At 48.1% G+C, this 232,081-nt stretch overlaps 13 protein-coding genes and 1 non-coding gene across 23 annotated transcripts in view; 9 read left to right on the plus strand and 5 right to left on the minus strand.

The window, feature by feature from the left end:
* FRAT1 (FRAT regulator of WNT signaling pathway 1) overlaps positions 1 to 580 on the plus strand; it is a 2,360-nt gene extending 1,780 nt beyond the window's left edge. Inside the window, exon 1 of the mRNA XM_054728905.1 lies at positions 1 to 580. This exon is cut by the window's left edge and continues 1,780 nt beyond it. The gene's annotated coding sequence lies outside the window, so the exon portion shown is untranslated.
* Positions 581 to 9,036: 8,456 nt separating this feature from the next.
* FRAT2 (FRAT regulator of WNT signaling pathway 2) lies at positions 9,037 to 11,306 on the minus strand. The gene has a single exon (XM_054729134.1). The coding sequence runs from the start codon at positions 11,122 to 11,124 to the stop codon at positions 10,453 to 10,455; it is 672 nt and encodes a 223-aa protein (XP_054585109.1). The 5' UTR covers positions 11,125 to 11,306; the 3' UTR covers positions 9,037 to 10,452.
* A 12,373-nt stretch (positions 11,307 to 23,679) lies between these two features.
* RRP12 (ribosomal RNA processing 12 homolog) lies at positions 23,680 to 52,965 on the minus strand. The gene is made up of 34 exons (XM_008144126.3): positions 52,786 to 52,965; positions 52,019 to 52,248; positions 49,332 to 49,415; positions 48,182 to 48,258; positions 47,558 to 47,663; positions 47,241 to 47,357; positions 45,985 to 46,123; positions 45,767 to 45,894; positions 44,209 to 44,307; positions 43,522 to 43,613; positions 41,786 to 41,897; positions 41,460 to 41,557; positions 40,405 to 40,519; positions 39,180 to 39,322; positions 38,824 to 38,945; positions 37,239 to 37,303; positions 36,985 to 37,147; positions 36,399 to 36,553; positions 36,068 to 36,135; positions 35,437 to 35,530; positions 34,333 to 34,491; positions 34,136 to 34,216; positions 33,813 to 33,918; positions 33,604 to 33,711; positions 33,024 to 33,181; positions 31,517 to 31,608; positions 31,163 to 31,324; positions 30,894 to 31,066; positions 30,535 to 30,669; positions 27,661 to 27,710; positions 25,690 to 25,762; positions 24,915 to 24,982; positions 24,571 to 24,653; positions 23,680 to 24,225 (listed from the first exon to the last, which is right to left on the minus strand). Exons 1-34 carry the CDS (start codon positions 52,922 to 52,924, stop codon positions 24,123 to 24,125), a joined length of 3,897 nt encoding a protein of 1,298 aa, XP_008142348.2. The 5' UTR covers positions 52,925 to 52,965; the 3' UTR covers positions 23,680 to 24,122.
* An 11,889-nt stretch (positions 52,966 to 64,854) lies between these two features.
* LOC103288440 (interferon-inducible double-stranded RNA-dependent protein kinase activator A) lies at positions 64,855 to 66,449 on the plus strand. Its single transcript, XM_008144129.3, has one exon. It carries the CDS (start codon positions 65,025 to 65,027, stop codon positions 66,117 to 66,119), a length of 1,095 nt encoding a protein of 364 aa, XP_008142351.2. The 5' UTR covers positions 64,855 to 65,024; the 3' UTR covers positions 66,120 to 66,449.
* A 304-nt stretch (positions 66,450 to 66,753) lies between these two features.
* On the plus strand, positions 66,754 to 74,243 carry PGAM1 (phosphoglycerate mutase 1). Its single transcript, XM_008144130.3, has 4 exons — positions 66,754 to 66,975; positions 70,719 to 70,993; positions 71,721 to 71,901; positions 73,167 to 74,243. The coding sequence occupies exons 1-4, from the start codon at positions 66,837 to 66,839 to the stop codon at positions 73,334 to 73,336; spliced, it is 765 nt and encodes a 254-aa protein (XP_008142352.1). The 5' UTR covers positions 66,754 to 66,836; the 3' UTR covers positions 73,337 to 74,243.
* A 3,438-nt stretch (positions 74,244 to 77,681) lies between these two features.
* On the minus strand, positions 77,682 to 84,061 carry EXOSC1 (exosome component 1). Of its 2 annotated transcripts, XM_054729198.1 has the most exons (8): positions 84,000 to 84,061; positions 83,776 to 83,891; positions 81,856 to 81,930; positions 80,118 to 80,206; positions 79,362 to 79,395; positions 78,820 to 78,870; positions 78,604 to 78,688; positions 77,682 to 78,119 (listed from the first exon to the last, which is right to left on the minus strand). In XM_054729198.1, exons 1-8 carry the CDS (start codon positions 84,028 to 84,030, stop codon positions 78,013 to 78,015), a joined length of 588 nt encoding a protein of 195 aa, XP_054585173.1. In that variant the 5' UTR covers positions 84,031 to 84,061; the 3' UTR covers positions 77,682 to 78,012. The 2 variants fall into 2 exon arrangements, with proteins under 2 accessions (XP_054585173.1, XP_054585174.1); XM_054729199.1 differs by lacking the exons at positions 83,776 to 83,891; positions 84,000 to 84,061 and having other exon boundaries at positions 79,355 to 79,395.
* A 170-nt stretch (positions 84,062 to 84,231) lies between these two features.
* On the plus strand, positions 84,232 to 93,608 carry ZDHHC16 (zinc finger DHHC-type palmitoyltransferase 16). 3 transcript variants are annotated; one of them, XM_008144131.2, is made up of 11 exons: positions 84,232 to 84,413; positions 87,861 to 88,108; positions 88,271 to 88,465; positions 88,612 to 88,700; positions 89,092 to 89,120; positions 89,762 to 89,895; positions 90,035 to 90,082; positions 90,920 to 91,005; positions 91,642 to 91,765; positions 91,965 to 92,035; positions 93,030 to 93,608. In XM_008144131.2, the coding sequence occupies exons 2-11, from the start codon at positions 87,866 to 87,868 to the stop codon at positions 93,142 to 93,144; spliced, it is 1,134 nt and encodes a 377-aa protein (XP_008142353.1). In that variant the 5' UTR covers positions 84,232 to 84,413; positions 87,861 to 87,865; the 3' UTR covers positions 93,145 to 93,608. The 3 variants fall into 3 exon arrangements, with proteins under 3 accessions (XP_008142353.1, XP_008142354.1, XP_008142356.1); XM_008144132.2 differs by lacking the exon at positions 90,035 to 90,082; XM_008144134.2 differs by lacking the exon at positions 89,092 to 89,120 and having other exon boundaries at positions 89,850 to 89,895.
* Positions 93,609 to 93,655: 47 nt separating this feature from the next.
* Positions 93,656 to 122,405, minus strand: MMS19 (MMS19 homolog, cytosolic iron-sulfur assembly component). 5 transcript variants are annotated; one of them, XM_054728953.1, is made up of 32 exons: positions 122,268 to 122,405; positions 116,070 to 116,118; positions 114,476 to 114,517; positions 114,290 to 114,390; positions 113,309 to 113,394; positions 112,870 to 112,944; positions 112,384 to 112,453; positions 111,873 to 112,001; positions 111,720 to 111,781; positions 106,382 to 106,468; positions 105,626 to 105,700; positions 104,690 to 104,767; positions 104,008 to 104,146; positions 103,587 to 103,741; positions 102,909 to 102,987; positions 102,549 to 102,674; positions 102,278 to 102,359; positions 101,632 to 101,732; positions 101,378 to 101,527; positions 99,872 to 100,027; positions 98,435 to 98,534; positions 97,840 to 97,942; positions 97,630 to 97,698; positions 97,283 to 97,409; positions 96,733 to 96,833; positions 96,534 to 96,590; positions 96,204 to 96,390; positions 95,813 to 95,895; positions 95,521 to 95,685; positions 95,382 to 95,441; positions 94,313 to 94,413; positions 93,656 to 94,235 (listed from the first exon to the last, which is right to left on the minus strand). In XM_054728953.1, the coding sequence occupies exons 1-32, from the start codon at positions 122,377 to 122,379 to the stop codon at positions 94,208 to 94,210; spliced, it is 3,135 nt and encodes a 1,044-aa protein (XP_054584928.1). In that variant the 5' UTR covers positions 122,380 to 122,405; the 3' UTR covers positions 93,656 to 94,207. The 5 variants fall into 5 exon arrangements, with proteins under 5 accessions (XP_054584928.1, XP_054584927.1, XP_054584924.1 ...); XM_054728952.1 differs by lacking the exon at positions 114,476 to 114,517 and having other exon boundaries at positions 101,632 to 101,729; XM_054728949.1 differs by lacking the exon at positions 114,476 to 114,517.
* Positions 122,406 to 122,823: 418 nt separating this feature from the next.
* On the plus strand, positions 122,824 to 180,324 carry UBTD1 (ubiquitin domain containing 1). Its single transcript, XM_008144138.3, has 3 exons — positions 122,824 to 123,270; positions 177,653 to 177,880; positions 179,228 to 180,324. Exons 1-3 carry the CDS (start codon positions 123,201 to 123,203, stop codon positions 179,611 to 179,613), a joined length of 684 nt encoding a protein of 227 aa, XP_008142360.1. The 5' UTR covers positions 122,824 to 123,200; the 3' UTR covers positions 179,614 to 180,324.
* On the plus strand, positions 143,106 to 143,186 carry MIR9199 (microRNA mir-9199). Its single transcript, NR_128912.2, has one exon. It is a non-coding gene; the product is annotated as a microRNA mir-9199 (primary transcript).
* A 1,435-nt stretch (positions 180,325 to 181,759) lies between the features above and the next one.
* On the plus strand, positions 181,760 to 193,659 carry ANKRD2 (ankyrin repeat domain 2). The gene is made up of 9 exons (XM_008144139.3): positions 181,760 to 181,942; positions 188,132 to 188,233; positions 189,222 to 189,377; positions 189,473 to 189,580; positions 190,944 to 191,042; positions 191,389 to 191,487; positions 192,303 to 192,401; positions 192,508 to 192,606; positions 193,417 to 193,659. The coding sequence occupies exons 1-9, from the start codon at positions 181,775 to 181,777 to the stop codon at positions 193,573 to 193,575; spliced, it is 1,089 nt and encodes a 362-aa protein (XP_008142361.1). The 5' UTR covers positions 181,760 to 181,774; the 3' UTR covers positions 193,576 to 193,659.
* A 428-nt stretch (positions 193,660 to 194,087) lies between these two features.
* HOGA1 (4-hydroxy-2-oxoglutarate aldolase 1) lies at positions 194,088 to 215,936 on the plus strand. Its single transcript, XM_008144140.3, has 7 exons — positions 194,088 to 194,603; positions 205,027 to 205,155; positions 205,353 to 205,480; positions 205,949 to 206,083; positions 206,307 to 206,403; positions 208,024 to 208,157; positions 215,046 to 215,936. The coding sequence occupies exons 1-7, from the start codon at positions 194,393 to 194,395 to the stop codon at positions 215,193 to 215,195; spliced, it is 984 nt and encodes a 327-aa protein (XP_008142362.2). The 5' UTR covers positions 194,088 to 194,392; the 3' UTR covers positions 215,196 to 215,936.
* Positions 197,552 to 199,585, plus strand: C17H10orf62 (chromosome 17 C10orf62 homolog). Its single transcript, XM_028149159.2, has one exon. The coding sequence runs from the start codon at positions 198,544 to 198,546 to the stop codon at positions 199,234 to 199,236; it is 693 nt and encodes a 230-aa protein (XP_028004960.2). The 5' UTR covers positions 197,552 to 198,543; the 3' UTR covers positions 199,237 to 199,585.
* Positions 215,937 to 217,584: 1,648 nt separating the features above from the next.
* Positions 217,585 to 228,020, minus strand: MORN4 (MORN repeat containing 4). Of its 3 annotated transcripts, XM_054729164.1 has the most exons (6): positions 227,689 to 227,849; positions 221,060 to 221,152; positions 219,737 to 219,807; positions 219,478 to 219,592; positions 218,969 to 219,078; positions 217,585 to 218,704 (listed from the first exon to the last, which is right to left on the minus strand). In XM_054729164.1, the coding sequence occupies exons 1-6, from the start codon at positions 227,805 to 227,807 to the stop codon at positions 218,556 to 218,558; spliced, it is 657 nt and encodes a 218-aa protein (XP_054585139.1). In that variant the 5' UTR covers positions 227,808 to 227,849; the 3' UTR covers positions 217,585 to 218,555. The 3 variants fall into 3 exon arrangements, with proteins under 3 accessions (XP_054585139.1, XP_008142364.1, XP_054585140.1); XM_008144142.3 differs by lacking the exons at positions 219,737 to 219,807; positions 227,689 to 227,849 and adding an exon at positions 227,883 to 228,020; XM_054729165.1 differs by lacking the exons at positions 219,737 to 219,807; positions 227,689 to 227,849 and adding an exon at positions 221,270 to 221,290.
* Positions 228,021 to 232,081: the final 4,061 nt, after the last annotated feature.

Genomic DNA, 232,081 nt, shown 5'->3' on the forward strand with positions numbered 1-232,081 from the left:
GCGGGCCCGCCGCAAGCCTGGCTTTGATGAAAACTGTCCAGAGACGTGGCCTCGGGTCCCTCCTCTCCCCCCTCAGCTCTGATGTCCTATTCAAGAGGGCCGCACTGATGCTCTTGGGGGCCCGGGCTGGGGGCTGGGAGACGCCACGTGACGGGCACTCCAGGGACACAGCCTCACACAGCAGCTTATAATGGGCTCTCTGGGGCCATTTGTAATAACAGCTGCAATTCCCTGGGTAGATGGAGTTGATTTCCTCCCTCCGCCCCTCCCCCCCAGCCATGCCAGATCGCTTTTGTAAGTGAAGGAAACCGAGGAGAAAATGTGACCCTCCAAGTGGAGAAGCTGCAGGCTTTGCCAGTGTGAACCGTGATGAAATGTTTGCAACATACTGTTCACTCACTCTGAGGGATTTAAGACTGTTTAGCTGGTGTTTTAGTTTTGTAAGATTCAATGGCTTGTCCATCATCCAGATGTGGCTGTTGACCTATCTACACTTCGCACCGGAGTGTCTGGAATTGTGGCTATCCTGATTATAGGATTTTAACTTAACTGAAATGTCTATTTGTAATAAATGTGTTGCATTTCTTGTCTGGTCTTATTTTGTACTTGCCGTCCACGGGGAAGATGCACAGAACACATTTCTCTGCTCTTCATAAACATGAAAACACTTGAAATCTTTGTCAGCCTCGCTTGCGGATGGTAATTAGAGTGCCTTTGTGTCTGAACAGCTCACTAGTCAGGCAGGGTCTGCGCGCCTGGGTGTGTGTATTGGTGCTGGCACGAAATTAAATGAAAGTGAGGTCAGGTTTGGACCAATCCCTTTCACCCAAACCCTAGAGCCTTTGGATTACTAATCCATAATGGAGATGTTTTACGAAGCTGCTTCTGACTGTTTTAGCAAAGACCAGTCACTGCAGATGCGGGGGAGGCTTATCACTTTTTTTTTTTTCTTTCTTCCTACTGTGGTCATTCATCATGTGGACTTGTTCCACGAAGCCTGAGCAGCTCTTGTTTAGGGGTTGCTCAGGATGCCAGCCTGTGGTGGGAAAGCTGGCCGAGAGTGTATTCAAGTATTGCTCTCTCTGCCCTTGGCATGTTTGCCGCCCTTCTCTCCCTAAGAAGTGACGTAATAGCCCATCTCTGTCCCTCCAGTTTTGAGTTACCTAAGCCTGTCTCCTAAAGGAAGGTTCAAGTTCACTTATTCAATGGGGACCTTGGACAAGTTGCTCAGCTGTGGGCTTCCATTTCCTCACCTGTACAACAGCTGAGAAGTGAGTTGAGGAAAAGGGTTCATGGTGACTGGCACGTACTAGAGATAAACAGTCTGTAGTCCCTACCCCTTCTTTCCCAGGACACTCCCTAAGGGGCTAAGTGATCCTCTGTTTCTCATGAGACAAGGTCATCCAATGATTCCACAGGTTCTTTCTGGATCCCTGAGAATCCTTCCTAACTTCCTTTTGCACTCAGTGCCTGTTGTCTATACTTGCCCATCCTCTCAAATACACAGACCCTGAGGGTCTCTGGGAAGGGCCTCCGGAACACAGCAAGCCAGCCCTTTCCCACTACCTGCCCAGAAGGAGTTGTAGGGGGCTCAGTCCCGTGCCGCCCAGCAAGGGGAGGGCGATTGTGTGGCTCCAACACAAACTGAGGAAGGGGGCTTCCAACAGCGCATGGGTCTGTCACCTCTGGGCACTGAGCAACAGGGGAAAGTGGTCAGGCGCTGGCTTGCCCTGGCGTTGGAGTAGCCCTGAGTCCTTGGCCTGCTTCCTAGCTGGGGTGGGATCTCCCAGAGGTCAATGGGTGAGGAGCAATCCAGGGCCAAACTGGCCATGATTCGATGCCACTCTGAAGTCATTTCAGAGTCTAGAACCCAGGCCTCTTTCCAATACCCTGATATCATCATACATACTTCATTGTCGTTCACTGCACAACTCCACACATACACTACAACGTGAATGGCACCCCTGCAGTTGTCCAACATGGTGGCCCTGCCATTAGAACCATGGAAAACCATGCCCCAGGCTGAGCTAGGGAAAGCTGTAGCCATTTTCTTTCAACATGTTCAGCATCCTAGGAAGACAGTTGGCCACAGAAAATGGCTGGGTGAGATAAAAGGCCAAAGCTATAAACGCAATGAAAAACATACAACATAAACAAAGAAACTAGCAAATAACAAGGGGTTTGGAGAAAAGAATGCCACACTTCACAGAGAACTCCAGAGCCTGCTGCCCCAGGATTTCATTCTAAATTAGGCATAAATGCTACAATATTTGGATTCGGTTTTTACCCTTTTTTTGCTCTTTCCTTTTTCAGCTCAGAAGCAGAAACATGGAGCGACGATCAGACGCCACTTTCCTATGCAGCAAAGACTGTATTGAACCCTGTGATCCCTTCCTTCCAATCAGGAAAGAGTTACCCTGGCAACCAAATTACTAACTCACTCAATTAGCTCCCCCCTCTTCCACCAATGCTCAGTAATCACAGAATGTCAGCCCCGGGAGAGCGCAGCCTTCAGTGGTCTAGTGCTACCGCCTCCCTTAGAGATGGAGGCGCAGAGATGTGTCCACACTGAGGTGCAGTCCATTTGAACGCCGTGAAGGCTAGGGCAGGCAAAGGGGCAAAAACTCTCCCAGGCAGCACTTCCTCCTGGTTTTCCATCCATCGCTAAAGGGAGAACAGGTGACCTGCCCTTAACGGTGTCTCCCAGGAGGCATAATAGATGGGTGTAGACTCTGTAAGCAGCCCTCCATTGCTAGCCCAGTGATTCAGCACAGGGTCCTTCACCTCAACAATCCCAATGAACTCATCTGCAAAATGGGGAATAAAAATAAAGCCTACCGCCCTGGCCAGGTAGCTCAGTTGGTTAGAGCATCGTCAACGTTGCGGGTTCAATCCCCATCAAGGCACATGCAAGAAGCAACTGCCCGGCCGGGGTGGCTCAGGGGTTGAGCACCGGCTCAGGCATCCAGAGGTTGCCAGTTCTATTCCCTGTCAGGGCACATGCCCAGGTTGTGGACTCAGTCCTCGGTGGGGGGTGTACAAGGGACAGCCAATTGATGATTCTCTCTCATCATTGATGTTTCTCTCTCTCCCTCTCACTTCCTCTTTGAAATCAATAAAAATATATAATATATATTGTATGTGTGTGTATATATATATATAATTTTTAAGAGAAGAAAAAAAAAGAAAACAGCCTACCTTGAAGAATTGGGTGAAGATAAATTAGATAATGTCAAATTAGATGATGTATGGGAAACAAATAGCAAACAAACATTCAAACAATAAAACATCATTCCTGGAAGCTATTGCATAAGGTTAACACTTTAAGTCCTGCCTCTTAATGAATTCTTCAATCTGTTTCCTCTGAAGATCAGACCAGTTTCTTAAGAATACATCCCTGTTGTATAGGTAAGCACTCAGGAAAGTGCATGGGAAGGGAATAATCAGTCAGTTTAGAAGAGGTTTAATCACAAAAGGATGGAGGTCCCCTTCAAGCCAAACTTTGAAAGCAGCTCAGGATTGGGACTGATGGAAGAGAGGCATCAGGGATATTACAAAGGGGAGGGGGTGTGGTGAGGAGCTCTTAGCTCTTCTATTTCCCCTCAGAAAACCCATCCCCTTGGAATTCTAATTCACCTAAAGTTCTGCACGCCTGCCCTGTCCGCTCCCATCTATAATTTGTACTGTGAAAGTCATGCAATTTCTTCGCAGGAAGGGATCTTCAAATTCATTTTGTTCTCACTCTTCATTTTATTTACAGTCTTTATAGGTTTATCTCAAGAGTTCATATGTGAGTGTCTCCTTTTCCCAAAGAGATTATATATTCTTTGATGGCAGAGGAGTGACAAAATGAAGAGGATGTTTTAGGTAGATTATCAGGGGACACAGCCTGGGGGATGGACAAAGGTTAAGGGCAAACCTTTATGGTCAGCTAGATCAGTTGGATGGCTGTTAAAACATCCAGGCACCAGGTGATAAGGGCCTGCGGGGGGAGGGTGGGGGGCGGTGTGGGGGGAGAAAGAGGAAAATATAAGATACACGTTCTGAAAAGAAACGGTAGGCCTCAGTATAGTTCAAAATGCTCTGGAGCCAGACTGCCTCAGTCACAGTCCTGGCCCTTTCCTTTAAAGCTCCTTCCTGTGACGCTGGGCAGGTCACTTCATCCGTCTAACCCCATGTTCCTCATCATGAGGTTTGATAATAAAGTCCCTGTCTCCTAGGGTTGTGAAGATTCATTGAGCTAATTCTAGTAAAAATGCTTAGGTCACTGCCTGAAATGTAGCTGCATTTAGTAACAACGCTGGGTATTGGTATCTAATAAATATTTGCAGAGCAAACAAATTGGGCAATTTCAACAGAGTTGTGGAAGCTAAGGGTGTGTGTGGGGTGCTTGGGGCAGAGGTGATGAGTTGTGGTGCTTAGAAGTTCAAAGAGGATGGAAAAGGAGGGACAGCAGCTAAAAAGGGAAAGCAGGGCCAATGGCAGAATGTACTCAATCAGGAGAGACCTATTCTTGTCTGACTGTGGATGAGAAACTGAAGGGAAGATGCTAAAGGACCAGGCTCCTGGAGGCAGGAAGGGATGGGGTTCCCTGGGCTGGACAGGTTTGAAAGGCAGGGTTCAGCCCTAACTGGTTTGGCTCAGTGGATAGAGTGTCAGCCTTCGGACTGAAGGGTCCCAGGTTCGATTCCAGTCAAGGGCATGTACCTTGGTTTTGCAGGCACATCCCCAGTTGGGGGTGTGCAGGAGGTAACTGATCGATGTTTCTCTCTCAATGTTTCTAACTCTCTATCTCTCTCCCTTCCTCTCTGTAAGAAAATCAATAAAATACATATATATATATTAAAAAATAATAAAAAAATAAAATATTTTTTTAAAAAGGCATGGTTCAGAAGGATTATAGGGGTGGATGTCTATATTTTGTCACAAACTGTCATACCAAGGCAAGGCCTGGGACCTGATGGTTGGCTATTGAAATAACCTTGCATAACCCTTCTTGCCTGGGATAGACATGTTTCTGTTGTTATTGTATGAATGAATCCTCCTCTGTACCTTATACTACAATAGAATAAAAACTGAATGTGATACCAAAGAACTTTTTAACTGCTCCCCCTTATCAATTAACTGACTCATAGGAGATAAAACTCACAACCCCCAACTGATAAGCTATTCAGGCAGTTTGTTTGACTTATTGATTTGGGTGGGTTAAAAAAAGTCACAAGCTGATTATCTCATCATGTTACCTTTGCTCTGCCTTTTGCCCATTTCTTTTTTAGTCTGAATCAGATTCCATAGCGTAATATGGGTGAAAAATGGTTTCTTAGGTTTTCCTGAACATCTCCAGGCATAGGAGTCAAAATCACCTTTCTTCAGATGCACCCTAAATTGTACTTTTCTTCGGGTGTATTAAGAAGGGGAAGAACTCAGAGTGCAGATGTTCAACACACACCATTTAATGGTGCCGGTAACGGGAAGTTGAATAACGTCAGGGTTCAAAAAAGACAATGAAGCCCTGGCCAGTGTGGCTCAATTGGTTAGAGCCGTGGTCGGCAAACTGCGGCTCACGAGCCACATGCGGATCTTTGGCCCCTTGAGTGTGGCTCTTCCACAAAATACCACGGCCTGGGCGAGTCTATTTTGAAGAAGTGGCGTTAGAAGAAGTTTAAGTTTAAAAAATTTGGCTCTCAAAAGAAATGTCAATCGTTGTACTGTTGATATTTGGCTCTGTCGACTAATGAGTTTGCCGACCACTGGGTTAGAGCATCATAAACCAAAAGGTCGCCGGTTCAATTTCCAGTCAGGGCACATGTCCAGGTTGGGGGCTTGATCCCCAGTAGGGGTGTGCAGGAGGCAGCCGATAGATGTTTCTCTATCTCTCTGTCCCTCTTCCTTCCTCTCTCTAAAAAAAAAAAAAAAAAAAAGCTCATAAAATCATATATTTTTAAAAAAGAACGATGAAAGTCACTGACTAAGATCTGATTTTAAATACCCTGGACCTGACCACAGAGATAATACTGATGGACATAGCTCAAGTATGTGGAGATACACTCCCATACCCACCATCCCTCAGTTCACCTTCCAGGCTCCTGTGGTTTCTCTGCTCTCACTTTCTTTCTAATTCTTTTGTTTACTCTTCTTCCTCCCACATAGATTTGATGAGCTGGTATTTGTAAGGTACTTAGAACAGAGCCTGGCACAAGGTATGCACTCGGCACATTAGCTAGTGTTATTATTACTTCCCAACTGATAGCATCTCCCAGGCTCAATCCACCCCTCTTAGCTCCAAATGCCAAATCTTTCATCTTCAACCCTGATCTCTCTCCAATTTATAGTCATTTATGAAGCACCAGGCTGCTGTCCCTGTAACTTCCCACGTGAAACTCATCAACCCCCACCACCCCTCCGCCATACACACAATCAGCCTCTCCTTACCACTTCCCTATTGTTCTGGTTTTTCTGGACTCAAGACTTGCAGAATGTTACCAGGGAAACGCAGGCCTCAGCCCCTTCAGAAGATGGAGTTGACTCAGCTCTGCCTATGCCCATGCCCCTAGTTCTGTGCCTATCCATCCCAAGGGGTTAAAGATCTGAGCCATAATCATTCCTGGGCCAAGTATTATTAGGAATATGCTATCCCAAACTTCAACACCTTGGAAAGGACCATTGCCTCCTTGACACAGAGACCCTTTCTCAAACCCAGGCCCAGGACTAGGCTCCCTACAGCCTCTGCAAATGGCTGATCAGTAGCACGGGCTGGGGTAAAGGAAGAAAGGTGTACATAGGCTCAGCCAGGTGGCAAGAGGGTCACCCTAAGAGCCATGAGTTCAGATCCTGCTCTCGCACCAGTAATTCCTACCTTTCCCCCTTTGAAAAGCAACATCTTGCCCAGCTGGCATGGCTCAGTGGTTGAATGTCAATCTATGAACCAGGAGGTCACGGCCTGATTCCTGGTCAGTCACATGCCCAGATTGCAGGCTCAATCCCCAGTGTGGGCGTGCAGGAGGCATCTGATCAATGATTCTCTCATCATTGATGTTTCTCTCTCTCTCTTAATTCCTCTGAAATCATCTATTTTTTTAAAAAAAAAGCAACATCTTGTGAAAGGTGCCTGCAGAGTGTTTGCCTATCACAGGGCTCTCAGTTCCCTTTCCCTCGCTTCTCAGGTCCTGTAGATCTTCCCTCCTTGTCCATAGTCTCCATCCTAACGTCACCCCTGAGTGCTGTTCTGGCCATCCTGCAGACTCACAGGACAGCTGCCCTGGGTGAGACCTTACCATCTTGGCCCTATGCCCTCATCTTACAGAGTTGAGGGTCTAAAAGCAGCAGCCATATACCATTGATTATCTGTGCTTCTCTTATGCAATTCCTATTCCCTTATGTGAAGGTCTTGGCCCAAAATCTGCTTGTGGGTTCTTCCAGGATGTCTGAAACCCTGCCTTATCCAGGATCCCCAGCACCTTCCACTATGAGGCTGGTATACAAGAGAAGTTTGAGAATAGTGATGCTATTGTGTTGAGGTATTTAGTGGGTCGAGGTTTGTAGGATACTCTTGAGAACTTTAATAAAGCCAACATGGGAGAAAAGGGTGTCAAGGAAGTCTCCTGTGGGTGGTACAGTGTGATTGGAAGATCCGGTTGAGGGAAGGAGATCCTACAGCCAGACTGCCTGGGATCAAATCCCAGCTTCACCCACTTAAAAGGTGGTAACTTCAGACAAATCACTTAATCTCCTGGGCCTGTGTCATCTACAAAATAAATAGCACCCACCTCATGGCAAATAGAGCCATGACATAATAAGATGATCTAATGATTTAAAGCACCCAGAACAGTATGTGGCACGTGTGCTCAGTAAATGCTACCACCCCCCACCCCCACCCCCAATGTTGGAAGGTTTGTGGAGGTGGCCTTCTGGAAGGAGTTCAGGAAAAGGAACTTACGAAGCAAAAGAGGAAGAAGCCTGCTTCTGCTCCTGGTGGAAGAGAAGGGGTGGCTGAAGTGTTAGTGGGGCACATTTAGTAGACAGATATGGGCCACCTGAACGAGGAAGGCCCAATGGTGATGTCAAGAATTAGCACTCAAATATCCCAGACACCTCAGATCCTCACATGGCCCTCCAACTACCCTATTAAGTATTATTGTTTTATTTTTTTTCTAAAAAATATATTGCTTTATAGATTTATTTTTTATTTTTTACAGAGAGGAAAGGAGAGGGTTAGAGTTAGAAACATCGATGAGACACTGATTCAGCTGCCTCCTGCACACTCCCTACTGGGGATGTGCCCGCAACCAAGGTACATGCCCTTGACCGGAATCAAACGTGGGACCCTTCAGTCCTAAGGCCGATGCTCTATACACTGAGCCAAACCGGTTAGGGCTGCTTTATAGATGTTAATATTCAATTTGTCCCGACAAATCTGCACAGCGAGTATTATTGTTTGATAAATGAGAAAAGGGAAAAAAGCACAGAACAGTGACTTGCCCCGTATGACATAGCTGGTGAGCAGCAGGCTGACTCAAACTGAGTCACTTCCCCTGAAGCTCCAGCTCCGGGGCTTTGCCAAGAAAGGCTTTCTTGAAAAGGGCAAGGGAGCAAACAGGAAGGGACTTGACAGCATGTTAATGCCCTGGCTGGTGTAACTCAGTGGTTAGTGTCAGCCTGAGCACAGAGGGTCTCAGGTTCCATTCCCCGTCCAGAGCATGTACCTAGGTTGCAGGTTGGATCCCTGCCTGTCGCCTGTCGGGTAGAGTACTGGAGGCAACCAATCGATGTTTCTCTCTGACTCCCCCTCCTTCCCTTCCCTCCACTCTCTCTAAAAACCAGAGGAAAGAAAAATCCTCAGGTGAGGATTAACAACAAAAAAAACTAAGTTTAATTTTCTGATCTTGTGGACCATCAACCAGAAAGGAAGCACTGAAGTCCTGCAGGGCTACCAGCATTCTGTGCTGGGCCTGGGTCTCCCCAAGTGCATTCTTCATTATTAAATGTACCCCCAAGTTCTCCTTTCCCCCACCTCCCACCAAAAAGCCAAAACCATGCTCCAAAACAAAAAACAAATTTATTCAGCAGACATTTTAATTAAGAAATCCTATAAATCAGGACCACCACAATTTCAGACACTCCGGTGCGAAGTGTACCTCAATAGCTACATCTGAAGGATGAAAAAGCCATTGAATCTTTTTTTTAAAAATGGGTTTAGCTACCTTCAAGTGGGGGGGGGGGGGGGCGCGGCGCACCTTGCATAAAGCGCCATCAAGTTTCACAAAGGTAAAGCCCGCGGTTTCTCCTTGCGGAGAATCACATTTTAAAAATGGTTTCAGTCACTCACAAAGAAGGGTTGGTGGCAGGAGGAAACTGTGAGGGGTGAGGACCCACGGAGGCTCAGGCCCACGGATCCACAGCGGGGCCAGAACAGTGCAGAAAAACAGCCAGGGTCTCATCTAGCAGTGCAGACACCAGAACAGGTGGACTGACAAAAGCAGAATGGGAGGGCTGGAGATCCAAGAGATTGTTTATGACCGTTTCTGAGAAAGCACATGGCATGGCCAAGAGTGGCCTCATGGGAGGAGGAGGAGTTCTGGAAAGGAAAGCACAGAGAAAAACAAGTAACGCTCCCCACATGTCCCTCTCCACCTATGTCTTTTCTGGAGACTCCCAAAAGGTAGGAAAGCACAGACTGGGCTCTTCTTGGAGGAAGAGAAAGGAAGGACATGGGGGTGAGTTAGCTCTCCCAGGAACCCCACAGCCTTCCACATACAGCAAACCGTGACCTTGAACCACAGGTGGCAAGGTCAATTACTTTAAAAATCCAAACCCAACTCCAACTTGACCCACCTTCAAAATTCTCCACCTCCCTCTCACCCTCTAAGTGAAGATCACATCTCCCACCTCGAGGAGCTGCCAATTCGGTGGGAGAAAGGGGTGATGCCACCCACCCACCGCCAAGCTTTTCTACATTCTTCTTCCCCCCGGAATTTCTTTGCACAATTGTAGCACCATTTTCACTAAACTCCTCCACCGGAAAATAAAGAAAATGTATTCCTGTCATTAAGTTTTCAAGTATTGTTATAAAGCCCTCACGATTCCCGCCCCTTGGGGCCCTATCTTAAAACAATCCAAGCACACGACGCCCCCAAGGGTTAAGTCAGGTACAAGTCAATAAAAGTAGCTGCCATAGTTCTCCCAGTTTATCCCAGTTCCTTGGCACCAAGGTGGCCGGGGAAATTCTCACGCGGCACGGACTCGTCCTGGCCCGTGCATTTCTCCACGTTCAAGTTTTCTCCCACCCTCGCTGGGGCGGTAACTTCTCGGGCCTGAGGTCTCCCCCACACGCCTCCCTGCTGCCTGGGCGGTCGCTCCCAGAACCGCGACGGCGGCTTCAGCTCAGGGTTGGTGAGGGCAGGACGCTGATGGGTCTGCGCAGCGGCCTCCTCTTCCTCCTTCTGGGGCCCCGGGTCAGTGCCAGGCGCCCGAGGGCTGCCGGGCGACGTGGTCCGGTCCCACCGGGCCTGTGGCTGCAACCGCGGCGACAGCTCGCTGGAGCCTCCGCACCGCCTCCTTGATGAGGTTCCCCGAGAGCACGAGCTGTTGCAGGAGCCGGTGCGGGTCGTCGTCGCGGGCGCGCGCCCCGGGTGGGGGCCATCGTCGCTGCTGCAGGCGACGGGAGGCGACGGCGCTCCGCAACCATCCCCGCCTGCACGGTCCCGGCAGCGCGCTTGGGCCTGCGGCGAGCTCGGCCACAAAGTAGGGCGCAGCCCGGCCCCGCACGTGGCCGCGGTCCCCGAGGGCGCAACGAAGGGCTCCCGGCGGCGCCGGGCTCACCGCCGCGGCCGGCGCGGGCGGCAGCAGCAGCGGCCGATCAGGGGGCCGGGCCTTGTCCGCCAGCACCGCCGCGGGGATCCGCAGGGGCTGCAGCGGCGGCCCGGGGGGCGCGCACGGGGAAGCCGGGCTGTCCTGCCCCGCGTCCAGCTGCAGCGTCTCGCCGATCTGGGCCACCAGGCGGTCCACCTCGCCCGAGCCGCCCAGCGTCACCGACTGCTCCAGCAGGAGGAAGCTGCCCTGCTCCTCCTCTTCCTCCCCCTCCGCTTCCTCGCCGGCTTCCTCTTCTTCCTCCCTCCGGCACGGCATGGCCCCCCGCCCCGGCACCGGGACTTCTGCGGGCGTCGCTGGCGGCTCTGGCGGCCGCGGCGGAGCCGGGTGCGGTGTTGAGGCCGAAGCCGGGGCCGGGGCCGAGGCCGAGGCCGGGGCGGACGCGAAGGCGGGAGACCGGCAGGCACCGGAGCCGCGCGCAGCAGCCGCGGCAGCAGGAATCCTACCGGCTCGGGTTGATTTGTAAACAATGGGTGACGTCGCCGCGGGGCCCTACCACCGCCCGGGGCCGGGGGGGGGGACGTGCGAGGAGGCAGCGCGTCGCGGGCCGTCGGGGACAGCGCAGGGCAGTGGCAGGAGTCTTCTGCTATCGGCGCTCGGCATCCACCTTTAATGGGATCCTGGGCGCGGGCAGACCTTGGTAGGTCCCCGGGCGGATGAGCGACATAAGACAATGGAGACCCTGAGGCGACCTGGGTTGGTTTCTCCCACTCGCAGACACACCCACCCACACGCCTAACCCTCCTCCTCAGACGCTAGCTCCCTCCCCACGTGTCTTCAACGCTTGGGACCGCCCTGCTCCTCCCCCGCGCACCCGCCACCCCCACCCCTCAGACTGGGGAGAGGTGGGGGAGGGGTGGGCTCAGGTCCGGCTTCTGAAGGGTGGAGGCGGGGAAAGGGAGAGAGAATTGGGGGTGCTGAGGGGCCATCAGTAAGGGGGCCTGAATCGATCTGAGGCCGGGTTTCTGAGCTTTGCCCCTACTCCCAGTCCTCTAGCACAGGGCGAGAAGGACGCGCCACCGCAGGGCTAAAGAAGAGTTGACTTTGTTCATTGAAAAATAAAAGATTCAGCCCTAGCAGGTTTGGCTCAGTGGATTGAGCGTGGGCCTGCGGATTGAAGGGTCCTGGGTCGATTAGGGTCAAGGGCATGTATCTTGCTGCAGGCTCCTCCCCGCCGGGCCCTGGTCAGGGCGCCTGCAGGAGGCAACCTATGGATGTGTCTCTCTCTCTCTGTCTTTTCCTCTCTTCCACTTTCTCTAAATAAATAAATAATAAATAAATAAGTAAATAAATAAATAAAATCAATGGGAAAATATCCTCAGGTGAGGATTAAACATAAATAAATAACATAAAAGATTCAAATAGAAATATAGGACGATGAAAAATCCTCTAATAATCATAGGACTCAAACGTGGTTCACATTAAGACATTTGGCCCCATTTTCTGGCCTTTTCTATTAAAGTGTTATACAAACAGCCACATATACAATGTTGTACACTTTTCCACTTGGTATTACACCATAAACGGTTAGTGTTATTGCATGTACTTTGAGAACATACAATGATTATGTAAGTTCCCATCAAGTGGCTGTTCCATAAATTATTAAACAATTCCTTTCATGTTTACTGTCTGCCTAATTTCACAGTTTGTGACTGACATTTTTGTGCATAGAACTTCCCATGCTGATGACTCTTTCCCAAGAATATATTTCCAGGAATGGAATTTTAGGTCAAAGGATATGGATATTTTAAGGTTTCTGATAAATGTGCCAGATTGCTTTCCAGTTGGGTGAATTTCCTCTCCCATCACTGTGTGAGCATACATTATTCATTGCACCTGCACTAGTATTTGAGTATTATAGTTAAATTTTTGCGGATTTCATAGGTGAAATTGGTAACTCCTTTCAGTTTTTATTTCTTTGATTTTACTTAGGTACACTAGTTTTCTGAATGTTAACCAACTGACCGGCTGGCGTGGCTCAGTGATTGAGCGTAGACCTCTGAACCAGGAGATCATGGTTGGATTCCCTGTCAGAGCACGTGCGGGCTCTATCCCCAGTGTGGGGTGTGCAGGAGGCAGCCAATCAGTGATTCTCTCTCATCATTGATAATCCTCTCTGAAATCAATAAAAAAAGATATATATATATATATATATATATATATATATACACATACATATACATATATATATAATATATATATGTTAACCAACTGTACTTCCCTTTTTTGTGACTTGTTCCCTGATAAGTTCTTCCTATTGAATTATTCTTTTTTTTTTTTTTTTTTAAATATATTTTATTGATTTTTCACAGAGAGGAAGAGAGAGGGATAGAGAGTTAGAAACATTGATGATAGAGAAACATCGATCAGCCGCCTCCTGCACACACCCCTACTGGGGATGTGCCCGCAACCAAGGCACATGCCCTTGACCGGAATCGAACCCGGGACCTTTCAGTCCACAGGCTGACGCTCTATCCACTGAGCCAAACCGGTCTCGGCTCTATTGAATTATTCTTAATTTGCATGACTCCTCTACATCCCAGAAGTTAACTCTTTTCTTTCATTTTTTTAAAGTAAGTTTTTATTGATTTCAGCGGGGAAGGGAGAGGGAAAGACAGAAACATCAATGATGAGAGAGAATCATTAACTGGCTGCCTCCTGCATGCCCCCAACTAGGGATTGAGCCTGCAACCCTGGGCATGTGCCCTTGACCGGAATCAAACCCGAGACCCTTCTGTCCACAGGCTGACACTCTTTCCACTGAGCCAAACCAGCTAGGGCATTTTCTTTCATTTTTGGTACGAATATATCTTCAGGTTTTTTTGTTGTTGTTGTTGGCCCCGTACAGTCTTTTTCTCCCCCACTAAAATGTAACAAATGTAGTCAAATCTATAAAATCCCTTTCTTTGAGACTTCTAACATAGTGCTAAATTTAGAGTCTTATTGCCTCCAGAAAATTATTAAATAATCAGTTCAAATTTCCCTAGCTTTTTCTAATGCCTTGATTTTTTTCAAATCCATCTGGATTAATTTTGCTTTGGTGCAGGGACACGATATGAAATAATGTTTTTCTTTTTTTCCCCTCAGAGAGCTTGCCAATCAGGGCTGTATTTTTTCTTTAGGTCAGAGGTGTGTGAGCAGTATAAACACAAGCTCTGTGGTGGCGACCTCCCAGTTGCTGTTAAGCTGATGAATGTGAGGACTGGGTGGGGCTGGAAATATTTTGATCAGTCTGCGGTGTGCAGTCAAAAGAACCCTGAACAGGTTATACAAAGACCTAGATTCAAGTCTCATTCCTGTCATGTCTGGGGTGTTGTGGCTCCTGGCAAATCAGTTTACAAGTGTTTTCAGTTGTAAAATGGAAAAAATAATCCCTGCCCTGCCTCCCTCTGAGGATTGTTTTCAGGATCAAATGAGATAATGGGAACAGGCTTTGTCAGGCATTACACAAATGTAATGTGGGATTAGGTCCAATGGTTTACTAACAGAGGCCTGGCTCAATTCCAGCGATCCCCCCAGGGAAACAGCTAATACAGTAATGATGTTCCCCCTAGCAGCCCACTAAGTAAAACATACCCTAAAGGCATGACTGCCTTGAACTTGCCCAGTCCCTTGTATTCTGTCTCCCTCACATCTCCGAAGACCTGGGATTCTTTAAGGCCCTCTTAAAGTCAGCCCAGAGGCTCCCAAGTCCCAAAGTGTCACCACAAGGAGTTCTGCAGGTTTTGGTGACAGATCCTTTCCTGACCGGCAGCCTTCCTCCTTCATCTCCGTGGAGGGCTCTTCACACCTTTACTGATGAGGATTGGAAGCCATTTCCCCCAGAGAGAGTGATTCTCATTTTCATTCTGATGGTACTAACTGGAGAATTTCAAGGGGAATGAAAATTAGGGGAGGGCTTATGGATTTCAGCAGAGTTCAATGGTAATTTTTTCCCTCCTCGCTATAAGATGATGCCTGCCTATAAGTAGAGAAAGGCAGTTTTATGCTCCATTGACTTTAAACATTAATAGGGCCGGTGTTATTGTCTCTAATCCAGCATCCCTGGAAGTCGTTTTTGTCTTCTTGCCAGGGCGATTCCCATAGTGTTCTTAGTGCTATAGGAAATGGAGCTTTGAGATGGCATTCTTTTAAAAACACTCCCTTTGTCATGTTGCTTGTGTATGGAGATTGCTATGTAAATATGCTCAGAACTTGGATGTTATACTATTCATTATAGATGAATTCATTACAGAAGATCAACTCCATTTTCGGGGGCACTTCTCTCGAGAGCTATGAGAGAGGATGCTGTGTTGGACCAGTGGGAGGCAGAGAAATGCCCTGGATTAGGAATCAAAATACAAGATGCTACAGAGGCTCAGATGCAATTAAAAGTAATGAGAGAGTATCAGAAAGGGAAGCGACGAGAGCTGTGTGCCTGGCAGGCTGGCTGCCTGCCTGGAAAGCGACACAGAGGGTGTTCGGAAGGACACAGAACTCATGGATTTCCTGCATTCGTTTACACTGCGTTGAAATCCTTCCCAAGGAGTTTGCTTTCCACTCGGACTTTGTTTTCAATTACTCGAAATCAGAGACACCAGCTGGGGTGGAGAGGGGCGGACACGAGGCTTGGAATCCCACCTGGATCCAGTCACTTCATCCTTTTGTGAAAAGGTGGGGAGGGGGTGATAATTGCTTCTTTACAAAATTGTTATATTACCTGAGAACTTGTATGGGAAGGCTTATCACACTGACCCTTGGGGGAGTGATATTAGAGTTAGGTTTTAGGGAGTAGAAATAGTCTTAGTTATGTTCAAGTCTAAAAATATGCAAATTCTATGTTGTGGTCCATTGGTGGATGAGTGTATAAATAAACTGTGGTATACCCATCCACAGGAATATTATTCATAAAAAAGGGATGAGCCCTAATCAGTTTGGCTCAGTGGATAGAGCATCAGCCTGTGGACTGAAGGGTCCCAGGTTCGATTCCGGTCAAGGGCATGTACCTTGGTTTGCAGGCACATCCCCAGTAAGGGGCATGCAGGAGGCAGCCTATCAATGATTCTCTCTCATCATTGATATTTCTATCTCTCCCTCTTCCTTCCTCTCTGAAATCAATGAAAAAATATATATTTTTAAAAAGGGATGGAGTGTTGGTGCACTACATCATGCTCAGAAACATTATGCTAATTGAAAGAAGCCAGACACAAAAGGCCATGTATTCCATTCATAAGAACTATCCAGAATAGGTAAACCCAGAGAGACAGAAAGCAGATTAGTGTTTGCTTAGGTCTGGGGGCCTGGATGGGGGAAGTAACTGCTAATGGGAATGAGGTATTTTTGGGGGAGTGTTGAAATGTTTTGGGACTTCTTAGAGGTTGGTGTACTAAATGCCACTGAATTGTACACTTTAAAATGGCTAGAGTGTTATGTGGATTTCACCTCAATATGAAAGTACTGTTATGTCTGGTATTTGATCTAGTTCTTTCTTTTTTGCTTTCTTTCTTTTTGTTGTTTTTTTTTGTTTGTTTTGATTTTTCTTTTTGTTAATCCTCACCCGAGAGTATTTTTCCATTGATTTTTTAGAGAGAGTGGAAGGGAGAGGGAGAGACAGAGAGAGAGAAACATCGATGGAAGAGAGACACATCAATTGGTTGCTTCCCACACACACCCCAACCAGGTCCCAGGGTCGAACCTGCAACTGAGGTATGTGCCCTTGACCAGAATCAAACCAGGGACCCTTCATTCCGCAGGCTGAGTCTCTATCCAAGCTGGCTAGGGCTAGTTCTTCCTTTCTCTGTAATTGCGACCATCATCTATTTGCTGATGTGAAGTAATTATGTCTTCACTATGCTTCCAATGCAGGTCGTTGATCCTGGGATCAGCGGTCCCCGTTCTGGGCCTCGGTATTCCCATTTGCAAAGCTACCCTGAAGGTTGCCCTGGCTCTAAGATGCTGGGTGAACAGCTTGGCTGTTACATCCAGGCCTGTCATTTCTAGCCCTTCCTAACATTCCTCTCACACAATTAGGATGACCAGACCCGAAATAGCTGACAAGAGGACAGGGAGACGTACTCTCAGCAGGGAAGGAAGATGAGCTTCCCTGCCCCAAGTGTACCATGCTCCGCCTCTTACTCCAGGCCCCCCGAATGCCCACTTCTAGAATCCTCCTAGTCTTAGTTTGGGGGTTCACTCTTCTCTCTTCTACTATGTGGGTTTAATATTTTCTCTTCCAGCAGTTTTGCTGTATATTTGGCTTTTATTATATAAATTTGTGAATGTAGATGGACTATGCATTTAAATAAATAAAAACTACTGACTCCTCCAAAGAACAAATACACCCTGTGGTATTCAATTAGATAAGAAATTAGGTAATTATACCTAACTTAAATATATATATATATATATAATATATTTATATATATTTTATTATATATTTTATTGATTTTTTTTTTTTTTTTTACAGAGAGGAAGGGAGAGGGATAGAGTTAGAAACATCGATGAGAGCGAAACATCGACCAGCTGTCTCCAGCACACTCCCTAATGGGCATGTGCCTGCAACCAAGGTACATGCCCTTGACCAGAATCGAACTTGGGACCCTTCAGTCCGCAGGCTGACACACTATCCACTGAGCCAAACCGGTTAGGGCTTAAAATATTTTTTTATTGATTTCAGGCAGGGGAAGGGAAGGGAGAGACAGAAACATCAATGATGAGAGAGAATCATTGACTGGCTGCCTCCTGCAGGCAGGCCCGCTACTGGGGATCAAGCCCACAACCCGGGCAATGTGCCCTTGACCAGAATCGAAGCTGGGACCCTTCAGTCCACAGGCCGATACTCTATTCACTGAGCCAAACCAGTTAGGGCAACCTGACATTTATTTGTAGTTATTACATGCCATGTAACTGAGCCTTCCGACAGTTCTTTGGAAAGGCTAAACTCTTTTGGGCTCCAAGGCACCTGCACATGCTACTCCTTACTCTGGAACATGGCCCAAAAGTGGGTGAGAGGAGCTTTAGCAGTGCCACCCCCCACCATTCCTGACACACACACACACACTCCACACACATACAAACATACCATCTAAGTAAAAACAGGGAGCTTGGTATGCAACAGGGCCTCAAGACAGGTCCCTGCTGGAGCCCACTTTCCAACCAGATCGCTGCCCTTAGGCCCTGGGGATGGGGAAATCTTGGAGTCTTGGTTGTTTAGGCAAACAGCCTAACCTAAAGCCTGCTCACCCTTCTGGTGGTAGACAAACATCATTCACTCCCACCATGGTCCCCTCGTCTCAGTCAAATCCCTGCATGGCATCTGCATTTAGACATCAAGCACCTTTCTAGTCATGTGTTTTATTTATCGGTCCCCTCCTCGTAACCTTCGTGAAGGCAACGGTCCTGTCGGATTTGCTTACTACTGTATGTCCCATGCCTCACACAATGTTTTTTTGGAAGGAAGTCCTTTGCTCAGAAAAAAATGCATCATGCAAGTGTGTGTGTATGTGCAGGACAGGGGTGACTAGGCATGTGGAAGAAGAAAATGGCAGAAAGGAAGAAAGGAAAGAATTGCAGGCCAGCTCCATCCCCCTCCTTGAAATGGAAGAGGAAGCAATACCCAGCACGCAACCCCACCCCATCCTGCCCTACCCTGCCCTACCCTGCCCTAGGTTTCTGCCCAGCCACTCACAGTCCTCAAGAAAGTCAATCCTGGGACAACTCCTCCCTCCTCTCACCAAGTGTGAGGAAACCGGCTCTAGAATTGGTTTTAGTGCCTGTTGCAGGACCTACAAGGTGATGAACGGGAAAGGGAACAGACTCTGGTGTCCCAACTGCACCGAGTATTTTGAAATTCAGTGAAGCCTCTTTGCAACACTGTGTTCTCCAGGGCTGTTACCTAGGGTTGCAACCACATGGGCTTGAACTCTGGAGGCCTGGGAGCTACATTATGGCACCTGCTTAACTTTGCCTTTGGGTTCTCAGCTGTAAAGTGGGATCATGTTCATAAAAACCACAATCATAATGTGACTGTTGCAGGGATCAAGAGATGATGCATGTGACTGTGTTTGGTAAATTGGAGGGCTCTGTATAGCCCGAGTTGTTACTGCTGCACAGGAGATTCGAATCTGACAGGCGAGGATCAGGTAGGACTGCACCCCTGTGTGAAGAAGTCCTGAGGCATGCGACCAGGTAGGGCTGCACCCCTGTGTGAAGTCCTGAGGGGGTCCATGTAAGCCCTGATTGTCCTCATGTGGGTAGGAAAGGATTTTCTTAGGCTAAATACTGGATGTCAGCTTTGCTTTAGCAGGTAATAATCCTGATTATTATTTGCTTTGGAGGTGTACCCCACCTACTTGCAGGGAATTGAACTAGCTCCCAAAATGATTGAGGGAGACCTTTTTAGATAAGTGTTATCACACAACCATCCAATCAATGTACGTGGCCGTGTAAAATCTGCTCAGGCAATACTGCACCTCGTCATTTTTATGAGCATATTTACAACTGAGGGCTGGTCTCAGGTTATCGGCTTGGTACACACTTCAGGCTCAGTGGCCTCAAGATGTACGGTGTAGCAACTGTTGTGGTTCAAAGCAAGCCTTTCCAAGAGCTTGCAAAACCTGCAGAGGAGCCATAAGGACTGAACAGGCTATTCCTGGCACCATTCACAAATCCATCTGCCTGTCATCAGAGCCTCCTTGAAATTCTGATCTAAAATCGTATCAGCTCTGTCACTGGTACCTAAGGGTCTGTGGGTGACATCCTGTAATCTGGAAATCAAGCTGCCCTCTACAAGTTAAACCCTGCAAGCCCACACATGATGGACAGGATAAGTTATCTGTACAAGGTCCCAGAGGGAGCAGGACATATCCCTGGTGAAAGCCAGAAGAGTGGGGCTTGGAAATTCAATCCAGGCATGCCTGCACGCAAAGGAAGCAGGAGCCAAGTGAAATCTCAGGAAAGCTTATGAACAGCAGATAAGTGGCTCTAGAAGACACCAGAGTAGAAGGACCTGGTGGGTTCGGCAGCACTAACCAGAATAGAGGGGTCCCCAGTGTGCAGGTGTGTTCCACCTACCTGGAGAGCCATTCTACCTCAAAGACATTTTTAAAAATGTATTTATTGATTTTGGGAGAGAAACATTGATTTGTTGTTCCACTTACTTATGCATTCATTGGCTGATTCTTGTATGGGCTCTACCTGGGGATTGAACCTGCAACCTTGGCATATTAGGACAACACTCTACACAACTGAGCTGTGCGGAGGAACAGGGCCTCAATGACATTTTGAACATATCACCGTATGATTCCCTTTGCCCTGCTTCATGCTCACTAAACCTTGGATTTTCACTTGCTACACAGGGGAGAATGTGTGCAGAGCAGTCACCGTGACACCAACTCTTGGGCCCCTTAGCGGTTATATTCTCATTACAAATGAATAAATTGCCATTTTGACTAGGCCTCTTGGGAGTTGGTTTCTTCCTCTCTAACCCTGACCAACTCTGATTTTAGACTTGCAAAGCTGATGTCCAGACCAACCCGAAATGACTATGTAGCCTGAGTACATACTGGCAGGGGGCCACACCCTCCACCACACTCTTAATATCTACTGATAATTGACCACAGCCCTTCATGACCAATCAACGGGACTTGGGAGAAAACCCTCTGCCACTGCAGCCACGGCCCTGGATGGCTCAGCTAGCTGCTAACAGCTTGGTAAATGTTTCTAATGGCAGCAGCTACAGTATGATTTCAGGAAACAGCAAGCCAGCTTACATGGCCCCAAATCAGGGTTATTTTCTGGAGCACAGTTATCTATTCATAATAACATATACCAAAAATAGAACAGAGCAGTCATCATGTCATTTCCTAAATATTGCTCTGCACAAGATCAGGACCTAGTGATGGCATTAAATTCCTGTGTACATCAAGGAGTAATACACTTATGGACTCAAAGATCCTTTATAAATAAACTGAGCGAGGTCCACAAGGCAGGTGTTTCAGCCAGGTCACTGAAAACAATGTTTACAAAGTGTGTACATTGGTAGGTAAAAACTTTGTGATAGTCAAACGCAAATTTAGAATATAAACTTGTATTTTAACACTGTATTTGTATCCCCAAACGCCCTGTGTATAGAAAAAGAAAATAGGGATGAAATATACTAGGGTTAACCGAAGAATTTGGTGGAATGATTCTAGCCCATTTTTTCCCAAATGTTCTGTGAATCTTTACCATTTTTATTTTTTTAAAATATATTTTTCTTGATTTCAGAGAGGAAAGGAGAGGGAGAGAGATAGAAACAACAATGATGAGAGAGAATCATTGATCAGCTACCTCCTGCACGCCCCCTACCAAGGATCGAGTCCCCAACCTGGGCATGTGCCCTTGACTGGAATCAAACCTGGGACCCTTCAGTCCACAGGCCAACGCTCTATCCACTGAGCAAAACTGGCTAGGGCAATCTTTATTACCTTTATAGTGAAACAGAGAATACATTCTAATTTTCTAAGTTACCCTTTGAAGAAGCATATGCAACCAAAAAGAATGAAAACAGACTACTTTTAAAAAAAATAATTTAAAAAAATATATTTTTCTTGATTACAGAGAGGAAGGAAGAGGGAGAGATAGAAACATCCATGATCAGAGAGAATCATGGATCGGATGCCTCCTGCAAGTCCCCCACTGGAGATTGAGCCCATCCCCACTGGAGATTGAGCCCACAACCTGGGCATGTGCCCTTGACCGGATTGAACTTGGGACCTTTCAGTTCACAGACTGATGCTCTATCCACTGAGCCAAATTGGCTAGGGCGAAAACAGACTACTTTAATGTCTTACTTTTCTCACATGTTGCAAACAATACAGAAAAACATGACCAAGCATGTGGACTCAGGCAGGCTTGCAAATAAGACCACAGACCTAACACGACAGCCACTGTCAGGAATAAACTGGTGGCTGGGGAAGGCCTGGCTTAACTTGATCCTCCTGTGTCCAGACGTGTCATGAGCAAATTGCCTGACCAAATCCTCTGCCAACACAAAGGTTGCTGTTTTGGTGCAGTCAGGTGGGGTATTCTGTTTTCATTTCTGAGAATGAGTAGAGGATGGACCCCAGAAAAGAAAGCTTGAAGAAGTCTGAGTCTGGCACTGCCAAAAGCACAATGGAATTAAAGTGGCAAATCTGGATCTTGGTGGAGGCCCTCAACCATTGTAGTTGCCCTGAAATTGAACGAGCCTTGTGTTGAACACTTCTGATTCCCCTGCACCCCCATTATTAAAACAAAAGCAGTATTGCTCAACCAGGGTGGCTCAGTGGTTGAGTGTCAACCTATGAAGTAGGAGGTCCTGGTTCAATTCCTAGACAGGGCACATGCCCTAGTTGTGGGCTCGGCTCAATACTCAGTAAGGGGCGTGCAGGAGGCAGCCAATCAGTGATTCTCTCTCATCATTGATGATTCTATCTCTCTCTCCCTTCCTCTCTCTGAAATCAATAAAAATATATATATATACATATATATAAAAGAAATAGCCCTGCCGAAACCGGTTTGGCTCAGTGGATAGAGCGTCGGTCTGCGGACTGAAGGGTCCCAGGTTCGATTCCAGTCAAGGGCACATGCCCAGGTTGCGGGCTCGATCCCCAGTGGGGAGCGTGCAGGAGGCAGCCAATCAATGATTCTCTCTCATCACTGATGTTTCTATCTCTCTCTCCCTCTTCCTTCCTCTCTGAAATTAATAAAAAAATATATTTTTAAAAAGATAATTTGCACTTGAAGTCTACTTTCAAAAGAATATTAAGTTCAGCACATCACTAACAACCACCTTTCTTGGTTACCTGTCCCTCCCACCTTTGAAAGAAAACAAAGCTCCTTAGAAGATACGCTATAATAAGCATGTTGGCTTCAAACTTTTTAAAGACATCAATACTGGGCAATTAGCTCATACCTGCATCTACTTACATGAAGCCCCTACTACCTCTGGATGTATTTCCTGAGAAAATAATAAAGGCTGGATAGGCTTAATTTGACCCACTTGTGTCCAGAAGTGTAACGGTGGGGGTCACAGTTAGACCACCTTTGCAAATCTCTAATTCCACTTCTTTTGACCACCTTTCTGTTCTTGCTGCTGTTCCATTCCAGACTGTGAACAAGGCATGTACACAGCGCCACCTCTGGGCGAAGTGTAGTTTTTAAGCTTCTTAGCCCAAAATCAGCAGGAGGAAATGTCCTAATTTGGGGTTAAGACTTGAGTGCCCTCAGAGGATGAGTGGGAAAGTGCACAGGGCCTCCTGGGAGCTTCATCAGAGCCAAGCGCATTAAACCGGAATGGAAATGATTAAGTAATGTTTGTATATGTGCTTGGTCTCATCTCAAACAGGAAGATTCTGAGATGAGGAAAGCTGTCAATCAAATGCCAGGGGATAAAGCATAAACCCTCATATTTGAGGGTGGGGAATAGCCCTGGGGTCTTTGCTTCTTGACGCCTGCTGGGAACCCACACACACGGGGAACTCTGGGCTGATGGACAAGTGGCCTGAGGAGCAAGAGGGGTCTGCATCTTCTCTGCTCCAGACCAACAAAGCTGGGCGGCAGGATTCACACTGCTGTGTACCACAACCTGACCCACTTGTCTGGAAAAAAGAGAAGGTGAGGACCAGACAGGTGGTAATCAGCTGTGCCTGGCAGACGGAGGGCCTTGGGAACACTGCTGAATCGTGAACAAAGTGGCTGGGAGGAACCTGAGCTCAGAGGCAGCCATGGCCATGCTGGAGTTCCCTTTCCAGTCTGAGTCTGTGGTGCTCAACCACAGGTGGGTGTCCCTGAGCCCTGGACTGGATGCCAGCATTGAGACGAAGGGGTCAAGACACTGTTGCCAACGACCAGACGCTGTTCTTGTCCCCGAAGGAGGCAGGTGATGACACACAATGTTTCTAGGGACAATGCATGGTGATGCATGTTTATTCTGTCGGTCACAGCAAACCTCACACACCTAGACGACAGCCAGGCTGAGCATGCCACGTGGCATGAGCAGCTGCAGCAAACGGAAGACCGTCCACTCTGCTGCACAGGCCACTCCGGGCAGAACGCACCGATGACTCGCTGGCCTACGCACAGGCACCGAGGCACGTCCCCATCTCCAGGTCCCAAGGACATCTCTAAAAGGCGATTCCCGTTCGGAATTCCCAAACTCCTGCGTGCTCTGAGAACCACGCCCTGATTCCAACAGTTCATTCTGAGTCCTGGCTCTGCCACAGACTGGGCCGCAGAGCACCCTGGGGGCATGGGGTTCAGGGCCGACGATCCTTTCTGCGGAGCTTGTGTCCCACCTGGGATCCCCGCTGGGCAGCTTTCACCAGGCCTTTGAACTGTCCCTGCAGCTTCACCTTCTTCCTGCAGGGACAAGGAACAGAAGGGTCACATCTCACTGAGAACAGGGGGCCCTCCTTCCCATAATGTCAAAAGATGGCTCCCCCCACCAGCAGGAATAGAGGAGCGGCGGGAGTGCTGCCCGGAAGTGGGCAGCCCATGATCTGGGCAGGCCATGAGCTACCCATCATGTTTAAAGGGGCAGTTCAAGTTAACAATACATGTAGGTACCAACTACATGAAGGTGCATGTGAAAAAGTAAACATAAAACACTGGAAGAGACTTGAGCAATTGAACTGAGAGCTTAATGAGAATAAGGCCCTCCAGAGCACAGCTCCAGCCCCAGCCTCCCCCGCCCCAGCATCATACCTGCGGTTGAGCTTGGTTCTGTTGAGGGGGATGTAAGCGTAGGGGTCGAGCCGACCTTTCTTCTTCACGTCACCCTTTGCTTTCTGCTCACCCAGAGAAACAGAGTCAGCTAGGAGTGCGGGGTTCCCCTACTTCCCCCTCCCGACTTGCTGGACCCTGCGACCTCCCTGCCCTTCATTCTGTGCCTTAGGTGGCGCCAAAGACTTTTCGTGGCTCTGGAAACCAACCCAAGGTCCGGACTTTAGATGCTAACAAGACCTCCGTCTGGCTCCACAGGTGCCTCTCCAGGACGGCACAGCTGCCCACCCTTTCCCAGACGCTCTGCCCCCACCAACAGCTTTTACCTTGGCCTTGTATTCAGCCCCGGGTGTAGCCTTCTTGCCCACAGGGCGATGGATGCCAGAGCCTCCAGCTAGAGGGGGAACAGAGGTCAAAAGTCAGACTAAGCCAGGGCAGCCTCCTCCGAGAGGTAATGAACACCTCTTCAGAGAGCTGTCAGGGAGATGGGTCATGGCCAGGAACCTGGCTCTGTCCCCTAACAACCAAGGACAAATACCTTTCTCGAGAAGGACTGTCAGCTGACTTGATAGACCACGGGGCTCCTCAGACTGACTCGAACCCACAGAGAACATATATTCTCCACTAACATAAAATGCCCCCCCCACCCTGAAAGCTAATCTGCTCCATTTGTTCTAGGAGAAAGAACACAGGCTTCGAAGTCAGACAGACCCGGGTTCAACTCCCAGCTCGAACCTCAGGCGAATCTCTTCACTTTCTGGAGCCTCTGAACCTCATCTATAAAATGAGGCACTATAGGCCTTCTCACACACCAACACCGTGAGACAGGATGGCAGCTCTTAGTCCATCGTACAGACGTGAAAGCTGTGCTTAAAGGAACCCATATACTGCCAAGATCAGTGTCATTTCCAGCCTGCACTTCAACACAGCTGTGGATGAAATCCTGCAATGCTAACTTGGGACGATTGCCAAAGTATCAGCCAATCTTTGCTGGTGGCAACTGAGTGCAACCAGGCCGTACAACCTCGTGGCTCTGCCCACAATAAACCCTGCCGAATACCGGTGACAGAACAGTGTTTCAAGAAAGAGTGGAAGCCTCACCTTGGTACTGAGGAGGCATCTCTAGCTCCTCATCGTCAGCCTCTTTCTGATGCTTGAGCTTCTGGTGTTTTTTCTACAAAGGGGTAAGCACAGCTCATGAACAAGGGGATGTGGTCATCCTCGCTAGTGGTAACAGTAAAAGCAATCATAACCTGCATTAGCAGGAAAGGCCTCTGCCAAGCACTCGATCCCCTACTTACAGGTGAGGACACTAAGGCTCAGAGAGGGCAAGTAACCATCCAAGATCACACAGCTAGGCAGGACAGAAGCAAGGTTCCAGCTCAGGTCCTCACTGCTGAGCCTGAGCTTGCCTTGGCTTCTCCACTGCTCTGCCTCTCCACACTGAAGTCCCCCCACAGGGCCCTTCTGGGTACTTAGACCTCAGCTTAGCCCCAGTCTTCCTAGCAGGTAAATGAGGTCCTCAGCCTCTTTGGAGAGAACAGCTTTACCAGTCCTTTGCCTCACATGAACTTCACTCCCCTCTTCCCAGGAGTCAAACACTCACTGATCCCCTACTAAGTGCCAGGCCCTGGGGACACAGGGTACATGACAAACTTCTTGTGGTCCAGGGAGCCTCAGGCAGGTGGGAAACCCCTGCTCAACCAGTTATCACTGTCCCTCAACAATGCTACCATCCCAGGAGCTGTGAGCATGGTGCAACAGGACAGCTCAGTTCACCCAGTTATATCCAACAGGAAGTGACTCAGCACTTACTACATGCCAGCACCCGGTTAGGTGCTCCAAGGGGAGAGGTGGGCCTGACAGCAGCCCAGCCCAGCCCAGCAGGAGACCTGGGCCTAGAAAATGACAAGGCCGGGCAGAGGAATGTTGTGCAGACCTCAGATCAGTGCACTAGCAGCCACGCTGTGGTCTGGGCCACAGTGCCCAGGAAGCCTCTTCAAACTACAGATTCCTGGGGCTCAAGCTCCCCAGGGGATCCCCAGGCAGGCTGCAGCACACACAGGGTGTGTCTGGGCAACGTGGGCACAGCAGAGTGGACTCCTAGTGGAGAAACAGAAACTAGCTGGAAACGGGACTCTGGCTGCATTAGAGGGTGACAGCTCAGCTTGTTCTTGGTTCAGCTGGCACCTGGCCACAGCTATGCCCGCTGGCAGCTGCAGTTGTCACTTGTCCCCAGCATTTTAATGATGTCATAACTGCAGGCAGAGGAGTGGGGTTTAGCAACTGCCATTCAATAAAGCCCCTGGGATCTCGATGGCAGGTGATGATTGCCATGAGCCAACTGTGGAGTGCGGCCACCCAGGTCCTTCTCGGTGCCTTGAGACAGCCCAGTCCTGCGGCACTGAACCGTGGGGCCCTCCTCGGAGGGTGTGGTCAGTTCCCGCTCTCCAGGAGGAAGAGTAGGCCGTGGAAGGACTGCAAAGCCACGTGTGAGGATGCACTGCAGCAACCAGGGAGGCTTTGGCCAGACAAGAGTTCCAGAAAAAATGCAATAATAGTAAGAACAGTCACCACTTATTTAGCATCACTAAGTGCCATGCACTTTACATATAAGCCAGGATTTAGGTTCAGGCGGTGACCCTGGGCAGGGTTCTTATCTTCTGTGAGCCCCTCTGGAAATGGGGGTGATAAACAGTGATTGTGGGGCTCTCAGCATCCCTCAATGGTGGGTGCCCCCACCCCATGCAGGACCTGCTCCTTGGAGCATGCAGGCCAGCGGTTGCTCTTGCAGCCTACACAGCACCCCCCCTTATGGAGACAGGGGTTTCTCTCTTTCTTTCTCCAGCTGAACAACCCAGCCAACAATGAAGGAAGTCCCCTCCCAAGCCCCACAGAATGGTCAGCCATGACACTGCTGTGGAAGACACACACCACACCCAGGGACAGCCTGCTGTGCACAGCCCTGGGGCTCTACTGAGCAGCCAGGAAGCACAGGTGAGACCGCAAGAAGCTGCCAGGCCCAAGGCTTAGGTCTGAGGGCCCGGCCCTCCGTCAGCAGGAATTACTCACACTCCTGACGCCCAAGTCTTCCATCAGGTCAGCCATCTCTTCATCCTCCCCTGGAGCCGAAAGGAAGAGAAGCCTGTGAGCACGCAGGAGGCCCCGTTTTCCCAGAGCCCCCCCCCCCACACACACACATTTCATCTGCCTCCATTTGGCTCATCAGGCTGAGGGAACTGCCAGCTACCTCCCAGGAACCCTGTGTCCTTCTGTGCGAGCTGAGACCCCTGAACACTGACCCTCTCTCCTTCCCGTCCTAGGGCCCAGGGACAACAGCCCTTTAAGGAAGTGGTGACCCCACTTCTGAGGTAAATACAGTTTTCTCTGCAACTCTAAGGTAAACCCAGGTTTTATAGGGAGCCAGACACCCCTGCAGCCCCCCTACTTCACTTTGCTGGGAGGACTACTTTATTCTCCTACCGGAGGACTTTTTTTTCCCCTGTATGCGCTGGGCATTGTGTGGGGGATATAAAGAAGTGTGAACCAACAAACTGGTTCTACATTAAGAAATTGGACTACATGAAAGTTTACAAGTTTCTTTGTGTCAAAGGACACATCAACAGATTGAAAAAGCAACCTACAGAATGGGAGAAAATGTTTGTAAATCATACACCCGATAAAGGGTTAATATGCCGAATATATAAAGAACTCCTAGAACTCAACAACAAAACACAAACAACCCAATTTAAAAATGGGCAAAAGGGCCCTAGGCGGTTTGGCTCAGTGGATAGAGCATCAGCCTGTGAACTGAAAGGTCCCGGGTTCAATTCCGGTTAAGGGCACATGCCCAGGTTGTGGGCTCGATTCCCCAGAGGGGGGCATGCAAGAGGCAGCCGATCAATGATTCTCTTTCATCATTGAGGTTTCTATCTCTCTCTTTCCCTCTCCCTCCCTCCCTGAAATCAATAAAAATATTTTTTTTTAAAAAAGGGCAAAAGAACTTCAGTAGACATTTTTCCAAAAAGACATACAAAAGCACGGCAAACATACTGCTTTACAACCATTAGCATGACTACTATAAAAACAAACAAAAACAGAAAATAACAAGTGTTGACAAGGATGTGGAGAAATTGAAACCCTGGTGTCCTGATGGTGGGAATGTAAAATGGTGCAGCTACTGTGGAAAACAGTGTGGCTGTGGCAGTTCCTCAAAAAATTAAACACAGAATCAGCATGTGATCCAGCAGTTTCACCTCTGGGTATATACTCAAAAGAACGGAAAGTAGGAACTTGAAGAGATATTTGTACATTCATGTTCACAGCAGCATTATTCACAAGAGTCAAAAAGTGGAAGCAACCCAAGTGTCCAACAGATGAATGGATAAACAAAATGTGGTTATACATACGATAGAATAAGGCCAGCCTTAAAAAGGAAGGGAATTCTGATATATGCTACAACATGGGTGAACCTTGAGGACATTATGCTAAGTGAAATAAGCCAGCCACAAAAAGACAAATGCTGAATGGTTACACTTAATGAGGTACCTAGATTCATATTCAAATTCAAGTTCATAGATAGTAGAATGGTGGTTGTCAGGGGTTGCGGGGAGGGAGAAATGGGGAGTTAGTGTTTAATGCATAGAGTTTCAGTTTTGCCAGATTAAAAAAGTTCTGGAGATGAGTTGTATATCAATATGAATATACTTAACACGACTGAACTGTATGCTTAAAAACGGTTAAGATGGTAAATTTTATGCTATGTGTATATTTTACCATGATTTTAAAAAGCTATCAAATAAGATAAACACTTCATACCAAAAAATAAAAAAGCTATCAGTAATATTTTTTTAAAAGTATGAAATGAACCAGTTGGAGGGAAGACCAACTCAAATAAAGTCAATCAACAATCCAATGCCGCTGCAAGAGAGCATGTGACCAAGCGTTGAAGACTGGGCAGTCTCTGGACTTGCCATGAGTGGAGGGAACAAGGCCTGAGGGCTGAAGGGCTGGGGAAAGGCCTTAAAGAAGGACTGAGCTGGACCTTAAAGGGCAGGAGGGTGTGTGAAGGCAGGAGAGGGAGGGGCATTTTCAACATCGGGATCGTGCACAAGAAGGGGAAAGAGATGGGAATTATCAAGGGTGAGAGACCAGATCGGGAAATAGTGCCGTCCCATTTATCCCCTGCACGTACATGTGCTGTTCAGGTTACCCATTTCATCGTCACAACAGCCCTCTGAAGCAGGTATTGGTATCATGCCCATTTTGGCACAGAGAGGTTAAATGAAGTCCAGTCATACAGCTGGTAAGTTAGGGGTAGGGGCAGCGGGAGAACACTGGTTAAAAGGATGCCGTGAGTCACATGCCCAGGGATCATGGAAGTGTGAACCAAAAAAGAAAGAGGAAGAGAGGTCTATTTTAGAAGATCTAAGCTTCTGTGATCTAATGGATGATATGTGCACAGAGGGATAGGAAAGACGCAACAGTACTCAGAGATGTCACACCTGAGGGGCTCCTGGACAGCAGGAGACAATGGGTTCAGACACTTGGCTCTTTCGACCTCTCAGTGAGATTCTGGGCTTCAGCCAGGTTTATACTTTTGAAGAAGAAAAAAGGAGGAAGAGGAAAGAAACAGAACAGAGTAGACGAGAGACCAAGAGAGTGTACCGCACATGGTAAGGGGAAGTACTGTGTTTTGAAAGTTTTGTTTGACTTTAGAATTGTATAAATGGCTGCATTACAACACAAAAAGATTTCTTAATTTGGTCAAAAAAGTTTGAGAAACTTAACGAGTTTGAGAAAGTTGCCTTAGATACAAGCTGTTACCTTTGCTCCTACGACAAATGGTCTGAATGAACAAATTAATGAATAAATGAATGAACAACCGCGCAGAGCCCTGGCCCAGGCCAGAAGCAGCTGCATTCCCAGATTGGGCAGGCGGCCCACCTTTAGAGCCTTCCTCTTCCTCCATCTTGGTGGTGGCAGCATCCTCCTCTTCCTCCCGGATGATCAGCCGGCCATCGGCGCTCACTTTGAAGCCATGGTCCTTCTTCTTGCCCCGGCCAGTCCCAGGCTGTGTGGCTGGCATGGCAGAGTCCGGCAGTGAGGAGGTGGAAGACCAGTCCTAACCCTCTCATACCCTCATCATAACCAGTAAGACCAGGTCTGTGCCCCAGATGGGTGCCCACAGCACAACAGTGTGCATGTCAGGGTGAGAGGTTCCCACTGGCCTCCATGCAAGTCACCCCCACCCTGAACAGGTAAGCCTGCTTTCTGAGCTCTTGGGCCAGCTGATTCTTGCTTACCTAGGACTCGCTGGGCCACCTTGGGGTCGAGGAAGTTGAGGGGCTCATCCCCACCACCCTCCTTCAGCCACGCCTGGCTCCTCTGCCGGCTCAGCCTCCGCTGCTCCTTGCCCCGGCTCCTTTCCTCCTCCTCACTGTCCTCGTCCTCGGAGTCGGCCAAAATCTCCTCAATGCTAAAGCCAAGAAAAGGCAGGGCCAGCTGGGCACTGCCTGGGCAGGCCCCGGGTTGGGGGGGCACCAGGCTGCCAGGACACCACCATGTTTCTCACCTGTCACCCTTGCCCTGGGCAGGCTCCTCCTCCTCCTCCTCCTCTTCTTCCTCAGCAGCCTGGGTCAGAGCACGGTGCCTCTTGGCCCGCGCCTCAGCTTTCCGGATGTTGACCAGGACTTTGTGGTACTCCTCGGGCAGCAGCCCCTTCACCAGCTCAAACCTGAGGGGGCAGCGAAGGGCAGGTGAGGTGCACTGGCCAGAGGGTGCCACCCAGAAGTAGCAGGTGTGCAGCCAGGGCCCTTCCAATGACAGGGAAGAGACTGGTCCCCCAGCCCGGCCCCTTTTCTGCAAGGTCCCTGGTGGGAGGAAAACCCCTCAACTCCTCCCGCAATCCCCCATTCAGTGCACAGACCCAAACTTGCGGATGAACTTGGTGAACAGGTTGCGAAGCTTCATGCGGAAGTGCCGCCGCATGTCATCTGACAGTTTCCCGATGGCCTCCATCTGCAGGGCAGGGCACCAGGGTTTCAGGGGGAGGGCGCCTCCCACCCTGCCTGCCCCCACACAGCTGTCCAGACTAGGGAACGGGAGGACCAGGGCTGGCTAAGAGGTGAGGGCAAGAGTGGCCCTGTTCCTGGCTCAGCCCTTTGCTCCAAAGAGGCTCCAGTCTGGGCAGACCCCACCTTCCCCCTAAACCTGCCTGCATATTCCCAACCACTCTGCCAAGATTATACAGCTTTAAAGTCTACTCAACAGTGTTCAGCACCTTACATGCATCATCGCATCGAATCCTTAGAACAACCCAGTGAGGCAGATATTACCATCATCCCCAACTTACAGATGAGGAAACGGGCACAGGGAGTTAAGGGGCTGTTAAGTGGCTACAGAGGAAGGAGTTAGCCCAGATCTAATTCCATGGCTTGTACTTTGCCCCCGCCCCCCACCACCAGGTTTCTCTTGGTTCCATATGTCCCTTCTGTTGCCCTGAGCTCATCTCTGGCTGGACTGCTCTTAAGCCTTCACATGGCCTGGTTTGGGAAACGTGTGGGTGGCAAATAATATCTACAGTCTCTCTCAATGGGCTGGGGGATAGAGCCCCGTCGATTCTTTGAAAGGGTTTTATCAATTCTAATAACTGCAGAACAGATGCCCGCTGTGGCTGTTCTCCTATCTCTGGTCTCCGGTTAGGCTGCAGGCTCTGGAAGGTGGGAGCAGGCTATGCTGACTCTCATCTGCCCCTTCTCGCCTTGACCCAAGGTCAGATATGAAGACAGCAAGAAAGATCCCCCTGGAGGTCTGATGCAACTCAATCAGCTGGAGAGGGAAACTGAGGCAGTGGGTACAGCAGCAAGAGGATCTAACAGTCCCAGCTTGCTACATGCCTTATGAGCAGCCAGAGGGGGCCAGAGGGCCCAATACAAGAAGGCTCTTCAGGCCCTTCTACAGCCCAGCAGGGGTGTCCAGAAGAGCCTCAAACCCAAAGACCAAAATGCAAGAGGCAAAAAAAAGGAGATGAGGGTCCTGCTGGGGGAGCCCACAGTCTCAGTCCTGAGCTCTGGGTTCTGTTCCCAGGGCTGCTCTCACTAGCAGTGTGAGTGGGCAATCTCTGAACTCGGTATCCCCGTCTCTATAATGAGGAATGGCCCTGCCCACTGACCTTTGCCCTGTAAAGCCCTTGCTTCTGTGGAGGGGCCAAAGAGGTGGGGTGACAAGCAGCAGCCTGGGTGCTGCGCCCCTTCCTCCACCAGGCTGCCATCCCCCCACTGGTCCCTTCCAGGGCCCCTGCATGACCTTCTGTTGCACAAGATTGCGTGTAGCTAAAAGAACGCTTGAAACTTGCTGGCCTTGAGGCTCACTGGTCCCAGGATGGCAGCCTGGAGGCCACATCGCCACCCACAGAGGGGAAAGGGGGCCCTTACCACCAGCTGCACGTGCTTGGCCAGGTGTGCCACGTTCATGACAACCACTGCCACCTTGATGAAGCCCAGCGCCGATTTGACCACGTCACGGGTGCGGGAGGCCAGGAGCAGACACACGTTCTCCAGCAGCTGCTCCACCGTGCTGGTCCCCATCAGGCCTGGGGGGCCAGAGGGCCACCGTCAGAGACACCCAGACCCAGACCCTGCCAGGTCACAAGAGCGAGAGCTAACACTGAGGGACTGCGGTGTGCCTGGCTCGGCTCTGGTCACCTTCCCAGGAGTGTCTCCTGTGGTCCTTCAGCCGCCCTAGGAGGAGGGGCTGCTTTCTCCTCCCTTTCAGAGGGAAGAGTCAGGCTCCAGGGGGACTGGAGAACCAGGACTGAAACGGGGACCGCCCTGCTCCCACGCACTCTGAGCATGGGATGAGAGGCAGCAGAGGAGATGGGAGGCGGCCGGGCTTGGCTCCAGCTTTTCTTCCACCCTCCCTTGACCTTTCCCCTACCTGGTGGCCTCCCTGTCTGACCTCCTGGGTATTTTCCTACTCTGAGGGCTTCCCAGGCCTTCAAGAAAGAACATGTACCTTTAAACTCGAAAAGGAGATGGGTCAGGGCCAGGATGCTGCAGCTGACCATGGTGACAGCCCCCACCAGGCCGGGATAGATCAGGACGAGGTAGCGCTGCAGGGCCTCTGGGAGGGCAGAAGGCAGGACAAGTTGCACCAGGCAGAGCCCAGCCCACCAGGTCTCGGAGCAGAGCGTCCACCCCAGCCCTGAGTCACCAAGGCCTCACCTTCCTGGCTCGGGCCAAACCGAAGGAAAGCGTGGCCCATCTCCACCAGCAGGGCGAAAGCATTCTTCCGAGCGCCCACCGACACCTCCTTGGTACACAGGATCACCTGCCCAGACAGCCCCGTAAGCACGCACTCCCGAGCTGGCCACCCTGAGCTTGGTGGCCTGAAGCAGAGTGAGCAGGTTGAGGCACCCACACTCCCAGACAGTGAGTCGAGCACACCCCCACTCCCAATACAACCCTCCCCTGATCCTGACAGGCCTTTAGGAGCCACACTCCAAGGAACCCCCAAAACATACATACACCTCCTCCTGCACCCTCACCTCCGGGACAAGGGCAGTAATGAACTCCTCGTGCTCGGCTGTAAGCTTCTTCACAATATGTATGAGGCACTTCAATCGGGGCTGTAGGGCAGAGGGACGATGGTCAGGCCCCCTCAATGCCACCCCAGCCCCTGCTGTGGTCCTCTCCTGGTGTCCCGTCCTCTCTCGGGCAGAAGGGGGCTGCCCTGAATCCTCACCCTCTTGGCAGGAGAGGAAGTGGTCCGCAGTGAGTCCAGCAGGGTCTTCTTCAGGTCATCTAGGTGGCTCTGCACGAAGCGGGCCCCGGGGCCCTGGGGGCTGGCACACACCTCCTCCAGCACGCGGTAGGCCTTCTTCTGCACCCCATGGGCCTTGCTCTGGGAGGACACAGATGGATGATGAGGGGGGACTGGAAGTCCACCACCCATCTGATGACATTCACAGAGCAGTCACCATTAACTGAGGCCAGCACTGGAGGGGGTTCAGAGAAGCTGGCCCTGCCCTCTGGAGCTCATGAGGTCCGACAAGAGGGCCAGCAGAGTATGGACGGCAGGAGGCTAACTCTGCGCCAGGTGGGGGTGCTGCGGGGAAAGAGGCCAACCCAGCCTTCCAATCCATTCCCCTGACCCCCCTCTAAGCGATGTCCACACCAGCAGCATGAACTTGCAGTGCCAGGAACGCACCAGGCCTGCCATGCCTGCTCACCTTTCTACTGTCTCTCCTTTGCCTGACCCCTTACCGTTCCAAGGGCATGCTCTGTCGCTCCCCAGGACACCTCTCCTGCCCTGCACTTCGGGTCTGCCTGCACGTTCTGGCTAACTGCTTATTCAACTGTCGCAGTGGCGATGGCTGTCAGGTCACTGCGGGCCTGAGTTCTGCCGGGTGGCTTGCCACAGCATGTCAGTTAGAGGACCTAGCATGTGCAAAGGCACTGAGGGGCCCCTTATATCTGCAATGCTTAAAACAGTTTAAGGAGGCCAAGTGGTGGTGGGATGAGGACCGACAAGGGGAAATGAGTGATTAGAATGAAGATCAGGCTGGGCTGAGACGGCCCAGTGAGCGATCCAGGCAAAGGAGTATGGCCGTGTTTCTACCAGACCTCACCTCGGCAGGTGAGATCTGAGCATGACTGTGCATTTTAGTCACTTTGGCATCTATGTGACAGATGGACTAGACAGGGTACAAAGGACAGTCACACCACAAGAAATCAGATGATCTTGGGCAGCAGCAAGGGATGAAGAAGACAGGCCCCCCCCCCCCCCCCACTTTCCAAGGAGCCCACTCCTCCCCGTGTGGCTGTGGGGCCCCAGCCCCAGGCTCACCTCTAGGTAGGGTCGGATGGTGGAGTACAGCTTGCTGATGGCAGCTTCGTCAGCGTGGGGAGCCAAGGCCACAACCAGGTCCAGGACAGACAATCTGCTCAGGGCAGGTGACCAAGGAGGGGCTTAGCGAGGGCTGGAGAAGGGCACAGACTAACACTGTCCTTACGTCCACGGGGTGAGGGGCAGGTGGGAGAAGTCAGGATGAGGACCAGGGGCCTTGAAGGAGCCCATGGACGATAATCATGGCTTGTACCGAATCGAGGATTCATCAGGTACCAGGCACTACCACGGGTGCTTTACCAGTGTCACCCCCTTCAATTCTCACAGCAACCCTGCTGCAGGTACCATCCGCATCTCCGTTGTGCAGATCAGGGCAAAGAGGCAAAGAATGGGTAACGTATCCAAGGTCACACAGCCCGTAAGTGGTGGAGCTGGGATCTGAACCCAGGCAGTGAGTTTCCAGGGTCCCCGCCTTCCCTAGCGGGCAATACTGCCGCTCCAGAAAGAAGGAGTTACTCGCGCCTTGCAGTGGAGCTGGGACATTCAATATCTCAAGCCTTTCCTAAGTTATTCCAGAGAACCCACACCCTCCAGCTCCCTGGGCTACCCCAGCTCAAGTGGGGGATTTTACCTGGTGAAGTCAGAGCTAGCAGGGTCCAGCACCTTCTCACTGGCTTTTTCCAGGAAACCATTCACCAACTGGCAGCCCCGCCGGAATGAGAAGGAGGAAGTTGTTTAATAGAGAAATACAGAGCAGCAGCAGGTCACAGAACTATACCTTCTTGCCCTCCCGTTTAGAAGCCTCAAGCCCACGCTGGCCCAGCCATCATCGCTGGAATCTGGTCTGTTCTCCAGGTGGCACGGGCCCAAGTGAGCCCTGCTGGGTAGGGCCTGGGGCTTTCCAATGCTCCTGACCCAACACTCCCCACCTGGGAGCATTCTCTCCCCGTCCATCAGCTCACCTGAGGATCAGTAATAGTAAGGTAAGTTTTGATGGTTTCCAGCACGGCCCGGCGAGGAGCTGGTGTGTCCCCGGCTGCAACAGGCTGCCCATACAAGTTGAAGAGGATTGGCAGAAAGTTCTTGGCAAAACGGCTCACTTCGGCACGGTCAGCCTCTGGCAGGAGGACCAAAGTTTGCATAAAAGGGGCTGGAGATGACCTCACAGGCTGTAGCCCAAAGGCATCCTTTAGGAGGACCTGTGACAGGACCATGGATGTGGGGCTTCTATGAGACAGAAGAGGCTGAGACCAGAGCCCAGAGAACAAGGTGCCACCATGACCTATGCTTCTCCATGGCTGCTGTCCTGGGGGCCAGGGAAACCCTTCAGCACTGACTGGATAACTCCCCAGATGTCGGTACATTGGGGGTAAAGAGAGAAAAGGGGTGGTTTTTTGCATCCTTGGGTCCCCAGCCGAAGCCCAGGTCCTTGCAAAGGATGAGCCATGGCTCAGGCACTGAGTCACAGCAAGCCAGGAGATGGGGGTCAGGGGACTTGTGCCATCACAGCCATCCTCCCACCAGCCTCCGACCCCAGAGCCCACGTACCTGCCTCACAGCCCTTGGTGATGAGAGTGCGCAGGGCCTGGCACACCGTGACCCTCAGGTCTGGGCGCTCGCTGATGGCTGTGCCCAGTGTCCGCGCCAGCCCTTTAAAGGAGGCGGCTACATCCGTGGGCCTCGTGCAGAACCCGGGCAGGAGGGTCCAGATCTGGGGAGGGTGGGGATGGTAAACGAGAATGACATTCAGCAACCCACGCCCCCGCACTACCCAACCCACATCCCCCTAACTGACCCTTTACCTGCCATTGCAGCGTGTCATAGATCTTGGACTCCACCATGCGGTCCACCTGGGCCAGGTCCATTGCTGGAGTGTAACAAAGGATACAGTGTGACCCTGGGCACCCTCCTACCCACCAGGCCCCATTTCCACCAAAACCAAAAGCCCAGTGATGAGGTCAATGTCGGTGATTCCTTTCTCCCCACAGATGGAAATTGTTCCTTCTAAATACCTAAGACCTCGCCCTCACCAGTTTGGCTCAGTGGACAGAGCGTCGGCCTGTGGAATGAAGGGTCCCGGGTTTGATTCCGGTCAAGGGCACATGCTTGGGTTGCAGGCTCCATCCCCAGTAAGGAGTGTGCAGGAGGCAGCCAATCAGTGATTCTCTCTCATCATTGATGTTTCTATCTCTCCCTCTCCCTTCCTCTCTAAAATCAATAAAAAATATATTAAAAAACAAATTAATTAAAAATAAATACCTAAGACCTGTATAAAACAGAAAGTAATGTCTCCTCATTGTCTTATTCATCCTATCTCTCTTGATTTTCTTTCTTTCTTTCTTTTTTTTTTTTTTACAGAGAGGAAGGGAGAGGGATAGAGCCAGAAACATCGATGAGAGAGAAACATCGATGAGCTGCCTCCTGCACACCGCCTACTGGGGATGTGCCCACAACCAAGGTACATGCCCTTGACCGGAATTGAACCTGGGACCTTTCAGTCCGCAGGCCGATGCTCTATCCACTGAGCCAAACCGGTTTCGGCTCTCTTGATTTTCTTATGTTTCTTTTTTTTTTAGAAATTGAATTTATTGGAGTGACATTGGTCAACATGAACACATAGGTTTCAGGTGTGGGTTTCTATGTTATAAGCTCTGTATGTTGCACTCAAAGTCAAATCTTCTCCTGTCACCATATATTGGTCTTATGTTTCTTTAAACAGACATACACCTTTAAAAACATAACCAACATGTACTATACATATATTGTTCTGAAACCTTGTTTTACTTGACAATTTCTGTGACAGGCTGTGTAATGGGCACTTACATGATTATTTCACTTAATCTTCATGTCACAATTATCATTCTTACTTACAGATGAGGAGCAGACCCAAAGGAATTGAATAAACTTGCCCAAAGTCAACCAACTGCAGTGGCTGAGCTGAGATCTGAATCTGATCTGTTCAACTCACCATCTACACGCCCATGTCTCTTTCTTTGTAATGACCACATTGTGTCCCACAGTGATGCTGGGACACATCATGGTGTTACCATAACTAACTTCACTGGAACCCAATGATGGACATGTAGGTTGTGTTAGAGTTTTTGCTAGAACATCTCTGCATACGTATAAGCCGCTGTGTGCTTGTGTAATTAATTACTCCATTAGTGGGAGAGCAGGCCAATGTCTGCCAGCCAAGGGCAGGCTCCTATAATGGGGGAAGGCCAGGCCATGCCTTCGAGCAGAGGGGAGGGACAGCCCACTGAATTAGGCACTCAAACACTGGCATGTCACCCGTTTGCCAGAGGGAGGCCTAGGGCTGGGGTGCTGGGCCAGGAGCCCTTCCCGACCCCTTCTGGCTGAGCTCCAGGACTGCGGTGGGCCCCATACCTTTGCTCTTCAGGGTAGTAGCCAGGGGCAAGAAGTAGGTGGTGAAAAAACCAAGTCGCGTCTCCCGGACATGGTCCCGGATGACGGGCAGCAGCCAGCTCCGTGGGAAATCCAGAGTCTCTCTGAAAGGAGGCAGGAGAGGCCCAGTGAGGAAGGGGTGACAGCCTGGAGGGCAGCACACCCAACAGCACGCCCCCTGCTGAGCTGGGGAGCATGTCAAGCCTGCTCTGGCCTCTCTCACTGACCCCCCATGGCACACGGAGACTTCACCCAAAGGAATGGACACCCTCCTGGGGGAGAGCAAGCCACCTGACCCTTTTAGGGCTCGTATAGAAGCCAACCAGGGTTGCACTTACTCAGAGCCATCAATTTCCAGAGGCACAGCCTGTAAAACCACCTCCGGTCCCATGCTGGCCACCGCAGCCCCCACTGCCTGGTCCAGAGCTGCCGTGTGGGGGAAGTGGGGGGAGAGGCGCAGGTCACACAGGGACTGGAGACACTGGAGCAAAGAGATGAAAGATTATACATCAAGATGTACTCGCAGAGCAAGCACCATGGCTGAGTCTGAGCCAAAGTCTCTAAGATGATGAGGTCAGGAGCGTGAGCCCAGGTTAAGCTCTGGGTCAGAAGTCACAAACCAGGAACCAAATGTAACCCACTGATGCTGTTTGACCCCTCCCCAGTGCTCCAGGATTTAAAAAAAAATCTGTATTCTTTAATAACAAGTAAAAATCAGGAGATTTTACATACAAATGCAGATTTCCAGTTTATCTTGAAAAACGACAAAGGTCTGGCAAAGGCGGACCTGTGTGCAACAACTAGCAAATGAACAGGCACTGAGGAGTGGCTGCCGCTCGAGAAGAGCTGCACCCTCAGCTGCACCACAGCCCAGACCCCCTAGGGCAAGCATGTCAAACTACGGCCCACGGGCCACATGCCTCGTTTATTTAACATGCCGACCGAAAGTCTGACATGTTTGCCCTAGGTCACCCCTCATGACCTCCCAGAGGAAGCCAGGTCTGCCCACCTCATCTATTACAGCCCAGCCAGCCCCGAGGAGCCTGCCATCCCGGGTGAAGGAAGCGGCGGTGGGTGAGGAAGGTGCCATGAGGCCGGGAGCTGCTCCACCTGCCGACAAGGTGCCTGCGGCCTGTCCTCAGGTCCCACCCTCTCCCAAAGCTGACCCCTGACCCTTAGATGGTTTACTCTGGGCTGCATGTAGTCACCTTCCTGAGACCTAAGGCTGCTTAAAACACTATCCTCATTCGTTACAGAAAATTCACAGGATTAAAAATTAAAAGGTAATGGGTGTGGGTAAGAGAATCACACTGGTTCCCTATTGAAAACTATCAACTCCAGCCAACACTAGTGAGCAGCTGTGTGTGGGCGGGGGTCCTGCCCCTCTTCCTTCCTCCCATGATGGCCCAGTCAGCTTCCTGGGGGCACAGTACTGGGCACCTGGTATGGGCACTGTGGCGGTGGGTGCAGTTAAAGTGCAGAGGTAACAGAGACACAGGCCCCTTCTAGTCCAAAAGCCCAAGTGCCACTTCCTGCCCCGGCCCTAGCAGCTCCCCAACTCACCTTCTTCATCACAGGGTGGGCCTGCCTCCCACAGGCCTCGAAGAAGACACACAGCAGCTGCAACACGGAGCTCCAGGCCGCATGGAATTTGTATGTGAGGCCCTCCTCCACTGCCCTGCCAAGGGAGCAGCAGTCTGGGCCCTGGCCACGCCCCCCGGGCCCTGGCCAGGAAGTCAACAGCTACACCATGAGCTATAGACGCCAGCTGGCCGCTAGGGCAGGGCCCCTCGAAAGGCCAAAGGGGAGACCTAGCATTTATGAAGTGCCCACACTGCTCCCTGTGCTGAGTTTAATTTATGCAACCTTTGAGCTTAAAGAAAAACACGTGGGGCAGGTTATTTGTTCAGTCTTCAAATGGTGAAACTGAGGCCCCGAGAGACAAAATAACCTTGTCAGGGTCACTCTGCTGGTGGCCAAACTGGGCCTCCAAAGCCCATGCTTTCCTGGCCTGACCCAATGTGCATGGCAGGGTAAGAACAGGTGGTCTAGGCAGGATGGGAAGCTGCACCAGGGAGGGCTGGCCCAGCCCCTCCTGCATGTGCACACCTTGCTTGGCTCCATCTCCCAAAATCTAGCCCCTGGAGGTTTTAGGCAAGAATGGCCAACAGGGGTCAGTGTGGGGAAAAGAATGGGCTAGGGAACTCTATTCTTGCTTTCTATTCTAGTTGGGTGATCTCAGCTTGTCCATCTGTAAAATGGGGTCAGTAGGACTACTAGCAGTTTCTATTTATTGAGCACCTAACTGGGTGCCAGGTACTGTTCTGACCACTTTGCACATATTACCTCATCTAACCCTCACCTGCGTTAGCCCCCTTTAAGGGATGATGACCTTGAGATATCGAGGTGGAGGAACTTGTCCCAGATGACTGGCCTGAGAGTCCACACTCATGAGCACCACACCATGGTGCATGGAACATGGCCAGGGCTCAAATCAACAGCAGCTGCTCTGGCACTGTGCACATGGCCAGTCAGTGACAAAGCAGAGACCTCTCATTACAAGGAACTTTCTACAAGGCACACCGTATTCCTTCTCATCTCAGATACTATGCTCTCACCTGAACATCTTGGCGACACACTGGGCAGGGCCTGAGGCTGAGGAGGTCACAGAGCCGATGCCAACCATGTGAGGAGCGACACATTCCTTCAGGATCTCCTGCAAAAAGGGGCCGCAGCTGTCTAAGCCCAAGGCAGCCCCCCAGTGCCACTGAGCCCTCGTATGGGCCTGCTTCCTGAAGCTTCTAGGCAGCCATCCCTCCCTGAGAACCTCCTGTCCAGGATGCAGCTGGCGTCTGAGGCAGGCTCTGGGAGAGACAGGCAGCTGGCAGAGCCCACTGTGCTCTCTGCTCCCCCCACTAAAGCTGGGGCTCAGGGGGCGTGGTACCTGGAGGCTCTGGGTGGCAGCTGTGACCACCTGTGAGTGGGGAGAGAGGAGGCAGGCGGTGGCAGTTCCAAAAAAGCGAGGGAGGTGACTCAGCCCAAGGTCCCGCTGCAGCCTGTCAAGACAAAACACTTCTGTGGGGCGGGGTGGCCCTGAGCCTGGGGGACTAGATGACTCAGGTCCAATGACGATCACTGATGTGGGGAGCTCTACAGGGCCCTTCTTGTGGGCGATTTTAGAAAGGGCTGTCATTCAAGTAACAGCTACAGGTGGTAAAAAAATTCAAACAGGTGCTCACGGTATAAAGTGTCTTCCTCACCAAACCTTTCTCCCAACTGACCCTCAGATGTACTTCCCAGGGGAAAATCAAGGTTAAGTTTCTCCAGTACTCTTCCAGAAGTTTATCGCTAAATTTATGTAACATTTATCACATGCCAAGTACTGACATAACTTGCATTCATTCATTTAAAGCCCACAAAAGCCCCCACAAACATAACACAGAACATGAAACCTTGCAAAACTGAGATTAAGTGTTATTACATTTAACATTTCATAGGTGAGGAAACTGAGGCACAGAAAAGTCAAGTAACTTGCCCAAGGCCACCCAGCTAGTGGAGGGTGGGTCAGGACTCACACCCTGGTAGTTTGCAAATAATCACAGCATCCATGCTGCTCTGCACCTTGCTTTTTCTCAATGTATCTTGAAGGTCTTTCCACATCAGCACGCACACACCTACTTCAATTATCCCTGACGGCTGCCTCGTATTTCACTGTTTATATGTAATCAGTCCCCTCCTGGGTCACGGTTGGGCTGTCTCTAGGTTTTTTGCCATTAACCACGGTGCTACCACAAACATCCCGACACAACGTGGAAGTCCTGTGGGATAAATCCCGAGAAGCAAAGCACGAAGCTATTTTGCCATTTTCCAGCACCTCCAGGTGAAAGTGAAGGGTCTGGTACAGGAAGGACATGGGCCTGGCAGACCTGGCTGTGCCCCTGAATAGCCTCAAGACCAGCTGGCTCGCAGTGCTTCAGTTTCTGGTTTATGAAATGGGCTAAGGCCTTCTTCGTGGGGTGGTCGTGATCAATCCCGTGAAACATAGTGCCGGGGGTGGGGGTGGGAGGAGCAGGCCAACGGGAACCCTTCAGTGGAGGCGAGGACAGACACACAGGTGGAGCCTCGGGGCTCGGGGGGCCTTAGAGACCCTTCTTCCAGGCAAAATGCAAGTCACCAATTGACACACCGATTCTTCTCAGCCTTACTTGGGAAAAGTGAAATTGTCAAGAGGCTACTGCTATTAAATGGTCAAGTTCAACTGTGAGTGTTATGACAGAGACACAAAGCAGAAACTGGGCTCACAGGACAGTCCCTGAAGAGGGGACCATTAACTCAGGTGGTTAGAGCTGCAAAGTGGATGATATCCTCTGAGAGGGAGACCAACTGCACAGGATGACAGCCAGGGGTGACAAGATCAGGATGGCACTTGGGCCCCACCCGAGGGCAGTACCCTCGACCCATCCTTGCGGCTAGTTGGCCAACACTTAGGCATCAGCCCCAGCTAACACCCAGCCCCGTGCCTCATAAAATAGGAGGTGGCTGCTACACACTCAACATGGAACTGCCGCCATTCCCAGGAAGCTGAACCGCCTCCAGCTTCCAGCTCGTGTCCTTCCCACACGCACCGCAGGGCAGGGAGCCTGGCTGGAGGCCCTGGGCCACGCCTCCACCTCACCTTACCTGACCAGGTTGATGTGAGCTTTCTCCATGACCTTAAGCCAGGCCAGCAGTGGCTGTAAGTCATTCTCACTGGGAACGTAGTCATACAAGGCCTAGAGGGGAGACAGGAAATAAGCAGGTGTCTGAGCAAATGCGTCCAGCAGCAGCCCAATGACAAAGACCCCTTCCATCCCGAGGCCCCAGCATGTCCCACCGACAGGCCTACACATGCGGCCCCAGAACACAGCACCCCCTTGACCTCCCAGCTCCATTAACCCTTCCAGTTCTGCTTCTATGGAAGTTCCTAGGAGCAACGGAGTATAACTTGGGTCACACAAGCCACTGTGAACCTGACAAAAGCCACAGAGCCCTTCTCTGGAAAAATGCACATGAGCACACATTTTGCAAACAATGTGGAGGAGTTTCTGCACCTTCCCCAAATCCATCCACTAGATCCCTAAGGTTGGGAACCCCTGCTCAAAATCCCATGAGACCTTGCTGAAATCATAAATTAACTACCACCAACTCAAGAGTCAGCTCCTCCAGCTCCTGTGGGTACGGATGTGGCTCTGGTGGAATCTCCTGGCTGCCTGTCTACCACTCTCCTGCAATGGGGCAGCCCAGCCCACTCAACCTCACCCTGCAGACAAGTAACAGGACCACCCCACCCCAACGTAGCCATGCCCCCTCCCCATCGCCAAGTCTCACCGTGATGATCTGGGCATTGAGCTCTGCAGGCAGGGTACCTGGGCCAGGCTTGGCATGGAAGAGGCTGTGAAAGGCCTGCATGGCACAGGCTGTCACCAGCTGGAGAGGACACATAAGCTTAGTGAGCAACCTGAAAGCCCTGGGCTCCTCAACCTCCCACTCCAGCAAGTGAACTAGGGGAAGACTCAGCCCCCTGACCCTCAAACATGCCCCCGGCACCTGGACATTCAGAGCACTGTCACTTCAGTAAACCTTGGCAGCCAGTAAAAATTTTAAATGATTTAAACAAAGACAATCTAGAAACATGAACAAAGTATTTTTTTGTTGTTGTTAATCCTCATCTGAGGATATTTTTCCATTGATTTTTAGAGAGAGTGGAAGAGGAGAGACAGAGAGAGAGAAACATCGACACGATAGACACAGCAATTGGTTGTCTCCCAATCACACCCCAACCGGGGCCAGGGATCAAGCCTGCAACAGAGGTATGTGCCCTTGACCAGAATCGAACCCGAGACCCTTCAGGCCAACACTCTATCCACTGAGCCAAACTGACTAGGGCATGAACAAAGTATTTTTAACATAAAGGGCTAAAAGATAAAAGAGCAGGTTATGAATGGTTTGGATACCATAATTACAACTGTATTTCATGCTTTCATGTTAACTTATCCAAAGAGAAAATGTCTGAAAGGATACACAGTAAGTTCTTGGTACTGTTTATCTTAGGAAGTGAGAGTTGAAGGGAAAACAAAGACTTGTATTTTTTACTTTATAAACTCCTGAAAGGTTTTTCTCTTTTAAACAGTGATCATGCTATTTTTATAATAAATACTTTAAAATATGTGTATGAGCCCTGGCTGGTTTGGCTCAATGGATAGAGCGTCAGCCTGCAGACTGAAAGTTCCCAGGTTCAATTCCGGCCAAGGGCACATGCCTGGGTTGTGGGCTCAGTCCCAGTGGGGGGCGTGCAGGAGGCAGCCAATCAATGATTCTCTCTCATCACTGATGTTTCTGTCTCTCTCTCCCTCTCCCTTCCTCTCTAAAATCAATAAAATATATTTTAAAAAAAATAAAATATGTGTATGAGTAAACACTACAAGAGAACACATAAAGATGACCAGAATTGTGCTAGAATGGCAGAAATGTAGGGGATCATTTTTATGTATCTTTAACATCATCGCACAGATGTCAGTAACTTAGGGGGGAAAAAAGAGAAATAACTGTGACTGTGGTTCGAGTAGAGCTCAAGGCAGGGAGAGGACTGACGCTTTACCAGCCCCACCACAGTTCCAGCTCACTCTGCTCTGATCTGAGGCCAGCTCCCAACTGGACCAGGACCCAGAAGCTGGCCCAGCCTGCCTGACACTGGGGGTGAGATGGAGTCCTCGGTTGTAGCTAAGAGCAGGGCCAGGGCAGGGAGACACTCAGGCCCTGCCTTTGGCCTCACCAGGGAGTTCCCTGACAGCCAGCACCCCGGGCCTGGGGTCTGCAGCTGGACCCTCCACTACCCTCAGACCATCCTCAGGGTGCCCCTGCCCGCTGGCTCTCAGCCTGAGCTCACCACATGGCTCAAGGTCATGACCCTGAGGAGAGTCTCACTGCAGCTCTTCACCAGGCCCTCCGGGAAGCAGGGCAGCAGGTCCTTCAGCAGTGTCAGCATGTGCAGCGTGGTGGTAGCCTCCTTGGAGCCTGGCAGAGCAAGGGGAGCTGAGACTCCAGCCCACTCACTGCAGCGGGCCCTGTCCTCCCTGCAGGCCCCACCCTCAGCTTGGCTCCTACCTCCAGACTTCTCAATCTCCTGGATGCAGAACTTGGCGGTGGACGTGGCAGCAGGGTGGTGGGCAGGAGCCTTCTCACCGAACATGAATTCACTGCCCTTGATGACCGAGCACACTCCATGCTGGGCAGCCTTCCGGATCTGAGGAGCAAAGGAAGGGGGTGAGAGCAGGGCCAGCATTCAACCAGCAGCTGGGGTGGTCGGCACAACCGCCCACCAAAAAGTAGTGACCACACACCGCCCACATGGTCAATGCTATACCTTGGGCTTCAAGTACAGACACCTGAGCTATGGAGTGAGACAAACCCTGGCTCTAATTCTTGCTTTCCTCCTAACTCACCACACAGCCCTGAGCAAGCCAAGCAGCTTAATCTCTGAGCTTCCATGTCCTCATCTTTACAGCAGGGAGCCATTCACTCATCAGCAACATCGAGCGTCCACCACGCCAGCACTGTTCTTACACTGTTCCCCGTGCTGGCAGCGTGGCAGCGAACAGAGCAAACAACTCATGTTCTACTGGGAGGCAGAAACAAACAACCATACACCAGAAGGTAAAAGTACTTTGCAGACAATAAAGCAGGGCTATTACTCTTTATCCGACAGTTAGAAAAGTGTCACTCCAGTAGTGACATTGTAGCAGAGACCTGAAGAAATGGAGGGCAAGTTCACATGGATACCCATGGAAAGAGGCGTGAGCCACCTGGGTAACAGTGCTCAGCCAGTGAGTGATGACTATGACTGGTATCACTGTTACATGCTTCCTGCCCTGAATTTCAGGAGGAAATGATGGCCAACCAGCACTTAATGAGCACCTGCCTATGCGGGAACCGCACCTGGCCTGTGAGGATCACCGGAGCCTCCCCACACCCTCACAGCAAGGATATTATTAGCCCTCTTTCACAGCTGGGAAACTGAGGCTCAGAGATTAAGTGACTTGCCTAAGGTCACAGCACAAGCTGTGAGTCCAAGTATCCAACTCAGGTCGGTGTGATTCCAAAGCCCCCCTCAACCCTCCTGCCACTGTCACTAACCTGTCACTACCCAGTGAGGCGGCAGGAACTCAGAAGGGCCTGACAGTGAACATCCCTCCTGCAGGAGCTGCCCCTCGCTTTCTGGGAGCTGGGCAGATGGGACCTCAGAGGCAAGAACCCAAGACTCTGGTCGCGCTCCCCATCCCACTCAGACAAGCCAGCCCTGCCCCACCCACCGCCTTGAGTGGCTGATCCATTCCCATATCCTGGGGGCCCAGCGGTCTCACCTTGGGCTTGGCGTGCATGGTGAAGCTCAGCAGCCCGTGGTACACCTGCAGAGTCACGGGGTAGCCCCAGGCCTCCAGGTCCTGCTTCCGCAGAAGGGTGGCCAGGCACGAGAGGACCTTGAAGAGGAGAGCCAGGGTCTCTCAGCTCCACCCTTTTCAGCCAGGCAGGGAAAAGCCCAGCTTCTCACCGACTCCACAGATCCCAAAGGGACCCATCTGAGGGTCCACAGAGTGTCCCCACCCCTCTCAGGGAGCACCCATGCTTTGGCCGCTGTTCTGGAAGACAGCAGAGGAGAAACTGAGAACCAACTACTAACCCATCGGAGGGCAGAGGTGGAGCCACTGCTGGCCTGGGCTGACAGGATACTCATGAAGGCTTTAGAGGTATCCGAAAACTTCTTCATGAGCACAGGACTGGGCACTCTACAGGAGAGAACAGAGAAAGTCAGCGTCCCAGAGGGGCTCCAAAAGCAGCTGGTACAGCCCTGCCCTGGTCTGAAGGAGGAAGCTGGACAGAGGGAGGCAGCGCTGGCCTGTCACTCAGCAAGTGAACAACAGTTAAGACAAGAGCTCACCCTTCCCGACACCCCGTACGGTGAGATCTCCATGGCACCTGAGCTGCCTGCCTCCCTCGCCTTCTTCACTACCCATTCTCTGTACCACCCACTAGATGGGCCCTATAAACTCACACCATTCCTCTCCCCACCTTCCCCCTGGCGCCAACATTCCACCCCATCACTCCTGCCCCACTGGCTGCACCAGGGCTGCCCCCTTGCCAGTCTACAGGCTCCTGAGCCGCCCCCTGAGCCTGATGCAGAATGCCACCAATACTCCAGTATCCTTGTGTTCTGTTTAACAATTCCTTGATCCTGCCCCTCCCGTCCACACTCCCTTCTCCTCTCCACAAAGAGCCTTGGGTCCAGACAGAACCCAGAACTCACCGCTTCAGGACAAGGTTCAGCAGGTAAGCAACAGCGGCCAGAGACTCCGGGGACTCCACCGCTTCCATTGTCGTCATCTGAGGACCAGATCACAGCGGGGTGTGAGCAGGAAATGTGCCATGCTGGGCAAGCTGGGTGCTGGGGGGCACCACGTGCCCAGCAGAACAGTTATGACCAAGAAGGCTGTCAAAGGTTCAAATCCCTGAGATGCTACTGTTAGTCTTAGGCTGGCAACTTAACCTTTCTGTGACTCAGTTTCCTCACTGATAAAATAGGGATAACAGTACTTATAAGGTGTTGAACGAACACGTATGAAACAATTAGAATACTGCCTGGCACACGATAAAAACCTTATATTGCTATGTAATTTACTCCATTTTTCTAGAGCAGAGATGGCCAAGCTTTTTCTGTAAAGGGCCAGATAACAAATATTTTAGGCTTTGCAATCTATCTACGGTCTCTACTGCATATTCTTCTTTGCGTGTTTTAACAATCCTTTAGAAACATAAAAACCACTCTTAGCTCTCAGGCTGTAAAGAAATAGGCCATGGGTCAGATTATGTCTCTGGGCAGTCGTTTGCCAAGCCCACTCTAGAGTAGTGGCTCTAAAAATGACTGAGGATTCCCCAAAGGTTCTGTTTATGTAAGTTACACCTACTGATATTTGCCACAATAAAATTAAAACTGAGAAAATTTCAAACCACAAGAATATGAAAGCACAATTCAATTAGCTGTCAAAATAATGTCATCAGACATCATGTAACTTCTGGAAAACTCCACGGTACACTCATGAGTGAGAAAGAGATAAATGATGTACTAGTATTATTATGGAAATAATTCTGACCTAGCCAACTCCCCAAAAGGGTCTTGGGGACCCCACACCACACTTTGAAAAGCAGTTTTCTAGAGGCTCCCCTGGGCCTTACTTAGCTTCATAGATCAAGGGGATAAAACCCAGAGTAGTGGATTTTTGTTTTAGACAAAAATGCAGCAAATACCACTAGCCTTTCCAAGCCACCGGAGAATGACTGAAGTACTTTCACCTGTTCAAGGTGGTCCTTCGCTCCCCACATGCCAGGGCACCATCTTCCCTCTAGAGCCTGAATAACTTGCTGCTCTGAACACCCACCCCCAAGTCACACCCACTCACCAGGGCTGCAAAGTACTCGGTCTCCGTCTCCTTCCCTCCCTGGGAGCGAATCACCTCTGTGACAGCAGCCAGAACAGCACAGATCTGCGTACGAAGAAGGCACCTGTGACATCTATTCCAAATCTAACCCCCCCAACGGTAGCCTCTTCTCCTTGCTCCTTCACAGATTAATCTTCTGGTAGCCCAGAGGTTGAGCAGCATTCAGAGACAGAGGTACACACCACAGAGTCTAGCACACAGGAAGCTTAGAACATATTTGCCAAAATTCCACCCCTACAATGCTCTCTCTTATAGAAATACCTGCACAAATGTGTGAGCATTTTATGTACAAGTATGTTTACCGCAGCAACAAATTAGAACAACCAAGCAGCCACCAACGGGATTTAATATTATACTATTATTTAATAAATAATGACAGACTCAAATACTATGTAACTATTGAAAAGAATAAGGAACAACTATGTACATTCATTAACACAGAATTACTGTTCAGTCGGGGGAAAGTTGCAGAACACTGCATATAAAATATAAACCTAAACAAAATGTAGATGAGCCCTAGCTGGTTTGGATCAGTGGATAGAGTGTCGGCCTGTGGACTGAAGGGTCCCGGGTTCGATTCGGGTCAAGGGCACATGCCCGGGTTGTGGGCTCGATCCCCAGTGGGGGACGTGCAAAAGGCAGCCAATCAATGATTCCCTGTCATCACTGATGTTTCTATCTCTCTCTCCCTCTCCCTTCCTCTCTGAAATCAATAAAAATGTATTTAAATTTTTTTTAAAAAGTAGATGAAATATACGAAAAATCTAGAACAGTAATGTTGACAAGAGGTTACTGTGCATCTGAAATGTGGCTAATGTGATGGAGGAACTGAATCTTTAATTTTAAAATTTTAATTAAATGTAAAAACGAATACTTGATCTAGTTATTGGAAAAACACAGATTTAGAACTTGTATATACACATGAATCTACTTTTGCAACTGTAAGTTTTATAAACTCTAAATAAAATCAAGCTCTAGCTGGTTTGGCTGAGTGGACAGAGTATCAGCAGAATTGGCCTGTGGCCTGGATTGGATTCCGGTCAAGGGCACATGCCCGGGTCGCGGGCTCAATCCCCAGTAAGGGGCATGCAGGAGGCAGCCAATCAATGATTCTCTGTCATCAGTGATATTTCTATCTCTCCCTTCCTCTCTGAAATCAATAAAAATATATTTAAAAAAATACAAATCAAGTATTTCCAACAAAGACATAGCACCCAAATGGAGATTTTAAGGGTAAAATACGTACTAGATTTTGAAAACTTAGTATGATAAAAATGTAAAGCATCTCATTATTTTTATATTGGTTATATATTGAAATGATATTTTGGATATACTAGGTAAAATCAAGCACATTATTAAGATTAATTTCCTGGCGGGGTGGCTCAGTCAGTTGGAGCATTGTCCCATACACCAAAAGGTTTCAGGTTTGATCCCTGAGTACATAAAGTAACTGAGTGATGTTCCTCTCTCTTTCTCTCCCTCTCCTTCCCTCTATCCCTTCTTCTCTCTCTAAAAAATCAATGAGAACATACCCCGAGGTGAGGATTTTTAAAAAGATTAATTTCACCTGCTTTTTACATTCTTTAACATGGCCACTAGAAGATTGAAATTATATTTATAACTTGTATTACATTTCTGTTGGAAGGGGGGGGGGGGTCTAGGGAGATATACAATGACCCATTAACAGTAGCTACCAGGAAGAAGTTGGTAGAACAACTTTCACATTTCATTCTACTCACATCACTTTGGTACCATTTATAATTTTGACATTTTTCTTTCTTTTTTTTTTAATCCTCACCCAAGGATATTTTTTCCATTGATTTTTTAGAGAGGAAGGGAGGGAGGGAGGGAGGGACATCAATGTGAGAGACACATCAATTGGCTGTCCAGGGCCAGGGATCAAACCTGCAACCAGAGGTATGTTCCCTTGACTGGGAATCGAACCTGCAACTCTTCTGTCTGAAGGCTGGCGCTTTAACCACTGAGCAAACCGACCAGGGCTCTTTTTTTTTTTTAATTTTAATTATAAGAGAAAGTTTATTTAGAAAGTTAAAAAGATAGTAGAAGTGAGCCAGATGGGCTGCTTAAGCTCAGGAAACAAGTTACAGAAGCAAAGGAAGGCGGGCCCTGGAAGCTCAGGAGATGGAAAGGCCAAGGTAATGTCCTGGGAGAAACCAAATGGGACTGGAAAGGCTCAGCGTGCTCCCGAGATGGAGAGCATGCTGCCATTTTTCATTTACACAACGAAAAGGAATAAATATACATAACTTTAAAATATAAGCTAAAAATAGTAAACTTAGTTGTTACATAAGTAACATTTTCCAACCTGTTACTTGGCATGAAATATTCGACAAATGTTTCTCAAAAATATTCTTTGTAAAAAATCCTGTTTAGATACAGTTGAAGAGAAGAATGGGAAATATTTCTCCCATGAAGTGCTTTACACTTGAGCAGGGTGGGGGGGATGCTGTTAGAAAAAGCAGAAAGTGGAACCTGCCCCAGGAGAAGTAATAAGTAGGGAATGCCAAGGGTAGGAGAGGTGACGCATCATGCAGAAATCCCAGCTGCTGTCACCAGACACCAAAAACATAAAAAGCAGGAGTCTGGTCCCTCTTCCCCAACCCGCGCCCTCCTGACCCTCCCGCTACCTCCTTGTGGGCGGCCGAGTTGGACTCCCAGAAGCGCTGCACTTTGCTGAAGGTGACGTTCGTGCAGTCGGACAGACCGCTTAGGAAGGTGGCTGAGGACTTCTCCGTGAGAGCCGGCACCTCCTCGTCTTCCATAGCCGCCTCCGGGGCTTCGCTCTTGTCCAGGCGCAGGGACCCTGACTGCAGCTCATTGTGCAACTTCAACGCGTCAACTGTCAGGTCGCTCTTTCCTGAAAACCGAGGCACAAAGTAAGACCCCAACTTCTACCCTTCTGTCCAGGAGAAAAAGCATCACCTGTAAGAAACGAACCGGTGGCGTCCAGGCCCCCAACCCGAGAGGCTGAATTCTGAACGCGGTCTTCCTCATCGGCCCACTGTACGCCTAGAACTTAGAAAAGCCCAAAAGGGAACCCTCCTGGTAAAAGTTCCTGCCTCCCTGTCCTGATGGCATAAGCGCCGGTGGGAACCGGCTGGGGGCTGCACTCAGGAGCATGGGAAATAAATGGAGGTGAAAACGCTTTGTAAAGAGCCACCAGATTAATTATAGCCACGAGTGCCAACTCGGGTGACACCCTGAGACAAGTCATTCCCTGCTGTGGACTCAGTTTACGCGGCTGTTAAACAGGGAGGTGGGCCTGTACAGCAGGCTCCAGACCCGACAATCTAAGATGGAAGGCCCAATGCCTGGGCCAGAGAGGCCAGACCCATCCGGACCCAGGCCCGTCCAGAACCCCGCCGCCGGCGTGCCCAGGACCGGACTCCACTACCTGAGGGCCGGCTGAAGAAACGGCTGCGGGCGGCCTGGCGGTGGCGGCAGATGGCGGGGTTGCTGTCGCTGCTATGGCCTTTCTTCCAGCGTTTCAGCTTGGCGGAGACTCCGGAGGGCAGCTTCCCGGAGCGACCCATGTCGACTCAGTTTATAGGACCGGCTGCCAGGGACGCGGCAACACGCGGAGAACCCACGTGGGTTCTCAGCCCGCTCCGCTTCCTCTTCCTCTGGCGCCACTTCCGGATTTGCGTCCGTTACCATAGCAAACCAGTCAACATCCGGTCTTACGTTTCCTCCGGACACAGGATTCATTGGAGGGGCTCGGAGATTTGCCGCTCAGGAAGAAGTCGTGTTGCTAAGGAATCCCCTCCACTCCTACACCGGGGCCACGGTTCTTGGCCACAGGGGTGAGCCATATAAAACTGGAATTCCTTTGCAGGTTAAAAAAACAAACCAGCCCAAACAGGTTTGGCTCAGTGGATAGAGCGTCGGCCTGCGGACTCTAGGGTCCCAGGTTCCATTCCGGTCAAGGGCATGTACCTTGGTTGCTGGCACATCCCCAGTAGGGGGTGTGCAAGAGGCAGCTGATCGATGTTTCTCTCATCGATGTTTCTAACTCTCTATCCCTCTCTCTTCCTCTCTGTAAAAAATCAATAAAATATATTTTAAAATAAATAAATTAAATAAAAATAGACGTCCCCGCCCTAACTGGTTTGGCTCAGTGGATAGAGCGTCGGCCTGCAGACTCAAGGGTCCCAGGTTTGATTCCAGTCAAGGGCATGTACCTTGGTTGCAGGCACATACCCAGTAGAGAGTGTGCAGGAGGCAGCTGATCGATGTTTAAAAAACAAACAAACAAAAAAAAAACAACAACTTACATTTATATTTTTTAAAATCTAATTTCAAAATTCAAACATTATTTGAAAGAGTCAAAACCTGGCCAAACTTGAAAGGGTAAAAAATCAGTTTGGCTGAAAAGAGAAAAAAACCGTGAGTGATACTCTAAACCTGCTTAGCTATTTTCATTTATTAGTGGCGATACCCAATGGCTAAGCCAAGCATGTCAAACTCAAAGGCTAACACCAGCCAAATGAACAAGGTTTAAGTTTATGTGGGCTACAAAAAAACAAAAGCTTCAATTTTCATAGAAACAGGTTTATTTCGATAAGAGACATACTAAATACAAACGGCAGAAATAACAGTAATTGTTAATATAAAATAATAGAACATTTTAATAAAAATTAATATTTTTTCTTGAACATTAACTTACCAGACACTGAATAACTGCACAAATGAATAAGTGTAACACAAATAAACCTATTTTTCTTGTTCTCCAAAAGCAAAATATTTCCTGTTGCACACACCAAACAAGTCAGTCCAAGGCTAATGATGTGGCAATCAGCTGCTAAAATATTCGCTGCTAGTATAGTTCTTAGGGTACACTAGGAGAGAAATGGTGCGCCTGTGTGTAAGGCGCGTAAGGGAAATGAATGCAACACGAGTATAGTAATCAGTCATTAGCAAACGTTGTAGTTTGTTATTAATAATTATGCATAACAGGATATTGTAAAAATTAAGTTACGAAATTTTTATTAAAACGTTTCTTACATACCGTTATATTGGCTGGGCGGCAAAAATATTCATTGTGGGCCACATGTAGCCCGTGGGCCATGAGTTTGACATGCTTGGGCTAAGATGAACTCGCCAGATGAAGAGCACTCAATCCATGCTTGTTAATTTCCTCTCCTAATTCCACTTCAGAACTCATTCTCAATTCTCTGCAATCCTCCCCAAAATCTTTTAGCCAGAACTCAAACCTTACAAAAGATGCTACCCTCCCCCTTTAGTGAGGAATTCCCTCCCTCACTTAAAATAAAAAAAAACTGATTTTGTCAGACTAAGACTTGATCCTGGCGGGTTTTGACTGATTAGGCTTTAAACAGTCATTTTACAATTTTTTTTTAGCTCCTATTAATAAGACACTTTGAAAGTCAATCTAAATCAGTGATTTTCAGCCAGTGTGCCACGGCACACTGTTGTCCCACAGAGGCACACTGGTGTGTGCTGCAAGAATTTAAAAAACATGCAATACACGACTAGGTAGGGGCACTGACCTCTTTTCCCTTAGATTGTCAAATACAAAAATGACAACAGCCAACACAACAATAACTGGCCCTTTGAATGAAAATTATACCTATTTTTTTTGTCATATAGGCAAAAAATATAGCATTTTTGGTGTGCTGCAGAATTTTAGTAATCCGTTTATGTGTGCCATGAGATGAAAAAGGTTGAAAATCGCTGTTCTAAATGAACCAGAAGTCAACAGAGTTTTTGCATCCAGCTTCTTTCACTTGCAATGGACTGCGGCTGGGAACACAAGCTAAGCTAACCAGATGCTGGACTGGACTGTGCTTTAATATGCAGCGGAGAGTCTAGGCAGTGGCCTTAATTCCGACCCTCCTAAAGAAAAGATGGACTTTTTCCATGGCAGGACCGATGGAGAATGAGACCTTGGAGAGAAACTCCCTTAATCTTACATCATCAATAAAGCTTTCCACAAAACCCATGATACCCCATACTCCTGTGGGGGCCTCGGGAAATTCTTTTCCCCACAGTACCCTAAGAACTCTACTTCCACCAATAACACTGTGATCTAAATGTTTGTGTCCCCCCAAATTTATATGTTGAAATCTTAACTCCCCAAAATAATAATATTAGAAGATAGGATCTTTGAGAGGTGCTTAAGTCTTGAGGATGGATCCCTCATGAATGGAACTGGTGTCTTATAAAAGAAAGTCCAGAGAGATCCCCAACCACGTGAAGACACAGTGAGCAAGGCAATGGCTATGAAATAGGAAACAGGTTCTTACCCAACCAGGCTGGCACCCTGATCTGACTTCCAGTTGCCAGAACTGTAAGAAATACATTTCTGGTCCTAGCCAGTTTGGCTCAGTAGATAGAGCGTTGGCCTTTGGACTGAAAGGTCCCGGGTTCGATTTCGGTCCAGGGCACATGCCCAGGTTGCAGGCTTGATTCCCCATGGCGGGTGTGCAGGAGGCAGCCGATCAATGATTCTCTCTCATCATTGATGTTTCTATCTCTCTCTCCCTCCCCCTTCCTCTCTGAAATCAATAAAAATATATTTTTAAAAAAATAACTAGTTAAGGCTAAAACCCTACAAAGAGGCAGCAATACCAACCAGGCAGGCTGGGATTTTGCAAATGAGATGGGGAGATGAAGAGGCCCATGGTCATGACAGCCTTCCCATCCTTTCTCTAGGCAGAGACACCTGCTGGCTTCCAAATGAGTCTGCATCACACTTGGTAGAGCCTCTGGAGGAACCACAAATCTGGAATAGGCATTGGCGGACTGCTGGCCATCTGCTGGCCCTCCGTCCTGAGATAACTGCTCAGAGCCTCCTCCAGGTAGCATGTGGTGAGAGAACAAGAGGCATCCACATGTCCTGAGCACAGACTCTGCCAACCCTGCACCCCAGGGTTCACTTTTTTGGGGAAGAACCAACCTCCCCAACCCTGAATTCTAGCAACATCTTCCACTCGGAAGCACTGGCCATTTCCATGATTAGCCACACCTACAAATAGTGAGGAGGACCACTCACATCTGTAGGATGGGTCCTGTGGTTACACCCTCTGGATTAGAATCCAAGGACTACCACTTGCTGTGTGACTTGGAGTAAGTCACTTTCCTCTCTGAGCCTCAGTTTTCCTCACTTGTAAAATGGAGATAAGAAGCCTATCCATAGGGTTTATGAGAACTCGATAATAATTGTGAAGTGCTTATTAGCCCATTGCTTGGCACATAGTGAGTAGACAATAAGTGTGAACTAATTATTGTTATCCAAAATACTTCCTTGATATCCAAAAGACTTTCTCATTTGTTATCTAAGTGAGGAGGGCAGAGTGAATGTCCTCATTTCCCAGATGGGGAAACGTGGGGTTCAGTGATACCCCAAAGGTCGCACAGTCAGTCAATGGGCAGAAGCCACGAGATCCAACTCTAAGCCCAGGAGCCCCTTCTGTAGCACTGCTCTCAAAACCATCTGTGAGGCTCACGTGGAGGGAACAGGGGTGCTGCACCCAAAGCACTGAGCCCCAGGGGAGCAGGAAGGCCGTTTTTAGGTCCGTGGGCTGTAATCTGTTATGACACAGGGCAGGAGGAAAGGGAAGTTGAGGCCTAGCCTCTTGCCCCAAAGAGGAAGTGGATGGTCTGGGTGCCCAAGCTCTGGGGGAGGGAGAGGCCTTTATCACACCGGGCAGCCCATCATGACCACGGGGGTGGAGGTGCAGCTACTCCAGAGCCTTTCCTTCTACAGCTGTGCTCAAGCCCACACATCCTAGGTGTGACGGGGGCAGGTGGCTGAACTTTCTGAGCCACAGGTTCCTCATCTAAAAATGGGGTTGCTGCCCTAGCTGGTTTGGCTCAGTGGATAGAGCGTAACCTGCTAGGGACTGGAGGTCCCGGGTTCAATTCCAGTCAAGGGCACATGTCCCGGTTGCAGGCTCGATCCCCCAGAAGAGGATCCCCAATGATTATCTCTCATCATTGATGTTTCTATCTTTCTCTCCCTTGCCCTTCCTCTCTGAAATCAATTTTTAAAAAATTTTAAAAAATGGGGTTGCTTTTCTGAGTCTAAAATATCATGTGGCTGGCTGGCGTGGCTCAGTGATTGAGCATTGACCTATGAACCAGGAGTCCTGGTTTGATTGCCTGTCAGGGCACATGCTGGGGTGCAAGAGGCAGCCGATCAATGATTCTCTCTCATCATTGATGTTTCTATCTCTCTCTCCCTCTTCCTTCCTCTCTTAAATCAGTAAAAAAAATTTTTTTTAATGAAATATCGTGTGCAGAATGCTTAGCCACAAGCATGGCACATCACTGCTGCAGAAGACCGAGTGGCCCTCAGCTTCTGGGGCATTAACATTTGATCTGGTCCAGGAAGAGCTGTAAGTAACAGAGTGGCTTCCCCGAGTAAGTCTGAGGGAAGGAGCAAATGGCCCGATGTGCTAGAGAGGAAGCGTGTTTCTTTCCCAGTGTGACAAGGACTGGGATCTGAGAACAGCAGATGTGCTCCTGTTCAAAAGTGGAGACGGTCCCCAAGGTGGAGCCCGCCTCTCCCCACCTGACAGCAGGGCGTCTGGATGAAGGGGAACAGCATGATCTCTGCTCTTAACCTGGCATCCTGATGCCTGAAAATTCATTCTTACCCCCAAATTAGACCTTCCTTCACTAACCACTCCAAGCCGCTGCCCCTCATTCTGGTCAGGACTTCTGTATTGGTAAGGAATTGTCTTCAGCTGCTGTAACAGACACCGGGCTACAGTCGCTTAAACACACAGGGTTAATTCTCTCATATCCGGGAAATAGGGAGGTAGATGGGAAGTCCAGGCTGGCGTGGTGGCTCCACAGAGTCTTCGGGATCCTGGGCTTCCTCTACTTTTCTGCTTCTCTCTCCATGCTGTGTGACTTCCATCCTTAGTGTCACCTCATGCTCCCAAGAGGGGCTGCAGGAGCCCCAAACATCACATTCACAATCCAGGCTGATGCCCAGTCTCAGTAGGAACGAAGGGAGGAAGAGCCAAAAGGCTCACAGCCCAGCCAAGTTGTTTCCCTTTAAGCCAGTTCCACTTATATCTGATTGGCCAAGAATTAGTAATGTGGCTGAATTTAGCTGCAGACATGGCTGAGAAATGTCATCTTTCAGTTTATTGCATTGCGGCCCTCCCTTCTCACCTCAAATGAAATCCAGCCCTCATTGGGGCCTGTCTAGAAGAAAGGTTGGCCTTTTTCTAATTCACCAGTGACACCTTAGAGGCCAGCAGTCGCCCTAGAAGTGAGGATGAATTACTCCCAGGAAGGCAATATTCCAGAATATGAGTGTGTCTTAGAAAAAGACCACCTCTCCATATCTGAAACAAAAAGCTGAATCTATTGCATAAGGAAGGCAGAGCAATGCCTGTTCGGTGCAATCTCTTTGAGTGGAGCAGGAAGGTCATCTTCTGTAAAACGCTAGGAGGTGTGAAGGTCATTGATGAGCACACTCAGAGGAGGGAGTTTAGGGATTGGTTGATGAACCAGAGTGTGGCTGTTGCTGGTTGGCTGGTTTACAGAAACTTGCCCGCTGAGACAAACTGTCATTGTTCAGTTAAAAGGAGATGAATTGTCAATGATTAAATGGCTTAAAATGTGGGTGGTTACTTGTTGCCATGGCAACAGGGTAGTCACTCCTTGGGTATGAGAACTTCGTTTCTCTCACCAGTGTTGGCTAGCTCAAACCATTCACCCTCCCACTGTTACTTTAATGTGGACCATGTTTGCTCAAGGGGATCAATCTCCAGAAGGATTCAGAGGCTGCCTGGGGTGAGGCCCCTGCCTGGCCCAGGCTGTGGCATTAAGGCCTAGTTTCTATCATCTCCCTCCAAGATTCTGGGGTTGGGGGATTCCCAATACAGGAATCCGGAAAATTGGTTTTATAGCAGAGGGGAACCCTGGCCCGGGGGTCACATATCAAATCAGAAATGGGGCCTAGGAGCCTGAACTCCTAGTTACTTGTCTGTCGAGGAGATGGGAGGCGGCGCCAACAGACAGAGCGTTTGTCCCTGCCTCCACCTCTGCTTGCCCAGCCACACCCCTGAGGGGTGCCTATTACCATGGAAAGATTAACAACCCCAGCTGGCACTGCCTGTGCCTGTAATCCCTACTTCCCCATGTAGTCTTTGTCCTACACTATACCAGGCGCTGGTTTATGGAGTCTGCAGAGTAGATTTTTGTGGCTGCCCTGCTGCTCTCCCATACTGCCCGCATTACTGGAATAAACGCTCATGTATGATTCAGCACTGACTCTGCTGAATTGGCTCAAGTAGTGACAGGCAGCCCGCACCCATGGGTTGGCCAGTTACAGTTCCATCTGTGTTTCTCTTCAGATCGTGACGGGAGAGGGCTAGAGCATGTGCTTTATCCCTCCTTGAAGCACGGCTTTCTTTCCTTGATGCTGAGAGTCTTGAAGCCTGAGCTACAATCATCTGGACTCTCGCCCCCTCCAAGGCAGAAATCCTCTCCTCCTCAGTCACCTGGGAGATCTGAACATCAGGCAATGAGTTTGCAAGATGTTCAACAAGTAAAGACCTGTGGTGTCTTGACAGGGAGTCTGTGGGCTGACGGGTAGCCACCCCGCCTTCCAGAAGGCTTGGTTTGCCCCACTGTGATTCTAAATTGGGTCTTTCACTCCATGATTGGTACTTGATAAGGGAGATACTCTTCTGTGGCAAAAATAAATGGGAAGGGAAGGCTCAAAGAGGCCTTTATTGTTTTAAGGGATAGTGGAGGATAATACGCTGTGACCACTGATTATCCTAATCTGAGTTTTTTGTCACTGCTTAAACAATAAGCTGGTTGTTTGAAAGCCCTTAGAGACCTGGCCCTGGTCAGGCAGCTCAGTTGTTTAGCATTGTCCCGATATACCAAGGTTGTTGGTTGATTCTCGGTCAGGGCACCTACAAGAAGCAACCAATGAATGCATAAATAAGTGAAACAACAAATTGATGTCTCTTTCTCTCTCACTCACTTTTTTTTTTTTAAATATATTTTATTGATTTTTCACAGAGAGGAAGGGAGAGGGATAGAGAGCTAGAAACATCGATGAGAGAGAGACATTGACCAGCTGCCTCCTGCACACCCCCCACCGGGGGATGTGCCCGCAACCAATGTACATGCCCTTGACCGGAATTGAACCTGGGACCTTCCAGTCCGCAGACCGACGCTCTATCCACTGTCACTCACTCTTTTTTTTCCCCCTCTCTCTCCTTTTCTCTCCCTACAATTAATAAGAAATATTTTATTTTTTATTTATTTTTTACAGAGAGGAACGGAGAGGGAAAGAGAGTTAGAAACATCTATGAGAGAGAAACATTGATCAGCTGCTTCCTGCACACCTCCTACCGGGGATGTGCTTGCACCCAAGGTACATGCCCTAGACCGGATCGAACCTGGGACCTTTTTGTCTGCAGGCCAACGCTCTATCCACAGAGCCAAACCAGTCAGGGCAATAAAAAATATTTTAAAGAAAGCTGTTAGAATCCTGGGAATTTCCCTGAGGCCTGAGGAATTAAAGCTAGAAGGGAAGCCATCTGCCTTAAGGGTTTAGCGGCTGTCTGGAGGCCCTTGGCAGAGATGAAGGCTCTGTCATGGATGAGTGCCTCTGGCCCAGGAGATGACAGTTAAGAAGATTCTGGAGCACAGATGCCCAAGCTCGCACTTCCTGCAGGAAGGGGATGAATTAGCCATAGTTGCTCCCTGAAGGGCAGTGACCTAGTTAGGAGACTCAGGCTACTCTGTGATCTGAGCCCCTTGCACTTACTTTGTTCTCAGAATATGTGAATGCACCCAGACTCAGCCTGACAAATGTCTGTGTGCCTTGTGTTCAGTAGAGATAACAATTAAAATTAAAGAAAAAAAGTAGTGGCAGGCAAAACACACTGGTTTATCCTTACCCTTAATGACATTTGAGAACTCACCTTGGCTTGATAGGTTCTAAGCTTCTTCCCAGATTTCTTTTTAAAAAATATATATTTCTATTTATTTCAGAGAGGAAGGCAGAGGGAGAGAGAGATAGAAACATCAATGATGAGAGAGAATCATTGATTGGCTGCCTTCTGCATGCCCCCTTCTGGAGATCGAGCCTACAACCTGGGCATGTGCCCTTGACTGGAATCGAACACAGGACCCTTCAGTCTGCAGGCTGATGCTCTATCCACCGAGCCAAACCAGCTAGGGCTCTTCGCAGATATCTGATGCTGCAATAGATGTTGAATGGATCCCCATCTCTGCCCAGGAATACTGGCTTCCATCTGCAAAGCCTTGACGGTCCTCACAATGGTCCTTCTCATCTCTCTATCTCTCTGGACTCCTGCCTCTCTCTTCCTGACACAGCAAGCCCCAACTTGGGGGCCCTTATCCTTGGTCATCTCTAACTTCTTACTGATGACCAGGGTCCCTGCTTATCTCCTGCTCTTCTGAATGGTTCACCGCACTTTTCTCATTACATGAGAACTAGGGATGCCAGGAGGTGGGGGCTTGCAGTTGAGGATTTTCAAGGTCTCTTCCAGTTCAGACACTCAGGGATCCTGAGGGAATCTATCAAGGGAAAGGCATCATGCTAAGTGCATATGCCCATCCTCAAGGAATTTCTATGTGAGTAGATCTGATGCATATATTAAAAAAACCCCACAAAACTCTGATGATCAAAGTAGCTATCCTCTGAGATTTGTAAAATTATCAGAGTTCCTCAGATTCCAAGGAGATGAGAGACTCCTTCAGGAGGCAGAGGGGATTCCTGAGCTCCTTCTCAGGGCTGTTGGCACAGATGCCCTGGCCTTCTGCCCAAAGTATCCTAATTATCTCAGTTCCAACCCCATTGAGCAAGCCATCCCCTGCCAGGCATCCTGCTGGAAGAGAAGTCTGTCCATGGACCTCCAGATTCACATCCTTTGAAATGGTGCTCTTCATTAAATCTTTTGTTGCCTCCTTGCTCACATTGCTAATAATGTTTATTACTAATATGTTAATAATATATATTTATTGTAATTTATGGCTATTTACCAGGTACAGAGCTAAGTGCTTCCCACACATCATCTCTTTTATTTCTCACAACAATAATCATATAAATATGACTAGAGGCCCAGTGCAAGAATTCGTGCACCAGTGGAGTCCCTTGGCCTGGCCTGCAGGATTGGGCCAAAACCGGCTCTCCAACATCCCCTGAGGGGTCCCGGATTGTGAGAGGGTGCAGGCCAGGCCGAGGGACCCCACTGGTACACGATCAGGGCCGGGGAGGAACCGCGGGAGGGCTCCAGGGCATGTCTGGCCCGTCTTGCTCAGTCCTGATCGTGTACCAGTGGTCAGTGCACAACATAGCGAGCAGTTGAGCGGTCTTAGCATATCATTAGCATATTATGCTTTGATTGTTTGAATGGCCGACTGGATGACTGGACACTTAGCTTATTAGGCTTTTATTCTATAGGATTATTGACCCAGATTATAGATGGGGAAACTGAGCATGAGACATTAAGCCACTCACCTTAGGCCCCATAGTTAAGCAGGAACAGAAACGTATTTGAACTCAGACTTCCCCTTCTTACACTTTCTACTGATTGTAGAAATGTGAGGTCCTGGCTAGACATAATAAATCTTGAATAGAAGCAGAGAGCAGGCGAGGAGAGAGGAACATGGCAGGAGTTAGACTGGGAGGGTACAGTAGGGCCAGGCAGAGGGACAAAACGTGTAGTCTGAAAAGCCAATGGGAAGCTCCTCCTTGGAGGGCTTGAGCCTCAGGGCTGGGATGACCAAGCAGCAGGAATGACCTGAGGGAGAACTTCCTAAGAGGAAGTCACACCTGGCGTTTGAACACGGAGTCCTTCCACACGGTTCTTACTTTGCAGCCCTGGGATTTTTGTGAGCCCCGGGTTCAGCTTTTAGTGCAGGATTCATCCCAGTCACCTCTCTGGTCACTGAATTCCATCTTCTCCCCACTGCAGAGGATAGAAGCAGTGGAGCATTGTGGTTAGAGTACATACTAGGCTATTGGACTGCTTGGGTTTGATTCCTGGTTTCTTGTCCACTTCTGAGATGTGACTTCGGACAAATGATTACTCTGGATCCCAGGTTCTGCATCTGTGGAATGGAGCTATAACAGTCCCTACGTTGTACCAATTGCTGGAGGGCTGAGATAATACAGTAAAAACTTGACACACTAAACAAACAGTGGCCATTATGATGATTTATCTACAAGCCAGTCTTACGTGTGCTTGGATTTGGGAGCCAGCCAGCCTAGGCTTGACTCCTGGTTCCTGTAACCTTGGACAAATGTCCTCTTCTCTCACTTTCCGCATCAGTGACGGGAAAATCCGCTTCATAGGATCATTATGAGGATATGAAGAGTAAATGAGTTAAGGTTTGTAAAGCACTTATAACACCGCCTGGCACATAGTATTTGCTTCATAAATATGTGTGAAAACTTTTCTTTTTTAAAAATATATTTTTAGCCGAAATCGGTTTGGCTCAGTGGATAGAGCGTCGGCCTGCGGACTGAAAGGTCCCTGGGTTCGATTCCGGTCAAGGGCATGTACCTTGGTTGCGGGCACATCCCCAGTAGGGGTTGTGCAAGAGGCAGCTGATCGATGTTTCTCTCTCATCGATGTTTCTAACTCTCTGTCCCTCTCTCTTTCTCTCTGTAAAAAATCAATAAAATATATTTAAAAAAATATATATATTTTTAATTGATTTTTTACTGAGAGGAAGGGAGAGGGACAGAGAGTTAGAAACATCGATGAGAGAGAAACATCGATCAGCTGCCTCCTGAACACCCCCCACTGGGGATGTGCCCGCAACCAAGGTACATGCCCTTGACTAGAATGGAACCCGGGACCCTTCAGTCCACAGGCTGACGCTCTATCCACTGAGCCAAACCGGCTTTGGCTGTGTGAAAACTTTTCTAGATTGTCAAAATACAGCACAATTTAATTCTGGCATGGGCAGCACAGAGCTGTCCAGATAAGCACATATTTAACCTGCTAATTGGGTGTAGGGGAGGAACAGGCAGAGACTCTCCACTTTTCAGAATGTTTGAAAGGGGATTAGGGTTTATTTGCTTCTCTGTTGGGGGTCCAGAGGCTCTAAAGGTTGTGAGAAACTAGGAAGTGTGGGATAAACATGGCTTTAGCGGTGGGTTTGACTCAGTGGTTAGAGCCTGGGCCTGCAGATCTAGGGTCCTGGCTCCATTCCAAGTCAGGTCATACGCCTGGCTCGATCCTCCATAGGGGGCGTGAGGGAGGCAGCCAATCAATGATTCTCTCTCATCATTGATGTTTTCATCTCTCTCCCTCTCCCTTTCTCTCTGAAATCAATAAAAAATAAAAAAGTTAAAAAAAAAGAGCATGGCTTTGGAACCTGCAGTCAGAGCCAGTTTCCTCAGGTGTAAAATAGACCAGTGTCCACTGAACTGACAGCAATACGACTCCTTACCGAACATCTTCCAGGTAGGCACGAGCTAAGCGTTTATGATGTCCGTTTACGGATGAGGCTGGGCGAGGGTACACGAACTGCCCAAAGGTACAGAGCAAATTAACTGAAAGCGCGAAGATTCGTGTACGATTCAAAATCTGCGTGTGGCCGAGCTAAATGCGCTTCAGATGATAAGGGCCATTTTACTACAACGAAAGGCTTATGGGGGTGGAGGTTCGTATGAGGAGGGGAGCAGAGGAGTTGGCGAGAAGGAGGCGGCGGCGCTGGAGCGTTCCTCTCGGGGACCGGCCGACCTGGGGAGCGAGGACGTCGATCCGCACCGCTCTTCTAGCCGCCGAGCCCTCCCTCCTCGCCGGGTCCCGGAGCTGGCCTAGCGCCGCGGGCCCGCCGCCGGAGCGCGAGCACAGCGGGGCCTTCAGTGTGGGGGAGATGGTGACAGCTAGCCCAGGGAAAACACCGATCCAGGTATTGCACGAATACGGCATGAAGACCAAGAACATCCCGGTGTATGAATGTGAAGGGTCCGATATGCAAATCCACGTGCCCACTTTCACCTTCAGAGTAACCGTTGGTGACATAAGCTGCACGGGTGAAGGTACAAGTAAGAAGCTGGCGAAACACAGAGCTGCAGAGGCTGCCATCAACATTTTGGAAGCCAATGCAAGTATTTGCTTTGCAGTTCCTGACCCCTTAATGGCCGACCCTTCCAAGCAACCAGCGAACCAGCTTAATCCTATTGGTTCATTACAGGAATTGGCTATTCATCATGGCTGGAGACTTCCCGAGTATACCCTTTCCCAGGAGGGAGGACCGGCTCATAAGAGAGAATACACCACAGTCTGCAAGCTCGAGTCATTTATGGAAACCGGAAAGGGGGCATCAAAAAAACAAGCCAAGAGAAATGCTGCTGAGAAATTTCTTGCCAAATTCAGTAACATTTCTCCAGAGAACCACACTTCTTTAACAAACTTGGTAGGACATTCCTTAGGATGCACTTGGCACTCCTTGAGGAGTTCCCCCGGTGAAAAGATCAACCTGCTGAAAAGAAGCCTCCTCAGTGTTCCCACCACGAATTACATCCAGCTGCTCAGTGAAATCGCCAAGGAACAGGGTTTTAATATAACATATTTGGATATAGAAGAACTGAGTGCCGACGGACAGTACCAGTGCCTCGTGGAACTGTCCACCAGTCCTGTCACCGTCTGCCACGGCTCTGGGATCTCCTGCAGCCACGCACAGAGTGATGCCGCCCACAATGCTTTGCAGTACTTAAAGATAATAGCAGAAAGAAAGTAAACATGCAACAACCTAGAAAACCCTGCAGCAGCACATAAAATGTCCCTTTCACCCCTTCCCAAGTAACACGTTTACTGTAATGTTTGAGTTTTGTGTGTTGTTTCTAAATCTCTTTCATAGATTCCATCAACACTACAGATTTCATTATCTCCTCGTTGTTACTAAACTCTCTTTAATGGCTTCAACTTTGTGTTGGTATATTGTATTTATAAACTTTGTACCACAGGCAGAGTGTAGCACCCATTTGGCAATGCCATGTAATAGGAGGAGGAAGATGCATGTGTATTGATGATGACGAAGATGATGAAATAAAACTGCTAACAACAACAACAAAAAGGCTTATGAATGATAGCTATTCTGGGGGGGCAGGGTGTGTTTCCAACACTCCGGCCAGCAGCCACGCCCCAGGGCCGCCCAAAGGTCCCGCCGCCCCGGGCGCTTACGTGCGCTCCGTGACTGGCGCGGCGGACGCGGGGAGGTCGGCGGGGACCGCATGCGCCCTAGCGCACCGCGGTTCACCCCCCCTCCCCGCGGGGCCGCAGAGCCGGCGTGGGACGCATGCGCACACCCGGCAGGCGGACGGTGGTTCCCAGCGAGTGGAAAGATTTAGGGCTCGAGCGCGCAGGCGCAGGCGCGGTCGGGGGCGGGGGCGGGGGCCGGCCCGCCACTCCGGAATCTCAGCGAGCCTCAGTCTGCTCCGCGCTCGGAACCGCCACCATGGCTGCCTACAAGCTGGTGCTGATCCGGCATGGCGAGAGCGCGTGGAACCTGGAGAACCGCTTCAGCGGCTGGTACGACGCGGACCTGAGCCCGGCTGGGCACGAGGAGGCGAAGCGAGGCGGGCAGGCGCTGCGAGGTGCGGAGCGGGCCCGGCAGTGGGTGGGGGTGCGAAGGCCCGGGCGCCTAGCTCGATCAGGGCCGCCTAGCTCGTCCCCGCGCCCTCCCGGAGAGGGCCGAGACCTTGGGCTTCATCTCGCCAGCAGTTTATTTTGCAGTTGAGGAAATGGGCCCGGGGGGTGGGTGGGTGGGGGGAATCGACTTGCTCAAGGTCACCCAGTAGAGTGTGGGGGCCTCGTGCCAGGAAGTGGGCCCGGGGCGGCCACCCGGCAGCCCGCTGTGCTCTCCACAACATCGCCTTGCGAAATTCTCCTTTCTAGTCTGAGCATTTAGTAACTCCCGGACGGGTTGTTAGATTGCATGCCCGGTGTCTCCCAGCATCCGTAACCAAGCCTTCTCTAGAGGCTGCTGCAGATCCCAGTGAGGCCACAAGCCACACGCTTATCTCCCGCTGTGGGAGGAGTGACGCTTTGCTGGGGCGGGGGTGGGGGGATGTCCAGCAGGCATCAGTTTACCAAGAAATCCCTTTCTTGTGTAGGCCTTTGCTGCTCAGCGGCATTCTACAAATGCTGTACACAATATGCATCCGCAAATGTAATTGAGTGAATGAATGAATGAATGAGTTGAGTTGATCCTCTTCACAGCCGGTAAAATATAGATGTTCTGCCCCTCCTTCCCATCCGTTCCTGGTCCTCTTTTAGAGTTGGGATAGTGAGGATTGGAAAGATGACTTGTCCAAGGTCATATCTTAGGCCAGTGCATTGGCTTAAGTTCTGGGTTGAGTAAGGGGTAGGTGTGAGGAACTGGTAGGCTGCTGGTCAAGGACGCGGGGCAAAGGTGGATGTGGCAGTGCGATAAGCTTGCCTAGGCAGGGTTGCCCCTGTGGCAGACAGGTCTGTGATTTTGGAATGCTGGTAAGGGAGGGAGCATTCCCTGCTGCCAGCAAGCCAAAGGATCTTTGGACCGAGGAGGTGCTTTGGCTAGGTCTGGCCTTGCTCCCTTCTAACCCCTGGACAAAGAAACCAGGTCACTGATGCCTGGTTGATGTGGGACGGGTGTTTGGCCCCAGGTTGCTCAGCTTCTCGCCTTAGAGCAAAGGTTTGGAAAGTCTGGGAAATGCAGTCTTGCTGCAGGCGCGGGAATACTTGGGGATGGTCTGGTGGGATCTCATACTGTTTAGGAGAGGCGGGGAAAGGGACAGTGCTGGCAAGGAGGCCATTTTCTCCCCTGCTGCCGCCAGAAAGAACTGTATGGGTCTGTGGTAGTTTGCTGATTAGCACAGGACAAAGACATTGTAGCTGTCCTCTAAGACTGATCAAAAGGTTAAATTTGCAATATCTCTTAAAATAACAGAACCTATTTCAATTTTTAAGTAAATGTTGGTAGCATTAATTTTAAAAAGTCCCATTTAAAATCTTAATACCTATGATGGGCATCAAGATGATTATATTAACCCTTTGCACTCGCTTGCTTTTTTCTCGATTCCTTTATTCTACTCGGGATTTAATTTTTTAAATACCCCAGATTTTACAAAGCACGGCAGTAGAATAAAAAACTGGAGTTTCTTTTCATACAAACTTATTTATTTGGATTTTTTTAAATATATATTTATATTATATATATATATTTAAATATATTTTATTGATTTTTTACAGAGAGGAAGAGAGAGGGATAGAGAGTTAGAAACATCAATGATAGAGGAACATCGATCAGCTGCCTCTTGCACACCTCCCTACTGGGGATGTGCCTGCAACCAAGGTACATGCCCTTTACCGGAATCGAACCTGGGACCCTTCAGTCCGCAGGCCGACGCTCTATCCTCTGAGCCAAACCGGTTTTGGCTGGATTTTTTTTATATTTCAAATTATTGATACATTCAAAGAGTAATTTTAATCTCGACATCTGAGTGCAAAAGGTTAATAAATGAAAGCCTAAAAGCAAAAACTCTGAATGATGAAGACCATTACTAATAATTGAATAATATAAAAGACCTAGATTAAATTTACCAGGCCTTTAAGTGATAGTAGGGTTTATAGACGAATCTGATTTCAGGAGGAAGCTAGTGAGAACTGAGTTTCCCCTCGTAATCTTACTCCTGGGGGAGGATGGAGTCCACCCCACCCAACCCCACCCCACACAACCACACCCCACACACCCACCCCCCCACCCCACACACCACCCCACACCGGCAAATCCATCCCTAGTCCTCGACTATGCTTTTGCTTGATGGGCAAGGTAAAGGAATAAGCTTTAGGATGTCTATTAAAGAGTCCTAAGGGGAAGTGCTTTTCTCCTTGGGGACCCATTTGTGTATCCCATTGCGAATTCCATTGCCCTTGAAAATAGTTGCAGTGACATAACCAGTAGTTTTTCAGATGGGAGGCTTGCACTTTGGGTAGTTGCTTCCTACTGACTCAGCTTTTTGGGAGCGCCTTTCCTTCCCGTAAGGTTAGGAGGAGATGGTAACTGAGTATTAGGACTTGTTCCGAGGCTCAGTGATGAGCTCTGTGTCCTATTCCCTTGTGGGTGACGGTGGTTTCCTAGTGACTAAGCCTCTCTTCCCCCATCAGTATAGTTCTTACTGGCCTTCTTCTCAGTTGAATGACTGGAAGGAAAATTCAATTCACATTTCATTAATGACTGTTGGCAACTTCAGTATGAGGCAATACTCAGGAAAGTCTGCTGAATTTCAAAGGGGTCTTGTAGCCTCAAGGAGGAAAAGAGGACTGTTTCCCTGGGCTACTACATAATAAGGAAAGGGCCACATCCCCCTTACAGTGGGAGGGAGAATACTATTTCGTGAAACATGAAATAAGGTTAATCATTGTAACCTACTTGTTGAGCCAACATAACTCTTGACTGCATCAGTAACTCCTGTGTGGAGGAGAGATTTGTGTATAAATGAGTCAGGCAGTGCACAGCATTTGCTCTCTCTCCCGGGGGTGCTATCTCCTAACCTTGGTTTAACAGTTGACCTAGGTATGTGTGTATATTTCTCAGGGTGCTCAGGAGTAGGCTGACACTGATATGAAAGAAAGGAACCGTGGACGAAGAGGTTGAGATGTGATTTCTGTACTGTATAGTGAAAATACTAATTTCATGCAACGAAGTTTTATCAGCATCCTTTAGGAGCTCTTGCTGTGTCCTAATGGTTGGGAGTTCAAAAATCACACTTACCCTAGACCAGAGGTTAGAGAGGGCTGAAATATATTAGTAATTATCAGTCAGAAGTGATAGTTCTAACTAAAATACAAACATCAGCAACCTTAGGGTTTAGGAAAATATGGAGGAAGCTAGAGATGGTGGTTATAAGTTGGATTTTGGGATCACACACAGCCTGGGTTTTAATCTCTCAGGTAATAGCTGTGTCTTTGCTTAACTCATCTAGTCTATATTTTTCTTATCTGGTAGAATAGGTTTTAAGGATTGTAACCTCATAGGATTGTTATGAAGACTAAATAAAACACTAAGTACTTAGTCCAGTGCCTGATAGATGGTGAGCCCTCTATAAATGTTACTAAGAGATTCCAAGTTTTTAGGATCCTTTTCTTGAAAGAATTGTGGAAGGTACTTCGTCAACTGTAACGTTAAGTCAACGAATTTTATCTTCCTGAAGGCAGAATATTGCTTTTCCTGCTAGAGTATACAAAATGAAATATTTGCCAAGTATTTTTCATTTGGAACATCTGTACTTTTATGTAAGAAAATTCTGACTCCAGAGTGGACCTGATTAGCTTATCACTTTGAACTTACAATTTCCAGATGCCGGCTATGAGTTTGACATCTGCTTCACCTCAGTGCAGAAGAGAGCAATTCGGACCCTCTGGACGGTGCTGGATGCCATTGACCAAATGTGGCTGCCTGTGGTGAGGACTTGGCGTCTCAATGAGCGGCACTATGGGGGTCTGACTGGCCTTAACAAAGCAGAAACTGCTGCCAAGCATGGCGAGGCCCAGGTAAAGATCTGGAGGCGCTCTTATGATATCCCACCACCACCGATGGAGCCTGACCATCCCTTCTACAGCAACATCAGTAAGGTATGTACAGACCGAGGCTTGGGTCACTCAACCTAGGACCAGGGGATTAGAATCTGGGTCACTCTTTTTTGTGGGGGGGCAGGTGTGTTATCCTCATCCAAGGATATTTTCCAATGATTTTGAGAGAGAGTGGAAGGGAGGGTGAGGGGAAGAGAGAGCAATAGCAATGTGAAAGACGCACACTGGGTAGAACCCTCAACCCTTGGTAGGCCGACACTAACCACCCAGTCCCACCAGCCAGGGCATCTGGGCCTCACTCTAGCTTTTATTAGTGTGATGTAGTCCTATTGAGTTTATAATTTATAATAAAGCAGTTCATAAATTATATGTAATCCCTTCTCCAAGGAATGGCTTTTACTTGTTAAAAGACTTAGTTGATTGTTTGTTATTTACGTAAAAACACTTTATCTTTTTTTTTTATATCTCCACTGCCATAGTTTGTAAAACCTATCTATAGGTGTAGGGCCTTCCTAAGCCCATTGTAAGATAAAATGAATTGGGAAGAGCCTTTTTCTCCTTTTCTGTATGTTTCTTTGAACTGTTAGATTTCCTAGTAGTGGGTGATGGGGAGAAAGGGGCAGGATAATAATTATCCCTTTCGCAGGCTCTCAGCTGCATTTTGTGCTCTGGGGAGAGAACCATCACTTTGACCCCTTGGGGGATGAGGAATAGGCAGAACAGGTACAACTGCTAATAACTGGTGAGCTTGGATTTTTTTTTTGTTTAGGATCGCAGGTATGCAGACCTCACTGAAGATCAGCTACCCTCCTGTGAGAGTCTGAAGGACACTATTGCCAGAGCTCTGCCCTTTTGGAATGAAGAAATAGTGCCCCAGATTAAGGAGGGGAAACGGGTACTGATTGCAGCCCATGGCAACAGCCTTCGGGGCATTGTCAAACATCTGGAAGGTATGTACTTTCTCAGAGGGGCCCTCAAGGAGGGATAAAGGAGAACTGCCACTAATCAGGGATTTAGTCACTTGGTATGAAGGAAACCTTCTGGAAAGGCTGGACATATTGACAGTCTTAGGGAGAGTCTGATTGGTTCCTGGAGGAAACAGCCTGTCCCCTATTCCTCAGCCCTTTCTGGAGAAGCAGAGGGGGCCGGAACCCCGGGTGCCTGTTACACATGCAAAACCTCAGGTCCCACTTCAGACCTGATTCAGAAGTGCATCTATCACCCAGGTGATTCAGATACACATTGAAGTTTGAGATGCCCTCTTCTAGACTAGGACTGCCAGTTGAAACTGTTGATAAAATTGTCCTTAATCACAACCTGGTACAATTTCACACATGAATCTCAATTTGCATCTTCAGTTGTTTCACCTGAGGTCCTAGAGGCCGGATCTGCTGATTTTTTGCAGGCTGGATGGACTACATAGGACATTTGAGATGTATTTAAGTCCCGCTCTACTGTGGGCTTCTGAACCCCACTTTGGGAAAGGCCTGCGGTACACACCTTTCATCCTTTTTCCTGCTTTTCAATGGCTCAGAAATAAATATTGGGGGCATGTGTTAGGAGATCCATCTATATGGTACAGATCATTGCTATTTCAAATACCAGAAAGGGCATCTTGTTTTATTTTTTTAATTTTTTTCCTTTAGTTTATCTTCACGTTAGCATGTGAATTTGGGGGAAACCTTACAAGCAGTGGGTCAGTGCTCTGCAGCCGGCTTTCAGTCACAAGAGCCTCTGGTGCTCGTTACTCTGCACGGGGCGTGGTGGTGGGGGCTCGTGGTAAGGCTGGGGGCCCGTCCCCACCGCAAGATGGGAGCACACGGAGGTGCTAGACAAGCTGAAGTCCAAACCCGCTGCCAGCAGGACAGAGGCCGCCTGTCCGTCTGGGCCTGTCTGAACCCCCCACTCCAGCCCCAGAGAAGCAAGAGGAGCAACCGGTCAGAGGCTGACTGTGTGTGCTTGGCCGTCTCAGGCCATGGCGCCGTGACAGAGGGCCTCGCCCGGGCGTGGACTGAGCAGGCAGTGCGCTGGGACTTCTCCAGGAGGCCTGTGCGCCCAGGCTCGGTCCCATCGTCCTGAGCCCGGCCTAGGCCGCCTTCTTGGGCATCTTGTTTTAATTCCAACCAAAGCCTTTGTCACCTAGAGGGTAAATAGTGAACCCAAGGGGTATGGTGGAGTCCTATCTTGTGTGGCTAATCATGGTGGGTATTTTCAGGTCTTTCTGAAGAGGCTATCATGGAGCTGAACCTGCCGACTGGTATTCCCATTGTCTATGAATTAGACAAGAACTTGAAGCCCATCAAGCCCATGCAGTTCCTGGGGGATGAAGAGACCGTGCGCAAAGCCATGGAGGCTGTGGCTGCCCAGGGCAAGGCCAAGAAGTGAAGGCGAGCAGGCAGACAACTTTCCCCAGGACACCCTCCCTCCCATCCCACTCCTCTGCATCTCTCCTGTGCACTGTCACACTGACCACATCTGTAGGCATCTTAGGTTGTAGCTGCAGATGGGGACTGGTGGCTCCCAATTTTGTGTTAGCCATTTTGTCTCCTGCACCCACTCCCTTCATACAATCTAGTCAGAATGGCACCTGTGGGGCATGGGTCCTCAGTCTAAGCCGAGGGAGACTTTTATCTAAGAGAGTCCAGAGGTAATAACTCCTGTTTCTTTGCTAGTGTTTTGTTTATTACTAAGGACCTGCTTGAAAGTAGGGGGATAAGGAGGAGCCACGTTAAGGCGTGACCAATGAGAGGCAAGAGAGCCTATTTGTGTTCTGAGAGCAGTCCTGTGCTATTCTGTAGTCAGGTGAACTGACCGGGGGCTCTAGTCATTCCAGTGGCAAATGAACGCCTGGTGATTCAAACAAACATTTCCTCCTTGACCCCAGAAAAGCTGGCTCCAGAAGATTGGGATCAATCCTGAATGTTTACATGTTGCATTTACTTTTACAAAAAAAAAGTATATCTATAAAATAATAAAAACAAAAACCCTTCTGGGGTTTTCAGTGGCGGTTGAACTATTCCCACATGTGGTCTTCACCAAATAAGCCATTCCTCACCAAGGTGGGATGAGCTCGACCTGTAGGAGTCATCCTGCTGATTTAGAATCCCTCCCCGGCCTTATTGTCTCATGGCAGTGAAATGTCTCTTGATCATGTCCAGGTGTGTGTTTCACTGTGCGTGAGTGCTGAATCATGTTCCAGTTGCTTGGCCCTGTCACGTGGGCCCAGTAAGCATTTTGAGCATAACTACTACATCTTTTTCAGATCAGTATAATAAAGGAGTGATGTGCAATATTTCCTGTGTGATGTGTAACATCTCTTGTCTAAGGAAATCAGCTTGAACATTCAACATGAAATGTTTCATTACCCAAGTCCTTGTATGACAGATCAAGAGCTTAAGGACAACCAGTCACAGCTTGACACAGCCTGGTCCAAAATTGTGTATTACTAGGCTTTCCACCTCAGGCTGGAGGGGTTGGGGTGAGCAGGTCTTGGCTGAGCTCTCCGTTCCTGTTGTCTCTACAGCTCTTGCTCAGTGGTGCTGGTTACCAGATACTCCTTGACTGGAAAGTCAAATTCTGAAACTATTGTGCTCTCTAGAGTAAGGTAAAGGCTTGACCAGATTTTTAAAAAAGCCAATCCTTTTCTATTAGTAACTTGTAGGCTTGATTCACACTTTTCTTTTTGGACCCTGAAGTTTTTTTTAATTCTCGCCCAAGGATATTTTTTCCCTTAATTTCTAGAGTGGGAGGGAGGAGGGGGAGAGAGAGACATTGGTTGGTTGCCTCCCATGCGCCCTCCTAGCACCTCTAACCCCCAGCACCCCTATGGGGGCTGGGAAACCTGCAACAGAGGTAAGTGCCCTTGGTCCTCGGGCTGATACTCTTAACCACTGAGCCAAAATGGCCAATTTTTATTTACCGATTTTATCAACTTGCTGTTCCACCTATTTATGCATTCATTGGTTGGTTCTTACGTGCCCAGACTAGGGATCAAACCCTCAACCTTATAATATCGGGAAGATGCTCCAACCGAGTCACTAGGCCAAGGCTGGCTCCTAAAGTTCAGCCCTGTCAGTCAATATCCTCAAAAATTACACAAAACCTCATAAAATGACTTGATGCAGAAGAATAATTACATTATATACACAACTAGAAGCCCGGTGCATGAAATTCGTGCACGGCAGGGGGTTGTCCCTCAGCCCAGCCTGTACCCTCTCCAATCTGGGACTCCTGGAGGGATGTCCGACTGCCCGTTTAGGCCCGATCCCACAAGGATCATAGGCCCATAAGACCTTTCTCGTCTGTTAGGAAAAAGTACACCTGTTAAGCTAGAATGAAACTCCTCTGTGCCAGCAATCCAGGACTGCTGGCTCCCAACTGCTTGCCTGCCTGCCCGCCTGATTGCCCCTAACCGCTTCTGCCTGCCAGCCTGATCACCCCCTAACCACTCCGCTGCCAGCCTGGTTGATGCTTAACTGCTCCCCTGCCAGCCTGTTTGCCCCCAACTTCCCTCCTCTGCCAGCCTGGTCACCCCTAACTGCCCTCTCCTGCAGGGTTGATGACCTCCAACTGCCCTCCCTTGCAAGCCTGGTCCCTCCCAACTGCCCTCTCCTGCTGGCCATCTTGTGTCCACATGGGGGCAGGATCTTTGACCACATGGGGGCAGCTATATTGTGTGTTGCAGTGATGATCAATCTGTATATTACTCTTATTAGATAGGATAGAGGCCTGGTGCACGGGTGGGGGCCAGCTGGTTTGCCCTGAAGGGTGTCCCGGATCAGGATGGGGTTCCCTTGGGGCGTGAGGCGGCCTGAGCAAGGGGCCTGTGGTGGTTTGCAGGCCGGCCACGTCCCCTGGCAACCCAAGCAGAGGCCCTGGTATCTGGAATTTATTTTTCTTCTACAATTGAAACTTTGTAGCCTGAAGTGGAGCCAAGCCTGCTGCTCCCTCTGGGGCGGCAGCCATTTCTGTGGCAGTTAATTCACCTTCTACAATTGAAACTTTGTTGCCTTAAGCGGGTGAGCCCAGCCAGGGTGTGCGGAAAGCTTTGCTTCCCCTGTTGCTGCCGGCAACCCTGGCCTGCTCTCTCAAGCTCCATTCTGCCGAATTTGTTTGAATTTGTTTACCTTCTAGAATTGAAACTTTGTAGCTTGAGTGGAGGCTTAGGCCTGCAATGGCTATGGAAAGCTTGGCTTGCTCTGTTACCTGGGAAACCTTGCTCTCTGTGGCTGTAGCCATCTTGGATGTGGTTAATTTGCATACTCACCCTGATTGGCTGGTGGGCATGGCTTATGTAGCAGAGTGATGGTTAATTTGCATATTACCATTTTATTAGAGAGGATTGGGAAGGGATGCTCACATTTACCTTCCTTCAGGCCTTTGAAAAGGTCACTAGAACATGAGAAAGCCCATAAGACCTTTCTCGTCTATTAGGAAAAAGTACACGTTAAGCTAGAATGAAGCTCCTCTGTGCCAGCCAAGCTCTAATCCTGACAATCTCTGAAAGGTCTGGTATCCCCAGATTACAGAAAAGAAAATGGGCTGAAAGAGATGTGGACATTGCCAGAAGGTGTACTACTAAATACTGAAAGAGGTGAAGGACGTTAGTTCAACTAAATCAAGGTTTAGTTTTTTGACTATAGAGTAACTCTAGGCACATATCTTGGTTGCAGGCTGGATCCCTGGCCCTGGTCAGGTGCATGCAGGAGGCAACCAATCTATGTGTCTCTCTCTCCCCCGTCCCTTCCACTCTGTCTAAAAATAAATGGAAAAATATCCTTGGGTGAGTATTAAAAACAAAATAACATAAAGCCACCTGAGCCCTAGCCGGCTTGGCTCAGTGGATAGAGAGTCAGCCTGCGGACTGAAGGGTCCCAGGTTCGATTCCGGCCAAGGGCACATGCCTTGGTTTCGGGCTCAATCCCCAGTAGGGGGTGTGCAGGAGGCAGCCAATCAATGATTCTCTCTCATCATTGATGTTTCTATCTCTCCTTCTCCCTTCCTCTCTGAAATCAATGAAGAAATATACTTAAAAAAAAAAAAAAAAAAGCCACCTGAACTAGAGACTTGACTCCAAAGCTCACCCAATCACTGTCACTACACATAAAAGGTGTGGGGTCCTTGAGTTAACACCTCAAGATGTGACATCTCATAATTCACGTTCCGTCCATTCCTTCTGTAACCTCTCCATGCTTAACCTTCATGCCATTCTCATCCTCAAACATGTGTTCGTTTGTTCCGGGACTTACCTTGGGCTTCTCTCTGCCTTGAATATCCTCACTTCACTTCTCTAAGTTCTTTAATTCCTTTTACCTCCTGTCACAAGTCCCTTCCTGACCTCACACAACAGTTCCGCATCCCTGTTTTCAATTCAGATTTAACAAACATTTCCTGGAGTTCTCACTCTCAGTAACACTATGATCACCACATAACTTCACAACTACGCCACGCTACCCGAACCACCACGTGTCCTATAATAGTCAGGAAACCATATTCTCTCTAAATGAGGGCATGTATATAAAGTGCTTGACCTAGTGCCTGGCACATAGTAAGTATTCAATTAGCAAAAGTACTCAAAAGAGAACATAAAATATAAAAAATATTTGAGATCAGGCTTTGTCCAGGGCAGGCATGCACTTGACACATGTCCGTTAAGGGATGCCACCAGGCAAACCCCTGCTCCACATGTCATGGCACCGTTTAGATTCCTTTCCCAACTCAAGACAACAGAAACCATAAAATATTTTTAATAAAAATGTTTTGTGTCACAGCAAAATTACGTATTTGTAAGACGGTCAAAAGGAATAGGCTATCTCCAACATTACACAGTTGGTTTATATAGACTCCAAAGGAAGTATTTGTCACTCGAGAATGAAATCCACTGAAAGGTTCACAAGAAAAATGTTCCATCTACAGAGTTAGTTTCTGGCAGACACTTCTGGAGCTGGCTGTTGGCTGATCCCAGGAATGTGAATAAAACAATGGCATCTTGTTGTTACTTTCACAGCATGTACTCTTGGTAACAGCTTACCCCTTCCCTCCTTGGGGAAAAATGTAGCTTCCTAGGTCTGCAAGAATTCGGGCTGTACTCGGGCCACTTTCCGGAATTCTTTGGTGTGGGTCTTTGGGCACTGCATCTCACACCAGCTGATGGGAACCATCTGGACACCTAAAAGGGAAAACAGCTCGGTATGAACTGAAGTGTCACTGAGGTACCTAGTGAACCTCCCCTCGTACAGAAAAAAATCTTGTTTATTCCACTGACTTATGGAGTTAAGATATTCTCTTTTTCTTAATTTATATAAGAGAATCATTCTAATCTTAGCAGCATCTACATTCACATTGCTTCCGTAATAATTATAAAATAAGACAAACAGCCCTAGCTGGTTTGGCTCAGTGGATAGAGCATCGGCCTGCGGAATGAAGGGTCCCAGGTTCGATTCAAGTCAAGGGCACATGCCCAGGTTGCAGGCTCGATCCCCAGTAGGGGGTGTGCAGGAGGCAGCCAATCAGTGATTCTCTCTCATCAATGATGTTTCTATCTCTCTCTCCCTTTCCCTTCCTTTCTGAAATCAATAAAAATATATTTAAAAAAATAAGACAAACATAGCTTCCAGGGAAAGGTAAGCATGTGGAAGCACGGACCAACTCACCTGATTCACTGTGGGCTACCACCACTCCTAGTTCATTCTCGGCAGTGGTCAGGAGGTAGTTGGACTGTGCATCACCTAGGGAGATCTAGTCACATAACATTGGTGAAGGAAAATGACGGCTTATAAGTCTTCCCTCCCATAGCCACTTGAGTTGTATCTCTACTTCCATTTCTTCTTTTAACAAAGGCTCACAAATCTGCTGGGAATAAAGGATACCACTTTGGCCAAGACAATGTCACCTGGGCGAAAACTCTTATAAATTTCAACCTGTAAAGAAAGAACAGGAGTGTCACATGATAGCTCTAGATTAGGTCTACAAGAAACTATTAACCCCTCTGGTAGACTCAGTCTATTTTCTAATCCCAGAGGGTAGACGTCATCATTACTCAAGACAACCAACAACTTTTATTCCTTCTACAGCATCATCATAGAAATGAAAGATTTTGAATCTAATAACCCGGTCAGGAATCTGACTTGGGCAATAGGTAACTCTGAGTAGGTCCAGAGTAAGTCTGAGGAAACAGCAATGAATAAATACCTGGGTTCACAGGCAAAAAGTAAACCAGCCCTGCTCGGGTCAAGAGGATAAACAAAACTCATATGGAGAGGAAACGAACAGTGAGGTGAATTCTACACTTTCCAGGAGGGAACACCTTCAAATTCTTTGGACTCCACATTCCCACAGATCTTTAAAATTCGCTGGAATAATTTAAAAGAATTGAGTCCTAAAGCCAAAAAAAATAGAACCAACCAACAACCTTGTCTTTTTCAGTAGCGCGGACATCTTCCTTGCTATAAAAAAAGAAAATTAACAGAAAGATTAATTATCTGTGAGAAAGAATTATCTTGAAGATGGCTAGCAGACAAAGAGCTGTAAGAACAGAGATCAAGATGTAATTAGGACCCAGCTGTCACCCAGAGGATCAGGATGGAGAAGCATTCTCAGGCCTCACAGAGTGGAGAAAACCACATTTCACATTCTTGGATCACATAGAGCAGCAGGATCAATACCTCTGACTAGAGAAAAGCAGATCAGAATTGGCGAGAAAGGATAAGGAACTTTGCTTATCTGGCTCACAAGAATTGTTTGTCTCTTCTCAAAGAATCCTCCCCCAACCCCCCCAAAAAGAAAAAAGAATCTGCAGGGGAAAAAAATCTACCCTTTTATCCATTAACCTTTGTAATGTTCTACAATCCTTGGGTTTAATCTATATTAAATTCAATTCAAGAAAGGAAGGTACTTCCTAAAGTGTTTTCTACTTTGATTTGAATTATCCCACACTGCTAATCTCTAGCTTAGCTCAGTTCTTTTTGCTTTGTTCTTAAGCCTTTTCTCTTTACTTTTTCCTTTTGTCCCAACTCACATATTACAGTATTTTCTTAGGACAATACCTGGGGCAAATCAAAGTACAGAGAGGAGAGAAATAAGCAAGAGGAAGAATTGTAATTGTTTGTAAAAATTCCAATCTTATTCCAGGTGCTGAGGCAAATGTGAAGACAAAAATACTTCTTACCGGATAGTTCCTCGAAAAGAGTTCTTAAGTGGTGTGGAGCCCACATACAGGATGTGTACTTTGGCAAAGCGTGAATTTATGCTAGAGACCTGTCGAACAGAGAAAATATCAGCATTAGAGTATTAGCAGTTGTCAGCTCAAGAAGACAGCAACAAACTAGGAATTACCAGGACTTCAGTCCAAGCAACCTTACTAAGTACAGAATTTAAGACAACTTAACTCCTACTTATCTATATATATAAAAGCCTAAGCAACCAAATGACTGAACGACTGAATGACCAGTCGACCGGTCGCTATGACGCTCACTGACCACCAGGGGGCAGACGCTTAAACCAGGAGCTGCCCCCTGGTAGTCAGTGCACTCCCACAGTGGGAGCGCTGCTCAGCTGACCGACAGGCACCAGAGGTAGGGCTCATAGCTGGCGAGCGCCACTGCAGTGGTGTGAGCCTCTCCTGATTGGGACTGACTGGGCGCAAGCCCGCGCAGTTGCAGTGGGGCTGGGATGAGTGGAAGCAGAAGGCAGGAGTGGCAGGCAGCGTTGGACAGCTGATTTCCACCTGATCCCCACAGGCCATACCAAAGGACCCCAGTGGTGCACAAATCTGTGCATTGGGCCCCTAGTCCTTGCATAAAGTGGAATAAGAGCCACTCTGGCCAATCGTGTTACTGTAGGAATCAAATGAAATAGCACAGCATAGATTTTGAAAAACACAGATGTCTAATATAAATAGACACAGGGCATGATAGCAAATCCAGATCTTTAGCAGGTCTTATTAAGAGGCCTATAGAGTAAATGGAATTTAAGTCTATATTTCAGCTGCTGCATAATATTTGGATCACTGCCTCACCAGTTATTTTCAGAATTACACAGAGATTTTTTGGCTGGAGCAAGTTATATAGAGAGAAACTAAGAGCTCCGAATTAATGTAACCTGGCAGAGGGTGGGATGATGTACTGGAGTTACTGATCAGTATAGTATTAATTTGTACTTCCCCTGGAACATCCTAAAATCTTTATATTTAACAGGAATGCAATAGTATAAAGTTTTTCACTTTTCTGCAGAAAAAGGTCTCATCTCAGATATTCAAAGATACACCTTCTTACCACCTTTTGGAGCCCGTTTCCTACACAAGTAGAACTACATACTCAGGGAACCTGTTCTATGAAAGAACTATGCAACCTGAACTTGGCTGCCTTGATCATTAACCTAGATATCTTTAGACCAGCACAGTCCAGTAAAGTTTTCTGTGATAAAAATGTTTTGTGTTGACTAATATGACAACCACTAACCACATGTGGCTGTTAAGAATTTGAAATTCGGCTAGTGAAGCTGATAAATAAATTTTATTTATTTATTTTTTCAAATATATATTTTTTTATTGATTTCAGAGAGGAAGGGAGAGAGATAGATAGAAACATCAATGATTAGAGAGAATCACTGATCAGCTGCCTCCTGCATGCCCCCTACTGGGGATCCAGCCCGAAATCCAGGCATGTGCCCTTGATTGGAATCAAACCCGGGACCCTTCAGTCAGCAGGCTGACCCTCTATCTAATGAGCCAAATTTATTTATCTAGGGCGCTGATAAGTAAATGTTAAATTTTAATTTACTTACTTTTAAATGGTCATATATCACTAGTGGCTACCATATTGAACAGTGCAGTTCTACAATTATAAGGATTTCAGCACTGGATGTAGGTATCGGTATCCTAAGTAGTGATGTTAGATCTAACTTACCTTACAGGTTACAATAGCTCCCACATCTGGCAATAATTGGGACTCTGTTTCTCTCATCACAGACACAACAGGAAGCTACAAGAAAAACAATAAAATGTGAGTATCCTGGCTAAGCCTTGGGGCAGAGGTATTTGTGGCTTGGTGTAATATAGGAATGTCTTGGTCCAGAGTTAAGCCTATGAGGGCAGGTGGACTACAGATTCGTTTGTAGCCCAGAGCAGAGAGCCTTAGAAATTTTAGACAATAGGAGGGCCACAGAAAGAATGCTGCTAGAAGACATAAACTAACCATTTCAGATCAGTTCTAACAAGTTTTTGTGTGTGACTTTCTTGGAATTACTTGGTATAAAATTTCTTGCCTAAAATCATGGATAATTTGACTCTTTCTTCCAAAGCTATACTGCTTATTCTTTCTATTTCTCGCTAGAATTTCCAAGTAAATGTTATATAATAGTGGTCACACTGGGTTGCTTCTCGTTTAGGGGAATACTTGTAGAGTTTTCTCTTTGAGCATGGTATTAGCTGGTGGTATATGATAGATAGTATTTTTGAACCTCATATGTTATTAATCTCTCCCATGCTCATTATGTTTTAGCTCTCCTGGCCTTTCAGTTGACCAGCTCACTAAATTTCTTCCCATCTCAGGATCTCTGTTCAACCTGTTCTTTTTGCCAGGACTGAGCCCTTCCTATTTACCCTTTAGATTGGTTAAATGTCACTTCCGATAACTAGGCTGGGTTTACCTACGACATGTTCTCATGGTACCCGGTAGTATTCTTTTTAAGCAATCATCACATTTGTAACCATACATTAATTTGAGCATTTATTTACTTACAATTTGGGTTTGTGCCCCTTGATAGCAGAGACCATGTGTATCTGGCTCATTACCATATCTCTAGAGCTCAGCACTGAGCCTGACATATGAACATGCTCAACAGATGTCTATACCTAGGATATGAACAAACTTACGAATGTTAAGGACATTCCCAAAACTGAATGAAAAGCCTCTCACTTTACAAATGAGGAAGAACTTAAAGCCAGAGAGTTTGTTTCTTAGATAAATCAGAATCAAGGTCTAGTTAGCCAGCACCTAAGTGTTTTAATTCTGAATCCTCTTTCTAGTACACTACCTGCTTTAAGCTGCTCCTTCAAAGACTGCTTATCTGATCCTGAGTTAACACTGTGTTAGGCTCTGGAACTTGTGCATTCAACGAATGTTTATTGAGCATTTACCTTGTGCTATGTATTGAAGGTATGGTGGTGAGGCCTGCTTTCATGAATCTTAAAGTAGGGAAAGAGTCTAGTGGGGAACATATAACTGCTTAATTAGATGCTGAGATAAGTGCTTGGAAGGAAAGGAATACAATTCTTTGTGTTAAACAAAACAAACAAAAATAAAACTCCCTTCCTCAACTAGAGGGTCCAGGAGGGCTTCTCTGAGTGATACTTAGGCTATCTGAAGGATAGGCAGGGGTTACACAGGATAAGGAGGGGAAGAGAGCGCCAGGCAGATGGAGAGCGTACAAAGGCCCGGTGGCAGGAGAGAGCTTAGAGCACGAGCGACGCTGAAAGAAGCCTGTATGACCAGATGGTAGAGGGTGAGGTGGGGATATGGCTGAAGCCAGAGGAGTAGGCAACATGCGGGCAGGAGTCAGCTCACTGTGGGGCTGAGCTGGCCTCTGCTCTTCCCCCAACATCTTTCCCTGAGAGTGAGCAACACAACCAAGGGTCCCCAAAACAACTGGCACCCTTGTGCCAACTAAGTGCCTGGCAGCAGGGACCACCGCTGGAAGAAACTTCAGAGACCCACTCTTCCTGGTGAGGTGCTAAAGATGCGTCCACAGTGCCCTTGCCCAAGGACCGCGAAATGAAAGGTAAGAGCAAGGCAAAGACCGAGGAGATGGAAGGCCGCCCCCTTTACCGCGCCGTTCTCGCTGCTCTTCGTCATGCAGCCAGCAAGAGACGAAAAGATGTAGCCATGCCGGGTGTAGGTGCCGCTGCCTGGGCTGCCCTCCTCCAAGTTACACAGACGTTCGCCTGCAGGAAAAAACGCGGCATCAGCCACGGGTGCCCAGAAGCTGCGGGCCATCCAGCCTCCCTGCCTCTGTCCCTATCCGGGACTCGATAAGGGAATCGCTCACTCACCCGGGATGCAGTACCTAACGGGCGGCGCCATGACAGCCACTAGCCAAAGCCCGGAGGAAAACGAAGACGCCCTCTCATTGGCTAAAATACAGGTGCAGTGTCTCAACAAGAAACGCGCCAATTGGTGCGTTTGTCACGTGACCTCCGCAGTGCCTTTCTGAAGAGGTAAACTACATGTCCCAGGTTGCCCCGGGCGAATCCCGGGGCGGAGCTCCAGAACGCCTGGACTTGCGCTTGCGCCCGTGGTTGAGGATGGGCTGGCGGCGGGTCCGGGTCTGCGGGCTGGCCCTGCAGGCAGCGGGGCATGGTTGGTTGGGTTGAGCCGTGCGGGCCTGGGGCGCTGAGCTGGAAGGGGTGGCAGTGAGCGGAGGCTGCGGGCTCCATTTGGTTGGCTGGAGAGTCGGCCGGAGGCAGGTAAGTCTGCAGGCCTTTGTCCTCAGTCCTGTCCCTTTTTCTAGGGTCGGGCCCTGTTCTGGGGCCTTGTCGTGTAGCCGGCTTCCTGCTGTCTCCTGGCGGAGCCCTGCGTGTGCGCGCTCTCCTCTAGCCAGGCAGAGTGCGCCTTCCGGGCAGCCTTAACCCGTGAAGCTGGGAGAAAGCCAACTAACCTATCTCGCCCATTTCACAGATTTGCACACTCAGATCCAGAGATAAGATGTGAATTGTCCAGTGTCTCAAAGGTAGTTTAAGGTAGAGCCTAAACCGGAACCCAAGGTTTTTGACTCCCAGTCCATCGCACTTTTGACCATGCCACCCTCACCAGGAAATAAACTTTTCCCCTGTTTTTATAACTGCGGCTTCCGATCTCAGTGGAATCCTTACAAGAGTCGGATCCCATCCTTAACTTTTTCCTCTTTCCAACATGTTAGTCCGGAAGGGAAGTCTGCACGTGAATAAAATGCTGTTGGTAATGATGATTGACACCTGCTGTTCGAAATTGCAAACATCCTGAGAGCAACATCTTTGTCCGGATGAGGGTTGTTACCAAGACTTTCATCACAGTTTCCTCTGCCTTCTGGCAGCTTTGAAATCCATCTTCCCCAGTGTGCGCTCCCATCCCCAAATCCCGTTTCCCCTTGGGAAACAGGTGGTGATTTAGAGGCTGGGGAAGAGGAGAGTGCCATGGCCTGCAATCCCCTCTAATCTGGTGGCAGATGTCACTATGGTCTGTGGCCACTACCACCGTGGGATCAGTGTTCAGGGCTTGTGCTTGGGGTGATGGTGTGCTTTGCTCCGTTTCCTCCCTTGTTCACTCTGACCCCTCTTCTCTGTGCTTCTCCCCCACAATTATTTGAGTTCTGCTTTACCTCGGTTTCCTGAGATGAATGGATGCCCAGTTGTGGCCCCGTGGACTACATATCGCTTCCCTGGCCTCCCCATGGCCCCCAAAGCCCACTAGCTAAAATGAGTGGAGGCTCAGCTTCAGACTTTGTTAACTCTTGCTCTCCACATCTACAAGCTTTCGGTTTACATGTTTGGGTTGATTTCTGGTTGAAAGTGTTTCCTAAAATGCCTTCTAACACTTAAGTGCTATGATTCTAACAACGAGGAATGATAGCAGTGGAAAATTTTTTAGTGTTATCACATCGTTGGACAGATAGACATCTGACCAGCCTCTCCACTTCTACATCTCGGGTAATTTATTTAACAAGTATTTATTGAGCACTTCCATGAGTCAGGTCTTGTGCTAAGAACTTCATGAACATTTCATTTATACCTTGCCAAGTGTATCTATGGAATCAAAGGGTTAGCGTTAGGAGGGACCTCAGCATTTACTCATCCTCATTGCATGGGAACACAAGAAAATTGAGTTCAGGCAGGATCCAGTGATTTGCCCAAGTCACAGAACCACTGACGGGCAGAATTGAACCTTGAGTAGTCAAATTATGGGACACATGAAAGTTGGCAAGTCTAGTCCTTGAAGCAGGCATTTCCTGTAGAGCTCAGGAATTCTGGAGGTGGTTGAGAACAATCCAGAAAGTGGAAACTTGAAAAAGGAAGTTTGTTTGTAGACAGGAGAGATGGCATATTATCATGTTAATAAAGATGAGAAATACAGTGCATCTTAGTTGCAAGCTATTGCTATTGTATTTAGGAAATTCTCCATTAGCCATAGTAAGGAAATAAACAGTGGTATGGACCATCTAAGCCACTTGCATTTGTTGTGGGATAAAATGTTTTGTCCCACTCTTACATTTTTGGTTGTGGTGCCTGTATATGCTATTTTGAAAACTGATGCTTTAGGACAAATCAGGGTTCCAAACAATGGGAGTCCAACTCAAAGGAGGTAGGAAGTTTGATCTTTTCCTTTTTCTCTCTTCTACACTCTTAATCCTCTAGCTCCTAGGAGGTGTTATGGGAATGGCCATTTCTTTATCCTGGTGCAGAGTAGGTCCCTACTGAATTGCCTTCTCTCTCTCCTCTTTCTCTGCTGGCATTGTCTGCTAGATTTCTTTTTCCCTTAGGTCATTATAGGGTTGTGGAAGGAGGTAATTAAGAGTTTTCTTTGAAAGGCTTTTTATGTTGGTGAGCCAGGATGCAAGGAGAGTACCTTGCTCTAGTTACTGAACGGAAACCATCCCTGCAGTGGAGCAGCCGCCTCCAGTTTCCGCTGGGTTTTGAGCTGACTGTTAAATAATAAGTCAGTGGAGTTGCTGAGGACAAAGTAGCTCTAGGGGAAAATCAGATAATTTCTTTTCGGGAAGGGACGTTAATCTGCAGAGTTGATGAGACTATCATCGAAGGAATCTGTGTCTTCTGTTCTGGGCATGGCCTGGGCCGCTGACCTTCCATGGCTGTTGGATGAGATAGAAACCACACAGAGGAGATGGAGGCACGGGCAGAGGAGCCATGCAAAGGGCTAAAGAGCTAGGGAAGCTGGTTGGGAAGCTTGGGGCCAAGGGCAGCAGCTGCCGAGAAGGCTCTTGAATGTTCAACTAGGACAGGGAGGGGAGACTCAGCGGAGAGGTCAGGCCTTGTTGTCGTCATGAGCCACCAGCACGGAGGCTCCCCTCCCACCGCCATGTCTTCCTGCCTGTGGTGTTACTCTCCTCTGAGTACCCGAGGCTGTCTTGGCTTCTGTACCCTTGGGGTGGCGCTGGGACTGGAATTGAAGACAAAGCATCTTATGTCATGGAAGGAGTAGCTGAGCTGCCCTGACAGGAGGCAGCGACTCTCATGCTACCAGGTTGGGTCTGGTGGCCTGTTAACATCAGCCCAGAGGGAGTAGGAAGGATGAGTATCTTTTGCCAAGACTCAGCAACCAAATAGTTCTTGGGGACTGGAAACCCTGGGCAGGGAAGATCTGGGTGCAGGCTCCGCATGGGATGCATTCACTCACCACTGGTTGTTCCTTGGAGGTAGGTCCATGGGCCAGGGCAGACGAAGACTTGGGGAACCCTCGGCCAGTGGCCGTGCTCACAGAGACACGGTGGGCAGCTTTCTGCATGTTGGCTGTGCTCCACCCAGTGACCTGTCTGCAGACAGTTCCAAAGACCCTGCTTTGTCTAGGAGCCGCGTGTCTCCTTCCCCCCTTTACTGTGGCCCTTGGCTCTCGGTGTGCATCCTCTTGGATTTGCTGTGTAACCACATGGTGTAATGTGGTTTCTGCCTGATTAGAACCTCCAGCCCTACCCCCTGTCGTCTGGTTGGGACACTGGCACTGCACATTCCGGAGAGGACTGGAGTGACTTTCTTACTGCCCACAGCTGGTAACTGGCCCAGCTGGGCCTCAGTCTTAGGTCTTTGCTTCTAAACTGGTGCTCAGGGCCTCCCCACTGGTGGGCTAAGGCGGGAGGCTGGCCCCTCACAATGGTGTGCTCTCCTCGGAGCCATGTAGCCCCTCACAATGGTGTGCTCTCCTAGGAGCCATGCAGGGCCAGCGGAGCCTGCTGCTGGGCCCTGCCCGCCTCTGCCTGCGCCTGCTTCTGCTCCTGGGCTCCAGGCGCCGCTGCCCCCCTCTGCTCCGGGGCCTGGTACAGCGCTGGCGCTATGGCAAGGTCTGCCTGCGCTCTCTGCTCTACAACTCCTTCGGGGGCAGTGACACCGCTGTCGATGCTGCCTTTGAGCCCATCTACTGGCTGGTGGACAACGTGATCCGCTGGTGTGGGGTGGTGAGTGACGCCCAGGGAGCAGGAAGAGGGATGTTTTGGGGTAGCAGAGGGACATGTGTTTGATGCACCAACGCCAGCCCCTCCCCTGGGGATATTCCTGACTTGTTCTGGGTGTCGACAAGCTCTCTCACTGCACCTCCCTGACCTTAATGGTGTTGTCAGGTGTTCGTGGTGCTGGTGATTGTGCTGACCAGCTCCATCGTGGCCATCGCCTACCTGTGTGTCCTACCCCTCATCCTCCGAACCTACTCAGTGCCACGACTCTGCTGGCATTTCTTCTATAGTCACTGGAATCTGATCCTCATCGTCTTCCATTACTACCAGGCCATCACCACTCCACCTGGATATCCACCCCAGGTGGGTCTCCACAGGGGGTGGGGGGAGGCAGAGGGCTGCTGGCCATGGGCGCCAGTCCCAGGAGTGGGGAGAGAGCGTGCCTTGGCATCTTTGCAGGTGTGAAACTGGTGCTGCCATATTGTCATGATGCTTTTCTCTCTTCACAGGGCAGGAATGATATTGCAACAGTCTCCATCTGTAAGAAGTGCATCTACCCCAAGCCAGCCCGAACACACCACTGCAGCGTCTGCAATAGGTGGGTCTTGGCTTTGCTCTCGGTGAACCCTAGCTCTGGCCCTTTGGCTGTAGCCCTGGGGAAAAACCTAGACCTGGGGTTTGATGTTTATGAAGCACTCATCACGTGCCAGACACTGTGCCCTCTCTGTCATGACCCCTGGCCCTCAGGATGGTCCTGTGAGTTAGGCGTTACCACCACTTGTAGAAACTGAGGTTCCGAGAGATGAGTTGCCTTGATACTCTCATGTAGTATCAGGTAGCCAATGTAGCAGCGTTTGAAGCAAGGCCTGGCTGTCTTCAAAGTCTGTGCCCTTTCCACCTCAGCAGGACGTTGGTCCTTGTAGAAAAGGATTGGCACTGACATCTCAAGAACCTTGGCCACCATAACAGCCTGTGTCCCTCCCTCACAGGTGTGTGCTGAAGATGGATCACCACTGTCGTATCCTTTCATTACCTCTCCCGCCTGAGGCCTCCTCTTTAGCTTCAGGGCACTGCCCAGGGTGAAGGGCCACAGACTTGAGGCTTCTAGCATCACCCTGCGGAGAACACCGGGCTCATGAGAAGTTAGCGGAAGAGGAGTTGTGGCCCTGACCGTCTCCTGGGGGAAGCAGGAAGCTTACAGGTGCTCTGGGACAGAACTCCTTGGAGCAAGGCATCCATTCCTGCAGCCCTTTCTTTTGTAGACTGTCATGCCGGCATCTGTTGGATGGAAAGAGATGTTTGGGCTTCAGTCGTCCACTGGGTATCCAGATGGAAGCATTGATTCCCTTCTGCTGCCCCGTACAGATGTCTGGTTAACCCCAGCTAGGTTGACATATTGGCACATTCATTTTAGTGAAGGGTTTCAATTTTCATGATATCCTGATGGGACTTGTGAGGGCTCTGAAAAGCTTTAACACAAAGCTTTTTTCACCTCAACCTCTGGCAAGTCCCGTATGTATTTTCCTGCCTTTGGGAAATAGTTCTTGGTGACTGGAAACCCTGGGCTTGGATGATGTCATCATGAAACAAGGATGAACCAGAGAGGCCTGGACACACCCTGAAGTTGTTTGATCTTGTCCTTAATCCTTCCCGCACCAGCCTGGCTAAACAACTGTGTGGGCCACTATAACCATCGGTACTTCTTCTCTTTCTGCTTTTTCATGACTCTGGGCTGTGTCTACTGCAGCTATGGAAGTTGGGACCTCTTCCGGGAGGCTTACGCTGCCATTGAGGTGAGCCCATAGTTAGGAGCAGGGTCACTACATAGAGAGCACTTTGGGGTGTGGAATCTGTCCCTTAAGGAGTGGGGCTGGTAGCACCTCCATGCTAGAGACCTGAGAGTATAACCAGCACTGTTTTCCATCCCCTTAGAAAATGAAACAGCTCGACAAGAACAAACTGCAGGCGGTTGCCAACCAGGTGGGCGGTCCCCACCCCACTGCCTTTTGCTGCTCAGGCCAGGGGGCATAGAGTTGCTGAGGCAACCAGGGCCCACTGGTGGTGTTATAGAGACTGGTTGAGGGGCCGCTGGAGACTGGATCAGGGGTGTTCTGGGAGGCTGAATGCCATGCAGACTAAGTGGCCTGGAAGTCCCTGGTATATGACAGTTTTTGGCTCTCTATCCCATTATCACCTTTTTTTGGGCTGAGCAAGAACTCTGCCTTGGTGATGGCCTGAGCAGCAAGGAGTCTGTGTCAGTCTGTGTACTGGGGCTCCAGGGGACAGAGATCAGGCTGGGCCAGTCTGATCATCCTTTGCTCCTGGTCTGTCTGCATCCGCATCTGGGTCGTCCCTTCTCCCAGGCTTTTGGGACTCCTTATGCTGAGTAGATCTTGGGCTAATGATTGTACCTCTGCTGCCCTTTCAGTCCTTAGTGTAGCTTAGTTCTCCCTGCTGCAGTCATTCCATTCTGGGTGTGGGTCTGGTCTCTTGGCGATTGCAGTCCCAGAGGAAGGAGTTCCAGCTGGGGAGTGGAGTGGCTTCCCCTGGATCCCCATTTGTGTTGTCAGATCTGAAGGCCCAGGGTCAGCTCCTTCTGTGCTTTGCCATCCTGTCCAGACCCACTCTGCCCAGTGTTTGTCCACATGATGCTGCCGGGCTTGGTCCACCCATCTGGCTGCTACCCTGACTCCTCTGTGGCTTAACCCATTATTTTTTCATCCTGGGCTTGGATCACTTCCCTGCCTGAAGGTGCGGGGGGCTCTGGTGGAGACTAGCACAGCAAATGAGCCAGACTTTGCTGTTTTCTTTTTCTAGACTTATCACCAGACCCCACCACCCACCTTCTCCTTCCGAGAAAGAATGACTCACAAGAGTCTTGTCTACCTCTGGTTCCTGTGCAGGTATCTAACTCGCTCCTTTTTGGCAGCTTAATGGAGGGGCAGCTTCAGAAAAACCTTAGGTGCCCACAGGGACCCATTCCTGTGTGAACTGCTGCTCTTAGTCTAATAAAGGTTGGAAAAGTCAGCATTTAATTTTCTTTAGCATTTTGGTGCAGGGAATACTAACGATTCTGGCATTGAGTGTTTGTTATATGCCAAGGTAAGTTAAACGCCTACCTAAACAGTAAGTGACTACATTTTATAGATGAGGAAAACTGAAAATTAGCGGGATGATTTGTTTCACAATACACAGCAGGAATGAATGGTAGAGTTGGAGCCTGAATTTTGTGCCATCCCATTCCAACCCCTGGTGCTTTTAGTACTCTCTACAGGCTCTCAAGCATGGCTATTTTAAGAAATAAAGAACATTTTCTTATTAGTAATACAGACTTATTCCCCCTCCTTTCCACATAATTTATTCTTAGCCCATGTTGAAGCATTTTCATTGATGCTTTTTATAGATGTAGTTAAGTAAAAGTTTATCTGGGGTGTGTAGGCTGGGAAAAAGGTCCCTATCCAATCATTATTGCTCAGCTTAATTTCAGACATAGCAGTTAACCCTCTAAGCTACTCACCAATCTTTGCTTCTTTTCTTAGTTCTGTGGCACTTGCCCTGGGTGCCCTAACTGTATGGCATGCTGTTCTCATCAGTCGAGGTGAGACTAGTATTGAAAGGCACATCAACAGGAAGGAGAAACGTCGGCTGCAGGCCAAGGGCAGAGTGAGTAGGGCTGAGGGCTGCGGGAGGATGCTGAGCCTGCCATCCTATAAATAGGCCATGGTTAGGGCCAACTACGGCAGGCATCCTAAAAGGCCAGAACTTGCCTAGCTGAGCTTAGGCTTGGCCAGCTTAGGGTTGAAAATTAGAAGGGGATTAAATAAAAGGGGTTTGTAGAAACTTACATTTTTCTTGGTCCTAGGTTTTTAGGAATCATTATAACTACGGCTGCTTGGACAACTGGAAGTTATTCCTGGGTGTGGACACAGGAAGGTAAAGTAGACCAGTGCTGTCCAATAGGAATCTGATGAGAAAGGTGTTCTGTGCCTATGCTGTCTAAGACATTAGCCACTAGCTAACCACATGTGGCTACTGAAATCTTGCCGGGTGGCTAATGCACCGATGAATTTTTTATTTAAATTTTATTTTCACTAATTTAAAAAGGCACATGTGTGCCCTGGATGGGTAGCTCAGTTGGTTAGAGCGTCATCCCAATACCCCAAGGTTACAGGTTCAATCCCCAGTCAGCACATACAAGAATCAACCAGTGAATGCATAAGTAAGTAAAACAACAAATTGATACATTATTTTTCTCTCTCTAAAATAAAAAATAAATAAATTAGAAAACAATAACAAAACACATGTGGCTGTGGCCACAATATCGGAAACACAGATCTGGATTCTAGGAGTAGAGATCATTGCTCATTTGCGCCAACAGAGTTTAAGGCCAACACTGTGGTTTAAGTAGCAGATGAAGTTTACAGATAACACCTTATCCCAAGAAAGCTCTTTTCAAGAAGGGACTTCTCTGTAGGGAAGGTGGCCACCAATGACCTTCCATTTGTATGGCAGTGTCTGGAGTTCAAGCCAATACTTTCTGGAATTGAAATAATCTATTTGTGACAAAGGTTGTCCTAAGACAATAAATGAAGCTAGCTCCTTCCACCCAAGACATGGGAAAATCATTTTCCAAATTTCAGCGATGGAGGCAGTAATAAAGTGACCGCAAGTACCTGCCTGCCTCCTTCCCCAACCCCATTACATCCCTGGCTGTTAATGTGCTTGTGGTCGCCCCTTAGACGTTCAGCTCAAAACCTCTAAAGGCCTTCAAGGCATCAGAGGACACATTTATTGGACAAAATTAGGGCTTTTGTTCCTTTGTGATTAATGCCAAGGTAGCTTCAGGATACCTTAATGTGTCCTTATTGAGGAGTAAGGATCAGGAAGCCCAAAAACTCTTGGAACTGACATTTCTCTTCTCTTGCAGGCACTGGCTTACTCGGGTGCTGTTACCTTCCAGTCACCTGCCCCACGGGAATGGAATCATCTGGGATCCTCCTCCTTGGGTGACTGCTCAGTCAGCCTCTGTGATGGCAGTGTGAGCTGGATTCTGTCAGCCACAATTTGAGCATCACCCTGCTTCCTGCATTGTCTCAAGGGCCTCCAAGGGTAGCTTCTTGGATTTCTTGAGCAAAAGAGCCAGTGGACCTGCCTTAGGGTACCATGCACAGACAACCCAAGGACCTGACTCCTGGCCACTGCAGAAGCAAGGCACGATGTGGAAAAGTCCTAGGACTGATGTTCCTTTACTCAGGCAAACAGAAGTTCCAGCCATAGACTGGAGATTAGGCAGCTAGCAACCTTGCCGGGTGCTGACCCCAACCTCCAGGTTATAGCACTGGAGTTGGCCACCACCACTTCCACTTGCTGTCTGAGAAAACATCTGAATGGTCATGCTGAGATCCTGGCTTCTCAACAGGGCAAAGATACCAGGCCTACTGCTGAGGTCACTGCCACTTCTCACATGCTAAAGGGAGCAAAAATAAAGGTATTTGATTTTTAAAGATCTGTAGCTTCTCACTCTTTGCCACTACTTTAGGGCAGGGAGGGGAAAGTCAGGCTCAAGGCTTAGTGAGGAGGTGTTCTGGTCATGCCACCTCTGCCCTATTTGGAGGCACTGGATGCCCTGAAGAATTCTTGGCTAACCTCTTTCATTACTGTTCTTTCCGCTTATACAGTGACACTGCTGATTATGTGCTACTGAGGCATAAGTGGAGGTCAGGGGAGAGAATATCTGACAGTCCCATTATAAAAAGAAATCTTTATTCTTCAGCAGATATACACACATGCACCACCCCTGGTCCTCAGGGCCACACTCATCTATCTGCATTCACTCCTCAGCAGCATATCTTTTTCTGACATACAAATATGGAAGAGTCTTAAGATCTTTCTTCAAACACAAGTAGTCTCACACTCAGTTACTCCACAAATCCACTAGAAACCAGGACTGTTTCTTGTACAGCCGCGCAGCAGAGGCCCAGCATTTATGCTGTGTTTGTGGGAAAGGCAATCAGAGGCCAGTGGTCTCCCTGCCTTGGCAAGATGGCTCAATAGTTAGTAATTCCAGTTTAGATTGTCAGAACAGTCTAGGCCAGGACTCGGGGCTCAGCTGCCGGGGCTTCCCAACAGAAACCTGTAGCAGAAAGAATTTGGCACATTAGTGGTGAGGCTCGTTTCAATCCCATCTCTCCCCACGACCTAGGAACTCACCATTCTCCCCTGGCTGACACTGCTTCCTTGCGCACCAGTCTCTTCTTGTCATCCAGAGGTTTGGCTAAGGCCCGGATCACCTGTGGTTTGTATGGCAGCAGCTGCGGAATAAGAGTTAATCTCAGCCTGTTTAGCCAAGGCAACCAAAAGAGCTGCTTCTCCGACCCTACAACTACTCTTGAGTCCTATTTTTTTTTTTTTTACAACTATGTTGTTTATTAATAGTCACTATGTAAAAGCATCATCAGAATATCATGGGAATTTAATGTTGGTTCTTCTTTTTTTTAAAGAAGAACATATGTCTCCATTTTCCCCGACTGACCGCCCCCTTCCCCACTCCCGTCCCCCAGGACAAGCCCCTACCACCCCAGTGTCCGTGTCCATTGGTTACTGCATACAAGTCCTTTGGTTGATCTCTTACTGCCCCCCGCCTCCCCCCACCCCCTTTCTCCCTGAGGTTGGACAGTCTGTTCAGTATTTCTTTGTCTCTGGATCTATTTTTGTTCATCAGTTTATGTTGTTCATTATATCCCACATATGAGTGAGATCATGTGATATTTATCTTTCTCCAACTGGCTTATTTTGCTTAGCATAATGCTCTCCAGGTCCATCCATGCTGTTACAAATGGTAGAAGTTCCTTCTTTTTTATACCAGCGTAGTATTCCATTGTGTAGATGTACCACTGTTTTTTAATCCACTCATCTGCTGATGGGCACTTAGGCTGTTTCCAAATCTTAGCTATTGTAAATTGTGCTGCTACGACCATAGGGGTGCATATGTCCTTTCTGATTGGTGTTTCTGGTTTCTTGGGATATATTCCCAGAAGTGAGATTACTGGGTCGAATGGGAGTTCCATTTTTAAATCGAGTCCTATTCTTTAGTGATTCCAGAGGATGCTAGGTGACAGGATGACCATTCTGTGGTAGGGTATTCAGACAAATCCTTGCCTATCTGTACTTTGCAGTTCATCACACAGCAGGGTGGCCAGTCATGCTTGACTAAGGCAAAAAGGTACTTCTCTGGCTCTTAGAATTTTCCAGGCCAGAGAGGGACACCTGAGGTACTCACCACAGGGGTGGGCAGGCGAGTGAGTGCGTGCATACACTGCAGTGCAGCAATCCGGACAGCCTGGAACACAAGCATAGGGAGGTGAGAGGAGACCCAAGGACGGCTGTAGAAGCCAGAGAATTGCTGGGGCTCAACGTACCATGGAAGGGCTGGAGCTGAGGTTCAGGAACTTGGTAACGAGGGTGTCAACGTGAAGACTCATGACTTGGGGTGCTTCTAGTAGAAGAGGCTGAAGGCAGCTGAGGGTGGAGAGCTGTACCACACAGTCGGGGCAGGACAGGGCCTCCAGCAGCAAGGAAAGCAGCTAGGGGGCCACAGGAAAGGTGGGGATGACCACATACATGATGAGCCTGCTTCGCCTCCCCTCTCTACCTCAGCTGGGGGACAATGGCTTGGTCCCTTGCTTAGAGGCGCTGGACTGCAAGGCTTACCGTGGGCAGCTCTGGCAAAAGCACAGGCTTAGGCAGCCGGTTGAGTACATGAGACAGACCTTTCAGGTAATTTGGCTTCACATCTATAAAAAACAGAGAAGCTTAGGGGAGAAACAGCTCAGACATACAGCTTAAGAATTCAACTCCAATCTGATGAAGTTGGGACATTAGCCTACATAGATGTTGTTTTTTTTTAAAAAAAGCCCCTCAATCTCAGAATAAGCAAGATCCATCCACCAACGGAAAAGAATGAGATAAGAATCTGGAAGGTTAGCCCTTTAGGTACAGACCACACTGAAGCAGCACTGAGGTCCTAAATTATCTTCCAGAATGAGGCCTGAGCCAAGGAGAGGCTTATGAATTTGGGGCCTGCCTTTTAGACTCTCCTTACCTTGGGGAGCAGCATGGAAGCCCTGGACCAAAGCAGGCACGTTATCTGTGAAGAAGCGCTGGCGGAACATGATCCGCACATCAGCATGGCCAGCACGAGTCAGTACATCAGTGCAGTCAGACATGAGCAGAGAGAAACCATCAGCTGCTTTTGGGCCTAGTTCTGAATCACTCAGGAGGCCCATGAGCTGGAAAAAAGAGAGCCTTTGAGGTATATTGGGAGAAGACTTCTAAATACCGGGAGGAGGATGACAGTCATTTCTGGGAGGAATAGGATCAACAGAAGTTCCTGTTTAGGTCCTACATTCCCTTGTCTCCAGAATGGACGTACCCGATCTGTAAGGCAGGAACTGAGAGGATGATATCTGAGCACTAGGGCCTTTGTTACCTGTAATCAGAGAAGAAAATGGTCAGGGCATGACACAAGCCCCAGAACCCTGAGAAGCATGCTATGCTTCCAGGTCAAATGGAGAAATTTTTTTAACCAGACATAATTGTCTGTTTAATGAGAATCCATTCCGACTCCTTACCCAGAGAAGCAGTGTGAAGGCCTGACTGCGGTGGGCCCCGGAACCCAGCCCAGCTTCCACTTTGTCCACAGCCAGCTGTAGGAATTCATCCAGCTGTTGTCCTAAAAAGGAGAGAGGAAATGCTGATGCAAAGGCTACATATTTTTTCTTTAACAATGAAGGATGTAAATCATTTCAGTGCAGAGCTCCCTGAGAAGCCACGAGAAGAGAACAATAACACTCGGCTGTGTGCTTTGCCCACTCAGCTCTGGAACACCAGCCCGAGAGCCTGCTATCCTTAAAGCGCAGGGTGCTGGCACTTGAAAAGAGTTGTCTGCTTCTAATAAAGAATGATCCCTGACAGCTCCCTGTAGGGAGCAGGATGACAGATTAGACACAGCACTCTGCTTGACCCCCTCATCTCTGTCCTGTTATGCTTTGTCCAACTCACTCTCAACTTGTCCCAAGGACTGTCCCCTGGGATCCCCTATTATATGTATTATTAGCGAGCTCCTTTTAAAAAAAGAATGAGGACTGAACTTGAAGATCTCCTCAGGAAGCCTTCCAGTACCTGCAGGGTGCTTGTTGAGGAGTCCTGCAAAGCACTTGGCAGCGGCAGTGGAGGAGAAGGGGCAACCGTGGCAGCAGCTCAGCTCTAAAAGCTCCCGCATGAGTTGGTTCAGCTGAGGGATTTCCACCTACAGAAAACCTGGTCATGTCATGGACCCAGAGAACACTTGAACTCAAAGAGATAACCAGTAAAAAGTGGCAGCAGGGGCCAGGATGGATGAGAACTACATTTTTCAATGGGGAAGTAGATCAGCTTAGTCTGCGACAAAGTTCAGCCCACAAGTCACTTGGGATCCACCTCTCCTAGTCAGGGTTAAACTGGGTAACTCCCCAAATGTGTTCACTTACATTTCGAGGCAGGGAGCAGACAAAGGCCATAAGCAGTGCAACCAGCCTCCTCTGTCCCGAGGAGCCGTCCTATAAAGGAAGAAGAGCGTTATCAAGCCTGTCATACCAGCAATAGACTTATCTGTTCCAACAGCCATCCCAGATTAGCCCTAGAAATTTCAAGGACAGAAATCTCAGGATTCTACCCCATCTGATCCATCAGACCCTCACCTGGAATGGCTGGAATCTGCAAGGGAAGCTGTTTTCAGGCAGAAAGGAGATGTTGCCATCCAAGAAGAGGGGCACAATGCAGGCGACACTCTGGGCTGCTAAGCTAGGGGTAGAGCACTAGGTATCACCAAGGAGCTAGGGTTGTATAGTAGCCCTGGGGTTCCCATTAGTCACCGAGTCAGTGGGTCTGAGCATGATCATTCACATATTCAACAATTATTAATTCAGCACATATATGCCAGGAACAGTTCCCATTCTAGGCCCTGGTGATAGAGCAGCAAGCCAGACAAATCTAATCCATGTTCTGGAGCTCACAATCTAGTGAGAGAACGCAATGTGTATTTCAAAAATGCTCCACAGGTGATTCTTATGCACATCTGCAGCCAAGAACCATCAGTCCATGGTTCACCCACTCCCATGGTCCATGGTGCCAAAAGCCCCTTCCTTACTTTGCCAGCAAAACTTACAAGACAAACAGCTGCCTCCACACTTGATATTGGGTAAAAGGACAGCTCAGAAGGCAGCTACCTGCTGCTGCTCCCCAAGATTGCTATCCTTTTCCTGGGGATCAAGCCACATCCATGATTATACTCACTCAGGGCTTACGTGGGTGGTGGCTGTGCCAATGACAGACACCATGGCGGCCAACACTTCATCCTCCAACAGCACTTTTCTCATAATTGAGTGCTCCTTCTCTGTAAAATCAAAACAACAACACACACACAAAACAACGCACACACAAACACAGTGCCATCATGACTATGGTTTATTTTATTTTTAAAAATATTTTTATTGATTTCAGAGGGAAAGGGAGAGGGAGAGAGAAATAGAACCATCAATGATGAGAGAGTGTCACTGAGCGGCTGCCTCCTGCACGCCCCACACTGGGGATCAAGCCCACAACCCAGTGTGTGCCCTGACAGGGAATCAAATAGTGACCTCCTGGTTCATAGGTCCAAGCTCAACCACTGAGCCACGCCGGCCAGGCGCCATGACTATAGTTTAGATAATTAGGTCCTGTCACCGTGACAGGCTGGACTCTAGTCACAGCAGCAGTGGTTTCTAACCTGTTCTGTAGTAGTGCTGTAAACCAGAGAGCTAGCAAGCACCAGAGCAGGAGTAGTCTAATGTGGGCACAGAAGCTCTTGAGAACTTTGTACACAGTCCTTAGATTGGGCAACAATGGAACATAAGGCCTGCTAATATGAACATTCTTAACATCAGAAAGTTATGTTAGCCTTTTCAAAAACTTAAAAGATAACATGGATTTATCTTCATGGGGCTTCATTGTTATAGCAGCTACCATATATCAGAGCTATGATACCTACATACATTACTATGTTGTGAGCTACCAAGCATGATCTTATTTAATCCTTAGCAACTGCCCTGTGATATAGATATTTCTATTTTTTTTTAAATCCTCACCCGAGGATATTTTTACATTGATTTTTAGAGAGAGTGAAAGAGAGAGGAAAAGACAGAGAGAAATATTGATGTGAGAGAAGCACATTGATTGCTTACTTCCTGCATTCCCCCTGACCAGGGCCCGGGCCAGGGAGCCTGCAACTGAGGTACATGCCCTTGACTGGAATCAAACCAGGACCCTTTGGTCCGAAGGCCGACACTCTATCCACTAAGCTAAACAAGCTAGGGCTAGATATTTCTCTTATCTCCTCCTAATAAGTGAGGAAACAGAGGCTTAGAAAGGCTAAATATCTTCACCTAAGTTAGTGGTAGAGTTGAAGCTGAAACCCAACCAGGTTTACTTAACTCCAGAGCAGAATTCTAACTAAACTAATTACATAGCAATTAAATAGGTAAAAGATGTGCATCCTTTTGAACATTGCTAACATGAATGGATTTTAGTTCCTGGCATTGGCTAAGTTAGCACCCTTTGCTTCAGCGAAATCTTAAAATAAGCCTCTGCTGGTATAAAATGCAGTACCAGCGAAAACCCGAGGGTGGCAGTGCTGTTCACTAGTGGAAGGTGGAGGTCTAGAGGAAAGGTAGGAGGTGAGGTGGAGAAAGTTACCTGGCATGGAAGCCTGCACAGCCAAGGCAAGCAGGCAAGGTATAGCTGTCTGATGGAAATACCAGCAGCTTTCGGGGTCCAGCTGGCATTTTTCTGCCACCCGCTGGAGGCTCTGACAGACAGCAATCACTTCACTCGGTTCTGCAACCACATTCCCTGTGTGGGGAGAAAGGATTCTCTGTTTCCCTAAAAGCACTTGTAAGCATTTCAGATAGAGCAGATGGAAAGAACAACCAAAGGTGAGTGATCAAGTGTCTTATTAAAGAGCCAAGTCATTTTATTCTTTTATTGGATGTTCATTTTCATCTATTCAGATTTCAGAGCTGAGACCTGCCAGGCTCTGCAGCAAAAGCATTCACACACATTTTCTCAAATTTTTCATCATTCTAGAAGGATAATTTCTTCCATTTTATAGAGAAGGATGTGGCAGCTCAATGAAACTCCCAGTGGTTTTTCCAGGGTCACAGTAAGTGCGAAGTCAGGAATCTAACCCAGGCCACACTCTGAGTCATGTTTTTTCTACCTTGTAGCAGATCATCCACTGTTGACTGGATCTACCACAAGGGCTGGGCAGTGCAAAGTAGGGAGCTTAGGAATTAGTGAGGACCCATGGTGATCATGTATAGGTTTGTAGTACCAATTGCCACTGTTACTAGTGCCTATAGTACTCTCAAACTAGAGTAAGAATCACCCAGGGATCCTGTTAAAATGCAGATTCTGGTCCTAGCCAGTGTGGCTCACTTGGTTGGAGGGTCATCCCATGCACTGAAGGGTCATGGGTTCGATTACTAGTCAGGTCACATACCTGGGTTGCAGGTTTGATCCCTCGTCGGGATGTGTGCAGGCAGCAACCAATTGATGTTTCTCTCTCTCCCTCTCTCTAAAAAATCAGTAAGAGTGTATCCTTGGGTGAGGATTAAAAGAAAAAAAGCAAATTCAGATCAGTGGGGCCTGAGATTCTGCACATCTAACGAGCTCCCAGATGATGCCCATGCTGCTGTGGCAGGGCCTTAGAGTGGCACTTTCCAATGCTGCCTCCAAATTAAAATCACTTGGGCACTCTGTTGTTGTTTTTAAATCCTCACCCAAGGATATTTTCCCACTGATTTTTAGAGAGAGTGGAAGGGTGGGGGAAAGACAGAGAGAGAGAAACATCGATATGAGACACATCAATTGGTTGCCTCCCGCACTTGCCCTGACCAGGGCCAGAGATGGAGCCTGCAACCAAGGAACGTGCCCTTGACCAGGATCAAACCTGCGACCCTTTGGTCAAAGGGCTGAAGCTCTATCCACTGAGCCAAACCAGCTAGGGCTGGGCACTCTTAATAATTACTGGTGCCCAAGTCCCATCCTTCCTCACAGATTGGTTTAGTTGGACTGCGTGAGGCCTAGGCATCAACATTTTATTTTAAAAGTTCCCATCTACTGCCTTAGAGGCATCAACTCCAAACTTGACTACAGCTCCCCATTCAGCCCGGCTCCTTAATGATCATTCCTGGTACTTACCTTTGTTCATCTGGCAGAGATGCTGCAGCAGCAGAGGCAGGGTCTCCTTGACAATGCTGGGATGTGTTGATACAGCTGACAAGGCTTGCAGACAGCGCAGATGCCGGGAGCAGTTGGTGGACCCATCCTCTCTAGCCAAATCCGACTCCCCTGAAAGCAACCCAGGAGACAAGGTTTCCCTGTGTGATGGCAAGCATGAAGGCCCTCCAGCCTCCCTGGGAAGGGGTGGGCCACAGAAGCTCAGGGACACATACCCATGCACAGCTCCTCAGCAAGCTTGGGCACTAGGTGGCTGCTGAAGGCCACAGGGTAAAGAGTGGCCAGGGCGCCTGATGCTTCCAGTGCTGCCACCCTGCTGGGGACACAGGGCAGATGTGCATTAGTTGAGACTTGGTCCACCATTCTCTTGCCTAGACCTGCCATTAGGCAGATTCGGGAGTATGGTCTCCTGAGGCCACCTTGCTAAAGAGCAAGATTCAAGTACCTAGTTGAACAGGGCTTCTTTTTTTCATTAATCTTCATTTTATATTTTTTCCATTGATTTTTTTTTTTTAAAGAGAGTGGAAGAGAGGTGGGGGGGGGGGGGGAGGGGGAGAAACATCAATGTGAGAGAGACACATTGACTGGTTGCCTCCTGAATGCACCCTGACTGGGCTGGGGATCGAACCTGCAAACCAGGTACGTGCCCTTGACTAGGAATCAAACCCACGACCCTTCAGTGTGCAGGCTGATGCTCCAACCACTGAGCGACACTGGCCAGGGCTTCTGAATGCCCACGAAAAGAGAACAGTTCCCTATCTCCAACCACTCGGCAGCCAGAGCCAAGCACAAGGCCCACCTCCCTAGGCAGGAAGCAGAGCCCCGGAACAGCTTGCTCTATCTTGCTCTTTAGATTCTCACCAACTCTGGGCATCCTCTTCCAGGAAGCTCAGTCTATACAGGTGACCCACTGCCAGCTCCAAGTCCCCAGGAGACAGGAGATCTGCTAGAAGGGAACAGGAACCACATCTTTCTTCCCCTGCAGCCACCACAACCCTTCCAAAGTCCCATTAGAAATCACAAGTCAGCCAGGGTTGCAGTGAGAACTAGTGAATTAAGACTTCTTTTCACTTAAGACAGAAAATCACAAGAAAGGGACCAATACCCCATCTTTTCTTTCTCTTAAGTGTACCTGGCTGGGCACCCAAGACAGTGAGGGTACGGATGCCAACAAGCTGAAGTTGGGTGTTGGGGTCAGCCAGGGCTGTGAATACCAGTGAGCATAGCTGGTCCTTGAAGGCAGTCAGAGGCCTTTCACCTAGGGAGAGACAGTCCAGGTTAGAGGGAAGCCCTGACTCAGCAGCGACACAAAGACTATTTGGGGCAGATTTAAAGAGCTTCATCCATTGAGTGTCCAGGAAGTACAATGGGAAAAAAATAAACAGGTCCCACCCATTCAGTGTTTTTTTTAAGCTACAATCTCAGAATGACAGGAACACTGTTCTAGACTACTTATCCATGGCATTCTGCCTACTCTGGAAGGTGATCTCACCCTTGTTTTCATAGCTCCATTTCTGCTGCAGCTTCAAGAAACCCAGGATCATTTCAAGGATTGTCCGCCGTTGGTTGCTCTGTAATGTTTTAAGGGATATTAGAGCCAAAGAATATAGGGTGGGGCAAAAGTACGTTTACAGTTATATATGGAACAGTTTATTCTTTTTTTAAAATATATATATTTTATTGATTTTTTACAGAGAGGAAGGGAGAGGGATAGAGAGAAACATCGATGAGAGAAAAACATTGATCAGCTGCCTCCTGCACACCCCCCACTGGGGATGTGCCTACAACCAAGGTACATGCCCTTGACCGGAATTGAACCCGGGACCCCTCAGTCCGCAGGCCGACGCTCTATCCACTGAGCCAAACGGGTTAGGGCGGAACAGTTTATTCTTACATTATTATTTATTATTTTCCATAGGAACAACTGTAAACCTACTTTTGCCCCACCCTGTATGCTAAAAGATTTCAGTCCTGCTACTTTGGAAGTGGGGTGAATTTATTCTTTTATGTAAGTGTAAGGAAAAGAGTAAACAAGGGAACCAGCAGTAGCTAATCGAAGCAAAACCCAAAATCTGCTATCTGGGCCTAAGTTCAATGCTTAGCTCTCTCTGTGAGAAAGGGCTCCTAGCAAGGGGTCCCATCATTTCCTGAAAAGACAGCGCTCCCTTACCTGACTGTGCTTGTGGAACTGTTCCAGCAGCAAAGGCAGTACATTGCTGGTGATGTAGTCACAGGCCCGGGCAGACGCACCTGCAGCTGCCTGCAACAGCTTGGCACTAGGCCACACCAGTTTCATGTCGGGTTCACACAGATGGTGCCTGCAGTCTGGAGAGGCAGCGCATCACATACCTGGGAGTAGGCTGAACGTTGCCTGCTTCCCCTGCAGTACGTCAAAGTTGGAGACTGAGGCAAGGGACAGTTTGCTAGCAGTTACCATTGAATTAAAAAAAAATTCCAAGTAGGGTTCCAGCCGCCCCCCCCCCCCCCCGAATCACTGAACGTGGTGGGGCTACACATGGAAGGTCATTGGCCCTTAAGGAATTTCTCTCTGTTGTGCTCACTCCCCTTTCTGGCTTCCATGGCCCTGTTACCCTGTAGAATGTTGCTAAGGAAGAAGTCAAGGAGGTCCTCAGCATCAGCCCTTAGCACAGAGCGAGACAAACACGCAGTCAGGGATTGGAGAGCCGCTAGGCCCTCGGCCTCCACCCGCTCACTTGCCGTCTGGAACACCTGTCAGGGAGGGATCCCATGGCTACTGAGGTGAGCCTGCACCAAGTGAGACCCCAACCATCCTCTGCCTATTTCCTTGTGGGTGGGGGGTTAAGAACCTTTAGGGCATAGCAATGGAATTTATTTCCTTAAACGAGTTTCTTCTTAATTGGTGTATTCTCACCAAGTCCTTAGCACCATGGGGAATCACACACATACATTTTGAAAAAGAGAATGTCAACTGTGAGCCACCATTGGGATGCCTTATCTTAGGTCTCTCCCTTTCTCCCTCTATTCTGCATGGTGACATAGGCACATGATTATGCTCCTTACCACGAAAGGACAGGAAGCAGACACTTTGCAAAGGTGACCAAGTGCCACCATCAAGCAGCTGACCCTCACATAGGGACGCTCTCCCTTGTCATTCAACTAGAAGTATGCCCCATTGCTTGCTTGTTGAATAACCAGGCACAGCAACAGATGGAAAAGCACAGGGTGAATTATTTCCCCTGATGCCTGACAACTGGGAGTTCACAGTAATGAGTTTATCTAAGTAACACTCACCTCTCTGCGGATAGAAGCCCAAAGGCTGGGGAGGAAGTCCTTCAGTTCCTTCTGTCCGTACACGGCACAGCAAGCATTCTGCCAAGAAAGTGCAGGTATTGGCTAACCAACACTACCCCTATCTCAGACTTCCTAAGACAAACAGGTACCTCAGTACAATGGCATCTGAAGGAGCTTGGCTCTCAGCAGGATTTTATTATTATTATTTTAAAAATATATTTTTATTGATTTCAGAGCAGAGGGGAGAGGGAAGGAGAGAGAGAGAGAAACATCAATGATGACAGAGAAACATTGATCAGCTGGCTCCTGAATGCCCCCTACTGGGGATTGAGCCTGCAACTTGGGCATGTGCCCTTGACTAGAATCAAACCCAGGACCCTTCAGTCTGCATGCTGACACTCTATCCACTAAGCCAGTGGTCGGCAAACTCATTAGTCAACAGAGCCAAATATCAACAGTACAACGATTGAAATTTCTTTTGAGAGCCAAATTTTTTAAACTTAAACTTCTTCTAACGCCACTTCTTCAAAATAAACTTGCCCAGGCCGTGGTATTTTGTGGAAGAGCCACACTCAAGGGGCCACATGTGGCTCTCGAGCTGCAGTTTGCCGACCACGGCACTAAGCCAAACCAGCTAGGGCTCAGCTGGATTTTATAATACTAATACCCAGAGCAAGAAAAATAGGCGCTCACCCTCACTGATGAAAAACGAGCATCAAGAGGGAGCCCTGTTCAGCCTTTCCTTGGTGGCCACTCAGTTACTACAGGACAAGACAATATGCAGCTGGGGCCTTTAGGTCAACATGTAGGCCCAGATCCTGGTAATCCCTCTTTTGAGGCCCACTGAACTGTTCCCTGGCTCTCCAATAATCTATAATCCATTAGCACCCCTAATTTGTCTAAAGGCAGCTGGACCCTAGAAGGAAAATCATTCACCAGAGTCTGCAGAGAATCCAGCTTGGCACTCAGAATCTCAGAATCCACCTTCTCAATCAGCAGAGGCAGCAGGAACTGTGGGAGACACAGAAGAAGAACTGAAGTCTGCAGCCACACCAAGGCCAACCATGTCCTTACTGCCACCAGTCCCCAGGGCAGGTGCTACACCCAGGAACTATTCTTATGACTTTAAGCTAACCTTCCTGCCAAGATGAGGCCAGACCCCCAGTTACCTGAAAAATGGTTGACAAATCTGTAGGACCTTAAAAGATAGCACTAGATAGGGATTGGATTACTATTTTAAAGAAGAGATGGTAAAGTTTTCAACATCGAAGGTCTGAAATACTTCCCACACAAGCCTGAGGACACTGAGGATGTAATACTTTATTTTTTTTATTTTTTATTTTTATTTTTTATTTTTTTTTTAAAAATATATTTTATTGATTTTTACAGAGAGGAAGGGAGAGGGATAGAGAGTTAGAAACATCGATGAGAGAGAAACATCGATCAGCTGCCTCCTGCACACCCCCCACTGGGGATGTGCCTGCAACCAAGGTACATGCCCTTGACCGGAATCGAACCTGGGACCCTTGAGTCCGCAGGCCCACGCTCTATCCACTGAGCCAAACCAGTTAGGGCGAGGATGTAATATCTTAAAATGTATACTGGATCTTTCTTTTCCCCCATGCTTTTACTGTTCTTTCCTCAGAGCCTTCTGTGGGCTGAGGCTACATACCCTACTGTGGGTAGACCTACCTCAGCGAATCGTGGTGTGGAAGCCAGCACAGCTCGGAGACTCAGGATGAGATCTTCTCTCTGGATACCATGAGGATCATTAGGTGGCTGGAGAAGGGAGAACGACCATGGGTTTGTATAACTCTTTGTGCTTTTTAAAAAAATATATATTTTATTGATTTTTTACAGAGAGGAAGAGAGAGGGATAGAGAGTTAGAAACATCGATGAGAGAGAAACATCTATCAGCTGCCTCTTGCACACCCCCTACTGGGGATATGCCCGCAACCAAGGTACATGCCCTTGACCGGAATCGACCCGGGACCCTTGAGTCCGCAGGCTGATGCTCTATCCACTGAGCCAAACCGGTTTCGGCTGTATAACTCTTTGAACACAGGCTTGAAACTGACAACCCAAAGAACGGAGTGGGATATTCACAGCCAATCTATATGATACAAGGCTCCAGCAGGAAGAGATGCTCACTCTCACCTGTTCCTTGGGAATGTTCGTCTTTGAGGAATTTATTTCCTATCTGAACACATGGTTTCTATCTGATCTGTCATCTCATCATTCAAAGATAAGTATCATTAACTCTCTGGTGCATTACTTTCTTCTCTCTCTATATATATTATGACTGTGTTAGTAGACACTCTTTCCCTTTAAAATATGTACTTTTAAATCCCCCTTGGGTGGACTTTTTTTTTTTTTTTTTTACCCTTTTCAAAAAGGTGTAATTCTGGCAATATAAAAATCACTGATGGTTTCTGCATTAAGACAGCAGATTGAAAACATACAATAGTCCTAGCCGGTTTGGCTCAGTATCGGCCTGCGAACCAAAGGGTCCCCGGTTTGATTCTGGTCAAGGGCACGTATCTCAGATGCAGGCTCCTTCCCAGCCCGGGCCCTGGTCAGGGCTTGTGCAGGAGGCAACCAATTGATATGTTTCTCTCACATCGATATTTCTCTCTGTCTTTCCCCCTCTCTTCCACTCTCTCTAAAAATCAATGGAAAAATATCCTCGGATAAGGATTAAAAAAAGAAAAGCAAACTTGTGCCCTAACCGGTTTGGCTCAGTGGATAGAGCGTCGGCCTGCAGACTCAAGGGTCCCAGGTTCGATTCCGGTCAAGGGCATGTACCTTGGTTGTGGGCACGTACCCAGTAGGGGGTGTGCAGGAGGCAGCTGATCGATGTTTCTCTCTCATCGATGTTTCTAACTCTCTATCGATCTCTCTTCCTCTCTGTAAAAATCAATAAAATATAATTTTTTTAAAAAGAAAAGAAAAAAAACTTGCATCGGATTTTCTTATCTCTCTTTAGAAACCCCATGAAAAATACAGTTAAAAGGATTTTTGTTTTTGTTTTGAAAGATATCAAGTTAAAGGTTGAAGAGAACAGGATAAGAGATATTAGCAACAAAGTTGTGAAAGCTGAAAAGCAGATGGGTAAGAAGAAAATGACTCAGCAGAGCCCAAAAAACAGAATCCTCAGTAGGTTTGGGGAAAGCTGAATAACCACCCATATACAGTCCTTGGAAAGCTTAGAAACTGGCAATAACAAGTACCTCTGGAATTGCAAAATTCTCTCATAAAGTAACAAAAAAATAGAGATAGAAAATATGAAAGAAAAGGTAAGAGACCCAATAATCTCACAAAAGATTAGTAGGAATTCCAAAAAGAAGAAATAGAGAAAGCAGATGGGAAGAAATGCAAGAAAATTTACTAGGACTAAAGTACACGAATTTCTAGACTGACAGGGCCTACCAAGCACCCAATACAATACATGAAAACAGACCCACAGTAAGGAGCATCATTGTGAAATTTCAATATTTAGGGGGCAATATCAAACTTCAAAGAAAGAAGGGGGAGAAGTAAATATAAAGGTTTATGAATCAGAAGGAACTTAGACTTCTCCAAGGAATTGAAACCTAGAGGTAAATGCAGAAATGCCTTCAAAATCTTGGGGGGAAAGAATTTCCATTCTTGAATTTTATATCCATACTATCAACAAGTGGGAGGAAAGCATGAAGACATTTTAGATTGACAAAATTTAAAATAATTTCACTTTTGTATATCCTCTCTCAAGAAGCTAACAAAGGTTGCACACCACCACAATGAGGGAGTAAACCATAAAATGAGGCATACACGCACACGGGAAATAGGAAATCTGACCCAAAGAGAAAGGATAAAGGAATCCCTAGGATGATGAAGGAAGATTCACTATCTACTCATACTAGTTGAGACTGTATGACCAAGTTAAGAATAGTTTCACATTTTTAAATGGTTGGAAAAAAATCAAAAGAATAATAATATTTGTGACTTGAAATTATATGAAATTTATATTCCTATCTCCATAGATGAAGTTTAAATAATTCTCATTTTTCAATTACAGTTTACTTTCAATATTATTTTGTATTGGTTTTAGAGGTACAGCATAGTGGTTAGACAATCATATACTTTACCAAGTGTTCCCTCAATATTTCTAGTACCCACTTGGTACCACACATAGTTACCGCAACATTGACTCCATAAATTAAGTTTTATGGCAATACAGCCACTGTACCACATTCCAATGTCTATGGCTGTTTCTGTACTAGAACAGCAGAGTTGAGCTACAAGAAACCAGATGGCCTGCAAAGCCTAAAATAGACATTATCTGGCCCTTTACAGAAAAAGTTTTGCAACCCTTGCTCTAAAGTGAGCATACAGGTATAGTGAAAGTCAAAGGAATTATCATTTATACTGATGTGATCCACTATGATGATGGTATATGGCCAAAATGCACTGATAAGACCATAAAGAATATTTCTAACACAAACAGTGATACTAAAAGCCAGGTCTCTATTTTAATTGACAAGAGCTTTCTGCTTCCCATAGGATGCAATGCAGAACACACAAAAGTCTTCTCGAAGAAGAGAAATTCTCCTATCATTATCTATATACTTTGTTTTGCCTAGAATATCTCTGAGAAAATATATAAGCTATTGGGAACAGTGATTATCTCTAATGGGAAAATGTGTGATGGCTATAACGGGTACAATGCATAAATCTCTATACTTTAAATGTTGAATCATGCTCATTTGTGTTAACTTTAAAAAAAATGAATGACATACTCTTCCCTTCCCCCAAATTATAAATGCATATATTCCAACAATTCCACTTTTAGGAATTTATCCTACTGTTATACCCATATATATATGAAAAGATACATGTACAGGGTATGTAAATTGTAGCATTGCTTGTAACAGCAAAAGATTAGCAACCAACCTTAATCCCACAAAAGACTAGTGAAATTAATTGGGTATTTCCATGCAAAGGAATATTACACAGCCATAAAGAATAAAACGAGCTAATACATATACCGATATAGAACAGTTTTCAACATATACTGTTAAGTGAAAAAGGCAAAATATAGGAAAAGTATACATATATGTGCTACCACTTTGGGGGGAAAAGGGATATAAAACGTTTGCTTATATATGGATGAATAAGCTCTGTACAGACATAATTGATAAAAGTGGTTGACAATGGAGAAGAAACTTGAGAGGTAGATTTTTTTTCACCTTTTGGATTTTGAATCATGAGAATGCGTTATCTTCTCAAAACAAATACAAAATAAAGCAAAGCAAAACCAAGGTAGCCTAACCAAGAGCTTTCAAAATTTTAAAGATACATGCTCTAAGTTAGAAATAGTGATATTTATTACAAAAGAGATGAAAGGAATTTCAGGAGAGAGGTGGCCCCAAGCAACATAATTTCAACTGGAATAAGCTGGCAAGAAATTCCCTATGGCAAAGATGACTGTGTAACTTTAAAGGCAATGAGATTCAATATTCTGATTTTGTTTGTGATATAACGCCTTTCATTTCTCCCAAACCACTAATGCTTGCAGTGATGAGACCATGAGTATCTGGAAATAGAAGGGAAATGAAGATACAGAAAGGGAGGAAGGTCCAAGAAGGTCAGAGCAAACACTTCCTATACATACTGTGCTCAAATGTGTCTTCTTTGTTTTGTCAATTTGTTTCTACTGCTGAGATGCCCCCGTAGACTCCAGGATCATATCCTAGACCAGTGGTTGGCAAACTCATTAGTCAACAGAGCCAAATATCAACAGTACAACGATTGAAATTTCTTTTGAGAGCCAAATTTTTTAAACTTAAACTTCTTCTAACGCCACTTCTTCAAAATAGACTCGCCCAGGTCGTGGTATTTTGTGGAAGAGCCACACTCAAGGGGCCAAAGAGCCGCATGTGGCTCGCGAGCCGCAGTTTGCCAACCACGGTCCTAGACATCCCTCAGAAATCAATTGAAATCCTAACTATCTTATCTGTTCCTGCCTACTGTAGCTCACACTGAACTCTGTCTTCTCTGAAAAACTATAACACCACTCATTTTGGTCTATAATCTCATATTGTTCCTTAAATGTTTCAACCTTCAAGGGCTGGAATCATGTTTTACAATCCTGTAGCCCTCAGCGCTAAGTACATTGGTAAAGAAATTAAGGATCCCCCTACATGCCTGCTGAATTGAATCCTTCCTCTGATGGCAAATGCTTCTCCATTTTCCAGTTAACTAAAATTATGTCCCTAAAGACAGGGACTGTCTCTTTCCCTCAGTGCCTAGAACTGGGACTGGCAGATAGCAGGCACTCAATGAATACTTAAAAAAATATATATTTTAAAACTGATTTCAGAGAGGAAGGGAAAGATAGAAACATCAATGATGAGAGAGAATCATTGATTGGCTGCCTCCTGCATGCCCCTACTGGGATCAAGCCCACAACAGGGCATTTGCCCTGTCCGGGAATTGAACCATGACCTCCTGGTTTATAGGATGATGCTCAACCACTGAACCACACCTGCCAAGCAATGAATATTTAAATCAGGAGTCCTCAAACTATGGCCCGCGGGCCACATGTGGGTGTTTTTGCCGTTTTGTTTTTTTACTTCAAAATAAGATATGTGCAGTGTGCATAGGAATTTTTTTTGTTTTTTGTTAAAATATATTTTATTGATTTTTTACAGAGAGGAAGAGAGAGGGATAGAGAGTTAGAAACATCGATGAGAGAGAAACATCGATCAGCTGCCTCTTGCACACCCCCTACTGGGGATGTGCCCGCAACCAAGGTACATGCCCTTGACCGGAATCGAACCTGGGACCCTTGAGTCCGCAGGCCGACGTTCTATCCACTGAGCCAAACCGGTTTCGGCAGGAATTTGTTCATAGTTTTTTTAAAACTATAGTCCGGCCCTCCAACGGTCTGAGGGACAGTGAACTGGCCCCTTGTTTAAAAAGTTTGAGGACCCCTGATTTAAATGAATGAATGAACAAACCAATGAATGAATGAAAGGTACTACTTACAGGGGTAAAATCAATAGGGAAATAACAGGATGTCACTTCAAACAACTCTTCCACAAAGGGTCCTAAAGCAATGGAGAAAGAATGAGGTTGACTTACAAGCTTCACTCATCGCAACAAACCTCCACCAGCTAATTCAAGGCTACAAAGTTGTACCGAGGCTATAGTCCCTGGAGATGAGGTCTTGGACAATGCGGAAGGCCACCAGAAGGTTACGGGGATCCTTTTCTCCATCCATCACCTGGATGAAGCCAAAGGTGAAGTCAGCTCCTAGGCCCTTCAGCTCTGGGGAGGAGAGAACAAGGTCACTACTGTCCCACGGATAGAAAGGTGGGCTTTCTTAGGGCTTGTGTTTTCCCTCTACTACCACTGCCTCCCCTTTCCTGCCTCCCAGAGAGAGGACCCTTTTTGTTTTCCTATTACTCAGTGAAGAACAGATGTGCAACAATATGTAACTGTTACAGAGGTAAGAATTTAAAACAGCCCCAATTTGACCCTTTTTTTACTTTACTGGGGAGTGCGTAGACCCCCAGCTTCCCTTTATCATTCTCTCTCAGAGTACTGGCTCTTCTATATAACCCCCAGGCTAAAATGAGTCCTGGTATTAGGGGGGCGGAGGACAGGATGTGGTCACTTTTCAGATTTCCTAGAGAGCCCTGCCTCTTACCTTCTTCCCGGGTTCGCATAAAGTTGGTGATAATACTGTAGACTGTGTGTCGGTCCACCTGTGGCAAGGACTTGGGGTGGGAGAGACCAGAAATAAGTTAAGAAAGTGATCAAAGAATAACTCAGCTGATACAACTACTTCCTGCTTTACAATCTCTAAGTGGACAGTGCCCTTTATACCAGTATAAGATGAACCTAAGAGGAAATGCAGAGAAAGGACAAGGCTGTTAGCCCAGCACTACAGCAGTGGGGCCAATAACCACAAACTGTCTACTGTATGCCTTACTTTTTTTAGATGTAAGAGGACACAGGCCAGACACAATGGCATGCCTCCCTCTTCTTATACAGTAGCAAGGAATAGCATGTTAACATGGTCAAAGACCTGAAAGAGTTGAGAACTTCAAAGGAAATTATTTTTTTGCCATCTAATTCTAGTTATGTGGAGGGCTGGAAGATAGAGAATACCAAGGTGACTGTTATCACTCACCTGTACATGGACCTCCTGGAAGATGGCTTTAAGCACAGAGACAGCCAGCCCTGGGGGCAGGGTCACACACAGGCTCTGGGGGAGAAGAGATGAGTGAGCACTGAGGGAGTTCTAGCACAGCCTTTAAGACACAACCCTAAAACAGGCCTAATTAGCTACAGTGGAATCACAACGTTCAGATTCAGCAAGAGTGAGAAACGTGGTCCCTTTTCTCAAGTTGATTAGTTCTTTGTAGTACCTTCCAAGTTGGATCTGAATTTCAGTCCCCAAAGTAAAACAGACTAAGAACTGAAGTGAAGCTGGCTGACACTAGCTCAGTCCCACCTTTGGGCATCTGTTTCTCAGCACTCAAAGTCTCACCCCCAAAGGGCAAAGAGAGAATTCACTGGAAAAGGGCTTCTGCAAACATGATGTGTAATGGGAAAAAAGGAGAACTCACAAGTGCCCTCAACCCCCGGAGGACAGATGGGATCACAAGATGATGGTCCTTCAGCCGGTTCTCATAGAATAGGATGAGGTGTACCACTGCACAAACCAGAAATACAGCCATTAGCTCACACAGGCTGAAGGAGGGCACATCAGGGCTCCTTCCCGGAGTTTGAGGGCTATTACTGCTTGGGCTTCACTACAAATTTCTTCCTTCACCAAGAGGTATGTCTCATGCCCTCCCATTGAGGATGCCTTGATTAGTCAGGAAAACAGGTGAACATCTTTTATTATCCATTCATACATAGGACTACCGTCAAACCCATTCTCAACCCCAGAACTACCTTTCCATAGAACTGGGGCTGCCAACTTTCTCAAAGGACCAAGATTGTAAATATTTTAAGCTTGCAGGACAAAGTATCTGTCACAATTACTCAACTTTGCTCAACTTGGCCGCTGGAACATAAATGCAGCATAAACACCAGGTAAATAAATGGGTATGGCTACATGCTAATAAAACTTTATTTATAAAAACAGGCTGCAGTTTGCCTATAGAAGATAAATAATTTGTTGGCTTTTTTCCTTAGGACTTCAAAGCACTTTGATATTTCATTATTTTTCCACTCTGTCTATGAGACACTACTTTGTCCACTTTACAGAGGGGAGGATGCACTGAAAAATACTGTCTAAAATCAAGACTGTCTTGTCTTCTGTCTTTTTTTTTTTAAATTAATTTCTTTATTGATTAAGGTATCACATATTTGTCCTCATCCCCCCTTGTCTTCTGTCTTAATCCTTATCATTTCTGTGACATATACCAGTGAGGAATGAAGACCTCCATTAGTAGCTCACAAATCCCTTCCTCCCTCCTTCCCTCCCTCCTTCCCTCCCTCCCTCCTTCCCTCCCTCCCTCCCTGTAATGGCTTGAATAGTCTAGGAAGGCCTTGCTTGGCTCAGCACTCCAGGGAGATACTCCTACTAGTGATGCCAGTACCTTCCTTCTCCAGGAGCAAGGAGTGACACTGGAGTAGCACCTGTGACAAAAGCTGGATTCCTCGTTCCCGAGTTCGGGGTTCTGGATTCTCTAGAGAAGACCTGGGGAGAAAGTAGGATATAAAGCTTGACATTACCCAGTTCAAACTTTTAAAGAAATAAATATTTTGCAAGTAGTTACACTCACCCCCTGGGCATGGAAACCAGCAAGGAAGGTATTCTGGAGGTGCTTAGGATTACAAGTAACAGTAAGACCAGAGCCTAAAGAGCCAATTCCCAGACTGATCCGGCATCATTAGAGGATCATGTTACACCTCAGCCACCAGAAGTGCCCATCTCCAGGCATTGCCTGGGTATTGGGCTTTCTCTTTCTCCCCTGAACTGTGACATTCCTCTGAAACACAGCTTAGCAGCTACACATGGGCTCAAGAGATGACTGACAGCTGCAGTTTCAATCAAAATAGGAGGAGAAGAAATATATTACTGCTGAAGAAGAAAAGTGAGAACATTCACCAAGGTCTGGGGGGTGGGAGGGGGGAACCACAACAACTTTGGAGATAGGAACTTGTCACTGCTCAGAAGTAGAAAACTGTGCATTTAAAAATAGACCAAGGTACATTTATTTTATAGCAGGATTATTCAGAATAGCCAAAATGTGAAAATAACCCAAATATTCCTCAACTGATAAATGGTTAAACAAAATGTGGTATATCCATACAACAGAATATTATTCAGCAAGAAATAAAATACATGCTACAACAGGGATAAACTTTGAAAATACGATGCTATGTGAAAGAAACCAGACTCAAAAGGCCACTTATGGCATGATTCCATTTATGTGAAATGTCTGGAATAGACAAATCCAGAGAGATAGAAAATAGATTAGCAGTTGCCAGGAACTGGGAAGAGGAGGGAATGAGGAGTGACTGCTAATGGGAATGGGGTTTCTTTCTGGGTTAATGAAGATGTTCTAAAATTGACTGTGGTAAGGGTTGCACAAATCTGTAAATACACATTTTAAAATGGTGAGCGTTTTTTAAGTGAATTATATCTCTTAACGGTGTTATTAAAAAGAAGAAAAAGAAACAAGGCCAGAATAGACTGAATAGAAAGGCCAAATAGTTGCTTATGTGGAAGAAATGCATAATAGTGACCTACTCCTAACATCCCCACCGCACCCACCCAATGGCTATGACTGTTAACAACCTTTGCAATTAAATGGTCTACCAAGTATGAAATATGAGGAAAGCAGGCATTGGACTACAAGCACATACTTTCTCTGATGCTTGGAATATCTGATAAGGACAATGATCTTCCACCTGTTTCCCCAAACCTTTTCCTATATAGTGGGTTCTGGTGCAAGGTCAGCTTCCTAGCAATGGCCAGCAGGGCCCAAGGCAGGTCTGAGTCAGATCCAGGATGACTAGAATACCATGGGGGCAGGTGGGTCTTAAGAGGCATAGGAGGAACCCCAGCTCTAATTAAGTAATAGTTGATGGTCTTCAACCAACCACCTCACCCCAAACCTGTGGGCTGATCCAGGAGCTGGTGTGGCCCATAGGCCATGTGCTCCCAAAACTTCCTGAGGAGCCTTAGGTGGCATGACACTTTTTTTTAGGAGAACAGGGGCTTAGCCTGAGGTACTGATAAGGGTGAGTGGGGGCGTTGGGCTACAACAGGAAAAAGTCAGGACCAATTAGTTCCAGGAATGCAGCATTGTACAAACAACTTTTTGAGGCCAGGCTAGAGAAGGATATTCTAGAGCAGAGGCTCTTTCTTACCCAAGGGCTTCCACCACTTGTAATACTGTGTAGCTTCCAGATTTCACATCTAGAGGAAACAAAAGAAAGAAATATGAAAAAACAAAAACCCACCCCAGGGTTCAATGACTCATAGTGGGGCCCACTATGCTTGCCAAGAGCACCCCTATATGAGAATCATTACTCTTAACATTTGAATATGCAGCTTCAAGTATAAAAATAGAAAAGTAATGCACATATAGGTTATTCATTACAGAATTATTTACTACTAGGAGCCCGTTGCACGCAGTTTCGTGCAATAGACTTTTCCTTCACCTGGCTGCCGGCATCAGTTATCCGCCAGCAGCAGTTTTCCTCTGGCCACCCGCCGCCGATCAGAGCGCCTCCCGCCAGCACGATCGGCCACCCCGAGAGGAAAACTGCTGCTGGCGGAAAACTGGTGCCAGCAGCCACGCAATCGGCCACCCTGAGTCCCGCCCCCCGCGCCTCCAGCCGGCCCAATCGTGGGCGTAGCGGAGTGATGGTAATTTGCATATTACCATTTTATTAGGTATGATGATAGCAAATGACTGCAAACAACAAATGGCCATCAATAAGAAACCAGTTAAATAAATTATAGTACATCCATACAATGGAATTCTCTGTAGCAACTCAGAAAAAAAGTGAAGACTGAAGAAATCAGACAGACACACACACACACACACACACACACACACACACACACTTGCTGATAATGGGACAAGAGCTAAAAGCAGAACAGTGCACATAAATAGTATATATTTTTGCACTAATGCCATTTTTCTGTTCCAGGACCTAATTAGGGTTACACACTGCAATTAGCCATCATGAATCCTTAGTCTCCTCTGGTCTAGGAAAGATTCTCAGTCTTCCTTGACCTTGACATTTTATAGAAGTATTTCATAGAAGGTCCTTCAATTTAGATTTGTTTGTGTTTGTTTTCATTTATTCATAAAACATATTATAAGTCAGGTACCGTGTTAGGGGCTGGAGTAGAAATATAGACAGGGAGCTTTTAATAAAGAGCCCATAGTGTGTTAGGGCAGAAAGACACCAAAACAAATCACAGTATAACAAGTTTAGTATTACCATCCTATATAATAAAAGGCTAATATGCAAATCTACCGAATGGCAGAACAACTGATTGCTATGACATGCACTGACCATCAAGGGGCAGACGCTCAATGCAGAAACTGCCCCCTGGTGGTCAGTGCACTCAGCCAGAAGCCGGGCTCATGACTGGTGAGCACAGCTGCCACGGCAGGAGCCTCTCCTGACTCTGCAATAGCACTACCGAGCGGCGGCAGCAGGCACTGTGGGCTGAGATGAGCACGAGCAGCACAACGCCCAGCCCCGATTTGGGCTCCTCCCTGGCCACCTGCCACTTGGCCCCGAGGGCTCCTGGACTGTGAGAGGGATGTCCGATTGCTGGCTTAGGCCTGATCCTGGTGCTGTTCTCTGTAGAAGGCAGTCAGTCTGAACAACTCAGTGACTTAGGGAAGCGCAGGGAACTCAGGGTGAGCCTGCCTCCGTGCTTGACTCACCCACTCAATGGTGTTTGCAGGACAGACCATGGTGGCCCAGCCTGTGCATGTGCAGCAGCTGCTGAAGCTCAAGTAGCAGGCCATGCAGCAACAGAAGGCCATCCAGCCACAAGCTGGCAGGTGGACATCCCCCAAGGGGTCCTGGACTACGAGAGGGTGCAGGCCGGGCTGAGGGGATCCCCACCCCTCACCCCCACCCCACCCCAGTGCACAAATTTCGTGCACCGGGCCTCTAGTAGTGATATAAACAGAGACTGGGTTAACATAAGAAAGGAGTAAAATTCCTGGGTTTATGGACCATTCCTCACTAACTTTAACTGAGTCATTCTCTTAACACTATTAATTCTCCCAAATAAAAAATATCTGAAAGTACTGTTAATTACATACTTGGACTCCTGGGATGAAAGAAGCTAATAAATAGTTAATTTAACTAAGGGTAGCCTCAATGGCATTAAGGAAAAATAAGTCAAAGTTCCTTTCCCTATATAGGTAGGCCTAAGTTTTTCCAATGTGTCCCAAGATTTGCTCTCTAAAAATGGACCTATTAGCACCTCCTAACTACCCACATTTTCCTCAGCAGGGCACCAGTTCCTGTGGGGCACTGAGTGCTGTCAAAGGAGTATTTATATGAGACTGACATAGAATGTACAATCAGACCTCTGTCTGATGGAGTTGCAGCCTCTTGAGACTTTGGAGTAGCAGCCAGGGAGGGGGGTATGTGAAGGAGTAGGAGAAAGAAATATCCCAATCAGGATTCAGTTCTACTCAAGCTCTCCAAATGTCCTTTCTGCTGAGGATGCCACACACATTTCTCAGAACTATATTTTAGTGTCATTTAATAGTCTAACAATCTTTTGGATTCAGGAATAGCAGTCTCCTCAGGGAATCACAAATTATGGACAATACAATATAATAAAGACTGAAATGAAGGAAAATCCAAATAACTAAGAGGAAGAAAATTTATATCCATCACCTGTAAATTCAACATGTCCAAAAATCACACTGTTCGAAACCAGCACAGTCCCCAACTCCATTTTTAAAAAAAATATATATTTTTTATTGATTTCAGAGAGGAAGGATGAGGGAGAGCTAGAAACATCAATGATGAGAAAGAATCATTGATCAGCTGCCTCCTGCAAGCCCTCCATTAGGGATCAAGCCTGCAAGCTGGGCATGCACCCTGACCAGAAATCAAACCGTGACCTGGTTCATAGGTCAATGCTCAACCCCTGAACCATGCCAGCTGGGCCCAACTCCACTTCTCTTTTGTTCATTCTCAGGCTCAAAAATCTGGGGTCATCTTAAGAGTCCTCTGTCTCTTTCAAGCCCTATAACTAATTAGACCTCAAATTTCAGATTCTTCCTTTTCTTATGTTCATTTACTTATGTAGTTTTTTACAGCACACCTACTTATGCTAGTCTCCAGGAGACTCTGGTGGTAGGAATAGGAGGGTAGGATGTGGAGATTGTGTACAGAAATAGCTACTAAGCAAGTCTAATAAATATATGAGTGGTTGAAAAATAAGTACCATAAAGATTATGAAGTTTGAGATGATGTCTGGCTGGAGTCATCAGGAAAACACTTGGGGGGCAGGCAATGAGCACTCAAATCTGGCCTTGGATCCTAGGTCTAACTCTGATTAGATAGAGCAAAGAGAGAACTGGAAAGGAAAGCACTCAGGGAACAGCAAATCAAGGTGGCTGTCTGGAACTAAAGGTCCAGGAGAGAAGTGGTGAGAGTAAAGGTTGGGGCCAGGTAGTGGCAGCCTTTGAATGCCTGGCTGAGAGCCTTTCACCCTTAGAAAGCCAGATTATTTCTCTTCCATACTTACACCTTTACATCTGACACCTACTTTCACCAGGAACCCAGGTAAAAACAAAGTTGGTGGAAACTGCCTTTTTGATAAAGGCATGATCCTTCTGCATTTACAACTTGTAGGAGAGGCTGCAGTTGGGAGTGGCTGAATGGATGCTGATTTCTTTAGCACTAACAAAGCCTGATTTAGGATGGAGGATTAGAAAGTACATCTGACTCTAGGGACACTTCAAAACTCTGTCAGCCTTCAACAACCCTGACTAGGGCTGTGGTCTAAGATTGAGAATATCAATTTAATCCTTCTCAAATTCGCTTTCATTATGGGATTCCCTTGCTCAAGGATCTACAATGACTGCTATTACCTACAATAGGTCCCTCACACCCCTCTGCCTGGAATCCAAGTTTATGAATAATCCAACCCCACCAAACCTTTTAAACCTTATGTTAATACCCTTTACTTACCTGGTACTACCAACTTCCTTTCTTAGTCAGAAGGGTTAAATTACAACAGGGCTGGTGTTAGTCTTAGCTGAGTTGAGTTAAATGTAACTAGACAATAGTTTATACTATTTATTTCAGGCAGAAAAGTATATAAATTTTACAAAGATATTTATAAGAACTTGGCATTCCTTAATCATGTCTTCTCATATGTGTTTTGAATTTGAAAAATTCAAAATTATTGTGCTCATAACATATAAATGTGAAATAATAGTTACAACTAACATTGATATAGCAATGTTCTTTATCTTGGTTGAATGTGGGTGTATGCATTTTTCAAAATCAGTAAACATACATTTAAAATTTGTATATTTCACTGAACATAAATTTTACACCAAACTAAACTGTAAACAAACTCTAGTTAATAATATGCCTACCAAAGTATTTGGGGAAAGTATACTGATATCCACAATTTAAATGGATGGATAGGTATGTGAGCAGCAAGTTATATTAAAATGTTAATGGTAGAATCTAGATGGTGGGAGTATGTATTTCTTATGAAATTCTTTAGACTTTGCTATAAGTTTGAAAATTTTCATTAAACATTGGGGAAAGTGACACTGGTAATGCACTGTACTTGTACATTGTAAGCAGTGATAACACACTATGCTTCATAAAGCTGTAAGCAGTTAAACTTAGTGGAATGGCAGCATCAGGCATTTGCTCCTTGATGCTCCCATGCCATCTTGCATAGACTTCTTACAGTTTTTTTCATGGTGTAGTGATCGGCACATATGTAGTCTAATTTGTATTTATATTCCTACTAGAGGCCTGGTGCACAAAATTCGTGCACTGTGTGTGTGTGTGTGTCCCAGGCTTCTAGCAGTTCTGGAGCCCTTGGGGGATGGCTGACTGACAACTTAGGCCCATTCCCCATCCTCAGCGCTGCCATGGACACTGGAGTCTCCCACCACTGCCGCTGGGCTCACTATGAGCCCAGCTCAGGGCTTCTGGCTAAGCAGTGCTCCCCCTGTGGGAGCACACTGACCACCAGGGTGCAGCTCTTGCCTTGAGCGACTGCCCCCTGGTGGTCAGGGCAAGTCATAGTGACCAATTGTTCTGCAGCTAGGACAATTTGCATATGAGCCTTTTATTATATAGGACTAGAGGCATGAAATTTGTGCATGAGTAGGACTGCTGGCACCAGCTTCCCTCTGGCACCTGGGACCTGGGCTTCCCTCCGGCTGCTGGCAGGCACCAGGGACCCAGGCTTCCCTTGCAGCCCCAGCTTCGTCTGGAAGGTCGTCCGGAAGGACGACTGGTCTAATTAGCATATTGTGCTTTTATTATTATAGATATAGATTGCTTTGCACCTGTTTGGAGAATAACATGTGTTCAATAATGAAATGATTTAGTTAAAAGTGGAAGTGCTAAGGACCAAAGTATTATACTTTCTGCAGATTCACTATATTCACTTATCACATATTCTAAAAGTTAATATGTTCAATTTTCAAGGGATATGTCCTTTACTTTTCCCCAAGCACGAAAAATTTCCAAATATAGGCAAAACTCATCTGTATTTGTGAGATTATTTTGTAGTCTGTTACTTAACACTAGGTCTAAAGGCCCAACATTCAATAACTTTTAAGGTTTTTTTTTTTTTCTAAAAGAGTGAAGTCTCAGAATTCCAAGGAAATCTGGAATTTGTTTTATTAAAATCTTAGATAAGCTGTCAGAATTAAGTGATCCCTGAACTGGTCAAAAGCAGGAAACTGGAGATCTGGGGAAAGGATAAAAACCACCACCACATAAGAAAGTCATGAAACAAATTAATCAAGAACTTGACGAAGAAACACAGGGAAAGTCTTAAGGAGGATACGCAGAACATCTCAGACTCCCCCAGGCTGGCTTCTCTTCTCTCCAATTACAGCCAGGCAGAGCTCTGGCCGCCGGGCCACTCCCAACATGCCACGCGCCCGGGGCTGAAGCCGCTGAATACACGTCTTCTCACATCAACCTCCCAGACACAACGTGCTTTCGCGGCGTGAGCACCAGATTCTAACCTGGAGCTTCTGGGCCTGGGTCCCGGTTTCCCCACCTGCCTGATCTGCGAGTCTCTTGCCCTCGCTGGGCCTGTTTGCTCTTAGGTGAAAGTAGCAATGACTCTCCTACGTCGGGCCGGCGCACAGGGTCACTACACGAAGATGAGGGGCGTAAAGACGCTTTAAGGAAGATGCAAGGGACTCTCCGTCTGTTATGGCTCTTAAAGTACGCGATGCTCACAACCAGCCCCAGACCGATCTCTCCAAGTCACCGCTGTCCCTCACTCCCTTCCCGCCCGGCGCCAGTGCCGCTCCCTGCGGCCGGCCCCTTGCGGAAGCCGCGAGGCGACGTCTGCCGTACCTGCAGCCACTTGGTCAGCGGGGCCCTCCTGCTGACCCATGACGAAGTCGTGCACGAGGCCCCACAGGGCACCCGTGGGCGCCACCGCCTCCAGATCGGCGGCGGCCGCCATGACGCGAACTAGCAAGGGGAAGTGGGCTGTGGCGCGGGACGGGCCTCTCGGCGCACGCGCCTCCTGAGCCAATCGCCTGGCGAAGGCTGAGGGGGCGGGGCGCTCCCCGGGTCACGTGCTTGCCGGTCCTGGCGAGGCAGTTCCAGGGAGGCTGGAACGGCCCCTCCCCGAGGGCGGTGCCTAGGTCGGGGAGGTGGCTGCTGGGCAGGCAGCCGGGGGCCATTGAGGGCCAGTAACTTCTGGCCCTGCTACCCCGGAGACCGGCGGCGGGGCGGGTACCTGACTGGGTGGGGCCGAGGGGCGGTACGCACCCTGGGGGAAACCAATGAAAAAATCAGGCCCGGCACGAGGGGGCGGTGCCGTCGGTCACGTGCGTACCTGCGGCCGGCGGCCCAGCGCCCGCACCGCGAGCCCGAGGCTGGGAGCGGACCGGGCGGGGGCGGGGCTAGGCAGGTGAGTGACAAGCTCGGGGGCCGGCCCAGCCGGGAGTCCGGAGTGAGCCGGGTGTAGCTGCGGCGGTGCCCGCCCCCTCTCCGCCCCTCCAGCGGAGCTGTTCTCCGGCCGGGCACCGTCGCGGGCCCCCCTGGCCCGGCCACCTGGGACTGTGCTGGGGAGTCGGCCACCTCCCTCTCTCCCCTCATCCGCAAAGTTTGTGGCGAAGCCGGCGCTGGGGCAGAGCGAACCCCAGGGGGGAGATCGGGGAGCGCCCGATGACGGGCGGCAGGAGCCGTTGACCCCGGGCGCCGCTGTCCCGGACAGGAGTGTGGAGCAGTTGACCAGCCCGCCGCCTCCGGTGCATGGGGCCCGGCTGAGGATCCAGCATGGGCAACTGCGTGGGGAGACAGCGCGGAGAGAGGCCGGCCGCCCCGGGACACCCCCGCAAGCGAGCAGGTAACGACGGGGAAGGGAGCAGGGCTACGGGCGCCCCTCCAGTTGTCCCCTTCCTTGCCGGACCTCCCACGGCTCCTGGCGCCTGGGTTTTCCCGAAGTGAGACGTGGAGCGGGGAGGCTCCCCACCCCTGGCTGCCGGGGGAGCCGAGCTGGGGCTACTGGGAGCGCTGACCCGGCTTCGAGCTCAACTAGCTCCAACTGGGAAGCTCGCGTGGGGGCGGGGGCAGGAAATGTTTCCAGACCGCAGCGGGGCCGGCGGAGGGGAGGGGGGCCGGGGCGGGGCGCCGCTCGCCTGGACCCCGGGCCGGGATCGGATGCCAGCCCGTTGGGGCACAGCGAAGGTGGCCAGGCGTCCCCAGAACTCAGCGAGCGGGGCGAGAACAGTCGCTCCTTCCAAAGGCTGTGTCATTTCATTATCCGGCTGCAGATCGCGTCTGCCGGAATCCGACTTGCAAAAAGCACTGCAGGACTCTGGGAAAGAAATCTTTATTTTTCCCCCCGCCAGGCTTTCTAGAGTCTCCGGGCCGTCTCGGAGTCTTGGAAAAGTGGGGAATCGCCCTGGGGTTTGTTGGGGGTCCTTCGCAGCCGTGGGAATGGGATCTGCTCACTGGTGATCCGCGAGGGCCGGGCAGCGCCTTCTCACCTTCTGGGTACACTCCTATCCTGGCGCTTCGCCTCCCCCAGTCTCGGTCTCGTACTTACTTCCTTCTCTGGGGGTGTTGCAAGGACCTTCTGAGAATGATAAAATCGTGCACGTTAGAGCTGCCAGGCACCTTCGAAACCAGTCTAGAATCCAAATAGACCCTACCTCCTCCAATCTCCGAAAAAGCCCCGATCCAGCGAGGTTGAGTAACTTGCCCAAACCCACACAGCTCTTTAGGAGAACAACTGGGGCTAGAGCACAGTCTCCTCTTCCACCCAATTGCCACATCGCCCCTTATGTAAGAGTAGTTAATGAAGTGGAAACTTTAGTTGGAGTTTCCTGTCTCCTTTGACACCAAAGGTGTGTTGACTGGGTTGCGGAAACTGGAAAGGTGGATGAGGGGAAACATGGGGGAATCAGGGAAGGATGTCTGTGTGGTGGACAGGATGATTTGTAGAAGAAGATATAGGGGGGGGGGGGGGGATGGGTAAAATTTAACATTGAAATCCTCTTGGCAACCCTGGCCATGCTGTCTGAGGAAAGTTGATTCTCAAACGCAAAGGCTCTCATTCATTCATTCAGTTAACAAATATTTATTATCTATGTGCTCAGTTCACATAATTTATTTTGTTGCATTTGAAACTCCTACTTGAAATTCTCCCCTTCCCTTTTTGGCATTATTAGACTATCCTGTTTCTTCGTGTGTTGTTTTTTTCTCAGATCACTGCTAGGTGTGGACACACCCATGGGTCAGTTTGACATTTCATTTTTTTCTCTCATTACTCTCCTTAGAGAAATCTTATTCAGTATCACAACCCTTTGTCCATTGGGAAACCCATATGCTGTATCTTCAACTATTCCCTCTTGAACATTAGACTACTATCTCTAAATGCCCACTGGACACTCTGATGTGTAGTTATCCTCAGATTGCACACCCCTGAAACCAAGCTCTGCTTCTCTTCCCTCAGCCCCCTTCCCTTTGCTCTTCCATGCTTCCAGATGCCTAACTTTATACTTTGAAAACCTCTCTCTGCTGACTTTCTCTACTTTCTGCCCTCTTCCTTCCAGCCAGTCAGTCACTTGGACTTGCTGTTTCTTCCTTCAGCAGGCCTTACAAACCTGCCCCTCCCCACTGTACTTCACAGCCTTGTCACCTCAAATGCAACTCATCTCCAGGCTGAAGTTAGTTCCCTACCAAAGGCAAGTTCATCTTCAGTCATTAATCTAGTGCCTGTACATGGTAAGCAACCCCCAGATGATGTTTATTAAATTAACCTTCTCCAAACCATATAGTTCTATGTTCAGAAAAAATTTTGTACCTCCCCATGTCTACAAGAACTTTAACTCCAGGTTGTTCAAGTCTGGTCCAGTCCTTCCATTTAAGGCATGATTTCTTTTTCTTCCCTGACAATAAGGCCACCAATGTTTGCTCCTGCTATTCCCCCTTGCTTATTAAGAGCCTTTTTTCCCTTTAAGGTCCACCTCAAATCCAATATTTTTCTAGAAGTACCTTAGCTGACAGTTTCACCCCCTCCTCAGTAGATCTGATTGCTTCTTCTGAGAACTTGTTCAGACACATCATGCCACTTACTTAACAATTATCTACTCCATATTATTAGTCATTTCTTTGATGTTTACAGTCTTATATCAGCAACTACATCGCAAGCCTTGAAGAGTTGGGTTCTGTCTTATCCGTGTGTATGTGTGTGTGTGTGTCTTTCTTATTCATTCATTTAACCATATACACACGCACACATAAATACTCGACACTTAGCACAGTGACTTATATAAAGGAAGCACTCAAAATTTGTTGACTTTAGAAAGCTGCCTCAACTTCATCTTACCATCTGAATTTTTCATGTAAACATTTTACTGAAATATATTTCTACATTTTCTACCTTCTAGTGCAGGGGTCCTCAAACTTTTTAAACAGGGGGCCAGTTCACTGTCCCTCAGACAGTTGGAGGGTCAGACTATAGTTTAAAAAAAAAACTATGAACAAATTCCTATGCATACTGCACATATCTTATTTTGAAGTAAAAAAACAAAACGACAAAAACACCCGCATGTGGCCCGCGGGCCGTAGTTTGAGGACGCCTGTTCTACTGTATCATTTTTGCAATTCTGTGGGTCCCAGCTATAAATAGCTTTATTAATAATATCCAAAGCCAAGGGGAACTATAAGATGACAAGTTTGGTATAAGGGAAGGAATCCTTCTTAATCTCAGTGTGCACGTGGCATTCCTGTAACATCTATAGGACAGTTTGCTAAGGACAGTTTTGTGTTGTAACACTAATGCTTAAAATTCCCCTAGCTCCCACTGTAATGCTAATGCTTACCTTTCCTTGGTCACTGATGTAATGGAAGAAAGCTTCACAGAGAGCTAGCATATGAGCTGTAGTCCTGGGCCTGTAGCTGGGTGACCCTGGGCAAGTCATCAGTCTTCTCCGGGTCACACTTAATATTTTAGAATGGGAAGGGGGGTTATACTATATCATCAGAGCCATTGTGATCATCTTCACAAAGGGAGCTATCCAACTTGAAAGTTGAAATCTTATGCATTTGTCACCCTTTGGCCTAAATTCTGTCTTCCTAGTCACTTGACAGGTGAAGCAGAGACTTGACGTCCACTGGTCAGGCAGTATTGCATTAGCTGGAAGAATTAGGCGGTCCTCTCATCTCATCAAGTTTTGTGATTGTCACTTTTTTAAAACTGTTATTCAGCCCTAGCTGGTTGGGCTCAATGGATAGAGCGTCGGATTTCGGACTGAAGGGTCCCAGGTTTGATTTCGGTCAAGGGCACATGCCTGAGTTGCGGGCTCAATCCCCAATTGGGGGCATGTAGGAGGCAGCCGATCAATGATCATCTTTATCATTGATGTTTCTATCTCTCTCTCCCTCTTCCTTCCTCTCTGAAATCAATAAAAATATATTAAAAAAAACACAAAAAGCCTGTTATTCATTTTTAAAAACTTTATTATTATTGAGAGTATTACAGATGTCCCTCCCTTTTCCCTCTTGTCCTCCATAATCCGGTTCCCACCCTGATCCAGGCCTTCACCACCCTATTGTCTGTGTTCATGGTCAGTGCATATATGTTCTTCAGTTAATCTCTTCCTGCCCACCCCCCTTAACTGTTACTCTTAATGCAAACCCAGTGGTCTGTGTTCTCCCCTTCAGATCCTGGGTGGCCCTTGCATACTTCAGAGAATACTTGGGGGTTTACTCCTTTGGGGGGCTCCTGCCACCCCATACATATACCCTGGGTAGGTCAATAGCTCTGCCCAAGAAGTGAGTGAGTAAGGCAGCCTTTCCCCTGGCCACCCCAGGATGAAATAGAGGTGGTAGAACAGGCCAATCTCTTGCCCAGCTCCACCCTTTGAGAATGTGGCAGGGCTGAAACCCAAATATCTGACTCTGGTGTGCCAGGCGTATCCACTTACATTCTGGAATCTCAAGCTAGGGATGGACAGACCCAGGGCCCTGTTTTGGGCTGGTTGGGCTTGGCAAAGAGTCAGCTTCTCATTGTGTGGGCTGCTGTGGCTATTCTTGAGAGAGGAATTGGGCAACTTCTCCATTTGCTCAGTAAATATTTACTGAGTGCCAGGCACCTTACTGGCTGTGAACAGACCTGGTCCTTGGCCACATGAAACTTACAGTTTAGGGGGACAGATAATAAACATATAGTCTTACAAATTACATGTGATCATACATGGAAATCCTGTATGATTATACATATAATTATGTATTGTTGTTATATATGCTGGGGACACCCACATTTATCATTTCAGCCCATCCTGTCTAGCCTTATATAGTTTGCTGCCTATGTAACACATCTAATTTCTAAAAGGCTTCTCAGATTAATATGCCCCAAATAGAATCCCCACCCCTGCTCCTTCCACACTTTCCCATCACAGTTAATGGTGATTTAATGCTTCCAGTTGCCCAGGCCCCTAACATTCTAGAGTCATCCCCGACTCCTCCCTTTCTCTCACATCCCACATCCACTTAATCAATAGATTTTGTTGGCTTTGCCTTAACTATATCCAGAACCTGACTCTTACCGTCTTCACCACTTTCACCCTCGTCTAAGCTACCATTGGCCTCTTAACTGACCTTCCTACTTCCTCCCTTGTCTCCCGACAGACTATTTTGAGCTCAGCAGCAAGAGTGATGCTGTAAACTGTAAGTCAGATTTTGTTACTCCTTTGCTCCCATCTCATTCAAAGTCCTTGTGTTGGCCTACAAGACATAATAGGGTTTTCACCAGCTTAACTTTCTTAAACCATCTTTTGCTCTTCATTCCCTCTTCCAGCCTCTGATATCTGAATGGGTCCCTCTCTCTGTCTTCTCCTCATCTTCTCAAACATTCCTTTTCAGGTAAGCCCTTCCAGGCTATTCTTTTGGAAATCGACCCCTTCCCTTCACCACCTCTTCTCAGCATTATCTACCACTATTCCCTATTTTATTTTTCTTTACATCACTTACCATTACCTGACAGTGGCTGTCTTCCCTACTGGATGTGGCCAGAGATTTTTATTTGCTCATTCCCTGGTACCTAGAGCAGCGCCTGGTGTATAGTAGATGCCTAATATTGTTGGATGAAACTAGTGTGTGTGACCGAATTGGTGAGGTTTATAGAAAAGCAGGAATGAGCAGATCTGATTGTGATCCCATCTTAGATGGGTGTTAGGGCAGGTATTTGATGAAGGGACGTAAGCTGCCAACTCAGAGTGTTGTTCTGTTCCTGGGACTGGTTTCTCTCTCAACCAAGGACTAGGGAAGGTCTCAAATACCTGGGGTATAATGCCCTGTGGTTTGGGAGCCTCTTTCTAGAAGATACCAGAGCTGAAGCAGGAGAGCAAAGTGAAGCCCTCTTCTAGGGTTCTAGCCAGGGAGTAGCACTTTCTAGCCATTTTATGTGTGCATCTGTGTAAGAGTGGACACCTCTCCCAGGTACACATGGTATTTGTAGTCATAAACTCAAGGGGAAGTGATGGGGTAGCCTAACAGGCCGAGGCAGGGAGGAGGGTGATGTGGATTCCAGGCCTCTCTACCCCATTAACTTGTGGGGAATTTTTAGAATCATAGAATTTTAGAGTTGAAAGGAACTTGAAGATTTCTTTAACCTCTCTTTTCTTTTCCAGCTATTAATAAAAGAATAAAGGTATATCTACTCCCTGCCGAGTTCACAGAAATATGGTGCAACCTATATAAAAACTGCCTGGGCTCCTTTAAATTTCGAGTATTCTGAGGCCAAGACATTGGAGGGAAGTGGTCAAAGTCAAATGTATTGAAAAGGGAGGAGGTCTAGTCTCTTTGCCATTTTTTTGAGTGGTGATCTTGGGCCAGTCATTTGTTTGTGCTCAGTTGATCCTCTGTTTGATAAATGAAAATATGATAATATCTCCAGTTGACTTCAGAGAGATGTTATAGGGATAAAATAAGCTGACACTGTTTTAAAAATTGCTTTTATGGCTGCACTATCTTCTCACATATGAGGTCCCAACTCAGAGCCTCATTTGGCATTAATGGGAAATAAACCTTGGTTCTCTGCTCCTTCCTAATTGTGTGTTACTTTGGACAAGCCTCTTGGTCTCTCTGAACTCAGTTTCCCCATTTGTACCCTACTGACCTCCTAAAGAGGTTGTAAGAATCAAGTGAGATCCTGGATGAAAAAAGAGTGTGAACATAGTTTCTATTATCCAAAGCTACAGAATTTTTACGCAGAAACCATAGCCAGTGATTCCTCCCACACCATATCATTGAAGTTTACTCTTTTTAAAGGAACAAAACTATAAAAGAAATGTTTTAAAACCATTTTTGGATGAGACTCTTTCTGAAATGGATGATATGCTTCTAAGCAAATTATGCTGAGCATGAATAACCTCTGCAACTTGCAATGTTGAGTTCGCATCTATATATACAAAGCACTTGCTTGGTGGAGGTGGGGACATCAAAAGCTTCGTTCTCTCAAAAGTCTTTATATCTGAAAGGAGAGGGGAGATGAGGGTAAACTGGTGGCAGGCAGAAGGAAATTGCCAAGGTAGAGCCTGTTCAGAGCCCTACCTCCAGGTCCCAGGCAGCAGCATTGGTGCAAGGAGGCTCTTGAGTCCTGTCCCTGGCTCTGAATTAGAAGAGCAGGTCTTGCCTGATCAGTTATTGCGTTATGACAGCATCAGGCCTTTGGGCTTATGAGTCTCTAGAGCAGTGAGCCCCAAACTAAATGGTTCTCTGCTGATGTGCTTTTGAGGTTCATGTTTCCACTTATAATTGTTGCTCTGTTTTCTCCCTGGTTGTCAGTGGTCACTTCCTCCCCTCCCTAGTAAAAAATTGTTAAATATACATAACATAAAATTTATCATTTTGATCACTTTTAAGTGCACAGTTCTGTAACATTAAGTACATTCATGCTGTTGTACAGCCATCACCACCATTCATCTCCAGAACTTGTTTCATCTTCCCAAACTGAACCTTTGTACCCATTGAACACCAACTCCCCATTCTCCCTTCTCTCAGCCCCTGGCAACTGCCATTCAACTTTCTGTCTCTATGAATTTGATTACTTTAGGTATCTCATAAAACGAATCATACAGTATTTGTTCTTCTGTGTCTGGCTTATTTCACTCAGCATAGCATCATCAAGTTTCATGCATGTTGTAGCATGTGTTAGAATTTTCCTTGTTTTTAGGGCTGAATAATACTCCATTGTATGCATATACTACATTTTGCTTATCCATAGCCATCATAGGACACTTAGGTTGTTTCCACCTTTTGGCTATTGTGAATAATACTGCTGTGAACATGAATGTACAATTATGTGTTTGAGACCCTGCTTTCAGTTCTTTTGTGTGTATGCCTAGAAGTGGAATGCTGGATCATATTTTAATTTCTGAGGAAAACAGTGTACTGTTTTCTTCAGCAGCTGCGCCATTTTACATTCCCACCAGCAATGCATGAGGGTTCCAATTTCTTCACATCCATGCAAGTACTTGTTATTTTCTGTGTGTCTTTTTTGTTTGTTTGCTTTGTGTGTGTGTGTGTGTGTGTGTGTGTGTGTGTGTGCGTGCGCGTGCGCGTGCGCGCACGTGCATGCACTCATTTTTAGGTAGTAGCCATCCTAATGGGTGTGAAGTGGTATCATTGAAGTATTCACTTCTTGAGATCCCATCTGCTGGGCTCAAATAGCAGCCCCTCTCATTTCTTGAACTTGTTTTAATTATGCCTAGAGAAAGAGTAGATGGGCTCAAAGTGAAGCTTGACAGGTCCCCCAGAGAGGCAAATACAGGAGCTTGGGGTGGGGAGAGTCTGTGACATTTTTCTGGTCAGTCAGAATTTGGTTTCTAACTATGTGGTCAATAGTTGGGATGGATGGATGGATGGATGTCTCCTGTTAAGCAAAGCATTTCTGTGTTATCATTTATCTGGCTCCCAAAGATGTTAATGCTATCTTACTCTGAGCATCACTTCTTTTTAGCTCCCTTTTGCATGTGAGAGATGCAAGACTGTGGTTCAAGTGAAGAATGTAGGGCTCAATGAAAGGTATGGAGTGTTACGGTGACATGGTAAATTGGTGCTTGTCTGCTGTTCGAGGCCATGTGCTTCTCTCCGAGCTGTTGGGGACAAGATCTCTCTGCTTTCTGAGCCCACAAGGAAGGGGGACCGAGTACAATGTGCTCCCACACCTCTGACCAGCCCCAGGCCCTCAACTCCTGCATCTATTGCCCTTGGAAAGAGAAACCTGTAAGGAAAAGGTCTGGAGCACCTTCTTGCTGCAGGGTAAGAGTGGGGACAGTGGGGAACAGGGGTGGCCTCATTTGTACCTGTCTCCTCTGGGAGGCTGGCACCAGAGCCCAAGCCTAGGCAGCCAACTGGTCCCCAAGTAGCCTGCATCCTAGAGTCAAGCCCATGGATGGAGTTTTGTTGTTTTTAGGGCTTGAAGAGCTGCAATAGCAACAGCTGGGTGATTACCATATGCCGGGAACATCACCATGCAGTATTTCGGTCAATCCTCACAACTATTATCACCTTTTTACAGATGAAGAAATCAGACCTTAGAAAGTTAACATCTCTTGCCTACGGTCACAGCTGTAAACAACAGAGCCAGGACTGGAACCCAAGTGGTCTGATTTCAGAGCCCAGGCTTTTGGCCACTGTAGTTTATTTTCACTGGAATTAAGATGTTTTTTAAAATAAGAGTTTATTATTGAGTACCTTCAGGCAACATGCTAGATACATTCAGACCATCATTTTATTTGATTCTTTCCATTTTGCCTATGGGGACATTTTTACTCATTTTACATTTGGGAAAGCTGATGGCCAGGAAGGTAAATTGATTGCTGGTGGTCATGGAACTCAGCTTAAGTACTTTGACTCAGTTCCAGTGCTCATTCCATTGTGCTGTGAGTCCCTCCTCCAGCTCCCATGAAATGAATCTAGGAGGTCAGCTGTGAAGTCTTGCAGAGCTTCAAGGACAGAGTGGTCACTGTCCTTGAAGCTCTGCAGACTTCACAGCTGACCTCCTAGATTCATTTCAACAGCTCGGAGAGAAGCACATGGCCTCCTTTCATTTTCCAGCAGCTAGACCCCAGCCTGCACACTTAGGAGCCACATGTGCCTGGCACATAGTAGGTGCTCAATAAATATTCATTGAGTGTTGTTTGAAGGCTGAGTTTACTAGGAGCAGTAGAATCTCAACCAAGATTGTGTTCCTAAAGAGAAACAAGTAGAATGCAGGCATTGTTGTTTCCTCCTCCTCCCAGAAGGAACCTCCTCTTTCCAACTCCCAGATGCCAGGGACTTGAAAAGAGTGCCCTGGCTCTGCAGACTGAATTACTCCCAAATTCCCAAGGGAAAAGAAGCAACAGTGTCACATTAGTGAAGTGCTTACAGGATCAGGTGTCATTCTTCGTAATTAATAAGACTAATGATCCATCCATTGCTCTGCTCAGCATTTTACAGATTTCAAAGTGCTTTCTCAAGTATAATATATCATTTGATTGCCACAGCCATCCTGTTAGGTAGGCAGGGCAGGAATCATTTTTCCTGGTTTATGGATGAGGATACTGAGATTTAGTGAGGGTGTTAAGCTGCTCAAGATTATTGACAAAGAAGGGATAGAGTAGTGAGAAAGTCTCAGATCAGAGCGTTAGTTTCCACATCTGTAAAATGGTGGCAAGGGTAGTGTAGTCAAGGATTATTAGTATATGCGATCCTGTGTGTAAAGTGATCAGCAAGATGCCCACACACAGCAGATGCTTAGCAAATGATAGCAGTAGGTTGTTAATGACAATAACTAAGGCCAAATTCAGTGTTCCCTTGGGGATTTGTATTCTACTGACTCCTGTTCAGCTTAGAGTGTTGGGAGGAGTGGAGTGTACCTACCCCTATCCCACCCGGAAAATCAGGTTTTGGCCACGCTCTGGCCTTTTCCCTGGAGTCAGAGTATATAGAAAGTGCTGGCCATGCATTTATTTTGATTTGCAATATCTGACATCTTTCAAAGAGGATCTTTATAAGATATAGTTTTCTTTTGGTAGAAGATAATTATGACAGTTATGACAAGTATTTTATTCATGTAGCGACTATTTGCATTTTATTATCCCAGCTCCTCCAGCTCATTAGCCTCAGGCAAATTGTTCTGGATTTCGGGGGCCTCACTTTCCTTATGTGTAAAATGGAGATAATAGTACCTACTCCATGGGGTTGTCATGAGAATTAAATGAGTTAATGAACATAAAGTCCTTAAATGGTGCCTGGGACATATTAAAATACCCAATAAATGGTAGTTATTATTTTTTACTATTTCACTATGCTTGTCACTATATTTACACTAGCTGTCTCCAAACTGTCACTCCCTCCCCAAGGTGTGAAGCAAGGCCAATGAAGTTTATATACAAAACCTAATATCCATTGAATATACTAGTACTGACTGGTTATCTATTGTTCTTGTCATTACAATCATTCGTTCAGGAAAGCAAATTGGAAGCAAGTTGCCCAAGAATGGTGTTTGTATAGAGATGGCCTTGAATTCAACTTCATTTTAAAAAAAAGAAAAGTGAATCATTCACAAAAACTTAAGAACTTCAACTCTTGTTAGTAACAAATCCCTTGCAACACCTCCACACTCTTGCTTATTCCAACAACTAGTGGCTACTTTTCTGGGCTATCTCTTTACAGATGCAAATATTACTTGCCTGATAAGTCAAGGCTCTGGAGCGCCCTTAGTTTGCTGTGGCCCATCTTCAGCTTGTCAGACATCTCTGGATCCGCTGGGATTCCTTCCTAGACCCTTCTATATTTCTCTGATACACTTTGTCAATTGCAAACACCTCCTCCATGAACTTCCAAGAAACTGGTGATAAACATCAACACTTAACACACAGCCCTCTGTAACTAGAATAAAAAAATTGTTTATAATTATTAGATACTATTTATTGAGCCACTATTGTGTGGCAGGCTGTGCACTAGGTACTTCATACACATATCATCTAATCCTCTTAGTAATTCACCGAGGGTGAGATGATCCTCATTTAAGGGGAGAGGCCCAGTGCTTTCTACTATTATGTGCATTATAACACTGTGAGAAATGGAAGGTTTTGGATTCTAGACCACTGTTTTTGATTCTCAGCCCTGGGCTCCTTCCATGCAATATCTACCTCACTGTCAATTTCAATTTAAGGGCTCATTGGGCTCTAAACAGGTAGAGCTGGTTTACTGACGTCATTGTCACTCATGACTAGCAAATAGTCCACTTCTGCCAGTTCTCACACTGCACATCTTGAATGTGCCAGCAAGTGCACTTGGTGACAACCTTCATGGATTTGTCCCTTCTTCCACCTCTCCCCACTCCCGCGCTGTGTCTGGGAAACAGACCACACTGTTCTCTGTAAAATGGGATATTGCATGATATTGGTTATTAACTTAGAGAATGCACTCTTTCCCCAAAATAGACGGTCATTTGACTGACCAGTTCATTTCCTGAGCTCTCACAGCAGCTTCAGGAATCATCATCACTGAAATTGGTATCATTTATTAATTTTCTGTTACATATGTGTTAGGCACGCTACTAGGTGTTGGACTTTATTGCTTTCAGTTTTCACATCAGCCCTGTAAGTTAGGCATAATTACCTCCACTTTATAGATGAGGAAACTGAGGCTCAGGGAGGTTAAGACATTTGTCCATGAAAGCGGATGAACTGTTGTTCGAATCCTGGTAGTTGTATCCCAAGGCCTGTTCCTTAACCACCATGGGAAACTAAATATCCAGTGCATCTGCCTTACACTGGGCGCTGTGCTGCGCACAGGGCACATCATGGAGAGTCCATTCCTTTCCTCAAGGAGATTACAGTGTGATGAATACTGGAGCTTCTGTGATTTCTTTTTATTTTTTCCAAACACACTTCCACCTGAGCATCTCCAGTGGGCAGATCCATGACACAGAGCCGAGGGTCCAGGGTGAGCTAAGGAGGCAGTCCTGGGAGCTGGGGATGCTCTGAACGCCGTGTTTACATCCCAGGCCTACTTCTTTGGTTGCTGATGGTTCTTCTTCCCTCTGTGCTCTCACATCAGGTTCACAGAGCCCAGAGCTCATCGTGGTCTGGCCCAATTTGATGTTCTTATCCATGACCTGGTCCAGGACTGGCTGCTGAGAAGAAGGGGGCCTTATTTGGCTGGAAGCTTATTGTTATTATGGCTTTTTATAAGGCCCCAAGTGAAACTATAAAACCGCCACAGGCTGTATGCACTGTTATTTGGGCCTTCTCCCTGGGGAGCAGGATGGGCTGGTTTTTGGAGTCAATAGGCTGAAGGAAAGCTTCATCAGGCTCTTTAATCTGCAGCTGACCCTTCCTGTTTGAAGCTCAGTCTAGCTCTGTCCTTCCGTGACACGTGCCCCCTGGAAGATCTAGGGACTGGATGCCTGGCCCATTGTTGGCCGTCAAACACTTTTCCTGCAGTCCTGGACAGAGAGGCTCAGCCCGCTACTTCTGAGAGCACCACTCATTCCTTGGGCATTTGTCTATGCCAGGGGCCCTGGGCCAGAGGAAGTGTCCAAGGAGAGACTTCAGCCTATGGACCCCGTCCTTCCTGAATGTAGCCACCACCCGGTGCTAGTTTGAGTATGGATGGATGGACCCCGTTTTTAGGCTGGATCTGGAGCCTTAGTTTTAGAGGTAAAATGATCACTTCTTCAAAAACTGTGAGGTTGGCAGTCTTGCTCAGAACCCACCCTTATCATTTAGGGGAAGGGTATTGGCAATTTTAAGGACTTCAGCTAAAGGAACTGGTTCAGAGAGGTCAAGTTTCTGGTCAGGATGTTGGTCTGCCCGGCAAAGTCAGAAGTGGAGTTGATATTGAACCCAGGAAATCTGACTCCAGTTCCTGTGCCCTTTCTACTACATCCTGCCTCATTCCTGCAAACATGTGTGTAAATGTTATACATGTGTGGCTTTCCATCTGTCTGGGGGGGAGGAAGCAAAGACAAAAGTGTGAAACCATTTCAAGCAGACAGTGTACAGACAAGCAGAGACGAAGACAATGTATAGACAGTTTAGAAAGAGTTAAGGTGGGATAGGACGGGTATTGGGGGTAAGTGAGGAGAGTTTGGAGGGTAAGGTTGGAGAGAAGCAAGTAATATGATTTTCTTTATTGTAAAAGTAATACGTGTTCATGTAAAAAATGTGAACAATACCAGAAGGCCAAAAGAAGAAAATCTTTGTACTCCCACCACCCAGAGAGAGTCCCCATTCCCCATTTGGTGTTTATCTTTCTAGCCTTTCTTTTCTTTTCTTTTTTTTTCTTTTAGGCAATAGAGTCGAATTAGCTTTATACACCAAGGTAGGGAAGGTCTTGAGAGTAAATGGGCGCATTTAGGTCAAAGAGAGCCTCTGCTGGTCACTGCAAATGGGGTGCAGATGAATGATGTTGTTTGGGAAGAGACACCCAACATCTGTGAGCAGCAAGGACTAGAGCCTGTGAGAAACCAGGGGCTCCAGCACCCCAGACTTGAGACTCATATTTCATCATCTACCCAAGTGTCTCAGGTTTTCTCTTCTCTGCTGTTGCCTAGGGATTTAAGGGAAAAATTTTCTCCTGATTTGTCTCATAAGCTTGCTCCCCTACCCCCTATCTTGCAGACTCCCCTTTTTTCCCGTTTGTGTTCTTCAGCGGTGTTCTCCTTCTCTGGAGTTGGGGACACATAGCCAGTTTTGCCACACCACAAGCTTTGCTGCTGCGTGAGGTCATTTCAGGGGAGAAACTATATATAGCAGAGGACTAGCATCAGGACAGTTCCATATTGTTCATCGCCCTTCCGCTGATGAAGCCAGGGTCACCTCGGACTCCGTGCCCAATGGTGGGCACTGCATTGTGTCTTCATTGTCCTTTCTGTGTTCCCCAGCCAGGGCTCACCCACACAGGACCAGGGTTCTGACCCTGCCCAAGCGAGCCTTTGAAGGAGCAGCCTCAGGAGAGAGGCAGCGGGGAGAGTCAGGCGGCCAGAATTCTCTTCCAGCTTTACCACTTGACACCAGTATGTGTGGCACCCATGATTCCCTGAATGCTTCCTCATCTGAATGATGAAGGAGTTGGTCTGGAGCAGGAATTTTATACTATGTTCTTTTAATTTAAATATTTTTTAAAAAAATTGATTTCAGAGAGAGGAAGGGGGAGAGGGAGAGAGAGAGAAGGATAGAAACATTAACGATGAGAGAGAATCATTGATCAGCTGCTTCCTGCATGCCCCCTACTGGGGATTGAGCCCACAACCCCGCATGTGCCCAGATCGGGAATTGAACCATGACTTCCTGGTTCCTGGGTCAACACTCAACCCCTAAGCCACACTGGCTGGGCTGTACTATTTTTTTAAGCCACTAGAACCCCTTCAGATGCAAGCTTACAAGGTAGCTTGATATATACAACCAAGTGGGTGCTGTACTGGTTGATGCCAGGGAGATAGGGGCCAGAAGAGGTTCCCCTGAAGTCTTGGGGTCCTGTTTGGAAATCACTAGGCAAGACCATCCTCTGAGGTTTCTTCCAGCTTTGGGCTTCATGGGTCTGGCCTTGTGATGGCCTCTGGAATAAATGACCCATCAGCCGTGTTACAAGCTTTGTGACCTCTGGAGACTTTGATGGTCCTCTTGGGTAGACGGGGAGTAGCGTAGGACAGAGATCTTGGGGCAGAGTTTTTTGTAGTGGGGGTAGTTGAGGGAGGGGGGAGTAGCACAGAGTTTGCAGATCCAGTTTGACTTGTAGTCTGCACTGCCATGGGCTGTTTTTTCTGGCCTGCTCCCACCTGCTTTTCCTTTTAGTGCTGCTTTTTTCCAAAAAAGAGATGAAAATGAGGATATAGTGCATTTTAGGCAAAGAAAGTACATTTATGTTAAGTTGCCTGGGGCTGAGTTACACACTTTATATGTGGGGGTTTTTTAGAGCACAGTGGTGCTTTTGGCAGAAATCAGAAAGCCAAAATCCAGGGCCAGTTTCCTTCATTCAGCAAGTTTGTTTGTTGAGCCCCTGCTTTGTATTCCTGGAGGAGCACAAGGAAGATCCCAGCTGTGTTAAGACCTCTTGATTACAAGTAACAAACCAACTGAACCTAGCTTAAGCAAAAAAGGTGATTTGTTAGAGGGTTCCAGGACCACACGACAGGATTGCTCCCTGGCTTTAAGCAGGGATTGGAAAAGTCTTGTTAGATTCTCCCCTTTGTCTCTTGTCTCTGAAGCTTGGCTTCCTCCTTCCTCAGCCCACACGGCCCCAAGTGTTTCTGCTGCAGTTCCAGCCACACTCAGAGGGACTCAGATCTCTAGTCCAAAGTCTAGATTCCCAGGGGAGCGAGTCCCATTGGCCCAGCTTAGGTCATCACGTCTCTACCCTTGGTCCACTCCGCCCCAATCGGGATGGGTCACATGAACAAAACATGCCTGGCAGTAGCCACTCCTGACTCTGTGTGGATTAGGGGCAGCTTTAGAAGAGAACTTGTGAGCCGCACAGGCAGCCCCAAAGCTGCCTGCTCCTCCAGCCCTAAATGAGGAGCTCTTCCCATGGAGGAAACCAGGTGTGTGTGGAACTCTTACTAGCCATACAGGGGAGACAGGAAAAGAAGGGGCACTTGGCAGAGCTGCTTGTTGCCAGTACACAGCTCTTCCGTTTGGGGCTGTCAGACAGAGGGCACAGGGCTCCCCGAGCTGGTGTCTACCGCCTTCCACACAGAGAAGAGGACTCCCTAGGTGGGCTCAGGGAAGGAGTGTTTGTTGGCAGGAGTATGGTGAGGCCTCATGGGAGCTGAGGCTGCACAGCAGTCAGGACTGGAGGCAGCTCTGTCTCTTGGGGGCTGATGGCCTCTCTGCTTTAATCTGAACATCTACCTTGGCTTCCCTCTCTGTAGGCCCAGCCTTCTCCTCTAATTGCTTTGTTCCGTGACGGAGCACACCAATGCCAAGTTCTGGAAGCCAGTGGTTTGGCTTTTCTATTTTCTCGGTCATGGGACCACCCAGGTACAGGTAGCTAGGGGGGTGGGGGAGGGGGGGCGCCTGATCATGTGGGATGGGAGGCCATCCCTTTTAGAGCTTGGGGCAGGACAGGCATTAAGAAACAGTCTCCTCATATATAATACAGTCAGGCGATGCTTATGGATACAGGGGAGTGGAGCCTTGAAGAATGGAATAGAGGAGGGGCTCAGGAAGTGGACCAGTATGAGCTAAAGCAGGGGTGCAGGGAGGGGTCGGGCAGGCGTGTGCACCTTCAGGAGTGGGCAATAAGTTCTGAAAGGCACCTTTATAGCTAAGTTGTAGGGAGGGGTGTGGAGGTGATGGTGAGCCACTAGGAACACTTGACCAGGGGGATGGGAGGATGAGAGGATACTGCTGGTTTCAAAGGATGACAATGATGGCTAGGGAAGGGACAGGGCAGGACAGAAGACAGGAAGGCCAACTAGCAGGCCAGCAGTATTCAGGCAGGGGGGAAGGGTCTGTTTTGACACGTCCAGAGTGGAAGTGCAAGAGGTGTGGAAGCCCCTTGGAAGAAAGAGTCCACAGGATTGGGTGACAAGTTGGCCAAAGCAGAGGGAGGGCCACAGAAGTGGCAGGCAGGGGTAGGAGCATGGCGAGGGCCTGGCAACACTGGGGACTTGGGGAAGGCAAGCTCTTTGAAGCAGAGATATATCCTCCAGAGCAGTGAGGCTACTAGAGTGCTTGCCATTGTTCTCGTTTGGGAGAACAGTGTACATTTAGAGCAGAAGGGAAGTTCTGGGGTAGAGGAAGAGACTGCTGGAGAATGGGTCATGGGCACACCAGCTCCACTTCTCGGGAACTATGACCCTGCTCCAGTCACCTCAGCTTCCTCATCTTCAAAATGGGAACAATATCTGCCCAGTCCCCTCCTAGAGATGTGGGGAAGTTCAAAGGTTATGTACATGACAATGCTTTGTGCACAGGAAGGCTTGTGCACATTGCAAGCAGTCCTGTTACTGTTGCTGCCTGTGTGACAACCTGCATGGTGACCCCTCTGTGGGGTCAGGGAGCCTTGTTTCCTAGACCTGCCACAATGTGACCAATGCTGGCCTCACGCTGGCTCCGAGCAGCCAGCCCAGCCTTCCAGGTGGATGACATTGCTGCTGACTCCATGTTACCTGGGGTTATGTCAATAACAACGCCTGTCTGGAACTTGAATCTGGGGGCGTCTGAATGACTGATTAGGTCTAGGATTAGGTCACCCTGCCTCTAACTTCCAGCATTCCCCTGAGGGATGCTGTGTGTGGGCAGAGCCCAGTAGGCAGGACTCAGGCTGAGCTCTCATCTAAGAGAAAGAAAAGAGCCGTTGGGGAAGGGGGTAACTGTGGGCAGCTTAGCCCATGTACATTTCAGGGTGGAATAGGAAGGCGATTTCTACTCCACAAGGGCCTTGTTGGCCTGTTCTCCACAGAGAAAAGCATGGAGCACTTGTTCCAAAGTTCCCAGGACAAGGGGAAATGGTGAAACCTGCAGACTGTTTTGCCGCCAGCCTAGAAGAGGACTCAGATGGACACCGTAGATGGTGGCAGTGATGGGAATACTTGTGAAGTCCAGGAAATAGAGAGGGGTTGAGGAGGGGACCGGAGGTCAACAGCAGGAGAGTCTATGGCCCTTCTTCTCATCTGTCCTGACCTTTCTCCATCCAGTAGTGCCCAGCAGCCTGGTTCTTTCTCCCTAGCTCCCCTTCCTAAGGATGTGGCCCAGCTTTCCCCTGCTGCCCATACCTTGTTCTCCCTGGCTTCCCTGTTGCTCACCTGCAGCCTCCTCTCTCCTGGAAGGCCAGCTTCCTGTGCCCACAGAATCTTCGGTTTGGATCTTTCCCCCCATGCTTCTTCTTCTTTCCCCCACAGCCCCTTTGGCCTCTTTTGGAGTAGCCTGCTCCTCACACCCCAAGCAAGATTTTGTATTCTCCTGGCAGCTCGTTTCCAAACTCAGGCCCCGTGGAGTATTACTTTTCCTAAACACAGCAGCTGTGCATTTCACTGGCCTGCCCAGCTGTTCCTGTCCTCCGTCACAGAGGTCATGTCATTTGTGACAATAAATAGGAAATGAGAATGAGAGGGTTGTCAGGTGCTTCTGGGCTGCCCATCGAGCTGCCTGCATTCCTACTAGAAAACAATAATAGTAATAAAAATAATAAAACTAACACTTATAAATACTTTCTGTGGTCACTTATTTTCTAGATGCTGTGCTAAACATTTTACATTAATAACCCTGTGAGGCAAGCTGTATTATTGTTCTCACAATTGAGGGAAACTGAGGCTCAGAGAGGTTACTAGTATGTAATTTATCTGATATCTCCAGTGAGTAAGGGGCAGAACAAGACTAGAACTCGTGTGGGTTTGACTCCCTTGCCCATCTCCTAACCATGGCGATGCATCTGCCTCTAATGGAAGAGGAGTGTTGTGGCCCAGTATTCTACCCCCCCACATAAACTTCAACTCTCCTTCCTCTCCAGTTGCCTGTTGCAACTAGTAACTATTCCAGATAAGGAACCCTTGTGGTGTCGTTCTCAGAACTGTGTTTTGTTTCTTTTTTTCTCCATACCCCAAACAATGAGAAGACCTTTGGATGCTAGGTGTCATGGTATTTCTCTTTGCTATGGACTCTCCTGTATCAGTGTCCCATTTTACAGCTAGGAAAAATGTCCTCCTAGTCTTAAGAACTTAATTGGACATTATCCTGACGAAGGAGCTTCAAAACTAGAAATAATAGCCTCATTTCTTGGCTTTTCATCTGATGGTCTTCTCACTTAGGTCATGTCATTCTGTGCTGAGTGCTGGAAATATGCCCCAGTGTGCCCCTTTTACACATTCTGTATTGACTTAGAACATTGCTGCTCTTTGGAATAGGCCCTTTGTGTTGTTCTCTCTCATCTGTGAGTGGTGATTGTCAAGGGGAGAGGGGAGAATGAAAGAATATAAAAATCTCTGGGGATTGGGCATATATGAAATTTGATAAAGTATATTTAGTATCATAATCACATTTTAGGTTTGAAATTTATATATATATATATATATATAATATTATTTTTTATTGATTTCAGAGAGGAAGGGAAAAGGAAAAAGAGATAGAAACTTCAATGAAGAGAGAGAATCATTGATTGGCTGCCTCCTGCATGCTCTCCAATGGGGCAGAGCCTGCAACCTGGCCATGTGCCCTGACCGGGAATTGAACTGTGACCTCCTGGTTCATAGGTTGACGCTCAACCACTGAGCGACGAAGACCAGGCTATATTGTTGTTGTTTTTTTTAATGTAAACCACTGAAAGTGGTGTTTAACACAAATCTTGCCTGATGTTACAGTAATTCTCAGGTGGGGCCTGGTGCAGTTTTGGGTGGGGATGTGTATGTGAAGTCTGTGTTTATCAAAAGGGAGTATGTGTTTTAAAAGGCTGAGAAATTGTCTTTCAACAGGAGACCATAGTGTATCCTGCGGCTCCTCAGGTATTGGCTAGTGGTCACAAGAATGATGCGCATTGTGTGGGAGCATCTTGCCTGCCTTGTCTCAGTTGGACCAAACCCTCTTGAGGTAGCCTACCTGATGGCTTTGCCACCTACTTCCTGAAGGCGATACCTATTGTAGAGGCCCATTCCTGGAGAGTTCAAGGCTAATCTGAAGCATATCTCTATATATAAAAGTCTAAGCGACCATTAGGACGCCAACTGGACAAACTGCCGGTTGCTATGGCGTACACTGACACCAGGGGGCAGATGCTTAATGCAGTAGCTGCCCCCTGGTGGTCAGTGCGCTCCCACAGCCAACCTCCCGCGGGTCCCTCCCCCCAAATTGGGCGAGATGGCCCCAACCGCTGGCCAGGCCAAGGGACCCCACCCGTGCAGATTTGTGCACCGGGCCTCTATTACTTCCATAAAAGCTCAGACATGCATTGCCCCTGTGCATGTAGCTGAACACACAGATATTCCCTGCCCTCATGTTACTCACAGAGTAGTGGGAAACAGATTTTGCTCAAATAATAAAAATGTAATGCATGCTACTAAGGAGAGAAGAGGGTGTTGGGAGAGAATTATGGGATAGGGGGAATGAGTTATTTTGGGGTGGAGGATCAAGAAGACTTTCCTGAAAAAGATACCTAAGCTGACATGTGAAGGCTGAGACTGAGGTAGCCATGTTTGTCTTATGAGGCCCCATCCCTGGCCAGGTCTACTTGCTGGCCCAAGGAGACACCTTTAGGTGAATTAGAGAAAAGATGCCTACTCTGGGAAGAGGCAGCCCTGCCAGGGCCCACTGCTGGTGAACGAACATGAACTAGGTTTCAACCTCTGCTGGCCCCTGGTCCTGGCAGTCATGTGTTGGGTACAACCCTGGGGCAGGGGCCCTTGACCAAGCTGAGTAGAAGGAATGCATTAGTAAAGGCCCTTGGGCAGCAAAGAACGTGATGCTTGCCAAAAAGGGAAAGAAGCCATTGGAAGAAGCAAGTGGCCACCTCATATTTTCTCTCTCTAGTGAGGAAGTATTTTCCTTTTCAAGGAGAAGAAGGAGAGGGAGGCCAAGTCTAGAGCACTGTCTAGAACAGTGGTTCTCAACCTTTCTAATGCCACGACCCTTTAATACAGTTCCTCATGTTGTGGTGACCCCCAACCATAAAATTATTTTTGTTGCTACTTCATAACTGTAATTTTGCTACTGTTATGAATCGTAATGTAAATATCTGTGTTTTCCAATGGTCTTAGGCGACCCTGCTAGCGGTTCTCAACCTGTGGGTCGCGACCCAGAGGTTGAGAACCACTGCTATAGAGCCTAAGACCATTGGAAAACACAGATATTTACATTACGATTCATTAACAGTAGCAAAATTACAGTTATGAAATAGCAACGAAAATAATTTTATGGTTGGGGGTCACCACAACATGAGGAACTGTATTAAAAGGTTGCGGCATTAGAAAGGTTGAGAACCACTGGTCTAGAGCTATTAGGCTGGCCACCAAGCACTCGGTCAGAGTCTGCCTTCCATGGAGCTGTAGTTGATGAACCTCTTGCCATAGCAGATGTTCCTTCCACAGTGTCCTTGGAAGAGAGAAAGACCATTAGGAGGTAGTTCTGGGGAAGGTGAGCATGAGACTGAGGCTCAGGGCTGTCTACTCAGACTCCCTGGACAAGTGCTTACTTTGTGCTGAGTTCTGTAGTAATCTTGTTAATTTGGAATATCATGGACCTTTAACCTTTTTCTTTGTCTTCTCACCTGGAACACACTTCATCCCACAAGTATGGATAATGGCCTCACATGCAAATGATGGCTGGTAAAAATGCTGGTGGGTGGAGAGCTCTGCTCACCTTAGGGAAGGTAGTATCAGGGCATGCCTGAGGACATGGCATTCTGAATTCAGTTCTAGGTGCTTGGACACACTTGGACCATTAATTTATGGAGTAGACTAAATTCTAAGCTCTTGGAGGGAGAGGTCATATCTTGTTGACTAGTGAGTCTGTAGTGCTTCGCATGATGCCTGGCTCATTGGAGGTGCTAGGTACGATTTGGAGATGGAATAATCCCCTCCAGCATCTCTTCAGGAAGGCTGTCTGAGTTCTAACCCAGGTTTACAGTCTCCTTGCCCAACGCCTGCCTTTGTGCCACAGCTGCCTAGTGACAGAGCAACCAAAAGGTGTTTGGGGGAACTTGGAATCATGTCTTGAGGAACTGGGACTGCTTAGCAAGAAAACACAGGGCACAGGAAGATCAGGAAGGCCATCTTTAAATCCTGGAAGAACTGTTATTGTATTATTATCACTGTTTATTGAACCCTTCCTATGTGCCAGGCACTGTGCCCGAAGCTTCACATACATGATCTCATTTAATCCTCACAATAATCCAAAGAAGAGCATATTATCATCTCTACCTAATCAGGAATGGAACTGGGGCTTAGATTAGATGATCCATCCAGGATCACCCATCTGAAATTTGGAATAGGTCTCTGACTTCCAAGCTCCTAATTGCTAAGAAATTTTAACCTCCACACAGAGCTGCCTGGAGATTTTGTGATATTGTTTCAGAAGATGGAGCTGGCACTTGTGGACAGAAGTTCCAGGAAGGTAGTTTTCTGTTCCCCATAAAGGCATTCTCTTCCTGAAAAAGAGCAATCTGAAATTAGAAGGGGCTGCCCTCTGAGAGCCCAGCTTCCCCTGCAGGACCTCCTGGCTCCAATGGGATCTAGTTCAGCAAAAGTTGAAGCTCTCCTACACTAGTCTGGTAGGGTGTTTTTTTTTTTTCCTGAATCGAGCTGTGTGGGCCACTCTAACCCAGGCACAAGCAACAGTATCCAGACTTTCTGCATCACCCCAGCCCGGATCTCTGGGTTCAGTTTTCTTATTCTTTCTGAAGCCCCAACTGCAGGACTGGGCCCAGCTTTCCTCCAACAGGAGCTGGGCAGCAGTGTGTGCCTGACCCACATTGGAATGGACCTTACAACCACCTGGCCAACTCTCTGGACCTTGCCATAGAGGATGGTTCTCAGATGAGCTTCAAGGGAGGGCAGACTGGATGGGCATACCTCTTTTGGGCTCCATGAGGCTACAGATGTTTGTATGAATGCATTGATTGTCCTTTGACTTTTGCTTTGCCTCATTGACTTCCTATGGCCATATGGCTGGTTCCAGAGCACAGAGGTGTGTGGTGTAGAGCCACTGTCACAACATCAAGTGAGTTGATGTAGGTGGGAACCCTTTTGCGAATTACAGAAGGCTAGCAGGGTCGAATTACAGAACAGGTGACAACTGATTGGGATTGGGAACAGGTGACAACTGATTGGAATTGAGCCCTGTAAGATATAGATGAAATCGCTTCTTCAACTCCAGATTGTTAGGGCAGGACATGAGAGTTGGAAAAGCCCAAACTGTGATGTTGTCTAGCTGCCCACCCAGTGTGGAGTTGCTCCACTTGGCACCCTTGCTGAGCCAGGTCAGTCAGGCTTTCCTTGAGCAAGGCTAGCTTTTGATGGCTCTAATGAGGAGAAAGTCTTGTTTTACATTGGCCTGGCCCTCTACAGAGTGTGTTCCTGTACGATGCCTGGTTGCCCCTCACCGTGACCTGGTGCAGGGATGGGGATCTGCACTCAGCTTGGATGAGCTTGGCCAGGCCTTCTTTGTATCTCCACCTGCTGGTTCCACATGATCAGGACTGTTTCCCTTTGATGAACTTTTCCTTTTCCCACTCCTGAGAATTGAATTGGTGTGAGTATTGGTGACCTTATAGCATGGTGAGGGTAAAGAGAAGGCATGGGCCTTACCCAGGTCATCCCAAATGTGTGACCAGGCAGAAAAGACCACCCCAGAGATGCTCAATCTTGTCCTTTGCTGCTCAAGTATATTCTGCCTCCTCCTATCCTCTGACATGTTTTATGGGCAAGATTCTGAAAGTCTTTTCTAAACAACAAAGTCAAAGCTTTTGGCTTTCTTCCTCTTTAGAATGTACCTGGATGGTGGGGCGATGGTGGGGATGGACATGTAAGAACCATATGATGCCAGGAACAGGACATAGCAGCTGGGATGAGGGATCTGGAGGGGGGCCAGGATATGATGGCTGAGCACCTTGGAGAAGGGCTACTATTGCTGAGGGCTGGGACCATCCTGATGACTCCCTACTGTTTCTCCTTTAGAGGTTTTTACCTCCTGTCTCCTCTTTTTCTGATTTTCTCAGTTTTTCCTTCTTGTGAGGCACCCCTGAGCTATTCTGCCTTCCAGATCTTTAGTATCTTCTCCACCCTCCTGGAGATCCCCAGATCTCAAGATTTAGCATCCTTGACACTTCATATTTCTTTGTAACATCTCCTCAGGGCTCTGCAGCCATGCCTGCTACTTTAGAGCAACTCCTGTCTGCACCTGGAGTTTTAACATCAGCACATCAACCAGACATTCTGGAAGCCTGCCTACTAGCCTGCCTAGAACATTTAATTGGCTCTTGCAGGAGGTGACATCTTATTCCACAGGGACGTTTCAAGAAAGTGCCTTAATCCTGAAGGACAGGTCCTGTGGTAGAAATTTTATGTGTCATGGCAGGCCAACAAGGAGGACATTTGGGGGTAACAGAAAGAAATGAGCATTTGTAGAGTACCTTCCATGCCAGAACATACCACAGTTTCTCCTTACAGTGGCCCTGTGAGGTGGCACCATTATTTCTGTTTTATAGATCTGAGAATTCAAGCTTGCTTGAGGTCACAAGGCCAGTTAATGGGTGGTATCAGAATGTGAATCCTTTTCTGCTTAGCTCCAGAGAATGAGCTCCTTGCCCTCGTCTGTGTGGCCTCCCTGCAGGGTCCCTGTCTTCTTCTTCTTTTGTTTTTAATCCTTACCCAAGGATATTTTTTTTCCAGTGAGTGGAGGGGAGGGAGGAATGGGAGAGAGAAAGAGAAACATCATTGTGAGAGAGACACATTGATTGGTTGCTTCAATTGGTTGCCTCCCACATACACCCTGACCAGGGCCAGGAATCAAGCCTACAACCAAGGTACATGCCCTCGACTAGGAAATCGAATCTGCAACCCTTTGGACCTCTGCCCAATGCTCTAACCACTGAGCCAAACCAGCCAGGGTGGTCCCTGTTTCCAGGGAAGGAGTGGCCATCCTCTGTCCTTGTACCTTCTGGTTGGGTATGACTTGGTAGGCACCCAAGCTCAGAGTTGAGAGATCCAGAGTGGAATGAAGGAGAGGTGGTGCCAGGAGTAACAGACCCAGAGTTGCACCAGGACTGTTATCTCTGGACTCCTGAGGCTGAAGACTCAGCTTCTCTGGTTCCTGGTTCCTCCACGGGAGATGATGTTGATGAGATTGGGCCTACCATCTCCTGTGCCAACTCCTTCCCCATTTCTCTTGTTCTCTCCTCTAGCCCCATGACAGCCAGCAGGATGAGTGTGAGGAGAACCATAGGCTAGAATAAATATTTGTGTGCATTTGATTTTGCATCCCCTTAACCCTTTCTTACCAGCAGGATTCAGGTTTTTATTTTATTTTATTTATTTATTAGGGAGAGGGAGAGAAAGATAGAAACATCAACGATGAGAGAGACTCATTGATCGGCTGCCTCCTGCACATGTACCCTTGACCAGAATCGAACCCGGAACCCTTCAGTCCTCAAGCTGATGCTCTATCCACTGAGCGAAACCGGCCAGGGCAGGGATTCAGGTTTTTAAACATTTGGGAACCAGATTTGTCTTTCTGTTCCTTTCCATCTGCTCTGATGCTGCCTTTTCCCACTGTTACCAAAGTGTTCTTCCACCCCATTCGTGCCTCCTTACGAGTTCCTCACAGAGTGTGCCCTAACTTGTGCACCCCTTCACCCTGCCTCCTCTCCTGATACTCCTAGGTCTTAATGAGTCAGCGGGGTCAGGACAGACCCTTCCCCAGCTGGCACTGAGAAAGATATTTGAGGACCATGAAGACTCAGTCCCGTTGGTGCTTGGCTCATTCTGGGAAGGCAAGTGCATTCATTCATGTAAAACCACACTGCCTGATAGAGGGGCATAATGATCCAGTAGCTTAAAGAATGAAAAGTTTACTTTTCTGTCTCATGTAATGTCCCTGATGTCCCTGATGTGAACAGACCAGGCAAAAGGGGCAGCTCTGCTGCTTGCGGTCTTTCTAGGATCCAGTTCCTTTGGAGTCATTGCTCCATTACAGGACATTGTTGTCCGCATAGCTGAAGCTGGATTGCCACCATGCTTGGGCTCCAACCAGTGGAAGGGACAAGGGAAGCTAGAGGACGCGTTCCTGCTGTTCTAAGGCCCAGGTCCTCTTTGGCTCATGTCCCTACAGCTTACTCCATTAGCAAGAACCTAATCACATGGCCATCCTGAGTGCAAGGAAGGCTGGGAAATGTAGTGCAGCGGGGCTGCTGCTTGCCAAGGAGTGGTGAATGGATTTGGATAGACAACTAACAGTCTCAACACAAAAGGCATTATTTTCACTTGTGCATACTAAGAGAGAGAGAATATTTCCAATAATATGCCCTCTCTTTTTGATAACTTGCATACATGCCTCCCTGTTTGGTAAACATCTGTGTACCAGACTCAGTGCTGCACAAACTGGGTGAACCAGAAGCTGAGTAGGGCAGTTCCTGCCTTGTAGCAACTCGGTGTAGTTTGGAGAGGACAAGCATGGAGACCAGTTTGTTAGTGTCCATCGTAGAGATTCTTTCATTCTTGTATGCAAGACACTGCAGATATAGAGCTAAAAGACCATCCATGCCCTCGATATGCTTGTAGTCATGTGGACTAGGAGATGGAAGTGAAGTGCTTGGAACATGGCTAGCTTTGGGAATTAGGAGGGCTTCACAGAAGAGGTGATATTCAAGCTGGGCACAGAGAGTTCAGTTTCAACAGGCGGAGGAGGGGGACCAACAGCAAAGGCATGGAGACTTGGAAGCCCCTGGTGGGTTGGTGGCTCCCGTGAGCTGTGAGCATAGTGGGAGAGTGAGAGAGATGTCTGCATGGCTCACTCCTTGCTCTGTTCTGGCCTCTGCTCCTGTCTCCTTGCACCCGCCTTCCCTGGCCGCACTTTCTAAATCTGTGCCTCCCTCTCATCACTTTATTTTTTTGCTTTATTTTTTAGCATAACACATAACCCGGCACATCTATATGGACTGTGCACCATCTATTTCTTCCACTAGAGTGTAAGCTCCATGAGAGCAAGGACTTTGTAAGTATCTGGCAAATGAGTGAATAGAATTGCACAGTGTAGATTATATTTTTTGAAAACTTTGATTTCCATGATAAGGATTTGAGCTTTTATTTTATAAGCAGTGGGGAACCATGGGAAGTCTTGAGCAGGGAAGTGACATAATCAGTTAAGGTTACTGGCAGCAGCAGGAAAATGAGTTAGAGCAGAGAAAGTGTGCCCTTACCCTGGCCCCAACCCAGCTCCAAAGCAATGTACCCTTCAGCCTGGTGCCCTCTTGTGCAGTCTTGTGCAGTCATCTTGTTGGGGCCAAGCAGAAGGTTCAGGCTCTGTCGACGTTATCCTTGGCAATGGGGTGGATGTGAGCTGACCTCTGTCTTTCTTTTGGGGGCCAAAGAGGGTCTGACAAGCACTCCTGGGCACTGCTGGTAGAAGTGAAAATTAATACAGTCTTTCTGGAAAGCAATTTGGCAAAAGTACCAAGAACCTTAAAAATATCCCTACCTATGACTTAGAAATTTCACCAGGACTTTATCATAGGGAAATAAGCCAAAGTATGTGCAAAGCTTTAATGTATGAAGGCTTTTATCCCAGTGTGAAAAATTAGAAATGATCTAAATGTGTGACTCAAGTACAGTACCTTTCAAATCCATCCCCACTAAAGCTCTGACTGCCATATAATAGACAATAAAATCTGAGTCCAGACCCTTGTTTTCTCTCTGAAGTGATACAGCAGTCTCCTAACTGGTCTTCTTGCTTCCAGTCTAGGCCCCTTAAACCCACCTTATACACAGATTCCAGAGTGAGCTATCAAAAATGCATCTTTTTCTTTTGCTTCACCTGTTCAGGGGCCTCCCATCTCTTAGGGGGTAGTGTCCACACCGTTTCCCTGGCTTAATGGCACTCAATGACCTGTCCCCACTTCCTCTTTGGCTCTGTTTCTGGCCACCTCTGCCTTGCATTCTACATTCTGGCAGCACTGCTTGTGGTTCCCCAAAGTCTGCTCACCTCGGAGCCCTTATTCTCACCATTTCCTCGACCTGCTAACCCCTGCTCATGCCTTAGACTGCAAGCAGACTTCAGGACCTTCCACAGGCTGGGTGAGACCCCATCTCCTGTGTTCCCATGATTCTGTATATATCACAGTCCTTACATTTATATATTGATTTCTATTATCTCATGTGTCTGTCTCCCTTACTAGCTCAACCTTGAGGCCTATCTTACTGAGGGCCTGGTACATAGGAGAAGCTCAACATACGTTTCTTGACTAAATGAATGAATGAATGGAGCGTGGTGCAAGCTTTTTGTTATAGAGAAATGCATCCTGTACAGTGCTCAGCACTGATTAATTCCTGATTCAATTCCTGATTCAAGATTGATCCCTGAGTTGATCTTTAGGGGTGCAGTCTGGGCCTCTACATTTTTGTGGAGCCTCCACAGGTGAATCTGATGAGCAACAAGGTTGCAAATCACTGGTCTAATATTTGGCATCAGATTAAAATAAAAACAAAACAAAATAAGTTCCTGGCCAGTGTAGCTCAGTTGGTTGGACGTCGGCCCTTGCACCAGTGTTGCTGGTTCAATTCCTGGTGGGGGGCATGCAAGAGGGAGCCAATTAATGTTCCTCTTTCACCCTTGCCCTTCCTCTTCCTCCAGAGATCAATAGAGATCAAAATAAAACCAGGATCACTGATGACAGCCTGGACTGTACACACCATGTATCCCAGCAGTAGGTGTGTGCATTGATCATATTGTTGACTATTTTGGGTGATAGGGTTTGGGTGACTTACCATTTTTTCTTTTTCATGTTTGTATTATGTACTTTTCCTCCATTTAGCATATGTCAACTTTTAAACGACATAAAAAATGAAAAGAAGCGCAGCTGCAAAGGGAGTCCTGATTGTGCTTCGCACAGCGGTCCTGGGGCTAGTCCCTAGGCTGTAGCCTTCAGCTGACCCCTGGGGCTGATCCCAGCATTGAGTCTAGAATTTGACCCTTTAGCCCTTTCTGAGCATCAGCATCCTGGCGATCTGAGAAACTGCCCAGTGACCGGGGACCTTGCAACCTGCCATAGACAATTTCTAGGCTCCAAGTAGGCTGCTTTGTGGTTTCCAAGTCCCCAGGTGAGGAATGTGATGGGATTTTAGTAAGAATTTACCACTACAAGATAGTCTACCATTGGGTCCAGAACAGAAAAGCTGAGCTGGATGGGAGGGGGGTGGGACCACAGACCTGGGGCCAAGGCCCGAGGGGCATTGTGATACTGGGGGTGGGTAGCGAGCCAAGTGGGACACTGAGGGTTAGGAAGATGGACAGGTGGGGAGCAAGTGGCAGAGGACTGACCAGGTCGAAAGCAGCCAGCCAGAGGGAGCATCTGAACCAAGGTGTTCTTGATTTGTGATCTCTTAGCTCAGGAGCTAACCAGACAGCTAGAATTGTCAGAAGGATTGGGGAGTGGGGGAATGTGTGCTTGCTTGTTTGTCTTTTAATGCCATCTTCCCTCCAAAAAAGCCTTTATGAGTCCTTTTCCCTTTATGTTCCTTATCAGGATGGTGAGTTCTTTCTCTCCTTTAAATTCCCATTAGTCCTTGTTCATGCCTCTTATGGCCTTCATCACTTTCTGATTTTGTGTTCTTGTTTCCGGGCATGTCTTGGGCCCTCCCGAGGCAAGATGGGGTGGATCTCTTGCATCTTTCTGGTCTACACTGCCACGGTTAGGTCTAGGGAAGGTGGCAGAGTGCTTCGCATCTGCTTTCCTAGCTGGAAAGGTCAAGGCCAGTGCTAGAGCAGGGAGGGCTCTGCTCCTGGCCTTGTGGCTGGCTCCTGCCTGGTGCTTCCCTGGGTTGCCACGGTGACGAGATGCATCCTGGCATAGGACTGCCAGCCTCAGCAGTTCTTGACCTCCAGCTGAGTTGAAACTGAGAGGATGCCTTTTCCAGCAGCCAGGAGCCTTCCCTCCCTGTCCCTTTGGTGGCTGTGCTGAAAACATACACCTCTGCTGTCCTGGGTTTACCACCTCCTCTTCCCCAGCACCCTATTGCCAGAGCTTGTCTGTATATTGGTGGTGGAGAGGATGCTTGGGAAAAAACAGGTGGTCTCCTAGTACTTAGCTACTAGCTGCATCCTGTCTGCAAGGGCTCCTTCCAGGGCCTTGCTTTCTCCTGGGTTTCAGCACTCAGGAGCCTATTGTTCTCTTGTGCTCAAGGGATGGGGAGGGTGGGGGACCATGAGGAGGCTGCTCCTACTTGACCTCCGGCTGGGGGAATACACCTGAGAGAATGAGACCTGACCTGTCTGCCTTGACCCCTCCATCCCTCCCACCCCCCGCCTACTCTCCCCAAGTCTGACTCAGCTCTTGCTTGACACAGATCTTAAGCCCTTGTCAGCCCTTGTCAGACTGGTCTCAGGGATGGCAGGTGATGTGGGCCATGGCTCAGCCGCCCCAGAAGGCAGGCCCTGTAGCCTTCTACTCTGGAAAACCCTGCAGGCAGGGTCAGCTGCAGCCTTTCCTGGCCACTGATCTGTCTTGCCTTCCCCTGGCAAAGACCTAAGGACGGCTCCACTAGGAGGTCGGCTATTACCTGCTTTTGGGAAGGTCCTCTTCATTGCCCCCTTCCCATTCTTACCCTCACCTCTTCCCAGGAGACCTGAGTTCTCACCTAACCCCCATGTGATCCTTTTCTTGGTTCCTTCTCTTAGCCTTTATTGAGCACCTATTGTGTCAGGCACTGACTGGCCTGAGCCCTGGGGCTCCTGAGATTAGTAAGACAGCCCTGCTCTTTTTTTTAAAAAATATATTTTTATTGATTTCAGAGAGGATGGGAGAGGGAGAGATAGAAACATCAATGATGAGAGAGAATCATTGATTGGCTGCCTCCTGCACGCCCCCTACTGGGGATCGAGCCCGAAACCCAGGCATGTGCCCTTGACCGGAATCGAACCTGGGACCTTCAGTCCGTAGGCCAGTGCTCTATCCATTGAGCCAAACCAGCTAGAGCCAGCCCTGCTCTTATAGTGCATTTGTGGTATAATTCATACAGAGTGGCTCAGATGGGAGCTTTATTGGATCCAGGACAATTAGAAAGAGTCTTTCCTTATAGATGCTTTATGGGTAGAAGATACCCAAAGTCCCAGCTGAGCTGTTTCAGCCTCATCATGACAAGGATCTTTTATTGCCTTCTCCTGTAAGTTTTCTATGAAACCACATTCAAACAAAAGCTTAAGGACACACACAGAGTCCTATTTTTTTTTAACTCAATGCATATAAAAATATATATCTTAGAAAATAAAAGGCCCATCACCACACCCCTCCAATGGAAGGACCGGTGTGTATTCCCCCAGATTTTGTACTCACAGGTGCTATAAACTTGGGCTCATATGGAGCTGCCTGTTTTCTTGCAAAGTATATAGCCTCCAAGGGCCACCATCTGACCTCTGACAATTGCTCTAGCCATAGACCTCTGCCCAGAACAGAAATGGTGTCAAGTCCACAGTCCTCCTTGCACCCCTTACTTCCCGAGTTGCACCAAGTCAGCATCTGTAGCCTCGAGTTGAAAGCCTTTGATTGGCCAGCATTTCATCTGCCTCCCACTCTCTTCCCCCTTGTGTCCCAGGCTCCTGTTCCCTGGTAAAGGACGACCATATGGGCAGTGGGGAAATCTCACCTGGATATAGAGATCAGGGACCTCTGGGTTTTCCCATTCATTCTTCCTCCCTTTGGCCATATCTCTCAGTTCCTATGTTCCTGCCCCATCTCCTGGCTTCCAGAAACTGAGTCACAGAGACATCCACACCTTCCAGGTTGACCAAAACATGTTTTATGGGCTGGCATTCTATCAACTCAGTGTGAACCACTAGTTTCCATATGCTGATCAGAAGCTATAATTGACAAATATGTCTTAACATTTCCATTATAAAAATTATAATCTAAATATAGTTGGAGAGAAATTCTTTTGAGACATGAGGGAGGGGAGAAGGTAATAAATGGCCTTTGTCGTGACAAGGTTGACATGGCCCTTTAGTCCCCCAGTGGTGGCACAGATGTTTAGAATCAGAGCCAGTCAGCCAGGGTGGAGGAAACGAGAAAAGAAGAAAGTGGAGCAGTCCTGTGGGGCCACTGTTTGATTCAGACATGACTTCTGCTCACCACATTTCAGACTTGTGTTCAAATATTTATATAATCCTGACTTTGTCAATAAAGAGTGAAGACCGGTGTTTAGTAGGAAGCCAGTAGGCCAGGGCAATGAGCACCCATCAGGTCTCTCGGGGTCCAGGTAGTCTCTCTCTCTCTCTCTCTCTCTCTCTCTCTCTCTCTCTCTCTCTCTCTCTATATATATATATATATATATATATATATATATATTTTTTTTTTTTTTCAGAGAGGAAGGGTGAGAGAGAGATAGAAACTTCAATGATGAGAGAGAATCTCTGATTGGCTGCTTCCTGCACATCCCCTACTAGTACGCGCCCACAACCCAGGCATGCGCCCTTGAGTGGAATCGAACCTGGGAGCCTTCAGTCTGTAGGCCGATGCTCATTGAGCCAAGCCAGTTAGGGCCTCACCTGGTCTTTCTGGCTTGCACTTGCTATTCCAGCCTTATTCCAGGCCTTTGCTGCTTCTATACCTTCCACCTGGAATGCCTCCTTCTGCCTCACCCCCCTTCAAGGCCCAGCTCACAATGTTTTACCTCCTCTGTGAAGCCTCATAGATGTGCTCATTCTCTCCTTTGCTTCCCCACAGCTTCTCTTTTATGCCACTTCCTGCTTTGTTTGGTGGAGTAGTTATTCATTCATTCATCCATTCATTCATTCAGTTAATTCTGAGGACCTTCGCTATGTAAGGTGTTGATGCCACTGTGAAGGAGAGCCAGGATCCTGTCTTTGAGCTACTGACATTCTAATGGGAGACAGACAGGAAAATGAGGCAAAAAACCACAGCAGAATTGTGATAAACACTACATAGGAGAAAAGAGGTTGGGGTGGAGAATGGGGGCATCCACATTAGTTAGGTTGGCAGGGAAGGCCTTTGAAGAAGGTACTCTTTAAGCCTTGAGACACACTTTAGATAATGAAAATGGCATCCTCATTTTCTCCGACCCCTGGAGTGCCTGGCAGGATCTTGAACACAGTGGGTACTTAGGAATTGTGTTGACATGAATCTGGGCCATGACCCCTTTGTCTGGCCTCCGCACCCTGGGAGTCAGTAATCATCGGCCTCTTCTGCCTTAGAGCTCCCTAGCCCCACCTCCAGTTGTCATTTGACCGTGAAGAATTGGGTTACCTTGGGGGTGGGGTGGCAGGGTCCTGTGAACTTGGGTGTGGGCCAGCAGAGCTGCTCCCAGGACAAGCTCCAGAGCATCAGGGGCTAAAGACCTCCAGACAGCCCGGAGGCTCTACATGTGACTGGTCCTCTTGCATCTGGATCCTCCATCAGTTTTCTCTCCCCTGTCTCCACCATCATCCCAGAGCTTGGAGGCTGCTTCTTCCTCTAGCAGCAGCAGAAGCCGAAGTGGGGCAGGCCACTCACTGTATGTGGGGATGAGTGTAGGGCTTGCCCCAGCGTGCCCTCCCAGCCTGCTGCAGCCCGCTTTGTTCCAGAGCCCTTGTCACACAGGGTCAGAGCTGGAAGTGGCAGCTGTAGAGATGATCCAGTCAAGCTCCCACCCACCCCTTTGGCAGATAGGTAAACGAGGCCTGGTGAGTCAGGCTGTGAGCTCCCAATACAGGCTTACCTCGTTTTATTGTGCTTCTCAGCTATTTCCCTTTTTACAAGTTGAACAAAAGTCTGTCTATTGGCGCCATTTCCCCAATAGGCTCAAAGGATGGTTAACATTTCTTAGCAAGAAAGTATTTTTTAAATTAATATATGTATAATTTTTTTAGACATAATGCTATTGCACACTTAATAGACTACAGTATAGTGTAAACAGAACTTTTATACGCATTGGGAAACCAAAAAAAGTGTGTGTGACTCGCTTTATCACAATATTTGTCTTACTGCCGTGGTCTGGAACCGAACCCGCAATTTCTCCAAGGCGTGTCTTTCCACATTCCTCTGCTCTAGTTGCAGCAGTTTAGTTTGCCTGCTTGTGTGCTTGTGTGTGTGTGTGTGTGTGTGTGTGTGTGTGTGTGGTGGCGGGGGGGGGGGGGAGTGTGGGGATGCAGTTCTTTGAACAAAATTTGTATGTATCATTTATTTTTGAAAATGTGCCACAGAGTAATACATTACATGGGTTTCCTAAATTATGCATTCAAGTATTTTCAAAATCGTATGAACATAATATATCACAAAATCAAAAAGGATCCCTGTGCATCATTTGTGTGGTTCATCCCTAGCCTAGAGGATGATGAAGCTTGTCTGGTCAGGGACTTGTCATGCTCATCTGGGGTCCACAGTCCTGGCTCTGGTCCATGCTTGTGTGAGACTGAGCAGTTTCCACTTTAAGGCCTCCATGGGTGTTTGAGAATCTCTGTCCTTGGGGTCTCACCCATTTTTCTGTAGCTCTGTATGTGTGTTTTGCGGTTGTGTTATTGCACATGTGGTTTGCCTTGCAGTTTTGTGCAGGAGTAGTGAGCTTTTGGAGGACAAGGATCTTGTCTTAGCTGTCTTGGTGCCCCTCACGAATTTCGCACAAGTCTTTCCACAGGTAGGTTTGAATTGAGTCTTAAAACTGGAAGGGGCCCTGAATCCATCAGTTTAACCTCCTCATTTTATAGATGGAGGCCCAGATTTGGTGTCTCAGGGAGATGACCTGCCCCAGGTGATAGGGGCTAAATCAACCAGTCCTGGGCTGAGATGTCTGACCTTCATAGCTGAGTTGGGAGCTATCCTGTCCCTGAAAGGCCCGGGTGGGCAGTGTGGGTGGGAGCTGAAGCTCACTTGCGCCTTGGACCCTGGGATCTCTTGGGCTTTCAGGATGGTATGGGGAGGGGTAGACTTGTGGGTGTGGCCCCTCCTCCATGCCCACCCATCACTTCACCTGCTCACATGGTGAGGGGGCTTCTCTGAAAGCCAGTCACTGTTTTCTTTGAAACAAGGGTTTTGCTGCTCAGAAAAGAGCTCTGCTGGTGCTGGAGAGCCTCCCCTTGTTTAGTTTGGGGGCCTGCCCTTGTGGTCCAGCTGGAGGGTGCGGATGTGCTGTGTGGGGGAACTAGGGGGCCCTGCCTTTCCTGCCCTCCATGCAGATGCCAGCACCAACCCCTAGAGGCTGCTCAGGCCCTATGAACTCCCTGCCCCCTCTCCACCACCACCTTCACCTCAGGCCAAGCCAAAATAAACCATCTGGGAAGAGGTGCCTGCGCTGCCCGGGGCCCTTCCACACAACCACCCCCAGCGGCGTGCTAGAGGCCAGGCACAGCCAGCACCTTGGGCCATTTCCACCCCTTCTTCTTCTGAGGGCTGGTGCCTTACATCTGGAACCTTCTCTGGGGACAGGGGAGGGGCATGGAAATTCCAGGGTTGGGATTGCTGCCTCTTGTTCCAGCAATCTGGATCCTGTTAACTTCCTGTGGGAGAGTGAGGAGGCCTCACTTTTTAAAATTTGTTTTTCTTTTTTTACTTTATATTTCCCAGGAACTTCAAATAACTCAGCTAGGATATACACAGAATAGAATTCAGTAATAAATGCTTATGGATGGAAATGAAATTAGACCAAAAGAGGCTCATTTATTGATTCGTCTTAGAAATGCTTCCTGAGCACCTGCTAGACTCACTTCCATATACTGAGCACTTACCACCTACCAGGCACTTGACACTCAGGAGAGGTGGTGTTTTGTGAATACTCTAGAGCCAAACTGCCACCTAGCCATGTTACCTTCATATTAGGTGATTTAATGTATATAGAGGTCTTAACAGTGCCTGGCATATGATAAGAACTTAATACAAATTAGCGATAATTGTTAATGTCTTGGTTATTACCATAGTTTTCACCATAACCCTATAAGGTAGTGACTGTTGTTATCCCCATTTTCCAGATGAGGAAACTGAGGTTCTCAGGGGTTAAATAACATGCCCAAGTCATGGAAGTGGTAGCATATTATCTCAGGTCTGGAATCTGAGGCGTTGGCAGCCCTACTACACTGCTTATCTGGTTCCAGTCTAGGGGTCGGGTATTCAGATGCCAACACTAACCAGACCAGGTGCTGCCTCGAGGAACTTACATCCTGGCGTAGAAGCCCCCCCACACTCACGAGCATCTGTGAGTGAATTTCCGGAGGTACCATTGGGTTAGAGTGAAGCCAGGCTGGTGGGAGGCGGGGCAGCACTGGCAGCAATGCCCTGCTGCACACAGCCAGCTAGGCCTTCCCTCCCAGGCTGGAGGAGAACTGGTTCTGTGCCTGTCAGCTGTGTGTGTGTGTGTGGGGGGGGTTGTCATCTCCTTCCCCTGCCTCCCCAGCCCCGGTCAGGGAGTTCTTCCACTGCCCTGGGGAAGTGGCATACCGTGCAGGAGCTGGGACAAGCACTGGGCTGGGAATGAGAGGATCTAAAACCACTCACTGGATTCCTGCTGCTGCCCCTGGGTCCCTGAACCTCAGTGTCCTCATCTATAAGATGGGAGAAATAGTATTTGCCATGCAGGATTGTTGTAAGGGTTAACTGGAATTATGTCATAAAAAAAACTCTATATAGTACTAATTCTTGTACTTACATGACTAGTAATAATCACTACCATTTTTGAGTTATACTTTGTGCCTTACACACTTCTAGGCAGTTATTACATACTAGAGGCCTGGTGCACGAATTCATGCACAGGTGGAGTCTGGCCGGCCCAGGCAGATGGGGCCTGGCTGGCAGCGGGGAGGGGCCGCGGGCAGTTGGCCAGCCAGCCCGCCCCCGATGGGGAGGGAACAGGGGTGGGGCTAACTGGGAGGAAGGGGCCACGGGCAGCTGGCTGGCCGGCCCCAACCCGTGTTCGAACTCCAGGTTGAACTCCTGGTCGAACTCCCCATCGAGGGGACAATTTGCATATTAGCCTTTTATTATATAGGATAGTAATGTATCTTGTGTAATCATCACAATAGTCCTCCCAGGAGGTATTATTGCTCCCACTTAATGGATGTGGAAACTGAGGTCCAGAGGATCAGCAGTCTGGGGTCACACCTGTGAGAGGTAGAGTTGAATGTCAGACCCAGATCCTTTCTGATTCAAAAGCCACCTCTTATGTTTCAAACTTTCTAATTTCTGTGTCCCTCCCAACTTCACCCCTCACTGGTAAGCTACTGGACCAGCCTCAGGAGGGTGTGGCTGTCAAGGAGCCAAGCTGAGTGTGGCACTCTTGCCAGGCCAGCCACCCAGGTCTGGTAGCTGGTGGGAGGCAGGAATGGAGGGATGGGCTTTACCTGCCCATGGCCCCCGGTTGTGGTGGGAGCAGCAGGCTTTCCTCCCTGCCAGTCTGGCAAGTAAGTTTTGTCTGCCTATGAGTCACACAGTACTGAGATGAGTCAGGTTTTTCCCTTCTTCTTGCCCAGAGCAGCTGGGGAGGGGGTGGAGGTTTTCTTAGGAAACAGGACCTCCCTCTCTCCTCTCTCCCACCATCCCCTTGCCTTGTAGCTGCACATCTTCTATCCATAAGTCTGTGGCTCAGCCCTGCAGATAGAGTCCTTTGTGTCTTTACAGAAAAGGACATCTGGATGCTGGCCACACAGGCCTCAAAGATCAGGCCTTAGGCTGAGCAGAGTCAGGAGTAGAAGGGCCCTCCTCTTTAGTAAGGAGAGTAAGGTGGCTAGTCCAGGCTGTCTGACTTCAAAGCCATGCTCTTGGCCTCTTGGTTTGTCTCCTTTCTCTCCTTTCTGCAGAGAGTCGCCTAGCCCTGTGTCCTCTGGGCAGTGCAACTAGGTTTCCCCAGGCACAGGTCCCCTGAGCTATCGGCTTTTTGCCTTATGACCACCTGGCTGAGAGCCTTGAAAGGACTGTCCAAATGGCCAGCCTCAGGCAGGCCCGGGGTTCTCCCTGAGCAACCCCCTGCCAGGCCCTCTCAGAGGCCTAATTAAACAGTTGAAGCAGCCAGCTAGGCTGGGCAGCCTAGTTCCAGATCATTATATCTTTGTCCTGGCCACATGTTAGAATCATCCAGAGAACCTTTACACCCTCTGATGCTCAGCCCATAACCCAGAGCAATTAAGTCAGAATCCCCAGGGTAGGTGCCAGGCAACTATGTTTTTTGATACACCACACTGTACGGCCTCTTGAGAGCCTGCCCTCCTGGAGCAGACCGTCAAGTTGCAAGGACGTCGCAATCCAAAGGGAACACGCACATGTAACTCAGGCTGGTGTGGGATGATCACACCACCCAGGGGAGAGGCGTGTGTGGGCCCTGGCTGGAAGAGGGCTGTGTTCTGCATCCTAACGGATGGAGGGGGACCAGGCAAAGCTTGGGAAGGAAACCAGCGAGGCCGCTGGCCTGACAGGGCTGTGATTCACAGGCTGTAAGAAGGAAGAGGAAGGAATGAGTCAGGCACAGCTGCCTGTAGGGCCAGAGCCTGGCTTTGGAGGATAATGAATATGCTCAAATGAGTTCTCTGTTGATCCACAGACCAAATGTTTGGGTCCTGAGCTGTGCCGCATGGAATGGGTGAGCCTTGAAAAGATGGGGTTCCAGATCTCAGGGATATCAGGCATGTGTGTGCACTTCGCACTTCTCACAGAAACCCCTGGAGCATTTCAGTGTCTCTGTAAGGTGCAAGGAAGAGTGACATTTTTGTTTGGCAGATGGGCTTGGAGAGGTTGAGTGCCATGCCCCGAGTCACACAGCAGGAGTCAATGGAACCAAGTTCACCCCACTCAAGACACAAACCTGAAGGACAGTAACTGAGGGCCAGCTGCTGAGGTGTGGTCTGTAAATCAGCACTAGGACTGGGAGAATGTGGAGCCATGGCGGGGGGAAAGGTTATGGGGTCTTTTCTCACTCCAGCACCAGTGGTTCTGGGCAAACTTGCTGTCATGTTTGCTATGGAGGCAGAGGAATAGGTGCTCAGATCAATGAAGCGAGAGCCCAGTGGGACTTGCTGCTGGGAAGACCACGTGTGGTTAGTTGGGAGGAGGGTGAATGAAATAACAGGAGGGAATAGGGATCTTGAGTCTGGAGAAGAGCAAAATGTCAACCCTGTGAAAGCAGCTGTGACTTGTTCTGTGTTATTTCAGATAGCAGAGCTGATGGATTCCAGGTCAGAATAGTAATGTTAATAATAACAATGGCAAACACTATTTCAATGATCGTAATAAGTGCCTCCTCTGTAGCAAGTATGGTGCTGGTGGTATGTATGTCTTCAGATTGAGGAAGCGAGAGCCAGGTGAGGCTCGGTGCTAGAAAGATTACACCTGGGTGTTAGGTTACTTGATTTATTATATATAATCTTCTTGATTCTATTAGTTAATTTAGTATATGCATAGATATCTTCAATCCTCCAACTTCCCTAAGAAGTAGGCTGTTACTACTCACTACTTCCTAGGAGAGGAGACTAGAAAGCTTAAGGTGTTTACCCAAGGTCACTTAGCTGATTTATAATGAAGCTGATGTTTAAACCCAGCTCTGCCTGCCTCCAAAATCTGTTACTCTGTTCTGCTACCTGCTACGTAGCTAGTGCTCAGTGAAGAGTGACTATAAGACTATTAACTTTCTAACCATTCTATCCTTCTAACAGTGAAATAGGCTTCCTCATGACATAGCGAGTGCCTCCTCCCCAGAAGTGCCCACAGAGACTGAATTGCCCCTGCATGAGGGTGGTATGGGGTGGGAGGTTGGTCTCCATCACTGAGCCTCAAATCAGCCATCTGGAATTAGCGTCTTGGGCCAGTGCCCCGTGTCTATGTTCTGTGAAGCCCACAGGAGACCTGGGCACACAGGCCCAAGTGTCCTGGGAGGCTCTTAGATTCTGTTCTTCCCTAGTGGGAACTGGAGGGTCAGACAGACTCAGCTCCTCCATTTTTGGTCATGGTGTGTGTTCTGCTTGCTGCTTTTCCCACTGGTGTATTTGTCATCTCTGTGTCAATCACCTAACATTTGAATATTCTAGTTATAAGTCACTTTTCACTAGCAATGGAGTGGTTTGATAGAATTTACCTCTCACCCTCAACACACACACACACACACACACACACACACACACACACACACAACAGGCAAGAGCTGTGGGGTTTGGAACAGGTCACATCCCCTCTCAGAGCCTCAGTTTCCTCATATGTAAAATGAAGGGGCTAGGCCTAGGGTAAATGACTTCAGTGTCACTCCTGGCTTTAGGATTCTGCTGTACTCTGGGGTACCTGCCCTGATGGGGGTAGCATATGTCTGAATGAGTGCTGTGACAGAGGGACAGAGTTCTGGGTGTCAGAAGTTAGGCTATGCCCTTCGGCCCCCAAGGACCTGGCTGCCAGGCTGGGACTAGCCTGGATCTTCCCTGTGGGGAGCCTCCTCACAGCAGGCCTGTGGAAAACACAGTGGCAACGATGACCTGGCTCCCTCTCTTTCCTGGAATCCTGAGGTAGCAAGGGGAACTGGCTAGATACCGGAGACCTTTCTAGCAACCTCTAGAGTTCCTGGGGAGCTCCTGTTTTATTTATGAGCTGCCATCCTCCCTCTTCTGCCCCAGGAAAAGTGCTGACCCTGTGGTGTGCAACTGCACGGGCAGTGGGCATCCATCAACCCTGCTCTTGTCCCTGTCAGACTTAACCTCATTTAACCCCTGCATCCTCCTGCACTGTGCGGTAGAGATGAAGAGTTCTCTACAGCAGGAGTTTTCAAAGCTTCCAAACTCACAGCAACTTTATGAAAAGAAAAAAAAATATGATAACCTTTCATTCTTTTAATTGCATACTGGTAAGCATTATTGACTTGGCTTGATTGCTAATTATAATAGCTATTGTCTTTTAAACATTGAACAGAGTGGTCTGTGTAATCCTTACAGCAATCCATGAGGTGGGACTTACATCTTTTTTTTTTTTTTAGGTATCTTTATTTTTATTTTATTTTTATTTTTTGCTTCTTATAGATGGAATTTTATTAATTAAGGTATTATACGTGTACATATCTTTCCATCGCCACCCCCACCCCACTCCCATATATGCCCTCACCCCCCAGAGTTTTGCATCCATTGTTTATGCTTATATGCATGCATACAAGTCCTTTGATTGATCTCTTATCTCCCCCACCTCTCCCTAACTTTCCCCCTGTAATTTGACAGTCTGTTTGATGCTTTACTGTCTCTGTATCTGTCTTTTTGTTCAAGTTTATAATGTTCTTTATTATCCATAAATGAGTGAGATCATGTGATATTTTTCTTTCATTGACTGGCTTATTTCACTTAACATAATGTTCTCTAATTCCATCCATGTTGCTGCAAACGATGAGAATTCCTTCTTTTTTATGGCAGCATAGTATTCCATTGTGTAGATGTACCACAGTTTTCTGATCCAGTCATCTGCTGACAGGCACCTAGGCTGTTTCCAAATCTTAGCTATGGTGAATTGTGCTGCTATGAACATAGGGGTGCATATATCCTTTCTGATTGGTGTTTCTAGTTTCTTCGGATAAATTCCCAGGAGTGGGATTACTGGGTCAAATGGGAGTTCCATTTTCAGTTTTTTGAGGAAACTCCATACTGTTCTCCACAGTGGCTGCACCAGTCTGCATTCCCACCAGCAGTGCACGAGGGTTCCTTTTTCTCCGCATCCTCGCCAACACTTGTCGTTTGTTGATTTGTTGATGATAGCCATTCTGACAGGTGTGAGATGATACCTCATTGTTGTTTTGATTTGCATCTCTCGGATAATTAGTGATGTTGAGCATGTTTTCATGTGTCTCTTGGCCTTCCTTCTGTCTTCTTTTGAAAATATTCTATTTAGGTCTGTTGCCCATTTTTTTATTGGATCATTTATCTTCCTTTTATTAAGTTGTATAAGCTGCCTGTAGATGTTGGAGATTAAACCTTTATCAGTGATGCCATTTGCAAATATGTTCTCCCATGCAGTAGGCCTTCTTGTTGTTTTGTTGATGGTTTCTTTTGCTGTGAAAAAGCTTTTTATTTTGATGTAGTCCCATTTGTTAATTTTCTCTTTAGCTTCCATTGCCCTAGGGGCAGTGTCAGTGAAGAATTTCTTTTGGCATAAGTCTGAGATTTTGCTGCCTGTGGATTGCTCTAGTATTTTTATGGTTTCCCGTCTTATGTTTAAGTCCTGTATCCATTTTGAGTTTATTTTTGTGTATGGCGTAAGTTGGTGATCAAGCTTCATTTTTTTGCATGTATCTGTCCAATTTTCCCAACACCATTTATTGAAGAGACTGTCTTGACTCCATTGTATGTTCATGCCTCCTTTGTCAAATATTAATTGAGCATAGTGGTTTGGGTTGATATCTGGATTCTCTATTCTATTCCATTGATCTATATCTCTGTTCTTGTGGGGACTTACATCTTTACAGATGGGAACACCGAAGCTTAGAATGGTTAGGTCATGCACCCACATCCACCCCCATTCACACAGGTCGTCGAAGCAACCCCTGCCCAATCTATCTCTGAAGCCCATGTATGTATAAGTGAGTATCCAGATTGGAGAGAGAGGCTATGCTAATGTGTCTCTTAACTCATCATTATCTGTGAAACTGCATGTAATCAAGGTTCCCTCGAGAGCTGGGAACCCTGGAACTGTTCACGTTCAGGCCAGGACTGTGTTGCACCTGGGAACAAACACAGCAGTGCATGATGAAGGTGGGGATATATTCATTACAAGAAAGGAATGGCTGCATTTTTATTTTTATTCATATGAACTTAAAACAAGGAGAAGTGCAGGAATTTTCTAAACACTTGATGTTTGAACTCTACCTATGAAGTAGTATTCTCTCCCAGCAGCTTCCAAAAGGAGCTAGCTGTTGGTTGTATGGCAGGTTAGATGCTAGAGTCGACCCTGAGGATTTGGGGGTTCTGTTGGTAGGCGAGATGAGACAGGCCCGTTTTCAAGCAGGAAATAAGACAGGGACGGCTTGGTGAAGTCAGCTCAGGTCAAGGGAAGAGTTGGTTAGTGCCCAGCCTGGCATACCCCATTCCCCCTTTCACCCTGCCTGGCCACACACGCTGGGGCCTTGGGCAGGAAGCACAGGGCAGAGAACAGATGAAGTCCCTGCTCCCCTCAGTAAATGTGTGCGTTGTGTGCAAGCACAGAGAAAGCGCACACTGTCTCAAGGTTATGTGTGCCCCTTGTCCACACCCACAAACACCGAAGCAGGGGGCCTGGCTAGGTTTACTTTTCTTGGCTGTACTTCCATCTCTCCAGTTGCCATGAAAGTTCCAGGTCCTCACTGGGTGTGGTTCCTGACATCCAACCCCTCATCCTCCACAGGTTTCTTCACTGCTTTTGTCCGTCTTGGACTCCACCTCCATCACCTCCTTTCTTCTTCCCTCTCTTCCCTACAGGGATTTCTTCCAGACAGCTCCATCTGGCCTCCCCCACCTCTGGTCTCCCCTCTCCAGCTCTTCCCCCTTTTCCTAAACTGCCTGCTCACTTTATTCACTCACTCATTCATTCAGCAAATAGTTCTTGAGTCCTGCTGCGTGCCAGACCCTGAGCCTGTCTCCAGGACCCCAAAGATGAACTGGGGGTGGTCCCAGCCTCAGGGAGACAAACAAGATCATTGCCCAGAATTGCAGTTGCCCTGGACTGAGTGTCGTCACAGAGCTGAGTACAGAGCTCCCAGAGAAACCTGGAGTCGAGTCCTTCAGCCTGCCCTGGGCCGCCTGGGACCCAACGTTCCGTGAGGGGATGCAATTTAGGAAGCCTGGCTTGTCACTTAGCAACTGGCTCCACCTCTTTCTCTCCCTGAACTCTGGAGATGGGCCAGAGGGAATGAATGGGGAAGAAGGGCCCACACACTGTAAAGAGGCCACGTGGGGAGGCCCCAGCTGAGAGGAGCTGGGCCAGCACTTTTCCCTTTGAAGGTTACCTAGGCTCTGAGGGTCATCCTGGGCTAAGTCTAACTATAAATACCATGCTTCCTGAAGGGATTACCTGGGCTTCACTTCTTCTGGCTGTACTCTCCCCAGCTGGGCTGATCCTCCTTAGGGCCTGCTAGTCTTCCTGACCACTTATCCCCTTCGCCAGGTGCCATGCTTAGCCACACCCTCCAGTCTTCTGCATTCCAGCTGAGACTACCAGGGTGTGAGGGGAAGAGGAGTCTGCATCTAGGCCAACAGGCTCAATCCGCCCAGGCTGTTGGGATGGGCAGGCCCTTGTCCCTGCCTTCTCTTCCCTGGAGCCTCATCTCTCACACGAGCTAGAGCAAGGCCAGACTTGTCACGTAACCAGTACTTCTGGGGAGGACATTGTTGGCCCTATCCCTGGAGTAGGGGCTTGGGGATGGAGCTTGGTAACTGAGTGTGAAAACAGAGCTTAGGGATTGTTGCAGGTATAAATAGGGCCGTCTCCTGGCTTGAATGGACTTATTGTCCTGGGAAATCTCTGGTTCCCTTGGCTGGTCTTAGAGTTAGTGTCACATCCCAGTGGCTCAGTTGTGCCAGTCCCTGACACCACAATAAGGATCTCTTGGGCCCGAGATCAAGAAATGAAGGGACTGCTTGACTTCTCCCTCATGCACTTTCCCCTGCTTCCCCTGCCTGCCCACTTCTGCTCTCAGTTGTAATTCCTCCACCATGCTCCTCACCCCATTCACATTCACGGTGCCTTTGTCAGTTCCATTTTCAACTCAGCAGACAACTGGCTGAAAACCTGCACTGGGCCAAGTGTGCTGTGAGGCCCTGGGCTCTTCAGAGGGAAGCAGCCAGGGCCTGTCAATTTCTGTGGATTTCTGAGGATCCCCTCTTTCTGAATTCAGCAGAGTGAATCAAGTATTGGGAGTACAGATACACACGCAGACGCACATGCACACGCACACATGCACGCTCAGAAACGCACACCAGCTCTAGGCATGTTGCAAAGGCATTTAGAGTTCTCTCTCCCCCTCTTCTTTCAAGTGCACTCCCTTGGGGTGGTATGGCCAGACACCATTCATTATCGAGGCCAAACCACAGCGTCTACCATCATTATCCTCCCCCAACCCAGACAGTGTGCCCTCTTGCTGTCTTGCCTCTTTACTCTCCAAATCTGCTCTCAGCAGCAACTTTGGAGGTGGTCTGTTGAACGAACTTACGTGCACGTGTGGAAGAGCCTGCCATTTCCACTTCTGCCTTGCTGCGTTTTCAAGGGGCTTTTTCAGTCAGAATTTTTACATACCACAGCCCAGCCCCTACAACTCCAGTTTAGTGAGTATGAGTGGGCCCTGGAATCTGCCTTCCTAATCAGCACTCCAGGAGATCCTCCTGCAGGTGGTGTTTTGGACAATCCTTCAAGACCGCAGCTTTTGCCTCTCTACTCAGAAACATACATTCTCTGCTCAGTCACAAACATCTTTGCTGTTCCTTCCCATCACAATCACAGAAGCTCACCATTGTCGTGGGAGTTTTGTGCCTCCCACTACAGGTGTGTACCTTGACTACAGAATGATCTTTTGTTTTTTAAAATCTCTCTTTTGTCAACTTCATTAGGGATAAGAACCATTTCTGTTACTCTGTCTTTGACCTGGAACTTATCTAGGACAGGTGAAGACGTAAGTAGAAGCTACTAGATGCTCCTGCTGCTGAAACCAGCGGAGCCTGTCCTGGCCCTGGACAGTCACTCAGAGCTGCCAGCAACTGAAATCTTAGAGGCTGTTGACCTTGAGCTTTCCGGATCCTCACCACCCTCAAACCCCCTCACTCAGCTCTCCAAACTCGTCCTGTTTTTCCGCCGGGACTTGATGTACCATTTTTCCTTGTTAGCAACTTTCATTGTATTATTATTAGTAGTAACAAAGGCTTGTTGTAGAAAACTTGGAAAATATAAGCAACTCCCCCACCCCAAAACTTGTAACTGCCAATCAGATATAGCCAGTTAGCATTTTGGTATAAGTCCTTCCAGTCTTTTAATACATGATTTTATTTATTTATTTATTTATTTATTTATTTATTTATTTATTTATTTAAGAAACAAAAGCTGGAGCACAAAGCATGTGCTGTTCCATGACCTTTTTACATAGTATTCTGGACATCTTATGTTACCCAGCATCCTTCCACCCCATCACAGACTTTTTGCCACGAATGCACAGGTTTTATTTAGCCTTTCTCTGGGTGTGTGCAGTTAGTTTGTTTCTAGCTTTCCCCTGTTTAAAACTGTGCTGAGTTAAATGCCTTTGTAGATAGACCTTTGCCACACACTTGTGATTATTTTCTTAGAATACATTCTTAGAAACTAAATAGCTGAGCCAAAGGGATGTACATATTTTAAAAAATATGTTTTTATTGATTTTTAGAGAAAGAGAGGGAGGGAGAGGGAGAAAGAGATAGAAATATCTCGAGGCCAAACCACAGTCATTGATCGGCTGACTCCTGCATGCCCCCTACTGGGGATCAAGCCCACAACCCAGACATGTGCCCTGACTGGAAATCAAACTGGTGACCTCTTGGTTCATAGGTCAATGGTCAACCACTGAGCCACACCAGCCAGGCAGGATGTACATTTTTAAGTTTTTGGGTACATACCAAATGCCCTCCAAAAAGTTCATACCAATTTGTTCAGCGTATAAGAGTGTTCACATCCTTTCCAATGTCTATATTTTTTAACTCACTAACTATAAAACATCGTTCTTTTTAACGAAATGAAATTTAAAATCATCAATTTGCTTTTATGTTTGGATAAAAAGCTTCCTTTTCTTTGTTTGTATCTGTGCCTAAGATTGTCAGCATCATTGTGTAGAGATCCAGACATTTTGGTATGTCTCTTTTACATGCTTGCCTTGGGCCTGAAGAACTTTGCTGGATATTTTTATGCTGTATTTGACTCACTGATGAAGAGCCAGCACCTGGCCCAGAGGTGCTGCAGCTGCCCCCTGCTGGCTGCAGTATGCAATGCCAGCTGAGAAGGCATGGCTGGGCTCTTGCTCCCCTTTTCTTTATTTTCTAAAAAGATTCTTAAAATTGATTCTTAGAGAGAGAGAGGACGGGTGGGAGGGAGGGAGGAAGAGAGAGAGAGAGAGAGAGAGAGAGAGAGAGAGAGAGAGAGAGAGAGAGAGAGAGAGAGGTGAGAGCATAATATCTATCGGCTGCCTCCTGCACACCCCTACTGGGGATCGAGCCTGAAACCCAGATACGTGCCCTGACCGGGGATGGAACCGGCAACCCCCCCCCCCCCCAGTCCCCCCATCCCGGTGCACAGGATGATGCCCAACCACACTGGCAAAGGCCTGCTGCCCTTTTCTTGGCATCAACCTCTCCCCCTTCCCACCATCCACCATCCCATTCTAATATTTTCTGGTGTTTTCAGCCTAAAAAGACCAGAGTGCAGGATTAGGAATTTTTAAATATATTTTTTACAGAGAGGAAGGTAGAGAGATAGAGAGTTAGAAACATCGATCAGCTGCCTCCTGCACGCTCCCCACTGGGGATGTGCCCGCAACCAAGGTACGTGCCCTTGACCGGAATCAAACCTGGGACCCTTCAGTCCGCAGGCCAACGCTCTATCCATTGAGCCAAACCGGTTTTGGCAGATTAGGAATTTTTAAAGCATTGTATCCTTGGTAGCAGCAGATGCTGTAATACTTGGAGAGGCATTGTGTCCATCCCTGGGTGAGAAGTGTGTCTATGACAGGAAAGGGTGCTGCTGTCAGTGTGGAGGGGGAGGGGACCCTGAAGGCAAGATATTCGAGCAAAGCATCTTAAGGTATCCATGGCCTCCTGAGATGATGACTTTGAAAGGTGACTCCCCAGGGCTATGTTTATTTTAAAGAGAGAGCGAGATGCATGCATAATACACAGTTACACTTCCGGTGTCCTGGAGTCAGCAGTCCAGCAACTTAATTGTTAGGAACAGAACCAAACTGTGACCATTAAAGGGAGTGGGATCTAAGCAGGAACAACAGATGCCCCGAAGCCTAGTGTCTTCTTTAGAAAGAGTGTTTCTTAGAATTGGCTGCTCTTTTTTTTTTAAATGTAGTGGTAAGATTTGTTGGAGCTTGAGCAAAAAGGACTGCCTCCAGGTGCCTGGTGTTTCACGCATGACCAGGTGGCTCAGCTTCGTCCCACTGTGGAAGAAGAGACCTGGGTGCTCTTGATCTCACAGTGCCGACAAGCTTTCTAAACCCTCAGCAGATCAGGAGTGGCTCATCAGCTGGACCTAACCTCTTCCCATAGGAGCAGCAGACAGACATAGGCTTCCATCTATGTCTACCAGTAAGAATTGACCTCTGGCACAGAGGAAGGAAGCAATGCAAGTCAACTCAAGAAGTTAAAAAGCTCCCGAGGTTGGGGTCATTGAGTGGAGGGGCAGACATACCACACCCCAGAGGTCCCTGAAGGTGTCACTGAACAAAGACTGTGAATCCTGCTGGATCAAAACTCTTGTTAGGGAGTCATCAATACGAAAGGACCAAAGAGAAAAGGAGTCATAAATCATGAAGAAGGATCCAGGCAGAAACACCTTTGGGCCAAACTTCCAAAAAAAAAATAAAAAAATACGTGGACAGAACTAATCTTCGGTTTCACCAGTGCCTCTTCTCTGTCTTTTACAATTAAACCTTTGATTTGATCTGGTTTTGATTTTTATGGTTGGTGTGAGGTAGGGATCTTGTTTAATGCGTTCCTAAATGGAGACCCTTAGTTCCAACACCATCAATAGTCCACGTTAAGAAAACTCTTTCAGGTTTCTCCTCTGCTGCTCACACTGATGATAGTTGTTGTGGGTGTTTTTCCACACCAAGCAATTCTCTGTGGCTACCAACTGGTGTTCTACAATTTTCAGTTCTCTTACTATCCAGAATTAGCACAGACCCCACAGGTTAAGGGCTCAGTCCCTCCACTTTAGGTTACCCACAACTTCTTTTCAACTTGGCTACAAATTGAAAGTTCCCATAACCCCCTCCTTTGGTTTGATAATTTGCTAGAGCGACTCTCAGAACCCAGGAAAACAGTTTACTAACTATTGTCAATTTATTACAAAGGATATTTTAAAGGATACAAATGAACAGCCAGATGAAGAGATACAGAGGGTGAGATTTGGAAGTGTCTCCAGCACAGCAATTTCTGGTCCCTGGACTTGGGGTGGGCCACCCTCCCATCACATGGATGTGTTCACGAACATGGAAGTTCTCCAAAGCCCATACTTCAGGGATTTTTATGGAGGCTTCACCACTTAAGGCATGATCAATTATTAACTCAATTTACAACCCCTCTTCCTGCTCCAGAGAAGGGAGGCATGGCTGAAAATTCCAAACTTACCATGGCTTGATCTTTCTGGTGACCAGCCCTCATCCAGGATCCCACCAGAGTTTCCTCATTAAAACAAAAGACACTTATCGGCTGGTGTTGCTCAGTGGTTGAGCATTGACCGATGAACCAGGAGGTCATGGTTCGATTCCCGGTCAGGGCACATGCCCAGGTTGTGGGCTGGATCCCCAATAGGGGCCATGCAGGAGGTGCCGATCGATGATTCTCTCTCATCATTGATGTTACTATCTCTCTCTCCCTTTCCCTTCCTCTCTCCAAAATCAATTAAAAAAAAAAAAGACACTTGTGTTACCTAGGAAATTCCAAGCAATTTAGGAGATCTGTATCAGACATTCCTATCACTCAGGAAATTATGAGGGTTTTAGGAATTCAGTGTCAGGAACCGGGTCAAAGACAAAATACTAACAGGAACTGGGGGCAGAGCCAATATATATATATATACTTATAATATTATTCACATCTATCACACACACACACACACACACACACACACACACACACACACACACGCCCTTACCGTCAGTGTTCCTTCTTACTTGAAGCATATTTCTGTATATGCCTGGTCTATTTCTGGGCTCTCTATTGCATTCCACTGGCCCATTTGTCTGTTCTTGTTCCAGTGCTACACTCACTATAGCTTTATGATAACTGTCAATAATTGTAGTGCAAGTTTTCCCACCTTATTTTTCTCTAAGAGTATCATTGTTCTTCTGTATAAATTTTAGAATCAGCTTGCCAAGTTCCTTGAAAAACACACACACCTCCCAGTTAGGAATTTTATTGGGATCTCATTAATATATAGATCAGTTTGGAGGAAAATGGGACATCTTTATGATCTTGTTGCATATTGCTTCATCCCCATTCTTCCTATTGTATCCTCCTGGAAATTCTGTTTTAAAAATGTCAGAGCCCTGGCCAGTTTGGGTCAGTGGATAGAGCATCGGCCTGCAGACTGAAGGGTCCTGGGTTCGATTCCGGTCAAGGGCACATGCCCAGGTTGCGTGCTCGATCCCCAGTAGGGGGCGTGCAGGAGGCAGCCAGTCAATGATTCTCTCTCATCATTGACATTTCTCTCTCTCTCTCCCTCTCCCTTCCTCTCTGAAATCAACAAAAATATATTTTAAATATACTAGTGGCCTGGTGCACAAAATTTGTGCACGGGGGGTGGGGTGGGATAGGATGGCTCCCTCAGTTCAGCCTGCACCCTCTCCAATTGGGGACCCCTTGGGGGATGTCTGACTGCCGGTTGAGGCCTGATCTCTGTCGGACATCCCTCTCACAACCTGGGACTGCTGGCTCCTAACCGCCCACCTGCCTGCTTGCCTGATTACCCCTAACTGCCTCTGCCTGCCTGCCTGATTGCCTCTAACCCATCTGCCTACTTGCCTGATCGCCCCTAACTGCCCTCCCCTGCTGGCCTGATCTTGCCCCTAACTGCTCTCCCCTGCCGGCCTTATTGCCCCTAACTGCCTCTGCCTGGCTGATCACTCCTAACTGCCCTCCCCTGCCGGCCTGATGTCGCCCCCAACTGCCCTCCCCTACAGGCCTGATGTCGCCCCCAACTGCCCTCCCCTGCCAGCCTGATGTCGCCCCCAACTGCCCTCCTCTGCTGGCCTGATCTCACCCCTAACTGCCCTCCCCTGCAGGCCTGATCTCACCCCCAACTGCCTTCCCCTGCCAACATGATCTTGCCCCCAATGGCCCTCCCCTGCCGGCCTGGTCTCGCCCCCAATTGCCCTCCCCTGCAGGCCTGATCACCCTAACTGCCTCTGTCTTGGCTCCCACCACCATGGCTTTGTCCGGAAGGAAGTCGGACGTCTGGAAGATGGCCAGTCGACCCGGTCTAGTTAGCATATTACCCTTTTATTAGTATAAATAGGTTATATAGGATAGGATTGCTTAAATGGGGGGCGGGGGGAGCCTTTTTCAGCAGGAGGAGATGCACTTGGCAGACAAAAATACATAATCCCTATATCTGGACTGATAGCCAGCCATATGACTATACTGCCAAACTGGTCATTAAAAAATTGAACCACTTTCTTACACTTTACACCAAACAGCAGTTGCCCTTAAAACCCCTCCTCAGCCCCCACATTAGGTTCTGCCTTCACAGTTCATCCAGATTAGGTTTTGATTGGTCGGTTTCTATGCCATTCAGCATCAAAAGCTCTGCCTCCTAGGCAGCCATTGGCTCCTCGCACTTCACCCAGATTTGGTTCTGATTGGTCAGTTTCTATGGCAGTCAGTGTTAAAAGCTCCGCCTCCTAGGCAGCCATTGGCTCCTCGCAGTTCACCCAGATTTGGTTCTGATTGGTCAGTTTCTATGCCAGTCAGAGTCTCTGGGCCTATCTCCGGGCCTGATCAGAGAGGCGGGGATAATCAGCAGCCCCCGCGGCCGCTGGCAAGGCCTGGAGAGAAAGAAAGGCAAGGGCTGAACAACAGCTGCCATGGAGGCTGAGGATCAGACCCTGCTTCTCTCTCCGGGCCTCTCTCCGAGCCTGATCCACAGCTCCCTGGGTTGCCACGGTACCCACACCACTGACTGTAGGACTGACTTCCAGTTTTCGGTTGTCCGTTCATTCATTTTGGATGTTACGGACCCTGGCTCTTTATATATATATATATATATATATATTTTTTTTTTTAAAGGTATTAGTTTTTTAAATAAGACCATCTGCCCTGGCAGGGTGGCTCAGTTGGTTGGAGCATCATCCTATACACCAAAGGTTGTGGGTTTGATCCCCAATCAGGATGAATGTGGGAGACAACCGATCAATGTTTTCCTCTCTCCCTCTCCCTCTCGCTCTCTCTCCTCTCTCTTTCTCTTCCCCTTCCTCTCTCACTAAAAGATAATTTAATTGGGTGAGGATTAAAAATAAAGTCAGACCATCTGAGTTTCAGTTATTATATTTTTCATTTCTAGAAGTCTATACGGTTCTTTTAATTTCTGCTTGGTCATTCTTTATTATCTCTTTTTCCCTGTTCATATTTTCAAGAGTCTCTTATTTCTTAAACTCAGTATTTCATAATCTGTGTCTGATATATCCCATATCTGAAATTTTTTGAGTCTGATTCTTCTGTTTGCTATTTGTGCTGGCTCTGTCTCATATTGCCTTGTTTCCTTGTATGTTTTGATTAAAAAAAAACAAAAACAAACCAAGAAACTGTGACCTTATTATTTCTTTTCCTTGGAACTTTATCTCGGGAATTATTTGAGGCTTGGTTTGAGGTTGTTTTCCTACAAAGAGGATTTGCATTTCCTTCTGCTAACCCAGGGACACTTTGAATTAAATTAAAAGTCTGGTCAAGAGTTTTCTGCCTGCACAGGTATCTGCAAACCGACCTTTGTGGATTCAGTCTAACATGAGGTGAAACCCTCACTCTGTTATTTACTGTGTGACCTCAGGCAAGTCATTTAATCTCTCTGCCTGTCCCATCATCTGTGAAATAGCAATAACACTTGCCACCTGAGGCAACTGCAAGGATGAAATGGGATAATGTACATAAATAAAGTGCTTACCTGGGGTTCTTTCACACAGTTGGTAGACAGTGAAAGTCATTCTCTTCCCCTGAAGAGCCCCCCTTTTCTGCCCCAGCCAGTGGGGATAGCCTAGCGGTAGCCCCCAGCTTTAGTCCAGTCTTCCTCATGCAGGATCCGAGTTAGAGTGGGAGCCGAGTACTTTATTAATCCTCACCTGAGGATATTTTTCCTTTGATTTTTAGAGAGGGGAGAGCGAGAAAGAGAGAAAGATAGAGAGACACAGAGAGAGAAACATTGATGTGAAAGAGACACATCGATTATTGCCTTTGCACATGGCCCGATCAGGGCCGGGGATCGAGCCACACCTGAGGTACATGCCCTTGACCGGAATTGAACCCAAGACCCTTCGGTCCCCAGCCAACGCTCTTTCCACTGAGCCAAACCGGCTAGGTCAGGGGCCAAGTACTTTAGACCTCACTCCTGTGGCTCCTTCTGCCTTCAGCTTTGGGATGACAGCCTCCGGAAGCCTGTGAGAGGTGCTCCTGCTCAGCCCTGACTGTGGTGGGGTGTTGTCTGGGAGGCCAGTTGCGGCCAAGAAACAAGAAAAAACACGACTTGTATTGCTTCTTCAGATGCTGCAGGATTCTTGGGTTCATTGGTTATGATTATGTTAAAAAAATACTCTTTGTAACTATATGGTGGAACATAAATAACAAGTCATTAAAATTGTTTATAATTTAAATCATGGGAACATACATTGACAGTAATATAAATGTGAAATAGACAGAAAGTTGTTTATTGCCAAGAAAACATTTTAAATACTTTATATAACAAAGAATATAAAATATTTAATAATATGAACTCAACTATATTGAGAAAAATGGAGAAAAGGAAGCTGGATGGAAATATGCCCAGGTGTCAACAGTGGTTATTTCTGAATGATGGAATTCTTGAGTAATCTTTTTCTGCAATGGCAGAATGGAATAGACATAGTCAAAAGGTGGCCTTGGAGCCAGAAAGTCTTGCGTTAAATTGGTACCTGCGTGGCCTTAGACAAACAACAACCTCTCTGGGTGTTAGTTTCCTCACTGTTGGGTTATTTTATTTTATTTTTTTTAAATATATTTTATTGATTTTTTACAGAGAGGAAGGAGAGGGAGAGAGAGTTAGAAACATCGATGAGAGAGAAACATCAATCAGCTGCCTCCTGCACGCCCCCTACTGGGGATGTGCCCGCAACCAAGGTACATGCCCTTGACTGGAATCGAACCCGGGACCTTTCAGTCCACAGGCCGACGCTCTATCCACTGAGCCAAACCGGTCAGGGCTGTTGGGTTATTTTGAGGATCAAATGAATAATGGGTCTAAAGCAGCGGTCACCAGCCTTTCGGACCTCTGTGGACCACCAGTGGTCTGTGGACCACCGGTTGGCGACCACTGGTCTAAAGTGCCTAGCCTTTGGTCTGGCACAAACTGGCTCCATAAACGGTGACAGTTAATATTTTTACACATCTGTATTCTTTCTATATTTAAAAAGTACTGAACATGTAGTACTTTATAATCAGTTACAATACAGCAGTAACAACAATAAGAACAGTATATGCTTGCTGATAGAAGTATTTTACGTCCCCAGGTTGGGTGTGTGCAGTTTCCAGACTCTTCCCTGACTCCAAGGATAGACCCAAAGACTAAATACTTAGGAGCCACTGCAATGGGGTAGCGTGGGCTGGGCAGTGGGTCCTGGCCCTGGCCTGAGGATGAGGGGGCTGGGCAGAGGGTGAACTGCAGCCCTGGCTTTAGAGGTGCTGAGCCTCCTCTTCTGTCCTGCCTAGGACGCAATGAGCCCCTGAAGAAGGAGCGGCTGAAGTGGAAGAGCGACTACCCCATGACGGACGGGCAGCTGCGGAGCAAGCGGGATGAGTTCTGGGACACAGCACCTGCCTTCGAGGGCCGCAAGGAGATCTGGGACGCCCTCAAGGCTGCCGCCTATGCGGCTGAGGCCAATGACCATGAGCTGGCTCAAGCCATCCTGGATGGAGCCAGCATCACCCTGCCACATGGTGAGCGCCAGGGTCGGGGCTTGGTCCCCGCTGGAGGCGGGGCCATCAGCGCTGTGTGGAGGAGAGGGTGGTCAGCCACACTAGGAGTTGCTATCCAAGCTGGTGGGTGGCGGGTGTGGCTATCCACTTGTTCATTCAGCAGACCTTATGAGCAGGACCAGGAGTGAGGGCACAAAGAAAAATGAGACACAGGCCCTGTTTGCCCAGTGAGGGAGTGGAAAGGCACCAGCAAACCTCAAAGTGTGCTGAGAGCAGGCTAAGGATTACTCAGGGTGCTCTGAGATCCCAGAACACCTAAGGGACCAACCTTCTGTTGGGTACTTATGTGCTGAGCACTGAACTAGAAGCTTCTGCGTTACCTCATTTACATTCATAACAGCCCGTGGGACTGTGTAAAGAGGGGGTAACGGTAGAACTCTATAGAGTCTTAGACCTAGGTTTAACATGAGTGTTCCCCTGCTTTGTGACCTTGAGCTAGGAGCTTCTCGAATGTCAAGCCTCAGTGACTTTAAGTGGGTATATCTACTTCATGGGCCGGTTGTTAGGATTCAGTGAGCTACCCTAACATCATTTAGTTTAGTCCTAGCACTCAGTAGGTGCTCAGGGCACAGTAAATATATTTCTACATGCAGTACATTGTACATGCAAGGAAATTGAGGCTCACTAGGTACAACACCACCCCCTCTCACCCCCAGTCAAGACATGAAGAGCAGGGCCTGTACTGTTTCATCATTCTTTTAAACCCAGCACATATGCTCAGGAATGTTGTTGAATAAACAAATGGAAAATTAAATAATTTGCCAGGGTTGTACAAACCAGTATCTGGTAGAGACAGAATGCCAGCCAGGTCTTCCTGACTATACCTTGAGCTCCTCCAAGCTCTCCCAGGGACACATGACTGAAGGGTGGGTTTGGGACTGTGGGTGGCCATGACAAGTGTATTAGTCTGCTTGGGCTGCTATAACAAAATACCATAGACTGAATGGCTTATTAAACAACAAACTTATTTCTCAGAGTTCTTGAGGCTGGGAAGCTCAAGACCAAGGTGCCAGGTGGAATCAGTTTTTGGCAAGAGCTCTCTTCCTGGCTTGTAGATGGCCGCCTGCTTGCATTTTCCTTACATGGTAGAGAGAGAGAGAGAGGGAGCATTCTTGTGTCTCTTATAATGACACTAATTCTGCCAGATCAGGGTCCCACCCAAATGATCTCGTTTCACTTTAATTACTCTCATATAGGCCCCTGTTTCCAAATACAGTGATATTGGGTTTAGAACTTCAACATACGGATCTTTTGTGGAGATAAAATTCAGCCCCCAAGCCGACTCTGATAGCCCTGTCTTTCCCACAGGTACTCTCTGTGAATGCTACGATGAGCTGGGCAATCGCTACCAGCTGCCCATCTACTGCCTGTCGCCACCCGTGAACCTGCTGCTGGAGCACACTGAGGAGGAGAGTGTGGAGCCCCCGGAGCCCACACCCAGCGTCCGCCGTGAGTTCCCGCTGAAGGTGCGCCTCTCCACGGGCAAGGACGTGAGGCTCAGCGCCAGCCTGCCCGACACAGTGGGGCAGCTCAAGAGGCAGCTGCACGCCCAGGAGGGCATCGAGCCGTCCTGGCAGCGATGGTTCTTCTCTGGGAAGCTGCTCACAGACCGCACGCGGCTCCAGGAAACCAAGATCCAGAAAGATTTTGTCATCCAGGTCATCATCAACCAGCCCCCACCACCCCAGGACTGAGGAGCCTACGGACCCCTGGGCAGAGAGGCCAGGGAGGGCCTCTGCGGGGCTGAGAGGCCCCCGGGCTGGAGCACCAGGCCCCTCCCTGCTGCTGCCTTTGAGAGCTGATATTTTCTTGAGGGGTGCCTCCCTGCTGTTTGGCTGCTGGGCGAGCCCTAAAAGGGACCTGCCTCCCAGGGCCACCGTGGGCCACCAGTGCCCAGCACCCAGGAAGCAGTGCTGCCACACAGGCCTTGCCAACCTTGTCAGAGAAAGGAAAACTGGGGCCCTCCACCCTGCCCGTCTCCCACAGCAGGTTCGAGCCATGAGGGCCAGCTGGAGGCCCCTGAAGCCCAGATCTGCCATCTGGTGCTTCCAGCTGTGCTCACTCGGTTTTCTGCTCAGGGTCTGAAGCAGCTGCTGTCTCCCTCCCCTGCCCCTACCCCCTGACTCTGCCCGGGGCACAGTGCCAGTGCCCTGGAGGGGAGGGGACTGCTCATGAGCCCCAGGAGCTGGGAGCCTGAGGCCAACCTTTGCCTCTCCTGCCCCCAGCACAATTGGCAGAGATGAGGCGGTTGGCCGGACAGCTGGGCTGCTGTGGCAGGGGTCTGCACAGGGCCATCTCCTGGCTGTAACCCAAGCGATGGGGTGCCTGCAGCCAGTCATGGCCCCACAGCAGCCCCTGTGTACAGACATATCTGCATATTTATCAATAAAGCCTTTTGCTCCTTCCTTCTCTCTTGCCTGGCTATGACTTTGGGTTGACTCCCCTGCAGCTCTGTGGAGCCTGGGAACCGGTTCTGGTGTGGGAGAAGGTGGGTGCCCGGCCTCCCAGCTGCTCAGGGTGCAGCAGAGAGTACAGTGGAGCAAACTTTGAACACTAGTGGCTGGGCCCTGTGTTCTCAGGGATCTTCAGGAAAAGCCACTCAACCTCTGAATCCACTTCGCTTATCTTTCAAGTGGATGTGATGCCACCTGCCCTGTCTCCTCCCTCAGTTGCTGGGAGGAGTCCATGGGCTAACAGATGTGAAGAAGGCAGCATCTCAGGAAGGTGGTGTTAGGTACCTGCCGGTCTGTTCCTGCAGCAGGAGGGTGCTGGATTCTGGCTCCAGCCTGAGCCAGACCCTCAGGACTAAGGTTTGTGTGGATCCTGGAGACGCTGCTCACTTGCTTGATGTTAAAGCAAAATTTCTGACAAACTTGGAGCATGTGTTGGCTTGCCAGCAAGGGGACCAGAGAAAAAAGGGAGCTGTTCCTGTGCTTCCTTAGGGGAAAGTGTGCATATAAGCAGAGAGGGGAATCTTGGATAAGGTGGCCTAGCTAAGGACAGGCCACGTGAGTGTTACAGAACCTCAGAGCTGTGGTGTCCATGGCAGTTAAACATGGGGCTGAGCAGGATCAGGCTGCTGCTTCTCCAGTTGGGAGTAATTTCCTTTCTCAGTGAGCATGGCTTGTTCCCAGTCAGGGAGGCCTGACAGGAAACAGGAGAGAAGGACGATCAGTCCGAGCTGGTGTGGTCATCTGAGCTTGGCGATGTACTCTGGCCCTTCCACTGGCTTCCTGAGACCCTTATTGAAGGAAGACCCTATACCTCCTGCAGAGGCCCCCTAACACAGCCGGATGAGGAACTAATGGACATACAGCCAAATGCAGGGATGCTCTGCTAGGGGGCGCTGTGGGACCCCAGAGAGGCAAAGGCCTGCACGAACTGTGCACAGAGGGAGGCAGCTGCCCTGACCCCCACCAGCCACCTGGCACTTCAGTGGGGATGAAGCATCTGCCCCTTTCCAGATCCAGCAGGGCCTGAATACAGGACAGCCCAGGACACAGGACTGTCTTGGGTCCCCACTTTGGCTTTCGGGTCCCCTGATTAGCACTGGCTGGGCACAGTTTTCAGGCGTCCAGCAGGTGGCACTGCCATCAGGGCTAGAGGCAGCCAGTGGGTCCTTCCTGCAGCCCAGCTGCCCTGGCTAAGGACCAGCTGGGCCTAAGCACTCATGGTAAAAGCTGAGCAGGCTCCTTCCTGCAGCCCCTGCTCTCGGGGTGCTGTGCCCTCCAGCTCTCATAGGCCAGTGGATGTGGGGGGCAACTGTCCTTGCCTCCCCCTGCTCTCTCCGGCTACCCAGGGTGAAGGTGGCGGGGGCAGGGAGGGGGGCAGGTGGAGAATTGAGCCGGTGAGCTCATGGCAAAGGCGCCCAGCAGGGCGGGGGTGGGTGCCCTGGTCTATAAAGCCCCCGTGGCTCTTTGGCCTGCAGAAGCGGGTATGGACAGCACCATGGCGGGCTCCGAGGCGCTACAGAGCGCCACAGCGCTTATTGAGGAGCGGCTGGCACAGGAGGAGGAGAATGAGGTATGGGCAGAGGTGTGGGTGCCCAAGGGGGTTCTGAGGAGATCCAGCTCTGCTGTCAAGGGAAGGAAGAGGCTGGCTGCCACGCCTGTGGTGGAAGGAGGACAGGTGTCCCTAGGGCTCCATTCCAGCCAGAGGGTCTCCTGGTGGAGAGGGCTGGCGGTGGGAGACTTGAGGCATCAGCCCTAAGAACTGAGGGACAGTGAATGAGCCAAGCTGGGCTCCCGAGACCCTGCCCATGCACCTGGGCCTTGAGATAAGCCGGGCTGCACAGAATGAGACAGCTGGGAAGCTGCCTGGGGATGTGGGAATGTGGGTCCCTGCGATCCCCCAGTTTCTGGGTGGGAGACTGAGACAGGAGGAACTCCAGGTTGGTCACTGAAGAAGAATAAAGACTGGGAGCAGAGGGAGAAAGGAAGCAGGGGTCTCCCCAGGACTGCCAGCCACACCTGGAGAGGCCGTGGGAGCATGGGGCTCTGGGCAATTGCATTTTCTTCTGAATAAAGAAATGGGGGGAGGAGCGTGCCAGCTTGTCCTGCTTTTCTTTTCTTTTTTTATTGTCTAAAGTTTTACATATGTCTCCTTTTCCCCCAATTGACCCCCTCTCCCCCAGCCATTCCCACTCAGGGCAAGCCCCCACTGCCCCAGTGTCTGTGACCATTGGTTATGCTAATATGCATGCACTGCTTTTCATTTTATTTAAACTAATACTTGACCTAGAGTCTGCTCTGCCAAGTGCGAAGTGCTGCGAGGACTGAGAGAACCTGTAAGGCCAGTCCCTGCCTCCTTTTTACCAGCCTGCATTCCTTTTAGCCAGTACCTGTCAGGGGCATAGTCTATACTAAGAAACAAAGCAGAGTGAGGGAGTGTGGAATAGAGGTGTTAAATCAGGAAGAAGTGAAGGAGCACAAAAGGTGGATGAGTCATTCCAACTGTGGGCCCTCAAGGACTTCTCTGTGGCCAGGATGGCATTTGAGCTGGGCCTTTAAGAATGGTGAGTGGAGATCAGGAGTTGGAAGGGTATTCCAGGCTGAGGAAAAGACAGGCACTAAAGTTTAGGTAAGTGAAAGCATGACTGTTATTAGAAATTCTGGTAGCAGGAGCTAGGGCTGGGAAGGGAAGCAGGACAGAACCAGAGAGGTATTTATTCTGTGGGCAATGGGGAGCCACTAAATGTTGTTGAGTGAGAGAGGGTGGTGCCATCTGACCTACTTTAGGAAGGCAACTCAAAGCCCTAAGAAGGACTTGTTGGAGGAGGAAAGACTGGCCCTAACAGGAATGGGAGGGAGAAGACAAATCAGCTTAGAGGTAGACTCCATTCAAAAAAAGAAGAGTGACGAATGGGGTGAGGATGAGGGAAGGATCAGGGCACCAGTGGAAGAAGAGATGAGGGCTAGGGAAGGGAAGGCAGGCTTGTAAGTGAAGAGTTTGGACCGAGCCTGCTGAGTCTTGGCCTGGGCATCCCTGGAAGTCCAGTAATGCCATTTATCACTCCCCCAAGGGCCTGTGCATCAGTGCCAGGCAGGTGAATCATGCCACGGTGCCATTTTTGGAATGCTGGATACAGAGGCCTTAGTCAAAGGGACATGGAGCAGTCCTCATCCATTCATTCACACAACAAATATAGCAGCAGGGCTCTCAGGACACTGGGTGCCGCAGAGCCAGCCTTCCCATGGAGTCTAGTAGCTCAGCAAGTGGCAGCTGCTATGCTACTAGTAAGCAGTGTACAGGCATTCTCCCATTCAATCTGTACAGCCATCTATGGAGTCAAGTGGAATTTTTGTTGTGCTTCTCACACTAGCATCCAATGCAATAGCATTTATTGAGTTCCTGCTGCATGCCAGCCCACAAAGACTAATCTGAAGCTAGGGGCCATAGAGTCTGGGTAAGACATGGATGAACATTAGAGTCCCCAGTTGTTCCCACCAGCCCCCAGCCCAGCAGGGTCCTCAGAGGAGAGCCTCTGTCCAGTCTGTGCCCGCTTTTTGGGGTGGGAGGGGAAAAAAAGGTCCTGAAGACCAGCCCAGGAATGAGGCTCCGTGGTGGGACACTTACTGGGTCAGGTCATCACTGAGGACTGAGGGGTGGACAGAGATGCTGAGCCCACCTGCAATCATCCATTCACTCATTCATTCATTTATTCTCTAAACCAGCAATGGGGAATGTCCGGCCCACGGGCCATATAAGGCCCATGAAATCATTTGGTCTGGCTCTGCCAAGGCATTAGGGGGATGAGTTAATTAAATGTTTGACCAAATATAGCAGGCTAATTTTTAAGGTAATAATTCTGTATGGCCCACGAATGATGTCATAAATATCCAAATGGCCCATGGCAGAAAAAAGTTTCCCACGTTCACTGAGCACCTACCATGTGTTAGGCCCTGTCACAGGTGCAGGGGATTCCAAGATAATTAGAATCCAAGCCCACGCTCTGGCTGCTCCATGCGGATCCCAGCCAGAGTCCCACATACAGGAGTAGCTGCAGCCCGAGGTCACCCCTTGGCCCTGGGAGAGGATGCAGTGTTTCCGGAGAGGCCAGCACTGGGGATACGTCAAACCACACAAGTCTGACATGGAAGGGAGAAGCCCGTGGACAACAGGACCTCCAAAATAAAGACCTGGGAAATCAGAACCACCCTTGGCAAGTGTACCACCAGAACTCAGTGGGAAATGAGAAAACGTCAGCTGAGAGCTCTGTAAGGGTCGCCATTCCTCCCAACCTGCCATCTCGACCAGCACCCTCCCACCTGGGCGCTGGAACCTCAGAGATGGGGGGCCGGCTCCTCACAAAGAGCGCTTTCCTTTAAGAGAGAACAAGGAAGTAGTCCAGGCAGGTAGGTCAGAGCTACAAATGGAGAGGAGACTGGGAAGGGGTTTCACCTGTATTTTTACAATGAGAATAAGGTTACTAGAGTCCACTTCAGGCTGAAAGCTGAGGACTTTTGGCTCTCATCCCTTAGGTTCCCTGAGAGCAACAGTTTCTATGCTTTAGGATTTCATGGATCAGTAAAATCTGAGGGGGAAAAAGTTGGTATCTGACATAGATTTGAAAATTTTTTATATTGCCAAGTAAGCCATTTAAAAAATAACAATCATCTCTCATCACATTGTTTCATCAAAGTAAAATTTTATGGCATAAAAAAGTTTAAAAATAATCTCACTGCTTGAAAAAGTTAATATACTAGGTGTACTGGTTAATAATGCAGATTTTTTTTCAATAGATGGAGTTACACATATGTTGATATATATGCGATTTGATATGTATGCTATTTTGTTGTATTGACAACAAGCTTCAAAACTTCATATGTCCAATTTTCTGAAGGTGTTAACATCATAGATATTTTTACGCTTAAAAATGTCAAATTTTGTGCCAAAAAAAGAGCATTCGCAGGAAGTTTTAATTCATTACTTTATTTTGAAGAAAAGTGCTGTTGAAAGTTATCGTATACTTTGAGAAGCTTATGGTGAACATGCTCCATCTCCAGATACTTGTGAACACTGGTTTAAATGCTTTAAAGGTGATGATTTCGATGTGAAAGACAAAGAACGTCCAGGGCAACCGAAAAAATTTCAAGACCAACAATTACAAGCATTATTGGATGAAGATGCGTGTCAGACTCAAAAACAACTTGCAGAAAGATTAAACGTTGCTCAGCAAACAATTTCCGATCGTTTACAAGCAATGGGAAAGATTTTGAAGGAAGGAAAATGGGTGCCACATCAACTGAACGAAAGACAAATGAAAAACCGAAAAGTCATCAGTAAAATGTTGCTTCAACGGCATGAAAGAAAGTCTTTTTTGCATCGAATTGTGACTGGCGATGAAAAGTGGATTTATTTTGAGAATCCCAAACGCACAAAATCATGGGTTGATCCAGGTCAACCATCAACATCGACTGCAAGGCCAAATCGATTTGGAAAGAAGACAATGCTCTGCATTTGGTGGGATCAGGAAGGTGTGGCAAAATAATGTCCATCACTAGCTACACATTTCCCGCATCTTTCAGGTAATTTGTGGACACCGTCCCTATAAAACTTTTCTTGTTTTGAGGCAAACCATTCAGAGACCCAATTTTCCACTTCATTGTACGTTTTGAAGTGCTGCTCAGAAAGTGCGTGTGCCATCGATCGGAACTAGTGGTAATCTGAAGGAGCAAGGTCTGGTGAATAAGGCTGGTGGGTTAATACTTCCCAGGCAAGATCTTTTAACGTGTCTTAACTGGTTTTGAAGTGTGTGATGGTGTGTCATTATGAAGCAAAATTATTTTGCCGTGTCTTCTGGCCCATTCTGGTCATGGTTCAAATGGATTATTTGTTGTCAGTAGCGATCAGTATTAACAGTTTCACCTGGTTTTAGAAGCTCATAATACACCACATCTTCCTGATCCCACCAAACGCCACTTTTCATCGCCAGTCACAATTCGATGCAAAAAAGACTTTCTTTCATGCCGTTGAAGCAACATTTTACTGATGACTTTTCGGTTTTTCATTTGTCTTTCGTTCAGTTGATGTAGCACCCATTTTCCTTCCTTTAAAATCTTTCCCATTGCTTGTAAACGATCGGAAATTGTTTGCTGAGCAACGTTTAATCTTTCTGCAAGTTGTTTTTGAGTTTGACACGCATCTTCATCCAACAATGCTTGTAATTGTTGGTCTTGAAACTTTTTCGGTTGTCCTGGACGTTCTTTGTCTTTCACGTCGAAATCATCACTTTTAAAGCATTTAAACCAGTGTTCACAAGTATCTGGAGATGGAGCATGTTCACCATAAGCTTCTCAAAGTATACGATAACTTTCAACAGCACTTTTCTTCAAAATAAAGTAATGAATTAAAACTTCCTGCGAATGCTCTTTTTTTGGCACAAAATTTGACATTTTTAAGCATAAAAATATCTATGATGTTAACACCTTCAGAAAATTGGACATATGAAGTTTGAAGCTTGTTGTCAATACAACAAAATAGCATACATATCAAATCGCATATATATCAACACTAGAGGCCCGGTGCATGAAATTTGTACATGGAGGGCAGGGGTCCCTCAGCCTGGCCTGCACCCTCTCCAATTCGGGACCCCTCGGGGAATGTCCAACTGCCTCTCGCAATCCAGGACCACTGGCACCTAACCGCTCACCTTCCTGCCTGCCTGATTGCCCCTAACCCCTCTGCCTGCCTGCCTGATCTCCCCTAACTGCTCCTCTGCTGGCCTGATCTGCCCTAACCACCTCTGCCTCGCCCCACACCCAGGACCCAGGCTTCCCTCCCTCTGGCAGGCCATAGGCACCCAGGACCCAGGCTAGCTTCCCCCCGGAAAGCCACAGGGGACCATGGGTGGGCGGCTTCACCCGGGCCACAGCCACAGGCACCCGGGACCATGGGGCGGGCGGCTTGTCCCTCTCCCAGGCCAAGCCTGGCTAGTCCCCATTCCTCTCCCACGAGCTCATTTGTGCCTGGCTGGTCCCCATTCCTCTCTTGTTGAGTGTCTGAGCTGTTAAGGTGTGACAGTGTGAGGGTGTGACAACCATTTGCATGTTAGCTCTTTATTATATAGGATATGTGTAACTCCATCTATTGAAAAAAATCTGCATTATTTTTTATTTTTATTTTTTTAAAATATTTTTTATTGATTTTTTACAGAGAGGAAGGGAGAGGGATAGAAAGCTAGAAACATCGATGAGAGAGAGAAACATCGACCAGCTGCCTCCTGCACACCCCCTACTGGGGATGTGCCCGCAACCAAGGTACATGCCCTTGACCGGAATCGAACCTGGAACCTTTCAGTCTGCAGGCCGACGCTCTATCCACTGAGCCAAACCGGTTTTGGCAAAATCTGCATTATTAACCAGTACACCTAGTATTTAGTTTCATGAAAATTCATTTTAATAGCTTTTAATTTTGTTTGGCTGGGGACTCGGGGCCATCATTGGGCAGGAGTGAGAGCTGGAGTTGGGGTTGGGGTGGGGTTTGGGGTTGAGGTGGGGAACTGAAACTGGCCCCCTTTTTTGGATGGGTCTCTCCAGGAGCCCGGCTCCAGCCAGGGCCTCCAGGACCAGTCAGGGACGGGCAAAGGAAGGGCTCTGAGGCCACACAGGAGAAGGGCTTCGGAGCATGTCCTCGGAGTGGTTAGGGGAGAGGCCACCCCCTCCCGGGCTCTGCAGGCAGGCCCTGGAGCAGGTCTTGTCCTTGGCTTATCAGAAACTCCGAGGAACCGCCCACCAGCAGCTGCCCATGGACATGCTGGTGCTGGAGGATGAGAAGCACCACGGGGCTGCGAATCTGGCCCTACAAAAGGTTAAGGTAAGTGGGAGGAGAAGCCAGTGTCTGTGCTCCGGAGGCCAGCTGGGCAGTTACGGCCTGGCTCCTCCTGGTGTGGTCCTTGAACCCCCTGGAAGCACATTAGCAATGAGCAGGCGTGTCAACACCCCACCCCGGACCTGCTGAGTCAGAATCTGCACATGTACAGACCGCAGGGGAGCCCAGAGAAGGGAGAGCCTATGACAGGCACCATGCAGGCATGAAGGGGCTGAGGGAGGCTGTGTGTGCTGACAGGAGAGATCTTGCTGATGAGAGAAACCCCGTTTCCAGACCACCGTGTGCAGGATGACCCCATAGGAGGCGAGTCTGAAAGGGCATTGACGGAGCCCCGGGAGGTTACCTCTGGGAGAGAAGGGCTTTCTCTTCAAATCTTTTATGTTTCTGTATTACTTTTATTTTTTATAAATGTGTTGATTGATTTTTAGAGAGAGGAAGGGAGAGAGGGAGAGATAGAAACATCAGTGAGAAACATCGAGCAGCTGCCTCCTGCACACCCCCTACTGGGGATCCAGCCCGCAAGCCTGGCATGTGCCCTGACTGGGAATTGAACCTGGGACCTCTTGATCCGTGGGGAGATGCTCAACAACTGAGCCACACCTGAGGGGCATATTTTTAATATTAGTCATCTGTTACTTTATGGTCACACACGAGTGGAATTGCACGGGAAGCAGAGGATCCGGACTCTGTTCTAAGGCCTGGGCTACGAATTGCCTCTGAGATTCCCTCCTCATCAGCTCCCCCCACACCCCTCCACCCCACGTGAAGCCTTCCAGGCAGCTCCCTCAAGCCTCCCTTGCCTGCTGACCTGAGCCACCTGTGTCTGGGTCTCATCTGCTTTTGTACTCCCCAGAAGGAGAGCTAGACTTGGATTCTTTCCCTCTTGAAAGCTCTCCCTACCCTCCCCCTCCAGCTTAGCACACAGGGGTCCCCAAGCTCCTGGCCTGGGGGTTGACGGGCCATCCCCATGCAGGGCCAGGAGCGTGTGCGCAAGACATCCTTAGACCTGCGACGGGAGATCATCGAGGTGGGTGGGATCCAGAACCTCATCGAGCTGCGGAAAAAGCGGAAGCAGAAGAAGCGAGCTGCCCTGGTCGCCCAGGAGCCGCCTCCGGAGCCCGAGGAGATCGTAAGCTCCTGGGAGGATACCTGTGTGGGCAGGGGAGCCGGGAGGGCCCGCATCACTGCGGGGCGGCCCTCGGTGATGGCATTTACACCCTCCAGACTGGCCCTGTGGAGGAGGAGACGTTCCTGAAAGCTGCCGTGGAAGGGAAAATGAAGGTCATTGAGAAGTTTCTGGCCGATGGGGGCTCCCCGGACACCTGCGATCAGGTGATGCTCTCACCGACCCCTTCACCTGCGCCTGCCTCCCTTTCAGAGTGGCCGTCCCACCCCTCCCACGGGTGGGCCTCTTTGAGAACAGGCACTGGGTGTCCTTTGGGAGGGGTGTCCCCAGAAGTTTTGGGATGGTCCTTCTCACACAGGAGTTTATCTAAATCCTTAGGCCCTTTTCAACGTGACCCCCATCCAGACTACCAAATGTCACGTGGTTCTTTAGGGAAGAAAGGAATGGAATCAAATAAAAAGAATGCCTCTCCCTTGCTATGTGACCTGTAGTTAGGCCCCTCACCGCTCCATGCCTCGGTTTCCTCCTCTGTGAAACAGCCTGCTTCCTCAGAGCACATTATGGGGATCAAATGGAATAACGGTGCCTAGATAAGTATTTACTGAATGAATGAAAAAACTATAAAACTCAGGCGAGGATATATTTTTGTATTGTATATCATACTTCTTTTAATTTTTTATTTTATTGTGATAAAATATATATAACGTGGGCTATGCCATTTTAGCCATTTTAAGTGTACAATTCAGCAGCATAGATTGCATTTATCATGCTGTGCAACCATCAGCACTATTTTCAAACTGTTCCCACCACCTACCATACTTTATTTTGTTTGTTTCCTTGAAACAGCCTCTTTTTCACTTTAAGCAAATTAACGAACCTGCATTATTGTCGGCTGAGACTACATGTCCTTTCTATTCTTCAGACGCCAGAGTCTTAATCCTCTTGTTCTATCTGAGCATCTCCTCCCTCAGAGCACTGTGCTAGGTACTGGGAGTCCAAAAAAGAAAAAGATGAGGGTTGAGAGTAGATGTTTCAAGAGACCAAAGCAGAAAGCCAACTGCATCGGGAAGGGAGGAAGTTCGTCCTTTCCTTGAATCAGTAGTCAGGGTGCACCTGCCCCTCCTGGCGCTGGGCTAGGCACTCCGGGGGAACAGAGCCAAGTGAGCCTCAGCTGGCCTGCGAACACTCTCCATGCTGGAGGGTTTCTGGGCCCCTGGACAGTGCTGGCCTAGAGGTTTCAAGAAGATGATGGTACTTGAGCTACATCTTGAAGGAATAGCGAGACTTCATTAAGCACTCAAGGGAGTGAGGGCAAAATGGGCACGCTGGCACAGGGAAGAGCCCGTGCAAAGGCCTGGCTTGATGTGCTTGGGGCAGCGAGAAGGACGGAGTCTGCAGGGCATAGGAGGGAGTCTGGATAGAGCATGAGGAGCTGGCAAACATGGACGATGTGGGGACCCAACACAAGGGTCAGAATCAAGCTGGGCTAAGGCCTCAGCCTCAGCTTGTGTGGGAGATGGGCTCAGGCCTGGGCCAGGGGCCAGGCCCTGACAGTCTCTGTGGGGACAGTTCCGCAGGACAGCACTACACCGAGCTTCCCTGGAGGGCCACATGGAGATCCTGGAGAAGCTGCTGGAGAGCGGGGCCACTGTGGACTTTCAGGATCGGGTGAGCAAGAGGGCAGGTATTGGGTGGGAGGCAGGAGGGGGGCCGAGACTCCCTCTCTGTGTGCCAACCTGGGACACAGACAGGCTGCCTCAGGGGCCAGGCCCCACCTTTAGTGGGTTGTATGGCCTTGGGCAGGCCCCATCTCCTCCTCTGCAAATCTGTCTTGGACTGGATGGGTCCCAAGGGTTCTTATGTTCTGCTTGACCCATTGCCCAGGCACTGGAGTGCCCCATCCCTTCCCTGTACCCTTCTCTTGGATACCTCCCTGCCCTTTTGGCTGGGCCCTTTCCCCCAGGGTCCTTTCTTCTCTGAAGCTCTGCAATTAGGCCCCATCCTTTCCTTCTAGCTGGATTGCACAGCCATGCATTGGGCCTGCCGCGGGGGGCGCTTGGAGGTGGTGAAACTCCTGCAAAGCCGAGGAGCAGACACCAATATGAGAGATAAGGTGAGGCAATAGTGCTCACAGATATTGGGGTGGCTGTGGGCGGGGAGTGGGAGGCGAAGGGCAGAAAAGCCAGGGAAAGCAGTGAACACGTTTGGTTTCCAGAGTGGCTGCAGAGCCCATGGATGGATCATTTCCATCAAATGCAGGCCCTTGGAAGCCATCATCTGGGGATGGGAGCAGGAAGAGCAGAGGAGAGGGAGGGAGAAGAGATTCACTGTTTTGGGGACTTTGGGACCACCCAAAAGATACAGGATTTGTTCATCCATGCAATCTTTCATCATCCTTCTATCTATCCACCTCTCCATCCATCCATCCATCCATCCATCCATTCATCCTTTTTAAAATTTATTCTTTGTATGTGTCCTTGAACGAGTGATAGCCTCTGAGCCTGTTGCTCATCTGCAAAATGTATTGCAGAGTTCTTGTATAGATTAGATGGGGAAATGAATGTAAATTAATTACTTGTTAAACTTAAGCCTAATGTTTGCTAAGCTTTTGCCATGCCCATCACATAGTCATCTCTCAATAAAGGACATCTATTGTAATTACTAAAAGAAGGGCAGAGGAGTGAGCAGTTGCTCGTAGCTGGGGGGGAGGGGAATCATGGAAGGCTCCCCAGAGAAGGTGGTATGTGATGCTTCAGAGCTAGACCGTTGGGTAGAATGGGGAGAACTGGAGCATTCCCTGCCCCTCCAGGGCTCAGGCCCTGGCACGAGGATTGGGGGAGGAATAGGCTGGAGTTAAGACCACCCCCTTCCCAGAGCCACACAGGCCAGGCCCCTTCAGCCAATAGTTCCCGCCTCCTCCCTCCTTAGTTGCTGAGCACCCCCCTGCACGTGGCGGTTCGCACAGGGCACGTGGAGATCGTGGAGCACTTCCTGTCCCTGGGCCAGGACATCAATGCCAAAGACAGAGTGAGTGTCTGGGCTCTCTCCGGCCCAGCCCCACCACAGGGGGGCAGGCAGCCTGGGGGCTCCCACATGCCAATGGGGGCTATGCTGAGTGTCACACCGGCTCTAGGAGGGGGACAGTGCCCTGCACGACGCCGTGAGGCTCAACCGCTACAAAATCATCAAACTGCTGCTCCTGCACGGGGCTGACATGATGGCCACGAACCTGGTAAGTTCATTCCTTTCCCGATTCGGCAATCAGTGTGCACGGCACACCCAGGCCCTGTGCTGAGCTGTCAGAGGAAACAACCGAGCACGACTCAGCCCGCCTGCCCTTGGAGCTCTTTCACAGCGGAGAGTCTCTCTGGGACCCTGGGGACTGCAGGCCCAGCCAGCTTCCCAAGTCTCTCTATGCTTGTCTATATCCAGAGGGCAGGCGCAGAGAAACAGCCTGGAGGGCAGTTAGGGGACCTCCCAAAGGCCCCCCAATAGACCAAAGGGGGTCCTAATATCCCCCAGGGAGGCCCAAATCCTGGAGGGTCAGAGCTGGAAGAACCTAAGCCCTCGGTTGGCATGCCCGTTCCTGGCACGCCATGTTGGTTCCTGGTGGTCCTTGAGTGCTCTTAGCATCCCAGTTCCCCTAGTCCAAGCTCTTCTTTGGGATTCAGAGCAATCACAGAATGGAGGAGAATGCTCCCCCCCCCCCCCCCCCCCCCCCGCGCCCGCCGTCCAAATCGAGAAAGCTAAGGGGATTATGGGAAAGCCAGGAAGATAGGGGGAGGGTGTGAATGAGGACATCTCAACCTTGGCATTATTGGCATTTGGGGCTCGGCTGCCCTGGGCGCCGCGGGATGTTGAAGCTATGCAAGATGCCAGTAGTACCCACTCCCCGCCTACCACCCCCACCCCCAGTTGTGATGAGCAAAAGGTCTCCAGGCACTGCCAATGCTCCCTGTTGGGAACCACTGGTATAGATGAGGGCACCTCCTGGTTCAGACTTCTGAACAGTGACCAGATCTCCCCTTGGTCCCCCCGCCAGGCTGGAAAGACTCCCACGGATCTGGTGAAGCTGTGGCAAGCTGACACCCGGAATGCTCTGGAGCACCCTGAGCCGGGGTCAGAGCAGGACGGGCTGGAGGGGGCTGCTGAGAGTGGGCGGGAGACCCCCCCAGTCTGTGCCAGCCCAGTAAACGCCTGAACGGCCCCCAGACCTGAGCCATTCCTCTGCGGAAGACCCAGGGGCACCCACAAGCCCCCGAAATAAAAATGTCATTTTGCTACGTGTATGTGTGTTTCTATCGGTGCCTGAAATACTTAGCAATGCAAGAATGGGCTGGGGAAGGGGGGCTGTCTGAGCTCCAGCCTTATCCCTTCCCCAAGTCCCTTGAGCCAGCCCTGCTGCGTTTCCTCCTCTTCCCAAGTCCCAGCATGGATCAGCCTCACCACGCACTCGTCCCAGACCAGACCACCCCTCCTGTGACGGCTGTCCTGTGGGGCTGTGTGTGGCCAGCACAGGCCTGTCCCGTGGAGGAGTCTGGCTGGGAAGTGGGGCAGCCAAGGGATTGTGGATCACCCAGATCTGCCACGCCTCCCACAGGGCTCAGCCAATCGGCTACTCCGGCCAACACGGAACTGCCAAGCAAAAGCTGGCGGGGCTCCTGGCTTTGAGCTGGAAATTGTGGGAGGAGGACTCAGGCCCCACTAGAAACACCCTTTAGTGTCGGGACCCCAGGAACCAGTCCTCCATCTGGCGAGCGACATTGGGTTGTGGCATTCCTCCAGGTGCTCCCCAGGAAGAGGAGGGACCTCCCCCGTCCCCCGCTCCTCCCCACCCCGGGGACCTATAGGCCTAGCCTTCGACCCTGGGGACACCCAGCCCAGCCTGCCCCAGGGCTGACAAGTCAGGGGCAGCAAATTTTTAACTAACGCATTGATCATTAACAGGGGTCGGAAGGGGTCCAAACTCAGCCTCCCTTAGGGACAGGGACTAGCTGGGCCTCAGGCTTCCTGTGGAGATGCTGGGCCCCCGGGTCTGGTCCTCTGTGAGGCAGGGGCTGAGCAGGGGCTTGTCTAGGAATGTGGGGGGCCGGCCCTCAGGGGAGGGGAGGAAGGTGGACATCGCGGGCATCTATCCCCCTCTGACCACCCCCTTCACCGCCACCTCGGAGGTGGACTATGGGAAACTGGAGGAGAATCTGCAGAAACTGGGCGCCTTCCCCTTCAAAGGTAAGTGGGCCTGTCCACTGTGGGGCTGGGGGAGATGTGAAGGGCCTGGTCCCTTCGGCCAGAAGCCAGAGGGAGGCCCCCCGGCCTGTCAAGCTGCTCGGGAGCAGCGCAGTGCCGGGGCTCGTTTTACTATGGGAGAGGGACAGAGCGCACTGGTCTGCAGTCAGGTGGGCAGCTCCCTGCCGGCCTGAGACCCTGACCGAGTCTCTGCTGCCTCAGTTCCCACAGCTGTGAACTGCTAAAGCGCCATCTTAGCTCTCAGCATTATTATGAGGCTCAAACGAGATAATGGGTGTGAAAGTCCTTGTTCACCTGGCACTCTGCAGGTGTGAGGGCAGCCAGGTGTCCGGTGGCAGCCCAGCCAGCAGGCTCATCCCCCTCAAAGCCTTGTTTGCACTCTGTCTTCTGGGTAAAGCCTCCCTTGGCCAAATTAATTCCTGTTCTGGATTCTCTGCCTCACTTCCCCTGTGCACATGGGTCTCCCCTCTCTGAGGCCAGGGACCAGGTTATATTAGTGCCACTCGACATACAGCACAGCCACAAGCACAATGAATGAAGTTAGAGGTGGAAAAGTCCCCCCATCCTGCCCTGCCACCCTCATCCATAACTCATGACAGTTCCCTGAGGCAGTCCTCTCCAGAGCCCCATTTCACAGATGGGAAGACGGGGCTCAGAATGACAGGGTCACTTGCCCAAAGTCACTTACTCGTACGTGGCTGAGCTGGGATTTGAACCCAGGTCCCACTGCACAGCCATGCTGAGTTTCACTCCACTGCACTGCTTGCTGAGTTGCTAGGCCAGATGATTGCAGCAGAGTCTGGTCAGCACCGGCTTTGGGAACGGAGTGGCTCCGACTGAGGCGGTGCGTGGAGCAATTAAGAACATGGACGCTAGATTCCAATCACAGCTCGGCCTGATTTGAAACTAGAGTAGGTATTACACTGTTACTGACGTAGCTGTGAGCTAGTCTCTCTAAACCTCAGTCCCCCATCTGACACATGGGAGTGACAATGCCCATCTCATGGGACGGTAGGGGGAAAATCGGAGAGAATGCAAGTGAAAGCATGCTGCGGTGGCAGAGCGACACATTGGGAGGGATCGAGTCCAAGGATAATGATCGTTAAGACGACAGCACGGGACTGTGGGCAAAGCTGCTCTGGGACAGTGACTGCTGGCCTGACTGAGACCCCATTCATGTCTCAGTCTGAGGTGACGTGATCCTTCCTCAGAGGACAACGAATGCCCTGTGCACGCCCACTTTGAGCTGTGACACAAACGCTAAGTAAATTTCTGCTGGGACGCAGGTCAGGGGGGCCTGGAGGCCTGGGCGGAGGCCTGGTTCTCTTGAAGCAAAGTGAGAAGCTCCTTACATCTCTAAGAGGAGAGAAGGTTCTGCTTCACCTTCCAGGTTCAAGGACGGGAGGGGGGAGGGGGGACTCTGCGTCTGATGTCTGCCTACCACCCAGAGAATCACAGACACCCCCAGTTCTTTGAACCCTCCCCCCGACTCCTGCAGAGGGCAGGGCAGCGCCCAGGAGCATAGGCTGCCGTGGACTTGGCAGGCATTAGTCCCTCTCCCCTGCAGCCCGCCCAGGAGCCTGCTCCCACCTTCCCTCTCTCTGACCCCCCAACACAAGAAGTGGGGGGGCAGTGGGCTGTGTGGAAAGAGTTAGGAGACTGGGGAAGAATCCTGGTTCCACCAGTTAACAGCGACCTTGGAGAGTTTCCTCATTTTAGAATGGGAATTGAGCCACCGGGTTCAACGCGTTTCTCCCAAAGAGCTCAAACAGGAGGCCCTCGCACAAGGAACAGAGAACCACGGGGTCCTGTCACTGCTCCCAGGACACAGCCAGATGCCCAGGAAGGGAGCAGTGGGCCACTTTCGCTGTGAAATCGGCGTGTCTCTTGCCTGATCCTGGCCCCGCTTTGCAGCTCAACCCTCAGGGGCAGAGGGGAGAACCATCACAGTTCTCATTGGCAGGCCCCCCTGCACCATGATGAAGGCCCCCCAAAGCGGGGAGCCTGCCCTTGATGAATCGGTGAACAGCTAGAGATTGTTCTGGAAGGCACGGCCTGAAACCCTGTAGCTTTTTTAAAAATAATTTTTTATTTTTCTATTACAGTTGGCGTACAAATTATATTAGTTGCAGGTGTTCGACTAGTGATTAAACACTCACATAACTTACAAAGTGATCATCCCAATAAATCTAATGCACATCTGATACCATACATAGTTATTATACTATTATTGACTAATGCCATGGTCGGCAAACTGCAGCTCATGCGGCTCTTTGGCCCCTTGAGTGTGGCTCTTCCACAAAATACCATGGCCTGGGCAAGTCTATTTTGATGAAGTGGCGTTAGAAGAAGTTTAAGTTTAAAAAATTTGGCTCTAATAAAGAAATTTCTATCGTTGTACTGTTGATATTTGGCTCTGTTGACTAATGAGTTTGCCGACCACTGGACTAGTGTAGCTCTTTATTTTTATGTTTTCGTTGTTAATTTGTACTGGTTATTTGAATAGAGAGGTTTGTTTTTTTTTTAATGAAAGTTATAACTAGAGACTGGAGGGTGGAGTTGTTGCTGAGGGGCCATTTGGTCCTGAACTCACTCCCACAAACCACCTCAGAGATGAACTTTGAATTGTTATTTCCAACCGAGGTCACTGGACGACCACAGAGCTACTCCAGCCAGACTGGGAGTTACTGTTCCCACAGAACTTCAAGCTTGTGTCTTCTTCCCTTAGGATGTAAACCAGACCGTGTTTTCTTGTGATGAGATAGAATATTTTGGGGGTATATTAAAGCCGTTACTGCATTAAATGAAATATTTTGTTTAAAATATCACAATTTTTACAATCCTATTTTAACATTTCTTCATTAAAAAAAAAAAATCTGTTAGCTGCCTCTGGGTGGACAATAGAGCGGCCCAGACCCGTTTCCACCCGAGGCCCTGGATACAATTTGGGCTTGTGGGCCAGGCTGTCAGTTGTCTGTACCTTTGGAGAGCCTGGCAGGCTGGCCCGCCTGCTCACAACCTGCACTGTGCCCACTTACGGGGGTGGGGTCGGTGGTGGTGATAGATTCTGGGTTTGCAGGTGCATCACTAAGGCAAGATGTAGCAGCCCCATCCTGGAATGGCCCTGGGATCTGGGACCCAGTGACTTCTCTTGTCCTAATCTGCTCTGCCTTCTCAGCCCTGCTGTCTTCCCCTCCCCCATTTGTGACCTCACGTTATTCTAGAATGAGCTCCTTGCTGGACCCCTTTTCCTTGTGGACCCTGCTCCATAGTGGAGCTGGGGGCTGCAATGGGGATGGAATGCTCTGGCAGCAGGTATGGGTCCTGGATGGAGAGAGATGCCGCCTCCGGTGGCCAGGAATGGATGCCAGCCTAACCAAGGGTGTCCTTCAACCACGAACAGCTTGATCTAGAAGCCTCTGCCTGCTGGGAACCACTGGATGGCAAGGGAGAGAAACCAAAGGCGGGAAGATAAGAAGGACTGGGTTGCAGAATGGGTCACAAGCAGAAGACAGAAGGGACTCAGAGTGGGGGAAGCTGCCCTTCCACTGACCTTGAGGATCGCCGTCAGGGTGGGAGACAGAACCTGGGCCTCAGACAATGCCTGCCGGGGTAGACATGAGGGATGCTGTAGCCTTCCCCCCCCCCCCGCCCCCTCCAACCAATGAACCTCATAATGGGGTTCATTGCTGAGGCGGGAGGGGTATCCTAGGAAGGGTGCAGCGGTGGGCCTGCCTGCCAGACACCCACAGGGAGCCTGCCCTTTCAAGCATGAAACATACCATCTGGGCTCCCCCACTCCCAGTGCCCTCTTAGCTCTGCCTGCCTGGCTAGGGTCCTGGAGAACTTCTTGGAGCTCATCCAGCAGCCATCATGCAAGGTGGTGCTGGGGACTGTCCTCTTAATCGGAGGTGGAAGCCTCATGCTGTGGCTTCAGAGGAGGAGGAGGAGGAGGAGGAGGAAGATAGCCTCTGTGTCTCCACCAGAGGAGCGTGAGCCGCAAGAATTCCCCAAAGCGCAGAATGAGAACTGGATCAAGTCTCACTTTAGCCGCCTTTCCGAAGAGAAGCTGGCCCCCTGCAGCGCCGCCGCCGCCGCTGCCAGCAGCAGTGTCACCGCCCCCCAGCCTGAGACTGTCAACAGAGAGGCCAGCACCACCGCTCGCATGGAGACCTCCACCTCCAGGGAGCCCTTTGCCAACAAGCAGAAGGCGCCGGGGTACTCCGTGGTCAGAGAGACCCACAAGGAGTCCTCCTCCACAGATGAGGCTACGTGGGCCGCCGTGGCTGCTAGTACTAAGGAGCTTGACACCAAGGGTCGCCAACTGGCCAACTCCATGCTGCAGCGTGCCATGGTGTACCGGAACTCAGGCCACTTGGAGGCCAAGGACATCAACCAAGAGGAGCTGAAGGCCCTCCAGGAGGTGGAGATAAAGCTGAAAAGCAATTTCCTCACGCAGCGGGAAACCACTGTCGCTGGTATGAACCACACACACACCTTCCATGGCCACGGTCACCATGGCCACCAGGATCATCCAAGCCACCCAAACCACCACCAGAGCCACAGCGTGCCCAACCGCAGCCATCAGACCTATCACCCCTTCGAAGCCACCTAACCACGGATGGAGATGCCCCTTCCCCCCAACAAGGCTGGCGTACAATCACAGGCCTGTTTTCTCTCCTACGGGACAACCTTTGTGGCCCAGAGTGAGATGCTGTCATCCCAACCCCTTCTTCTTCAGGCCCCTAGAGGGGTCCTGGACCCCTTCAACGTCATGAGTGGAATCTGTCACAGAGGATGGCCCCTAATGGAGGAAGAGCTGGGAGGGAGCAAAGCAGCTGAAACAGACTCAAACAGGTTCCTGTAGACCCACTGAGAGAAGACAGATGAGGCAGATCCCAGGAGCAGCTGAGAGCTACACTGCTGCCACATGCCCGAGCCAATAAAGCCTTGTACCCCCCTCACGCTGAGTCTGGGGGCTCTGTAGCCAGCCTCCGGGCTGGGCAGGAATGGGGAGGTTCCTTCTCCCACACCCCTTTTGGTGTGGGCTATTTTGCTGAGCTGATTTGAGACACCATCAATGGCTTCCCAGGTCTCAGGCTCTGGGGACGGGGTATCTCCAGGGGGCTTCCCACCCACCAGCCTGCTGTTGTCAGGGAAAGAGGAAGCAGCCAAGAACTGGGGGGAAGGAGGTGAGATAGACTTCTGGAAGAAGTAAGTAAGCAGGGTGGGCTGTAGCCCCTGTCCTCTTGGTGCCATCCTCAGCTGGTCTATGGCCTCTCCAGTCATGTGGCATCCCTGCTGCAGTCCTCCTGCCCACCTGCTTCCTGCGCCCACAGGGATCCGTGTAGTGCCTGCCCGCCCCCTCCTCCCCCTCCCCCCGCCCAGCAACACACCCTTAGAGCTACTGTGCTATATATGCTCTCTCCTTGTTTATATTAGCTCTAGAGGCCCGGTGCACGAAATTTGTGCACATGGGCGGCGGGGGTGGGGTGGGGTGGGGTGGTGTTCCCTAAGCCCAGCCTGCACCCTCTCCAATCCAGGACCCCTCAGGGGATGTCCGACTGCCTGTTTAGATCCCTCTCCAGGGATCTAGGACCAGACCCATACCCACAATCCAGGACCCCTGGCTCCTAATTGCTCACCTGCCTGACTGCCTGATCACCCCTAACTGCCCCCCCTGCCGATCTAGTCACCCCTAACTACCCCCCCCAAGCCTGGTCTCCCCTTACTGCCCCCCTGCCCCCCTGGTTGCCCCCAACTGCACCCCCTGCTGGCCTGGTTGCCCCACGCAGCCTGCTGTTCAGTCGTTTGGTCATCCCTCACTAACCCCTCTGCCGGCCTGGTCACCCCACTCAGCCTGCTGTTCAGTTGTTTGGTCGTCCCCCACTAACGCCCCTGCTGGCCTGGTCGCCCCACGCAGCCTGCTATTCAGTCATTTGGTTGTCCCCCACTAACGCCCCTGCTGGCCTGGTCGCCCCACGCAGCCTGCTGTTCAGTCGTTTGGTTGTCCCCCACTAACGCCCCTGCTGGCCTGGTCACCCCACTCAGCCTGCTGTTCAGTTGTTTGGTCGTCCCTCACTAACTCCCCTGCCGGCCTGGTCGCCCCACGCAGCCTGTGTTCGGTCGTCCATCCGGTTGTTTCGGTCGTGACGGCCCCTGGCTTTTTATATATTAGGATTGCTGGGGCTGGGATTGCTGCTGCTGCTAGTACTACTACTACCAACAGCTCCCTCTTTTTGAGGTTTTATTTGTTTGTTTTTAGTGTACGCCACGTTCTGTGTTGTTAATGGCACAGACCCATGAGGAAGATATTACATTCTCTCCATTTTGCAGATGAGCACCTGAGGCCCAGAGGTGTAATTCGCCTGAGGTGACTGAGACTGTGATGTCACTGGGGTTAGAGCCCTGCTTCAGCTGACTCTGAAGCCCAGACCCAGACCCACTGCCCTGTTCTAAGGCCAGTCCCATGCCCACCATCCCCAGATGAGTCCAGAGTTAGGAGTCTTTGAATATTTTTGACATTACTAATAAGTGACTTTATATATATGCTGAGACACATCGGGCCTGAAATTGCACATCTAGCCAAGTAGGGGGGGGCTCCTGGGCAGCAGTTCACAGATTTCAAAAGGCTTTATTGTACATTTTCTTCTTTGGGCCTTTAAGACAGCCCTGTACGGTTAGGATTGAAATGATTTTATTGTCATCCCATAGAAAGGAAATGGGGACTCAGAGGTGTGATGTGACTGGCTCAATAGCCAGAGGTGACTTGGGTCCAGTGCTTCCCTGACTCTACCACACTCCCTCTCCCCAGCCTGGCATTTCTTCTGTCTTGGGAGTTAGGACTGGGTCAGAGGTCCCTTAAATGACACAAGGGAGAGGCCACTAGGAGTCTTAAAAAAATAAAAAAAAAAATATATATATATATCTATAAAATATATATATATGCTAATTAGACCGGACAGCCGAATGACCTTCTAGATGACCTTCTGGGTGAAGCCGGGGCTGCGAAGGCCGGGACCCTTGCACAAATTTCGTGCATAGGGCCTCTAGTGTGTGTGTGCGTGTGTGTGTGTGTGTGTGTGTGTGTGTGTGTGTGTGTACTGTATATATATTTAATTGATTTCAGAGAGGAAGGGGAAAGGGAAAGAGAGAGAGAAACTTCGGTGATGTCAGCTGCCTCCTGCACACCCCTTACTGGGGATCGAGCCCGCAATCCAGGTATGTGCCCTGACCAGGAATTGAACTGTGACCTCCTGGTTCATAGGTCGATGCTCCACCACTTAGCCATGCCAGCAGGCCACTAGGAGTCTTGAGCACAGGGTCCTCTCTCACCCTCAGAGTGGGTCTCTCTGACCACTGCTGTTGAGGCAGGTCCACCAGTGGGGCCCAGAGGCCTCTGGAACGGACCACCAGAATGAAGGGGGACTTGGGAATGAGTGGCTATGGCTGAAGAAGTAGCTGGAGAAAGACCCTATCTTGGCCCCCTTCAAGGAGGGGTGGCAGGCAAGGTTGGGGAGGGAGATAGTCTTCCATTTGAATAGAGGGAGTAGCAAAGACTTCATCTCTAAGTCTTTGATCTCTAAGTCAGAGGGTGCTGGTCCAATCCTGACTGGACAGGAGCCTTCCTCCAAGGTTGGCAGCTCTACAAATGGGGATGGCCCACTGGGAAAGCACAGAGCCTTATGTAGCAAGAGGCCCCTACCATGGGCTTCCAGCCTGATGCGGAGGAATAGCTCCTAGGGAGGCAATGCAACAGATGCCAAAAGCTATTTGCCTCAAGATGTTCCCTGTAATGTTAGCAAGGCAAAAACCTGAAAAGAAGAAAGCCGCTCAGTATCCAGTGAGGTAGCCTGGCAACTTGCAGATTGGAGTCTAACGGTGCCGTGAGGAGCGTGGAAAGGTTTGAGGTGCAACTGCCTCTACATCACACTGTGTCCCTTGAAGGATGGATGACTCACGGGAACACTCTCTCTTGGTCTCAGTGCCAGGAAACTCTGTGTTTCCCCAGGGCGGCCGCCTTGCTTTTATCTTGAGCTCTACATATCTGTCAGCTGACCATGTTTCCCTTTTAGCTCTGACAGTCGGGAAGCTCCAAATCAAATGCATGACCCATCGCTCACAAGTGTGTGGCAGGGGTTTGGAAATCAATATCGTTCCTGGCTCTATTTTCCTTCCTTTCCCCCAAACACTCGCATTTATTAATAATCTTGTATTTTATGCTGTGTTTGTCAACTACTGAAGAAAAATATTTTTGGAATGGAATGGGGTAGAGAGGAGAAAGAAGAGGAAAGAGAAAGTTAAAAAAAAAAAAAGGGAAGAAATGGTTTTATTAACATTCCTTTCAGATTTAGCTGAATAGCAGTAATTCTGCTGGTCTCTCATGGATATAAAAGGGTTGACACCTTTAGCTGGTCATGTTAGGAACCATTCCAGTGATGGATAAAATAGGAAAATGAAAAAGAAAAGAATGAGATGTCACTTTTCACCTAGAAAATCGGCAAAAATTCGTGCTGACAACCCCGTGTTGGCCTGGACGAGGCCTGACAGACTCTTCTTTGTGCTGATGGGTGTGACCTGGATAATCAAAGAGTATGGCACGTGCAGGTGTGCAATTTGTTAGTTACACACCTAAGTAAACTGTAGGGAATCCCTTAGACATGGGCACAGAAGACTTTACAGAAAATGTTTGCTTTAGCTATGCTAGCAAAAATAAGGAAACGTTCTCAGTGTCCAAAGGACCCTAGCCAGTTTGGCTCAGTGGATAGAGTGTCGGCCTGTGGACTGAAGGGTCGGTCCCAGGTTCTCTCTCTGTCTCTGCTCCTCCCTTTCACTCTCTCTAAAAAATCAATGGAAAATATCCTCAGGTGAGGATTAACAAAATTTAAAATTAAATTTGAAAATGTCCTCAAAGGGAGAATGGAACGTAAATTGTGGGCCCTAGCCAGGTAGCTCAGCTGGTAGGTAGCTCAGTTGGTTAGAGCATCATCCTGATATGCCAAGCTTGTGGGCTCCATTCCTGATCACATACAAGAATCAATCAATGAATGCATAAGTGAAACAACAAATCAATGTCTTTCTCTCTCTCTCAAAATCAATTTTTTAAAAAGTAAATTGTGGCCCTAGCCGGTTTGGCTCAGTGGATAGAGTGTCAGCCTGGGGACTAAAGGGTCCCTCGTTCGATCCCGGTCCAGGCATGTACCTTGGTTGCGGGCACATCTCCCGGTAGGGGGTGTGCAGGAGGCAGCTGATCGATGTTTCTCTCTCATCAATGTTTCTGGCTCTCTATCCCTCTCCCTTCCTCTCTGTAAAAAATCAATAAAATATATATTTTTTAAAAAAGTGAATTGTGCCCTAACCGGTTTGGCTCAGTGGATAGAGCATCGGCCTGTGGACTCAAGGGTCCCAGGTTCGATTCCGGTCAAGGGCATGTACCTTGGTTGCAGGCACATCCCCAGTAGGGGGTATGCAGGAGGCAGCTGATTGATGTTTCTCTCTCATCAATGTTTCTAACTCTCTCTCCCTCTCACTTCCTCTCTGTAAAAAATCAATAAAATATACATTAAAAAAAAAAGTAAATTGTGGTCTAAGCTCACAATAGAATATTATATGACTAGAGGCCTGGTGCAAGGGATTTGTGCACTGGTGGGGGGCGTGGCCTGCAGGGATTGGCCTGCTGTGGAAGCGCAGCTCATCCCAGTCAGCTGAGTGGCTGTGGACCCGCCCTCTGAGCCCTGCTCCTGCTGTGGGAGCACACTGACCACCAGGGGGCAGCTCCTGCATTGAGCATCTGCCCCCTGGTGGTCAGTGCACATCATAGCGACTGGTCAGCCAGTCGTTCTGGTTGTTCCGCCATTTGGTCGCTGGGCTTTTATTATATAGGATAATGAATATGACTGAATCATAGCTACATGTCCTGCTACGGACACAATGTTGGGCAAAAATGGCAAACTGCGGAAGATACAGATAAGTTTGACTTTATTCTATAAAGTTTAAAGTGTCAGAACCCATATTATATCTTATTTATGGGTCCAAATATATGTCTGGAGGGTATAAAGACATGAATGGGAACTATAACACCTGAGTCAGGACAGCAAGAGGAGGAAGAGGAAGGTGACCAGGGGAGAGTTGCCATGGGTACTGAATACACATATGTGAATTATGTTATTATCTATTCTTTGGGGTATGGCTAAAACAGTTTATTAAAACAAAGAAAAATGGTGTGAACACTGTTATTGCAACTGTTTAAAACATTCTGGCTGCATCAGAACAAAGATGGGGAGGAAATGTGTGAAAAGCTATGGTTTCCAGGAGGTAGGAGCCTGGACGAGTGTAACAGCAATGTCCCTGCTGTTCATAAGAGGATGGGAAGGTGTCTACTGATGTGATGCGATCTTCCCCGCAGGCTTTGTGGTCCAGGGCTCCAATGGCGAATTCCCCTTCCTGACCAGCAGTGAGCGCCTGGAGGTGGTGAGCCGCGTGCGCCAGGCCATGCCCAAGGACAAGCTCCTGGTAGCTGGCTCTGGCTGCGAGTGTGAGGCCATAATGCCCTGGGCCCTGGGAGTCCCTGGGGGTGGGCGGCCAGGCTCCTCGGCCCAGGGGCTGGGTTCAGTCTACTTGCTTGTCTCTTCTGCACCCCTTGCTTGCCCCAGGGTCCAAGCCCAGCCCTCTTCCTCCTCCTGCTCTCACCCTGCATGGCCCACAGAGAAGACCCCCTCTTTCCTCCTGCAGCTACTCAGGCCACGGTGGAGATGACGGTGAGCATGGCCCAGGTCGGGGCTGACGTCGCCATGGTGTTGACTCCTTGCTACTATCGTGGCCGCATGAGCAGCGCTGCCCTCATTCACCACTACACCAAGGTGGGTGTGAGGGGTGGGCATGGGGGTGAGAGCTGGGACCAAGAGGAAGCTGATTGAGGGGGGCACTCTGCCTGAGAAGAGGAGACTGAGAAGCTGGGAACAGAGCGGTGGGCCTACGTCCCATGGACGGCAGCTCTGGGAAGGGGAGAAATGCCACCACGCGCCAGCTGTGTGACGTTGTGCGACTGCCCTAACCATGCTGTCTCTGCTTCCTTCCTTCTCAAGTAGGAGGAATAAAGGTACTTCTTCATAGTGTTGTGAAGACTAAATTATATCAAACATCAAGCACTTGGGACGGTGTTGGCACATAGAAAGCACTAATTAATGACTATCCACTGTTACTGCTTTCAAGCAGGGCCATGTGGCACAGTGACTTCGGGCCCAGGAGGTGGGCCTGTCCAGGGTGCCCTGGCCCGGACCTGTTGGGCCTGGGCAGCTGCCCTCTCCCCTCTTCTCTGCGTCCCTCAGGTCGCTGACCTCTCTCCCGTTCCTGTGGTGCTGTACAATGTCCCAGCCAACACGGGGCTAGACCTGCCCGTGGACGCGGTGGTCACTCTTTCCCAGCACCCGAATATCATCGGCATCAAGGACAGCGGTGGTGATGTGAGTGGCAGCAGCTCCTGGCTGGGGGCACCATCCACTTCTCTTTTGCCACCATCTTCAGGGCAGTTCTGGGACCTGCCTCCGTTTGGGTCCTCTCTGTCCTGTGGGCTCTTCGGAGTGGGGCGGTGGAGGGGGAGGCTCTCATTCGCCCACACTGGCCCAGCCCCCACCCAGACTAGCCGGAGGCTCTGGGCTCCACTCACACCGGGCTTTGCTGTTGCAGGTGACCAGAATCGGGCTGATGATTCACAAGACCAGGAGGCAGGATTTCCAGGTGTTGGCTGGATCGGCTGGCTTCCTGCTGGCCAGCTATGCCGTGGGTAGGCCTCCCGCTGCTCTCACACGGTGAGGGTGACCCAGACACGGCCAGGAAGCTGGGGTCTGCTGGAAGACACCATGAGTGCCAGGACTGGGTCTGCCGAGGAACTTTGCCAGCTTGCTTGCTCTGTAACCTCAGAAGCTTAGCACGCTGCTTGCTTGTCTGGACACTGGGTGCTTGTGAGTGACCTTGTTGGGCGGAGGAGGGTGGCCGGGTATAAACCCCGGCCTATCGTTGGAATGCTTGCAATTTGCTTTAAGTCCCAAGCTCCATGCTTAGGTGGTAAACTTAGCTCCTGGAATCTCGCAGAGGCCCTGGGGCCCTCCCCTTTAGTCCGGAGTTGACTTTCCTCTTTCTCTGCTTCCAGCCTGGAGTGAATGGTCAGACCTGCAGGGTTGGGCAGGGGATCTTCAGCTACCTGATCAGAGTCTATCCCAGTCCAGGATCCTAGGAATGTCACCATTAGACCAACTGTTCTTGTCTGTCTGGGGTCAAGGTCCTTGGGTTTTGAGCCGGCGGAGGGTGCCGGATGGGGGCGGGGGGCATTTGCTCCTTCAGCTGACTCAGATTTAAGTTACTTTTCCAAAGCTGCCGAGTCCTGTTCTCTCTGGTTTGTGCAGACTTTGGCTCACCGTCTAGGTCCTTGCACATTCCTCTCTGCGTCTTTAAAGTTCAGGGGAAGAAGGCGACTCCGTTATGCCTTGTTCCTGAGGATGGGGTAGATGGAAAAGGATCTGGAGGCCCGGATCTGAGCTGGAATCTCAGCTCTGCTGTTGACTCACTGAGTGTCTGTCAGTGGGCGAGGTACTCAGCCTCGCTGGGTTTGAGTTTCTACTCTGTAAAGCAGGGAGGTGCTGTGAGAGGTAGAGAGCACTGGCCCTATGTCTGCCATAGTGCTTGGCACATAAGAGGGATTCAATAAGTATATAAACTTATTGGCAGTTGCCTACTCTCTCTCCAGTGTCCAAGCCCCTCTGCTTAGGGGCACACCTAATTAGCCTTCGAGTCACACTCACAGGCTGGCAGGAGGGGCAGGGCCTCTGTGATTGCAGCCAGACCCTTTTCCTTGCCCCGATGAGAACCAAGAGGACCAGAGGGTCTATGACTTGTCCAGGTTTACGCAGCCAATGGGAGGAAATGCCCGGTGTCCTGTGTCCAGATCACTTTCCACTCCCCCACCCCACCCCCACCCCTGTTCCAAGCTGAATTCAGGATGGGGTGGCGGGGAGGGGATAAGATTTCAGAAGAGCAAAGACTTCCCATTCACCTCACCCCTTCCAGGACGGGTGAGTCAGGGGGCCAGTAGAGGAGTGTGGAGGTGCCAACTGGCAGGTGGAACTTTACCTTTTTTGAGGGAGGGGGGCGGTGCAGGGAAGGAACTGCCCTTGAGTTAGCCTTCAATCTCTGTTCCCTGACCCTCAGCCTGCGGGGTTCTACTTCGCTGAATATGCTGGCAGCGTTCTCTCTGTGCTCTGTGGACTCACGGAGCGTGCCTTTGACGTGGCCAACCAGTGGCATAGAAATCCACATGCTAGTTCCTAACAAAGAGCTACTGGGCCAGGGTTTGGAATTCTCTGCTAGAAGAGGCTCTGGCTGACGTTCTGCATCCTACTCTGGGCAGGAGCTGTGGGGGGCGTGTGTGCCCTGGCCAATGTCCTGGGGGCTCAGGTGTGCCAGCTGGAGCGACTCTGCCTCACAGGGCAATGGGAAGATGCCCAGAAGCTACAGCACCGCCTCATTGAGCCGAACACTGCGGTGAGCTCCCAGCCAATGGCAGCCAAGGGTTGGTGGGTGGGGAGGTGGTTCTGTGTCCTCCTTATAACAGGATGCATGCAGGGCAGGCCCAGGGGTCCCCACTCAATCTCTTCCCTTTCAGAAAGTCCTTTTAGAAAACATCCCAGTGTGGGAACTCTTGTGCCTCCCCAGAAAATCTTGACTTCCGACAAAGTTGAGCCCTAACTCTAGTGTGCATTAGCATTCATTTAGGGATCTAGTAAAAATTGTAATTCTTTAGGCTCACAGATAGGCACTGAGGTAAGCATCCTGAGGGACTGTGACAGAAGTTGTCCTGGGACCTGACTTAGATGCACTACCTAGAGAAAGGGTCCGTGAGCCTTTATTAAAGGGCCAGGTCCTAACAGAATGATTGCGAGTAGTAACAGAGAAGTTGGAACACTGGAGGTATGTAGAGTTCTGCCTTCAAATAATCTGTTCTGCAGTCAGACCGTATACCCCAATTCTGTGCTGGGCAAGTCGAGAAGAACCAAGAGAGAAAGCCTGCCAATGCCAGACAACGCTGTGCAGAGCCATATTGGAGTCCAAGGCAAAAAGAAAAATGTGTGTCCCTATAGGTAGATAGGTAGGTAGGTAGGTAGATTTCTGAGAGAGAGGAGGGGAGAGGGGAAAAGAGATAGAAATGCCAATGATGAGAGAGAATCATGAGAGAATCATTGATCATCTGCCTCATGCACATCCCCTACTGGGGATTGAGCCTGAAACCCGGGCCCCTAACTGGGAATTGAACTGTGACCTCCTGGTTCCTGGGTCCATGCTCAACTACGGAGCCACACCAGCTGGGCTTTATGTCTATTTTAACTTAAACTTATAATACAGGGAACCACTACCCAGTTTTCCCTAGTGGGAACAATACCACAACCAGGATTTTGATACTGATATAGTCAAGATATAGAATATTTCCATCACCACAAAGAACCCTCACGTTCTACTTTTAGAACCACGCATACTGACCTCCTCCCCCTACCCTTTCTGTAACCTATGGCAACCACAGATATGTTTACCAATTTTTAAATTTTGTCAGTTCAAGACTGTTATATAAATGAAATAATCTAGTGTATAACCTTTTGAGATTGGCTTTTTCACTAGGAATCTTTTTCTGGAGATTCATCCAGGTGTTGCACGTATCAATAAGATGATTCCTTTTTCTTGATGAGTAATATTTCATGATATGGCCACACCACAACTTGTTTAACCATTCACTGTTGAATGACAGCTAGGTGTTTCCAGTTTGGGCTATTCAAAGCTTCTATGAACATGCATGTACATGTCTTTGTGTGACGATAAGTTTTCATTTTCCTAGGATAAGTACACAATTGCTGAGTGATATGATGGTTGCATGTTTAATTTTTATTTTAAGAAACTGCCACACTGTTTTTCAGAGTGGCTGCACCATTTTACATTTATATTGGTATAAGTGTATGAGTGATCCAATTTCTCTGCATCCTCACCAGAATTTGATCTTGTGACTGTCTTTTATTTTAGCCATTCTCATAGGTGTGTAGTGATATTTCATTGTGGTTTTAGCTTGCCTGTCTCTACGGCTGACCCTATAGAACATCTTTCCATGTATATATTTACCATCTGGATATGCTCTTAGAAGAAATGTCAGTTTATGTTGCTTGACCATTTTCTAGTTGGATTATTTGTTTTTTGCCTGTTGGTTTTGGAAGTTTATTATATCTCCTAGATGCTAATCCTTTTTGAAATATGTGATTTGCAAATATTTTCTCCCAATATGTAGCTTGTCTTGTCATTCTCTTTAAATGTCTTTTGAAGAGCAAACGTTTTTTATTTTGATAATGTCCAGTTTATTAATATTTTATTTTATGTTTAGCTTTTGATGTCCAGTCTAAGAGAGCTATTTGCCTACCACCAAATTGTGAAGATTTTCTCCTATTTTTTCCTAAAATTGTATAATTTTACATTTTATAAGTTTGTGACCCATTTTGAGTGGATTTTGTGTAAAGTGGGGTACTTAGATTGAGGTTCTCTTTTTTTGCTTATAGATATTCACTGTGGCAGCAGCGTTTGTTGGAAAGGTGATTTTCCTCCATTGAGTCACTTTTGCACCTTTGTCAGACATCAGTTGGGTGTATTTGTGTGGGTCTATTTCTAGATTCTCTATTCTTTCCATTGATCTTTCCCTCTGCAATATCATGTAGCCTTTATTATTGTAGTATATCATAAATCTCAAAATCAGGTAGACTGATTCTCCCCATTTCATTTTTCAACAGTTTTAGGTCGAATTCCTTTGCCTTTCCATAGAAATTTTAGAATAATCTTGTCTATATCTACAAATACTCTTGCTGGGATTTTGATAGGAACCTGTATACCAATTTGGGTACAATTGACATTTTTACTATGTTTTCTCCGAAACTTTGAATGTGATATGTCTCTCTATCTGTGTAGACTTCCTTTGATTTATTTCATCAGCATTTTGTAATTTTTAGCAAACAAATCCTATACAAGTTTTGAGATTTACACCCAAGTGACTTATATTTTTTGAATGATTATAAATGGTACTGTATTTTTTTGTTGTTGTTGTTAATCCTCACCTGAGGAACTATTTGCCTACCACCAAATTGTGAAGATTTTCTCCTATTTTTTCCCTAAAATTGTATAGTTTTACTTTTTTTCCATTGCTTTTTGGAGAAAATGGAAGGGAGGGAAGAGGAAAGAGGGAGAGAGGGAGGGAGGGAGGTAGAGGGGGGAGGGAGGGAGGAGAGGAGAGAGAGAGAGAGAGAGAGAAACATCATTGTGAGAGTGCCACATCAATTGATTGCCGACCAGGACCAGGGGATCGAACCTGCAACCCATGTACGTGTCCTTGACCAGGAATCAAACCCCAGAACCTTTGGGTGCACAGGCCAACGCTCAAATCACTGAGCCACACCGGCTAGGGCTGGTATTATATTTTTAATTTCACTATTCATGTGTTCATTGTTAGCATATAGAAACACAATTGATATTTGTATGTTTATCTTGTATCTTAGGACTTTGCTGAACTCACTTATTAGTTCTAGGACTTTTTTTTCCAGTAGATTTTTTTGGGATTTTCTACACAGATAATCATATCATCTACAAATAGGGGAAGTTTTATTTCTTCCTTCTGAGCTGTATATCTTCTAGTTCCTTTTTGCCCTATTGCACTGACAAGAACTTCCTGTGCAATGCTGAATAAGGGTGGTGACAGTGGACATCCTTGCCTTGTTCCTGATCTTACGGGAAAATATTCGGCCTTTCACTATTAAGTATAATGTTAGTTGTAGGTTTCTATAGATGTTCTTTACCAAGGTGCGGAACTTCCCCCTCTTTTCTAGTTTTCAGAGAATTTTAAAAATCATTAATGGGTGTTTAATTTTGTCAAATGTTTTTCTACATTGATCGATATGGTCATGTGATATTTTTCTTCTTTTATCCTGTTAATATGTATTATATTAATAATTTTCAAATGTCAAGCCAGACTTGCATCCCTAGAATAGACTCCACATAGTCATGGTGTATAACTCTTTTTATATATTGCTAAATTCCATTTGCTAATATTTTATTAAGGATTTTTCTGCCTATATTTATGGGGGATATTGGCATGTAGTTTTCTCTCTCTCTCTCTCTCTCTCTCTTTCTCTCTTTCTCTTTTGCTCTCGCTCTCGCTCTCTTTGTACTGCCTTTGTCTGACTTGGTATCAGGATAAAAATATGGTAGCTTCATAAATCAATTGGAAAGTATTCTTTCCTCTTCAGTTTTCTGGGAGAGACTCTACATAGAATTAATATACAATCTTTTCTTACACAGTTTTTGGAATTCTCCAGTGATACCATCTAGGCCTGGAGATGCTTTTGCGGGAGTTTTACATTTTTTTCCAGCTCTGCACCGGCTCTGCACTCGGCCTTTGCTGATACCAACTGGGCTGGGGAGGTGGGAGCGCCGCCTACTGCTCCCACGTGACCTCCACTGACACCATGAGTGTGTCTGTGGGTGATGGCCTCCTTAAGGGTGGACAGTGGTGAAACTTGGGACTCCTCCCTCGGCCTCTTCTGAGACCATCCTTTGGATGGGGAGGGACACTCCTGCTGAGTTGGGAGTAGAAGATCTGGTTCCCTATTTAGCCTTGCTGGCCTGGGTAAGGGTGGGGCCCACAGTTTTTTGTTAGGTTTTATGGGGTTTAGCCTGGAATGGAGTGGTTATTGTCTAAAAGTTTTCCATCTTGCTAGTCTGTTCCTTTCCTGGCCCTTGGCTAGGGAGAATGGCCTTTTGTCGGGGCTTTTTTGTCTTTGCCCATTGGCATTTCAGGGCTGCTGGCACCTTCAGCTCTAAGTCTGGGCCAGTTAACCCACCACGGTGCTGTTTCTTGGTAATGAGGTCCCCAGTTGGTCTTCCTTCTCTCTACCTTTCAGACTCTTTTTGATGCTTGTTTTTATACAATGTCCAGGGATTTTTTTTTCCATTGTATTTATTGGGAAGCATAGGAAAAAGTACATCTATTCTATCTTCTTGGAAGTAGAAGCTTTAACTAGTTTTCTGCATGGTGATTTTTTTCACTCCCCCATAACATTGAAAGTGTTGAAAAAAACTTTAAGTAGGTATATTAAAGCTCACAGCATTCTTTTAGTTTTAAATATTTTATCAATACCAAAAACATAATTTGTTATAATTTTACTTCCCTGGCTTGAATGGAAGCAAACTTATCAAAACAATTTCCCCCAAAATCTACTTCAAGAAAAAAATTTACCATGAAAAAAAAAATACACAGAACAGCCCTGGCTGGTTCTGCTCAATGGTTAGAGAGTTGGCCCGCCCAATGCCTCACTTAGGTTTACTTTGCCTCAGGCTACGATATGGCAGGGCATAGTTGTGTTGGATCCTGTCTTTACTTAAAACTTTGGTATTTTACTCATTATGGATATTTTTGCATTGATTTTGAATTTTTTTTTTTAATTGCATGAACTACTTACCTTGATGACTGAGCTTTTTGGTGCCCCTTTATGTTTTGCATCTAAGACAACAGTCCCAGACTGAGCGAGGCCATGTTTTTTGTTTGGGTAAAGTGGTGGGCAGGCTCCAGATCCCGCTCACAGTTTTATGTCTTCACCTCAAAGGGGCAGATTAACTCGGATTTGGAGAAAGGACAGCTGAGGAGGCAAGCATGAGTCTCCCTGGCTGTGCAGGTTCTCCTGGGATGGGATGCTCTGTAAACAGGAAGTAGGAACTGCAGAAATGAGGGCCTTTCAGCTGAGCCCCCTCCAGGGCACGGGCTGTACTGGACATACTGGGCTTTCCACTGAGGTGGGACCTCTGCTGTCCTGCTCCCATCCACCTGCAAGAGGGGAGGTCCCAGAACCTGTATACCACTAGGACAGGAAGAGGACAAGCTTCTAGGGCTTTGGGGGTCTGGCCTCGCAGTGGCATTTTTCTCATTCAGTTCTTCTGACATGAGGTAGGTTGTTGCTATCACATCATGTTATAAATGAAGCCGCTTGGGCTGCCCCGTGGGAAGAGAGGATGCTTGCTGCCATCCAATGCTATGCATGCCATCCTGTCTTACCCTCAGGAATTCCTCCTCTGCCAGCGCTGGGCACACACTCAGGAATTCCTGGAACACCTTTCTGCTGCCTGGGCTGTAGGCTCAGCCACCCCAAGAGCAGCTTGATGTCACCTTATTTCCCTGCGCTGCTCGAACACAATGTCCTTCCTAGCCTTCACACCCAGCCAGCCTCCTGCCCCGGCTATATTTAGGACTTTCCACTGTCTGCACACCAAAGCATTCAACCCTTTCTCACGGTCTGAAGAGGGCCAAATCAGAGATCTTCAGGCACCTATGGTGGGAGAAAGCTTTTCTCTAGGGTCCACGAGTCTCTAGTATTTCTTGTGTCCACGCTCTCCCCTGCTCAGGTTTGGGTTGAAATGCCCGGGTTATTAGAACACCATGGCTGGCTGGGGCCAGGCCTGGGAAGAGGCTTGCTAACACCTACTGGCCTCTAGTGGCGAATAGTTATTAGTCAACCTTTCATCAGGCTGCCAACCTTTTTACCCCAAACAACTTTTTTTTTTTTACTGGTCCTGAAACCCATACTTCTAAGTTTTTTGTTTTTTTTTTTCCTTACTTCCAAATAAAACTTTATTAAGTAATGATTACTTTCCTAGTTTTTAGCGAGTCAAAGATTCATCTAACACTTCTGATCGGCATGAAATAACCAGTTGCTGTGCTAAAAGCACAGAACCTTGATGCATCGTTTTCTGTAAAACCCCATGCATGATTTTACATTGACAAGAGTCTTAGGTCCCTCATGACAATGGAGAAGGTTTTAGAGATCATGTCCCGCCCTCTCATTTTTTAGACAAGAGAACTTGCTCAGAGCTACTAAGTTAATGACCTAAGGTTATACAATGAAACTTCTTTGGACAAAGATCCATTATGTCTCCGGTGAGAGCATTGAGAGTTGGGTCAGGGAGGACCCTGCTGCAGGGCCAGGAGAGGTTTGGGCTGTGCCCGTCTTCCTAGGCCTGCTGTGCCCTGGGTCAGGTTCCAGGGAACTTTGCTGTGGACCGGTCATAGTCTAGCGCCCAGGCCCACAGCATTGCTGCTTTCTCTCCTCCCCATGGGGTGGATTTTTCTCCTAAAACCAAGGGAGGTGTCTCCCTGTCTTCATCTGAGGTTTCGGCTCTGTGTTCTCTACTGCCGGCCTGTCTCCTGGTCTCTCAGTCTGGATTCCCAATCCACCCTGGGTATCACAGATTTGATGGAGGAGAAGGGTAGAAACCCCAACTTTCTAAGAGTGACACATGTCTGGGTCTGGGGCATATCGTATAGAAATCCCCCAGTCTCTTCTAACAGGCCCTCCTTCTCAGGTGACCCGGCGCTTCGGGATCCCGGGGCTGAAGAAAGCCATGGACTGGCTTGGCTACTACGGAGGCCCCTGCCGGGCCCCGTTGCAGGAGCTGAGCCCTGAGGAGGAGGAGGAGCTGCGCCTGGATTTCACCAACAATGGCTGGCTCTGAGGGCAAAGAGGAGACAGGTGGGAGCCCATCTCCGCTCCCGACTTGTTCTCGCAGCCCGAAGAGAAACACGGGGACCGGAGGGTCCATGGCTCCTTTTCCTACTTCAGTCCTTCGGGTGCCTCTTGCCAGGTGTTAGGCACGCTCCCTTCCTATTCTCACAGCCCCACGACTTCTTGAATTTGCATCCTAAACTCTGGGTCTCTGGAGACCCACGGTCTGGGCAGGATCCATTGCTTGCTCGGCTCTCTACCGTGGTTTCCTATGCCCCCAAGACACGTGAGCCAGGAGCCAGAGGGGAAGCGCAGCGCAGCTGGGCACAGGAGGGCTACGTGTCTGAAGGAAGGACGACTTAGACTTGGAGATACGCACCTGACTCCAGCACATGCAGGGGAAGCCAGGGCCATGCTAAGAGCCCAAGTTCCTACTCTTTCCAGGGGACCCGATCAGAAAAATGTCACTTGCCTTTGAAAGCCCTCCCACCACAAGATGCATTCCAGCCACAGTGCCCTTTCCACAGTCCATTTTGATTCATCTCGTAGTCTCGTCTCTAGCTTTGTTCTCAACTGTCCAGTGCACAGAGAACAGCCCAGGATTGGTAAATAATGACACCTAGTGGGGAAGGGTTACTTTCTGGAGGACTACTGTCGTCATCGAAGGTCTGAACCATTCCGGAGGGGGCTTGGCCTGAGACAGGACCATCCTCTTGCCTATAGGCACTCTGCTTTTATTGTTAAAAATAATTACTTTGTTATTGTAATAAAGTGTAATAAGTTAACCTAGCGTGGCTATATATAGAGATTGATACTGCACTGCTATGCAGTCCTTAGGTTTCCTGCCCAGATGTCAAGAACCTACCTAGAGGCGATTTAGCTCTCAAGGTCTGCTTTTTCCCAGCTCTGAGAAAATACTAAGCAAACATAGGCATTAAATTAGTGACAACCCAGGGTAAGGCTTATTGCAGTTTTAAATGGGAGGGGTAAAAAGGTTCAACTGACATATTTAGGAACATTTAGCACATTAATCGGAAAGGCTGCTTTCTCCAAAATGTTTAACCTTCCTCATGATATCTGACAAGAGGCAGAAAACCTGATATGATTTTTTTTTTAATTACTCTGGTTAAAAAAAAAAAAAAAGGTCAACGGACTTCTTGCTTAGGGCAAAGGCTAGGAGAGAACATAAACAGTATCACTTTTCAACTAAAACTGGGCATCTGACTGGCACTGAGGCTTGGTGCTTAGCACCTGGACTCTTCTCACAGGCAACTTCTAGAAGATCTGAGCTCAGAGGAGAATCAGGTTCAGGGAAGGACCAAAAAGTTAGGGCTAGGGGGGCGTGTCCTGGTGAAGTGCTCGGCCCCTGGGCTCACACAGCCGGAGCTGAAGTTCTGGGATCTGCCCCTTAGTGTCTATAGGACCTTTGGAAACTACTTCCCTGCCCTGAGCTTCCTCTGCCGCATGGGGGTCGTAAGAGCATCTTTCTCCCAGGACTGTGTAAGAGCAGGCTGTAAAAGGGCTGGTGTGGCAGGGAATGTGCGGAGAAAGGGAACCTAGGCAGGAGTGACTCGCCCAAGGGAACCAGCCGGTGTGACAGTAACTGGTCTCAGGATGTGGGTCTTGATGCTCAGGGAGAGGGGAAGCACAGGGGAAGGTGCTTTGAAATCAGAAAGACCTGGAAACAAACCCCACCCAGCTCTGCCACTAGTTTGGACCACGTGAACCTGAGTTTTTAAAAATTGAATTTATTGGGATGACATTGGTTAAACATGTCTGATTTTTTAAAAATGCTCCTACTGTGCAGAGGGTTTTTTAAAAATATATATTTTTATTGATTTCAGAGAGGGAGAGGGAGAGAGAGATAGAAACATCAATGATGAGAATCATCGATCAGCTGCCTCCTGCCTCACTGGGGAGTGAGCTCGCAACCCGAGCATGTGCCCTTGACTGGAATCAAACCTGGGACCCTTCAGTCCGCAGGCCGACACTCTATCCACTAAGCCAAACCAGCTAGGGCTGTGCAGAGATTTTGATAATCAGATGATATATGTAGTAAAGTGTGCAATGTCAGTTCCAAGCCCCCATCTGTGACTAATATTTATTTTTAAATATTTTATTGACTTTTAGAGAGAGAGAGGAAGGGAGAGGGAGAGAGAAACATCGATATGAGAGTGAAACATCAATTGTTGTTTTTACATGGCTCCCCACTGGGGATCGAGCCCGAAACCCTGGCATGTGCCCTGACTGGGAGTTGAACCAGTGACCTCTCTCAGTGCACGGGACGACACTCAACCAACTGAGTCACACTGGCCAGGGTTGTGATTAATTTTTAGAAACAACAAATGAGTTAATATTCATGAGGACACATAACAAGAAAGTCAAGAAAACTAAGTATAGGCAGTTCTGGTAGTTTTATTCCTCATAAACACCTGTTTCTACAGTACCATTCAAAGAATAGAGGCACACGGCTATAATTTCCACCATAATCTGCTATTGAGGAGACATTCAGTGTGAGGAGAAAGGGGTGGAGTGGGGTGGGGTGGGGTGTGTTTGGGTCACAGGGTAACTGGAGGCCTCTGTGAAGAACTGTGCAGAGATCCTATCAGTCAAGATCTGATCCCCAGGCCTGATGGCCAAGGCTTGTGGTGGCAGAGTCACAGTGAACCAAATGCAAGGAGCCAAATGCTCGGCTAGTTCACCAGGATTCCAGGAGGGTTCCAATTCTACCTAAACTACTGGTCCACTGGGAAGGAGCTATGTCGGCCCTAAGGATTCAGTTCACTCCATGGTAGGACCTGGTATGGCCCAGAGAGGTCTGCCCTTTGCCCTGGAGTAAGTAATAAATACAAGTTATAAGATGACTGTTTACATCAGTCTCTATCCCATAAAGGAATCCTGTCCCATGTCTAATGAAGGAGAGAGGCACAAATGGGGAGTATCTGCTAGAATTCAGGTGAGCAAGACAGCTTGTCAAGTCAGGGGAAGGGAAACAGCACTGTTACCTAATCCTTCACAGGGGATATATGTGGCTCATCCACCCCAAATACAAGCAGAATGAAGAGATTCTGCCTCACTTAGCAGGAAAGGACGTGCACGGCAGCGGCAGGTCTGCACTGGGTAACCCAGGGTGTTAGGGACAGAGAGTACCAACAGTGAGACACGGAAAAGACAGGACTGGAAACCGCTGCTGCAGGGCCTGGGCCACAGTCCTCAGAACTTCTCTGTGGTCGCATCCCTGACTGGCAGGTGATGTGGACAGCACAAGGTCATGTCCTCTCCTCTCACATCTGGTTCATTTGTTCCCCTCGAGTGAATAGCGGGGCATCTGCTTTACCCAACACTTGTCAGCGGGTGCACAAAGCGCCCATCACGCGGTGAGATTCCTGGCTGACTTGGAGGCGCTCTGGGCTCGCTGTACGACCGCGGAACACTTCTCACGCCGCAGCAGCTTGTTGTTCTCAAACAGACCTTCGTTGCGGGGTATTCCGTGGGACCCATCGGGGAAAGTCAGCAGGCCTTTGAGGGAGACAGGAAATAAGGGAGTGACAATGGCATCAATGATTCAGAGAACTGCTTGACAGGTAGAGGCCGAGGAAAAGAAAACCTCACAGCCTTCTCAGGAGTACTCTGGCGGTAAGTCTGAGTACTTAGACTTACCGCATTCGGGCACTATCCCTATGGAGATTGCTGGGCATCCATAGAAGGAGTAAAGCTAACAGGGTATACTTCCACCCATATTGTGCTCACCTAAGTCTCCCATCCTGCTGGGCTGCAACTTACCAAAGCCATCTACTCTGCCATTTTTAAATTCCCCCTCAAAGGTCATGTTGTCGTGTCGAATGAAGACTCCGACGCCATTAAACTTGCCCTGGGCAAACTCCCCCTCATACCTGCAGAAACACAAGATGTTAGCCTTTAGTGGGGTAGTGAGCTGTCCAAGTTAACTCTTACAAGCAGCTACCAATATGTGTTATTTATGAATGCCAAGGAGCAAAGCTGATTCCCCTTATCTCAGAGCTCTACCAGCCCAGTCTCATTCAGCAGAGAAGGGTCAGAGAGTATGTATGTGAGGCCCCCTAATCTCAAGGAAATAACAGAGCAGTGCGGGGAGGGAGATCACTCACCTCTTGCCATTTCAAACTTTAGATCTATAGAAACACTAATGCTACTCCTTGCCTATTTTCAGAGGGCCTAGAACAAGCTCTGGTTTGACCAGATATTTATTACGATCATTTTTAGATCAGATTCTCCCTAGTTTAAGGCTGAGAAGAGAATGAACCAGTACCCACCTTGAGCCATCTGAGAAGGTCAGTACCCCAAAGCCACAGAAGAGCCCATTCTCAAAATGACCCAGGTAGGTGCCACCATCTGCAAACATCAGTTGACCAAAACCATGTCTGCGGCCTGAGCAAAGAGAAGGACAGATGTCAGGTTGGGATGGGGCGGCTTCCGGGTCCCCTCTCACTGTCTAACATCCCTTTCCTTCCACACCCGACCCACAAAGGGAAGAAGAGAAGCAGTGACATTATCAGGGAAGAGGGCAAATACCCAGAGTCATAACCTGGCTCCTGCGACCTTCCCATCTTAAGTCGCAGCCACCAGAGTTGGAGCAGGTCTCTCTAAGCATGAAAGATGAGAGAGCACTTAAAAACAGCCCACGGTGCCTTATTGTGTGCTGGCACTCTCCTAAGCACTTTGTATATATCATCTTATTTAATCCTCACGAGAGCCTCATGAGGTAGGTAGAGTACTATTACTATTTTCATTTAACGGATGTGGAAACCAAGGCAAAAGGAAGCTAAATAACTTGCTCAAGATCCTAGAGCAATTAAGTCATAGAGCGAGAATGCAAACACAGCAGGCAACCTGACCTGACAGCCTTCAACACTTAACTACATTGCCACTCTGAGGAAAATAAAAGTATAGCACTTAGCACCATGAAGCTACTGTGCAAACCGATCAGCCGGACTGGCAGCACTGGCTTGAGCTCTGCTACATCAGTAAGGCTGAGCTCACCCACTGCCCTGGCCAGAAAACAGAGCAAGAGGCAGCTCCTTTGATGGACAGAGACTCCCAGCAGAGCCTCAGGAAGTCTCTCCTCTCAAGGTCGTATTAAAGAGGACAGCAGGTGTTTAGGAGGCAGGAGAAAGGCTGGCGATGTACAGAGACAAGGTCACATCCCATCTGCACAATTTCTCCTCTCAAGGCTCAGGAATTCATCAGCGGCAGGATCCACCATGAAAAGAATGAGGCACATGTCCGGAAACAGTGTGAAATGTTCTTCATGGACACAACTGACTCCTTGGGGCAGTTCCTGGCTTGCTAGGCTTGCTAGGACTGGATCCAGGGGACTTTTAAGTGGCCACATTGTTTCCAAATGAACTTGAACTAATTCCTGTATAGTCTCAGGCTCCCAAGAATTTTACCATTCCTAAGAATAGATACTTGCAGATGTAATAAACTGTCACAGGAAATTCAAGGCAATGAATGTCACTGGCTCTTGAGTGCCTGCCCTAATTTCCTCAAATTCTTAAGATTCATTGGCATCAAGTCATTGCAATAACTTATGGGCACTCAAAGTAATTCCTTTACTCTGCTAAGTACGTTAGCACTTAGAAAAACAATCCCCAAATAATATCACTAAAAGATAAAAGGGTTAAAACACAATTTATAAGTAGAAAGACTTAACTTGCTTCTGGAGGTTGAATTAACAATGGTACTTTTTAAATTTCTTTATTTATAATCCTAAAATTGAATAAAGGAAAAGAACTATCATATTAAATCTTGGAGTAAGACCTGAAGATGAATAAAGTCCTGAAGTATTATCCTTCGGTCAAATATTCATCACTGATACCCCAGGGGTCCTCTCACCCTCCTTCCACTCGCCACGATATTCCTCCCCACTGGAGTAGGTGAAGGAACCTTTTGTCAGGGTCATGGTGACAGCTTACAGAAGGATGGAAACTGCAGGACACAAGCAGAGGAGAACCAGTGTCACAGGATGGCTGGAGGAAAGGCCTGCAAAGCAACTTTGTAGATACATTCTAAAGGCTACCAGCTCAGTCAGTGCACACTACCCACGCTCCAACCATCGCCATCACCGCCTCTGCCCAAGTCGTCCTCCTTGTCTTTAAAGTTTTCAGCCAGTTCCAACTTTCTATGACCTGAGATAGAAATTTAGGATTAATCTACAAAGATTTTATTGATACCTGCTATATTACTTAGTCAACTTGTAAAATACAGTCTCTTTCCTCAATATAGGTTTATAATCTAGTTGATAAGACTAACAATGAAAACATTGAATAATATGAGAAATAATATAATTAGCTGCCAAATTGGATGGCAGAGATTAACAAAGACAAGAGGTGGGCAGAATTTAACACAAGCAGTGAAGAGGGCAAAGGGCAATTCCAGACTGAGAAGACACGGGGAAAGAAAGCATAGAGAGTAACATGAACACAGGATGTTCAGGAGGAAAAGAAGAAGCTGGGTCTTCTAGAGCTGAAGGTATGTTTAGGGAGTAACAGGAAATAAATTTGTCAGCCCAAACCTTAAATTTGAAAAGAACCTCTTAGATTTAATCCAAACTCCCTCACTTTATAGTTGGAGAAAGGCAGAGTACTCCGGGCTCTGCCTTTAGGGTCAGGCGAGTGTGAGGAGACCTTTCCGGTGAGGCAGAAGAGTTCCTAGCTGATAAGGTGGGTAAAGAGAAAGCTTCAGGGGGTGGGAGGGCTGAACAGGGATGTAACATGATGAAAGCAAAGTTTAAGGAAAATGAAATTGGCATCAGGAAGCAGAATGGACTCGGGCAGCAAAAACCTACAGCCAGAGAAGCTGGCAAGGCAGGAGATGTGATAATTCAGTAGATTGTGACAATGAGCACCAACTATTCCCCCTCCGCCCAGATCCTCCCGCTAAGGGACAGTTTGTTTATCCCTCCACCCACTGGACATGGGTGGGTTATGTAACTCATGGGACGTCAGCAGAGGTGACGTAGCAGAGGTTGAAGGGCACTCTTGCCCTCTTGCTGCACTTGAGCTGTTCTGTCCCCAGGTGAAGAAGTCCAGGCTAGTCTGCTGGCTGATGAGAGGCCGCCTGGAGCGGCTGTCCCAGCTGACACAGCAGCCTTGGCGAGCTCAGGCAAGACCAGAAGAGCGGCCCTTCTGAGCACAGCCCCAAATTCTTCGCCCACAGAAACACAGACTAAAGACAGGGCTGTTTTAAGCCACTTGTTTTGGGGGGATGCATTACTCAGCAAAAGCTAACTGATACACCCAGATATGCGATCATAAGGCCTGAGCAAGGGGGATAACGGGGTAATGGGAGCAGAAGGATTAACTATGACAGATATATCATAGGAAAGAACAACCACTACCATCACCCAATAACATTTGAGGACTGGCTCGTTATGGCTTCACACGAGTGGTAAAATAATGTTTTTTATTCAAGGATATACTATAAAAGAGATTTAAGATACCCAAACTATCATTAAGTATAAATACAGAGAAAGAAAATCATTTGACATATTTAAAAAATGCAATCCACTTTTCCTTTTTAAATCCCCTAGGTCTTTTTTACTCACCCCTTCTTCAGAATGAAATAATACAATGTTTTCTCAAGTGATTGTAACTATGCACAGTCCTAGGCCCACACCCAGATCTACTGAATCAGATTCTGTACAGATAGAGCCTAGGAATCTGCAGCGTTAACAAGCACATCATTAGATTCTTACACACCTGAAAGTTTATGGATTATTACTCCGATAAATGGGAATGCTGTGTGTGAAGAGCTCTCTGCTGTGTAAATCACCATCGGAAGGTCCCCTGTTATTAATAATTAACCTGGAGTCTGACCCTCAGGCACCTGACTGATCCCAACAGGACAAGTGCGCCTCTTATTCAGAGCACTAAGGTCAGACCTGGAGGACAACTTTTTTTTAAATCCCTGTGGGCCTGGTACCAACTGCTGGCTTCCTTTCCCTTCAAGTCCCAGAGAAGCCCAAATCACACACAACGTTAAGGGTTGTAATGACGTCTCCATTATGGAAAATCAAGGGGTTACAAAGAGTAGGTCCCATAGTACAAGAAAATCTGGCATCTTTTATTTTTAAAATGGTGTTTTAAATGTTCAACTAAAACAAGGCATACATTGTTTTCTCCAAATGGTGGTGGGTGGACAGTGCTGCGTTATTTATACTCCACATCCAGCTCTAAACCTCAGTCTCCTCATCTATAAAGTGGAGATTATTACCTACTTCACAGAGTTAGCATGCGGATTAAATGAAATAACATTCATGAAAGTACCTAGAACACTGTCTAGTCCTGTCCTTTAAATGTTGTTCTTCTCCTCCTTCAAAGACACACCTATACTCACACACTTACTATAATGGAAATTTCTCTAAAGTCTCAGTATAAAAATGCCACCAACATAATTTAAATAGCATTTTTTGGGGAAAAGTCAGCAATTTTGACTAATGAGGTAAATACTAAGTAGAGGAAATGCAAACGACAGTTGCCACCCACCTGTTCTTTGCCACCCACCTGTTCTTTATATCTTACCCTATAAGATATTTTAATTTTGGCCTATCCTATCTAATAAAAGAGTAATATGCAAATTGACCATCACTCCAACACACAAGATGGCCGCCCCCATGTGGACACAAGATGGCCACCACAAGATGGCCAGCAGGGGAGGGCAGTTGGTGGTGACCGGGCCAGCAGGGGAGGGCAGTTGGGGGGGACCAGGTCGGCAGGGGAGGGCAGTTGGGGGGTACCAGGCCTGCAGGGGAGGGCAGTTGGGGGGAACCAGGCCGGCAGGGGAGGGCAGTTAGGGGCAATCAGGCCGGCAGAGGAGGGCAGTTAGGGGCAATCAGGCTGGCAGGGGAGCAGTTAGGCGTCGATCAAGCTGGCAGGGGAGTGGTTAGGGGGTGACCAGGCTTGCAGGCAGAAGCGGTTAGGGGCAATCAGGCAGGCAGGCAGGCGAGCAGTTGGGAGCCAGCAGTCCTGGATTGTGAGTGGTATGTCCGACTGCAGTTGAACATCCCTCAAGGGGTCCCAGATTGGAGAGGGTGTAGGCTGGGCTGAGGGACACCCCCTCCCCCCCTTCCCCCCCCCCGTGCACGAATTTTGTGCACCAGGCCTCTAGTGTCATAATAATTTTTGATACAGATGCCACATGCCCAGAAATGGTCTGATGTGAACTCAGCCTGGCCTGAACAGAGCAGGGCCCAGTCACATCTTCTAGGCCTGGCTCTGCCTCCGAGCCCCAGTTTCATTCCAGCTATGAGGATAGATGAGTTCTGAGACCCGCTGTGGTCTCACCCAGACATGGAGGAACATTCATTTCTACCCCCCTAATGAAGGCCAGCTTTGTGGAGGCACTTCTAGAAGTGTTTGGGAGTCAATCTCATAGGCCCACCAACCAGGGACTTTCTCACTTTTTAGTTACTCAGAAAGTCCATGTCCAGGGTCTTTCACATAATAGAAGGTAGCCTGAGAAAAGGATCATTTTCTTCTTAACACCCCTCAAAACCTGTGGAGCTGTTTTCTCAGAGAGCTGATGCTTTCTCTATCCCATCAATGTTCCACAAGGTCAGCATCCAATTTCTGGTGCACAATTCTCTTATCGTCAGCCCAGCATCAGAGTGAGCCTGGGGTGGAGGTCAACGCGACTCCATTGCAAATACAACATTAATGAGAGGAAGAGAAACAGTGTTCCATCAAAACTGCCGGGCATTGAGTTAGCTAGAGGCTATCTTCAGCTGCTTCCCAGAACAAATTAAGCCAGAGGGATAGTAGTGGTTGTTCTTTCCTATAATGTATCTGTCAAATTTCCATTCCTAAAAGTCAGCTTATGGTACAAATCTGAACTATCTCATTCCTTCAAAACAAGCCAGAATCTGAAAGGCTATATCTTCTACTAAGTCTTACGACTAAACAACCATTCCAAAATATAAACACAAAATCATTCTTTATACAGAAGATAAGGGCATTTCCTTTAAATGTTAGGCAGCAGTTAACTTGTCTTCACTCAAAACTTTGGAAGGAGTTATTGCAGTGCAATTTGAGGAATCAGATTGACCACATAGGGACTCGGGGAGCAGCCGAGTCTTGTTTACTTTTTCTCAAGGCCACAGGAAACTCCCAGATAGTGGCATGCCACCTTGTCTCAGAGGGACCAGTAAAAGGTCTCTGAAAGAAAGGGAACATCAACTCTCAACTTAACCCTGCCACCATCCTCTCCCATTGTTTTCAAAAGTGCATACCATATGACAAATTTCCATTCCTTTTTGATCTAGGAACATAGAGCAAACTCCCTTCAATAGTTATGTTTCAAAACAAAGTCCATAGCATAAAACACAATCAGAAGTGCTAATTAAAGGGAACACATATCGACTCCATGGGACTAAGGCCATGGTTCAACACACTTGACTAGAAATTTCTACCTATGTCCAAATAATTGATATTGTCACTGCCTGGGTCAGTGTCAGGATTTTCATTTAGCATTTCTGTAATTAGACATGCTAAGTAATACTCAGCTGCATAACCACTGATCCAGAAAAAAATTTCACCAGTTAAGATGGTCATTGAGACAAATCTAGTTTAATATAGTCAATGCTAATGGAGGCTGAAAACCCAATCTATATATATAAAAGCCTAAGGGACCGAACAACCGAATGACCGGTCGCTATGACACACACTGACTAACAGGGGCAGATGCTCAACACAGGAGCTGCCCCCTGGTGGTCAGTGCACTCCCACAATCAGCCTCCCACGGCCAGCCAACCTCCCACGGTCTCTCCCCCTGGCCAGCCATCCCCCACAACGGCCCTGATCAGGGGGCCTGCTGGCCATCCTCCCACAGTCCCTCCTCCCGGCCGGCCAGCCAGCCAACCTTCCATGATTCCTCCCCCGACCAGCCAATCTCCTTTGATCTCTCCTCCTGGCCAGCCAACCTCCCTTGGTCCCTCCCCTCAGCCTGCCAACAAGGGACCCCACCTGTGCACGAATTTGTGTACCAGGCCTCTAGTACTTTAATAAGGATGCAAATCGGTATTTGTATCAGTTATTCAAAGAGACTAGATGGCCTACGAGTTTAGGCTTCAGCTATCCATATGGAATCTAGTCACAAAGTCAAGATAATTCATGCTTCTTCTAAGCAGATACTCATCCTTTGTTCTTTTGTTGGATGGGTTGCAAAGAATCAATCCAAACATTTATTTAAAAGGAAAATGACTCTTTGTCCCGGCAAACTAATATATTATTAGTCTGCACAAGAGTCTATATCCCTGCTATCTTTCCTTTCCCCGTACTCAGACATTTCCAAATAGAAGTCGAAGACAGGAATAACTTTTGTTTCCATTCTGTTTGTCTTTTTTTTAGAAATCAAACTTGTTAAAAATATTTATGTATTCATAATAACCTGTGTCCAAATTCAGAGAACTTCTTAAATAAAAAAACTAACATAAAGAGGAATAGATTTTCAGTTTAAGAATATTGTTTGGAGCCCTGGCCGGGTAGCTCAGTTGGTTAGCACATCGTCTGCATACACCAAGGTTGCGGGTTCCATCCCCAGTCAGGGTACATACAAGAATCGATCAATGAATGCACAAAGAAGTGGAACAACAAACTAATCTCTCTCTCTCTCTCTCTCAAATCAATTTTTTAAAAAAGGAATATTATTTTTAGGCAGCAACCTTAACTACCTACATATATCTTTAACATTGTCTCTCTCCCAAGCTACCCTCCCCAAAGTATGATAGTTTTGTCCAAGTTTCCTCAGTTATGAAGACAGCAGTTCTTAAGCTTTTAGAATCCTAAAGAGAAGAAAATGAAGGATTGGATCAACAAAGAATAAACCTAGGACAAAATGCAAAAGTTCTTTTTAAAGTGTTTTAAGTGAGCATGCAATAACTTTTTATTGTACTAGTAAGTCAAGTCTCTTTTCCTGTAAGTCTCCCTTCCCCTCGAAAAGTAAACAAATGTATGGCTACTAGGTAAAGGTCTTATTTAGGAAGACTGTGGGATGGTTAGATTGAAGAACCTGGGAAGAAAATCCTAATACCAGAAAGAAGGTAATAAATAAATAAATAAATAAATAAATGACGACTTTGGGGCGACAGGGACTGCCAGGATATTCTATTTCATGGTTAAGGAAATGACTGGTCCGGATTCTAATATAGCCAAGTTACTCCTGCTGATACCTAAGCAGTTTGGACAGGCTAGCTGCAGGGATGCTACCATAAACTAACAGGCATCCCATTTCTCCAAACCTTAAAGCGTGGGACGTCTCTCCACCAGTGTGCGAGAGGCGGGCCCAAAGCACACAAAGCCCTCGGTGGCAAAAGACAACATTTCCACGTCGACCTCCCCTTTCCTCCCATCACGCACCCTCGCTTTCCAGAACTGCTCCTGCCCTCCACCCCGGGTCTGCTCTCCCGCTCGGGCCAGACTCTCTGCTCGCACAGGTCAGCCATCCCCCCACCCACCCCGCTCGCTAACCCGGGTGCCAGGGGCTCTCCCAGGCCTCGGGCCCAGCGGAGGCCGAGTTTGGGACCCCGGGGCAGCCGCCCTCCGGTCAGCACGTCGGGCATGGAGCCAGGCTCCCCAGCCCCTGTCATCTCGGACTGGGCTCCTCAGTCCCTTCCTCACCGCCGCACTCTCCCGGCCCCCTCCCACCCGCGCCGCCAGCCAACCTGGGCTCCGCCTTTTGGGATGACCGTCACGCCCCGGCGCGGGGTTCGAGCGGCCGGCCTTCCGCTCCGCCGGGCTCACCCCTGCCACCTGCCTCTCCGCCACCTTCAACGGCGCCTGCCCCTCCTGACGCCGCCATCCCCGGCAGCCGCACTGGCCAGAATTCCCGCTGCCCATTGGCTGTTACCTAGGCAACCGGGAGCAACGCCACTCCCTATTGGCTCATTCCGGAATCGGCGCCATCTTTGTGCGGGGCGAAGTGTCAATTATCCGAAAGAGGAACGGGGCTGACCCCGGGATTCCACCTCGGCAACCCCGACTGAAAGAGAACTCAGGTCTCGCTCATCCCGGGGCAGCCTAGCCGAAATGTCAACTCCAAACCAAACCAAACCAAACCTGCGTCAGACGCAGCAGTGACCACCAACTGGAGCGGCGCCGGTCCTGCTCCGATCTCCGCAGCTGTGAACGGCCCCGCCGAGGAGTTTCCGGACAGAACCTCAACACGGCTTTTGAGGTGCAGCTTTGTAAATTGTAAGGTGCTGGAGCGGGCAAACTGTAGTTTAATTAGTGCAACCCTGCGCCAGACACTGATATCAAGACACGTTTGCATTCCTTGTAGGGATGTGTGCTGTCGTTGTCACTACCCAGATCCTTTTGTGCTTAAAATATGCCAAGATGGAAGCAAATCAGCCCACATACCACGCACATCAATCGGTTTATCTGTGTTTATTTACTTGGAATGCAACATGATGCTAGGGCTCTGCCAGGCTGGAAAGGACACGATCACTGCTCTCAAGGGGACTTACTGCTAAGTGTGGAGAGGAAAAGATGCATGCACGTGGAAAAATCCAAGACTATATTTAATTATTAAGAGAAGGCAAACTCATGAAGAGAGCAAACAGATTGCCTCTCTGAGTTGGGATTTTTCCTCATCTGCAGGTCAGAAAATTATAATGATGATGATGATAAAGGCTGCCTAGGACCTTTTTTGAGAAGACAATGTCAAAAGCTCAATACTGTGTCTGAGACATTGTAAATGCCCCATAAATGGTGGTTTAAATTGTTTTAAAATACTTGAATTCTGTATTCAAATTCCATTTCTGCCACCAACAGTGTGTGGCTTCAAGCAAGCTATTAAGCTCTCTAAGAGCCTATAAAATGAGATTGGACTAGCAGACGTATAAGATTCAATCCCGCTCCAATACTCAATGTTCAACATGCTAAACTGTGGTAATGACTATAGACATAATTACAGTAGTTGAGAGAATGGAGTGTCAAGAAAATAGATCTTAGTATATTGGAGAATATGTGTTAGAAAACATGAAGATATAAGGTTAAATAGATTGTAGTCAATTTATGGAGAGTCCTGAAAAATTAGGGAGGAGATAAGGTTTGCAAAATGTAGTTTCTTAAATAGGCAAATTCATAGACACAGAAAGTAGAAAAGAGGTTACCAGAAGTTAGAGGAAGAAGAAGTTATTGGTTAATGGGTACAGAGTTTTTGTTGGGATGATGAAAAAGTTTTGGGTAGAGATAGTGGTGATGGTCACACCACATTGTGAATATATTTAATGTTACTGAATTGTACACTTATGAATGGTTAAAGTGATAAATATTAGGTATATTTTACCACAATAAAAAATGCAGGTTTTTAATCAAAAGAGTGACACAATGAAATCAGTGTTTTAATAAAATTAATCTGGCAGTGATACCCAGAGATGATCAGAGAGAAATTGGAAGCAGAGAAACATGCTAAGAAGCCACTGTAAGAATGTAGCTAAGACATACTGGAATGTGGCATCAGTGAAGATGGAAAGAAAGAGGGTAAATATAAGAAAAAACTCATAGAGGTATTTGATGAGAAGCAATATAGTGTTAAAAGCATGGAGCTAGTCAGCCTGGATTTGGATCCAGCTCTGCCATTTATCAGCTTCATGACCATGGACAAGTTACTTTACTCAGCTTCCAACATCATAGAGGCTGTAATGCTTGCTTCATGACTTAATCCATATGATGCACATATAATAATATCAGGCACTTGCTTAGCAGTTGGTAAGTGCTAGCTCTTCATAGTGTCAATGTAATTGACACTCTCTTCAGTAAAAGGAAAGTCAAGTTCTAAGAGGTAGGTACAGAAACAAATCCTGAGTGTTTTTCCATAGGAAAAAACTCAGAATTAAAGGGAGAACTCTAAATCTTGCTTTCCTTAACCATAACTTAAAGCTTAAGAGCTAAATAAGATGAATAATATAGGAAATCATCTCTGTGGCTGTGGCCCCCAGGATACAAGAGACAAGTAGTACCTAATTATTTGACGTTTGGGTAGGAAAGGGAAAAACATCTTGTAACTGAGAGGTGTAATTGAACCATCTGTATGGGGCTTTGCTAGAATGGTTTATTTGGCAAAATAAAAGTTTAAGACACCCCCATCATATAATTAAACAATTCAGTACTTCTGGTTAGCTGTGGTAACAATTTGATTTAAGAAAGAATTGTTGAATGAACTTAAAGGAGTCTGCAAGCTTTGGCTTGAAATAAATGACAAAGATTTATTCAAGGGTCTTAGGTTTTGCAAACCAGAAACACAACTAGGCAAAAACCCAAAAGTGTTCCAAAGAAGCAAGAAAAGCTAAGAGTTCTTATAGTGAAAAGTGCATTTTTCAGAATCGGTTATGCATTCTTAGCCCTGGGATTGGTCCAAGGTAGTTATCAGTCAGCTGTTAGGAGATTTGGATGATGGATGCCAGGCAGTCTAGAAGATGGGCATCAGGAGGTCTGGTCACATCTGTGGTCTGGATAATAGATGTCAGGTCTATGTTAGTAGTACAGATATGTGAGTCCTTCAGGCATTATATGGATGTCTGGTGTATGTCCAGGTACTGACACACAATGAATTGGAGTATATCCAGGCATTGATGCAGGGCTGAAAAGTTCAAAAATTTGTTTCCAGTTTAGTTAAAACAAGAAGAGAATCGTTTCCTCATGCCTCAACTGACTTGATTCTAGTAATTCAGCAGTTTGACTATAGCGACTCCATTTTATTCCTCCACTCTGTTCTTCAGAATGATTATAAAATATTGGTTACTATATAGTTGGTCACCTTCTGTGAAAACCCACACCTATCTCTGCTGGTTACTTTGAGCACAAAAATGGTAACAACATCAATAATAATTTCAACAAATGGTAGGTAAAAATCTACCATTTGTTTATGGCTTTTTATATACTAACTAGAGGCCCAGTGCATGAATTCGTGCATGGGTGAGGTCTCTTGGCCTGGCTGGAGATTGGGCCTATTGGGGCCTCGGGAGGTTGGCTGGCCGGCTTGGGGGAGGGACCGCAGGAGGTTGGCTGTGGGAGCGCATTGACCACCAGGGGCAGCTCCTGTGTTGAGCGTCTGCCCCCTGTTGGTCAGTGCGCGTCATAGTGACTGGTTGGCCGGTTGTTCCGTCACTCAGGCTTTTATATATATAGATAAGCACTATGCTAAGTTCTTTACATACTTATCGTGATTCTTATTTAATCAATTGAGAAAGAGATGATTACTCCCATTTTATAGATGATGAAACTGAGGCTTAGAGAGTTAAATAACTCGTACAAAATAACTAATAAATGTGAAGTCAGTGTTCAAACTCCCTCCCCCTCGCCAATTGATTTATTTACATTCTTCCTTTAAGACTTAGTTCATAGAACATGCCCCACTTAAGGCTTTTACTGACTCTCCAGTGTACCCCCAAGCCACTAACTTCTTTTATGGAGTTTTCAGCTCTGATTGTTGGCTCTTTTTCTCCTACTGCCTCAGAGAGTTGTATATCTTCAGCTTGAGGGTAAGGACTATAACATTCTTCTCTTTACACAAAGCCCCACTTAAAAATGTACTGAGCGCCTACTGTGTCTAGATACTGAGGTTTTACTGTGATAAATAAAACAGTCTTACTTTGATTTTATTTTTTTATTTTAATGAGACCATATCTTTCCTCCATTAACAAATAAACATTGAGCTTTGTGGCAGGTACTGTGTAAACTGCGTGAGGACTGAGATTTTTAAAAACCTTCCTATTTAGGTAGAGAAGGGATTTTTGTTTCTTTGCTTCACTGCTGTCTCTACAGCACCTAGAACATAGTAGGTCCTCAATAAATATTTAATGACTGAGTGCATGATTGAATGACTGCAGATACAAAGATTAGGTGTTTTTTTTTTTCT

The sequence above is a fragment of the Eptesicus fuscus genome, chromosome 17 (genome assembly GCF_027574615.1).
Source record: "Eptesicus fuscus isolate TK198812 chromosome 17, DD_ASM_mEF_20220401, whole genome shotgun sequence".
NCBI classification, from domain to species: domain Eukaryota; kingdom Metazoa; phylum Chordata; class Mammalia; order Chiroptera; family Vespertilionidae; genus Eptesicus; species Eptesicus fuscus.

What these genes read in the sequence shown, in the direction of transcription:
- EXOSC1 (XM_054729198.1), bottom strand. Translation starts at nt 84,030, where the DNA reads ATGGCGCCGCCCGTTAGGTACTGCATCCCGG. An exon ending in TCTTTTCGAGGAACTATCCG is followed by an intron (nt 79,396 to 80,117) that starts GTAAGAAGTATT and finishes CTTTTTTTATAG; the next exon opens with CAAGGAAGATGTCCGCGCTA. An exon ending in GCGCTACTGAAAAAGACAAG is followed by an intron (nt 78,871 to 79,361) that starts GTTGTTGGTTGG and finishes CTTTCTTTACAG; the next exon opens with GTTGAAATTTATAAGAGTTT.
- C17H10orf62 (XM_028149159.2), top strand. Translation starts at nt 198,544, where the DNA reads ATGCTGTGGCTTCAGAGGAGGAGGAGGAGGAGGAGGAGGAAGATAGCC.
- PGAM1 (XM_008144130.3), top strand. Translation starts at nt 66,837, where the DNA reads ATGGCTGCCTACAAGCTGGTGCTGATCCGGCATGGCGAGAGCGCGTGG. An exon ending in TCTACAGCAACATCAGTAAG is followed by an intron (nt 70,994 to 71,720) that starts GTATGTACAGAC and finishes TTTTTTGTTTAG; the next exon opens with GATCGCAGGTATGCAGACCT. An exon ending in CATTGTCAAACATCTGGAAG is followed by an intron (nt 71,902 to 73,166) that starts GTATGTACTTTC and finishes GGGTATTTTCAG; the next exon opens with GTCTTTCTGAAGAGGCTATC.
- LOC103288440 (XM_008144129.3), top strand. Translation starts at nt 65,025, where the DNA reads ATGGGGGTGGAGGTTCGTATGAGGAGGGGAGCAGAGGAGTTGGCGAGA.
- HOGA1 (XM_008144140.3), top strand. Translation starts at nt 194,393, where the DNA reads ATGCTGGGCCCCCGGGTCTGGTCCTCTGTGAGGCAGGGGCTGAGCAGG. An exon ending in GGGCGCCTTCCCCTTCAAAG is followed by an intron (nt 194,604 to 205,026) that starts GTAAGTGGGCCT and finishes TCTTCCCCGCAG; the next exon opens with GCTTTGTGGTCCAGGGCTCC. An exon ending in AGCTGGCTCTGGCTGCGAGT is followed by an intron (nt 205,156 to 205,352) that starts GTGAGGCCATAA and finishes TTCCTCCTGCAG; the next exon opens with CTACTCAGGCCACGGTGGAG.
- FRAT2 (XM_054729134.1), bottom strand. Translation starts at nt 11,124, where the DNA reads ATGCCGTGCCGGAGGGAGGAAGAAGAGGAAGCCGGCGAGGAAGCGGAG.
- ZDHHC16 (XM_008144131.2), top strand. Translation starts at nt 87,866, where the DNA reads ATGCAGGGCCAGCGGAGCCTGCTGCTGGGCCCTGCCCGCCTCTGCCTG. An exon ending in CACCTGGATATCCACCCCAG is followed by an intron (nt 88,466 to 88,611) that starts GTGGGTCTCCAC and finishes CTCTCTTCACAG; the next exon opens with GGCAGGAATGATATTGCAAC. An exon ending in GGCTGCAGGCCAAGGGCAGA is followed by an intron (nt 91,766 to 91,964) that starts GTGAGTAGGGCT and finishes TCTTGGTCCTAG; the next exon opens with GTTTTTAGGAATCATTATAA.
- MMS19 (XM_054728953.1), bottom strand. Translation starts at nt 122,379, where the DNA reads ATGGCGGCCGCCGCCGATCTGGAGGCGGTGGCGCCCACGGGTGCCCTG. An exon ending in TCTGCTCCCTGCCTCGAAAT is followed by an intron (nt 97,410 to 97,629) that starts GTAAGTGAACAC and finishes GGTTTTCTGTAG; the next exon opens with GTGGAAATCCCTCAGCTGAA. An exon ending in CTTCCATGCTGCTCCCCAAG is followed by an intron (nt 95,896 to 96,203) that starts GTAAGGAGAGTC and finishes TGTTTTTTATAG; the next exon opens with ATGTGAAGCCAAATTACCTG.
- ANKRD2 (XM_008144139.3), top strand. Translation starts at nt 181,775, where the DNA reads ATGGCAAAGGCGCCCAGCAGGGCGGGGGTGGGTGCCCTGGTCTATAAA. An exon ending in TGGCCCTACAAAAGGTTAAG is followed by an intron (nt 188,234 to 189,221) that starts GTAAGTGGGAGG and finishes ATCCCCATGCAG; the next exon opens with GGCCAGGAGCGTGTGCGCAA. An exon ending in ACATCAATGCCAAAGACAGA is followed by an intron (nt 192,402 to 192,507) that starts GTGAGTGTCTGG and finishes CACCGGCTCTAG; the next exon opens with GAGGGGGACAGTGCCCTGCA.
- RRP12 (XM_008144126.3), bottom strand. Translation starts at nt 52,924, where the DNA reads ATGGGTCGCTCCGGGAAGCTGCCCTCCGGAGTCTCCGCCAAGCTGAAA. An exon ending in CTGCCACCCAGAGCCTCCAG is followed by an intron (nt 41,558 to 41,785) that starts GTACCACGCCCC and finishes CCCTTTTTGCAG; the next exon opens with GAGATCCTGAAGGAATGTGT. An exon ending in TACTACCCTGAAGAGCAAAG is followed by an intron (nt 37,304 to 38,823) that starts GTATGGGGCCCA and finishes GTTACACTCCAG; the next exon opens with CAATGGACCTGGCCCAGGTG.
- UBTD1 (XM_008144138.3), top strand. Translation starts at nt 123,201, where the DNA reads ATGGGCAACTGCGTGGGGAGACAGCGCGGAGAGAGGCCGGCCGCCCCG. An exon ending in ACACCCCCGCAAGCGAGCAG is followed by an intron (nt 123,271 to 177,652) that starts GTAACGACGGGG and finishes TGTCCTGCCTAG; the next exon opens with GACGCAATGAGCCCCTGAAG. An exon ending in CAGCATCACCCTGCCACATG is followed by an intron (nt 177,881 to 179,227) that starts GTGAGCGCCAGG and finishes TCTTTCCCACAG; the next exon opens with GTACTCTCTGTGAATGCTAC.
- MORN4 (XM_054729164.1), bottom strand. Translation starts at nt 227,807, where the DNA reads ATGACAGGGGCTGGGGAGCCTGGCTCCATGCCCGACGTGCTGACCGGA. An exon ending in GGAGAGCCCCTGGCACCCGG is followed by an intron (nt 221,153 to 227,688) that starts GTTAGCGAGCGG and finishes TGTGTCCTGCAG; the next exon opens with TTTCCATCCTTCTGTAAGCT. An exon ending in GAGCCAGGTTATGACTCTGG is followed by an intron (nt 219,593 to 219,736) that starts GTATTTGCCCTC and finishes CTCTTTGCTCAG; the next exon opens with GCCGCAGACATGGTTTTGGT.